Source organism: Amia ocellicauda, chromosome 4, assembly GCF_036373705.1.
Source record: "Amia ocellicauda isolate fAmiCal2 chromosome 4, fAmiCal2.hap1, whole genome shotgun sequence".
Classification (NCBI taxonomy): Eukaryota; Metazoa; Chordata; class Actinopteri; order Amiiformes; family Amiidae; genus Amia; species Amia ocellicauda.
In genome coordinates, this window is record NC_089853.1 from 45,939,908 (window position 1) to 46,195,284 (window position 255,377).

Sequence of the window (255,377 nt, forward strand, 5' to 3'; positions counted from 1 at the left end):
AGTTTCGAGATGTCAGGGGAGTGATGACACAAAAAGTCACTATATAGTCACATTTCCAATTTTAGGCTAACTCCAATTTCTCTAAGAGTTTGGCCTAGAACAGCAACCTGACAGCTGGAAATCCGTAGAAAAGTTGCATGGAATCATATGGCATATAAGAGTGTGCTTTCCTATTTCCACAGTGCCTGTAATTATTCATGTCTGGAAGCACATAGGAATCGTGACAGTCTGCTCCTGCATAGGAAATTAGCTTTAACCTTAATACGAAAATGCTGTCAAAGGCTTACAAAACACAGCTATTATCCTAGTCTCCATCAACACATCTGTGAGGTGAAATGAACATTTGGTTTGATTAGATGAATGTGACAGATCTGCACATGGGACTGCATTTCAAATGTCCAGCACCTGCTACATTCAGCCAGATAAGTTTGAATTACATATAAGGTCAATTTCTGTGACTTGAGTAGCCAGAGATCAAAATTAATTTGTGTTTGCTGTTCTTATTTTTTATTTTTAAATCTATCTGGCATTATTTAGAATAACAGCTGTGTAGTAACACCCTGATAAGATTAAATCTGTTTAAAATGAAATACACCTTTGGGGTGAAAGGATTAATGAGGTGTTATTGATTTTTGATGCTCTGGAGGGTGCATACTTGTGAAGGTATGAGACGACAATAGGTGGTGACATTTTCCATCACCACTACACAGTGCTCACTTCTGCAGGGCTGCTGACTGAGGCAAATTCATGACCTGCACACGATCCACTTCAGAAGTGCCGTTTCCACAGCGGATGACAGGGTGATTGAATGAGCCAGCCCGGACACAGGATGCATTTGTATTGTTTTGTGAAAGGACTAGACAGGCGACTGATTCCAGAAAACTGGAGTGTCAGTCTTGGACCCCAACAGCTGCTGCTTACTGGCTACTCATCTCAAAGGCAATGAAGCATACCTCTTCCCAACAATACCTCCTTGACCCAAAAACACAGGCTGCCTTTTTGACATGGCCCTGAGGATATAGCCTTGTTATTACAGGTGTTTTGTGGGCTCCACCCTCATGCACCTTGCGGAGGCTGCTTCCACAGCAAACGAGAGCTATGGTAGATTGAAATCATTCATTTATATGCCTGACTTTGCTGCTGAAGTGACAAGCATTTACGGAATAAGACTAATTACCCCAGCACAACTCCTTATCCTTTGAGTGTAATTAATGCTTTTGTTTCTCATTCTGCCACACGTAACTGTTTGAACTGTAAGCAGTCCATATATATATGGTAATTGGAACTGTTTTTTTTATTTTATAAGCTTGCTTTTGTTTGGATCTGGGAGTTGGAGGTTAGGGGTCAGGGATGTGGTTGCTGTGGGGTTTGGGAGCAGGAAGTCTTCGCTATAAAGTTCCAATGATGCTGGGAGTACAGTGTAAATATTCCCAAAGCGTACCGCCCTTTTGACCCTTTCTCTCTAGGAAACGGCGGTGAACTTCATCGCAGATACACCTGCAATAGCCAAGTCACACTTCAAACTAGCCTCAGGTCCACTGTGGCAAAAGATCCCTTTCAAAGAACAGGCCATTGGTACACTCTTGAGAAGGGATAACATGTCTCTAATGCACTATTACACAATTTAGAAAGTGAGCCAGCTCTATTGTCCCAGTCATATGAGTTTGGCCTAGAATGAAAAATTGAGAAATCTGAGAAAGCTGGGAACCTACAAAGAAAGTAACAAGTATCATCAGAGACAAATGTAGGGAAGCAAAGAGCAATGCCTTTTATTTTCAAAGTGCCTTTATTTAGACTCAAGTCCACCAATGTATGGCCTTTAAAGTTGGAAAATATTGCACAGTATTTCGAAAGCAGATTTTTCAGAGGCCAGAGTAGCAATAAGCCATCACAATGTTGTGAACAGAAGTATTACTCTACAAAGGCTCCCTGTAAGAATCCAGATATGTGCAAAGTAACCGAAAACTTGCCTTTTCCCTGGAAAGGCGGAAAAAAACCTGTTTGTCTAAAATATACTTCATGTAACAATGCACTCATAATTATCTCTATAATAACCATATGGATATGCAAGTCTACCAGTAATATTTCATACAGAGCTATGTGGATCTGACATTGCAAAACCGCAAGAGACAGAAACAAAACCAATAATATATTATTCATTGCTGTTTGAGAAGCCTCTTATTTTGACCAGAAAACTCCTCACTCAATATAATTCCCACCACATAACTCACTTTATATGAGGACGTGCCATTACTCAGTGCTCTTTGTGACTTACAGTTACTGCTCTGGAAAAAATTAAGAGACCATTCCAAGTTCAGAAATCAATGTTAAGTGGTCTCTTAATTTTTTCCAGAGCTGTATATAGTGTGAATTCTACTACAAACTTTGGTTAAATGTATCCAAGTATAATTCCAGATAGTGAATAATTCACTTTAGGCACCCACTTAATTCCAAAGCAATAACACTATACAGTTTTCCACTTTTCAACTTAAAGTTACATGTTCGATTGATAGGTATTCAGCTTCTGTAGTTTGAGTTTCTAATATAAATAAATATAAACGTGGAAATCATAATTTAAGGAGCTGGTTGAAAATGAACTCACTTAAATGTGTCATGTCCGACACACCAAATAAAAAATCCCTTTCACTATGTGCTTTCGGTGGAAAACCTGGAGCTGCATGAATGAATGAGTTATGGCAACCAAAGTAAGCTTGGGTGTAAGGAAATTATAAGTCTAGGATAAGCGGAGCTGTTTAAATAGTGACATCACTAAACCACAATCTGAAGCAAAAGGTAATTTAGAAAAATAATAATTAATGTTTAAAAAAAGTATCAGTAACCAGAAATCTGGCTGTCATTTATGGTTACTTGTCATGGTACACTGTAGTAGCCTTTGTTGTATGTATGACTAATCGTCTTCATGAATGACTGTGACACTAAACACAAAATCCATATTTTAAAATGACTGAGCAAGAAAGCTGAAGGACAAGAAGAATCTATTTTTTCAGTGATTATCGCAGTTAGTGCATACTTGCTTCAAAGCTGACACAAAGCATTTTTGTGATCTTCAACACAAAATGGATGACTTTCAACGATGCCATAACACAAATGGCAAAGCTGCTGAGGGCTATGTTGTCTCTGATTGTATCACATCACAGATTGTGACCTCCCTGTGCTTCACAATGAGCTACTGATTATATAGTCAACACGCCCTGTGTCTTTGGGCAGGCAAATCAGGGAAACAAACTATAAACAAGAGGAAAGTTTATGGCTGATTCGCCTTCATCTGCACATGATTACTGTGTTTTCAATGACTTGCATGTTGACTGCATTTGCACATTTTCTACATCTCATTAGTCAGAGAAAATAAAATAAATGGGGAGAAAAGGCATAGAGGACACATCATCAAAAGTACTCACAAATTACTTTTGGAAGAGTGGAGCACACAGAGCACCAACTCAACTCTTTACAACACAGTAGACTAAGAAAATGTCCGGCCCTGAATGTTAAGCACCTGCTTTTCCTCCCTGTATTTCCACCTCCTCCCATGCGACTCATGTAGAAATATGGAAAATCTCTCCACTCATGTCTGACTGTCTCACTGTAGCCCTCAGGGGCACACTGATATGAATTAAACTGCAAGCCCATGTGAAAATATGGCCCCGAAAACCCTCCCCTGCTAATTCCCTCTAAATGCAAAACATTCCATATTCAGTGCTGGGAGAATTCAAAGACTAATTCCAGGAGAATCATTAATAATGCAGTTCAAACCAAATGTATGACCAGCATCCACATGAGCTAATTTGCCAAATGGCCAGTGAAGGATTGTTAGTTAAAAGGCTGTTAGAAGTGCAAGATGTCTACATTGAGAACATACTGCAGGTAGTATTTTTCAGATGGTGTATGACAAATTACATACCTATATTCTGCTACCTTTAACTCCCCGGGGATGTAACATTGTATGCGTGCATAGAAGGTAAAAACATTAATGGGATTAGAAATACACATAGCATGAATCACATCTTGGGCTGCTGATTTAAACCCTACACAGTCAAAACAGAGGAATATTCTTTGTGTTCCCCAGTGTATTGGTCTTACTTTTAACCCACTTGCTGTTGAATGCAGCTGTGTAGCCAAAAATAAGAATGTCACTGTCCTTCACAAATCTCAAAACAGAAAGTGTCTTGTATGTTTGATAACCAAGCGAGTATTGTTACAGTTTTTTTTCTTAAAGTATGATAATGACGTGTATTTTTCATCTAAAATTGCAGGTCAATTTGTCAAAATATTGTCACATGAGTGAGTGTTGTTTTTCCTGAAACAGCCATGTGTAGGTGAACCTGGATTTTCATGCAATGCATCTGCACGGATGATCTCCAACATGGCAAAGACTCATAATCAGGACACAGCAGTACATCTTGTTTTTCTACTTTTAATTAGACAAATATGTATATGCAGCAGCAGATGTGCTATGGAAATAAGAAAAATATGCACACACACACACACACAAAACAAAACATATTAGACTGATCATCCCCTAGCACAATCTGAAGATGAAACCCTGATGCCGAGATGGAAACAATTTGTGCAACTGGATGCCTGACATTCCTCAAGAGTCTCTCACTTACAGAAGGTCCCAAAGCCAAAGAAGAGAATGAGGAGAGATCATTGGGGAGAAGTGTGTGATGGCTGATTGAGGTCCCGGGAGTAGCATTTGTGGAAATTGTGCAGAGAAAGAAATAGACTAATTGAACTGAATGAGGTAGCCAAATCTAATATATGCTTGCTGAATACAAATATTCGGTGTGTCAAGGTCCTCCATCAAGGCATTTTCCTTTTCTAATAATAATAATAATCGTCATCATCATCAAAAAGAAAGGTTTTCATTTTTTTCTCTGAGAGTTCTTGAAAACGATGGATTGCAGAGCAACAAGAATAAAAAAAATCTAATGCAAACATAAAGAGAAATAACTACACATAATTAGAAGTCTTCCAGACAGACTATTTCCTGACTCCACTCTTTGTGTAGGCTAATTCACTTTCAGGAGCACAGTCCCCTGGGATCTGAGCTAGTAAAACTGCATTCTATAAAACAGTAGTGTTTCTAAAGCCAATCCATTTCCAAGTGGTATGGGTTAGAACATATTTATGGAGAGAAATTAATATAGTATTTCCTGAATGTTGCCATAACATTTGTACCCCTTTTGAATCCCCATGGTCTGGCCTTTGTAGAAATGAAATACAAGATTTAACAATCTCTCTGGTAAATTCCTTTTAAAAGGCTGAAAAGTATTTTAGTGGAAAAGGCCATTTCTACACTACTAGATTTGGAAAACTGTATTGAATAATCTATCACAATGTGAAAAGAGAAAAATAATGCTCCCAATCTTATCTTCAGAAATTAACAAAGAGAGTGGTGGTAAATCTAATTAAATTCGCTCTATTGGGTTCAGATTAATCATATATTTGGAAAACATTTTTTAACCACATCTTTCAACATAAGGCAAAAGCTACTCCTTCAGATTGCCACAATAAATTCAAGATCTGATATAAGTGGAATCATAGCAAGTTCATCAAATGGAAACTAGTTGGATGATGATTTTGTTTTCCCGTTCAACTAGTGAGGTTTGGTATGCTGTTTATTGGTGTTTTGACATGTGGCATGTTCTGTTCTTTGTCAATTATGATTTCAAAGCTTTGATCGTATAAGTATGTTTTATTTTGTGAATTTCTTTTTTGTGGGATAGTCAACCGCTTTGACCCCCATCAATATATTCTCAGTCCACCTACATCATTATGCAAAGGTACACCAACAACATTAAATGTAAAACAAATATAATTTCCTACTATGAATCCATTAATTTCTCTCTTTCCCTGTTTAAGAAAACTCCTTCCAGCTCTGTCTGAAGCCAAAATTAACCCCATCTGCAATGGGATAGGAGCACAATCCTTGGATCTGCTTTCCAAAGCAGTAAAATAGTTCCCAAAGTAGTGATGGAGCCTTGGACAATTTAACAGCCTAAACAACTCTTAAAAAGGATGGTCACAATTTAATTTTAAGCTCTTGTTAAGGATTTGTAAACTCCATTTCAGTATCTCATCTTCTAGGGATTATTTGCCTCTCTCTCTCTCTCTCTCTCTCTCTCTCTCACACACACACATACACACACACACACATACACATTTAACATGTAACAGAAAAAAATATTAAAATTCGCTTTGGAGACTCAAAATTATTTTCTTTCTTTTTGCAGACAAAATCTACACAAATGTTGACAGCATAATATCAGACAAATGCAATGGTATTTGAAGAAAATATTTCCTGCAGATACATGTCAACAGACAAAAAGAAGGTGAGAAAATAATAAATGACTATGTGTGCGTCTTCATTGCTAACTATGATCCATTGGCAGGATTTTGGCAGGCAGATGATTAATTTCTTGCGGTAAAGAGGTGTGGTGGCATTCAAGCTTTTTCGTTGCCATTCCCAGGAGCTTCTGCTTTTGCAGGATGTCTCAATCAGACAGCAGACAAGTGACACAGTGAATGTATAAAGTCCTGCTGGCAGGTTATTAAGCATTAAGGATACAATTACCTCTTGGCGCCTGTGCAAAACTTCAGCGCAGAATGCAACAACCTTGGTGTGTAACCCCAGCAGGCTACCAGTCTCAAGTGAAGTCGAATCTTGTGCCACCAAGAGTAGCGAGCCAGGCCTCACTTGAGCACATCTGGCAAAGTTGGTTGCAGTTGAAGAAGGAAGGTCTTTTTTAACATCTCTGGGGAAACAGGGCCCAAGCAAAGTCGAGGCTTAATGGAAACGTTTGGGCTCCTGTCCTCAAATGTTGAAAGAAAACCAAACCAAAAATAAATGTAGAAAAGTCCCATACCTTGACAAACAAAATAACACCATACCAGAAAGCAGGGAGTTTAGCACACAAGGAGAATAGCATTGAAAGCATTTCATTGGCTGATAGAAATTGGCCTACCCTGTTGGAATGGAACGCATACACATACAAACACAACGAAACACACACACAAATACACACATCCATGTTTATTATTCATAATTATATGTTGCTGTTCTTTTAATAACAATAGTAGGCATGATTTAACTGCACCAGGCTCAAGATGCTCAGGTTCCCAAAGATATTGTTTAGTTTGGCTTAATTTCCTTGCTGAATCAACATTTAACAGGATTTTAAACTCCTGCCTCCTGTTCCCATGATGTAAAGGTGACTTCTGAAGCAGCTCCCTCGGTGTGAGCCAGGGCCCTGCGTGCAAAGACCCCTGACTTTGTTTTCCCAAAATGTTTTCTATTAATCTAAAAGGAAGGGCAGGTAATACCAGTGCTAGGTGAAAACAGGAAGGGCTCCCTAATAGAGAAAATTGCCAGGGTCTTAAAAGATTTTCTATTATTGCATATGGCAGAGTGAGGCAATAACAGGATCCTACTGACCAAATATACTGAGCTACTATCACAGGACAGGAAGACATTCACTGGGTATGACTATTCAATCTGCTATAATATCAGACACAGCACGTAGAGAAAATGTCACTTCATAAATCTTAATATCTTTATGAGTAGTAGTAGTATTAATAGCAGCATCAGTAGTAGTATTAGTAGTAATAGAGGTCAAGCACAAATAAGTATAAACATAACTGCTTCAGGCCATTTAACCTTATTAAAACAATGTCACAAACCCAGCCTACGTGAAGCACAGGCTGCCTTGAGTTACTTTCTCCATGAATTGTCAACCTATGAGCACATGAGGGTTAGGGAATACATTACACCTAACTTTATGTTTTAATGTTTCCTGTAAGTGCACATCATGAAGCTGGCACTTCTGGTTTCTAATCTTTCTCTCACACACTCACACACACACAAACCTGCCCCCACCCCCCACACACACACTTTATGCTGAGCAGGAGGGACAAACACATTTTTAAGATCAGGTTAAAAACAAGCAATAAAGTAGGGCATGTAGCAAGTAGTGTTTTTAGTAATTTACAGAAGTCCAAACAGTACAAAGCTAGCTACACATTTTGAAAGGGTTTTCTTCCCAAGGCACTAACGTCTGTATGCTCAGTGCCTCATCAATCAACAGATGGCAGTTGAGTGCCCATCTGTCAATCACAAGGAAAGTCTGTCATCAACCACTCAACAACATTGACCTCTATGGATTGGAGATCACGAATCATGGGCTGTTTTACTCTAGGTGATGCATATCCATTTTTTACAGAGTTTTAGGTTTCCTTCTACTTCTTTAATTATGTATTAATTATTGTTAAGCTCCCCGACACATATCCTCAATGCCAGCCATATGAGAAAACAGAGCATAACATCACATTGGAATATTTTTTCTTTTTATTTTGGAAGGAACAAAGTAATCACATTCACTGGTCTTAATGTTATAATATTCATGTTACTTTTGTCCCATAATGAATGCATTTATTTTGCTGTTTGCATCTCAAGGCTTCAATATGATATGAGTAAATAAAAGGAGCATATGTTGTGAATTGTGAAAAGGCCCAGTGAGAGAGAGCTTACCATTTCTATTGGGTGGAAGGGAATTTTACATCAGGTAAAAATTACAGTCTCTGAGTTCGACTTTAACCTACAGATCTTCAAATTAGTGGCACTCACAGAACACGGTTTGGCCTGTGCCAGGGGCACCGTTTTCACTTGATTTGGAGTTTTGAAGAATCTAGTTCTAGTCAAACCTAATTGAATTACCAACGCTTTATTTCTCTACGAAGCAGTAATAAGTCATAAAATCATTTACCATTTTTGCATAATGACAAGAAGGCATCTTGAAAAAGTGTTTAGGAGCTTCTGAATCTGAATGGCAGATGGTTAGTTGTGGTGCATATGCAAGCTCTGGAGATCCAGGAGGGACATCAATCCTTCTGATTCTGAAAAAGAGATGTTTACTTCCCTACCACAGCCAGCACCTTTTTTTTTTTTTTCCTTTCCTTGCTTTGTTCATTTGTGGCATCAAAGAGCTCTGCTGGGGAGAACTTTAATCTGATCTGCACAACAGAGAGATGGGTGTTTATGTAATACACATGTGGCGTAGAGCAAAGGGCCTTGTAAATACACCAGTCCCGTCACCCCGAGCGAACATGTGAATGTGTTTTAAGTTCTACATTGAAGAGAAGTAAAGTTCACAGTGTCACAACCATTATGGTTAACCACGAAGAAAATATAACCGATATTTATCATTTCTCAGGGAAAGGAGAAGGCTGTCATTAATCACACATGTTGTTTTTCGACAGTTGGATGGAGATTCACCTTTCATCCGAAACTCATGGTCACAGAGATGAGCCAGTAATTGTGAAGCGGCTTCCTTATCCAGATCCCTCGATAACACGGCGAAGATCTGTGGGGAAATTTGTATGCAACTGGTTGCCATAGGCCTTGATAAAAGTTTTATTGTGTAATGAATGTTAATTGAGGAAGATTGCCGTTCTGGCATTCCCATTCGGTAGGGGTAACAGAGCATTCTCTTGGCACAGACATCTGTTCAAAGACAGCCGATTTCAATATGCAGACGTTGTGCTGGCATAGGAAAGAGGTATGATATTTAAACGTTTACAGTTAGAACAGACAAAACAATTATCCAATATTGCAATGGCTTCTCTGGAACCAATCTAAGTATGGTTATGGACAAAATGGAAAAGCATAATCAGGGAAAAAAAGGCAACGAGAAATAAAACATTGATCATTCAGTGTATGGCGAAGAAAAGAAAATAGTTCCCTGGCACAAACTTAAGGACAACATGTTTTGTTTTGCAGACAGAACTATTTACTGGAGTAAATCAACTATTGGATTTGATCTAAATTGTATCTGAACTCTAATGGAATGGAGCGTCTCATAGCAACAGATAAAAATCTTTGGCAGAGGCCTCGTGGGACATTTTGATAGCTCTTCCTTTAATGAAATGGCAGTTCATTATCAGTTTTCTTCACATGATTCTATGTCTTTTGAGGTGGGAGGCTGAGGGTGAAGGCCCAGGCCTACACAGATCGCCCACTTCCCCTGTGGGATGGTGAGGAATTCAGATGTACACTAGTGAAACTCTGTGGCAGTCACTGCCAGCCTGTCTGTCTCCTTGATGGATTCAATCAACTTCTTCACCTTTCAGATTCCACAGTTCTACGTTCCTTGAATCTAACCACCACTGACCAGGGTAAGTAGAGCCTCCTGCCATGGTAAACAAATGATCAAGCCAACATTTCTCCTTGCCAGTAATTGGATACCAGTTAACCGTCATCTCAGTTGTGTGCAGAATGCCTAGGCTCTGTCATAAAAGGCTGGTTGCATAAACCTGCATTAGCAAAAGGCTAGTATGTTATATTTATGTGTTTTGTGAAGAGAGAACAAGGCATGTTTATCGGAGAGTGGTTTGATTCCTCAGTAATTGTCCTCTTTGTAAGTCAGTGATAAATTATCAGCCTGTTTTCCCTTGTGTAAACTTAGCTATATGCAGTTTTCATTTTTAAAATATTAATTTTTGGAATATCAACGTTTAAGGATAAGAAGATCATGAAACAACTGAAGTTTAAGCTGCATTTTCCCAACAGATTCCACAAGCATAGAGTAAGTGGTAACAATGCTGTTACCTAGGAAAACGTATTTCCCTTCCAAACAAAATGCAGTCCATTGGCAGGACTGTGTTTCAAATAAAAGGACAGAGAATACCCTCCGCCTAATTTACACAGTGCAGCATTTCACAGAGAAGAAGGGTGAGCAATGCTTAATGCAAAAAGTCTGCAAGATGATGAGCTGAAAAAAAAAAAAAACATACTACCCATAATATTTCTGTATGTTATTTGACTTAAAAGAATCAGTTAAAGGCAAAGCAAAATCCAAAACTTGATTCAATCATTTTTAACAGGCAATAAAGCTTAATTGCATTTCTTATGGATCACCAAAATGTACATCTATAGATGCCAATTTGAAATATAATTCCCCCACCTGAGCACTATGTTTCCCATTAAGAAAATATGTCTTCCGCTCTGAATTTTCACTGGCATAAGTTTCTGTGACAAGGAGCAATTGTATCAACTGGAACCACACCTGGGTTTATTGCGCTGTTTTCATTGCAATTATCAACCAGAACCCCTGAGAAACAGAACACAACAATTAATGTGTTATAAGGGTGGCTTGGAATAATTAGTGTTTTTCATTACTAGGCAGCCAATTATAAAAATATATAAACACTGAACATAATGTTGCTTCTTTTTATTTGGCTAATACTTGCAATCATAAAGAATCAGCATATTGCTTTAATAATGTGCCATCTTAAAGACTTTTACCATTTTTCCTGCATGACCAAATGCGTGAAAGGTCTGTACATCTCCCTTATAGAAATATTACACTGTGATCCAGAGGAAAATGGCACCCACAAGGAAAAAAAGATGTTGATATGTATGCAGTCTTAGTTTATTTTACATAATTCATAAATTCATGTTGGCTCTGTTAAAAGGAGTAAACATGGGTTTGTGCCACAGTTAACATGGTCTGAGAAGGCTTAGATTGATCTGTAAATTAATGCTGTATTTGTACAACATATAAGTTACAATGTACTACCCGGTTATAGCAAATACGTTAGAGCCCGTGGCTATGAAAAGAGCAGAAAGGCTAAGTAAAGCTGGCAAAGGTTATAGTTTAATATAAGTAAAAACTTCAGCCCTTGAGGGAAGCTGGTTAATGGGGAGTTAAGTGTAATTTGTACAATCCTAAAAGCCACAAAGATCAAAAGTCAGCTTCAAAATCCAAAGAGACTGACATGTGCATAGTAAATAATTCACCAGGTGTAGCAGTAACAGCTGCAGCACTAAAATGCAAAATGCAAAAGACTAGGCAGTGCTTCTACAGAGGATCTCAGCTTCGCTCAATCGCTACAGGAATTGTTTAGATTGTAGCCAAACCTGCTGCTTCACACCAAGATCTGACAAACCCAAATCCTGACAAGATCAGCAAGGGTCACGTAAAACTTTATACATAAGATGTTCCTGAGGTTTTTCTTACAGTTACCAGCTTAATGATCTGAGAATATACCTTGACAGACCCCAGTGTGGTAAAAATTATATTATAAGCACAAACACAAGGAATACCTTTCTTATTTACTCTGTAAGTTACTTGTTAGTAAGCCAGACTCAAATTTCAGGCTTGATTATACTTTATATATATATTAGTTTGAGAATTTGATATACTTAATTGTTAAAAGTATTATACATTAGCAATATGTTCACATAACCTCTGAAAAAATTTAAAAGGAAATTATTTATCTTTCTTATTTAGATAGATAGTATCTAATGTGATTGAGTCTACATACAATTTGTGTCAATCACTAACAGTTACTATCACTATACTCTGGAAACTATTGAACTCTTACCTCAGACTGATCTGCAGCTGGTGAGTGTGGAGTTCCTAGACTTGGGCAAGAACACGAAGCACTGGCGTCTCATGATTTGCCACGGTCTGGATTTAGTCCTTTGCCCAGCGATGGACTGGTGTCCCATCCTGTGTGTATTCCTGCCTTGCGCCCTATGCCTGCCAGGATAGGCTCTGGCTTCCCCGTGACCATCACCAGGATTAGCGGTTTCCAAGATGGATGGATGGATGGACGGATTTAGTCCTGCAGAAGATAGGGAATTAAAACAATGAACCTGAATATCATCAGACCATAGCTCTCTGGACTTCTACATATTGGGGCCAGGGAGGAGGTAATAAAAAATGTAATGGGTGATAAAATACTTGTTGAATACTCAATTGCTATGCTTCCCCCTTCCCCCTCATACTTCTGCCAAGCCAGAGGACTCCCTGGACATCCTGTTAATTATCACTGCTCTTTACTGTGTCTCATAGCTCTTGCTGAACTCCCATTAATATCAGACCAATCGTAACTGTTCGGCCCCTCCCCCTGTCTGACCCTTTTTAATGGCTGCTGCTTATTCCAAGATTGATAGAAGACCTGCACCTTTAACAGTTCATTTTCAAAGCCATGGCAACGTAGATTTCAGACATAAATTTGAGGGCAATATATCAAAGTGCCAAGAAGATATTTGGATATCAAGTGTGCTTGATGGCTGTAGGTTCATAATTAATTTAACTGGTATAGATAAGTGGATCTCGTTTTTTGCCCATGTGGCGTGAGAAGCCCCTGTTCTTCAAATTCTAACCCCAGGGAACTAAAAAACTGTATCACATTAACCACAGGGATCAAAAGAAGAGGAATATGCAAATGTTTTAGGAGGAAGGGCTGCTATTGCATTAACTTGGCTATGTTCAGATTTTTCAAATCTCAAATTCTTCAGTCTAGCACAGAAGAAGAGGGACTAAGATGCGCTAACACAGCTGCAAGTTATAATTTGCGTTCTATGAGCACACTTCCAATGCACTAAAACATGAATAAATTATCCCTTGCAGCCACTAAATCTTGATCTAAAGAAAGCTTGTAATGTTGGCTAAATGCCTAGAAATAGGGTCTGTGGGTTTCTCAGAAAGAACAGATTTAAGTGCTTGACGGCTACATCGCAGACATTTTTAGAGCTACCCTGTGTTAAATTATGAAAAGCTGCGGCAGATTTCTACTCTGGTCACAATGTTTGATAGCACTGCAAATTTTACTTACTCTCCGCCTAAAATTCAATAAAGCAAAAGTCGGAAGGTATGACTCACACAAGTGTAACACACATCCACAGCACACATGGAGACACACAGTTCCCAGACAGTGTTAAATTGCATAGGAGGGGGGAGTTATGTATATTGATTCTCTCTGCCACAGGGCTGGATTCTTAGCTTGTATTGTATGAGTTGGAATTGGCATCCGAAGAGTAATCTGGACAGATATTTACTCTTTCCGATGCTATAACAGTATCAAGTTTTACTGAGCTCCAAAGTCAAGTGTTGCTTGACTGTAGGGCAAACAAACAGCCAGAAGAGACAATAAACTCTAGCATTTTATGCAGACTGAACTTAATGTAGTGCTGATCTGTCCAAACTCCAGGGGTGTGACGGCCTCCTTGTAAAATCTCGCCACTGTTTCACAGCTGCCTCTATTAACACTTAGCTGAGCCCACAAAGAATAGTATAATTACGATTCATAATCTCTCTTTAGAGTGTCAAAAACAATCTGGAAGTACAACTTTGGCTCTAGCACATGAGGAGATTGTGAAAGCAGACTATCTCAATAATAACAATAATCACAGTAATAATAATTTAGTAGTAGTAGTAGTAGTAGTAGTAGTAGATGCAGTAATATTTTGTTTCCTGAAAAAATATGAGACTTAACTTATCCCAGTGGTCATCTTCAAGACAGAAATGTGATTACTCTACCACAGTACACAATACTACATTTTACTGTTTTTACCACGTGTTTCTACCACAGTACACCACACAGTAATGTGGGATGACGACGACAACAACAACAACAATAATAATAATAATAATAAGTTTCAAATGATGCCAACAATCTAGGTGAACAATAATTTGTCCTTGCGACCTTACAATTTAAATAAGGAATATATAGCAGGGGTGGCCAAGCCTCATGAACTTAAGAGCCACAAACCACAACCAGAATATAGCTGAAGTTGGTCAAGAAACAGTAACGTTGTTGCACGGATATTTGGAAATGTTTATGGACTGATTCGAGTTCAGTTGAATATCTTATTAATATCTTCCCAAAGCCATAACACTAAGATAAAGTTGGCTTTAAAAATGAGCATACTTTTTTTTTTTAATAGACGCTGTAAAATGCTGCGCTTTTGTTAACTTCCAGTTTCAAAGTATACAGTTTAAACCCAATATAGTTGTTTCCCCGAAATCCTCGAATTTAAACCAATTTTACAACACATTTCTCGGTTATAATCGAGATACGGGGGCACTTCGCTTAACTCGCTGATACATCTTTACTTAATACCGATAACAGCAATTGCTGGCTGCGGAGAGGTGATTTTAGAGCGGCTACCTGTGTCCCTGAGCTCAGATGCAGGTGCAGACTGCAGCGGCACTTCAGGCGTTTTGTTGCAGTGAATGCACACAGGTCGAGAGAGTTCGGGTGGCGCAGATGTGCGCAGCTCTGCGCGGCTCCACCAATGGGCTCGGAGGGATTCTACAGATCTGCGCAGATCTACGCTTTCCTTCTTCGCATTGTGCCTCGAGACCTCATATTGTTTGTTTGTTTGTTTGTTTTTTTCTTAATTCAGGGTTTACTTTGTGCCACGACTTGGTTCAATTCGGAACCAATGTCACCCTTAACGCAGCGCACCTGGAAAACGAGCGCAGTCACGCCGTGTCAAAGGTCATGCGGTGCTCGAGATGCCGCTGTGTCAAACGCAGTGGTCGAGCAGACTACAGAAGTCAGAATAACACCAATTACAGTAAGAAAACAAGTGCTTATTTCACTCGTTTTTCGTGAAGTGTGCTGACTATTCTTCCGTCTCTTTCTCCAGTTACATGGAGTCGCACAGGCCGCGTCCGCTGGCTTCTCAGCGCCGGTGGAGAGGGCGGGACGGATCAGCCGGGCCCCCCGCGGCCCGTGTGCTCCCTGTGCGCCCCCTGTGCGCCGCCCGGCCCCGCTGAGTCTGCTGTATCCGAGGTTAGTGTTATCCGAGAGGGGTGCTGTGCGAAAACACATACACCTGACACTTTATCACAACCGATATTAAGCACTGTTTGTGTAATATTCCTGTAACAGTCATTAGGGACAATATTAATGTTTGATGTTGAGTTAGGGATGGAGAATAGGCCAGGAATATGTCAACCCTCCACCCCCAGGGGATGTTTAAATTAGGGTTTAAGGGCAAGGCACAGGTTTTAAGGAAAAAAAAAAGATATAGGCTAATCAAAATGCAAGTATGTTATATAAAATGCATGCAGTCAACGGAAAAATTACACACAAAAAAACCTACAAAATTAAATTAGTGCATTTTTTTATTTGTGTTTATTATTATTATTATTATTATTATTATTATTAATAGTAATAATAATAATAATAATAATAATAATAATAATAATAATAATATTTTCCAGTATGGTAGTGCAACCAGCGTTTGCGCAATGTAGTTTGTCTGTGGTAAACAGATCCAAACTACAATTGCCAGTTATACTCAAGGCTCTGTAGCACCGACATATTTTAAATATCGATTTTACTTAAGAAAACTGCACAATTCTTTCAAAGCCACAAGGACAAATAAGATTCCTGGTAGTATTTAAGTAATAGTTAAAAACGGTCTTTCTGACATAGTTATGTTTTATTCTTATTGGTGCTAATCGTGTCATATATTTTTCTTTAGCTGTTAAATTATAATGTGCAATTGCTAGAACAAATCCCACTTAAAAGATCAATCGTTATCAAAATGAAAGTGGGACCGTTGTTTTCTTTTTCCACAGACAGGTATTTGTGTGCACTAACAAGTGTAATTCATTTGTTCTCGAAAAACACTTGTTGTCTAAATCTTTTCAGACGGACCATGTTCAACATGATTAAAACAGGGCGAACCCTTTTACTATAACCTGATCCACTTTGAATGGGTTGGCGTGATTCCTTATGGGAAAAGTGCGGCTCTAAATACATGAGTTGATTCGTAATTACGTAACAGCCAAACAATAATAGGATAGAAACACCTTGTGAACATTTGTGTTATTTTATTGTATTTATTTTCTTGGAAACAAGAGGAGGCAAGAGAGTCTTCAGTGCTTGGTTTGTATGTTTCAGCCTTTGTATGTTACTTTGAATATGAACCTAGACAGTGCTCGTAACATCTATCAAGTAGGAACTGAAGTGGAAATCTAATATTTCAAGCAGGTCGGGAAGGCAAACCACGAATAATCAATATCAGATGCGCACCATTTTCTTTATGGTGTGTAAAGGTAACCCCCCTCCCCATCAATGAACCTCAATACAAAATCTTATTTCTCAGTTTTTTGTGATGTTTTAAATAGGTCACATAAAAACGGTTTGAAGTAGAAGAGGGGTGAACGTTTATTACTCTTATGAAAAGTGTGCACAAGCGTGTGTGTGTGTCTGTGCGCTACTGCGCGTCTCCAGCGGGCGGTGCGTTGCGCGTTTATCCACTTCACTGTATATAAAGCCCCCCTCTTATCTCCTTAACAGAAAGGCATGTCGGCTCCCAGTGACTTCAAATGCATCGCAAGGGGACTAGCTGGAAAGAAGCAGTCCGACCCGCAATTATGCTGGATACCTGAGCTATCGAGTTGGATCTAAACGAAATCAAAATGCGCTTTTTTTCTGGGAACTTAACATCTGACTGCTCTCAGTGAATGCTGGGACCTGTCCGGGATTTGGATACAATTTGTCCTATACTTACAGAAGCAGGATTTGTTTGATCTTCTTGTTCTGCATCGGATATTTATCATTGTAAATTTGAATCTTATATATATATATATTTTTTTTTCTCCTTTGTAACCGTTTTCTCTTCTGGAGTTATTGGGGTATGGCTAGTGCTTCTTTAATGGATCTGGGGCTTTGGTTGCTAATTGGACTAACAGCTGCGTTTGCGAAAGGTACGTTATGTGCTCTAATAACTTATTAGACATAATGATGTGTTATTTTAATACACTCGTCAAACCATTATTTTTTTTAAAGTAAAGCGCTTAATGATGGTGTATTAAAAGTATAGGAAAAAAGCACATTTATATAATTTACTTAATCAGTGCCTCACCGAAACACACACACACACACACACACACACACACACACACACACTCACCCAAATACAGCACAACGATTCATTTTCAAACTCGGCTGTATGACATGAAACCTATTTTAAGTGTAATTTGGTATTAGGAAATATATCTCCATAGCCAAAAGAGGAAACGTTGTTCTGGTGGATTCAAACAATTATTATTATTTATAATAGGCTAATAATAATAATAATAATACATCATATTAAACACTGAAAGTGTGATTTAATTTAAATATGTTTTAAATTGCTTTACATAACGTATACGCTATACGTAGTAAAGCAACCGGTTGTGTGAGGTTAGTTAAGAAAAAATCTAAGTGAAGCAGGTCCCAGTAACTCTGAGAGTGTCATAAATCATTAATTAACATCCCAGAACTTTGTGTATTTTTGTTTTTCCAGATTACAAGTTATTAGATTCATACAATCACATTAGCCAATCATCAATGTTAATTTGCGCATACAGTTATAAAATACAATACACATCATTATTAGTCTGCAGTATACACTCTTAGAACTAATGTGTTAAATGTATCACATTTTGTTTTTATTTCAAGGACAAAACCAGGACCATTAGCTAATGATTAATAACAAAGCACAGCAAGACCCAGTAAAAACGTTAAAACATCGTTTAATAAATGTCTATGGTTATTTTAAACTCTAGGTTGTAATTGTTACGCTACATGTGCGTCCAAAATCTCTAAATATCAATAAGGTTATTCACATGTATATTTCGTTCAAGTTTTCCAAACTTCATGTATGGGATTCATATATATACACACACACTCTGTGCAAATTATAATGCGATGTTACAGTGTCAGTTAATATTTGAAACGTTCAGATGTAGCCCATTCGTTTCATCTGCACTTTCTAAAGGTTAATGTTTTTGAGATACTTTTGTAAAATGTGCACTGACAATGTATTTCTTTTCTTTTCTAATGGATCTTTTTGCCCATGCATTGAAGGCCCCGTGCCTGTCCGAAGTGAAGGCGGCGCGGTGGGTCTGGCCCGGATGCCTGGACTGGAGGCGCCACGCATGGACAGACTGGCTGCGAGCCCCGCCGGGGGGCCGAGCGGCGGGCTGGAGTGGGCTCGGCCGGCCGGGGCGCCTGCGTGTCCGGGCTGCCAGCTGTCAAAGCCGCGGAGGAGATCCAGGCGCTGCACGTGTTACACTTACACAGACAAGGAGTGCGTCTATTACTGTCATCTGGACATCATCTGGATCAACACTCCGGAGTGAGTCCCAACAACGCTCGTTTGCTTGAACCCTGTTTCGTGGGACACTTCTGTCAAGTGAAAAGTGCAGTATAGACCCAAGGATATTGATAGCTCACAAAAAATAAGTGTTCCTTCCCGATTCCCCCCAAAATCTAGGCATTAGTTCGGTCTGTGAACCTTCATTTAGTATCGGAATTGTAATGCTAATGTCTGTAAAGCCTGGAGCTCGCACTTTCAAAGACAGTTTAGCTACACCGCCTAAGATTGTGTGCTGATGTAAAAAAGCGAGGTTTGAGCCTGCCTTCCGTGTTGAGCTTGGTATATAGAAGATACACGTTCATAAATACAATAGGCTATACATTCAAGTGATTTAACACCAATTCAGTATTGCCAAAACGTTTCCTAAGAGCAATACAATACAAAAGTAAGTGAAATTACAACAACTGCATATACATATGTTTTACTTCAAAGATACTGTGTGTTTTATGCCATTGCTCCTTCATTTTCTAAGAATTCCGAATTTGTGGGGGAGTCTTGAGAATGTACTCCATTGAAGGATATAATTTTAAATCAAACTTTGATGTTTGATTCAAATTCGAATAAGCCGATACTCTTCCAATATTCTCATCTGGTGTTTATGCCTTTTTGATTCCTGTCCTATACGTGCTATCAGACCTGAATCCCTGAACTAGTCTGAACAAGCACCGGATTGTTACAGTAAATCGGAAAGCAGATTTTCTTCAATACCCTCCAGGGTTGCAATGCAGAATTGCTGGGTACAGACAATGTAATAACACAGGTCGTCTTTAGACCATCTGCAGGGCGCAGCAATTTTAATTCTTGATAGTTGAAGGTTGTGGATTGAAAAGAGAGTTCATCTTCCCTCTGTGGCCTTATATATACCATGTGACTTGCCATGTTACATCACTAATCTAAATGAAGAACAGGCACAAGCAACTGAAGTGTTGAATTTGGGATTGATATTATGGGAGCTGGTGATGTCCCATGCTGTAATTGTAGAGTTGGAAAGTGTTCTTCGCAAATGCATGCTCGATTATCATCTCATAAAGTGAAGACACAGCTAGGTGTGATCCAATTCCTTTGATTTCCAGGTTTATTGGGGCCAGGCCTGCAAACAATAGCAAAATATGGGCTCCCATGTAATTTGTTTCACGTGTACTATGTTGTCCACTTCCAGAACATTTCACTTCACAGAAACTGCACAATGAATGCTTCGTATGACGTTGGCTGCCACGAGGATCTGTATTCTTTGGAACTAATACATTAATTATTTAAGCGAATACAACTTTAACACCTATTATTTGTTTGACATGCTAAAGACACCATGTGAAAATGTAAAACGAAAGTGTGTGACTGGAAACCATTCAGAACGTAACTGCTGTTCTATATGGCGTCCACTCTTTGAAAAAGCATGTGGTTTTCCTTTGATTTTTTCTTTCTTTGCACCTGGCACAAATTATGCTGCCTGCCAATGTTATGGTTATTCTGGCAGAGCAGAGAGTTGACTGAAGCTGCGTGCAATCACGTCCTCCATCACATCTGAAAGACCTGGATGATGGCATCACTGTCTGCTAATCGTTTTATCTTTTATGTTTGAGGTTCATTTTTCTCTTCCATTGCTCTCAGATTGCAGCACAGATCCTCTCCTGACATTTCCCTCATGTTCCCAGATGCTTCTCTGACATTTGTTTTGGGGTTTACTGCCACCAAGATCACAGTTGTTTTGTGTAGATACCTCTTGGAGCTGTAGCCCCCTCACTTGCTCTCTGGACACATGAAAACTCATGATGTGATTGGGAAACAAGTGTGGGCTGATAGCAATACACAACCCCAATTGCCCAAGTTCAGTTTCAAAAGTGTATAAGGTAGGAGATGGAGATATTATATGATGTGCTGCTCTCTTCCAGACTCTAACCTTCATGTGAATCTGCTGCTTCAAATTCACTTTTTTAGGCTGGATTTACAGCAGCAGGAACATCCTAAAACTCAGGACTCACACAATTAATTTAAATTGATTGCATTAAAAATCAAGCCATAGCAAAAATAGGAATAGTTGCATCCAGGGCAGGTGTAATAGAATGTGTTGTATATTGTGTTGTAGCAGAGTGACACATTCATAAAATCAAAAGAACAAATTAAATTGTCTGTGTCGGACAGAAATAAAATAACTAAAGTAGTCTTTATTTGCCAAGCTCTCTACAAAGAATCCAAATGTTCTAATTTCTAGGAAAAATGTAGAATTCACAGATGATCGAGTATGGGATATGTTTCTGTTATTGATTTAAAGAATAACTAGACGTGTCTAAGATTTGTAGAGCCCTTTTATGTGTTGGTAAAAGATCATGAAGCCCATCATAAACAGCAACATTTAGATGAAAGCGGTTACAAGATCATTTTTTCCAAAACAAAGTATTTCCTGTTGCCTTATAAGCTGCAAAAAAAGGACCATTAAACATTACAGATACCAGGGAAAGATGCTAGTAATGTTTTATACTATTTTGGTTCGTGAGCACATTTTCGACATCACACTGACAGCTTTTATGAGGTTTAACTTAAGTACCTTCCCAGACCAAGATCTGACCACTGCCAGGCACTTTCCACAGTTTTATATTGTACTGAGAGCTATAAAACCCGAAACCTGTTTAATAGAGTTACAGGAGTATTCTAATGTATTTATTCGCAGACACCCCTGTCCAGGCCGACGTAGTTTACACAAGAAACATTTTAAAGCATTCCAAAAGTGCAGTAATACAATCAAGTACTAGATTAAAGACATATCAGGTATTAGGTGTGATGATTCTGTCGAAGTATGTGTTGCTTAATAGATTTATTTCATAATAAATCATATGTGAAGGCAGTGGAAAAAACCTCAAATAGAACCATCACACTTGTCTTGCGTTGTGTGATTTATTATTATTACTTCATCAGATAAGAAGTGGCTGGTGTAATGTTTATTACGTGCCAGCTGTGGTTGTCATCAACAGTGTATTGTTGTGATTGCTGTTAACATATTGATCTTTGGGAGGAAACTAAGCAACTAATCCCATACAGAAGCAGTTTCTACAGTACTGTTTATGGGTAATGGCTTCACTCTTACAAAGTGAAAAGAGCTAGGCCTAATTAAACCTAAGGAACGGCCGAGAAACTGTTTTCTCACAAAGTTTAGCATACAGTGCTGTGTGGATGGCTTTATTATATCTCATATTCTTCGGTTTGCAGTTATATCTAATGTGAGATGTTGCTCTATCTAGTTTCTAAGTGAAAGCACACCTAAACAAGAACATGTAGTCCTTGACACATGTCTTAGTACAATATACAAAATGATTACACAAAAGAACTGCTTTATCTCACCTCAACCAATACATTAACCCTAAGCTGTGAGACTCTACTTCTAAATTCAACAGATACTTTATTTTATTAACAATAATAATAAAGACGGTTTCAATTTTCCATCCACATCCTGATGAGCACGTCCATAGAATATATGATATAAAATATAGGTTGAGGTTAGTAAATTGGGGAAACCGCAAGAGTCACTATAAGCTGTTCATTATTAGTGAGGGAAGAGATCATTAAAATGAGCTGGTGTTGTTTTGGCGTGTTGTTGCTGGACTTGTATTTGTAACCCAGGTTGGGACCGTCTGGCAATTCCTTCAAAACTCGTGGGCTTCTGCTGCTCACGGGTGACGTGCCAAGAACTAACTGAACTCTTAAACCTGCAGGAAGTTGCTCCAATTGGTATTTTGGTTTATCATCACAGTCAAGCCAGAGAAACAAATGTCGCTCTTGGGAATTCAGTGTTGAATATTATTCTTGCTGCTAAGCATTAGGGCGAGCACACACCGAGTTTTAACTGAACCAAAAGGATGTTTGTTTTTTCTTTTTTAGGTGGACACAGCTTATAATATAATGTCTTTATTATTGTAGAAGAGTCCATCATTTCTTGTCTTGGGTTGAGTGTTGAGAAATGACGCTCGGTCTCAGTAGCTTGAGTGGTGCTTGGCCCTGTCCGTGGTCCTGACTGTTTGCATTTAGTACATTAACCAGCACAATGTGACCAGACTCGCAATTTATATAAAGATATACAGCTGATTGTGTGGGGTTGTTACACAGATCTGTAAAAGTTATGTTTTGCAATTTGATGCTACATTCTATAAGTGAGCCTTTTCAGGAGTATGCCTTGCCCTTAGTCACAGTTTTAAGGCTTTGTCAACCGTTCAGCAGCCACTTTGTACTTTGCTGAGACACATCACAGTGTGGGTGTGATGGTGACATATTTGTATATATATATAACCAGTACATTAGACAATTGAGCAGTTTTACAGTCTCTTTCATGAAATAAAATAAAATAAAGTTCAACTTGTCATCATTGTAATGTAGTGTGATGAGTTAACCATGAAATCAGGGCTGTAGTCGTGTGTTCAGGCACATACATAGCATGTACTCACTTGCTTGGGCGGCATAGGATCATTTAATCACTTAATTTGACCTGCAGAGTAGTTAATGCTACTTTTTGTGTTTAATCTTATAAAGCTCACAATGAGTGCACAGAACAAATGCATCTGCACATACCGCCAGTCTTTGTGTTTGTGAGGGAGCCCCAGTTCTGCGACTCACAGCCTCAACCGAATCTGAATAGTGTACCCACTTCTTTTTTTACCACAAAAGCACTGCATGCAATTCAAATTTGATCTCCAGGTCACAGCAGTGCCTTGTGATCAAATAAAGAAAATCCAACTTGTTGTAACACACAGAAAGCTTCCTGGTCTAACTTTCATAGGTTTGGATATTGGGCTTTCTGTAGGCCTTTAATCTTTCTAGGCAGGAAGATATGGCAAGCCAAATTATCATTTAAAGAAATCTCTAAATCAATTAAAGATATCTTTAAATCAATTAAAGATATCTTTAAATAATTTAGAGATCTGCAAAGCATTTAGAGAGATCTAAATAAAGTGATTTTTAAAGAGATCTCTAAATGATTTGAAGAGATCTCTAAATGATTGAGATATCTGCAAATTACTTCCTGTTTATTTAGAAATATCTAAATCATTTAGAGAGATCTTCAAATGACTTTCTGTATGTTGGCTGAGATTATCATTTTCTGTTTCCTCATTCACTTAATTCACTTAAGAAATTAATGAACGCGTTAACAGGAAGTGATAATCTACATACAGGAAGTTATTTGACGATATCCTGAAATGAATTAGAGATTTCTAAATGAACAGGAAGTCATTTGCAGATATCTCGCAATTATCTTCTTTTAAATAAGATATCTTTAAATGAATGAAAGATATCTCTAAATGATAATCTGGCTTGCCATAGGAAGAACAGGTGTTTTGACAGCTTTGTCATAGTAAGAGTGGCTTCAGTCCTGGCTCTGCTATTATCACTTCTTAAGTTTAGGGTGTAGGGTTTAGGTACTCCTCTGATTTAAGTATATTGCTCCTATTACCAAATGCCCAGATTTGATGCAGTTGATCCCATGCAAAAACTAAGAACTGTTTATGATGGAGGCCCCAAAGCAAAACCGTTCCGCCTCTCTATTTTACAGTGGCTACGATGTTGTCACTGACATTAGCGTTACTGTGCTTTTCTAAGCCTGTTGTAGCGTACTGCATGTAGTAGTTTTTACATGTCCCCGTCCCGCCCCCCCTGTATGTATATATGCACTAGAAAAATGCAACCAGATTGAGATGCAAATCGGGTGCAAACCACCAGATGTTTCTCATATGTACAGCCAAATGTAAAATATCTACTTTCGATAAGTGAGCTGATCTGCTGCAGCACATTTTGATGAATGCCCAGGCATTCTTCAGAAGTCATTGATTTAGCGATCCCGTTCTTTTCTCTTTTCTAGTTTGTAAAAGAGGTGTCCTTATCATAGAGTGTAAATTCTGACCTTGTGACTGGGGTTGTTTTTGCATGGTGTTGATTTTAACATATGTCAGACTGCTAATCTCACCGACAGATTCCTGCAGAGCTCGGGCAGAAACCTGTCAGAAGTTGAGTTTTTTACATTTCATGGTGGTGATTTAATAGTTGCTATTAACCTTCAGCGGTGGCTCCACGTTTGCCATCTGTGATCGCTTTATAGCAGTTGGAGGGGCAGTCCCGGATTTTGCCTGAGTCACAGGACATGAGAAACAGGAAGGAAATGACAAATTGCTATAGAGTGCGTGCTTTTTTTTTTCTTTAAGATGGTCATGACTTATCCAATCCTGAGAGTAGTAATACAATTAACGTAAAGAAGTAAACTTAAGTGGATGCTGGAATATGTGCCTTTTAATAATTGCTTTTTTCCGTTTTAAGTTTTTTGCTTTCTTATACATGAGGTTACGTATTTCAGGAACAATAACTAACAATGGATCTGTACAAAAGTGCACTGTCCAAATTGGTACTTTGAGTCTATAAAGCAAATTCCAGATTTGATCGTATTACATACCAATAATGAATTTGAATCTTGTATACGAGAGACCAGTGCTTAAGGGAAGAAATTATTAATTCTCCTTCTTTATTTTTCTGAGCAGGACTCTGTCATTTCTTTATATAATGGGTCCAAGAAAGTATTCCCAGCATTCCCCGTCTCACAAAAACTGTAAAGTAATTCTTCAGAGCAGGTTATACCCAGAAAACTACGGATAATTGTGGTTATTCCACAGATGTTTTTCATTTAAGTTTTGGCAGTTGTCGGTTTACATTGAGTGAGATTAATAAAACAACATGTATGTAGAGGTCACAATGGCCTCTCCATCTGAAGCAGTTTAGACTGCATTTAAAACATACAGTATCTGTCATTTAATTTTGTAATTCCAATGAAACGGGAGAAATGAGCAACAGGTAACAATGCGTTGAGTGAGGAGGAAGGCTTTGTAGAAGAACCCTTTAGAGCAGAGAGTCTTTGGGTCTCTTTGTATTTGTTCTCTGTTTTAGTTTTCTTGGCAGCTTTTGCAGACCAGGGATCTTTAATTTAATAGAGATACCATTCCTACTGACTAGCCATGCAAATTGCCCGCTGGCCAAAACATTCTTTATCTGCCTTTATCTGCCGGCAGGACCCAGCCATTTTGTATCAGGATGTTCTGGATGCTCCCCCATGCCTCCCTTTCTGTAGTCTGACAGGGCAGCCTTTAATGAAGGAGTCTTCCATTCATAAGACAGAGAAAGGCACCAGCTGGTCTTACCTGTTGTGCGAATGATGTAAGCCTGCTTCGGTGCATTGCGTCTGGGTATACGTCCCATATAAAAATGTCCCAGGGGACTGTGCAAGTTTTCTTACCTTCATGGTATGGAAATACTCTTTTTAAGTGCAATGAACATAATCAACAGAGAATACCAATATTATGCCTCCAAGTGCATTACAAGTGACAGGGCTTACCCCGTCAGTCTACACCTGGAGTCACTTATGAAAAACGAACATTTTCCCTCCTGCTTTTATAGTTCCCAAGGAATAAAGAGCCCAGATGGGCACTTTACCTAAATGTCATGGCTCCCTAAAGATTAATCCTCAAACACTATCAGATGTTGGGTCTTTGAAGCCAGTTGCACCAAAGTTTAAATCCGCTGTCTCTATAAAGACGTGTTCGTGGAGGGCAGACCTGTTTCTGTCATGTCTTGATGGCCTGGGGTGAACGAGACTGAGTTCCTTTTTGTTCCCGAGATATTTTTTAAGCCGAACACGAGAAAGCTGTGATCTTCTCAAACCCCTCAGATCTGGAAGATCATTAACTGTTCTGTTCCATTACATGTTTAAATGAGAACAGCAAACTCATAAAAAAGCTCTTCTAATAAAAGCAGGTATGACCAAAAATAATAATTACGTAAATTACAGCCCAACATCTGTTTACTATTTTGTATTGCCTAGAAAATGTAATTTAAAGCACAAAAATGTTTTGCAGTGAGCACCGTCTCAAATGAAAACTAATCCTGTCTGCGGCGGTTACAGGAGGCAGCTCCCGGAGGGCAGCAGCTCCCGGAGGGCAGCTCATGTTTGGCCTGGCGCCACCGAGGGAGAGGGTGGATGCCGGCTGGGGAAAACTCAGATCTCCATTGTCTAGCGACCCCTGCAGTCTCGTACTAATGAATTGGCTTTCTGGGCTTGCAGTGCAAATTGTGACGGTGCTTTGATGCCGTGCAGGTCGGAGGATATGTGCTTTATCTCATCCCTCCTAAAGAGCAACAGTGAGTCAGAGTAAGCACTGATAATGATTTTAATGATTGGGATGAAGATGAGGAAAAAATAAACAAACTGCACAATCTAATTACAAGTAAAATATCTCTATAAAAGTAAAACAAACCTAAAAGTAATACAGAAACCCTGCCACTTAAACTGATGGTCGGCATTGTTCTCAGTCTGATGTCAACAGCAAATCCTCATTCCTTTACGGTTGCTACTTGGTCCTCCTCTGTAAAAAGCGCCATGCAGGGGTTTCAAGTGCTGTTTCTAAGCACAGGGCCCCAAGAGAAAAGCCAAATAAGTATTGGCACATAGGAAGAGCAGGATTCTCATTTGGTGAAGAAAACATAAATGGGTTATATTTGAACTACTTTTTGGTTTGGTTTGTTGTATCGAGATCTCCGCTGCCTCCAGATAGACTTCCTGACCAAAAAGTTTCCCTCAAGCTTGTTTCTTTCCACTGGGAGGAAGTCTTGTGTCTCCAAGAGGATTACCTTAAATATCTTCAAACAAATAAACAAGCACATTAAGAGCAAGCCCAGATGTGTGGAGGGATTTACTCTGTTTGCTCTTCTAATCGTCTGCAGGCACTGTGTGCTGAGGGGACTCCAGCCAATTATCACACCCAGGAACCTCCTATAATTGTTGACACTAGCCCAGGAAGAGGAGCTGAAAACCCCAAGTCGTAATTTTGTCGCCTGATTCAGGAAATTGGACATGGGCTTCCCAGCAATATCCATCAGTAAATGACAACCGTATTGGGATCTTTCAGTTTGTACTGCTCTTTTTGTTATTTGAAAGCACAACAAAACTTTTATAGTCTCTTTTTACATAATTATCGCAGTTTTCCAAAATACTGGTGGAAAGACACTGAATTTAATAGTAGTAGCTTCTTCTTAAGTCAGCCTCTTTAATGAAAAAGGAAAAAACGTGGACTCTAACTTCAGTAAATCAATGCCTACAGGTGTCAGCATGAATGTCAGGCAAGGGGAGACCGCAAGTTCAGAGGTCATGTACTCCTGGGTCCAGAAAAACAAAATTCCTTACGACCTCAGGATGTAAAATGTAGGTGAGCATCTGTGTTACTCCGGCCTCAAAAACATGCAGAGGTTTTTTATGTTTTGTTTTATTAAAAGATCATAAATGCTTACCAGACTCCAGTTTACAGTTTCTGCTTGGCACAACATGCATGGACCTAGTTATGAGTTCAGCGTTGCCTTGGGTTGATTTACAGCTCTTGTTTCGAGGGCTCTGCAGTAAAGCTCCAACCTGTCATCACTGCAGTGGATAAATACGAGCAAGATGTTGGCAGGAACTATTACACTGAGAAGGTTCTGGCAGTTTAATTAATGAACCAGTCAACAATCATAAACCTCGCTAATACACTTAGGGCTGACAGATGCCTTCGCAAAAAAAGACAAAGTTGCAGTTTCTCTGCAGCGGAAGCCCAGATGATCGGTGACCACATTATTAAATTACTACAGGATGACAAACAGATACAGTTATACTGGATTTCAAATCAAGCCTACCCTGGCCACTTCCCAGATCTGATATCTAGTGTGAGAATGAAGAACAGCTCGTTTTCTGCACTGGGCTTCATAGCGCTATCGTAGAATATAGACACCAGAGTGCATTGTGCGAATTCATGTTATGTAGCGTCAGTGTTGGTGCAGCACATTTATTTGAATCATATTTTAGACACATTTTATTCAGGCATTATTATTGGCTTAGCGTATTTGTTTTCTTATTTTAGTCCTGATCACCTCTGCTTACAGGGATGGCTTTCCCCACTCTGTGTCACTGCCACGTCCAGCAATGCGCCACATTCTCAGACATCAGCAAAGACTTCAGCTGCTCTTCTGACAACTGGGTTTTGTTGGGGTTTGATGACAGTTTCGTCTCAGGTTTGGATCATGAAATGCAATCTGTTTAGTGAGGGGCTCGCTTGCCTGAGACCACTGTCAGTGGGGATTGGATTGGTTTCTGAGGAAGTGAGGGTGAGAGAGGGAGAGGAAGTGACCCTCAGTCATGTTCAAGAGAGGGTTCTCTGATTGACAGCATGATCGCGTATACTCCTTCAACAGAGTGAGAAAAGAACCTAAACAAGTTAGATTGATTTTGTTTTTGTGAGGTTAAAATGAGTCCCACAGATCACATCAAAGATGAAATGGGAATAATCCACATTTTGCATCTGCTCTCTCTCCCACTGCTGTTCTCATTCACACCCAGTGCAGCACAGAACTCAGAACTGCGTCCTTTGCACAGTGTGGCGTTTCAGTGCCATTCGGTGTTGGACTGCCATTCTGTCTTGATTCCCCACCAGGGAAGTTGGGATTTGTTGCTTGGTTGGGGCGAAGGGGAGGGAGGTAGTATATCCATTGAGTGGGGTAGATGGTACATTTGATAGTTATAATATCTCACAGAAAGGGAAATCCTTTTGTATCCCATACTCTCTCCCTCTTTCTTCTCCTGAAACTCCCTCTGCTCTTCTCCACAGACGAACGGTCCCTTACGGCCTGTCCAGCTACCGAGGCTCAGGTCGAGTCAGGCGCTCTGCTGAGCGTGTGCGGGACAGTGGGCGGACAAGGCTGGGCTCCCAGCGCTGTGTGTGCTCAGACCAGAGAGACCCGTGGTGTGCCAGCTTCTGCCGGGCATGGTAAGGAAACCAATCCCCTCCTGAAGGGTGGAGGGACAGGTGTGGCCAAAACCCTCTGCTCTGCCCCGACAATGACCAGGTTACAGCTGCAAAAACATATCAATACACTTTCACTGGGTTAGTAGGAATGCCATAAATGAGTAACATAACTGGGCAGGTCTAGTGAGCGCATTTCCTTTTTCAGTGGCCAAAAGGCTTGGGGAAATTATTGGTACGCTCATTTCGATTCCATTAGGCTGAGGCTGAATGACTTAAAGTTTCTTGCATGTTAAAGGGTATTTCAGTTTAGAACATAAAGGTTGCTATTCCCCCTGACCTTCCCATGTCACATTCATGCACTAGATGATTGGGATTTCAGATTAGTTGTCTCAAGAGGTCCAGCGTGTTGAAAGTCAGTCTCTGACCCATTGAGAAACTTCAGTGAGGTTAAGATGCCCCTTGAAAAAGCAATACTGAGGTACTTGAACGGTCACTTGTCCGATGAAAAGAGAAGTACGCAGGTCAGAGCCACTCCATCGGTCAGTGTGTCTGGCAGAAACAATCAATCAGAGCTAAACCAACAGAGAGAGACGTGTTCGAGTCCTTGAACAGTTTGGAGAAGGGGCCCCTTGAAATTCTTGCCGAAACATATCGCCGATGGATGTGCGTATCACAAACATTTAAACATCGTAAAGAACAAAACTGCAATGCACACTTTATCCTTTTCACACCTTTTTCTGTCCCAGGCTGCCTGGAGGAGTTTTGTGTCTCTCTTTTCAGCATTTTGCATCTGAACACTGAATTAATCTCTTGCACTTTCATACACATGTCCTTCTCACTTTCCAGAGAATTCGTAAATAAGCACTTATTCCTGTCTGTTAGTCTTAATGTCTTGTTTTCTTAGCCCTCTAATGCCCATGTATTGATCTCGCACCTCATTTATCTAATTTACTGCTTAATCATGAAGACCAGCCATGCGTTGTATGCCATTAATAATGTTTTTTACTCTGTATGTTGAAAAGGATTTGTCTGTCAATTACATTTGTTCAGATTAAGTGCAGATTTGAGTGTGAATATCATTTACTAAAACTGATTACATCTGTCCATTTGGATTGAATGTATTTTCCAAAATACAATATGTGAAGTCTCTTCCAGGCTAGGCCAAAACAATGCACAAACTACATTTTTTTTTTTTTCTGAACACGCTTGTATAACTTGAGTTGATTTAAGACATTCCAGGTTTTCTGTATTATTTACCTGGCAGGCATTTGCTCTGTATAAAACATGCACACTATGGTTGGCATTCAAATACAATTCAATAAAACAAAACAAAAAATACATTAATATCAAAGCTTTATTTGTATTTGTAAGTTGGACAAGTTATACATAATAGTAATGTATAGTACAATTAATAGTCCATCAGTGCAATACACAGGGAAGAAGGCTTTGCATCGAACAGGGAACTGGTGGGGCAAGAGAATGATTGCAAACATGAAATGTCTATAAATGCCCCCGTCTTCCCCCCGTCCGTCCTCTAATGCAGCAGTTCCCAAACTTTTTAGCTGGCGCCCACCTATACATTTGGGTCACAGCTCGCGCCCCCCTCGTCTCACACATTCGTATTTATATTATCATTTATATTTTTGAAAGCCCTAAGGCTTAACAAAGATGAATACACTTACATACTTGCATTTCACTTCTCACACTTTTATTTGGCCATTTATATTAGTAATACCAGAAACTTTCCATGCAGGACCTATTCTTTCAACCTGTTCTTAATCGATCTACTACTCACTCAAATTAATGAAATAGATATGGCTGAATCAAAGTAGTTACAGAACATACATTTCCATTTCATACGATTTTACCAGTTATTTAAAATAGCCTATATATTGTGTCTTTGTTATAAAAATGATTTAATTTAATAAACTTCTGCATTTGCTGACTTTTATAAACCAACGTGTCTTCACACGTGACAACCCAGATTAGTCTGCACAATCAAGGGAAGTGTTATTTTATTTTTATTTTTCTTCCCATACCTCTGATTTGGCCATGGACTCTCTGACTCCAGCTGCAATGTTGTCTCCACTATCTGCCTCAGATGCGGTTCATGTCAAACTGCTCAAAGTCATCGATTACATTTTTTTGTTAATTACTTTTTTTTTTTTTTATTAATGCGTTTCGAAAATATTGCAGTAGAGATTCCTGCTGAGCTTGTTTCCCACATTTTGGACTTGCAAGTTATTTGTATGTTTTTTTTTACTGTAATTATCACCTCACATAAACTGCTGTGTATTTTGGTCTGAAATTACCGAGAAACACGACAATCCTCTATTCTGATTGGCCATGACTGGATATGGATTCATCCAATAACCGATTTCCACTCTCGTGTCACAACCATAGTTTGTTTATAAGTGTGGAAAAAGTCGTTTCAAAGAGAGAAAAAATAAATCAGTTTATCCCATGCAATTTCAGCGGGGGGGTTGTCGCTTCCCCTCATGGATTTCGTGCGTCTCGACTTGACTTTTTACACGTTCATCTCTTTACCGAGGGGTGCGCCCCACAGTTTGGGAACCACTGCTCTAATGAGCTTTAAAGAGCTCGCCTGTGCACTGGAGTAATTCTGCAGTTATGATGCCATTTACCTGTTACTGCTGGGGGCTACACCAGGTCACAAATTCAATTGAGAAATGTGCCCCTGATAAGAGCTTTACATCCCTGCAGAGAAATCCAGATATCTTTTTGGAGTAAAGAGTTCTTAATAGGTGCACTTAATCTCCAAAATACATTTCCATGTCTACTTTGAAATAGCGGCCCGTGTTGACTTCTTACCCTCTCTTTTGAGATTGAGATTCTTGGCACTTGCTTCGCAAAGAGACTCTTTCCATTTGAGACTAAGCAAGAATGGATGCTAAAGAGAGGGCAAGATGTCTGTGTTTACAACTGAACGCTAACGCAGGCTCTTCTGTTTGTATCAGGCAGAGGTCTCCCTGACAGACGTGGGCTGTGACAGATCCTTCTTCCCCGCCAGACACAGACTTCACTGGCCTGGGCGACTCCACTCCTCCTCCTTCAGTCTTCACCTTTACTGGTTCACCAGCAGCCTGGCTGGCACGGAGTAGGACACACACCACCAGAGAGACAGAAATAAAATAAAACAGGGAGACACCTGTTTGAACGTCTTGATCTTGTCATGCAGCCAGTCTTTGGAAATGTGTTCCTCAGTGACCTCTGCTGTTGAAATCGTAAGAAATGGGTAAAAAACATAAAACCCCAACAACTGAAAGCATAGCACAGACTGCTTCTGCTATCAAAAGCTCTTCTATAGAAACAGAGACTGGTGGATTTATGAGAAACTGTCTTATGCCTGGATATAGAAGCAGGGGTGGCGTGATTTTGAGCAACTGAGACATCACTTGGGTACATCAGGACAAGACGACAGAAGGAAAAGAAGATGCCATTGTGACTCAGTACAGTGAATTTGATACAATAACTCTGAACAATGTCATGCTGAAGTTTGGTGGACAACTAAAACAATGTCTTCAAAGCAACTTGAGTGGAGAGACTAAATGCTTTTTCCCTTTTTATAAAGCTTTTCAGACTGTCTTTCTGGGTTTCCAGACAAGCTTAACCCCTCTTGGCTTTGTCAGAGTCTTATGGACACATGGATGAACAGTCTATTTTTCTACAAAAGGGATTGACTTTACTTGAAGTCTGTGTCTAAGTTTCTTCAGCACCACTTCTCACTTGTCTACTACATGACTATATATACTAATATATATATTTGTACAAATGTTCATAGCTACAGTTAGATGGGCATACATATAAACCTGAACCTGTGGTATCCCAAACTAATCCAGGAATTCAGTGACTAATCTTCACGTTTCTTTATTATTATTGTATTTTACAGAAATAAGCCGTGCTTTATAATCAGCACTGACATTAGTACGAATGGCCTGGGCTCTCAGCTTTAGCTAGGGTTGGAAATGAAGATGCCAGACAGAATTTCACAGAGCACTTAGACAAAAGTAAGCTTCTCCTTCCTTGCCATCCAGTTGGATAGCTGCTTAATGGAGGGACTGTGGTAGCAATGCCTGTTCTATCTAATGTGAAAATTATATACAGTATGTCCCAGGTTGTCTCATCTGTGCATATGAAGACTGCTTAGCAACCTAAAACTGTCTACACCATTACACCAAGCAGGACCTGATTAGTAATATATATATATTTCCATAAGGCAAGTTCATTTTGTAGAGGGTAGAAATTCCAGTTTCCTCTAAATGGAAGATCTAAAGTACGTTTTGCAACAGTGTATGTGCGTTTATATTATACATACATGCACAGAAACATAGATGCAACACACAGCTAAATCCCCAAATGTTATTCTTCTATTTAGCTTGAAGTCAAACTAGCCAGCTCAGATTCATATCTACTTTCCCAACACAGTGTGTGCCATTTCACTTTGGTCTGAGGATATAATATTGTGCCTTCATTCTAACTTATGTCTTTAAGTCATACATACTTAGTATACAAGTATACCTTTGCTTACTTGTCAGGCTTGCAAGAATTATCAGATCGGATGGGATTCTTTTCCCACAATGTGCATTTATGAGGACAACTGTACACAATTTGTGAAAGCCCAATGTGTCATTTCCATACTTTCAGGAAGAGTAAGTTTTGCTAGCCGCCGCATGGACAGAATCTGTAAACCATGAGGAGCAGGCAAAGATTTTTATTACAATGAAATGCGATAAGTTTCTATGAACTCTTTCACCGTTGCCGCACCACTAACTACTGAGATACCACTGTCTTGCGACCTTCTGAAAAAGGAAAAACTTTTATATCCTAACCATAACATTAAAAACAATTGAAAGCCTGAAGTTGCTGTCATTTTTTTTAAGGTGCGTGGTGCAAAGGAAACCCCACAGAAATTCTGCTGGGTCACTGGAATCGTCCTGTACCGCCTGGTGAAAATAATCAACTAAGACTCATTCAAGCTGCTCTCTGGAGATGCACACTCAAATACATGTTTGTGCCGTGCAGAGTATCCACAGCACCCTGTAAGTCCCAGTTTGTTTCCATTCACACACACAGCAACGCAGCAATTGATCATATCACGTGTGACCAAGAATCCAATCCTAACAACTGGAATTGGAAAAAAAGACAGTCGGATTGAGCAGCAAAGACAGCTGTAACAATGCCTACATACTACTAGAATTAAGTCCATATAAATTCACTCATCCCCTCCACCAGAAATGGGTATTAGACCACGGCAAGATATGTCCATCTCGGTGAAACATGGACTGCACAATAAACCTCCGTTTTTATAGATTAGAACAGAATTAAAACTCGAAAGCGGGAATCAACATATGGCCAAGAAATTGTGTTAATTCTGTCACGTGTCTGTCCAAATAAGGAAGTAAACAGCTCCGGAGCTGGGAACTTGTGAATAGTTCTCAGAAACTTCCACAGTGCCCAAACACTCCCAGGAGGCTAAAATGTATATGCTGTTAAAAAATAAAATAGTCCAATTCAGCAACATAGTAGATCACCATTTGTGTCAGATTTTCTTACACCTGCAAAGTGCGGACACTTCTGGGAATCACACGAATCTCCAATCTCCCGAAGGCCAAAGCAAGCACAGACCCATCAACAGTGAAAGCGGCACTGCAGCCCTGCGGGGGTTCAGGCCTGTCGTAGAGATCTAGCATCGTCCACCTTGCTCTGCTCACAGCCCTCTCTGCTCTCGGCTCCTGGCGTGCTTCATGTTAATGCTTTGAACATGAACAGTTTCTAAATTAAATATATACATATATGCAGTAATTACATGCAAAACAGGCCTAGAGCTTTGTTGTATTTTTAAGCATACTAAATATATATTTGTTTTCAAAACTGTTCAGAAGTACCTGATTGTAAAAGCATTTAAACAAAAAAAATAAACAAGGGTCCCCTAGAATCATAGTCATTTCTGATATCACTACAGTTGTACAATGCCACCCATTTTTTTTAATGGATATTTATTTTATAAATGTTACCTGTCTGATGCTCAGCATTTACATGATATGCATTGCAGTGTTCATATTTCGTTGTGGGTGGTTGTCACGGAATATATACTGCATATAGAATTAATTCAAAATGGTTTCCCCTCGGATACACTCATGTTCTCAACTGAGTTTTCCCAGTTAAAGACTCGAAATTAATTAATTTGAGTGTGAGAATGTATATACTCTGAGATACACCAAGGGGTCCATGAGAAAAATCAGATACTGCACCCGACAGAGCCAGGAAACACTCGAATCAATTAAGAAATACAGACAGACTTGCCAGTTGGCTTTAACACTGAACTGTTTCACTTCAGACACTTCAATGGACATCTGATTGCATAGCTAAACTGCGTGTAATGAGTTTAACAGGGTAAACAGTGCAGTGCCGATGATCCTGAAGTGTGTGAACACAGAAACATGAGCACGCAACTGTGTCGGTGCAAAGAGTCAGCTGGAGGGTGAGCAGGAACGCAGGAGAGCTCATTCTGAGCCTCAATACTCTGGAGTGTAAATTACTCAAAGTGGAAGTCAGTTGGTGTGTTTCATGCGGTTTGTTTGTTTTAAACCTAGACATTTTGCGAAATGAATTGGGATTTTTCCCTACTTCCCTCTAACTGCAAGCTCCCCTGCGAAGAAGTGAAGGCTGAGCTTCAGCCAACACGATTCAGTATAAAACTACCTCTTTCCTACAGTGAATATACGCAGTGTTATCTGGCTTCAGAAAGTATATTGATCTAGCAGTATATGCAATCTTGTACCTCTTATTATTATAATAAATGTTTTGTATTTAAAAGAGAAACCTTTTTTTAAAATAAAGTATATAAGCCCTTTTTTGTGTGTTCACAAGTTGTCTTATTTATTTTCTATTGGGGAATTGAGAACACCACCACTAGAAGTAAATTAAATGACAACATCACGCTGCTGGAATCTATCTGCAGCAATGCGCTGGGTTCCCTACACTTTGGCCCAGATGAACCTGTTCAAGTCCTGCCTGTAACTGAGCAGGACTGGCGAACGTTGTCGTCTAATCTGGGACTTTGTCAAAGATAGCATAGATGTGATGACTGCGATTTGTAATACAAACATCTGAACCCTCCTAAAGCGAAAGCAACATTAAACTTGAGCTCGCCGTCCTAGCCTTGGGGCCGGACAGTAAACACTGAAAAACAAAAACAAACCCCCTGCTTCCTGAATGCTGCAATTATAACAAATAAAGGTGTGTGTGTATGTGCACTACTAATGATTTCCTTTTCCCTCAGCCCAGGCCTTACTGATAACACAGAGAGGTTAACAGGGTTATCTATTAGGCTGGATGTGACACAAATTGTACAAGACACCATGTCCTATCAATTAGATTGGGTTGTAACTTTAAAACATCATGCTCTGCAGCCTATTTGATTCCCATAGCCTTAAAGTTCAGTTCCTACTTTTCCCAGTTCTTTAGTTGCATTTTATATTCTTCCCCCTGCCAGTTACCTGATCTTCTAGTATTCATCAGTTTAAAGCATTAGGATTATGAAATAGTTACATTAATTAGGTAACACGAACAATACTTAACCCAAAAATGGCAATGAAAGCAAATATCAAGAACTTATTATAAAAGCTCTGCCAAAATTCCAAAGCTTTATCATCATCTATTATGTTGTACACAGCGTGCTGCTTATTTGGAATGATGCTATATGCACACTAATTGCACTTGATTGGACGCATTTCCCCTGTGGCAATTCAAGGCTAATTAAATTTCATTAAATGTTTATGAAGTTTTTTTCACTGTAATGGGTAGAGATGTGCATTAGTACAGTTGCACTGTTTCTCTATTTTACTAGCTGTAATGCTCCTTCTTCCAGGCATTTGCTCTTCTAGAGTCAGTCTGACCAGCAAGCTGAACTACATTCCACGAAACGGTCACATCACAGAACATCAATATCAACCAAAACCAAAAATGGTCAAGAGTGCCATAAGGAACCTCAAGTGAAAGGCCAGAGACAAGGATGTTCTGAAGCTGAAATCAACATAAAAGGTGAACATCACTCCTTGAACTCTTGATAAAAATCATTAAACTGGCTTGATATGTTTTTAAATATTCCTAAACATCAGGCTCAAATGTTCTAATACAAAAATAAAAAAGATTTGTAAAAATGAAAGCAAACACATTTTACAGATTTACAACACAGTGGGAAAACATATTATAAGTCCTAAATCTGCTAACACTTGGAGTCATAAAAGAGTGAGGGTTAGGCTCACTTAGGCTTCAGTTAGTTTACATGGAGCCGTCTTTGCTCCAGTCTTTCAAGGCTCAGGGCTCTTAACCTCTGAATAAATCAAAGACTTAAACCAAGGTGGTAAATCAAGATGCGTTTCTGTGGACTCTTTCCTGCAATCATCCTTTTGAAGTGTGGGAGCAGAACTGAGTGTCCAAAAGTCCAACATCTTGTTCCCAATTGCTACTGACACCAGCTTCCCCAGGTCAGTGATCGGATTCCCAGGAGCTCATCCACTTTGTGTTTGAGTAACAGTGATCATAACCTGCAAAGTTCAGATGAAGACATAATCTTATGTATGAGATTCATTTGTGTTATTTGTAGGGAAGGGCAGTGTGGGGAGTGGGTGCGAGAGCCTGGGGGACAGGGTGGCCCCTGTGGAGGCAGAGGTACCCAAGGAGGCAGAGGAGCAGCAGCAGGAGGACCGGGGGCTGCCATTGCACTGGTACCTCAAGCATGAACAGGCGGAGACTGCGCCCCACTGCCTGGGCTCCCAGCTCCATGGGCTGGACCACTACTCGACTTACTGCTGACGCCAGGGCCTGAAAACAAGCACAGAAACACGCCATTACCATATGAGGGTTATCAGAGCTCTTTTAAAACCTCTGGGATTCCTCACCCAGCAGAAAGTATTTTAAAGAGCATCACTTCAAAGAGAGAGAGAATTAAGTTTGTGTACAACAGTCATTACACGGCAAACATGCAGAGTTGGGGTCCTACTAGAAATAAGACACTTCCACCCCAGTCCTTTATGAAGGCAACGATCACGTAACAGCTTTCAAACACTCCTCCAAAGCCAGGCCGCCTTTCTCACACACACAAACACACCGCAGTGCACATGGAAAACAACGTGCAACAGGGTTCCTGCTAGGCTGATATTTGGCGACACCGTTGACACGCAAGAACTTTCACCTCCGATCACGTGGAAAAGTCCGGAGGCATCTTTACTGACTGGCGACCATTTAATTACAATTTATTGCCCTGGGCTTTGCTGCCCTTTTATTGTTTAATTACAGGAGGTATGTACCAGCACACAACCATAAGAGTTACATTAAATGAAAGATCTCTAGATTATAGTTTTAAGCACGGAAGATTGTCTGTCATGTCGGAATGTTCCCTGAGCCTGCCCGCCCCCCCGGACAGATCCAGAAAGAGTGAGATTAACCGGTTTTGTGTCGGGGTTTTGTTTGGCTAGAAACAAAATTAATAACTATCGGTAAAGCCAACCTGATTCTCACAGTGACTAAGAGAGTTACATATAATTGTATGGTATGTATAGTTAAGCTAGGTGTGCCACTTCTATGAGTGCTATTCGACTCTCACGCTCCCAGATGTTTTGCTGTCTGCTTCTTGCTCTCAGTCTGATCTTGGCTCTTACCCGTGTTTGGAAATCCAAAACTCCACACGCAGCATTATTCATTCTGATCTCAGGAGCTACCTTCCACAGAGAGCTCTGGTGTTGTGTAGCTGTGCTTTTAACAGTTAGCAATCATTTATTTTTATTGTTTGCACCTTGGCTTCCAAAACCACAGCGGTCTAGAAATAAAATTGTGAATTCAACCAAACAAACAACATGAAAAACATATGCACCTGCAATGGCCATAGTGAATGAAGCAGCAGAAAGAAAAATTTAAAAGGATTAAAGAGACCACTCTGAGAACGTGGTTTCCACTGTTATGGGTCCGCGTACTTTGTGGTTGGGCCTCTGACCCCTTAGAGCAGGAATCTGGTCAGTACTGAGGCCTGGCACAAGAGGATCAGGGTTCAAACAAAGTCAGAGAAATGGGGTAAATGCAGCAACAACCCTTATTTCAATTCAGACAGACTTTACTATGCTTTGAATTATAGCCACTTCCAAGGAGAAAAAGTGTGAAACGGAAACACTAGCCAGTAATTCAGTAAGTTTAAAATTGTACAGTTTTAAAACTTTCTAATATGGTAGAATGGAACTGGACAAATGCCTATACCTCTTATGTACACACTGTAGCAACACGTAATAAAAACTATTTGAGGAACCCTGCATGTTCCTCATTAAGCACCAACAACAAAACCTCCACCCCCTAACAACCCACCTGCCCAATAAGTTGTAAGACCAACATAATAGGAGATTTTTCCAGTAGTTTTCCATGAGATTAGTCAGGCCTGGCCACGGCAAGTAGCCAACTGGATTCCATATGCAACCACTCCTACCAAAAACAACCTCAAACATATTTGACAGGGGAATGGGACATTGAGGACATCAAACCAGTCTGCATTTTGAGTGTTTTACTCCTTTAACACGTAAGCCTTGTTGGTTTCTCTGCCCTCCCTTCGCAGCCCTGAGTAACATTTCAATTAATTAAGAATGCATGACTCTCCGCCGCAGGTGTCAACACAAGCGTTTTATGGATACAAGCATGCCTGTTCAAAGTGCCGCCACACATTCTGAGGCTTAGTTGATTACTGTGTCTCTTACCACATCTTACATCAATTAACTTGCAGGAATGTCTATATCACCTGTATCACAGGTTCTATGAAAGCACAACTAATTTGACCAGAGTGATTTATTCAAATATATGTCAAGATACACATTTCAATATAAGTCTGTGAGTCTTCAGTGCAAATCCACATTAATCACACATGCCATACAGGAATGCAACATGCCAGTTTCACACTTACCAATATTTCAATGTGAAATTCTAGAAGGCCAAGCTTATTATTGTTGGAAGTCTCACATGTGAAGCTATGATAAGCAGAAATGAATACTTATACAACAGGTATCTGCTTGGTATGTGGCTTTAGGGTAAATCTACATACCTTATTTCCCCCACATTTTAATGAATTTGTTTTTAAGTGGCTTTTTTGGCTTTGGCAACTCAATGCATTTCAGATTAGAAATAAATAGTAAATCCACATAATGATTTAGACAGCTTACTTTTTCCTTTAATGAATGAAAAGGCAGTGTATGTATTAACATGTAAGTCATGTGATCCATAAAACCTAAAGAGTGTTAAGTGATTTTAACAAGGAAAATTCTGAAGTTCAAACATGTCATGTTTTCCCTGGCATTTTCATAGTTTAGCTCCTTGTGAGTTTCCAAATACTTCTCCAGTAGCCTCCTTGTTTTTTTTTAGCCATTGCTGTTTTGTTTTCTGTTACTCTGGATGCCAATTTTATTTCTAAATTAAATGCATCTAAAAATCCTAAACAATGTTCCAGTTATCTCTTTGAAGTTGTGCAGTTGATCTAAGAAAATTGGGAACATGTTTTGCTCTGGGGAAAAAAAGTCTTAGAAAAATCAGTAAATGATACAAAAATATAGGTTATACAGTATATTGTTTCCTATTTGACATGTTTCCAATGCCGAGATCTTATATATTATACTACTATGGTAGCTATACATTAATGGTTATTCTGAAAATTGTAAATGTAATACTAGCCTGTATAAAACTATTATGAAGAGACAAAAAAAATGATGTTCGCTGGCATTTTATATGTAGTATAATTTATGTGGATCATGCAATCTGTTAAACTGCATTTTTGTACAACAGGACAACTGTACATTTGCACAATTTGTCTATGAATTGTGTGTTTTGTGTTCAACTTCTATTGTTAGTTACAGGCCCTGATACTAAAGTTTAATCATTAACACAGAGATTAGTGTACATACATACACAGAGTATACATGTGTTTTACAAAGGTCACAAAAAAAAAAAAAAAAAAAAAAAAAAAAAAGCAGTTGAAGACAAATTGTAAAGTGTTTTTGGGTGTGGATGAAAAAAAAAAGTGACGACAGCAAGTGACTGCTAATGTCAGATTTACTTTCCCCACATGTTTAATTGACACATTTTAAATCAGCGCTCAGAGGTTTCATCCAGTGTTCTGTTCTTGATGCATAAAAGCTGCCCCCAAAAAGCCCATCTGTTTAACGGTGGAGGATCCATGCAGAGAAGGAGGTTCCCTATTGAAACGCAAAGCACTGCCACGCGTGTATTGCACGCACAGACAAGGAAGAAACACAATTTAAAACGCGTATGTTGTGCTCAAGTCTTTTGTATGTCAAAGACTCATTACATAAAGCCCTCGGTCGTGATAGGCAGCATCTGCAATAGCTGTTGAGGCTGAGCTCTTTGCGTTTTCAAGTGCTGGGGTTGGTCACTCAGCTGAAGGTATGCGTTGCCCTGGGGTTGCCAAAGCGTTGATTGGCGTAATTGGTCTCAAATGGTTTACGGATAAGCATCTGCCAAACACATGAAGATTACCCCTTCAGAGAGCAGATGGTATCTCTAGTATTCTCTTGATCTATGCACAACACCCCCTCATGCTCAACCACATGACAAAGAGTCTCCCAGCCCAGCCTGCCCACAATAATACTTTTATTGTATAGATTAAAGTCTTAATAATCTGAACTTCGCATAGTACATTGCTCTGAAATTGGAAAATAAGTACATAAAAACAGATTGCAATGCCATCCGCAAAATGTGCTCAATATGCCACCTGACATGTGGAAATTCCTCCAAGTGCAGTTACATTTTTGGGGAGGGAGGGGGGTTTGAATAACACACACAATACAAAACCCAAAGCCTAGCTATAAACAACATCAATGTACGATATTGGATCCATATGGCATGACTTTCAAGGACATGCACAACTTTTTATTCAGTGATCCAACAGACTAATAAGATGGCACAGTGTTTTTCCCAACTTTCCCTCAGTACCAGTCGTCTGGCTGTCTATAGCTATCTGGCTCAATGTTGTTTATTCTTCAAGTGTGTGAGGAATCGGAGGAGAAGAAAAGGGCTGCGGTTTTATGAGTGCCAAGTCATTGCTGGGGTATGTTTAGTAGATAGTGATATGAATACAATTCACATTACCTCCAAGGAAGTAGTATTTTTTCCAACCATTGTTGGATCGTAATAGTTTACACTTTACTTCCAATTGGCTAAGGATTAAAGGCTGTACTACACTATCATTATGTAGGAAATGTGACAAGCTTTCCTTGTACCAAAAACAAACATCTGCTATCTGCTAAGTGAAAGTATTACATTTGAGCAGCATCCACAAAAGCAAAACAGGTCTGAGTAAATGTGTCACTTTTCAGAAACAGAGCTTTTGTTTTATCCACAGCCACCATAAAGTGTAAGTTTAGCTTGCAGGATTCATAAGACCATTCATTGATTTCTATGCTTTTAATGTGGAATTGAGTTTTGTTGGTCTTATAGGCAGTTACCAAATGTGTATGTTTTGGTTTTCTGAAACAAAGTGAATATTTCAGAGAACCTACAGTTTTCAGTAAATTATGGATGTCCTGTTATCAGATTTGCAGTAACCGTTAATGTATCTTCATTCAAATTCCAGCTGGTGCCCATGAAGTGCATAACCAATCATTTACATCATTTAAATGCTTTCTATGGAGGACATTTAGTCTCAAAAGTAAAACAAGTGAAGTGTTTCGAAGCTTGCAGGGACTGTACAGCCACAAAGACGCCCAAAGATTGCACCCACATAAAGTAATGGACCATGCACGACCCATGGAGAAATCCATATGGAGCTGTGCAAGTCCTTATTGCCACCACCTCGCCCATCATGGTATAGTAAAGATTTCCTCCTTTAATCCATCTGCAATGCTCACACATGCTTTGCATTAAAGTTTGCTGTCCTTTTAGAGTGTCAGCTTTTCCCCCATAATTGTACATTGTTTGGGCAACTCTTTTTGTTTGGGTTTCCTTGAACCTTTTACGTTATCTTCATTCAGTTAAGATAGTGTAAATATCTGAATAGCTGAATTGAGAACAATAACACAAGATACTCAGAATATATGTATATAGGCTACAGGCCAACCCTTAGAGGGAGGCTTGTCCATTAACATAAGTACTAGTGTAAACTTTGTGGACTTTACATCTTTGTTTGTTTGTTTATTTTATTAATGGGGAAAATAGCTGGGTGGTTAAATGTTTCTGTTAAAATGTCACCTATGGTGACAATGTTAACTGAATGAGGTGAATAAGAATGAAAACACAAAGGGAAAATCTTTTAACAACATTTGGAAACCTAAGGTAGGGCTGAGCTCAATAATTAAAGCAAATGCACTTTCTAGAAACAGAAATAACTGATTGAGCATGATGTGTAACAGCTGGGAATAAGAGCTGTTCTGTGAAAAGGCTCACTACAAACTGTGAGCCCAATAAAATTCAATTTAATGAATCTTTGGAAGTACACCTGACAAACTTGGGTTGGAGTGAGCTCTACTGTCACTACAGTGTTTAAATCGGTATGAAAAGGAAGTAGCCTAGGTTTTAGTGCCATCGACATAATGATACATTGACCGTTTGTAATGATCCAAACAATTCTCAGTGGCTTCCCATTTGATTTAAATTTGGACAGCATTTAAAAGAACAGAATATTTCAAGTTCAGTATTTCCAAAAAGACTGTGTCCTTATTTTGAGCATCTGTAGAATAAATGCAGGTATATTTATCAGAAGAGATGATTCTTATACACTGCTGCTGGTATGTCTTTGAACTAGCCATACAATCTTCAAAGGGTCAACTGTCTGTTTCAAGGCAAGAATATATTGGCAAGATGCTCCTCTAAATAGTGGGGCATAAGGGGAGGGATGAGTCTTGCGAATGGACTCACCTTAATTCAGGCAGAGAGAAAGACTGCCCTATCTGGAGGGGTCCCACTTCCATCTAGTGCGATTATAAGAAATAAGGAGCCTAAACAGAACCATCAGTTTGCGGCTTCCAGTCCTATTTGCAGAGAGCCACTGCTGAGCCATTTTGCAGAGTTATTCATCCCGCAGTGCCCTGCACCAAACCCCTCATTCCCAACTGATGGAAATGTCCAGTCTGGACAAAGAGCACAAACTTTACCTTGGGGAAGCAGGAGCACATTGAGGCCTGTAGATCACCCCCAACCAATCACCTCCAGCCCCTGCACTCTTATTCTTGTCTGGAGAGAATGATTGGGCAACAGAGCCATTACGTCAGCTGTCATCATTCACTACCCCACGTATCTTCTACCCTAACAGCCTTCAATAACCCTGATGATAAAGGGAAAAGGGGTGGGGGGTAAAGCACATAAAGCGTGGGTGTTTAGAACTGCCAAGATCATTAGCCCCTGTACATCAAAGAAGGTTGAGTGCTGCACAGGAGGGTTACGCAAAATGACAGAGGAAGGAGTGAGAGGTTATACTTTGTCGAACACCAGGAATGTCAGGCAGCAAGAAAGAGTTCCACAACACCAGGGCAAACTAACAACTGGCAAACTAAGCACTGGTCGAAAAGGAGATGCTGCGGTAGTTAAAGATAAGAATATTCGAATATTCGGCATTTATTTCCATCCTTATCAGCGTGTCCTTCTTAGAAATCCCTGAACCCTAGCTCTGTGGTTTAAACAGAGCTGGTAGTTACAACTACAAATGCTTGGACCACATGGCACGCTCTCTTTAGCGAGACCTGCAGCTACAGCTGGATGTGTGACACACTGTGGTTCGAGGTGTCAGTCCCTGCTGTGGAGCTGTGGTGCATCAGGGCAGCCGACCAGCTCCCAGCAGCAGGCCGCTGTGCGGCAGGCAGGAAGTGACAGGCAGTCAGGCAGGAAGTCAGGCAGGAAGGCAACTGGCGGGAGTTCTAGAAGGCCCGCTCTGCATAGGTTGCTGTAGCCACAGCAAAAATGAACTGGCCATTGTGAACAGTTCTGGTCCGCAGCAAGCCCCCCTGACTGGACCCCCGCTCCGCCCCACCTCCCTGGAGAAAAAGCCAATTTTCTCAGTGGGAGTCAGAGTTAAAGAGGTTGTTCTTGACCTGCTTGACCCTGGTGAACTGCTACTGTAACGAAACCATGTCCAGCGATCGTGCCAGAGAGCACAAGAAAGCAGGCAGAAGAGGGTGAGAAATGATCAATGTTCAAAACCCATCTGAAATCCCTGCCCTTGGATGTCGGCACAGGAATCTAACTTTGTGCCAGAATCCTTCTGTGCAGTTGGGCATCATATCATAAGATCATGAGATAATGCAAGCAAACCTAGAGTAGCTTTTCAATGTAAGGAGATAGCAATGCTTTTTTTTTTTTTTTTTAAACCAAATGGATGCGAGTCTAAATCAAAAAGTGTAGAGAGATATAGTACCACCTTTCAATTTACACATACATTGCCTTCAGGTTGGAAAATGTACAGAGTTGTACAGTGATAAGTGGACGGTAAAAACATAAATGTTGGTCTTACTTCAAAAATCTGACCACAGCTGGCTCAAAGATGATTCTCTCATTGGGTAACCTGTAGCTGTTGGGGGAAATTAGTTAGACCTGTCAAAAATAATAATACCCTAAATTATGATTCCTGCTTCTATTGCACCTACCAACCAGGAATGCTGTGAGGGATTAATCTGGCACCAAAGGGACAGGTACCATCTATTAACCGTCAGCACCTCTGAGTAGGAACATTTGGGAATGTATCTGCAAAAAGTCCCCAGAGCTGTTTGATCACATTTTAAACATAAAAAAAAAAAATTAAAATCAATGGAGCATCTCTCCCTCCACTGGTAATGGTTTTACCAATGTTCACATAATACATACAGGTTGATGTTTATTAAGAGCACTACGTTATGACTAAATACAGTGCCCTCCAGATTGACTCATACCCCTGAATAAACAGGAACATAAAACAGTATAACAAAAAGATTTACAGATTGAATATTTTGTCCTGCTGAAAAAAGAATAATCTAAAAATGTTATACTGTAATCTTAGTAACTTTGCAGAGCAACACTTCAGCAAAAATGTAAAACTACCCCAGAAGACAAGCATCTAGAGAAGAGGCAAAAAACATATGCTATAGCTATAGAGAAAGGTGGTAACACATAATGACAAAGTCAAACCAGTTTCACTACTTCCCATCTCAGACATGCAGTGAAAATCACTAAAAACTTCACAGCGCAGAAAGCCAATTCACTTCCATTTGCACCTGTGGTATAAAGTATTCCACTTTAGGAGGAGACTGATATAGACATCCTTGTTGATTTGCATTGTGTCATCACAGGCTAAATCAATTAAACCCCTTCAGTGTTACTGTCCTTGAAAGAATTAAAGAAAAGGAAAGAAAGAAAGAATGGGGGGGGGAGAAAATAGGAGAAAACATAGTATAACAAAATACATAGCAATATGCAGCTGCTCTTGCAGAAGTAGGTCACAGTGTAAATGGACAAGGTGAAAGGGAATGATAACTGCTTTTAGAGAATCAGAATTCCATGCATAGGACACAGTGATTGATGCACCACAAAATATCAAAGCTCAAAAGCTGGTTCTCAGAGGGAGGTGGTGATGGCATCTGGAATCATTCAGATGCTTCCCTTGACAGTCAGTTAACCGGTGTCAAACCCAAGATACGTGGCATAGACCATGCATACCTTTTAAAACCTTGCCGTGCGGGGGCTGGAACCAGGTGATTTTACACTGGGACTTTACATTGCTGGTTTGAGGAAATGGTGAAGTGTGACTTTTGGTCAGCCCCACCATGTCAAAGAGTTCTAGCAATCTCTCAAGAGTCTGCGCTAGGTATATGCTGTCGTGATGTTGCCCAAGGCTGTCTGAGACCTATTGTGATAGATGTTTAAAAAGGTGCCTTCTGACAGTACAGGTATTAAGCACAACTGTCAATGCTGGGGCTGAGCAGAAAGGCGGTGAGGCATTTTCATTAAAAAATACGATTTGCCGCAATTAACATTAAAAACAGAAAGGAAAAAACCAGTTCCCCAGGCCCCACTTTCATATACGTGTAGCAACAAGGTTCCCCACACTTCAGACACACAGTCAGAGTATCATTGTATTATTTAGCCTGGCATTCACACTTGTTGATCTGCCTCTCAGATGACAGGGTTATGAAACAGCCTGTAACTCTTGCTAAATCCACAGGCCCATCCTCCTTTCTGCATTATAAAACAGACCATTTAGTGTTATTAAATTTGTATCCACTGGTAATTGATAGTTTTGGAAAACAACAACTGTCACACATAAAAAGAATATGGAAACATAGCTTTTTACACTTCTGAAATGGAAAATAATAATTGATAGAATTATGACACTGATTTATATGTAGTTTCCATTCAGTCAGTTTTCAGTTTGAGTTTGTGGCCAACCCCACACTTTTCACCACCAGTGTAAACAGCTCACATAATTGAGATATAAGCCAATTTGTGTTTGACATTCACGAGGTGTATCTGGAGTGTCTAATTGAAAACAAGCTGAGACCCATTCGCTTTGTAACGTTCAGAAATTAAGTGCACTTTATCGTTTCGATTAAAAGACTCACTTCCTCAGCCAAATACCTGTGGCAAAAGTCAACCCCCTGTCAGATATAAACAACCCTGAGCATCTACCTGTGCCAGCCCTGCATGATATAACCTGAAAGAATCCCAGCTGTTCAAAGGAGCTGCATGCAGTGGCGGCGAGGGCTGGAGATGTTTTTCACACTTTCTCTGACATACATTTTGGCAAAGCTGACACTTACAAAAGCACAGCATAATCCACAAAACCTCGCCTCAGGACAAACTGCACCAGACAATCTGCACATCTGAAAGACTATGCTGTCCATCATGAATAGTGGCCATTGGTGATTGTAAAGTATATGTACAAAACAATCATATTATGCTTCAAAGTATACAGAATGGGGTAAAAGGGCACAGAATCTCAACATGCTTTTTTTGGCGGTCACGCTTAATACAAAATTGCAGGAGTGCCTGATTTACCAGCACCTTGGAGACCACTGGCCTGTTTCTCTCTTCAGTCTAGATAATATCGGCCCACAACCACAGGCCCGAACAAGCTCTGCCAGGTCATTATCCTATTGGGATAATAAGTGCAAGCCATAACCCGAGGGCAGAACTACTGTCCCCAACAGGAACAATTACTCTCACTCACACTCTCTCTCTGAGTTCCAGCCAAAACGCAGGCCATATTGAGGTCTTTGACAGAAAGTCAAAAATGGTTAAAACAACAAACAAACAGAGGCTTGTATAAAATTTCATATTTCTGTTTCCAGAAAATGTCACATTTATTCCTCGTGCCTTTTGTGCAATCCATTGTCTGGAAGGAAAACTAGGGAATTATTGAAATGATGTCCTCCCTCTTCTTCAAAAGTCAATTTCTTCCTTTTCTTTTTAAGCTTCAGTGTTTTTTCAGTGCCCATGCTTTCACTATGGAATAAGTTAGTTTGCTGGCAAAACATTGTTTCGCCTGCAAGTCAACTAGTTACACGATGCCCCAGTCTTGAACTTTGCCAGCTCACAAAGCATACAGTCCAATTTGAGACTTGCAGTAAGACCACTTGCAGTAAGACCTGCGCAGCGTAGTCTTTGAGCTCCTGGCACTCTTGGTTTCTAGCACTAGCACAGCTGACACAGTTAGTCAGTTTTAAAGTTACAGAGCTTGAATTCATAAACATTAAGGGCGTGCCAGTCATTGAGTCAGTGACAGAATTTTTTTCACACCCCATTTAATTTATTTAGCCGATATAAAAAGTTAACTGCTGTAAAACAAAAACAAAAACGATACACACACACACACACACACAGTTGACTTTCTACTTGACTGATTTTGTGGTCAATATTGCCAATGCATGGGGAATACTTTTTTCTTTTAATGTGAAAAATGCCAAAATTCCTCTGACTAGAAAATAACAGTTATTTACCGGTGATGTTATTTATCGGAGAAAACAGAACAATAAATCCAAATTAAAATTCCAGGTCTAATTATTTTAGCAGCAGTTAAATAACTGGCTTTGTTCTCCTGCTGAGAGAGTCTGTATGTGAGGGAAATGCACTTTGCTCTGAGGGGGAGACGTACACTACTGGTCAAAAGTATTAGGACACCCCCATTTTTCCAGTTTTTATTTAAATTTAAGCAGTTCAAGTCCAGTGAATAACCTGAAATGGTACAAAGGTAAGTTGTAAACTGCCAGAGGTTAAAAAAAAGTTTTATTTGGCAGTGTTATGTGCTGCTCCTGTGCATAGAAGTAACACTGTATTCCTACAATGCGCACATCGTTTGAAAGCATATTCTCCTCGCTACCAGTGCGTTTCATTCTCAAACACATCTAATTTACTGTTTCCATGTCGCCCGCCATCATTCAGAGCCCAGGGGGTGAACGCGCAGTCTGCTTGAATAGGCTTGTTTTGTTCAGAACAACCTAACGATTAATCCAGTATATATATATTATATATATGTTCTATCAAACACAGAGAATTTCAGATCCAATTAAGTAAAATCATTGTGTATTAGTACACTGTAAACAGAGTTTCCATCTTGACATTTTGAGCTCTCTGCGGGTGTGTGTTGCTTCTACCAAAACGTGTTTTGATCAGTAGACTGTCTGGTTCCAGAATATGTCATAATTGTCCATATTTTCAGAGATTTTGTACTCCCTCCCCCATTTCAGAATGCAGGGGGGGCATAAATGCAGGTGGGTTATAAAAATCACATCAGAGAATGCAACACAACAGTGAAGAGCACACATGGGATTAAAGAGAAGCACACAGATTTGGTACCAGAGGGGTTTGTCAGTTTAAGGGGTTACATTTTGTTAATCAAAATAATTCCAATCTCCAACTGTTTATTTGTTCTATGCTTTAATTTCAGAGTACATTGAGACATTAAACTGCATACATTTCAATACAAACTGGAAAGATGGAGGTGTTCCAAAACGTTTGAACAGTAGTGTATTTATAGAGTTTTTCTACAATGGTTTGAACTCCACAGATAAACTCCGGCATTTCCTTTAACATGTCATGGAAAATGCCACTGAACTGAATTTAAAACAGAGACTGGACCTAGAAAAAGTTACGAATGTAGTTTGAGTGTACGAGTGTGTCTTTTCTTCGTGCTGAAGTATTAGATCTTCACATCAAAGCACACTAACACGCCTAGAGCAACATGTGCACAAGTATTGGTTGTGTGAGCCTAACTCATATTATCTTTAATCTGTCAAAGATCCATAGTTTCACAGTCTCCCACAGTGGAGTGAGGAATGTAATGGCACAATGTTATTCATTAGGGGAGATCAATGCAGAGCCCCAGCAAAACAGGCTCACCATCAATGGGGTGACCTCCCAGAAGGGCTCTACCATGAGGGCGCGCTGGTACCTCTCACAGGCCTCTCCTCTCCATGTGAAGTGGCTGCTGAACCAGGCCTTCAGGGAGTCCCAGTAGGACAGATCCTGGGTGCTGCAGTACTGAGGCCAACCCTGCAAGACAATCCACAGAGGCAGTCAGGACTGAACAACTCCAGGTCCACTAATCGTACGATCACAGGCCTCGGAGGAAGGTGATCATTGCAACATGTACCCTCTGCCCGTTTTCACAGTACATGATGAAAGAAGACCGAGACACTTTATTTCCGTGCTCAGGCAGAGTATGCAGGATCCATTAGATCAGGAATGAAAAAAAAATTAAATGAATGTGTGTGAAACTAAATCACTTCAAATCTCAAAAGGAAGGGGTATTTGTTTAAAAGGCAACCCATCTCCCACTGTTAAGTAAAGGAAATATTTTCAGACTGGAACACCTGACAATGTAGCAGTTAAAGCATTTCTCAGAAGATGAATAAAAGGAGAAAAACCAAAACAAAAACAGTATACGAAAAAGAGTAGGGTTAAACTGGATCAAACAAAACAAATCCAGTAACCATCAATGGGATATAAGCCTCTTCCAGACAACTTCACATACACACTTGTTTAATTATGATTTCATTTAAAAGTGTAACATGATACAATCAAGTAACATGACAGGACAGAACAGAGAAAGAAAAGGAGATGGAGAGAGATTTTGTCTTCAGTTTATTATGCTTCTGTGAAAGTAAAACTATATTGGGCAGAGAACTTAATTTTTGGCGGTTTGAAATTTACCAAACCTTGGGAAGTGCGTAATTTATTTTTATTTTTTGCTTAGCATAACATAAATAATCATTAATTCGACATTTCTTATATAAAGTAATTTAATTTTGTTTTATTACAAAAAAAAAATCTCTGTGGTTAATTTTAAAGTAAGCTCTGTAGTGGATTATATGCATTCCTTATCTAAAATATACACCAGTTTATTTAGGTTTCTGTATACAAATAATTGTGCAGTTTCAATTCACCAAAAGTTTACCTTTTATTAGGATGAGATTTACAATATACAGTGAGGGAAAAAAGTATTTGATCCCCTGCTGATTTTGTACGTTTGCCCACTGACAAAAAAATGATCAGTCTATAATTTTAATGGTAGGTGTATTTTAACAGTGAGAGAATAACAACAACAAAATCCAGAAAAACGCATTTTAAAAAATTTATAAATTGATTTGCATGTTAATGTGGGAAATAAGTATTTGACCCCTTCGACTTAGTACTTGGTGGCAAAACCCTTGTTGGCAATCACAGTGGACAGACGTTTCTTGTAGTTGGCCACCAGGTTTTCACACATCTCAGGAGGGATTTTGTCCCACTCCTCTTTGCAGATCCTCTCCAAGTCATTAAGGTTTCGAGGCTGATGTTTGGCAACTCGAACCTTCAGCTCCCTCCACAGATTTTCTATTATTTTTATTATTATTATTTTTATTTTTATTTCTTGGCAGATGCCCTTATCCAGGGTGACTTACAACATAAGTGCAAAAATACAGAGAAGTACAAGACATCAAATCATTACAAATTCAACTTAGCTAAAACATAGCAATTCAAAATAATACATTTTACAAATTCCAATTTACAATTTACACAAGTACAGTAAGAGACTTCCTACATCCTGGACGGTGAAAGCTAAGTGCTGTCAAGATGTAGGGTTACAGACGATGGCTACGGGAAAGGGAGCAAGGAGAAAAACAAACAAGAACGCAAGGAGCATAATAAGCTGAAGTGCTATCTAGCAGGGATAGAGGACTAATATTACAAGTGCTATGGGATTAAGGTCTGGAGACTGGCTAGGCCACTCCAGGACCTTAATGTGCTTCTTCTTGAGCCACTCCACTGGAATACCCATCCACGACCCATTTTCAATGCCCTGGCTGAGGGAAGGAGGTTCTCACCCAAGATTTGACGGTACATGGTCCCGTCCATCGTCCCTTTGATGCGGTGCAGTTGTCCTGTCCCCTTAGCAGAAAAACACCCCCAAAGCATAATGTTTCCACCTCCATGTTTGACGGTAGGGATGGTGTTCATTCCTCCTCCTCCAAACACAGCGAGTTTAGTTGATGCCAAAGAGCTCGATTTTGGTCTCATCTGACCACAACACTTTCACCCAGTTCTCCTCTGAATCATTCAGATGTTCATTGGCAAACTTCAGACGGGCCTGTACATGTGCTTTCTTGAGCAGGGGGACCTTGCGGGCGCTGCAGGATTTCAGTCCTTCACGGCGTAGTGTGTTACCAATTGTTTTCTTGGTGACTATGGTCCCAGCTGCCTTGAGATCATTAACAAGATCCTCCCGTGTAGTTCTGGGCTGATTCCTCACCGTTCTCATGATCATTGAAACTCCACGAGATGAGATCTTGCATGGAGCCCCAGACCGAGGGAGACTGACAGTTATTTTGTGTTTCTTGCCAATAATCGCACCAACTGTTGTCACCTTCTCACCAAGCTGCTTGGCGATGGTCTTGTAGCCCATTCCAGCCTTGTGTAGGTCTACAGTCTTGTCCCTGACATCCTTGGACAGCTCTTTGGTCTTGGCCATGGTGGAGAGTTTGGACTCTGATTGATTGATTGCTTCTGTGGACAGGTGTCTTTTATACAGGTAACGAGCTGAGATTAGGAGCACTCTCTTAAAGGGAGTGCTCCTAATCTCAGCTCGTTACCTGTATAAAAGACACCTGGGAGCCAGAAATCTTGCTGATACATAGGGGATCAAATACTTATTTCCCTCATTAACATGCAAATCAATTTATAACTTTTTTTAAATGCGTTTTTCTGGATTTTTTTGTTGTTATTCTGTCTCTCACTGTTAAAATACACCTACCATTAAAATTATAGACTGATCATTTCTTTGTCAGTGGGCAAACGTACAAAATCAGCAGGGGATCAAATACTTTTTTCCCTCACTGTGTGTGTGTGTATATATATATATATATATATATATATATATACACTCACCTAAAGGATTATTAGGAACACCTGTTCAATTTCTCATTAATGCAATTATCTAATCAACCAATCACATGGCAGTTGCTTCAATGCATTTAGGGGTGTGGTCCTGGTCAAGACAATCTCCTGAACTCCAAACTGAATGTCTGAATGGGAAAGAAAGGTGATTTAAGCAATTTTGAGCGTGGCATGGTTGTTGGTGCCAGACGGGCCGGTCTGAGTATTTCACAATCTGCTCAGTTACTGGGATTTTCACGCACAACCATTTCTAGGGTTTACAAACAATGGTGTGAAAAGGGAAAAGGGAAAAACATCCAGTATGCGGCAGTCCTGTGGGCGAAAATGCCTTGTTGATGCTAGACGTCAGAGGAGAATGGGCCGACTGATTCAAGCTGATAGAAGAGCAACTTTGACTGAAATAACCACTCGTTACAACCGAGGTATGCAGCAAAGCATTTGTGAAGCCACAACACGTACAACCTTGAGGCGGATGGGCTACAACAGCAGAAGACCCCACCGGGTACCACTCATCTCCACTACAAATAGGAAAAAGAGGCTACAATTTGCACAAGCTCACCAAAATTGGACAGTTGAAGACTGGAAAAATGTTGCCTGGTCTGATGAGTCTCGATTTCTGTTGAGTCAGAATTTGGCGTAAACAGAATGAGAACATGGATCCATTATTCCTTGTTACCACTGTGCAGGCTGGTGGTGGTGGTGTAATGGTGTGGGGGATGTTTTCTTGGCACACTTTAGGCCCCTTAGTGCCAATTGGGCATCGTTTAAATGCCACGGCCTACCTGAGCATTGTTTCTGACCATGTCCATCCCTTTATGACCACCATGTACCCATCCTCTGCAAGATGCTATCCTATATATATATATATATATATATACACTCACCTAAAGGATTATTAGGAACACCATACTAATACTGTGTTTGACCCCCTTTCGCCTTCAGAACTGCCTTAATTCTACGTGGCATTGATTCAACAAGGTGCTGAAAGCATTCTTTAGAAATGTTGGCCCATATTGATAGGATAGCATCTTGCAGTTGATGGAGATTTGTGGGATGCACATCCAGGGCACGAAGCTCCCGTTCCAACACATCCCAAAGATGCTCTATTGGGTTGAGATCTGGTGACTGTGGGGGCCAGTTTAGTACAGTGAACTCATTGTCACGTTCAAGAAACCAATTTGAAATGATTCGACCTTTGTGACATGGTGCATTATCCTGCTGGAAGTAGCCATCAGAGGATGGGTACATGGTGGTCATAAAGGGATGGACATGGTCAGAAACAATGCTCAGGTAGGCCGTGGCATTTAAACGATGACCTATTGGCACTAAGGGGCCTAAAGTGTGCCAAGAAAACATCCCCCACACCATTACACCACCACCACCAGCCTGCACAGTGGTAACAAGGCATGATGGATCCATGTTCTCATTCTGTTTACGCCAAATTCTGACTCAACAGAAATCGAGACTCATCAGACCAGGCAACATTTTTCCAGTCTTCAACTGTCCAATTTTGGTGAGCTTGTGCAAATTGTAGCCTCTTTTTCCTATTTGTAGTGGAGATGCGTGGTACCCGGTGGGGTCTTCTGCTGTTGTAGCCCATCCGCCTCAAGGTTGTACGTGTTGTGGCTTCACAAATGCTTTGCTGCATACCTCGGTTGTAACGAGTGGTTATTTCAGTCAAAGTTGCTCTTCTATCAGCTTGAATCAGTCGGCCCATTCTCCTCTGACCTCTAGCATCAACAAGGCATTTTCGCCCACAGGACTGCCGCATACTGGATGTTTTTCCCTTTTCACACCATTCTTTGTAAACCCTAGAAATGGTTGTGCGTGAAAATCCCAGTAACTGAGCAGATTGTGAAATACTCAGACCGGCCCGTCTGGCACCAACAACCATGCCACGCTCAAAATTGCTTAAATCACCTTTCTTTCCCATTCAGACATTCAGTTTGGAGTTCAGGAGATTGTCTTGACCAGGACCACACCCCTAAATGCATTGAAGCAACTGCCATGTGATTGGTTGGTTAGATAATTGCATTAATGAGAAATTGAACAGGTGTTCCTAATAATCCTTTAGGTGAGTATATATATCATACATACTCTCATTCTGTTGGAGCCCTGAAACCCTGCAAAGCCCATAAAAGGAAGAGACCGATCAGAGTTGTCTTTTCTGATCTGCATCCACACTTGCAGCTGATGCATACAAGTAGCTCCATATCTTCCATTACTTGCTGGTATCTGCTTATCTTCATGTCAAAGTGAACTAGCTGGGCTTAACGGTTTTCTGCAAACACTTCACATTGTAAACCATTAGAACCGCCTTCTCAAGCAGTCTGCAGCTGAGAAGAAAATTCTGTGGGTTTTGCACCAGCTTTCTCAAGGGAAATTTATTTTAAAAGCCCATGAACATACCAATGGCAAGACTTCTAGGAAACAGTTATGTTCTTTATTAAAAACAAAATGTATTGTCTAAGAAAAACCAGCATAGTCTTTAATAATAATAATACAAATAAAAAAACTAGGTCTAACAGATTAATAAACGATTTACTATAAATTATATAAATATATACATAAATCCCCATTATTAAACTATATCGATCCACTGCTGGATGAAGGGTCCCCAAGATGTTTCCACTTGCTTCAATCTACAGCTTCTCTTTTCCATGGTACACATGCAAAGTTTATGATTTTATCTTCTCGTCCTCTAGGTCTTTTTTCATCTCTTGGGATCCATTCAATAGCTTCCTTTATCCATCCTTGATCTGTTCTTCTTGCAGTTCTTCAAAGCAGTTAAACATTTACTAAGGTTAATTAACTAAGTCCAGTTTTCTTGCTGGCATCTGAGAGTTCTTGAATTTGAAGCTGTAGGTCTTCAGGTGTTTTTGCAAATATTTTACAATGTCATCTGCCAATCATAAGCTATTCAAATAATAAAATGTAAGGTACATTTGATGGTTTAAATGTTATTATTGTGAACTGGTGTCACTAAGCTAACCTTAATTTAGATCAGGTGACTATATGGTTATGACGAGTGACGCGGAGAAACGTTTGAACTGAGACAGGGCTTTTATATACAGCTCTGGAAAACATTAAGACACCACTCCAAGTTCAGAAATCAATGTTAAGTGGTCACATTTTTTTCCAGAGCTGTATTTGTATACATATATACGTCTTGAAAATTCCCTCATTGCAGTATCATAAGACTGACTGTAGATCACGATTTATATTTTCAGCTCCACAAAAATACAGCGCTTAATAAGAGCTACAGCCACAGACTGTTATAGGAACATGCTGAGTGCAGTCAGTCCATTCATTGCAGTAAATAAAAAATAATTTAAACTCATCCAGCACTTTTATTTCAAATGAGAAAACCAGTAAACACTAGCATAAAAGGTCTGTTTACTTGGACTTTTTCCTTTGTTTATGGCCTTGAGTTTGGCAACATCTGAAGCCTGGAATGCTCTAAACACATTCCCGAAGGATAAACAAGGATGTTGTGACATATTCAGGATACAGTATCTTGTTATTTTGAACAGCTGTTCCAGCAGAGGTGCACAGCTGGACTCGAGTCATACTGCTAAAGAGATCCTTGCTCTGGGTAATAGAGGAGGCACTATCAACCACTGAGCCTCAAAGCCATACTTGACCTAGCCGTTGCATCTTCTCTCAGTTGAAAGGGAAAACATTAAGACAGACCTGCATGTATGATTAAACGGTTTCCTGTTTGTACATGACAGGGGTGCCCAAAATCTGGTCCTGCAGGGCCGGATGTCACAGGTTAAACGGGCGTCTTTCATCCCTCAAGTGTGCTTGGAAAGATAATCATTCTGAGCAGTGCTTTGAAATTATCATTTTAACTGTGGGGTAAACTTCTAATTCGTGGAATCACAATTAGTGAGATTAGTGAGTCTCGGCCCATCATAGGACAACAAGCTCTGTTTTTGTGGTGAACTACCACATCTATTGCACAAGTGTGCATTCATATTGGCTGTGCATTTGTTTCTCCTAGACAAGGGATTAAATACACTTCACAGGTTATGGCTTCTGCAAACTCTGAGGTTGAAGGTTAATACTTGGTCAGCTCCCCAAAAAAGGAAACAAAATTACCATTACCCTTTTTTTTTTTTTTTTTTTTTTTTTTGCACTGGCTTCACGTTGGTTGGCTGCAGCAAAATCTTTATATTAATTTTCAGACAAGATGTAAATTGTAATTTTTGTAAGCCATGTAAGAAATGTGAAGTAAAAATATTAGTTTTTCAGGGGTCAACAGAGTTTTACAATAATAATAATATATTAAGCTACAGCAAAAACATTATATTAGATAGAGCATAAAGACCTGTAATGCTTGCCATTATCCTCTGTATATGTATGCTAATTTCTTTCTTTATTTTTCTGTTATAGCTGAGAGAAATTTTGCCAACTGAAAAAGCAGACCGCAGAAGCAGTTTTCCAAAAACAATTGGCTTCAGTTTTGAAATAATGCAGACAAAAAACATGTGTCTTTATTTTTCTAGATTTAAACCAAGCAATACATATTTGGTTCAGTCACACGTGAGATAATTCACCCCAAAACCCACAGACATTCTTTAATGGAACCAAAATGACAAGCACCTACAATCTCCTGGTTTTGAACAATAGTGAGATAGTGAGTTCACTGTGGATGCCAACAAGGTTTGCTCTTTCTGGCACTGTAATTTCAAGCCAAAAGAAAAGTAAACAAACAAACAAATTAAGGTAATTAAAAAAACAACAACACTGACATTCTAGTAAAAATCCAAAAGGGTTACACAAAGAAAACAACTAGAGCCACACAACATAATAAACACTGTAAACGGGTTCAAGATCTTTGGCAAACTATTTTCAAACTCTATACTGCACATTCAGCTCAAAGAATAACAATACGGTAAATGGGAGATTGTGGCTCAAAGTGTTTTGGTGGGAGGCTCAGGGGAGGCGAATTATGAGAGTAGTTATATAGGGATTTCAATAAAAGCCCAGAGGCTTTGAAAGCCAACCTGGCTGAACTCCGCAAAATGGAGGAAACGGTTAGATTGCACAAACGTCTTGGAGTAAGTTGATCAAAAGGTCCTGGGGGCCGTGCAAAACCACGGGAAAGCAAACGGCGTACTGGTTTGTGAAGAGTCAGCAGCTGGCGCTTTCTTGGGATCCATATGGTCTATGAAGTCAAGTCACTAATCGCTTAGGAAAATGTTGTAAAAACATGCGCGAGGGGGGAAGAAAACTAAACTCAACAACCTAGTTGGTACTTTGAAAGGAGAATCAATATCCATCACAAATTAGGAATGTTTTGCGTATGCTAAAAGGTTTTAGTAATTAACAGCACTTATATAACAGATTCTGAGCACAGTTGCATTGACACAATGGTTTTGCTGTAGAAGAATAAACTTTGGGGAAATAAGTGCTTCAACCCACAGTGAAGGGACCCATTAAGAAGTGAAGCATGCAACCTGCTGCTTAGAGCAACTTAAGATGCAATTTATAAAACCACCAGACAGATCTAAGGCAAGTGTGTCAATTTGAAGAGATACTAAATGAGGCCGTGCTAAATGAGGCAAAGTGAAGTTTGCAGACACGTGTGGAATTATGTCTGCTTCGACTGTTCTAGTTTATGCATCATGATGTGTTTTTTGAAAAGTCAGTTCTAAGTTCATCAGTTTGCCGACAAGAATGCAGAGTACAAGATGCAACGCCAAACACCTTCATTCCCCCAGTCTGCCGTGATTTAATGAAATTGGCATGGGTTAAATGATGTCAAGGAAATAGAACGCTAGTTACACAGATGATAACTAAATCAAAAAGCTCTGCCTATGAGCAAGCCTGCTAGCGAAACTAATGTCAAAAATGTAAATGAATACACGTACGACATAACATTGCGATCACCAGATGCATCCAATTGGGTCAACTAGATATATACGACTGAGGTTACGGTGTTGCAATCCATGCACTTCTCCGAGGTAAAGGAAATGCTGAAAAGCTTCTCAGCAGAAGAACGTCTGCTATTGAGTTTTGGAGTGGGTTCTGAACTCTGGACGCTGACTGGCACAGATAGCCCAAACAAATTAGAAGCACATTTACAGAGACATCTCTTTTAAGTGACCTCTGTGTCCCCTCCTTGCTACATCTTACTCCTGATCTCCTTACTCCTCACACCCAGCGACCAAAGAAAAGGATTTTAATCTTTGATGTACAAAATAATAATTTGAATATTATATATGTGCACAGGTCACCAATGTCCTTGGCTTGAGTATTGGTCTAGGTGTTAGTCCATTCCATAACTCTATAATTATGATTCTTTATCTCTATGTTCTGGTGGGAAAACAGTCTGAAATTGTATACATGTAAATTATTTGGTTAATATATGGTAGGTTTTAAAATATGTTGATGACAAAGTGAGATTAATAACCAACAACCATAGGCTGCTTCACTTAACAACAAATGTGTGAAGTCTAAACACATTCATCAGTGCGGTCTTGACATCTTATTTTCTGAAAGTAATTTAGAAATTAGTATGCAGCGCCTTTCACTATATAATATAAAGAATCATACCACCAATTGAGATTAATAGCTGTAACAATTCAGTGGAGTACAATATAAAGATTTTACTTTGCCAAAACACTCCCTTTGAAAATGTCATTCAAAATTGATGTCTTTCGGACTAGTTTCTCACCAGAGGCTCATAATTCATATGGAAGAAACTGTAGAGGATACAGTACAGTTTGTATTGAGTACAAATCTCATGAAATGAAGAGTTCAATGTGCGGGATGACTGACTTGAATTTACGAGCACTAATCCTCAGTAGGGATATATTTGTACTTCACTGAGACTGGGATGCGTACAGTTGTTTTAACCTTTTTTCTATAAAATAGGCAGAAAGATCTTGGTTTTCACAAGGTTTCTAAACAAAGGTGGAATTACGAGCGGTCAGCATTCAGTTCAAGACACAGAGTTAGACTGGAATCAGCCAGTTATGCCGTTTTTGTTTGAGGGACACTTTGCTCCCGTGGTGCGCAGTTGCTTGTTGAGAACCGTCTCTGTGCGAGTCCGAGTATGGCTCCATGCGTGTTTCAGATTAGGAAAATATTTTCAGACTGAAGCCCATAAGCTACTCAAAAACAGCAGATCAGATTCTTCAAAATCTTTGGTTACTTCCTCTCAAAACAATGAACTAGGATCAAACTGCAGGACAAATACAGTGTAGTGCCTGGGAACACCCTCCACGCTGCTCTATAGCACAGAGTGTGAGGACGTGGGACGGTATTGAGCATCACCCTTAACAGTGGCCTCAACAGCGGAAGCCTGGAGATTTCTGATACTCTTCCTTTCATACTGTAGCTAAAGGTCAATGCCAAATGGAACAGCCTGCAGGGTGAAGAGTAACTGCTCATAAACTGATTTGCACGTACCAAGTTACTGATTATATTTATCAGATGTCAATTAAAGCAACAGACAAAAACAATAATAATAATATTGCAACTTGTCTTGATTGTGCAGCCAATGATTTTAGTTTCAAATACATTAAATTAAGGAGCTTACATGATTATCTAAAGAACATACCCCTTTTTTCAAGCAATGTCTTATCTTATTAGAGAATCATGCTGTAAATTTCTATTACATTTCAAATGGAGTTCATTTAAAGAGCCCAGTTTTGAGAAGACCAATCACTAAAGTAACTTTTGTGGATTTCTTCCAACTCCTTGTGGTTTAGCCTAAACTGCACTGCTGAATTCTCATTCACAAGGAAAGACCACCAGCTGCTTCAAATTGTGCTTTATATAAAACGGACTGGAAAAAAAACACAAAAAACAAATAAATACATTAAATAATTCAAGTATGAACTTCATTATCAGAACAATCGCGCTTCCATGATGTCAATGTTCAGTGTCACTTGTGGGACTTTGCAATGGCATTTTGCCAATTTGGCACAGCTGTTACTGCAATTATTAATCAAGTGGAGGAACACAAATTAATTTTACAATTTGCCTCATTTCACAACAAATTGAAAAATCACCCTACAAAAACTAGAGAGTCTGCAACATGTTTGTTAAATCAGGACAGTGCTAGGGGAACCAAGAGTGTTGCTCCTTAAGGCTTCTCGCTGGTGCTCTTTGGAATTTCTATAGCTAATCGTGTGGCTTGGCTTCAAATGACAGGATCGGACCATTATGACAGAATTATACTGCTTGTATCAGAAGCAATCTCTCTTGCTGCAATTTTCCTGTGGTTTTCCAGCACGCACAAGAATAATTAATCTAAAGGGCTTTTGGGAATACGTGCTTCACAGAGTAAATAGCCTTTGGGGTTTCCCAAAGAGCAGAAAAGGATATCAAAGGTGCGTCTATGCTTTCTCTGGGCCCATTCACATGACATGGAAGGCAGAGGGATTTGGTTTTCCAGACATCAATCAAAATGTCCCATAGGAGACAGTCATGTACAGGAAGAACACACACAGGCTTGTGAGCAGGCCTGAAAACTCTCCGCTACGCTACATTTAAAACACCCCTGGAGTGACTCGTCAGTTTTGGCATTTAATGTCACATGTTAAGCAGCATTGGAATCAAACAGTCTCAAAGCATAAAATTAAATTAAGCTCTGCAGTTCAGAGCTTGTTTAGGTTATCACCACCAGGAAAAAAAAAACTTTAAATGAAACTGCTGTCATCTAATGCTCCACTTTATCCATATAATCAGTTAGGCTTCCCAGATAAGTGAGCTGATGACACTGACAGACAAATGGGTATCTGTCTGGAGGGTGTAAAATAATTTAGTTAAGCATAACTTCCTGAGGGTGCACCACTGCTGGGGACTACATTTAAGATTCTCTCTCATTGTGTGAAAATAAATTGTTAATTAAACATTTATAATCAGATTTTGTTTATGTGTTTAGTTTATTTTAACACACATTCTGGAAAGATCGTTTAAAAAAGCAACCTAGGGAAAATTAAAGAAATGTTATGGCCCTTGTCAAAGGTTACTTCTTAGACAGCATCAGAGACAGACAGAGTCCTTCTGTATCACAGGAATCTAGTAAGAATGTCTGAAAGGTGAGAAGAGGAATCCAGCGCCAACAACAGAGCTACTGGAATGAATGAAGTAAGGGCAACTTTTCAGAAGACTACAAAGATGATGATGAATTATTGTGTAAACATGGACAAGAGTGCAGCTGGATTACAGAGCTCCAAATATTATGTCATGGAGGTCAGGGACAAGGACTGAATAAGTGTGATCACTGACAGTTTTAATCCGTGCATGGGGGAAGACTGACTGGATACATGAGGAAAGTAACTAAATTCAGGGCGCAGTATTTGTTCAATCATTTTATTTACGACTGACAGGAAAAAAAAGGTTAATCTAACCATAAAAGATACAACAAGTCTATATTAACTGAGGCCTAGTGTCAGTCTCAGCCCTACTAGCTGTTGAGGATATTGAGTAGTTGAGAAGGGAATAGGTTGGTGCAGATTTGAAATTTGATATTGGGAAGCAGCTGAGGATTTGAGAATGCAGTGCTTTATTAACGGGTAATACACTGACACCAGCATAAAGCTGTGAATGGAGTTATATTCTGCACTAGTCATTATAAAGTTGACTTGTCCCATAATTAAAAGCTTAATGTTCCATGTCATACACAAGAGATTGTCAGCTTTGGCTGGTATCTTTTTATGAGAGCTAGCTGCCGCTAGCACAGATTGAACCAATCAGTCTGGACTGTTTTATTGTTACTTGTATTGTTCTTGGATTTCTATAGGAATCACCACAAAGATATATTAGCTCACTGCTACATTTTGTGGATATATTAATAATTATAAACAGCTGTTCAGAATATGTGGTTAACTACTACTGGCTGTTGGAGAATGTATGAAGATTTGGTTCAAATACACTAACAGTCATTTATGGCCAAGAACAGGAATATTAAACACTGAAATAATACCCAGCATTTGTGAACAAACTATTTAATTTATTCTAACAGCTTTGATTGAGTATTTAAACTCTGCACAGGTAAATGTCACCTAACATGAGTGGGTCTAATTGGAATGATACATTGTTTATGCTCCAGTTTGCGATGAGAAGGTATTGTGATGGTCAGGTTCTTAAAATCAGTCCACTAGACTAACCAACCAAAACTCAAAAGTGACCTAACATAAGGTTACTTTACACCTCTGAATAAATACAGCCACCCTTCCGACAAAAAATTATACAAATGTATATACATTTATATTTATGCAAAAGTGACAAATCCTGCTGAAAAGGAACCAGGAAAGACTGAAGGATGCATGTGAACAAACAAACAGCAATCAAATTATCTCCAAGCCCTGTTATAGTGTTACTCCAACATTTTTAATAAAGCTGAAACATAACTAATGTTTCATTATCTCTGGGTTTTATTGCATCATCACAGTGCACAGATAAGATGCCATGGCCCAGGTGATAAGGAACAGCTAAGTGGAGCTGGAAAGTAGTCTGTTCCTAGTGCTGTCGGGTCCCATTTTCCCAATTAAAAACTCAAATCTACGGATCTGTCTAACGGTACATTTATATCTATTTATATCCTTTTTCCCATGTTGGAGGTATGTTTACAAGCCTTTAACAAAAAGGAGGACGAAAAAAACAGGTTCTGCAGAAAATATATATAAAAAAATAAATTTACTAAGTCTCTTCATTGGTTTTAATTAGTTTTTAAATCCCCCAGTGTTTGAAATATATTTCTATGAATAGCATGTGCATTGGCATTGACTAGTTCTATCAAACCCTGCTTGAAGGCTTGCTGAAGTCATCTCTAGCACCGCACAATAAACATGACACAGAATAAGTCTTATGTATTATATAATTTCATAAGATTAGAATTTTCTGGAAGTCATGTTAAAAAAAAAAAAAAAAACACTGGAAGTTATTAAGAAATTACACTGCATTGAATTTTCTTTCACACCTCACTATTTTTGTAATCCTTCTGGTGAGTTTATGGATGTATTAATTTATTTATTGTATCTTAATTACAATCATTATGAAATTAAGATTTCAGAGAACCACAGCAGGTGTGAATTTTGACTGCTTCATTCGATTTACAGCACTTAACATTCCAGAGGTGTTATAGAATTATTCCTCTGCAAGTAACTCTGGTTATATACAAAAACCTCAGAGAAATGGCTGCTTTAGCCCGGGGACATCATTTTCCTGACTTTTATGATTAAGGGAACTGAGCTGTCTGGGATAGTAAATTACACTGCAATCTACATCAGTATGTTTTTTTTTTTTTTTTATATATTTTACACATACCATACAATCCTCTCAAACTTGCTCCTGGCCAAAATCTTCCTTTACTGACAAAGTATTTAGAAACAAGTTTAATCAAACTAAATGTATTCTGGGATTAATGGCATCGTTTCATATCTTTGTGGAGCAACACAAAAGCTAAATGGTTACACTGAAACGTTGATAATTAATACAAGGACAATATTTGGTTCTTAAATCAGACAGACAGTCTGGTTTGGAAAAATAACAGCTCAAGCTTTATGACTGAAGAAGTACATACAAATAAAAATAAAATAATATACATATCCCTTAACGTGGTTCCAGTAACACAAAATCACAAGAGCTAATGTACATTGTAGGCCGAACTTTGGCAATAATGACAAATACTATGGCAAGCCAAATAGTCATTTAGAGATATCTTAAATTAAATTAGAGATTCGAAATCAAAGAGATATCTCAAATTGACTTCCTGTGAAAATGCCGTTTGTTTTCTATAAACTTCCTGTATATTTTAAATACAATACAATAGAAGTCAATTTCAGATCTTATTCAATTAGAAATATCTCAAATTGACTTCCTGTCCTATTTCAGATATTTCGTTTAATGCTCCATTTCAAGATATCTCAAATTGGAGCTATAAATGAGATATCTCGAATTGAATTTGAGATAGGTCAAATTGAATTTTAGATCTCAAATTTACTTCCTGTCCTATTTCAGATATCTCAAATTCAATTAGAAAAATTTCAAATTAGACCTGTTCTATTTCAGATATCTTAAAATACACAGGAAGTTCATACAAAACATACAGCATTTTCACAGTAAGTCAATTTGAGATATCTGCAATTCAATTTAAGATATACTGAATTGTATTTTGTGATATCTCTAAATGACTATTTGGCTGGGCATACAACTACACCATGCCATCTGTATAGCCATGTCTTTCTCGGGTTTGGCCAGCCACAATAGGTGTCAGAAGGTAAGTAGTTTAATTTGGCCTTGACTGACTTGACTAAGAGAACAATGGCCATAAAGACAAGGTCAACGTAAAACCCCCACTAAGTGGAATGAGCCAAGGAGTTGCCCCTAAGTGATGTTTGGGGTGGAGGAGGGATGCAAAGTGATGAATTCTGGCTAAGTGCTCTCATTGCCCCATACTTAAGCTTGGAAAGGTGGATGTCAGGTGTGGCATTGGGATTGTCCTCCTTGCAAACTTCTGTTTAAAACTCCATTGAGGGCGGCAAAAGAGGTTCTATGATTCTATGCTTCTATGTTCTCGGCCTGAAATAACAGGTCATGCCTGAGGTCTTCCATGGGATTATTAATAGAACTTAGATCAGGCAATTTCATATTGAACCACAGTGTTGTTACACTCCTAGCATTGTGACATGGTTGATAATCACATCAGGGGCTGTATTTGTCCTTGCCATACAACTTACTAAACAAAAGGTTCTCTAATTTTATATTAAGTCCAAATCAGGAAGAATACATGCAAAGGTAAAGATGATTTTCAAGTGACTCTCAGAGCTGATGTCACACGGTTCAGCCGACTCATCACTTGCGTGCTAAAAGCCGTCCGTCCCAGGCAATGCTGCTCTACGTGTTTACGGCACTGCACCTGGGAAGCACAGGGAAGGAATGGGGGTTTGGCAGTGACACCTACTCTTGGATTGCATTACAGCCTGCACCTTGCCTGCAGGCTCCTCACAGACAAGAAGAGACAGTGGTGAGGGTTATTTGTCATCCAGTGATGCTTCTGTGCTCACAGGGAAACTCTGAAAGAGGATCACAGTAGGGTTCAGCCAGGAGCGCCTATCCATCCCGCCTGTCAGAGGCATGATCATAAAACCTTCAAGTGCTTTTAAGACGGGGTCTGCTAACAAATCATTTCAATTAACCTTCGCAGGATGTGCCTTACTTCAAGACATTATTTTTTTTTAAGTTGCGCTTGTTAGAGTTTGTAATTATCGGTTTATTTAACTACTAATTTGTTCGATAATTTTCTCTGCAAATCAAAATATTGATATTATATAATTAGGAACACATACATTGATATTTATATTAACAACAGAGGATTTCAGGATGAACGTCAGGCAGGGATCTAGATATTTGCACTGCCGCATGGAAAAATGTAAAAACGGAGCAGTTGCCCCTGTCACCTCGCTGCCTTGCTGAACGGTACAGCTCACAGGCTCTGCAGAGCTACTCTGGCACACAGCAGGTGAAGCTGGCTCTTATGAACGAGGCCCCAGGTTGTTTGGCTCAGTCCTTGGTACAAATTCCTAAGAACTGAACCACTTCATACATAATGAAAATATCTCCATCATTACAAAGCTATAATTTCAAAGGATTCCAATTATATAAAGATGGGTGGATCTTGGATTAGTAAGGCTTAATCACATTAAACAGCATCTTAAAGCAAATACGTATTTACAGCTCTGGAAAAAATTAAGAGACCACTTAACATTGATTTCTGAAGTTGGAGTGGTCTCAATTTTTTCCAGAGCTGTATATGAGAGAGAGAGAGAGAGAGAGAGAAAGTCAATTCAGTACACAAACACACATAGTACCTATAGAAACTTTGCACCTTTTGTTGCCTTATAGGCTGGAATAAAAATTCATTAAAATAGTTTAATTGATCTACACATCCAATCCACATTTTTCAAATGTGAAATGTGAAATTTGTAGAATATGTATTAAGAATAAAAACTGTAATAGCTTGGTTGGATAAGTGTCCACCCCCCTTGTAACAGCAATCCTACATTTGCTCAGGTGTAAACAATCACCTTCAAAATCACACACCGAGTAAAGTGGCCTCCTCCTGTGTTAAACTGAAGTGATTCAGAAGATTTCAGGATACATTCAGCAGTTCCTATATGTTCCCTCTACTGGGTTGTGCATTTCAAAACACTCAACAGTGAGCACCAAGAAGCTTTCAGAAGAACTCCAGGACAAAGTTGTTTGAAAGGCAAAGATCAGAGAATGTGTATAAAACAATATAGAATGCCTCAATTATCCCTTGGAGCACGGTCAAGATGATTATTAAGTAGTAGTTGTAGTAGTATGAAGTAGTAAAAGGTATGGCACCACATAGAACCTAACAATATCACATTGAAAATGTGTGGCATGACTTGAAGATTGTTGTCCATCAAAGCTTGAATGTCTTGGACAGAAGAATTAGTCAAATATTGAAAAATCTAGGTGTGCAAAGAGAGAGACCTATCCCAACAGACTTACAGCTGTAATTACTGTCAAAGCTGCTTCCACCAAGTATTAACTCAGGGAGGTGGAGACTTATCCAATTATGACATTTCAGTTTTAGATTTTTAGCACATTGCTTTTAGTGTTTTGCCTTATCTGCAAAATTATCAGTTTCTCTAGTTTTACCATTTATAGGTATGTGTTTTGGTAAAATTAACATTTAGAGCATTTATTGGCAGAAAATGACAACTGGTCAAAATGACAAAAAAGATGCAATGTTGTCAGACCTCAAATAATGCAAAGGAAATAAGTTAATATTAATTTTTAAACAACACAATATTAATGTTTTAACTTAGGAAGAAATCACTTAGTTCAGAAATCAATATTTGGTGGAATAACCCTGATTTTCAATCACAGCTTTCATGCGTCTTGGCATGCTCTCCACCAGTCTTTCACATTGATGTTGGGTGACTTTATACCATTCCTGGCTCAAAAATTAAAGCTTTGTTTGATGGCTTGTGACCATGCATCTTCCTCTTGATCACATTCCAGAGGTTTTCAATGGGGTTCGGGTCTGGAGATTGGGCTGGCCATGACAGGGTCTTGATCTGGTGGTCCTCCATCCACACCTTGATTGACCTGGCTGTGTGGCATGGAGCATTGTCCTGCTGGAAAAAACAATCCTCAGAGTTGGGGAACATTGTCAGAGCAGAAAGAAGCAAATCTATTTTAAAAAAATTGTAACTTCTCTTATAGGTATTCACATATAGACACATATTGTAATGCCATGATGCCAATCCTTCCAGGACAACCTTGTACATGGCTTGATTCATGCATCCTTCAAAAAGACAAATCTGCCCAATTCCAGTCTTGCTGAAGCACCCCCAGATCATCACGATCCTCCACCAAATTTCACAGTGGGTGCGAGACACTGTGGCTTGTAGGCCTCTCCAGGTCTCCGTCTAACAACTAAACGACCAGGTGTTGGGCTGAAAGCTGAAAATTGGACTCATCAGAGAAGATGACCTTACTCCAGTCCTCTACAGTCCAGTCCTTATGTTTTTTTGCAAACCTCAGCCTGGCTCTTCTTTGCTTCTCATTGATGAAGGGCTTTTTTCAAGCTTTGCATGACTTCAGCCCTGCCCCTAGGAGCCTGTTTCGAACCGTCCTCGCCGTGCACTTCTCACCAGCTGCCGTTTGCCATTTTTTTTGTAGGTCACTTGATGTCATCCTACGGTTGTTAAGTGACATTCAAATAAGTTGGCGGTCATCCCGGTCAGTGGAGAGTCATTTTCGCCCTCTGCCGGTCTGTAGCTTTGTTGTCCCCAATGTCTGCTGCTTGACCTTGTTCTTATGAACCGTCGTCTTTTAAATTTTAAGGATGGAAGCAACCCGATGCTCACTTTATCCCTCTGCCAGTAAAGCCACAATTGAACCCTTCTTTTCCTCACTCAAAACTTTCCTTTTCAACTCTTTTGGCATGGTCAATAGTTATTTTTTGTTTCCAATTACTTTTGAGGTACTACTAACACTGTTTTGCCATCCAGCTGGTCCTATTGCAAGAGGATAGTGATGACCACAGCAGTGGTTTTTATACTTTTCCTTGTTAAATAAGATTCAGTTCAGGTGATCACCTAATCAGTACCTCGTTCAGTAGAATGAGGTGTGCCTGTGTTGGAATTCAACAGACACTGGAATGGAATGGCTGCCATACATGTAGAGATGCTGATTTAAGAAAAAATTGCAGTGGTCTCTTAATTTTTTCCAGAGCTGTATATGCATCTAAGAAACATTTTGGTATGCTTTCCTTTCTTTTTTTGGTTAATTAACAGGGTGTACAGCTCGAAAATGAAAGCAACACTGATATTGTGTTAATTACTTTAACAGGGTAGTAAATGGAGACTCTCCCATCTAAATAAACAGGGTCCTAAAGAGAGAAAACAGACAAAATCCCTTCAGTAATTAGTTCCACAATGCCTGTGATCTGATCACTGCTTTCATAAACAACAGTTAAGTTAAACCAGTGAAGTTAATCAGACTCCCAAACCTTTTTCCATCAAACATTTAAACTGCAGACATTAATTTCGAGGAAGGAAATCCCATGTGATCTGCAGGTAAATAGTGCTAATGATTTTGGAAAGGTCTGGCACAGTAAACTATGATGTAATCTAATATCCAATGTAATTGGAGGGGTCCTGGAAAATGAAGTCACCTAAATATATACATAAAAATATAAATAAAATAAAAATATGAATCCTTGAATTTCCATAGGAATATGAATTCCCAAATGCCTCCGATTAGTGGAATTGGTGCTCATTCTGCCTATTATTGAAGGACCAGGTCAACATATGTTAATTTATTTCAGAAAGAAGTGATGACCAGGATCCTTCTAAGCTCTATAGGTTTATATAGTGTTATATAGGGTTTATATAGTGTAAGGCAGACACTAAAAGATTTACAGCTTAACTGGACAATTAATGTCCAACCTTAAGAAGTCCTTAATTAGTCCTTGAGCTGTGTCTGGGCACTAACGCTTCTTTACGTTGCCTACCCACCTAATTTATGCACCTAACATTTCCGATGTTAAACACATAAATTAAAACCATTCAACAAATGTTCTGCATTCTGTGTGTCTTGGGATACTGAGTTAAAAGATTCTGCTCCATATAATGTTAGACGTGCACAGTAAATATCTTCTGCGCTAAAGACAACCCCAAACTTGTATGGACTTAAACTTTGAGGTACTCCTCTTGATCAATAACAATTAGGCCAAAATACGATGTTCAGTGCCTCAGTGACTCCGAACAGGTGAAATATGGTGAGATGGGGGGAGGGGGGGGGTTCGTCGGAGTACCAGACCGCATTTTTGGATACGCGTACCACAGTTTGAAAACCGATGTGGACGGTCACTACTACTGAGTTTAGACAATACTATTCATGCTATTTCAACTCGTTCATGTTGTCTGGCAAACCTGTCCGCTACAAACCCAATGCTCACACACTCAGAGAAAGTAAGAGAGAGAGAGACACAGAGACAGACACAGAGTGAGAGAGAGAGCTACAGTAGTTAACAGAGCACAACAGGTGGCCGCTGAGGCCACACAAAACGCGACAAGTCAGCACAGTTTCCAAATCGACCCTATTATTTAAAATACATTGAAACTCACCACTTACATTTGCAAAGGAGCACAATCCACCGGTTGTTGTGGTTGGATCGATCCATAATAATGTTAGTAATTTTACAATTTCCCAAATTACTTAGCTAGCTAGCTAATTTGGCTCAGACTACACTGAGTGCAATTTCAGGCAGCAATGACACAGTGATGCAAATGGAACTGGCTGGCGCTTATTCTGCTCAATGATATTCTTGGTTGTTCCATGGTGGGGCTAAGGTGGGGCTAACATGATTCTTGGTGGGGCTGTAGCCAAACCAAGCCATACCCTGCCGCCGCCCCTGTCGAACCAGATGAGGTTCTTGGGGCTCCCTTGCAGAAGACTAGGGGTTAACGGAGTAATGGTACATTACAGACCAAACATCAGAGAAGAAGCCTGAGGATCATCAGTAGGTGTCTATTAATCCCCAAAACTGAGATAACTAAGGCCTGACTGTTTTCCTGTCTGCTTTTCCTCAATCGTCTGGCCAAACCATCACCAGATTTATAGGAACATGCCAGGCCTGTCTTTGGTGCTGTTGACCTGATGCTAATGGGATTAACCCAATGGGAGAAACAAAACCAAACGCAGCCCTGTCCACCCTTACATGTTAAACTACTAACAGAGTGCGTCAGAGGACAACGTTGAGTTCCACAGGGGTCATCCTCTTAGTTTCAGCTACCAGACAGACATGACTGAAGTGTGCATAATTCACAACAGCTACTGAGTCACATCCTTAAGATCAAAGCCATGCCGATATGACCTGATCAAAGAGGAGCTGTGGCATCCATTCAGTTCGACACACACCCATGCAGACAAACATAAACATCAATGTACTACCAACACAGCTCTTTGTAGCTTGTGGTTTTAGGTGTAAAGTTTAACAATTGTGCACTTTCTGACTATTCTTTCTATAATATGGCCGTAGTGTGGAGTAGTGGTTAAGCCTCTGGACTCTGGAGGGTCATGGGTTCAAGCCCAGATGGGGGACACTGCTGTTGTACCCTTGAGCAAGTTACTTTACCTGGATTGCTCCAGTACAAACCCAGCTGTATAAATGGATAGTTGCATGTAAAAAGAATGTGATATATTGTCATATCAATATATGTCAAGCAATATATGATATTAATAATAACGTTTGCCCTCTAATACATCTCCCTAGCACAAGGGTTCTCAAACTGGGGTCCTTAGAGACTGCCCAGGGGTTCCACAAAATAATAAAAAAATAAAAATAAAATAAAAAAATCTTAGTGCATGTATGCAATGCCTAACGGGACAGACGCATACAATCACAATGACTTAAAGTGGTGCATGTACGGAAACATAGTACAGTAAGAGTTACTAATATTTAGGACCGTAAGTACCCAGTCACCGCTTGGGAGACAGAATGGGTGCATTGGTTATCTCACGGCAGAGTTTTTGAACTTCTCAAAGAGCTGCTGGGATTTCTTTCTGTGCATAATCCTACACTTGGCACAAACTTTTCTGACACGCTGTGGACCACGAAGCTTGCATACCTCACAGACATGTTTAGCTTGTTGAATGCCCTGAACCAGTCCACAAAAGGGGCCAATGCAACCATACTTGAAGATTGCATAATTTATTAAGAAACTAGACAGTTGGAAAACAAGCGTGATCAATGGAATCTCCGATTGGCAGAGTACTTTGGCGTTTACTTTAAATTTTAAACATGGAGGAATAGGAATACAGGTTTGAGATCCATTTTTAACTTTTGCCAAGTCAACCTGTCGCTTGAGTGGAAAGGCAGAACAAGAGCTGGTTGAACTGTCCTGTGACTGCACACTGAAAATTAAGTTTCAGGAACAAGCCAGTTTTGGCCAGCTGTTGTAGAGGAGTACCCAGTCTTGGTAAAAGAAGCCATGAAAGTGCTGCTAACTTTCCCAACAAAATATATGTGAAGCATCAACCAAAAAGTTTGAGAACCCCTGCCCTAGAACACTGAGATTCTGTAGACATTACAGACCGAGATTCAGTCCTATTTCGGTATGATCTGCTGAAATGTGAACATCGGGAAGAAACTGTCCAGGACATTTACGTATCTCCTACAGAGGAGCCTCTTACTGCTGAGGAATGCCACATGAAGGATTGTTGCAATATAAGTATACACATCCAAGTAATTGTGCCAAAAAAATAGGCAGTTTCTAGACTATTGAGAATAAAATAATTTAGAAATACTAGATTTTCAAGACCGAGAGATAAATACATTTTATCATTTCACTCCACAACTTATTGTCCCCTTTCATGCCTTTTCACATGAGCAAACATCAAAGTGCAGCATAAGCCAGATGGAGCATCACGTTATAGGTCTTCAAATCTGTCTGAAGATTAGTGTTTCACAGAAAATCGCAACCTGCTGTGGAGTATTGCTGTCCTGTTTCTGTTCTTTTGAAGATGGGTGACCTCCGCTCTTCTCTTGCAAAGACGCTAAATGTATCTGTCATGATGGCTTCCTTTCCTCTAAGAGAGACCCCACGGAACGACCAGAAAAAATTTTCCTTGACCTTTACATTTTCTTGGAAACAAAACAGTCCTTTCCCTTCTTGACACACAAAGCAACACCAGACTTCTATAGTGTTGAGATCTTTGTTGCTGTTGGCTTAGGGATCAAACATGACCAGCTCTGCAATTTTATAAGTCTATTTCCCACGTTAGTGAGTGCGTTATACAACAGAGTGGCAAAGCTCCCACAATTCCAATGGAACATGTCAATAAACAATTGATCCCAATATGCTGAAGGAGTGAATACTATATATTTTATCAAAGTTTTCAAGAAGTTGCTGATCACCCAGTAGCAAACCAGTCAAACAGAGGAAGAGATAAAGTGGTGGTGTTGAAAGAAACTGACATATAATTTTTTATGGCGATTTTAATTTGTTGTAACAGCTAGTGTTGATATCTTGAATTACTATTTAATTTTCTTACCTAGTAGTGATAACAGTGGGTAACAATGACTCTTTAAACTGCTGGCAAGTCCAACAAATACTAAAGCTTTCATTTGAATTTATTTAAGTATAGCTTAGAAAATGAAAACAATCTTTCCTGATGTTATTTATTGCTATACATAATCCAACCGTGACATTTTCTTTTTACCCCTTGTGTGTTTGTACAAGGAGACCACAATAATCTATCAATGTTAATAGAAGTGTTTTGCGGTTCATACTTTCAGACACATGGGTGATTTATTAAAATAGTTAACGGATTAAGACAAAGCAATAAATCCCACAACATTGGCTGATAAGTCAACACAATATAGTTTTAAGTCCATGAAATCAGTTCGGTATCTGTCATGAGAGCAGAAAACCACTTGGATTGTTTTTGCAAGCTAGGAATTCCACAACTTTCACCCACACTGACTCTGCTTTTCCACTCCTACTGTTTAGTTTCCTGGGCGCTAGGGGGATTGAATTTAACAAAAATATGGTGTATTTGTGTTTATTTTGTTACATAAAGAGTGCATGCCTTTGATATGCATAGGTGACTGACAGCTGGTGACATTAAACAATATTAAATTCTTACATAATGATTGAGATTTTTAACCCAAGACAAATACTACTACTGCATTGTTCAGCACTTTAAATGTCTAGCTTTCTATTTTGCCATTCACAAACTCCAATTTGGCTGCCAGAAGATTTCACAAATAGGACAAATGTACCACAAACACCAATGAAAATGACAGTCATGAAGACAGTGGCTTTGCAGAGAAGTCTGACTGGACAGACAGTGGGTCCATGGATTACTGTGAAAGACAGTGAAGGATAGCATGGAAAGGTAGGTGACACTAAAACTTAATTTTCCCTGTCAGAGAGGAGGACTATGTCATATTGTCAGGCTGTTTGTTTGGCTTTCATTGTTGCTTTATTTGCTTCTCTATTGCACAGAATTGAATACCTATGTTTGACCCAGGGTCTGAATTCCTGAGAGGCATCATATCCTCGAACTTAATTAAGGTTCAGGAAGGAAAACACTCCACCATCAGAAACAAGTCTGTTCAACTGTCAGGATGTAAATTAAATTAATCTGCACACAGGCGGCCAGCAGGTCGGCTGTGATGACCTCAAGTAGCGTCTCTCCAGTCTTTCTCCATGACTGCCACTTTGAACTGAGCTGTAAATTAAATTAGACATATCATGCATTCCACACAAGAAAATAGTGTCCAATGGAATTATAATTCAAACTTTGGACAATATGGAACTTTAAGATTGTTTATATATATAATTTTAGAAGATATTGTGCATTTACTATTAAACGATATACATTATTAAGGATATGGGGTTCTTATAGGAACATAGACACACCCCTAAGAAACATGCCATTCTTGGCAGCTGCCCACAGATGACATAATCAGAGAGAAATACAAACAAATAATAATAAAAACAACTGATGGCAACTGACAGATGTTTATTCTAAAGCACATGGTACATCCTGACAGCTTTAGAGGCCTTCTGTTGTTTCTTTTGGTGAGAGGCATAAGAAAACAACTATGATCTCCCAAGGTCCCATTCCCAAATTATAATTTATAAAATAAGTAGTGAGCATTGTCACAAGCCAGGAGAAGAAGACCAAGTGAGACTCATGGCATGGCAAATTATGTAACTGACACCACAGTTCTGCCTCTATAGCTCCACAAAATAGCTCGAACTCACATGGTGCACTTTAACCACAACTAATGACCAAGAGTCACCTGCTGTCTCACTCTTGAGACAGTGAAGGCTTGATTTTAAGGACTGTTTCACACACACGCACACACACACACCTTCATGTGTTACTTCACTATTAATTCCTACCACTTGGAAAGGACTGGAATTCATAAAAAAATAAAAACATCATTGGAAATTGTCCATTCCCTGGGGAGGTCCTAAATGAAGTAAATCCTCAGATCATTATAAATACTTTGCCACCCAAGGTCACATCATTCTGAATTTAACACATTGTAGTCTTTTTTCTATATATATATATATTTATATTACAACAGAAATACGTGCAGCTGTCTTAAATTACTGCCGGTACACTTGAACTTGACTAAAGAAAACAATGACCTACTACTACTACAACAAATAACTATTATAATAAAGTACATTAACAACTAAGCTTTCATTTCCCTCATTCCCAGGCTGTAGTGGCTGCTTTGTAGATTCAAGGCTGAGTATGCATTTGACATGGTTTCCTCAGTGAAGCAGTTGACCAGATGGAGACAGAGACTCCATTATGAAGGATCTGGTAACTGCAGAATGCCTCTTTAACTGTGGGACCCACTATGAATTCTTCACCCCTGCAAACATTTCTCAAATACCTGCATACAGGCAACTTTATTGTTTAAAACTACAGAATACATCAACTACAGAGCACATCAATTGCTACTGAAATAGAGGTCTGGGCCAACATCTGTAACAAAAGCCAACACAGTGTGTTCAGTGAGGCTTGGACAGTGTACACTGGGTTACAGTATACTAGTGTATGAGGAACAAGATACCTACAACTTTAATCCAATACAGCTCGGTGGAAATTAAAGCACAAGGCTTTCGTTGACTTCTTCCCCCAGTCCTCTTTTTGCAAAGTCTCCAGATTTGCAGTCCTCAGCAGTCATTGAAAACATGCTAAGTTAAAATGTTTTATAATGGATTACATTTAAACATAAAATACAATTCAATGAGATATCTTCTGAAAAGCAAAAGCTAAAATGGCTCTTTAGGGGATGTCAGAATGTGCAATTTCTTCATAGGCTTTAAAACACAGTCTCTTACTGTAGCATGGAAGGGTTTTAAGGTGTTTTGAAACAGTTTACCAGAACTGTAGAAACACCGGGGTCTAAGTCTGCACCAGGACATCCAGTAGCTTTTGTGTGTTTTTACAAGTGTTTAAATCATTTTCCACTTCATAAATAATGTTTTATGAGCCTGCTTATTTTCCAGACATTTAAAAGGACTGGTAACATCCCTTTTTGACCTTGCTGAAAAGCCTTTATGAAACAGGTCTCTAAATGTCTCTCTCACTCTTGCACAGAGAACACACAGAATCAGATCTTCAGAATAATAGTTCAGGTGTAGTGTTTTGACTTATTTTGTTCAACATATTGATATAAGAGTGGTGTGGTGCTGAAATGTGCAATGCAAACAATTTATTGTGTTATTAAATAAGTAGCCTGCTAGTATCTCAAGCCATTTTAATTGCTGTCCATTGCAAAAAACATTTTGTTTTTATCATTCAAGGGAAAAACCTGCTCAACTGCACACAAGACAGTATTGGTTTAATCTCTTGACCATAACGTTGCCTTGAATGAATTAATAGAATGTATCGCTGTCTTATGTATAGTGAATATGTCTTATGTATATTTTCTTCTTGATAAGGTCCCAATCAATGGCACACTATAAAGGACGCATTCACCAAAACACTTGATTATAAACCCCAGTAAAGTAGTCATTTATATTATTATTTCCCCTTAAGGTAACATAAATCCTAGACTAGAATCTAGCATGAAAAGCGATGCGCACATGTTGGTGCTGAACAAAAAGTTAATTTAACTTAGCAGTTTGACGGATGCAAGATTTTAATATGATCGTTGTCAGATAATGCAGGTATGCACTTCTCTCACAGCTCATTGCATACTTCTAAAGTGCAAGATAAATAGTTTCATTAAAAGTAAAATAAAATAAATTCCTATAAACACATACCTAATGTTTCTGAAAGGACAAGGAAAAATGTTTTAATTATCCCTCTGTGATTTGGGGCAGGTCTAATCTTGTCGACATGATCAGTACATCCCCATCCCCAGTATATACCTCAACACTTCGGCCTGCACACACTGACGCCACAGTTTATTTTTAATTATTATATGTGACCTTGGCAAAGTAACTGTTAAACTTTTCCCGACAGAGTCATTCATCTGTTCAAAGAAGGGAAGCATGTTCCATTTAACCCTTCAAGAAGGCATTGCACAGGGAAGATAGACATATCTCGTTTCTATAGAGACCCGTTTTATGAGTCTTAAAATTAAAGTCGCAGCGCAGGAACCTACTGACATCAGGAAACATGACTGAATATGAAAAAGTGGGGCTCTGGCCTTTGTCTGTAGATGGAGTTGCACATAGGAACCCCCAGACACATTAGCAAGTCGGTTGATGGAGATAAGGCTCACATTCCTAGTGCAACTGAAAGTCTGCATTTTGTTGCAGTGTAGCACCTGGTTGTAATAAATTGTTGCGTTTTTTTTTTTTTTTTTTTTTTTTTGGTTCTCCTTTCTGTGGAACATATGATTCCCTCATTATTACAGTTTTTGGAATAACTTATCTACCACTTGCTTTTAGGTATTCTCTTTATTAATTAAACATTGAATCATGGGTCTGTCTGTTTAATAAATAAATGATGAATTAGCACAAGGCCATACTTATGATTAAGTAATGGTAACTAAAGATGATTTGTTTGTTCTAGCATGGTTTGTATGTATGCTCCTAAAAGAAATGTAAACTGATGCATCGGTTATATTTGCCACTAATCTGATGACACAGCACTGTTCTCAGAAATAGGATCGAACATTAACACTGCCCATGACAGTAAAGAAAACCTCACACCTAGCCATTGAATTTAAAACTGTAGGGTGATGGTTGGTTTGCTTTTGTGTAATTCTCTCTGGGTTATAAAACAAGGGCAGGTTTTGCAAGTACCAGTGCGACCGATTGTCTGAGATGTAAACCAGTTATATAACAATAAAGTATATAAATTGGCAAAGAAACCAACCAAAGAAAATAACCTCCTATTTAGTATGTTTTTTAAAATATAAAATATATTTAAAAGTTAAGCAGATTGGTAACCAAAACCAAATTCTATATTGTCTTGATTCCACAAAGGGGAGATTTCTGTTAAATACTGGTGTAAACTAATCAGGGACAAGATCAAAGCTGTGACTTGATTATAACAATTATATGGCAATATCAGGAAGGTTATCAAAACATTATCTCAAAGGAAGATTGGTTATCAACCCATTAACAGAGCAGAGAGAAGCATTAGATCAAACAAACTCAAGTGACGTGAATGTTAGAGACAATAGCTGTTGTCACTGGACATACTCCCAAAGGTCTAATTCATTGCCATAATGACAAGATACAAAGATGTGTCAAGTAAGCCTTTAAATCTGAACCCAAGTTGAGAAATTGTTATTCTTGAATTTAACGTCAGTTTACACCCAGAATCACTTAAATATTCGAATAGGGGAGTTTTCAACAGCTGGAAATCACGTAAATCTCAATTCAATATAACGAGGAGAGTGTGGATTGTTTGAGGATCAAGAGGATTCATATTTGAGCATTTGGGCCCCAACATGTGATGTAGCAAGAGCAGCATTAATGAGGTGCATTTGAGCTCTAGGGTTGTGACTGCAGTGCATTAAAAGGACTTTGTGCCCTGGTGCAGTTTTATAATCATTAGCTTTTGCAATACCATCAACTCAGAAAAGCTTAATTGAGCTATTAATTAAATGTCGGTATTTGTCTAAAACAAATAAATATGCAGGACTTTTAAACATCAAAAGGATTATGTTTTAATATTATAAATTATTCAGAAAATGTTATTTCAGGAACATAATTATTTGCTACTGGGTATGGCAGGCCAATGGAACAGATATGACCAGGAACATTGTTATAATTACTAGAGAGAAGAAAATACTCCAACCACAAGATTTTAGATAGTTAGGATATTACTTTCATTTTACCATCATAGTGTTCATTTCTCACAAGAAAACTAGTGGAGCTTTTTTGGGTGCCTGTTTTGGGTCTGCGTAGTGTCCAATCAAATGCTACCCTATCCTCCACAAGTTCCAGTGTTGCTCAAGGCACAGAGCACCAGCTGGCCCAGAGGATGTGGAGTCAAGGCCGAGTCGTACCACACAGCCGTTTGAATGGAGCAAGGACAGCGAGGGGACCCTGTCAGAGCGGACCAGAGAAGCTGGGCGAGAGGAGCGCTGCCATAGAGTTGACACCAGTTTGACTCAGAGCTCTCCCCTCCAGAGACCCATTAAAAGACCGATGTGTGTTTAATCCACCTGGCAACAAGAGGCAACCCAGACACCAGCGCACGCGGTCCAGGAATAAAAACACATTAATTTTGTTCTAGGCCAAGCACATGGGAGTTACGATCCTATTATGTTGAAGTGCTCCACTCTTTTGTACGAACGGCACCTTGGCCAGGCTCCTTTGATTCGCACGAGGCATACATCTGAGTGCTTTTGTGCTCTCTTGGCTGTGTGAGCGTACTATTCAGCAAGCCACTTTACATAACTCTCCTCTAACCCCAAAGAACCATAATAAAAAAATATATATATTAAAAAAAAAAAAAAGTCAAACTTCGTCACTAGGGACTGGTTTATCGGACACACCTGACAGCTCAAGCCAGCTTCATCGATGCACAGGAGACAAATTACATTCCTGTTCATTTAGTGCGTTTCTTTTCCAGTAGTGTGTAATTTGCTGTGAGCCAGCTGGAAGTAAAATGAACATTTGTCTTCTGATCCAGCAGTCTTGCCAGCAGTTATTTAACTCAGTATTGAGTTTACAAATTACATTACAGGTATAATCATTTTTGCACATCAGGAATGGAATTAGGAAATGTAATTGTGAGATAAGATAAAGATAAAATGGGATAGAGAAACAACACTAAGAGGATCAATATATCAATGAGTTTGACGCTGCAGAGTGGTCAGGGAGGGATTGAGCTAACTATTACTAATACATATTACTGAAGGATGGTTTTAAAACAATAATAAGAAAAAAGCTTTTACGTTTTTTACTTCCTCACATGTTGCTACACACGTAGGGTTTTTCATTCCATAGTTAACATCGTGACAGCTTACTACAGGAGAAGGTTGAAGTCCACCTCACTCCTTTGTTAAGATGTCTTTTCTCATACTTGGTTTAAAGTGCAGGGTGGGGCGTGGCATCTCCTGCTCTGTGATCTTTGACCCCTTTCTAGAAGAGAGGGTAAAACAAAGTGCAGGTGATCTGGATTTTCCAATCCCTGTGACATGTGAGTTGTCATTGTTTTGTTACCAGTATATGAACACAGGCAATACAAATAAAAGCAAAGGATTCATTATTCTATGTTTCATCTGGAAGGAGGCACCACACATTCCAACATCACACACAGTATTTGTCATAACCAAAACAGAGCATTATTTATGTAATCAAGCGATAAAGCAAAAATAAGGAAGTCAAATATGAGATTATTTCAGGCGTGTTAGACATTTGCAGCAACATGTCTGGGAATATGTTCTTGGGAACTCTACTATATGCATAACTTCATAATGTGTGGGATCTGGATCTGCATCCCCCCAGCCCCCTCTCCCTCAACATTTTTTTTACCATAAAGATAGCTTTTGGAATTATTTAATTATTATCATTATTATTTTTTTTGCATTTTATCATGGTTTTGGTATTTAAAGAGAATATTTTCTGTGTGTCAGAGATTCATTTACCCAATCAATCAAGTCAACATATCAGCCACAGAATGCCTTACATGCCTGGTAATTGAATCCATACTTTTTTTTTTTTTAATTACAACTTCTCAGCCAGCTTTTTAATGTTGTAACAAAATATCTCAGTGTTATCTCTCTTTTGCATGAACCTTTTAAGCAAGCCATTTTACTCAAGATTCACAGTGTGCCAAGAATCATGCCAAAGTTGGTAATATTACTGAGATAATACAAGACAAATCACATGAACCTGTTCTAAATATTTTCAACAGGCGGTGGATGGGGAGATAATGTCACATATGGAAGTTGTTACATTAGGGTCTCAGTGAGAACATTACTCTTGCACTTAAAAATAATGACAACAGAAATTTCTTTAAAATTCCTCATATATAACATTAATAATATATACGTTTAAGTCTTGGAGACATTCAAGACGGAGATATGGTGAAAGCATATGTGTGAACAATTTGCTATCACACAGCGTTTCTCAGTTGTGGGCTACAAGTGACCTGTGTCGTCTGGTTTTCGTTCCAACTGAGCTCTTAATAACTAAAGCTTCTTGAACCATTTGCTTCAGATTAGACCTTTCTTTACTGGCTTTAGGTTTTAAGATGTTGGACAGGGTTTAGGAATTAGCACTACCTCTGTAGGTTTCTGAACTCTGTTCAAACAGGATTAATAGCAGGGCAAAGCATTGTTTGACTTATTGTTATTAAAATAAACAGTGTTACATATTGTTAAATAAAATTACCTCAAAGTTATGTTATTGTTTGTTGTTCAGTAATGTCTTCAAGATAGTTTAGTTGTGTGTGTGTTTCCATTTTGGCGATTCTGCCAAATGATTCATGCCCACTTTTGACACAGTTCGTGGAAATCTATTTAATTGGTCTTTATGGTTCTTCTCTTCTCTTCCAGATTGTCATTTAATAATTTTATTTTGCTTTGGTTTGTTTTCCCTCAGCATTTAGCACCTCACTGGATTTACCCTCTCAGATTACACACCCTTCTTATAGCCTTTTCTGTTTTCATTAATAATGAAACCTACTGCAATTATAACAAATATGTAATTGACTAAATAAACGCAGTTCGGTAATGGGTCAAGATGACAAGGGCAAGGATTTAACACTAATCTGAGGCCAACTTTCCCTGCAGACCAAAGAATGTGTGAATTGTTTGTTTCTTGTAAAATAAGTATATTCAGTCTCTTCTTCTGAGTATGGAATGCAAAATTAAATGGTTGGCAAAGAGGTTTCTCTGCGACCTCGGGTAATGGCTCCATGAGAGGATTCAAAGGAAGTGTGTGTTATTACAATGATTGTTACTCATCTACAGCACCTGTTGGTAATTGCCTCGCAGAGATATTTCAATCAGAGACTGTTCCTGTAAACATGCTTTCAAATTAAACATATTCAAGTAAAAAATTCTTAATCTTATGCGAAATGTGCAGCGTCTCAGCAATGGGAAAACAACTTTATGGATGCATCTAAAAAAAAAAGTAAGTTGAATGAATGCAAAACCTAAAGGTATGCATTTTATAACTGAACATGCATGCCAGACACCACAATAATATCATCACCAGCCTCATTCCACAACTACAACACCTACTCAACATTAAACAGAAACTCCTTCAAACATGTCAATTATCAGCAATATTAATGGCCACATGGCTTCCCTATAATTCATTATTAATATATGCATGTATCCAGGTGTTTTTACAAAATATTCCATTCCTTTTTCATTTTTCAATATGAAAATCAAATGCATCTGTTTGGAGATTGAGTGAGGTAGTTATGAGAGCCATGGCAAGTGCCAAGTTTTGTGCAGGCCCTTCCTCCCAGACAGTGAAAAGCAAAAGTTTTTGTTGCCATCTCTCTGTAGCAACGCACACGACCGAGAGGTTTTCAAAGGCAGTTGGAACCTAGAAGTCCTTTTTCTACAAAGGCACCAGGGCAGACACAAATGTGGAAGCTGATGTATATTAATTAATAAAGAAACAATTATTTAACTATTAGACCTTTAAAATACAAGACTATAAATTTATACTAGTCTTTCCTTTAATTAATAGGCCTAATTTTCCTTTCATATGTTTTTCCATATAAGAAGTGACTAAATTATACTTTAGTATACTCTTGTTATGATGTTCAGCACTCAACCGCTCTCTCTTTAGCATTTAGAAGAGCCAGTAACGATGGATGTTGTCCAGCAACAATCATGGTCAGTACAATATCAACCCAAAGCCAGCCCTGGAATAGTGTAAAAATGGTTGACATTAAAAAGAAATGAGCATTGTACAAAAGTTGTATCAGACTGGTTCCATTGCAAACGTTATTACAGAGGTATTTTAATTGATCTTGTCCAATGACAGAAGCCAGATTTACAACAGTGAAAGAAGCCAGACGTAGATGACAGCACTTCTGAAGCCTCCACGTGATACTGGATACAGTTTGCCATCACCTAATTGGTTTCCTTAAAATTAACAGTCAGGGGAATTCTGGTGTTGCTGTTTGCAGGGTCAAGGTTAACCTGAGCCAAAATAGGTACTTACCAATATAGGAACAGAAATTGGAATGGCCATTTTACAATTTTGCAACCTGTCTAGAAACTTAATGACCTCTCTCGTTTGATAGTTGCACTTAACATGGTATTAACTTGCATCAGGCAGCAAATCATTTATTTCCTACAGAATCACTAGACCCTTTTGGTATGAGTATCTTGTTTGCATATTAATCTTAATAAAAGTCTTATTGAAACAGCAGAAATAAACTGGCTAATTAATTATCGCGCTTCCAGAAGGCCATAGGCTTGCCAGTGAATTAGATAAGCCAGTGTCCACATACCTTCTGCAATAGAAATGAATATGATTTAGGTAGTTGTGCAAGCCATGGTTAAGTAGTTTCTCAGTCAACCATATATTTCAGATCATCACTTGTATAGGTTGACTGTGGTTAGTTTGATACAGTTCTGGTGGCACTGTGAAATCTAGCTGCAAAGGATTCAGTAAATGCAAGAGTGTTGGTCAACTAGACAATTCCTTACATTTGCTTCATAGCCCTCATGTGAATGGCAGATGGAGGTTGCTGCCATCCCTTACCTCTGAAAGCACTGCCATCTTCTTGGCCATCTCGATCTGGTAGAGCCGGACCCACTCCCAGGGGACAGACAGCAGGACGCACAGCAGCAGGAGATTAACAAGGATGCGCTGGCATGCAGCCAGGCAGATATCAGGCCCAGCTTTTAGCCATGCACCTCGGCCTCTGCTCCTGCCGTGCCCTCGTGTCCATGAGCGCCAGGCAACCAAGACCAGGAGGCCTGCCAAGAAGAGTAGGGAGGCCCACAGGAAAGCCTGGGAGTAGAGGCTCCAGGAGAAGACTGGGCTCCAGGGACTGGGCTCTGACACAGTCTCTTCTCTAAGCAGCCATTGCCACTTCAGCCAAGACCAAAGTCCCACAAAACTCTCTTCCATCTGCCCAGGGGGAGCCCCTTCTCAGCTGTGAAGACACTGCTTTGGAAAGAAAAGGAGAAGAAAAAAATGATTTTACGCTCATAAACACAAAGGTTCCATTTTGTTTTCCTTGCTTGTATCCATGTAAACAAACATTTCTCCCTCTAGGCCCTTGTTTGCAATTATGCCTTTTCATTCTCTTTAAATGTCTGGTATTCCATGTAATCCTGCTGCTATTGTATACTCCAAACATTAAGGACAATAAAAGCATGATGTTTAAAACATGCAGAAAAATTGCAAAGGAGAGCCAAACAAAACTAGAAAAAAAGAGTAGTAGATATTAATGAAGTGCTAAATTATTATTTCTAATTAATGTGTTTGTTTTCATCTTGTAGTTTACACCTCCAATCAAACAGTGGGGAACACCTGTAACAGTTTCAAAGCATGGGAATAGGCATCCTGAGCAGGTGGCTTAGGAAGTCCCATATCCATCTTCCCATAAGTCTTGCAGCTGTGCGTGTCAGCTATGGCCACAAACTAACAAAATAAAATTGCATTCATAAATAACCAGGCTTTACAAAAATCAGAACAATCACATTCCAGACATGTCCTTAAGACAAAGTGTAACCAGTCACACTGACGTGCAGATGACCACCGCCAGAGAGAGGGGAAAGAAAACACATGCCAGTTTATTGGATCTGAAAGCATTCTAATTCTTTCGTAAAACAAGCCGGGGCCTCGGAATGTTCTGTAGCATGCCTTGGCTCTACATTTACGGGATAGGTTTTATAGAGGGAAGGAGTTAAAGAACTAAACCAGTGCAGCCCAACAGGGATTCTTGAAGGGGTGACTGGGGAACCACCTGGGTAGTCTCAGCAAAAACCGGATGCAATTTTAAAGCCCCAGGGGCATGAAAACGGCCCTTGGTGTTTCTCCTGCAACTGTACATGGAAAACAAATCAAGGCAGGACAGACTGCTCCCTAGGTGGTCATAAAATATATATATATATATATATATATAAAAATTAAAGGCAGAATCCCAGCTTGTAATCACTAACCAAATAAAACTTTATAGGAAAATAAATGAATCACGATTTTAAAAAAAAGACCACACAAGGAAATCGTGTTCCTGGCTGCAATGTGATAGGCATAAATATCAGCCTGGCTTTAATTACAATGCAGGGACATTGATAGGCTTCACAATGACTGGGATTTTCTTCACAGGTACTAGTTCAGAAAGCATTTGCTGTATAATAGGACATACATTTTTCAGGGCACATTAAAGTCTATGGAAGTTTATTAGCGCCACAGATTATTTATTTATATCTATTTAATTATTGCGTTAATACTAAAGATGTTTTCTTTGAGATTCAGATCATTCAATAGGAGGGTCAAGAATACATTACATTTATATATTTTGTTAGTGGCAGGAGGTTATACTTGGTGCAGTATTATGATATGGACTTGGAAATAAACAATGAGAAAAAAAACTCAAGTTGCATTAGATGTTTTGAGTTAAATATGTTTCAAACATATTATTTATAATCCTCACTGTACATATGCCTACAATCCACTTACCAATAAAGTTTTAAAAGAACAATATCTCATATTAACACAATAATTACTTCAAAATAATTAAATATTATCTCATATTAACACAATAATATACTTTTTTTTTTGTGGCACTAATAAGCTTCCATACAAATCTAGTCACTTGATGTTTTTTCCTAGGACAGTGTTTGTGGTGGCATAAATAATACTATGTTGTGATACACCACACTATAGCTCACGTCAGAAAGCACAGACCAGAAAGAACGTTTTAAGATTCTCAGGATGTGATTTGTGCCATGTGCAATGTGTTTGCATTGTTTATGAAAGTAGTAAAGATGGATAAAGCGTCTTTCAAAGAAATCCAGTACTGTTCAGACTCATATTTTAGAAAGCCACTCGGGTCATAAAAACAACAAACAAAAATTAGCAAGCATCCAAAGACACTCACCCAATATTTGAAAAGGCCATGCCGAAAATATACATTTTAAGCATTGACTTAAAAACATCAATAGAAGGAGCCCATCATAGTTCAATGGGAAGAGTATTCCAAAAATGTGGCCAAAGTAGAACATCCCCTAGTTGTGGATCAGCTAATAATTTTTGATCTGTATATCTCTTGCTATGCTCCAAAGCATTAGTACATTCCTGAGGACTCGGAAAAACCTGGAGATGAGATTGATCTGCTGACCTGGCAGGGAGAAATCCCGGTTGTTCAGTCATTAATACAAACCATCCTTACTGAAGAGTCCATACTACAGCAGTAAATTTAAGGCCAGAGAGTCTTGCCATCAGTTGATTCAAACTTAACAGCCTTGATTTATGGGTGGGGAACTAGTTGAATTAGATCATGAGACTTGCTTGAAAAATTACATACAAAATACAAATGTGAAACAAAATTCCACCTCATTTTATGTAGTGTATTGTTAAAACAGCTGTACCTTGAGTGTGTGCAGGAGGAAAAATTAAATCATATTGGTGGTAGTAATTTTAAACAGCACAGATTTTAGATTGTTATATAGAGGTAATATATAGAGAGAGAGTCAAGGAATGATTCTGAAACATTTTAGTGCATTGTAGGAAACAGACATCATAGTAACACAGAAACAAAATGATCAAGCATCATGGACAGTCTTAAGGGTTGACCTTTGAAATTACTCCTTGCTATTAGGGCTGGGTGATATGGCCAAAATACAGTATTTTTCACATTTCTTATGGTATGACGGTATTTTTTAATGGCCATTTTATACTGTTCGTAAAGCAAAAATAATAGGACAGAACTGACATTGAATTAATTTCCCTGTTCTGTGTCAGTTGTCTTGAAACCAAATCATGTCCACACTATCAAGGACGCACCTTTATTTGGGACAGATTCAATGGGGTCACTTTGCTGTGAAGTTTCACCCACTCTCCTCTCCTCAATCTCGTGTTCATTCATTGTGCATTGATCACGTTTGTTTGTTTATGTCAACACGCAATACACATGGAGTTTATTTTCGATATTTGGCTGAGACACATTCATTCCAGAACCAGGACGCCTTCATGAAGCGCGGTTCTGCGCAGACTCATAGACGCGCGTTGTTGGAGTGTTTCTGCGTGACGCCACTAAGACCCGCCCACAGAAATCTGCGCAGAATCGCGCAGCGCAGCGCTGAGAAGCTGCTGCGGGAGGCGAGCTGCGGCTGTGAGACGAGATTGTGCGCCAATCAAGAGGGACGTGTGAATCGGAATGAAAACTACTGCTGCCCCCTTGTCAACTTTCATTACACTATGAAGCTGTGAACAGCATTGTCAAAACCGTAGATATAGAATTCTGCATCGACACTTTAGCATTGTCAATGCTGTATTAAATAATTACATCAATTATTTTTAAAAATATAATGTAAATCCGTTCGCGTTCTGGTAGCGCAGATTTGCGCAAATTTGCGTTACACGAACACTGTTCGCGCCTCATGTCAGACCGCAGTCTCAAGCAGCCGCGCAGCAAGGTTTGTGATACGTGAACGCGATCAAGGGTATCTGAATGCTATGACTAAATGACACGGTAATTATTAAATTATTAATTTTAGCATAGAAAACTTTAAAATACCGATATGAAGTTATAGTTAAAGTCCAAAAAGGTACGTAAATGAATACCGGTATATAGTTTGTTACGGTATACCGCCCAGCCCTACTTGCTATTATCTTTTGTATGGTATTTAGTGGCAAGCCGCAAATGAGTCAATGCAAGTTTTAGAAGAGCGCACACACACACACACACACAAAGACAGAGACTGGTCCACTAAGGAATCCCTGCAAGAACGCTTGGCAACAACTGGAGTCATTAGAAGCTAATCAGTTACAATGTATAGGGTACTGAAGAAAGAGAAAAAGAAGCAGTGAACATTCTCACCCACCTCCCTCCCTTATAGGGTTTGCAAAGGACTCTGTAAAACAGGCTTTAACAATTGATAGCTTACAGCTGTTGTGTAGTAATATCGAAGCCCTCTTGCTGCTATAGGATCCCTGCTCTAGGATGCAGTGCCTCATAAAACGAGACGAGCAAACAAATATGCACCAGTGTGGAACTACACAAAAGGAGACAAGAAAATTGCAAACACAATTCTATCCCATTGAAAGAATAACTCGTGTCGCATCCCCTCTCCCACTAGACTGCTGGTATTTCTGACTAAATAAATAATCGTTTCCAATACAAACACCCTTCCTCGGTTTTGTTTGTTGCTGTAGTTTAATACCTTTGCCATTCATCATCTCAAGGCCTTTACCCCCCTCTATAGTGAAGGCATGTAGACAGGGCATGTGATTCATGTGGCAAAGCAGTAAAGACAGCTTGTGTTCCGCTCACCACAACGCATTTAACACTACTTAATTATTAAATCGGTATTGTTACAACAAAGCCCTAAACCATTGATGGATTTAGGATTACTCCATTAAAATAACCATCCGGAACTAGTTTTGTGTATTTACTGTCAACATCTCCTCTTTCAAGTAACACACAACTGTAGGTGAATTGCTGAACTGCATCAATATGCTTGATCCACAGCCAAAACCAATATGAAAAGCAGGTACATACACTCACCGCAACTTAATAACTGACAACTCTCAGTTGCTCATGGCCTCATCTAAATTGGGAACAATATGTTATTACTCTACCAATTGGAGCAATGGGAATTAAGCAATTTATTAGTAATAGTGTTGATTTGGTATCTTTAAATAGGCTTAACCAGGTAAGAGGGACACCATTTAGAAAATGTATAATTCTGAGTAATGGAATGCGACTCCCCATTAGTTTTCCAACAAGGCTCCTGTGATCTCCTGTGACCACCCCCCAAACAATGTGCAAAGCTTATGTCAAGTACTAATCAAGTGCTAAAAGATGGATTTACAAATTAGTATCCATTTAATCCAGTGACAATGCAGTCTTAGGAGATGGTTTAAAAAAATGCGGTTTTGCAACCCATGTCAAAGCAAGTGATTACTGTCAAGTCACATATTAATTCTCCAAGTCGAGGTTTCATCCCATTTTCAAATGAACAACAGCTTGTTTTGTTTGCCCTTTTTACTGAACTGAGACGCATTCCAAACAAATACCAGTTTAGATCTCAGCTTGCCTGTGCAGGTTCTTTAATTGCTTGTTGCTGTTTTATAGCAATAATCCCGTTTACGAAACATTTTTTTTCACGAGTAACCAATTAAAAGATGTCTGCTAGCCAGCTGTCTGACTTTCCAACAGTAACATCTTATTAAGTTGAAAAGAGCCAGGATATATGATAACATAACCTCTGGTGTAGTTGCATTTATAAACATTTGTCCACCTTGATGCCATTGCCTCCAACAAAAGCACTATTCTGCTAGGAGCCGCTGAGGTTGTCTTATAATGGGGTTACATTAATTCTAATGATCATAGGGTCTCTTATAAGCCAGGCTGTCTAAAGTATTTTACTTGTGACCTTTGCTTTCTTTGCCACAACTAGAGAAACTTTGTATTTTTAATATTATCATTTACTACTGTAAAATATTGCTGGAATAACTAAGAAATTAGCAAATAGATTTCAATTACATTTGTTTTATTTGTTTTCTTTTATCAAAATTGTGCTGCCAGCTTCCTCCCTAATTCAAAAGGCACAATGACTAACAACTCCTCCTTTCAGTACATTGTTTGGTACACATTAGAGATGTTATGTGGTTTTATTTTTTTATTTAGCACATTTGAGTCACTGTACTATTTTGCCATATAGTACACATCAAATGGAGCTGGTGGCCAATGATGACACAGGGACAAACCTCGCTGAGCGCTAAACGTGAGCAGAGTGCTGATGAGAAAAATCAGCTGGTCTTTGGGTGTAATTCAGAGATATTTTAAAGATTAGAGGCATCTGCAACAGGAAGCAGTAGACAAAACTTAAAAACAGCAAACTTCTGCCCCACACTGGGTAACTTCACTTAAGAATCAACTTTCTTACTAGTAAGCAAGCATTTCTGCAGAAAACAATATAATGTTGTTCTAATGGCATTTTTAACTATGATAATATGAAGGTGTATCAGCTTATTCATTTCAGCTCTGAAGTCTCTCCCTGGTAGGATTTCTGAACTGAAGAATAAAAGAGTAAAGGTCTTTAAAATATACAGCAAAAAAAAAAAAATCCTTAATACTGATCTTCATTTCCATTTCTACATATTTGACTTTCTTCTAGCTGGCGTTCCTGCTATCACCATTCGCCCTCCTCAATGTATTCAGACTCCTGCTGCTCAGCTTCAATTCTCTCTGCCTAACTTTTCTCATACTACTCCTACGTTTCATCCCCAGTGCTGTGCATATTTAATTCCCTAGTCCTTACACACTCTCTCTCCACCACGCTGCTTCTGTCTCTCCCTATAAACCTGCTTGGCCTCTCCATTCATCTTCTATGGGTTCATTAGTCATGCCTTCCCTCAGGTGTCTTACTCAAGGGGTCATGCTGTCTGCTCTCTTGCCCCACAGGGGTGGAATGAGCTGCCCATGAGCTGAACTGCACAGTGCCTTACCCCCTTTCAACACCTCTTTAAGATATACACTCACCTAAAGGATTATTAGGAACACCATACTAATACTGTGTTTGACCCCCTTTCGCCTTCAGAACTGCCTTAATTCTACGTGGCATTGATTCAACAAGGTGCTGAAAGCATTCTTTAGAAATGTTGGCCCATATTGATAGGATAGCATCTTGCAGTTGATGGAGATTTGTGGGATGCACATCCAGGGCACGAAGCTCCCGTTCCACCACATCCCAAAGATGCTCTATTGGGTTGAAATCTGGTGACTGTGGGGGCCAGTTTAGTACAGTGAACTCATTGTCATGTTCAAGAAACCAATTTGAAATGATTCGACCTTTGTGACATGGTGCATTATCCTGCTGGAAGTAGCCATCAGAGGATGGGTACATGGTGGTCATAAAGGGATGGACATGGTCAGAAACAATGCTCAGGTAGGCCGTGGCATTTAAACGATGCCCAATTGGCACTAAGGGGCCTAAAGTGTGCCAAGAAAACATCCCCCACACCATTACACCACCACCACCAGCCTGCACAGTGGTAAAAAGGCATGATGGATCCATGTTCTCATTCTGTTTACGCCAAATTCTGACTCTACCATCTGAATGTCTCAACAGAAATCGAGACTCATCAGACCAGGCAACATTTTTCCAGTCTTCAACTGTCCAATTTTGGTGAGCTTGTGCAAATTGTAGCCTCTTTTTCCTATTTGTAGTGGAGATGAGTGGTACCCGGTGGGGTCTTCTGCCATCCGCCTCAAGGTTGTACGTGTTGTGGCTTCACAAATGCTTTGCTGCATACCTCAGTTGTAACGAGTGGTTATTTCAGTCAAAGTTGCTCTTCTATCAGCTTGAATCAGTCGGCCCATTCTCCTCTGACCTCTAGCATCAACAAGGCATTTTCGCCCACAGGACTGCCGCATACTGGATGTTTTTCCCTTTTCACACCATTCTTTGTAAACCCTAGAAATGGTTGTGCGTGAAAATCCCAGTAACTGAGCAGATTGTGAAATACTCAGACCGGCCCGTCTGGCACCAACAACCATGCCACGCTCAAAATTGCTTAAATCACCTTTCTTTCCCATTCAGACATTCAGTTTGGAGTTCAGGAGATTGTCTTGACCAGGACCACACCCCTAAATGCATTGAAGCAACTGCCATGTGATTGGTTGGTTAGATAATTGCATTAATGAGAAATTGAACAGGTGTTCCTAATAATCCTTTAGGTGAGTGTACATGTTTAGAGGACTCCTTTAGACCATTCAAACATTTCTATTCTGCCTTAAATTTCAGCACGGCTCTGAGAAAAGGTGTTGTGTGTGTAAAACATTGTTGTGATTGCTAAACCATGTAAATCACCTTGAATATAGGTGTACACAAACCAGTGATGATGATATTAATATTATTATTAATAATGAAAGACTTGACATGTAGTGCAACTGCAAAATTCAGTTAGAAACAATATTGGTACATCTCATTCAAAGGATTGAGCACAAGGACTGGTTTAGGAAAGCCCCCAGTGAGCAGGGTTTTAACCAGGAAACTCCTTATAATAAAACCTTATTAGTACTAGACCACCTAGCTGCCTATAGGACAGCATTAGACAGGTTATAGTTTGCAGGGCTTGGATGATAAACTGTTCAGTCCTCCCTATTTTAATAAAGGAAGCAAAATAATTTAGGGGCACAAACAGATGGGAAAATGTCTGAGAGAGAAAACTGATTTAGTGCAGCTGTGCAGTTTAATCTGGATTAAGGGGCTGATAACGGTGATCCGAGAACATTTTTGAAAAAGACAAATAGAGTGAAAGTTCATATGTCGGTAGCTTAATAGACAACAGCTTAAAAATTAAAACATTGCAGCCCAGAAACTGAGAAGGACTGCATGAGAGGTCATAGGTTTCATTTCAGAAGAAGCTCTAATTGGAGTCATTCATCTCTGTAGAATCATGACACAAAACTGTTTAACAGAGTTGGCAAGTCTGACCTGATAGGCATTTGACCAATCTACCTCTGATAAGTGGGAGGAACACATGTGACAGTAGAATTAATTATCCCAGTAGCTCTGATGGGCTCATAACTCAAATGCTTATTTGGGGGGGAAAAGAACCAATTTCAAGAGCTTTGTAGTGCATATGAAAACCTACTAAGGAATACGGGGGGAAAAAAAGGCTAAATATCCATATATAACACACACGTATAGAAAGGCAAATACTTGCCCACACATGCAAAATCAATATCATATCAAAATGAATAGGCTAGAACGCAGAAACCGTGTCACTGCAATACAATTATTTCCATGGTCTTTACTTTTTAATGAATTAAAACTATTCAATTTCTACAAGGAATCAAATATGATCATTTTGATATTCATAAAATTGTACAATATCATTGTTAAAGGCAGGGTGCAACAAATGAACCTTGAACCAATATTTGCCTACATTATTTTTCATTTTGTGCCCAGCTACAAACTTAAAATGCTGTGAGTCATCTCACTGAGGACAGACATCTTGCAGCCCAAACTATTAAAGTAATTATTGATTGCATCCATTATACCCCCGTTGGTAATAATGGTGGTGTCTAACCTATAAGCTGTGATTTTTATAGCTTAAAATACACCCAAAACATTAAGAGAATGTCAAAGGAATGTAATTCCTTCTCCAAACTGGCACCGCTGTCCCTATTTAACTTCAAACAGAGGCCTTTGCTTGCAGAAGGTAGTTTGATTGTGAAATCTCAGTGGACTTCCTGTAGGACCTCAATCGGGCTATTGTATAGTAAAGGGCTTGTCATCAGTTATATTCTGTGTTTCTATTCCACAGGTTCACTGTGCTTGAAAAATATGTCTGTCAAACCCATGTGTAATGTATGGATATGATCACATGTAGGCAGAGGAAGGAACAGATGTCTTACTGTAGGGTAGGATTAACAGTATCCCAGGGGGTTCATACTAGATCATCTGTAAAATGATAGATGCATGACCAGCAATACAATTTATAAGAAATTGGAAAAGACAGGAAAACAACAGAATTCAATATTAATTAAAGTTGTATTGAAGAAACAGTGCATTTCTTAGTTCCAATGATTTTGGAACCAAATCACACACAGACTTTGGCAATTTAAGAATCTGCAGGAAAACACTTCATCCCTAATTACACTCAAAGTGCTTCTTCTTTGTGTATGCACTCGCTGAATTACACAATCAGCACTCAGAACCTTTTCAAATCCTTATTGTCCTGTAGCCCGAGAATTTAAATGTGTCAGAGTCACCATTGTTATTGCTGCCTGACCCACACAGCCTGTCCAATTTCAACAGCATCTTATACATGTACACACTCTCAGAGACATTTTTTTTCCATTTAGAAAATTTAAAAAAAAAACAGTACAAAGCTGTCTCTGATGTTCGCTTAAAACATATTGAGTTCACAAACTACCTTCTGCAGCTAGACAAGGTGAGTTTACGCATCTCAAGGATGGTGATAAGGCTCCATTGCATAGCTGTTTTGTGTGTGTAAAAAACTATAACTATAAACTACAGTGATAGTATAGTAAGTAATTCTCACACATTATACATTCACAAGTATAAAGGCATAAGACTTGGCCTATATCTTTAGCATATTTTAAGAGTTGATTCATTTCTTTCTTTCTATAGAAATGTTGGATCGCACAAGGTAAGTGCTACTTTTAATTAATAGAGATGCATACAAGGAACTGACCTGGAGCCCTGTACTCTGACATCAACTCCACTTTGGCAGTACATGCCATTCCAAAAGCTTCTACTTGCACCTGCGCTGAGCATTATTCTGTCAAAGTCTATATACTATCCATAAGAAAACACATAGTCAGAATTAATCTGTACTTACTCTGTTTTGGGTCTGGTTGTTAAAAACCCTTTGATAGAATGTTTTATTTCATGATTGATCACTACTGACAACTGTGGCAACAGTAGATTCCAATATGTCTGTCTTGTTCATAAATCTACAATGACAACTACATGCATACATACACAAAGAAATAAACATCTGTTGGCGAGTTCATAATTCTATAATCAGTTTTCTGAATTCAACTGAACATCCTATTGATTGTATTTTATGTCATCATTATGTAATAAGAAGAGGAATGTGCCACATTGAAGTACATGTCCTGACACTTTTTTGTACTGTACTGAAAGGTGTGGACTGCTTACTGAAACTGAACGAACAAGACTAAAGACTTCTTTCAGCTACAAATTTGGGTTTAAATTAAAATGATTTATTTTAATTTTTATAAATTATTCTTATTACACTGGAAAGTTATTATTTTTTTATAATGTCAGATTGCAAAATACACAATTGCAGTTGTTTAAGGTTCAAGCATTACCAAACCTCAATTGGCATTCAGATACAACTTTTGTCTAAATTTGTCTAAAAAGCATCTCTATTGTCTGAAATCATATAGTATCGAATTAATCGTACATATTTGTTATAAACAGGAAATCTGACAGGACGCCTGCCAAGTATAGGATAAAAGTCTAAAATTAGTTCTGAATTAGTACAATTGTGAATGATTAAATGCATTTTAAAATGTGTTTGGGGAACTGGTTAATGGTTATTGGGATACTGCTGCCACCTAATGGTAATAACAGGACTTAATATTAACAGAATAAATAAATTGACATTTTAAACCCAGCACTTAACACTCTAGTCTATTGCATTTTTAGCACGTAGGTAACAATCCAGATTTGCTTCATAATACACATTAAAAAACGTGGAAACGTGAAAATAATACAAAAAAACTTCAGTCCTGTAGCTGCAGGCTGTTACTCCAAGGTAAGTCTAATAAACATATGGCAGGCTGCCATTTGGTCATAAGACATTTTTTAAGTCTTTTAAGAGGTATAAGAGGGCCCTGGAAGCCCTGAGGCACAATCAAAAAATTAACGTTGTTTTATGGGCTTTCTTGTATAGTAGGGTGGTTCAGATGAGTGGTAATTATAAATTATAAATAATACATTTTGTAAAGAGAAAATGTGTAAAGTGATGCATTATAATTAGGTCGACAATTGCACGACGTTATTTCCAGGACACACACCTAGAAGGGAGTTCCCAAGATGTTTGTGGAGGGGAAAGGGGGGGGTTATTTTTGCAATATAGACGTGTTTAAATAGAAAAATAAAAGAGTACTTTCCCCTCTGTTTTCATTATATGTGCAATAGTTAACATAAGACTATTCTAAGAACGCATCCTGCAAACTTCTGGAAAGCAGCTGTCTTATGAATTGTGTACGTGTGTAAATCAGCATTAAAGACATGAACGACTGTTTGTTTATTTGTGGCCATTTTTCATCAGGAGTGTCTCCCCTATTGCTGTCTTTGAAAGTCTATACTCGTGAGAGAGAACCTGCTACTAATTAGGGAGAAATGACGATATGCTCATAGATTGATGGGGGGGGGGACACCCTCAGTTAATTTAGTATGATAGCATGTTGCTTTGTTCCACATTATTCGTGCTGGTTTATGAGCCACCGTTAAACAGAAACGTCGTCTAGAATTAGTTACACACATTACATAAATGAGTAATGTATGTGGACGGGACACTTGGTAGTGGTCTTGTGTTTAGCGTGTGAACCCAACCTAACACTTAATAAAAACGTGAAATCAGAAGTAACGTTAAAACTAAAAAAATTAAAATTAAACATATAATACTTTACCTCGAGTTACTGGATGGTTTTAACTGCACACAATGTATCAGAAAACGTTGTTGGACATTTCACTTGTTTTCGAACTGCCGCCGATGTCGTCATACGGAATCGCAGGCAGGACATTCCCCACCGCCGCGCAGTTTGTTTTTCCGCTTCGTGTTTTTTTTACTGGAGGAGACCTGTTGCTGGGGTAACACAGGATACAACATGAGGCCTGAATAAGCGCAGGAGCCGAGCAGCGCGGCCAGACATCAGCCAACATGTCCAAAAATAAGGTCTGTGTGCCTGTGCATTGCTGTATTTTTTAAGCACCTAGGTTTCTTTCTAAATTATCAAACTGTATTGGATAAAAACACTATTATTTCGTATACGTTGTGTAGTAACTCCTTCACTAATGAGACATCCTTATTAATATATTTATTTTGTATAGAACACGGGAAATAAGGGTCCATACAGCTATCAAAAGAGGAGAGAGGGGTAAGTGTGTAATTAAAGATGTGTAGATGCCCCCACATTTGTAGAAAGCAATCTAAGAACATTTCATTGCTATTTCAGCTTTAATGCATAATTTAAAAAAGTGGTGACGATCAAGTGTATACCGTGTGTTGTGTCTCTGTCCCCAGGGAGGCGAGGAGCTGCGTCCGCTACAGGTGCGCCCTGACCAACACCATCCAGGACGTGCTGCGCCAGAGACCGGGCTGGCTGGAGGTGAAAGAGTGAGGCTGAGTTTGCATTCGTGCACCATTACTGAGTGTCCTGGCGTGTCGTGATCAGTGCAACACGCCACAAGATGTGACCTGAAACGACAGGGATGCTTGTGTTGTCACCCACAGCGAGGGCGAGTGGGATTTCCACTGGTGCGACATCGGCTGGCTGCGGGAAAACTTCGACCACACCTACATGGAGGAGCATGTGCGAATATGTCACTTTCGCAATCACTACGAGGTGCGGGATCAGACACTTACTTCACTAGAGACTGGTGCACAGGCGTGTGTACAGCAGGTGTCACTGTGGACCACAAAATCTGTGGTATATATTTATATTAAGAGTTTCATCTTTAATTACATACTGTATACAATTAAACACAACTTAACAATAATGTTTCATAAATAACTAGGGTTGAAGAAGGGTTCCACCTTGCAGGAAACATCAAGAGTGAGGAATTGTATTGCAGCATCAAGCAAATGTTTTACTGCCGAGGCCGGCCTCCTATCCGTGCAACATTAACTGTACCCTTGCTCTCGGGGCAGCTGACCCGTAAGAACCTGATGGTGAAGAACCTTAAGAGGCACCGCAAGATGCTGGAGCGCGAGGCGGGCAAGCTGGAGGCGTCCAAGTGTGACTTTTTCCCACGCACCTTCGAGCTGCCCAGCGAGTACCACCTCTTTGTGGAGGAGTTCAAGCGCAGCCCTGGCAGTGTCTGGATCATGAAGCCGGTGAGAACTCTGGCTGTTACAGTCCAGGGCCCCTTTCCTCGTATTTTCTAAGCACCTGGGTTGAAAAGGTTGTCTCCCACGTGGTTCACTATTTTTCCAAGCATGGGCTCTCACATGTCACATGGGGTGGCCTACTAAACCACGCTCACGGTCACTATGTGGTGTGTATCAGCAGGGACAAGACCAAAGGACTGATCAGACCAGCTGGTGTAAAACACAAGTACCCTACTGCTCGAGTCTGGATAGGTACAGTTCAAGGATATTGGTTTGAACACTGAATCTGGTGTTGCCATAAATACCCATTATAAAACTGCATCCAGTCAGCCGAGTAGGCGTACGGCAGTTAACTAAAAGTAGAGCTAACCTCCATGCAGACAGGCTAAAGAAGCTGTGGTGTGATGTGTCTCGTGTCCTACATTGCAGGTGGCCAGATCACAAGGAAAAGGGATCTTTCTGTTCCGCAAACTCAAGGACATCATGGACTGGAAGAAGGTAAAATAGGAGAAAGATCAAGTTATTTGTAAGGAATACAGGATTGCACACACCGAGCGCTCTCTCTCTCTCTGTCCTGTGACCTGGTGGCAATTTAAAGTTTTCTAACTGGCTGACAACATACAAACCAATACACCACAAAGAAAAAATCTAGATATTCAATGACAGCATGTAATGCAAACCCCATATAGGTGAAGGTGATTTCACTGAACTAGGCCCACTGTCCCTGAACCTGTATATACTGCAGTGCAGGGAGCCCAGCTGAAGGAAGTATTTTGCGGTTTATACTGCACCTCTTTTTGCAGGATGGTAGCCGGTCCGATGAGCAGAGGGACGAGATGGTGGAGAGTTACGTGGCTCAGCGGTACATTGAAGATCCTTACCTCATCAGCGGTGAGCCTCACACACAGTCTCGTATTTGCTCAAAGCTGGATGAGCAGAATCAGTCAGAAAATACGTAATTTGCTTTAAAATACATTTTCTTCCTCATAATAGAAAAAAGCTTTTTTGTATGTAATTCAAGTGTAAATATAAGTTATCTTATAAGTTAAATAATTGAATCATTACAATGTTACTTTTTGTTTTGTCATTTACAGGCCGGAAGTTTGACTTAAGAGTTTATGTTCTAGTATCATCGGTAAGTACGTCTCACTGTAAAGGTAAAAATAAAAAGGTGTCTTTACATTCCTGATAAAAATTTCAGCCTTTAAAACATTTGGCTTTTATTATAGTAGTGTGTGTTTGTGTTCCAGTATGTCCCTCTGAAGGCTTGGCTGTACCGAGACGGCTTTGCTCGCTTCTCCAACACTCGCTTCTCTCTCAGCAGCATCGATGATCAGTGTATCCTTCCCATCGGCTACACAACACCCACAATCACAGTTATCCTCTGCTGACAGTCCAATCCGCTACTGGTGCATTCATTTCTTTTAAATGCCAATTATGTGTTATTTTTTTCCCCCTGAGCTCATGTGTAGTTCTTCCTCTATCCTTAACTCTAATCTCCATGCAGACGTCCATCTCACAAATGTAGCCATACAGAAAACAGCACCAGATTACGATCCCGAGAAGGCAAGTGTGAAGCCCGGTGCCCTGAACACAAGTTGACAATTACCATGTCTTGACAGAGCTCTAAACATCCAGTTTCAATATGAATGCTAAACAAAATCTTCTGAAAACAAACACCATAATAGGCCCCTTACTGAAGCGGAAGAGCCCCATTCCAGGGCAGTGCAGACAGTTGACTCTCTCTCTCCGTGCGTCTGCAGGGCTGTAAGTGGCAGATGCAGCAGCTGCGGCGGTTCCTGTGTGCCCGGCACGGCTCAGAGGCGGTGGAGACGCTGTTCAGACAGATCGACAACATCTTCGTGCGCAGCCTGCAGAGCGTGCAGAAGGTCATCATCAACGACAAGCACTGCTTCGAGCTGTACGGCTATGACATCCTGCTGGACCACAACCTCAAACCGTGAGCCTTGTAGTGATCATGGGACAGATTTAGACCAGTGATAGGCTTCCACACCTAGAAACAGGCCCCCCCATACTGAGAATCAATACTACAGGTGATATTTGGCCTACTTTCTCATGGAGTTTGATCATCTCTGAACCGGTTCTATCCCTCACAATATCCCTGTTCCTGTGGCTGGATTGCAGGTGGCTGATAGAAGTGAACGCCTCTCCCTCCCTCACAGCCAGCAGTCAGGAGGACTACGAGCTGAAGAGCCGTCTGCTGGAGGACACCCTGCACATCGTGGACATGGAGGGCAGGTGCGATTCGACGGTCTCTTCCATTAACCTGGGACTCCACTCCAACCCAAGCTCCAGTGTAGAGTCGGGGTTAAACTTCCCCTCGCTTATTCCTACAGCTCTTAAAGTAATGTTATCAGACCCAAACGGCATTCCCAAGCCACACAGCATCCCCCATTTCCCAGCCTTTGTTACGGTCTTTAGGCTACCTAGTTCTGTCCCCTAGTCTTCTGGCCTGACTGCAGCTCTGTGTCTCTGGTCTCTCAGACTCAGCGGGAGGGAGAAAAGGGTCGGGGGCTTTGACCTCATGTGGAACGACGGCCCGGTATACAGAGAGGATGTCAACCTGGAGGCCCTGGGCAATTCCTGCTTTACTGCCAACACGCATTTAGGTAAAGACAGCCCCGCACGCTCTCCTGTAGTCTCTGCTGCACATGCACAGAAAAAGGCACGCATCATAGTGCATTGCTTCTCCGACATTCAGCTGATCAAGCTGACTTTTTTTATTTAAATGTTATCTTAACTGAACTGCAGCTATTGCCGATTTGTTTTTTATCCTGTCCCCGTCTTTGGGCCTGCAGGCTGCGTCAATGACAGGAACAAGCAGCTCCGACAGCTCCTGAAGCCTCTCCCTGGACAGAAGAAAATCTGACAACCCTGCTCCAGAGACAAACACACAGAGACACTGCTAAAACAAAACCTGTCACCAAAATAAGGAGAGGCTGGCAGTTGAGGACACACCTCCAGTTTAGCAAATAATTATTTAATGAAGGAAAAGGATATTTATGTCAGTTGAAAAGCAATGTAATATACCCTTTGAAGTAACTGAGAATTATGTCTATGTGTGTTTTCTAGTCTAAAGTAAGTTTTATTTATAATAGTCTATGCTTTCTGCCACAATGTAAAGGGTTTTCAAATAAATGGCATCTTGTTAAATTCTTACTTACTTTTTGTAAAGAATGATGGATTACACATTGTGGATACTTTTGTTTTATTAACGACACAAAGAAAGAAGAAACAGATTTCCGACCTCAGTCTGTGACGCAGTAATGGATCAGCATTGTGCAGTCACAGCCAGTGCAGGAACAAAACTGCCCTCTTCCCGTCTTTCATTACTGAACATAAGGCTATGCTTACACTGTTATGGCACTAGTCACAGGGAAATTGCATCCATGATTTGATTTCAACCTATCGTAGTACAGTGCCATGTACAGCCATCAATCCACCTGTGAATGAGCACTTTTCCAATCTGCAAAAAAGCAGCCTGGCTTATGTTTCAACTGACACCAGGTAACAGTCCCTTCAGTTTATAAAAGCTTTCATCTGACAGCAAACCCTGTCATCTCCCCAAAATCTTGTTGATGGACTTCAGCTCCTCAGTGGACAAGGGAGAAAGGTTGTATCCTGTCAGCTCCGGCTTCCCTGATAATACAGCAATATGGTGTAATAAGTAACAAGGAAAGGGAAAAAAAATCACTATATTAAATGTGACCAATTGTAGACTTGAGTCTCTGGAACATGTGTATATTGATGCTGAAAACATGTTTACAATTACTAATGCATCAATGAAAAGTACCAATACTAACAGACATCTTTATCCTGGACCAAAACAAACACCAGAAATGCATTTAAATGATATCAATAGTGCAAAGCCTACCTTGCAACTCATTGAGGCGGTTCACTTTTGCTTTCAAACGTTTCCGCAGATCATTTATCTCCTTGTCCAGCTGCTCCTGGTCTAGAAAGAAAAGGCAATAATATTAACACAAGTAAACCAGAATTGACCCTAACCCCACTGGTCTCTTTTGCTGTGTAAACTCGAGAATTAAAACCTAAAGTTTCTCACCTTTCTGAATCATCTGCTTGGTGGTGGTTCTTGGTAACTTTATGAACATGTTCCCAAAACAAACTTTTACTTTGTCTGTAATAAAGCAGAACACTTCTGATTAGAGGTTTTTGTCACATGACCAAATAGCGTTTCCTGAATGAAAAAGGTTAACCAGCTTGCGATTCATTAATCCTTGTACTGGCATACTGCCTGTATTCATTTATACCTGCTTCATCCCTGTCCCTGTGCAGTGCAGCGAGCGCCTCTCTGTTCCTGTTTCGCTTCACGTCCAGATCTACAATCTGAAGCAAAGACATTAACTCAGTTCAGCAGTTTCAAATATATTGCTCATTGTTTTTTTGTGTATACTATAGTTTTAAGGTTAATCTGAAAGCATATAAATGTATGCGCTTCGAAATGGGCAATGTTGGACTGGAGACCCTTAACTCAGATCAATCGATTAATCGTAAAATAAAACAGTTAATTGTAAGGTAAATACACGTATTTTAGTATGCACTTCACCTGTTGTTTGTCGGCTAAAACATCCTCTGCTGCCTCCTCCACCTCGGTCAAATACTGCAGGACTTTCTGGGTCTCGTCCATCTTGCTCTGATCCCTACAACAAAATACGTCCTACCCAGAAAGGGAAACAAGGACCGCAGATATTGTATCCGGATAAACAATTCAGATCACTTGAACGCAGACAATATTCTACGACACGATTCGTTCTCACTTTTGATGAAACGCAGCCTCCATTGTTAACTGATGTACAGAGAGTTCCAGAACACTGTTTAATTTAATAACCCCCGGGGGCATCTATGATTAAAGATTATTGGGGGGATTCATATTGCAGGGTTCTGGATGTTAAAATATTAAAATTATGCCTGGTTCATATTTCAGACACCCACACACTCAAAAACGAATTGTTAGCAATATGTTGTGCTTTGAAATTATAAAAAGAAAGATCTCTGAAATTCTAATTGTAATACCCTTTTGTTAAAGAACATATGTAAACTGCCCTTCATTCCCGTTATACAATATTATTATTATACAAACAGTATTGAAATGAATGATGAATCATTATTAGGACACTGTAAACACATATGTATCTTGAAAGATAGGAAGCAGATTTTTTTTTTTTTAATTTCCAATTCATTACACAATTTGTAAATGTAATACAATCTGCAGACTTTTGAGGTAACATATGGATTTGTTAATTCTGTTCATACCTGAATCATGAAACTAGTGATATCCATCATTTCATTTCTAATATAAGCACTGATTAATTTGATATAAATTCTTAAGTGTCACTGGCATTAACTGGCATTGGACATTGCAATTGTATGAAATAAATATACCATGCTAACTTCTTTTGGATTTTTCAAAATAGTAAAAAACAAAAATAGTGAAAAATAATGCAGTCTTCAATAAATACAGACACGACAAAGACCATAAAAGGAAACAAATATAGCACAGAAATCCAACCAAAATACATACAAAGGACAAACATGTTCAAGACATATTATCCAATATTGCATTGAACGTTATAGTTAACATTTTTTCTGACCACCCCCCCCCCAAAGAAACACTTCATAGTACACTAAAATGTATATATGCATGTATATGTTCATTTAACAATTGATGGTTTTAACCTTCCTAACCAAAATTTGAAAGTTAGAAACTTGACAAGTAGTGCAGCTTTCCATTATATCAACATGACTTAAATATGTAACACATTAAAGATAATAATATATATATATATTTTTTTTTTGCTTAAATCTTCCAGTTAAAAACGTTTACCACATATCATAGACAATTATATGAAAATTCATAAATGCACAATACAACCAGGTCAGCTTAAATGTCTTTGCATCCTATCTACAATATGCAAGTATAAATATATGGTGGAGAACACTAAAAAATATATTAATCTTTTCTGTATAAGAAATACAAACATATATTATATATGCATTTTTTACTGACAAAAAGATTGCATTGACAAGAAAATGATTTCATTTTATCCTATGAGGATGTAAGAGATATACTGGCCTAGAGAAACAGATTTTATTGAATAAAATACTATGTATCTTGGCTTATGCTAGAAAAACAAATGGATAAATGAAACATTAAATGATAAGTTCCTAAACAAGCAATCTAAATACAAAAGGATATCAGAGGAATATAAACGCTGACAAATTATGCAGCTTAACAAATATATATAACATTTACTGCAGACTAATATGCAAAATATCTGATCCTGTATTCTCTTCTAATCAGCAGACAGATTCTGCAAAATTTCTTGTAAACCCAAAATAATTCAAGGCAGCATTATTCAGCTATTGATTCCAGTTATTGTTATTCAGTCCCTTTCTCTCTCAAAAATGATTATGATGGTCCTGAATACTTATTCTTACACATTTAAAATGTAGCTCCTTCACGCCCATGATGCTTCACAGTGCCACAATATGATTCTGACAAATGTATATTTACATGTATATTTACACAAAGTTTATTGGCAAGATATTGCAATATAGAGAGATTTGTAAAACCCTAAAGCATTCATACTGCATTCTGATTAGGGAAAAGACGTGTCTAGATGCAGGTGGATGCAGTTATTTAGTAATAAACTGAACATGTTTCACTTTCCCATTAGATTTAGCTGGACCCTTGGAGACAGGGGGCGGCTCTTTGGATGGTAAGATACAGCTTTGTTTCGAATCCCAGCTCGCCACTGCCGTCACTGCTGCCCTCTGCCTCTCATTCCCACTCCTCCTTATTGGGCTGACATCCCACACACTGCCACTGGTCCCACAAGAAGACCCTTTTTTCTCTGAATCCACACCCTTGACCACCATGGAACCCCTCTGCCTGCCAATTCGGACCCCAGGCCCTGCACAGTTGTTTCTCTGTGCAGTCTGGGGCTTGATACTGGGACCTGGGCTTGGCAGGGGATTGCGGATGTTCCCCACAGCCTGCATGCGTTTCAGGTGGCTGTTCCCGCTGGGCGAGGGGCTCCCTGGTTTCTGAACCCGAGCCCCAGCATCAGAAGAGGCCACCCGGGACTCACTGCTGCTCCTCTTCTGAGGAACAGCGGACCCCACTCTGCGCTCCAGCAAGGGGCTAAGCCGGGAGTGGCGCTGGTAAGCATAGGATCGGCAGGTGCCATTACAGAAAGGGTAGTGGATGCGGCAGTGAGGGCAGGCGGGCCGGGAGAGCTGGGAGGCAGAGGGGTTCCCTAAGCAGGAAAGGAAGGCCAGGGGAAAGGCACGCTGGCACTGACGGAGGCTCTTGGGAAGGCTGAGGTGCCCAGGGGGAGCAGTGTGAGGCCTTTGGCGGCTGGCAGACACAGGGGCTGAAGGCTTGCCATTCTCCGCCTGAGTGGTTTGGATCTGGAGCCACTCAAGTTGCAGGAGGCGCTCCAGGTACCTCTCCAGCTGCCCCACAGGCTTCGGCCGAGGGGCCCCCCTGCCCTCCGTGTTGAGGAACAGGGCCAGCTGACGCAGACTCCAGGTATTGAAGGGGGGAGGAAGAAAGTCTGGGTAGCTGTAGTTGGCATGGCTCCCTCCCCGAGGGCCGGGGAAGTAGGGGTGGAAGTCGCTGGGGTTGATGAGCTCGGCCCGGAGGTTGAGCTGAGGCGGGGTGCAGGGTGAGGGGAGCACTGGGAGCCTCTCTGAGTCAGATAAGTCACTGGCACTGTCGGCATCATCTTCCACTCCCTCATACAGCCTGAGTGTCTCTAGGCTGGGGACCTGCCCCTCCTTCGGCTCGGAGTATGCATCTGAGTGAGGGGGCACCAGGGGTAGGGACAGCATGCGTCTGTTTTTGCCTGGACCAGAGGAGCCTCCGTCTTTGTCCCCCTCACTCTGGGGCTGTGGCAGGGTCTCAATCCTCCTACCTCGGCCTGCAGAGAGGCAAAGTGAAGCCTTCATGTCTACTTCGCCAGGACCCCTGCAGAAATAATAGATCCTTTGTCATATTCAGGCACAGAATACAATACAATGATTTTTACTCCAATATAATAATTATGTAATTTTTTTTCTGCATGGATTATATTCAGAATTACTTTTTTTATTTAAAAAATAATAAGCATTTCATTTTAAAAGATTTGATTTCAGCTGCTATTTTTGCAGTGTTTTACTCACTGAGGTTTGTCTGAAGCAGGCAGAGGGGCGCCCTCAGTGATGGACAAATTCCCAGGCTTGGTTCTGTTCCCTCTGCGTTGAGAACCCTGTCAGACAGAAGAAAGTCAGTATCACAACAGTTAAGAAAAAGCAACAGTTTCAGTTTGTGCTCCTTTGATTTGGAATAAAATAAACGTTGGATAAATTTAGGGTTTTAAAATCTGTAGCCTTTTGTATCATTCATAGTTAGCAAATTGATTTAATTAAGAAATTACTTAGCAAAAAGTAATGATATATGCTTTAGCATCTGCCATTTTGCTTCTAATCTGAAGAAAACAAAAAGACACCTTAAACAAAAACTGTTCATGTAAGTTCAATTGTCCAGCTGAAACATAGACTATTCATAAAGTGGCAATGATGAAACCTTTAATTTTCATATTAATGTCAATCCCTTTTGATTGTGATGAAGTGATGTCACCTGTAGCTCTTCAGTATTGTGATTTCCTAATGAGAGTAACCTATATGTGCTCTGCTATCAGCCATCTCTCATCTCACCCGCTCTGTTGGCTGAGCTGGGTCCTTGCCCTGGCGAGGAGATGCATGCTTGGGCTGCACACCTGCCTTCTTCTGGGCTCTGTGGTTCTGGCTTGCCTTCCCTTTCTTGGAACTGCAGAAAAAAACATGCATTTGTCTCAAACCCCTAGACTCCTCGTGAAGCAAATCACAACAACAACAATAAATAATAATAATAATAATAATAATAATGTGTCTGACCTGCTCACTGATCCGCTGTTCCCGGAGCATTTAGCCCTTATTCGCTCTTTGGAAGATCCCTTCTTGAGGGCAGCTGTCGCTGGTCGCTCTTGCAGGATGGGTCCCATAGTCAAATCACAGAAACGGTAGCTAACTATCTGCACCCCACAAGCTCAACTTCACTACCCGGCGAGCCAGGGGGTTAGGTTTGCTAAAGATTCAAGTCTATAGTCCTCATCAGATACAACACAATTGTAATACGGTGGAAGAAATGACCCATTTTTGCTAAAAGCGAAATGCGCACTTAGTGAACTGGGTAGATACACTGCAGTGCTCAATCTATTCTGCAGATAAAATATAGGTTGAATAGGTTTTATTTCACACCAGGATTAGGTCTTACCACAATCACAATCTCAGCAGATATACATTCAAATTTTAAGGGAGTCAATAATGTCCGCATGTAATCCCCTCATCAAAACAACAGATCATGCTTTGCTTGCCATACATTGTCATTATTGAAACATAAATTCACAAAGCATACGTAGAAATACAAATAAAACCGTATTTGCAGTTAACAGTCTCCGTGTTTTACTCAATCAATCAGACAAGGCAATGATCTGCTGTGCTAGTATTCATCCATTTGTCTGCTGTCGCTGGAGGTTTGTTTACCTCACCTGTCTGTGCATCCAGCTGTTCGAAGGACCAGTGGAAAGCGGAGCACGTCGGGAAGTGAAGCCCTGAAAGACCTACATTCTCTACCAACAAACGACGACCAGTGAAGCGCCAATGAAACGCCTCTTAAAGCAACCAGATGCTTTTAAAATCAACCATCACGCTGCCACGAAACGATGGATATCGAGGACATGGAGATTTTGAAGCCTGAAACGGATAATAACTCATTGGCCATACAACACGGATACACTACATTTCCCACAATACACCGCTTGCTTTAAATGTCAAGGGTGATGTTATGATACACAAATCACACCTACTGACGGTACAGCGAAAAAGAAAATGAGAATTATATATACAAATGCGATTACAAAATATATTGTGATAGGAATGCGTTGACATTATACTTCCTCGTCTTTAATTGGAATGTATTAAGCATACGCACGCAAATCACAAACCATTTTTCTTTGGTTTATCATATTGGAGAAGTGCGTTTGCTTTTATGGCGAGAGCAATGCCAGAGCCGAACTTGATCGCCACCCAGAGCATTAGCAGGATATTTAGCCGCGCTGTGAGGACGTGACAAACGCGTGTCTTGCAGTGGAGGTGCAGTTCCTGGTGTGTGGAGGGAGGACGGACTCTGATAGTAGTCTGCCTGCGACAATCACTGTATGTAGCAATAAAAAGCCATGTTTTAAGAATAACAATGGCCATAACTACTACATAGTGCTTACTATAATCCAAATGATTTGATCGCAAACAATAATTATTATTAAACCAACGAATAGCATGTCAGATCATTAGTATCTTATGTATCGAATTGTATAGTTTTGTTTCAATTATGTAAAATAAATTATTACATTAGATTTATTAAATGCATCTACGCAATGCACGGAAAAGTTGTTACCCTTTTACTCTATTAAAACTGTGAAAGTATTTTTAACCGTAGTTATTTTTTAATCAAATGTTTTTAAATCATTGCTCAAAATCCTCTTTCTTGCACAATCCAGCAGGATTTTTGCAGGATTTGTGCAGGAATTGTGCAGTATTGATTGGTATGTTTCATGTTTTTAAATTGGCAGTTGGATAAAAAAAAAAAAAAAGTAATTCTGTGGTATATTAAGTAATCCTGTGACTCAGTATGGTATAGTATAGTCACCAGCCTTTAACCTACAAAAAAAAAAAAAACAACTATAAATATGAGTGTCATAAATAATAACGCTTTCTAGATTAAGTTGAATTGAGTTGATTGTCCACAGCAGTCCTGCAAATTCAGTTAAAGTGTGGATATGTCTTAAATATGTATATTTAATTCATTTGTAGGTGCCTCTCAGCTCTCCACCCTGCATGGAAATGGCCAGGCCCGGGTCATGGTGGCTGCAGCAGCAGTCCCAGCAGAGGAAACAACCTGAGCTGGCCATCCCCAGGAACCTCAGCTATGTGTCCAAGCATGGGTTCACAGTCCGGTTGGCAGATGCATTAGGGAAGGATCTAGGCAGCCAACAGAAACCTGTGAGGATCCGTCCGCCAGCACCCATTGAGCCTGTTTCTAGAGAGCCTGTGACAGTCTGGGGACCCTCTTGCGAGCCCAAGCCAAAGTCCATAATTCGGAGGAGAGCACGATCACTGCCTAGCTCTCCTGAGCGACGAAAGGGCTCCTATAAGGAAAGAGGGAGCCAGCGGGTTCGGTTTGTGGACTCTCTGGGGCTGGAGTTAGCCGAGGTGAAGGTCTTCAAGGCAGCGGAAGACCCCTCGGTGCCTCTGCATGTCCTTTCCAGGCTTTTGCTGAACTCAGAGCTGGCCACAGGCAGGCACCTCGAAATCCCCCTCCATTATCTGCAGCCAGACTTTGCCCAGCAGCCGGGAGACCAGGCAGATTTCCACGACAGGCTGTCCCGCCAGAATGTGTGCCTGGAGAGGGTCGTGTGCTTTGAGCTGGGCATCACAGGCTCTGTGTGGGTCCGTAACCTGGCCTTTGAAAAAGAGGTTAGTGTGCGCTACTCCTTCACAGACTGGAAGAGCAGCTCAGACACCAAGGCATGCTGGGAGTCTAGTGTTAGTGGAGGCTCGGTCACAACTGGGCCAGGTTTGGACCTGTTTCGGTTCCGGCTCCCAGTGCCTCCCTTCATCCTGCTGCCCGGTGCCACATTGGAGTTTGCAATCTGCTACCATGTCAGAGGGGCTGAGTTCTGGGACAACAATGATGGCCACAACTACAGTCTGACGTGCCACAGCTACAAACTCACCGTCCCCAAGGAGTGTGAAGGCAGCTTGGTACACTTCATCTAAGTGACAACTGAGGGGTCTAGCACCTCTGTCTCCCGACACAAATGGGGAAAACAACAGGCAAAAGCACCTTTTTGCAAACTAAATACATTTTATTTTTATTTTTTATTAATAAGACATATTTTGAAATATGAACCTTTTTGCACTATGTCTCTCTCGGTAGCAGTCTGCTTTGAATACAATTGTCTCACATCTGACACTGGAACACAACAATACTAATTACTACTGTAAGTAAAATGTGGATTGCACTTTAAATAAAAACACTGTAACCATTCTGTCACATTATTATTATTTTAGTCTAAGGCTGGGATTAAATCAAAACTTTGACCCACCCACTAATCAAAAACTACAGAACTGTACTCAGTTGCTTTGCATTTTTCATCTAATCACAAATGTAACCTCTATGTTGTACAGGTTTGTAGTTTGCTATTAGCAGGTGTGACAAAGTTTTGATTTAATCCAGCCCTAAGTATGTTTTGCACATTATTAACCAAAAAAGTAATTCCTTATATAAACTAAGATTTTACCTGATTTTGTCTGTACTGCTCCACAAGGTTATTAGAAACCAGTTATGGTAACAAATTGTTTGTTGTTGGAAGACCTTCTTCCAATATATATTAAAAAAAGGAAAGATAATACAAAAGTATTTGTAGAAATTATGTTGTCATCACATTTTTAATGTTACATTAATTGTATAGCTAATGAAAATATTCAGTAGGAAATTAGATATAATGTTAAAAAACATTTCAGCTTAAATTAAAACACCCATAATATATATAAAAACAACTGTCAACACAAAAAAAATATAGGCTAGGTAATTTTCTATGACACAATGTTCTGTTACCTTGTAATTTTCAGGAGGATATTAAGAAAGCTGTTTTGTTGCAAAACGTTTTTCTTATGCATCATTGGCATTCCTCAATGTTACTTCCTATTAGATTTCTATATTATATTGATTTGACATATAGTATTACAAAATATTATTTATAATATATTTCAATTTAATCCCATTAATTAGTGTTTTGAATTTGTATAATTGGTATCCTATTATCTATACCTAGTTCCTCAAATGTAGGGATTTTGTTGTTTAAATATTGGAGCAACCTTGTGAATGTGTTATTTCAGATGAGTCTTCACCATTAAAAATCTTTTCCCATTTCCAACTAAATTTTAGTATTATTTTTACAACTAAGAACTTTCAACTATAGCCTACATAACTGAAATGAATAAACATTGACTGAGTTTATAGTTGCAACCTCATAAGCACAGGATTAGTAACACTCTCTCTTTCGATTTTGAAAGTGTTAAATATTATTAAAAATAAATTGTCACCCAACTAAGCAAATTACAAATTAGTTTGTTGTCAGTTATGAGGATCTGGTGTTTTGTTGTCCTGTATGTTGCATTATGTATTACTTGATATGCACTTCCTGTTTCCTTTGTTTCCTAAGTCACATTAAGCATGATGATGTAATGCTCAGAGTTATTCTAAATAGGCAAACAATGAAGACATTGCAGTTTGTGCCTTATCTTTTCTATTTATACAATTGCTTCCTGTGCCAGCAAATTTTGCCAGCAAAACTCCAGTGCCAAAATGTGCCTTTTTTCCTTCTCCATTTTGAAGCACTGTATTTCAGCAAGAGAACATACTGCAATGTATTAGTACACACATGTAATTAGTACAGTATACATTACTTATTCATCTCCAGTGCTATAGTACATACTGATATACCTGATGCATGGCTTGTGCTCATTGTGTATTGGTGATTTTTTTTTCACATTTATATACACATTAAGAGTATACGTGATATTGTCTTTTTATTGTCTTTTTTTGTTTTGTTTTCAAGTTTGATGTGTATATTTTATATATACAGTGAGGGAAAAAAGTATTTGATCCCCTGCTGATTTTGTACGTTTGCCCACTGACAAAGAAATGATCAGTCTATAATTGTAATGGTAGGTGTATTTTAACAGTGAGAGACAGAATAACAACAACAAAAATCCAGAAAAAAACGCATTTCAAAAAAGTTATAAATTCATTTGCATGTTAATGAGGGAAATAAGTATTTGATCCCCTATCAATCAGCAAGATTTCTGGCTCCCAGGTGTCTTTTATACAGGTAACGAGCTGAGATTAGGAGCACTCTCTTAAAGGGAGAGCTCCTAATAGCTCGTTACCTGTATAAAAGACACCTGTCCACAGAAGCAATCAATCAATCAGATTCCAAACTCTCCACCATGGCCAAGACCAAAGAGCTGTCCAAGGATGTCAGGGACAAGATTGTAGACCTACACAAGGCTGGAATGGGCTACACGACCATCTCCAAGCAGCTTGGTGAGAAGGTGACAACAGTTGGTGCGATTATTGGCAAATGGAAGAAACACAAAATAACTGTCAGTCTCCCTCGGTCTGGGGCTCCATGCAAGATCTCACCTCGTGGAGTTTCAATGATCATGAGAACGGTGAGGAATCAGCCCAGAACTACATGGGAGGATCTTGTTAATGATCTCAAGGCAGCTGGGACCATAGTCACCAAGAAAACAATTGGTAACACACTACGCCGTGAAGGACTGAAATCCTGCAGCGCCCGCAAGGTCCCCCTGCTCAAGAAAGCACATGTACAGGCCCGTCTGAAGTTTCCCAATGAACATCAGAATGATTCAGAGGAGAACTGAGTGAAAGTGTTGTGGTCAGATGAGACCAAAATCGAGCTCTTTGGCATCAACTCAGCTCGCCATGTTTGGAGGAGGAGGAATGACCCCAAGAACACCATCCCCACCGTCAAACATGGAGGTGGAAACGTTATGCTTTGGGGGTGTTTTTCTGCTAAGGGTACAGGACAACTGCACCGCATCAAAGGGGCCATGTACCGTCAAATCTTGGGTGAGAACCTCCTTCTCTCAGCCAGGGCATTGAAAATGGGTCGTGGATGGGTATTCCAGCATGACAATGACCCAAAACACACAGCCAAGGCAACAAAGGAGTGGCTCAAGAAGAAGCACATTAAGGTCCTGGAGTGGCCTAGCCAGTCTCCAGACCTTAATCCCATAGAAAATCTGTGGAGGGAGCTGAAGGTTCGAGTTGCCAAACGTCAGCCTTGAAACCTTAATGACTTGGAGAGGATCTGCAAAGAAGGAGTGGGACAAAATCCCTCCTGAGATGTGTGCAAACCTGGTGGCCAACTACAAGAAATGTCTGACCTCTGTGATTGCCAACAAGGGTTTTGCCACCAAGTACTAAGTCGAAGGGGTCAAATACTTATTTCCCTCATTAACATGCAAATTAATTTATAACTTTTTTGAAATGCGTTTTTCTGGATTTTTTTGTTGTTGTTCTGTCTCTCACTGTTAAAATACACCTACCATTACAATTATAGACTGATCATTTCTTTGTCAGTGGGCAAACGTACAAAATCAGCAGGGGATCAAATACTTTTTTCCCTCACTGTATATATATATATATATATATATATATATATATATACACTCACCTAAAGGATTATTAGGAACACCATACTAATACTGTGTTTGACCCCCTTTCGCCTTCAGAACTGCCTTAATTCTACGTGGCATTGATTCAACAAGGTGCTGAAAGCATTCTTTAGAAATGTTGGCCCATATTGATAGGATAGCATCTTGCAGTTGATGGAGATTTGTGGGATGCACATCCAGGGCACGAAGCTCCCGTTCCACCACATCCCAAATATGCTCTATTGGGTTGAGATCTGGTGACTGTGGGGGCCAGTTTAGTACAGTGAACTCATTGTCATGTTCAAGAAACCAATTTGAAATGATTCGACCTCTGTGACATGGTGCTTTATCCTGCTGGAAGTAGCCATCAGAGGATGGGTACATGGTGGTCATAAAGGGATGGACATGGTCAGAAACAATGCTCAGGTAGGCCGTGGCATTTAAACGATGCCCAGTTGGCACTAAGGGGCCTAAAGTGTGCAAAGAAAACATCCCCCACACCATTACACCACCACCACCAGCCTGCACAGTGGTAACAAGGCATGATGGATCCATGTTCTCATTCTGTTTACGCCAAATTCTGACTCTACCATCTGAATGTCTCAACAGAAATCGAGACTCATCAGACCAGGCAACATTTTTCCAGTCTTCAACTGTCCAATTTTGGTGAGCTTGTGCAAATTGTAGCCTCTTTTTCCTATTTGTAGTGGAGATGAGTGGTACCCGGTGGGGTCTTCTGCTGTTGTAGCCCATCCGCCTCAAGGTTGTACGTGTTGTGGCTTCACAAATGCTTTGCTGCATACCTCGGTTGTAACGAGTGGTTATTTCAGTCAAAGTTGCTCTTCTATCAGCTTGAATCAGTCGGCCCATTCTCCTCTGACCTCTAGCATCAACAAGGCATTTTCGCCCACAGGACTGCTGCATACTGGATGTTTTTCCCTTTTCACACCATTCTTTGTAAACCCTAGAAATGGTTGTGCGTGAAAATCCCAGTAACTGAGCAGATTGTGAAATACTCAGACCGGCCCGTCTGGCACCAACAACCATGCCACGCTCAAAATTGCTTAAATCACCTTTCTTTCCCACTCAGACATTCAGTTTGGAGTTCAGGAGATTGTCTTGACCAGGACCACACCCCTAAATGCATTGAAGCAACTGCCATGTGATTGGTTGGTTAGATAATTGCATTAATGAGAAATTGAACAGGTGTTCCTAATAATCCTTTAGGTGAGTGTATATACACAATGCCAATAGAAAGTCTGCACCCCATTGAACTTGTTTCACATTTTGTTGTGTCAGTGCCTCAGAGTTTGAGAATTTTTTTTTCACTGATCTGTACATCATACTACACACTGTTAATGTTTTAACTGAGATGTGATAATTGGATATGACTCCACCCACTTGAGTTAATACTTGATGAAGCACCTTTGGCAGCAATTACAGGTTTGTTGGTAATAATATACGCTCTGTGGTAATATTTGACCATTCTTCTTTAAAAAACAGTTCAAGCTCTTGTCAAACTACTTGGGGAGTGTTGATGGACAGCAGTCTTCAAGTCATGACACAAATTTAGGTCAGGGCTATGACTGGGCCACTCAAGGACATATTAATCGGCCTTTGATTGACCCTGATCTGTTCCTTCCAGACCTTTGTCCTGGAGTTTTTTCAAGCTCCTTGGGTCTCATGGTTGAGTCTGTTTGAAACGCACTCCCCAGCAGAGGGAACCTACAGGAACTGCTGGGTTTATCCTGAAATCATGTGAATCACCCCAATTTAACAAGGGTGAGACCATCTATCTTGGTGTGTGATATTGAAGTTGCTTGGAAACATCTGAGCTAATTTAGGATTACAGTTTTTATTCTTAATACATTTTCTACAAATGTCTTTTGTTGGGGTAGGATGTGTAAATCATTGTAATGCATTTTAATTCCAGGCTATAATAAGGCCAATAAAAAGTTGAACATTTTGAAAGGGGGTGTAGGCTTTCTATAGGCACTGTTGTATGCATGTATGTATGTGTATATATACCAGAAACAGAAAAGGGCAATTTATACCAACCTTGTTTGTTGCCATGACTTAGCAAACATGTAGAAAAAACACAGAAACCCACTTTTGTATAGTTCTTTGCTTAAATAAAAACAAAACAAAAAATGAAATGTTACTGCCTTGTTTTTATTTTGTTATATTTAAAGACTTAATTTGCTTGGTAGCCGATCTCCGTTGTTTGTCGGACTCTACAAAGATTGGCAGTTCCAACAAGGAGTAGGCCAACATACTGTAGCATATTATCATTGCCATTAACACCTCAACACATTAAAATATACATTCAATACCTACCAATAGCTGGCTGGCACAGCGACAGGTGTAATTGTGACAAACACAATACAGGTGCGCAAACACACAAGTAAGTTACAGTATAATTAATGTAAATTACGGTGTAATTAATACTGGCGCTGAGTAACGAGGCCCCGCTCGCGCTCGGGCCGTTTTCCCGCGCGCGCGCCGGCTCAGCTCTCGCGAGGCTCAGCGGGAACACGCGGCTCGCTCCGGACTCGGGGTTTTCATTGACGGCTATTGACGTCTGGATCGGTACAATACACCGCAACGCCAGCATCTCATTCACGGAGCTGTGTGATCCCTCAAATCAGAAGGAAGCGGGCCGCTTGAAACTCCAAGGAGCTGTGAGTCGCCGTCCATACACGACTTTAAATAGTGCCACACTTGCTTTATATAATCAACATGTAGTCGACATTATGTTTGCGTTTGTCCGAGATCGAAACTGAATTGAGCCGTTGTCTTTAGAGATCAGTCATCTCAGTCACGATTACAGTGTGGGATTTCAAGCGTTTCTGCGATCTCGCCCGTGGAGGGAAATTATATATATTTTTCTGTGCCAAACTTAAGCAGCGACACAAATGTATAAATGGTGACACCAGTGTGTGGCTAATGGCGTAAATGTGTAACTCAGTACTAAACAGTAACAGTAACGGTGCGTTATTCAATATATCGCCCTGATTTAGGACAGTGTCTCGAGAGGTAACAGTAAATGCACAGTCGTCACTTCCGGATGTCTCCACTGTGTGGCAGTGTATGAATGGGAGTTAGACAGCAAGAATTTTGCTAAATCATCAAAATGACCCAGTTTTAGATAGACACAATGCAAATTATTGCTAATATTGTGTTTCTTTTTTTCTTTTTAGCCCTGTCCTTTTTACTCAGGGTGGAAGGTGAGTTGTGTTTTATTTAGTTTTGCTTACAGCATGTCTGGCGTCTAATCCCCAGTCCCGTCCCTTTGTACAGCTCAGGCATCTTTGAATTTGCGTGCATGACATGTCAGCAAGGAGGGTGACCCAGTTTAATTTGATGGTGTGTCTAACATTTCTTCTCATTGCTCACATTAGTTTCGAAAGTCCTGTTGGCCAAACTGCTTACACAGGGTGTGCAACTAAATATCTACTGTTTGATATTTTATTTAAACTGGGTCACAATCTCTCAATACAGGGGCTTTAAAGAGGGCTTAAAGTATTTTTAATGATTTTAAAATTATTTTGTTTGTGTGCAGCTGTAGATACCTTTTAATTGGATACTTTCAGATAAAGAAAGCTTTTTAGGGGTAAGGAGTAAAGTCACCTTACTTTCTTCTTGCTATTGCAGGTTTTTGTTTGGACTTCTAATACAAACAAACTGATTTTGGCTGGTGAAAATGCCACCCCGCCAGGATCAACAGGTACCTCTTTGAGTTGTGAAAGGAAAAGAGTTCAAGACCCCTGAAACCTCCCATGTTAAATCTCTCTTCTATAGAGTATGTGAAACCCATACCACCTGGTTCAAGAAGAGCCACTACCATCTAGCTTTGAATCCTAAAAGCACCGCAGATTTGGTCCAGTTACTGCCAGCATTGAGTCTGGTACAGTTAGGGGGATTTTAATATCACTGCACTTGATTGGCTTCTGTGATTGTGTTGTAGCCTGCAGTGAATGACATTCTAAACTGCAGATTGTCTATCCTGCAAAAAAAAACATGTTAGGCCTTGCTCCCAACACATCTCAATTTATAAAGGTTATAAGTCTATTTACGTAAGAACTGTAACACATTCTCATTAACATTTCTGTTTTTTGTCATTTAATATTTTACCCTGTGTGTATTTATTTTTCCAGCTTCCAAAGGTTATAAGGCTTTCGTCGCTCTCCTTGTTTTAAGCTGTGTTACAAAACATCTGATTGGTAGTTATTGCATTTCCCAGTACTGCTGATTTAGGCTTCTGTCGGTGCGTTATCTCCTAGCTTGAGAAGTGCATTGACGAAGCCCTGAAGAAAAATGAGTTCCAGGGTTTGGAGGAGTTGCTGGCGGATGAAAGCATCGAAGGCACAACTCAGAAATGTTCCAAACAGTTGTTAAATAAACTGGACAAACTCCTAAACAGGGTAGGGTTGCAAATGCATTGCTTGTCCTTCATAGAATGTTTAATTGGCTGTGTATTAAACACTGGCCCTGCTATGTAAATGTTTCTTTAAGTTTTACAAATAGTTGTTTATTTGAGTGTGTCGCTGATGGGTGATTAATCAAATCTGGCAACTGGGACACTTTGTGTTTGTGTTTTTTTTCCTGTCCTTCTGTAGGAGCTTGATAAAAAGTGTGTGAAAAATGCCTCTCAGTTGCTGTCTTGCCTCTATAAGTTTGGAAAGTCCCTGAGCATCCAGGGAAGTGAGGGAATGACTGTGCTGATTAAACAAGGCCTTGTCAAGAAGATAAGTATTTTCTTGGAATTTTGTGCTGTAACATACAGTACAAAAAGAATAATAGATTTCAGATTTGAAACTTGGATACTTAAGCACCTAATGTATACATTTAGATTACAGGATGACATAAAAAGGGAAGACTGGTTTAGAAGATCAAAGGATCATGATTTTGCTGTTCCAAATGTTACAGCAGTGTCAGTGTGTATAAATTGATCCCAAGACATGTCCAGAGGAGAAACGTATTTAACTGTGTCATATGAATGTGTGTTTATCAGTCCTTGTGGCTCACTTGCAGTCACCTAACACCATAGGTTTTTGTAGAACTACCTATGATTAGAGTAAGGGTTTCTATGGGAAACAAAATAATTTATCTTGGTCAATGGAAATTATTTGCACTGCTCACAGTTAAGAGACTGCTTTTCCCATGTTATTGATTCACATGGTGCAGTGGTATGAGAAAGCCAGGGAGATGTGGGTAGAAGCCGGGCAACTGAAAAACGAAGCACTGATGAATCTCGCAGAAGATTTTTTTGACTCTTTGATGGTGAGATCATAATTACTCTTGAAAGTGTATTTTTGGATTTGAAATACAATGCATTTGTAATAAAATCCCTTTGTATCATTTGTCCTGTTAAATATTTGATGTAATGTAATGTTGAGTTTGTTTTTATTCTTGCAGGTTGTTCATGAAAACAGCAATGAGGGTATGTTATGTTATTTTAAATTATTTAACTAAAAGCTTCAATATTGTGGCGGTGCCTGATTCTAAAAGGAGAAGCTGCATTGCACAGGAATGATGACATAAGTCCTGTTAAAATGACATCACCGCTGTATTATGTTTGGCTTCTGTTGGGAAGGAGAAGGAAAGAGACATACATTCAGCAAAATTTGTTTAAGGTACTCAAGAGTTGCAATCTATGCTAGCTTAGTTTTGTGGATTTAAAAATGTTTTATTGATTTCCAAAGCATTACAAGGTCCTTCCTGTCTGCTGGAGCTTTCCCTAACCCTGATTATTTTATAAGGAAAAAGACAAGTGGGAGAAGCCTTCCTTCATCACACTGGGCAGTTAACTGGAGATACCAGAGTGCATATAACCATCCAACAAGAGGTAACTCTGCTTGTCCTCAAGACATGGCCTTGAAAATGTTTCTTACAATTAGTATTCCACAACACGTTTGTGCTTCCTTCTCAGGCGGCAAGAAAACTGAACCAGATTCTGGATGAAATCCCACAAGAGCTCAAAAAACAAATGTTGATGTCTGAAGAGGACTTAGGTGTCATGTAAGCGAGGGAAAATCATAGAATCATATTTTAATCTTTTTATTCCCAAGACAAAATCAGTTGAGATTTGGAGACTTACTGTCTTATTGCTGCTCATTTAAAACCATATCAAAGGAGGGTTTTGTCTTTGTTACGCATTAAATATTTAAAAAAATAATCAAGTGGAGCTCTCTAGGTAAAGCTTAAACTAATGTCATAAATTGTAGTAATTGAAGTGTTTATTTACAATAAATAATTTCAGGAAGAAGCATTCAATTAAATCCTTGCCTGAGGGTAGAGCTTTCTTTCTTTAGTAAGTCCACCTATTATTGGAGAGTGCAGGTAAATGTAATGTTTACTTGAATCTGTGTTAGCCTATGGACTTGTCTGTGTGAGGTCCCAGGTGATGGAGAATGGACTTGCCACTAAATGTAATAACTGTCCAAACCTGTCCGCTCAGGTATTGTAGAAAATGGCCATGGAAGGTGTAAAAATTGAGGCAACAGAGATGGTAACATTCCAATGAAAAAAGTATTTTACTTTAATTTTAGAGTCCAGATGTCACAGTTCCCTAGCCCTGTCTCTCTTTCCCCACTAGAGGCCACCAATGTTCCCTTGCCTTTTTCTGCTCCCTTCACTGCTTTCCTTTTTTCACTCTATCAATTAACATTCCTCCACACCCTTGTGCACTTCTGCTACTGTCCTCTGTTCTCATTGGTTCTGCTCCTGCCTTTCTAGTTTCTGCTCTCCTTTATAAACCCCTCACTCTGGGCGAAGTGTTGTCAGCTCTCCCTGCATCACCAAGCCCGGTTCCTTGTTCGCCCGGTTCCTTGTTCGCCCGGTTCCTTGTTCGCCCGAGCTCCTGGTGTTTCGCTCTCAGTCCTGTCTTTGTCTCCATCTCTCTCTCTCTGTTCTGTATCTGTTTCTCTTGACCTCCTGGATTTCGACCATTGCCAGTGACCTCGACCACGCCTTTGATCTCTCCTTGGCTTTTGTCTGCTCATTGTACTAGCTCTGCACTTGGGTCCTTTTCTACAGCTTGACGGTCCTCCCACGAGGCAACCGTGACACCAGAAAAGTCAATCCAAGAAAACGTTCTTAAACAAAAAGATTCCATAAATTCATACAAAACTGTATTAGGCACAACACAAAAGGCACCACTAATTGCTAGTGACCCTTCCTCTTAACCAGCAGAAAGAGAAGACCACATCTTGTCTGTATGTAAAGCATTTATAGTCATTCCCCCAGAAATGGAAGAGTCCACCCGCCTTATTACAGAGGTAGGGACAAGACAAACAGAACAAACATTCCCTTTGTACAGCGTCTATGTACAGAATAGTCATGTGCATTTAAATAGACTCATTATTTAAAAAAATTGACATCCTCAGAACTGTGGAAGTGTTAGCTTGATGTTTGATACTTGTTTGAATTTCCACTTGCGCTACCAGACTGAATAAAAACAGCTGCATCTCCCCAACCACAACAGCTAGCTTTCAAATCAACATTCACATGAAAAAGACCAATTGTGAATTGTTTCACAACCTTTGTTTTACTTTTGAATCATAAGAACATGCTACCAATTATGGTTGTGGAGATACAGCCATTTTACACATGGCTATGTGCACATTTGCGGTGTGTTATAGATTTTCACAAATTATTCTTAGGATTCACAAGTAAAACAAAGGTGAAATAATTCACAATTGGTCTTCATGTGATAGTTAATTTGAAAATGCTAGCTGTTATGGTTGGGGAGATACAGCTCTTTTCATTCATGTCTGGTAGCGCGTGGCGAAAATCAAACTAGTATCAAACGTCAAGCTAACTTTACCGCGGTATCCTCAGATCGGCTCCCCATGGCAGACCCCGACCTGAACAGAAAGCAAAGGTAAATACCCTTGTTTCAACTGCTCCCGTTTATATGCACATGTGTGTGTGTGGACTTGAAGGAGAGTTGGATTATGAGGTTAGATGGAGTTTTAATACTGAAATATAGAAGCATTAACTAGAGAAAGAGAGAGAAGGATAAAGCGCAGAACTGTTTACATCCGACTGTCCACGTAATGGCGTTATTGTATTTTTGGGTTGCAGTTTCAAGCCCATTCATCACAGTGTGTTATTTTTCCTGTTGCAGGAATATTTTAGCCAAAAGAATAATGGATGGTGGAGGTAGGTAGAGGCTATTATTCATTCTGTCTTTTTGTCAAACCCCAAATCCACCCAGCAATTGTAAATGCCACACCTGTCACTTAAAGGTAGCTTTCTGTTCACTATAATCTTCCTGCATCTACCTAATGGAAAGTTACCTTCAATCTACAGTGAGGGAAAAAAGTATTTGATCCCCTGCTGATTTTGTACGTTTGCCCACTGACAAAGAAATGATCAGTCTATAATTTTAATGGTAGGTGTATTTTAACAGTGAGAGACAGAAAAACAACAACAAAAAACAGAAAAACGAATTCAAAAAAGTTATAAATTCATTTGCATGTTAATGAGGGAAATAAGTATTTGATCCCCTATCAATCAGCAAGATTTCTGGCTCCCAGGTGTCTTTTATACAGGTAACGAGCTGAGATTAGGAGCACTCTCTTAAAGGGAGAGCTCCTAATAGCTCGTTACCTGTATAAAAGACACCTGTCCACAGAAGCAATCAATCAATCAGATTCCAAACTCTCCACCATGGCCAAGACCAAAGAGCTGTCCAAGGATTTCAGGGACAAGATTGTAGACCTACACAAGCCTGGAATGGGCTACAAGACCATCGCCAAGCAGCTTGGTGAGAAGGTGACAACAGTTGGTGTGATTATTGGCAAATGGAAGAAACACAAAATAACTGTCAGTCTCCCTCGGTCTGGAGCTCCATGCAAGATCTCACCTCGTGGAGTTTCAATGATCATGAGAACGGTGAGGAATCAGCCCAGAACTACATGGGAGGATCTTGTTAATGATCTCAAGGCAGCTGGGACCATAGTCACCAAGAAAACAATTGGTAACACACTACGCCGTGAAGGACTGAAATCCTGCAGCGCCCGCAAGGTCCCCCTGCTCAAGAAAGCACATGTACAGGCCCGTCTGAAGTTTCCCAATGAACATCAGAATGATTCAGAGGAGAACTGAGTGAAAGTGTTGTGGTCAGATGAGACCAAAATCGAGCTCTTTGGCATCAACTCAGCTCGCCATGTTTGGAGGAGGAGGAATGACCTCAAGAACACCATCCCCACCGTCAAACATGGAGGTGGAAACGTTATGCTTTGGGGGTGTTTTTCTGCTAAGGGTACAGGACAACTGCACCGCATCAAAGGGACGATGGACGGGGCCATGTACCGTCAAATTTTGGGTGAGAACCTCCTTCCCTCAGCCAGGGCATTGAAAATGGGTCGTGGATGGGTATTCCAGCATGACAATGACCCAAACACACAGCCAAGGCAACAAAGGAGTGGCTCAAGAAGAAGCACATTAAGGTCCTGGAGTGGCCTAGCCAGTCTCCAGACCTTAATCCCATAGAAAATCTGTGAAGGTTCGAGTTGCCAAACGTCAGTCTCGAAACCTTAATGACTTGGAGAGGATCTGCAAAGAGGAGTGAGACAAAATCCCTCCTGAGATGTGTGCAAACCTGGTGGCCAACTACTAGAAACCTCTGACCTCTGTGATTGCCAGCAAGGGTTTTGCCACCAAGTACTAAGTCGAAGAGGTCAAATACTTATTTCCCTCATTAACATGCAAACCAATTTATAACTTTTGAAATGCGTTTACTGGATTTTTTTGTTGTTATTCTGTCTCTCACTGTTAAAATACACCTACCATTACAATTATAGGCTGATCATTTCTTTGTCAGTGGGCAAACGTACAAAATCAGCAGGGGATCAAATACTTTTTTTCCCTCACTGTATGGGTCTATAATTTAATATTGTACCGTATTTTACAGAAGATTTGTCACAAGAAAACCAACCAAGATCATAACCTGAACACCAAAATGCAAAATCTCCTCTTCATACCCAGAGAGGAGAATTAAGTTGTTGAAGTCCTTTATCCACAGGGTCCATGATTATATTGCAAGTCCAGCAGGGTTTGGAAGCTGGTCTTTCACTTGTCTGGTCCAGGTTATGTTTCCCAGTATGTGTACTACAGGATTAATTTCAACCAAGAATTGATTATTATCTTTTTGGAGAATGGGAGTCTTACCATGAAACATTATTTTAAGATGATAAATCCAACCATTAAATAAGCAATCCTCCCCCTGTGGCTGCTCTAGATTATGACCTGCAGATAGCGGTGACCGAGGCCCTGTGCAGGATGACTACAGAGAAACACAGGCACCAGCTGGCAGACCAGTGGTTTACCATGGAGTTTGTAGCCAGTGCCTTCAAAGGGATTAAGGATTCTAAATTTGAAACGGTGACTTTCCCTAAATATATTGCTTTCAAATAATGCACTAGAATTGTATGTATTTATATACTGCTGACATTTATTTTTTCTCCTGCTTCTAACTTCCAAAGGACTGCAGAAAGTTTCTCAACCTAGTAAATGGCATGCAAGGAGACAAGAGAAGGTACGCAAGATCACACGTGCATCTTTATATAATGGAAACGTGTCTGAGGTGCTGAGGGTTTTTCTTGTGGTTTTACTCCAGCCTTGGCCTCCTTTTGTCGTGTTTGTCTCTTCAGAGTGTACTCTTACCCTTGCCTGGAAGTGTTTCTGGACAAACATGAGGTCAGGATTTGTTCTTTTGAAAATAACAGCAATACTTAATATACAACAGGATAGATTGAACTCAGAGTTCAGCGTATCCTGTATGTTCAAAGCTTTTCAAAGCTGTATTGATGAGAAGCGGTTTATCTTGTTAGATGTACTTCTCAACTGATACACGTGGGTAAGGTTATCTGGTTGAAACTTGCAGGAGAAGATCTATGTTGTACATTTCCTGTATTTCCAGTTGCTAATGCCAGCCGACGATAAACTGGAAGAGTTCTGGATAGATTTCAACCTGGGCAGCCAAAGCATTTCTTTTTATGTTTCCCCCACTGATGAAGAGGAGGTACATTTCCATTTCATAATGAGATTGATGTCTTTCTTTAGTAACCAGTCCATGTAATGAGTTAATGTAATTCAATGCTTTGATAAATCCCATATGAAAAAGGAAAGTTTGTCTGTTTCAAGTTACATTCACTGCCCTTCACTCGTCTGTGAAAACAGTGCAAACTACTTACTGCATCTGGATTATGGGAATATTATACACTTTTTTTAGGAGAATCAGTGGGACACTGTTTGCATTCCCGAGAATGAAGTCCTGAACTACACAGTTGAAGGTAGACAGATATCCTTTCTAAATACATAATTTGTCTTGTAGCATAAGAAAACATAATAATGATCTTGTTTATTATATATATTATCATAAAGTAGGCATCCTGTTCTGAGAAACTAACCATCGGTTTATTCACTAGTAATTTAGGCAGTTCCAGAAGAAGCCATCTCGAATGTTTTGAAGACTTGACACATGAAAGAAAATCACTTCTGTTTTCCTACTGAATTTTGTTTCATCCCTGTAGAAAAGAATGGGAAAAAAATATTAAAGGTGTACTTTAAGCAGACATTAAATGTCAGCGACAGACAAGGGTCCCAGATCCATATCCATTTCAGTGCATCACTGGACATCCATGGAGCTGTCAGACATGTGTATGGAGATGAAAAAAACAAAGTAAGTTTGATAACGACATATTCAGATTTCGTTATAGGATTTCTGCAGATCTGCTGGGTTGGGTGGCAGAGACGTGTAGTAAAACAGCTCTCTTTGAATAGAGAAGCTTGCAGGTAACCTGAATTTGGAAAACCACTCAAGATGTGCCATGTTGGCCCAGATCACAGAGGCCCTTCAGCCCCTCATAAGACCACTGTTTTCAGTAAATGAACAAAACCATCTGTCTTTTTAGCTTGTGCTTCTTTGTCTGTCAGACAGTTCTTACAGGTCAGTCTCTTGTTCAATTGAATTGAGCTTTACAAGGGGTGTTCACATTTGCAGGAATTTGCTGGAAAGTGTCGAAGCTCAGTTGTGAAAACCACTGTCCAGATTATCTTTGATGAAGGTGGCTCTCAGGTTTGTACATTTTTCTTCCACCTATCTCCAAAGCAATGACATCGTTTGGTTTTAATTCATGACTGTATAAATAGTAAGCAAGCTCCTTAAACATTGATTTCTAGACAGCTGTTATAAGCAAAAGGAATAGCAAATGGTACTTGTAAATGTAAAAAATAAATAATAAATTGTAAACCCATAAAAATAACTGTGCTTCCTGTTGATATTTTCCATCTCACACATGTTAGAGGCTAGATTGCTTAAAAAAATTGCAGGTCCTAGTTCCTGAGAGTCAGGTCTCAGTCGCTCTCAGTTTGGATGAAAAGCCCAGAGGGAAGGCCAAGAAAAGCAGTCAGCTGCCCACACTTTCAAGTGTGCCTGCAGAGATACTTCAGGCAGCCAGAGTCACTCAAGCAGCACCACACCCCGTCCAGGTGAATCTAAGTCCACATTGAGGACATTTCTCACTTGCTTAGGAATCAAGGCAGGATCTTTTTTACTATTATTATTTTATTTCCCTCCAGCTCTGAACAGGTGTTCCTGTGCTTTAAGTTCTCATGGTAGTTTTTGGCAGAATAAAAGGAGTCTTGTGTTTTCTTACAGGCCAGTACCCCCGTCAGAAGGAAGGTCTCTGAGGCCAGCTCCATTGTGTCCAGCAGTGGGGGGAGGTGGACAACGGCGAGCCCTGTGTCAAAGGCAATGGTGTCTGGTAGGTTCTGCACTGATTTTACACTGCTTCATAAAACAGCAGCTTGTCAACAGACATTACATTTCATTTGTGATAAACAGCCCATCTGTTGCTAGGTTTTCTATGATGTCATCATATTCCACTGTTAAAAAAAAAAAAAATTGGCAACTATTTTTTTATACCTTATAATTGGTTATATATAAAGCTTCTTTATGTACTCACACCATTCGACAACATTTTTTGGTTTTATATATATTTTTTTATTTTACTTTTTTTTTTATACATTTAATAATTGGACAATTTATTTAAGCTAAATGACAACATTCCTACAGCATTCTGCTAGAGGGCTCAGAAAATGAAGATTGGCCTTCTTTTAAATGAGTGGCCCATGGTGCAATTTTGCAAAACAAATTGCACACTGTACAAATGAGGACATTTCACACTGATTAATTTATTAACCCCAAACTTTCTTACTCCACTACTTGATAGCACATTCCTATTTGATGGATTGATCTACCCTGTGGGTAACAAAAATGACTTGAATAATGGGTTTGTAATTTTCTATTTGAACAGGGTTTAGGTTTCATTTAATACAGAGCTTAAAGTTGTCTCTTCTCATTTTCACTGGCTATCAAGTGTGCTAGGTCTCCAGTTTAAATTTCTGAAGTTTGCAATTTATATCCCAGCAACTCCAGCACTGAAGGGCAAAGTTAAACCAACCCTAGAGCTGGTCGGCTCCTCAAAAAAAAACAGAAGCTATACCATCAGCGAACTGATGGCCACAACATACAGTACATCTGTAGTGAGTGTGCAGTCTGGCAGAGAAGCAGGTGTCCTGGGACGAGACAAGGCAAGTGTATTTGTATTTTTCATATATAGACAGATTACTTGAGAAGCTTCTGGATATTGTGAAAGTACTTGTTTATCTTCAGAGCAACACAGCAGCTGTGCTAAAGGATAAACAAGGCTCAGAAAGCAGGAAGGAAATAAGACCTAGAAGTGGAGCACAGGAATTCCACAAGGTATCAAGAGCACTTATAAAATGTAGGAAACAATGTAATTGTTGTTGATTGACTGATATTCTGGAGGAGGTCTAATTCGTTTTCAGAAAATACATTTGACCAAGGTTGTTGAAATGGTGCAAGGGGAGCAAAAGGATCACAGGGCATCTGACGAAGAGCATTTGGGTAAAAAACAAGTGTTTCTGTATTTCTTTATTTTTTTTATTGTCCCATTTTACTTTCATGAATGTTTCAAGATTAACCCAGAGTTGTTTCCCTCCTCATCTTGCAGATGATCCGAAAAATATTGTACCTGACTCCCAGCCTGTTATGAGAAAAGACAGACGCTTGTAAGTCTAAGCTTGAAGTTTTAATAATATTCATATTCATGAGGATCAAATGGGGATTTGTAACAAAAATGTAATTCAATTTAATATGCACATAGATTCAGGGTCTGTCTCATTCATGTAGCATTCTCTTTGTTACTAATAATATTAATTAAAATAAAGCTTAATTATATAAGAGCTTTTTTTCCACTGCAATTAATTTCTTCATCAGATTGCCTGGCCTTCTAAGCAGTGTTTCAAGGGTGAAAAGTGCTGTGTCCCGAAAGCGGTACGCTGTGTCTGAGGGGGTATCTACAGTTCTAAACCGCCAAGAACGAACGTCTTCCACGGTGGATGTCCTTAATCAAGGTACTGCTTTGTTCGGGACAGTAGGTTCCTTTTTACCACCAGTATTTCTTGAAACTTAAAACACATTCTTGGAAGCCTGAGATTAGCAGTTCCATGTTTGTAACAGACAGATTTAAAAATCTGAAAACATCCTGTTGAAATTAACGAACATCTGTTGGGAATTAATTAGTCTCAAATCCATGTCCTTTCTTCAAATCCAACTTAAACTATAACCTTTTCAACTGAGGCCTAGTGTTTCACAGAGCAGATAGACTCCCAAAAAGAGTTGGCTCATCTTCTCCAATCCTTTTAGGTCAGTCCGAGCAGCCAGTCTTGTCTTCAGCGCAACGCAGTCGGGCAAATGACAAAGTGCTACAAGAGCAGGTCACTGAGAAATTGGAAAAGTTCCTTAAAGAGAAAATCCAGAGAGCAAGATCTCCTGAAGGAACCGGGGCTCTGGGACAGGAGGAAAAGCCTGCACAGCGAGGGACCAGGCGGAGAGGGAAGACAGCTCAGCCACAGGAGGCGAAAGAGCACCTCAGTACAGAAATACCCAACAGACCTGCCCCAGCAAGCCCAGCCAAGCCCCTGAACAGAACACTACCTGTGTCAGACAACAGCCCATACACCTTTGGCAAGGACTATTCTTTCTGCAGGGAAGTGTGTCCACAGAAAGTACAGGGGCGTCCCATGGCAGCTCCCAACAGTGAGGCCCAACAGAGGGTCAGTGTCCTGTTGATCTCAGTGCAGTCATGCTCTTTAGTACATCCTGACCTTACGTATTCAGGCATTTCTTATCCCTTACTCTATTGGTGCTTCTTAAAATAAATATACTGTCTGCAGAATACAATCCAGCAACTTGTTTCTGAACTTATCTGTCCCACTACATCTAGATGCTGTGTTTTTATATACACCAAATGTGTCTAAAATTGACTTTTTATATTTATATACCCGTAAGTAATATGTTGGTCTTACTTACTTGTTTCTTTTTTCTGAAGACTTTGCCCGTAGCAAAAGGGCCTGTCGAAAAAATGATGAGAACGATTTCCAGGAAGTACACAGCTCAGAGAGGGCCCAGTTTAGACACATGTGCCCAGAACAGGTGAATTACAGAGACATAGACTTATGAGTATATACAATGTGTAATAAGTCTTTGATGAAGACTGTAAACATCACACTAGTGATTTGTTTTTTTGCTGACTTGGTGTGTTTTTGAAAGTATATTTTCTTGGTTCTAGATCTCACCTGGAAAAATCCTGGTCATTTTCTTTTACAGTGAGTATTGTTAAGTATAGTATTATGTATATGTGTGTTTGGGGTCATGTGTTGTGACCCCTGATACAAAGACTTGGTATATATGAAGGCTCTATTTTATTAACTGCTTGGCTGTACATATTTCAATATTTCTGTCAGTGGTGTACCTATTTTTCCACTGCTGTACTGTGAAACAACACCTGTGGTAATTAAGCAGAGAGGTAATACAATGTATGGTTTTGTTATCACTTTGTTCAGAGATTTTTCACTTTTTTTCACAAAGATGTTTCGTTTTTCTTTTATTCACTATCTGTCATGTAGGAAAAGGGATTTACAGGAAGCTCTGGATTTATGAAATCATCTAGTCATACAATGCAAGTGAAGAAGACCGCAGTGCCTGAGTATTTAATGTTTAATTATATTTTAAAATATGACTTCTCTTCTGACAGTAAATGGATTTTTGTTCGACTAATTAAAGCATTTGCATGAAACTGAATTAGTGTAAACCTGTTTGTCAGTGTCAAACAGCTACATGGTGACATGTCACATTGTTTCATTGCTTCAACAGGGATGACATTTACAGCTTCAGAGATGAGTCAGCAGTGAGTTTCGAGGTAGGGCACATTGACTTTTTATCATTCTTTTATACCTGCATCTAGGGCTCTTCTTTTTTACCCCATTGTGACACAGTATTTGTATTCAACTTTCTTTGCTTTTTCTCATTTTTAGAAAAAAGTTACAAAGCTTTCCAACCTGTCAGTGAGGAAGGAAAGGTATGAGACAGTTATGTGATGGAAAATATATTTCCACAGGAAGGGTTTCAAGCCTGTGATGCATCTCGCCCATCAATAAGCAGGTTATGTGAAACAGAACTTCATGACAATTATGATTTACAGGCCTAATGGTATTTTGGGAACATTGTATATAGTCATTATACCACTAGGTCTGAGAGAGGCACTGAAATTGCCAGTATGCATGGATGGGATTATAAAGGGGTAGTTTGGAGAGACCTCTACAGCTGTGTTTATTTGTGTTGGATATTAATTATTATGTTGTCCTGCCGCTTGTGAAATTGCACATTATAACCAAAAAACTATTTCTGTTAGTGAAATTGAAGACTCCCGGAGAAAAGTAATGCCTCTCAAGAAAAGTGGAGCGAAAAAGGTATCAAATCACGACCTATCAAATGTATAGTTAGTTTTCCCTTGCTTGTCAGCAAACAGTCAGTGATGAAACTGTTACTAGCCCCTGTAGCTGATGAAAATCTGAAAATGTAGTTACAATTGCTCTCTGCTTAATTCCCTGGCAGCCCGGACGCCGTGCTGTGAAGAAGCACCTATTCAGTGACACTGAACCTGATTCCAGGCCAGAGGACAGCTGCACAAACATCAGCTGGCTCAGGGACTCCAGCAGGAGACCCAAGCCAAAAGTGGCAGACTACAGCAGGCGGCGTGCTGGCAAACCGACCCCGAACCCCGACAGCCGTATGACTCAAACTACTCAGTTGGCATCATGCACACAAACCACCTCTAGGCCCATGTCTGAAATTGAACCCATCTCTACATTCCCAGTGCCTGACACATCTCCCCCACGATCCTTCCAGCCTACACGACACATTGCCACCTTGTGATGAACATCAGTGTAACGTAGGATATTCACAATTCACCATCTCTGTCATTAGCTGGACTTGAGAGACACAGCCTAAATGAAAGAGCAGGATTAACCCACACTGACTTACCTGCCAGTTAGAAACCTCGTTCTCGATGGCAGCTTTTGTACTGTCCACAGGATTGCTTCTACCTCAAGGCAACCCAATAGCAAGGACTAGGAATGTGGTTTGTTTGACAGTTGGTTCAATTTTTAATTGAATCTGGGTTCACTTTGAGTTGTTATTTGATATAGCAGCAATAATGACTGCATCCAAGTCATGAGACCGTATAAAAGAACGGCAAATTATGACTGTTGGCTAAGATAGCATAGACTTTTTGCAGCTGATTGTGACCTATCACCAACAATCTCTCTTGTAACACAACAATACTTAATGTAGGAAGCCATAGAAATATAAAGTCCCCAGAACATCTAATTAAGAAACACACAGACACAAAAGAGTGCTTAGTATTTAACTATGACATCTTATTTCTCCAGATGTACTCCAGATGTTTTCAGGGGTTCATTGCATCTGTATTTCAATCAGTTTTATCTCACTTACAAAAAGTCACACATCTAAATCTTGCTGTGTTTTTTCAGCTTACATTTGATAATTTGGAATTAGTAATTTGATACTTGTAACACTTTCTCACAGTTGGGCAGGGCTGGCAGGATAAATATATTATAAGCAAAATGGTTAATTATAGATCCTCCTTTTACAGATGTGTCACCTGATTTGTCCTCACCTCTTCCAAAACCATCGAAGAAGAAAGCCAGTTCCACAAAGGTGAGAGGGTGCAGTTAATACACTATTTATAGACTTGTTACTGGGTACACAGGGAGAAACATTAGTCTAGTCAGAAATTCAGAAGGTTCAATAGTTTATATTCTACTTATTATTTTAGTGATGGTTAAGTGAGTGTATGCCGTAGTACTGAGTACTTCAGAGTTTGCAGCAGTGCCCTGCGTGACACAGTAGACTGCCATATCTGAGTCCTGAAGCATGTCCACTTAAATGCCCCCGACTCATTCCGCTACAGTAATCAAATGTTGCTGAAGGGGTCTGGTGTGTTTGTCTGGAATGGAAGGCCTCTAATGAAGTGCGTTTTCATTTACAGAAGAGGGAAAGAAAGCAGACTTCACCGAAGGAACAGAGAGCCACGACGTCTGGGCGACCAAAGAGAACAGCAGCACAGAAGCAGACTTACAAAGACCCCTCCGGATCAGACAGCTCGGAAAATTCACTGGACGAGGAGCTGCCCCTTAGAAAGGTATCCCATTCAGTGCGAGACCCCCAATCACTCAGCTGAGTCTGAGAATCAGTGCCCCGAGTAAGTAAGTAATTCTGTCTTTCATTCAGACTGCAGGTAATGACAGTAATATAATTATACACATTTTGGCCACTCTTATAGAAACCTGCAGATTGAAAGTTGTTTTTGTGTGATCCCTGTGTAATTTTCACTCCATGGTTCCAGCCCAAACAGGTGCAACCCAACAGTAAAGAAGAGGAGACTGTGGGGGCTCCTCCCCCAGTTGAAAAGAGGAGTAGAGGACAGAAAAACCCTGCTGCGGACACATGGGCCTCTGATTTCTCCCCTCCGGCCTCTCCGCCTCCAACAGTGGAGAAGATGAGATGTAAGGGTTTTCTTCTAGTTGACCCACCATGGGGGCAGATGTATCAATGAGTACCACACCTGGGTCTTCCTCAGAAGTTGTTATCAGTGTGATTCTGTCAGTGGGGGGGTGATTGGTCTCCTGTGGTTGTGTCAGCAGGGTGGGAGGGCGGCACGTTCTGATGCATTTACCTTATGTAACTCTTGTGAAATAAGCAAACGAAGATTTAGCATGAAAAAAGGAAAACCACATACTTGTTGTTGTTGAACTGATGCAGTGATGTTCTCGGTTTACAGGCGCGGAGATGAAGTCAGTAGTGTCGCCGCGGTCCCCCGTGTCTGCCCTATGCAATCTCTCGGTGTCCTTCACTGACTCTCCCTCTCCGCCACCGCAGCTCCTGGAGCCCCTCCAGGGAATCCTGTCCCAATCGTTCTATAAGGCAGACCAGAAGAGTCTGAAGGCCCCTTTCCTCCTGTCACTCAGTCCAGTGACTAAGCTTTCCAACCTAGCTATACATGAGCATGACAAGGCCTCTCCAGCATTGACCCTGATCTCAGAGGTACGTTTGACTTATTAATCCACAATAAAGTGCTGCCTCCCCAAGTGAAATCGCCTAAATGCAACAACACCTCCCAATTGTAGGCATCATCAAAATGTAAGTTTCCTGGGAGCGTTCTCAAAGAGGGAAACTTGTATGAGAATTAATTGGTTCTCCACACAAATATGGAATACAAATCAAGTGTTCCCCAGCGCCCCTCACTGCGCCGTTCGGATATATTCGTGTTTGGCAAAGCAGCTGGAGAGTCTTTGTCTGAAATCAATTCAAATCAGGCGTGCGCTGTGGCAAATCTAAATAAATATGTCAAGGTGTCAAAATGATTTTTAACCTTATGAAGATAAATTGTTGTTGGAAAAAACAAGAATACGCCCATTGTCATCCCGGAAAACAAATATGGATATCCAAAACTTCTTATTGTTTTGGTTGTGTGTGTGTTTCAAACCCTCAGCCCCCTTTGACCTCAACTGCAATTGAGATGTGTGTAGGCGAGGGGACGGAAAATGGGCAGATGGCAGAGGAGGAGGCCGAAGCGGTGGAGGAGAGGGAGGACAGCCAAGACGTGCTGGTGTCCTTTGACAAAGAGTCAGTCCTCTCTGTGGGAACACAAAACAGGTCATCGGGGAAATCTCTCAGTGGCAAGGTAACATGGCAATCTGCAGTATTGGGAATAGTTAAGGGATAAAAGTAAGCTGTATTCTCCAGTCCTTGGTCAGACCTGCCATGTTTACAAAAATGTTGATATCTGAGTATTGTGAGCTGGTGAAAACAGAATGCTTGAAATGGAAACTGTAAACTCTTGAAAATTATGCCTTCCTTCTTATTATATGTCAAACTGAGTGATTGAGATTCAGCAGGGGTTTCCCTAATGAGGGAGCCCAAAACCTCTGTGGTTTGCTGTAACATCCAGATCAGTTGCTGGAGCAGACAAATAACCACTGAAGTGATTTCTAAAAAGTCTCTTCTTTTGGATGAGTCAGTCTCCAGCCTTTTTAAGACTTCTTTCATGCTCCAGGATTTGACTTTGATTCGACAGGTTAGCGGTTTTAAACATAATTTCCACTTTATAGCCACACCAACAAATTATATTTTTAAAGTCCATTTGACATTCATATTTATTTTAAATATAAAATAAATTAGTATATTAGCATTGATATTTTTATACATGTTGTGTTTGTGTTTAAGATGTGTTAATAAATAACATTTATTTATTATAGAAAACACCAAGATATGGTACAACTGCAACACAGAAAGTCCACATGTCAGGTAAAATCATTTCAGTTCATTAAAAAGTTTTACTTCCTGCAGAGAGAGAAAGGGACAAATTAAATTAGTTGTATTCCTCTTTAAGACAGCTTGAATGCTCCCTGCTATGAGTTCAGTCCTATCTAGACTGCTGGCTTACTTGATATGAAAAGTATACCTTCCTAAAGGGACATTAGTCCTTGATTTGTACCCAGGAATGCCACCCTGGGTTAATATCTGTGGTTACACTCATAAAACAGTCAGAGCCAAGTCATGCTCTAGTTTTGCCCCCCCCCCTGGCTGGTGTTTACAGGCTTTTCAGGCACCCCCTCTGATACCCTGAAGCGGCTCCATGCCAACCAGGGGACAAGCAGCTCTGAAGACGAGGACGAAGAGGAAAGCAATTGGAAAGAGCAGGAGCCTAGAATGACGCCCAGAAAACTCTTCAAACCAAGCCGGCCAGACTGGCGGGCTGAGATGGGTGTGTTCAGATCCCTTTTCTGAGGCGATCAGCATTCAATCTGAAAAAGACCAATGAAAAACTGAACCTTCACTGTGGCATCACAACAATATGCTTTTACAGAAGGGGTAAAGGTTTAAGAGAAGCCAAGTAGAACATTGAGCAGTTATTTTCCTAGAAAGGTGTATAAAATCTTACTGGGGGGTGATGTAATAGTGCGATCACTTTTTATTGTGGTTATTTATGCACATACACATTTTTGCTGAATGTCTGAATGAGAGAATATTGATTTAAAAAGTAATTTCTTCAAAAAATAAAATTGCTGATTTCACACTGTATAAATAATACATAATATTATAGACCCAATCAACAAACTTACTTTAATTTTTTTCAAAGTGGCTTGTTCCCAGTATTTCTTTACACAAGGCACCACATCTTATTAACACATCTTATTTCATGTATTTAAGATCTTTACAAAACTCGACACGCTTCCATAAACATGGTTTTCTTATTTACATGTCATTTTGTAAAGAAGAAAATCCTGCTACTCTGTTTGATACCAATTTTAAGACTGGGATCACAAATTATGAGCTCAGGATAAAAAATTGGGATCCGCACAGCCTTAATCCTTCAGTACTAGGTGTCAGCAAGAAGGGATTAGCTGTGATAAACCACCTGGCTTTGGCCCCAGGCTTTGGCTCTTAAGGTAAAATTAAAACTAGACAAACAAACATTTGGCTCATGAAGAAAAACAGCTGTAGAGCACATAAGTATTTAATCTGTTTCAAGCCTTCTTTAGCTCAGCCTGTCTCTGCACAAGAAATACTAACATTTGAACCTGAAGGAAATGCTGTAGACGGCACGGTCGAAGATCTACAATGTGAAGAAGAATGCTGATGAAGTGGAGGGGACAGATTAAATCACACAGGGTGTAAGAAAGGGTAGTGGGCTTCAGTTGAGTTTGGTGCGTTTAGCATAATGGAAAAAACCTTCCTTCCTCCACAGCCCCCATGGCTGCCACTGTGAAGCAGCCTCCACACAGAGAGGAGAAGGCCAGCAGCTGTGAGGAGGCAGAGGAGGAGGAATGGGGAGAACGAGTCGAAGTCCCAAGCAGGTCCAAAAACCTCTTCCGAAAGCCAGGACTTGATGGGACAGGAGATAACGGTATTTCCTCTTCCTCCCTACTGACTTAATAGAAAAAAAAGACCAATCCATAAGACATGGAGTTCATGTTCCAGTTGTAAAAAAAAAAAAAGTGCAATAAAAGTAGTATCCCCTAAACCAACTTTTAATTAATAGGCACTCTTCCTCGGGATTCACTTTAACTAACTCCAGTTTAGTGATGCCTGGTTGAACTTTATTATAAAAAATGTATATATTCTCTGTGTGACATCATCCACGTTTATAAATAGCTTTTTCTATGTATTTTTAGTTCAGACTAAAAATGTATCTGTATATGCTGTATTGAATTCTTACTCCTGTAACGAAACATCAGTCTGCCCATCCGTCGTACATCTCAGAGCTTGGAGTAGCTGCTTCATTACCAGTGTAGTGACATGGCTATCCAATCTCTCACACAGCTGGTCAGAACTAAGAAGAAGACCACATGTCACATTTCACACCCTGTTAGACATGATCGTCCATATCTAACATTTGATCAGTGTTTGCACTACACATATAAAACACACAAGTGCTTGTCCTTGAATCAGCAGACAAAAAGGAATGCTGCAAAATAGATGGATGTTTGAAAACTATTGGATTGTGTTGTGAATCTTTGGGTGTGATGTGAAATGCTGATAACTGTGGACCAGCATGAAAAGCGTTTTCTGCACTGGCATATGAGTGGGTGGTGTATTTAAAAAATGCTTATAAAAGGGGACAGATTTGCCCTTGAGCTATATTGTTAACATGGAAAAGTCAGACTGAAAAGAACACATCACCCAAAAAATGTTTGCGAGCTTCCAGGACTCCATGAAACAGCTATCAACTTCTGCTTTAAATGTGCCGCTAATGGATGTATTTATGAATGTAGGGACAGGCAATTCCATAAGTGAACCGAATTAGATTTCAAGGTACAAATATAACCCTGGAGAAAGTGAAGCGCTTAACATAGAGGTTTTGTGGTTGTTTTTCTGCCTGTGTTTCTGTTTAATCAAGGAATTTAACCAAAGAGAAAAGTTATCCCATATGTAAAACCAAAAACAGTGAAATAAATGTTCTAGTAGTTTCCTTGTAATTTCCAGCACATAATGGATAAATTGGCCAAATATCCATTGGTTGCATTTAGCTTTCTTTTTAACAGTGCATGGAATTAAATTTGGATCAATAACTTTCTCTTCAGAGTCTTAACACTTCCTACAAAAGTAGACTTTTCTCCAGAAGAATGGCTCACAAGTGCAGTCTACTTGTGGTTTTAAGAAGCAGGTGTGGAGTCATTACTTAAGAACCCCTTTGCAGCCGGTGAAACCTGAAGTTCACGCCTGGGATAGGAGGCAGTAGGTGTGTGAGTGAAGATCTAGCTTTCACAAGCTATTGACAAGCTCTCCCCCAACACAGACATCGAGGTGCACTCCAGCATCTCCTCCCACGTGGTGTCCACACTGGACCTCAACTCCTGGGAATCCAGCACAGAGCAGGACATGACAATGATGTGTCAGAAGTTCAGTACAGAGCTGAAGAGGAAATTCCAGGTAGGGTTGTTGAGGAAGGGCTGGTGATAATAAGGCTGAATCACACTTTCAAAATTATAGCCCTGTCTGCAGTGCTGGAGATTTTTAAGCTGGTTTCTAAACTCAATCTGAAAACCAATTTCACTAAACCCAAGTAAAGTGTCCCTGCGTTGGCAAAGTATGCAACAGCACGTGATATGGGGGGTGTACTGTTTTTGTAGCTATCACATTGACCATCTTCCTTGGCATAAAAGACATCCATCCATACCTAATGTTTCAACTCGTCAACATTGTCTGAAGAGAAGGATATCAGTTGGACCTGTTTACAGAGCAGTGCCTTGCGTTTTCTTTCTTCCGATATTGTGTGAGCTATGAAGAGATTGTTGTACTTACAGTAAGCACTTATTTAAAAGGACGATAAGTGTGTGGAATGTTAATTTAGAAAAAAAGTGTTTAGAAATCTTTTTTTTTTTTAAAGAAACTTAATTCAATCCATTAAATCCACATGATGTGTAGTAAAGCCTAAATGGATACTTCAAAGACAGCACCAGCTTTTAGTGTCAGATCTGCCATTAGTCACAGCCATGTGTGACCCCGAGCCTAATTTCCATGGCGCTACACTAAAACGAGATTGAAAGAAAGATTGTGTGCCTTGTGTTCAGAATCGCTCCAGGAAGATGGATTCTTACACCAAGCAGTCACTGAAGTCTATCCAGCAGCATGTGTCCTCAGTCCGAGGGCAGGTCCAGCAGTACAGGTCAGTGTGCTTCATGCTTAGGGACTTTCTCTAGTCTCTGGCTTTCTGACATTCAGACCTACGGGAGCCCATTAGCAGAAAGCCTTTTCACTTCATGTTTAAAGTGGTGCAATTACACAATTATTCCCGTTGGACTTTAAATAGGTTTGATTTAAATATTGAATGCAAAGACGTGAACCCAAGTAGGCTGTGGTGATTTAATGGTGATTGCACGCCCATCCAGTCGTAAGCAGGTGCGTTGCTATGTTTAGTGTTGTGCGAGTCATACATAAATCAAAGTGTGGAAGTGCTGCAAGACTGATCCGCAGGCCTCAGACTGTTCCTCTCCCACTCTGCGTCGTCTCATCCCATTCGCCGTTTCATCTCTCGCTCATTTGTCCACAGGTTCAACAGACTGGAGAGTTTCAGGGGCACAATCATAGAGGAGCTCAATGACTTCGAAAAGGATGTTTTAGCTTTAAAAAATATGGAGAAAGAACTAACCGTAAGCCAATAAGTGTGGCTTCTTCGAATTGTAATGTTTTTTGTTTGTTTTTTATCAATACTTCAGGGGGATATGTTGCAAGAATTTGAATTTTGCAGAATAAATAAATGTATAATGATGTACAAGAGTGGCTTCCGGAAAATAGCACTGCTGTCCTTGGGTTTTTATTATGTGACTAAAAGGACAAGTATTAAAGGAGTGATCAAGGGAGCCTTTGTTTCAATGACAAAGTGTAAGATGTTATTAAAGATATTAATGCATTGTGGATTGCATTTTTATAATTCTATTTCTGCACATTTTTAAAATATCACTAGCATCTCTGTTCCTTGCCTCTAGGATTTTTGGAAAAAACAGTCCCAGACATTGAGTACGTATCAGAAGAAAGAGCAAAGGAGGTGGGTGTTGTTTTACACTAGGCCAGTAAAAATAATGTTCCCATTTACCTATAGCCATCCACTTCTGAACATAGACCATGTTTGTTTGTTTTCTGGATGAAATATGTTAAGTAATGGGTTTAGGGTGGGTGTAGGTTTTTTCAAGTATGACGGACATTTTGTTGCTCAAAATAATTATTAAAATCACAAATTCTGATAGAAGACAGCTTCCCATCCTGCTGTAGGTATCACATCCCTCTCTGCTGCATATAAAGCTGATGACGTCTTGTGTGGTAAGGGAGAGAGGTGTGTTGGAGCAGAGGCAGGCTTGCTCAGGCCTTCTGCCAGCACCATGGGCGGCACTTAGTGCTGGGCTGCGAGATGAAGGGTAGCCCAAGGTCAGGATTCCCTCTCCCCTGGCCAAGTGGCTTCTGCGGGGGTGGACATTTGCTCAAGCTAAGCAGGGGAAGACTCCTGTAATCGTGTTCAGATTTTTCCACAAATCTGTGCAGAACAGCCATGTTTGTATAGCATGCCATGCCAGTGCACAGTGAGAGGAACTTTTCTACCAGCCCCATGGTGAAGAATACTGACTGTATAATACTGAGACTGAATTTCAAATGAACGCCCATCAGTGCTTCTGTCTGTGATCATTTCTCTTACCATCAGATTTTGTTTGAGGTCCTGTCTGGCCATTTGTAACCAAATCATTTTGTATCCTTGCTGAAGTTAGCAACTTCTACTTCTAGGACATTTATAAACCCTTTCATGAGCTTCAGTAGACCAGTTCTCCTTTGGTTTAATGAAGGTAATGAAAATCACTGGGATCCTAATATAGTTTCTGGAGATGATCTCTCCAATTTCCCGGTTTCTCTTATTCTTGCAGAATTGAGAACCTCAAGAGCTCGTTTGAACAGAATGCATGTCACAGCCTAGAGTACGAAGAGAGACTCGTCACCACAGAGGTGAGTGGTGGACAAGGACTTCAGAAGGGAGCCACCATAAGATGACTCAATCTCTTTCTGTATCTTACAAAGCAGTGTGTTGAAAGCTGTGTGTAATTAATTAGGCATCTCCTATTAGGCATTCCTCTCAGACAGTTAATTGTTTCACCATATGTATGCATTTCAAAGGGCTGGTTGGTTTTTTTCCCCTTCTCTTCACCAGCTTGACAGTTTTTTGCTTTTGTACTCTTGGCAATATTGTTCAAATGGTGATCTATCCTGTCAGGCAATAGCAATAGGTGGGTAGCAGGCAGACCATTTACTTGCATCAGTTAGTAAGCTTGCTAGCTATGTACTGCAGCCAAGATTTTAAAAGCATTTCACAAAAATTTGGAAACTTCAATTTGTGCTGACAGCAGAATCTCGGAAACGGTAAACACAAGAAATGAATTTATTATTAAGGACTGCACCAACTGCAAGATTTTAATTAGTTTGCTCAAGGCGGTGAAAGTCTTAAGTCCCATAGCTGGTTTCAGAGCACAGATTAAAAGGTTTTTTTTGTTTTTTTTCAATCAAACATCATTTAAGATGGCATTGAAATGCAGATCATGTGTACAGCTAATTACAACTCCTTCAGTCTCCATCACAGACATCAAGGGGTTGTGGGGGGGATATTCTGCTATCTGTTGACATTGCTGAAGATGTTAATGCAGGCAAGCTCTTGGAGCAATTCCTAGCGCTCCACTGAGGACATCATTCAATAATGAAATACTACAAAAAAAGGAAGCTCTCAGTAGGAACTATGACCCAGCACTTGAGTAATTGGATTCCTCACTTTAACAGGGAAGCCCTCGTGGCTGGTGGTCCCCCTACAGACAGGGTATTTCTGTATTTTAGCTCCGATTTGCTTGGAAAGCTGGAATGTCCTGAAATACCTCCCATTTCAAGTGCTTCCTTTCCTAGTTTTTTATTGTCAAAGCTCAATAGAGGGATTTGTGGGTGGGTTGTAATGTAAAAGGACCATTCTGTCAGTAAACTTATGAATGTTAAGCCTTCCTTTCTGAATATCATTGCCTTTTAGATGCATTTGATGAAAAGGGACATGAAATTAATCCAGGAACAACTCTTCAAGGAAATGGTGAGTTGAATGATGCATTATTTTACAAAACTAGTACTTAATTGTATGGGATATATTTATTGTTGTTTACTGATGGATGGTCGGGGTTTTAAACATGGATGACCCACTTTTCTCCCATTGCCTAATTCTCCTGGCTGTCCTTTTGCTGCCTCGAAGGCTGTGATTGGAGTAACAAATGTATGTCATGTTCTTTAATCAAAAGCAAGAAGAGGAGTTTCTCAGTGTGCGCAGAGGATTGCAATCGCTGCTTTTGCCCAAGGGCAGGAAATTCTAAGACCAGCATCAGATCTGCACTTCAGATTTATATAGTTCCCTCAATCCCTCTTTCATTCACAGTGGGCTTTTGTTGTTTCCCATTCTGTTTTGCCTACTTTTGACAGTTTCCATACAAAAACACACATCTGTTTACTGATTCTGTCCTCATCACTCTGTTATGGTCTTTTGTTTTGTGAACATAGAGCTGTATGTAGCCTATGTAAAGTATTAATAAGTGAAGACTGTTGTGTCCATCTAAATGAACCAGTAAAACTGTACTTAAAACTACATAAATATAATATATTGAAATAAAAAAAATATATATATATATAAAAAAAAAATATATATATATATATATTGCAATGTTGGTTTAATTCGAATTTCTGTTTGGATGGTCTTATAGATTTAGCACATTTTGGATTCAGTTTGTTTGAAAATCTTGATAATGATTTCCGGAATAAAAGCTTTCTGTTGCTTGAATTGTGCTTCTTTCTTGTCAAATATATAAGCAGGCTCTAAGACAGATTTACATTAAAGCTGTGTATTTAATTGTTGTTAAACTCCTTAAGTGAGTAACATGTAAACTGAGCCACTTCTAACAACAGAGCGCCTACACACCTTTCACTGCAAACACAGACATGTTTGCCCCAGATATCTGTAAGTAATGTTACTCCCCCACACGCCACTAAGGGACTGACAGATGTAACTGTGTTTATTCGGATATCTCTGGGTAGTTTATTTTATTTTATTTTTTAATTCTTTTATTTAGGCCTCGAGGGTCTGGAGATGTATTCCTTTCCGATTGCAGCTCCCACATTGTGTTTGAGGTGAAAGGAGTCTGATTTTGCATTTTTCTAATCTGAAGTTTCCTAAGGGACACTGAAACTGGCACAGTGGCAGCTTACATAACGTTGCTGGCTTCGTAAACAAAAACACACTCGCTCCCTTACAAGGACATATAGAAAACACTGCATACAGAGGATCTTGCTTGGAAGATGAATTGTTACTGGTCCATTTCCCCATTTCCAGCAGAGCAAATAGAGACGCTGCTATTGTAGCCCAAGTCCCGCCCCCTTACTTGTATGGTGAGTGAGTTTTTAAGTTTGTAAAACCCAGTGACTATTTCATTTTCCATACAGAGAAACAAAGGCCTTGTAACACAACGAAAAACACACACGCTAGTAATTCAGGAAGAAAACTAATAATTGAACCCTGTTCTCGTTCAAACAACATATTTATCTCAAAAATGACAAAAGCAGCATGTTCTTTTTAAAAAAATTGAAACTTGTATTGTGCAGACAATAAATAGTGCTTACAAAGGGAAATTTTTTTTTGTGATAAGACATGGATTCCTGTTAAGGTTGACGTTTTATACAGTTGATATGAAATTTCGCTCTAGATCGATGACAGCCCACGATCCACGAGTTGTGGCATTATGGTGTAGGAAAGGTTAAACTGGTCACATGCACAACTCCCACCTGGTATCGATAGGCTTCCTTTTAGAAAGAGTCTTAAAAAAACAAGTCTTGGAATTGAACAGCAAAAAAAAGGGATCTCCGCTTCTCTCCTCCCCCTTCAACAACACGAGAGATGTCTGGCCGGAGTTAAGAGTTCCCTGTGCGGGCATCGCCACACCATGCCCACCGGCAGTGCCCACTGTAGAGACATGGCCTCCAAGGCTCAGAGCGCCCAAATATCAGGACACCTAGGTACTGGGCAAGGGTTTTTGAAGAATCCTCTCAAGGTCTTCATTGACAGAACCGGGTTCAGCAATTCTTCATAGAAGAAACCTTGCTATGGTCTGTGGAACCTGGAAAAGCGGAAGGGGGACAAAATTCACTTTTAATCTCATAGAATTCCAATTAAATATTTAATCAAAATGGTTCTATTAAGAGTTTTTTTGGATTTGTCAGTCGCATTTAAGTACATAGGGATATTGAAGTTCTTGTGATTCAGTTGTCTGAAACTGTCAGACAAGTACTGTTAGTGGTCAGATTTAATTACAAACTTAATTTAACACATTTATTAGTGTTTTGATTTTTTATAATGGAGGAGCACGTGCTGTAGTTAAACTGGTAAACAACTTTAAAAAGAAACATTAGCTGCCCAACATTTTTCCTCAGTTTCATGGTAAGGTCATAGTAAATTGATTTTCGAATACTTAGAAGATCCTGACCTTTGAGATTTCACATTAATCATATTAAAGGCGTTTCATACATCGGAATGGATAAAAGCCGTTCTTAGTAACTTGTTTCTCTCCATTCAGCACAAACCAAAGACAAAGAGCTTAAAGTACACAACTACTGTAGTGTTTTATAATAAGAATTTGACTTGGTCCGACAGGATCATTGAAAGCACTGTGAGCCTCACATCACAGACTGTGTTGTTGTGGGACAAAAGTGTATTGTTACAACCCTAGACATGACCGCGTCTCCATCTTTTATACAAGACTGTGGGTTTCAAACTGCAGCCCGTAAAGTGCAAGTGTGCACAAGAGCAGTGGGATAACAAAAATGGGACTTTAGCTGCAGCCCGCTAGTAAAGACTGCCGTTTGGTCTTAGCTCTCCCCCTCTGGGGAGATTTGTGAAAGTGAAGATCAAAGAGATTAATTACTGCGAACGTGGGACGCTCGCAGCTCACTAGCTTAGATTATATGAGCGCCGAGAAACAAGCACTGCGTAAGGAGAAAAGGAGGCTAAATTGGGGACCGCATTTGTTATTTTTGTCAAGGTTTGCTGCGGTGTGCAAAACGAAAGTCCCAAGAGGGCAGAATCCTAGCTAAGTTTGGCTCAGTCCTCTATCTTTATCTTTGCTGGATGCCCACATTTCTAAAAATAGCTTTTGCCAGCTGAGCCATACAATTCCATACTGACCTTGTCAAGTGCTTGCTCGAGGCGTGGACTTCCATCTCATTGCTTTTGTACTCGTTCAGCTCTTTCCGTATTGCCGCCTGTAATACAGAAATAACACCGATAATCGTGAGACCAAAGCACAGCCATCCAAGCTCCCAGAAACACTAAGTGCATGCAAGATAAAGACGTTTAATACAAGGGAAATAAAAATGACATGGGGGGAGAGTGAAATCGGTAGCCAGAGGGGCAGGATAGGAATTGACTGTAGATTAATGTGGTTTTTATATAGGTGCCTTCAGATACATTTACGTTTGGAGGGGAAAAGGAAATGTTTTGTTATCTTGGTGCCATCATGGAATAAGTGCATTTGAACCAAGGAGAGAATTCCATTACCTCAGCCACTTTATCTACAATGTGTACAAAATGCTGCACACTTATTCCTGTAATGGCGGGGGTGCATTTGTGCCATAGAGGGGCCAGTTGGACTGAGAGAAAGTAGTCCTCAAACCGAGTTAATGGAATAACGCTCTCTGAAAGGGGAGGGAGATGTTCAGGATTAAGAGCTTGGACCCTGATCTGTAACCGATACCTTATCAGCCGCCGAGAGCCTCGTCCAGGGCTTGTCTGCCCGCCTGTCGTAATCCTGAGCTTTGGCCACCTCAACGTAGTCACTAAAGCGGATGAGGATTTTCCGGTCCCGCAGTTCGTCAACTGTGGGCCGCTGGTTCAGCTGGAAGAACAGAGAGAGGGACAACGTTCAGCTCGGGACTGACGAGCACGAAACACACTACTGTATAAATGACACCAGAAACACATCTATTATTATACTTGTTATGATGGTATTCTTTAAAGAAGAGTGCCTGCAAGCTTCATTCCCCTCCCAGAGACTTTGCAATAGTGGAGGACAGTGGAAGAAGGAACAGGCACAGATCTTGCTTAATTGCGGCCTCTCAGGGTCGGAAAGGTGCGTTTCAATAACAGTGGGATGAAACATCTGCGGGGCGTGGTGGAGGGGCGGGGGTGGGTTTGGGCCCATGAGGACAGGCCTAAGAAACGCTGCCTCAGGAAAGTCCTATATGTAATCTGCACTGACTCCCTGAAAATCATCCACGACAGCAATTCTCTCAATTACCACACCAGGTTGGCTACTTTCGAGGTTGTACATTTGAATCCTTCTATTTATATTCATGCCTTCATTTTTTGATTATCTATGCCTTTTTGATGCTGCATAAATACTGGAAGATAAAAGGTAACTGGCATATTTTACCACCTAAATGTGTGACTGTGCTGGACAAATACACAAGCTTTCAGAGCGATATAGAAACATTATTATTATCCGTCCATCTCCCCCTCGTTGCCATACTCAGCCTCCCAACAGCCGGCTCAGGCAAAAAGTACTTATATCAGCAAGTGCAATTTCTCAAATCATAAGTGTTGTTTTACAGCTGCTTTTGCTAATTAGGAAGCAATTTTCTACAAGTCATCAGAAAGTAACCTTACAAAACGTATCTCGACGAGGGGGGCCACAACTTTACTTTGTGCAAGGCTGTGAAATCCACCTATTTATTTTGATCATCTTGGAATCCTTGAATTACTTTTGAATTGTGAGGAAGAACTCCATCTCCCCAGCTTAGCGTTAATTCTCCGTAAGACCTGAGGCACGGAGCAGGGGTGTATCGCGTGAGGGCAATGTAACGGAGCGGTCTGCCTGTGTATTCGAGTGCAATTTTTGTTAGAGGGAGATTAAGGATTTAAAGGATTTTAAGGTTCACGTACCTTTCTGTTCAGACGCTGTTTAATTTCCCTTCTCTCCTCCTGTTCTGTCTGATCGTTTCTCTCTGCACCACAGAAAAAGAAAGACAACAAAATTCAGAAAATGCACTTCAAATACACAGAAAAGTTCCAAAGTGTTGACCCGTCATTAATCAGTTTATCATTTGTGAGTGGCAAGATTTGTTTTAATCCAGTCTCAAAACAGAGCTGGGCAAGAAGAAGTGTCAGCCCTATTTATACTCTGACAGACATTTTTAACAATCAAACTTTGGGTCCTCAAGGTACATCTGGTGCACAATACTGATTTTTGTTTGTAAATGTGTAATGTCATGATACAATAGATCAGATAACATGAGACCCACTGTTTAAAGTGCAGAAATATGCAAGGCCAGTTGTCATTTTTAACATGGCTGACAACAGTGGCATAGGTTTGGTTTCAGAATTGGGGGGGACGCATCCACTACATCTATGGAGCCGGGCACACATTACTGGGGGGGACTGTTAAAGGTTCTCTCAACATTCCCAGTCCCCCCCTAAACCTACGCCTATGGCTGACAATGACCAAAGCTCAGGTCACTGCTCTACTGAGTCACCAAACTAACCATGTAGGAGAGGCTGTAACCATGAGACTGACAGCTTGCATCATTTAATCCTGCTCCTCGCCCAATGCCTGCCAGTAAAGTGATGCAACTCTAGTCGTTGGGATTGATTTCGTTTTGTTTATTCATTTGTTTTGTGTGTGTGTATGTTCAAGGTATAAACTGTCCATTCCTGCAAAACAGTCAATGCAACGCACACTAAAATGAGCTGATGTGCAGAATATCTAGATATGCCCTCTCCTCTCCTATAAGTTTAGGGCAAAGCTCCTCTCAGTATTGGATTTGAGTCCTATACGACTCGTGAGACAATCTCGATGGAACTGAGTTAATAGGATTTGTAGGCATTAGGTACATTGGATCGTTTGTCATCGCCCGCTAGCATAGGGAGATAATTAAGTTTGTTCCTCTTCTAATTCTAGAGATGTTCTATCTTTAGATGCAGAGCTGTCAGATGCTTCACCTAACCTGGGGAATTCCAGCAGTTTTACCCAGGGAGACACACTTTTCACACTTTCAAGGAAAATAAATGCTGAAAGGAAAGATCTAAGTGTGAAGCCCTTGGTTTCAAGGCTCTCCATTAGCTTGACTAAACGCATTGTTTTAATAGTGCTCAACTCTTTATTTTTTTGTCAGTCTTTAAATCGTGAGTCTTATCTCAAAGGGGATAAAACGGCACAGTTGAATATGCAAAGGCACTTTAGGCAGCAAGGTCGAATGCATTGTTTTCTTCAGTGTTGCCATTCACTAAGGCACCACTGAATCTATACAATTCAGTATATGTATGCAGTGAGAAGCCTGCATCTCAAATCACGTTCACTGCTGGCATTTGCTGGCTGCCTGTTGCAAGGATTTCAAGGCCTGTGCTTCAAGGACCAATGTGAATGCCTCCCCTTCACTCCACAATGACTTAGTGCTGTTTTGTCCTCTGTGGGCACGTACGTGTGTGTGAAAGGCAGGGGAATGTCAATGCAAACCGGGGAACAGGTGGCAGCCACCCAACATGAATTGGCATAGCGGCCTTTCTTGAACCAGGGCTTTTCTGCCAATTCGCAATTACCGACACGTTCTCTAAATGCAATAAAATGCGAACGGGAGTCATTTCAAGATGCGGTGCCCACCCTGCATGGATTTTGTGTCATATGCGTCCCTTTATCGAAATCAATTCCAGCAAATTGCCAATTGGTGTAAATGCACTAATGCCTATGGGTCATCATACCTGCCATCTGCGGAGGGTGGCGATAGATGCCCCTCGCTGTGTTGCTCTGCCGTGGTTGACAATGTTGGTGTTTCCTAAACGTATTCTTGTTTTGCTTTGTATTGCTCAGAAGTTAGATATTTCTCCTCTTGCATACTGATTTTTTATATTTTTATGTATGCCTGTGTATTTGTGTATTTATGTTTGTATTAATGTATTTAGTTGATTTGTAGTGTGTTTGTTTGTTTATGAAGTTGATGATGAAGACTTTAGCAACAAATGGGTGAAACTGGAATCGTCCCCAGAGTCCCGCACATAACTGTACATGAGATTGTGTATTTTTGTACAATAGTCCTCTGGGGGCTTTTAAAATATTCCACACATTATTCATTTCTGCCACATAGTTTACATCGATTTTTTTTTAAAGATCATCACCACCTACACACTAAAGATATAGCCTAAATCAATAATATAATTCTGAAGATATTTTTCCCAAAGGTAGGTTCTTTATCAAGTGGCTGTGTTTATCCCACTGTTAATGTCTGTAAGTTAGTGCAATCAAATCTATAACGACTTCTTGCCTCAATAAACGCCATATAGCCTATGCAAAATGTTAATATCCATCTGCATTTTATACTTTCCTATTTGATATTTCACACTATTTTCAATAATTGTATGTCCACGTATAAGAACACACTGAATTCACCGCGTTACATTAAATATACTGTAGCAATAATTTATTAGTTCAGTGAATGTACAGTATACAATAATGTAATGTCTATTGTTTGGAAATAAAACACATTATTAAAACAAGCAGTGTTAAAACGGGGACAACATTTTTTTTTTTTTTTTGGGGGGGGACAACCGATAAATGATGATCTTTGTTAACCCAAGACCGTGTTAAGAAAATACATTATTGCGTGTATTGTGTGTTGACACCGAACCGTGTTGTCCCCTTTGAAAACTAATGCTGTCCTCTGTGTAATGGACACGACCCGTGACAGCTGAAGTCGTGAGTACTTGCAGTTGGTAATGGTGGTAATTGAGTAATTGGTGAACGGGACAATGTGAAACCCTTTATTAATGTAACTTTATAACATATTTCTTAAATATACACTCAGGAGAATATTGAATATATATATATATATATATATATATATATATATATATATATATATATATATATATATATATATATGAAAAGTGTGGAGGAAAAAGCCTAATTGTGACTAAATTAAAAATAATGGATCTGTAATTGCCCTTGTTAGCGTTGGTGTTTAAGTATGTGTAGGTATGCAAGGTCAGGATGTTATTATAGTTAGTTAAAGAAGAATATAGTTACATTGGATATCATTTCTGTGGAATAAAATCGTGCTCAGCAGTTCATAAATTATTGATAGAGATGCATAAAAATTGTTTCCCACAAGTGTATTCCATTCACGTAAAACCATAGCAGGTGACTATTTAATATTGCATTAACTTGCGTAAAGAGCACCTTTGAAAATGTTCTTGTAATTTTGCTATCCACATACATGCGTGGAAATCCGTTTTCTGCGGGGATGAACACATTAGATACAGCAGGTCTGTCGTTACCCTTTAAAAATGAATATGTAGACAGGCAGACAGCGCATGCCTGCAGCAGCGGCACCTTCAAGATGCTCAGGTACGAAACACAAGAGACCATCCATTCAAAGAAGATGTGAGAGAGAAGACTTACGTTTGAGGATATTTCGGCTTTCCAGCTCTTCCACTGCCGGCCGCTGGCTTAGCCTCCTGCGGAAAAACACCAAGATCACGTTTTGAACCATTTCGGAGCTGGTCCCTGAATCAATGTCCTTCACACTCTTCGCTTAGCACCCCAAATCCCTGAGAGCAAGGGAGAGTCCCCCGAATCGCAGCTTCTACAAAGAAGAGCCCGATGTTTCCATCTCGACTCTAGAGCCCGACTGCTTTGCCTGGATGGAGACCACCTCCACATCGGGGAAAGGGATCCAGGTGCACTGGCTGGGTGTCGGGTCTCCTCTGGTCTGCTGTGGAACCAATCCCAAATGCGTCCTTGCTTATCCACGGCGCATCAATATGCATCAGTATGATCAGATCTAAGGAAAGCGCTACTCCGACCCGAGACACGGCTATGTTGTGGCTGTGAGTCCCTCGCTGTTGCAGAGGCTGTGGATCCTGCAGTCTGCCTCGCAACCTATCCAGAGCGGTACTCCCCGCCTGCCCGCTTGCCGTGCGTAATTTTATTCTAGAGGCGTTGCGTGAGAAATTCCCACGCACACTCAGACCGCGGCTGCACACACTGCTGCAGTACAGACCGCTGAGGCTTCCCCCGGCTCATCCTCTCTGGCAAGCCCCTCTCATCCACTCAAAAGGCTTTTTCCCCTCCCTCGGTTTCCGCCGCTCCGGGCTCCCTCCGACTCTCTACCTGCCCTATTCTCCTCTTCTACCCACAAGCAGCCGCAGTCTATTGGAGGAGGATTTGGAGGCTGAACACGAAAGTGGCGCTGCGCTCTGCTGTAACACACGGCCACTGTTGCTATACTGTGCAAGTGCATGTGCCGCCGCAACATCTATCCGTCAGATCGGGTGATCGGCACTGCCCTCCTCTGTTTTCCTCCCCTCTCTCCTGCCGTTTGCGCCCAAGGGGTTCGGTGTGTATGTTCAGTGCCTAACCCCAACCCCTTCCTTATTTTCACTTGTTTCCACTCCTTTGTAAAATGACAAGGTTGTAAAAAGTAAATTAACGAATATATACATATATGATGGGGGGGTATAGGCTATGTATGTATATATTGGACAAACGAGGTAGCACAACAGCAGAATTACATCAAATGATTGTATCAGATGCGACTGATTCACCCTTTGTTTTGATTAATCAAATGGAACCAGGACATTAAATAGAGGTGATATAAAATGTGTTATTTAGTCATTTACATTATTATATTTGTAAATATTACGCATACTTTCTCCGTTTGCATAAGGTCAGAACAAGGTTGATCATTCTGTGTGACGCTTACAATGGTTTTATGCCCCAAATGTATTTTATTTAGGAGTAGCCTACCTGAATTCTCATACAAGAAAAATGTAACTTTTGAGTTGGAATGATCAAGCAGTTCATCTCATGATCTCAGGGTCTCATGATCAAGCAGTATCTTCAATTCGAAAGCATGGAAGGTGGCTCTTTAAAACACAGCTACATTGCATTCTTAGCAAATGAAAGGGGCTGCAGAGACAAACACATGGGTGGGCCACTTGATCACGATGCAGAAACTGGCCCTGTCCTGTTCTGAGACGTTTCCAATGAACTGACCCTACGGACAGATTCCTGAGCTGCACAGGATTCCTGGAGCATTCCGGAGTGTAAGTGGAATTCCATAGCACTCAGCATTCCCCACATGATTGCACCAGCAGCCCCCAAATCCCACCCCAGTTCCCCGCCACCTCCTGCTTAATATCTCTTCTGCAGTGCACACCCCATGTCAGGGCTCTGGCACATGCACTCACATGTTCACCCTCTCGCTGTCCCTTAATTGATGCCACTTGGGGTTTCCATTGCACAAGCACAGCAATGGGGCTCATTCCATGCTTCTCTGTAATGCTGCCCAGAGATCTCCCCCTGGCCGTTTCTTTTTCCTTTTTCCTTTTTCTTTATTTTTTGGTTTGCAGGAGAGGACAGATGGGAGGGGACACAGCTGTTGCTGACACACACACACACACACACACACAGCGACAGGCAGAGGAGATGAGACACAACAGATTGGACCCAATCTAACAGTTGCGCTTTGTCCCAACAAGCCTGGAATACCTTTTACATAGCAGGAGTGGCTTTGCTCTCCAGGGGCCTCCGTCGATAGATCTGTCAGTTTTCCCAGTGGACTTTTAATTTTTCTACTTTAATGAAACACTAACTGCCCACGATGTCGTGACCAAATCGACACCAAATATTTGTGCACGTTTTATACGAATGTTGTACTGAGGTGAAGAGAAAACAAGGCCCCAAAGTCATCTCATGAAGGCTGGAGGACAGATCAGGTACAACAATAAACTAAAGCACATGTTTCAAGAACTCATCATGCAGAGAGGAGAGACAGAGAGGCTGGATTTGAAAGCCCTGATCTCTCCCACTCCTTGAGACGTGACAAACAGTAATTGATAGGTCACATGACCAGGAGAACTCCATGTTCCAGGGCCCTTGATTAATGGACGACCATGGAACGTGTGTGAGGAGGCATTCACGGGAATGCTAAATCACAGCGGCAGGCTTCAATAGAGAGATGGGCTCTATGTGCACAGCAACATGTAGGACATTATTTGTTCAATACAGTAACAAAGCTACAGTTACAGTTCTTCAGGGCTGTGGTTATTCAGTTGCTATTCTGTGGAAAACTGACAAGCATACACCCTTGACCCAAAACAAACTCCTCCACTCACGACTGCAAGACCAGAACTAGGGATGCTTATTTAAAGTGTATATCTACAGGAGCCACTGGCCTTGCCCCTGACCTCCTCAGCTTACTTCTGCAGGGTCGTCCGTGTTTGATGTGTCAAACGATCAAACTGTGTGGAAATGCTGTTTTTGGTTTGGTTTGGTTTGTTTCTCAAGATCTAATATCCATTAAAGGACAGCATTAAAACCATTTCATTTATACTGTCAAACCGAGTTGCAATTGAAAATGTGTTTTCCTGTTGTAATTCTTATGTACTGTATACCGAAGGAAAAAATATAAAAGCTAAAATATATATATATTCTTTCAGCTCAAACCACTAATTTAGGTATGCCTTTATCAACTGGCTGATAATTCACATTGAAATTCCAATATCACAGTATAGTCACGATTGTAATGTTTTTCTGCAGTCCTCTCGTATGTTCTCCAGCTCTATGTATGGTGTATGGAGTGCTGTACTTTTACAGGAAAATAAAGTTATGTGACATCTGTTACCAAAACAAAACAATTCAAAAAAATATTTGAGCTTTGTGGGCTCAATTTCAACCAAATAACCAAATGCAAAAGTAAATGCATGCATACAATAATTTTATTGTTAAATTACTACAAATATCCAGATTTTTGTGGGGATTTCAAATATCCACAGACATTGTTCTAATGCATCTGTTAGGAAATGTTTATTTCAAGCTATGTTTTGTTTATTATTTTGTTTTATATTTTGTTTATGTTCATGTGAAACTACTTTTTGATTTAAAAACAAACCAAAACATTACATAACTGATACTAGATACCCTCATTTGATCTTTTTTACCATGTTTACAGACTCATTGTTTTATCATATATTATCCTTATATTTGAAGAATACAATTGAAGCGATATAATAAGTATGTGTAAATGTCATAATAATAATAGTCTTCTGTGTTTCTCTTTTTAACTGATGAAAAGACACTGATTTAGAATAATCACAAAAAAAACAGTCAACAATTCATAAATTATTCCCAACTCCCAATTCCTGGCTCCTGAATGAACATTCATTTTGGACAGTAAATGCTTGAGAGCTCATTTTGTTCAGCGAGTCTACAGTGTATGTCAAACAAATTAGCCGCCCGGATGTTCAGGGCTGATGGGACTGTCAGGGCCAAAGAGCGGAGGCGAATGAGATGAGTCAGGTGCCCCCAGGCCCGAACAAGGTGCCCGTGCCCAGTGAGCTGCCACACACACTGGCCAGGACATCAACAGGGTAGGGGGATCGGGAGATGGGCGGTGGGGTTGGGCATGAGAAGGCATTCAGTATGGCAGAGACCGAGACTGAGCTTAGGTTAAACTCACTGTTGTGAAGGGGAAAAAAGTATCCATTTAGCCTCAAGAGTGGCAGAGAAAGCCCTCAGGATCGACTTGCCACAGCTTATTAAGAAAACGCACAAGTGCCATTTATGTAACTGTGTATGAAGAAGAGCTTCTAATGTAAATGACTGTGCTTAGTTAAGCAGGGCAAACTTGATTCATAACTCCCGAATCTCCCCATGTCACGCTAGGCAAAGGAGACTGGCGACATCCAGCAAGGCAGGGATTCACTGATCTGGTTGCTCAGACTCGAATCCCTTCCCCTCGCTCGCCCCTGTTTATCAACCCCCTTTCAGCCTCTCTTGTACAAAAAATATATATTTGAAAAGGTTTGTCAGTTTAATTTCAATCGCAGTCGATGCCAGCCTCTCACTTAGGCCAAAGATCTATGCGTTACCACAGCGCAGTAGCAGCAGCAGTGGGTGGTGTACTTTCGTCTCTTTATACACACATACACATTCATGTTTGTTGTTATTGTTTTTCTCTAACTTCAAAGGGTCAGACGGACCCTATTTGGCCTCTCGGTGAGGGTCCTGGGACGCCCCCCGAGTGTTCTGCTCTTTCTAAAACGATGGCGAAAATAAACCCAAGCCTTTCAAGATCCTCACATCAATGGTTCATCAAACGGCCAACTCTCCCCATCCTAGGTCCCAGGGTTTTTTAATGTTGGCTTGGCCTGCGTGGGATCAATTGAGGGGGGGCACGTGAACAGCCCGTCTAGACACCTGAGGCCACCCCCCTGCCGAGACCCCATCCCCAGAGCTCTCATGAAGACCCCTTGACAACCATGTGACACCATTTAAAAAGAGTATTTGCAGAAATGCACACAGGCAGCCACTGCTTTCAGAAGACGTGCCACTTTGAGTGTTTTTCCATCTTTGCCTTTACTGATAACACGCTGACATTTTTTGATTTGATAAAGTCATCTGATCCATCTGTAAGCTGCTTTTAAAAAGGAAAAAAAAATTTGAATTTCTCCTATTTGGTGGAATTGGCACTTGCATGGTTGAGCTTCAAGAATAAGCTTGCAGTTTCAGCGCCATATTGGCCACCCACTTCACACCCAACTGTAGCCATCGTGTTCAACAACTGAGCTGACGTCAGTTTGAAAAACAGAATTATCAGATCAAGTGTGGCTTTTCACAGATCACCGACTTCGATTATCCAGATTAATGAATTGATCTACATACAGGGGAAACAAATAAGTCTGTACAAGAACAAATGCAACTGTACAAGAGACTATGAAGTAGAATAGGATACTGTATTGATTGCTACTTTATCCTCGTTATTTTATTTCAACCCTTCAAAATAAGGTAAAAAGCTTAACATGATGGGCAGTATCAGCCAAAGCCACCATCCCAAAATGGTGTCTTCACAACCCAAAGCCTCTGGGCTTTACAAGGGCTGCTCACATGGTCCAAATAAATTCCTGAGGAGCAACACTGGCTGCTTCCTTGGGGATTTCAAACAGCCTCTTTTCAATCAATTTGTAATTATGTTGTTGACATGCATTTGAATACTGGAGCTCTGTGTAGGGCTCGGATGGCCTGCACATATTGATTTCTGCTTTTGATCGATTCTGTATAGACTGGCAGCTTGAGACGGGTTTTATTGCCTTCCCTCGCTCTGTTACCAAGAGAGGACAGTGTCCTCTTGAGTTAAAAGATACAGACAATTTGCAAGAAGCCTTTAGACCCAATTCTGTTTTTCTTGTCAGACGCTCTTTCTGCAGACATGCCCCTCGTTGTCAGACGGGGAGCACAAAGGTCACATTTTTCAACTCATGGGTCTGATATGCAGCACTGGAAACACGGACCATTTTTCAGGTGGGGGGGGATTCATAAACATGGCAGCTCTGATTCAGCTGGGCCTTAACCCTTAAAAACCCCCAGATGTAGCTAACGTTCGGAATCGGATCTCATTATCTCTGTCCAGCATTCTAATCAAGGGTGTCCCTGGCTCTTGCTGAATGTTCAAACTGACTGAACTGATTCCAGTTTTGAGTTCTCGGTGCATCAGAAGTGGATCTGGTTAGCTGGCCTCAGTGCAGCTAACCACATGCTTACACGTCTTTCCTGTATCATTTTAAGAAAATCAATACATTTTAAGATGTATATGATATATATATAAATATGTATTTTTTTAGTCTTGATGATGACCACGATGTCATGTGAGACTATCCCCAATCCAGATCTGAAATCCAGACTCACAATTGCAATAACTTCCCATATACTTCTAGGCTGTAACCGTGCCCATCAACATTTTATATTTCAATTAGATGGAAGTTACTCCTCTGCACATTAGACAATTATTTAACATTAGCAAAAAAGGATGTGTTATTTCAAAGGACAAAGAGGTTGAGGAAAAATTGCTTTTGTTTTTTAGGTTTTTTTTTTCTGTTTTGAATATCCGGAGACGAGATGATGCATATTTCTCTAAATGTGTCAAATATTGCCAAGCATGCATGCATGAGAAGTCCCCACCAGGCCTTGAGGTCTAAGCGGTGCGTTATATAGATATGTATATAGATATGGACATAGGCCAGATACAGAGTAACACTGAGAATCCAGGCAGATCCTATTCTCCTTAGCGCCAATACAACCAAACAGTAAGATGTTATTTGTGATGGATCCAAATAGTTAATCTGTGCATCTTAAAAACGAAAAAGTAGCATGTGACTAGGATATCCCAATACTTTTGTTATCCCCAGGTGAAAAGATAATCGGAACACAGATGCTTTTGTTACAGGAAGATATAAGAAAGAAGAAAAGGAATGCTACAGAAAAATAAAATCTGGCTCATTTCATGTCGTTTTAGTCACTGCAACCCATTGCAACCGGAGGCAAGATTTTCATCCAACTGGATGGGTAGTATGGCCAGCCAGGTTTGATTGCTCCCCATAGTAGGTCTGTATCACACCGCATGGCTGCACACTGAGCCAGCAAGGTGTAATTGATAAAAGTGGTTGCTCTAAAGACACCCCCACTGTATCCACAGAATAGCCCTGAAGAGCTAAGAGCCAGACTCAATCATCACTAACCGATCTACACCATCACCAATCAAGCACACAGCATCGACAGATAGATTGAAACAGAGAGAGAATTCACGTATTTTAAAAATAAGGGTTAAGATGATGAATCAGTCCTTGTATTCTGCCACACAGACAGAAGTTAGAGGAATTCTAATCCGTCAGAATTTCCTGGTAAAAGCGTTTTAGACTAATTCAGTGTCATGGAGAAAAGGAGCTTTCGGCGCAACCCCCATGCTAAGTTGATTCATAAAATTGAAGGGTTCTAAAAATACTGACATACTTTCCTTTTTTTTTAAATAAATTCCTCTGAGGTACAGGGAAAGAGGTTTGAAAGGAACTGAAGCAATTTTCGAGAACGATGTCTCTCGTTTGTGTAAACATACAGTTTTACACTTGCTTTGTGTTTGGTTATAGACTGTGATGGTGATTTAATATGGTTGGATTGAAGCTACTCAATATGTGAAGTTGGAACTTCAGTATTTCTAGTTATCATTAACTCCTCTTGTCAAACTTGGCAATAAAAAACATCAATATATTTAATCAAAATATTTGGTTTAATTAAGCCACAAGAGTACAAGTAAGAGGATTACTCAAATTCTGTCTGTCCACCAATTCATAAATAGTCATCATTCGTCTCTTCAGATCAAACTACAACTACAAACCGGCTTCTGACTTTATCTTGTCAGTCTCTTCAACTAACCTGTATTTTTCCTCAGTCTTTTAAGTGAGAAGAAAACCTGGAGGAGTGTGACTTCCAAAGATAGGAGTCACCCATTAACGGGCTATATACACACACAACTGGGGGGTTGGGGGGAGAAATATGGAAATATTTGGTTTATGACTTTTTATATTTTTCATTATGATCAAACGTCTCAAAATGTTTGAATTTCAACTCACGCTGTACATGATTCAGGGAACACCAGAGATTCAGGCTTCCGTAGCTAATCTAATCCGAATCCATTACACGCCACCAGCCGGTGTTCCATCGCGTTTAGTTCCTAATTTATGTTTTTATGTGTCGTGCAGGTAGGGTAGGCTATACTGGATGCAAATTGGATGCTAGCGAATACTATCAACATGCCATCATAAACTATCCTTTGTTCAGTGCCTGTACCAGTCTAGCACACTCCTATACCCCAGTGCTGAGAGTGTATGCAGATATAGTAGAACAGTGTATTGGCTTTGGGAAATGGGAGAATGTCCACTAGTTAATGACCTGCAAAAACGTGGCACTTTTCTTTGTGTTACTTCATCTTCCTGTCTGTACGTCTCTTTGTTTGTGTGCTGGCTTCCCGGCTCCCGGAGACAGACAGGAGAAGGGAGGTCCCAGCCGAGCCACCCTGATAAATATTTAAGCAGATGAAATCGAGAATCTCTCCTGCAGAGACACGAAAAACTACCAAGGATATTACTGACCTTTTGGAGTTGCTTAGCAACCATTGTTGCCATTGAAAATCTTGGGGAGAATAAAATGTGCTGAAGGAGGCTTCTCTGCCATTGCTGCCTCTCCTCCGCTGCGCTGCTCACAATTGTGTCGGCAAAGAGCTTTGCGCGGCATATTCATTTCTGTATAATAGGCAATGCATGTCTTCAAAGATGAAGCCAACAGCTCTATTAGGTAAGCTCATTATCTGATCTGTTACAGCCAAACCAGCCGTGATATTTCAGTGAAATATTCACAAGGGTACTGAATGAATTTTAAATTCTCAGAATAAACCATACAGCCTCAACTATATATATATATATATATATATATATATATATATATATATAGCAGTTTTCTATTATTGGAATTGGTGTTGGCCCCTTGAAATTGATGATTTAGTAATTAGAAAATAGTCTCTGTTTTGGAAATGGTTTGTAATCCACTGTGACATGCGAACACAGCACACCAGTTTTGTATCTGAAACCTGTAATTGACACATGAGAGCTGCAGTCTTGTCCGTCATTGATTTGGGAATGAAAACCAATAAATATACACATACTGCTGTGAAAATGGTCGCAATATAAGGCTATAAAGAAGTACCGGAAACAATGCCATTTGACTAAATTGGCTTCGTCACAGACACAGAGAATACAAAAAAATGGGAATAATGAAATCAGGATTGTTGTAGCACTCTTTAATAAAGATTTTAAATCTGAGTGATCTGAATACAATGGCCAATATTTCACATCTGACAATCAAGGTGAAAGGCTATGATTATACATCACCCCCCTTCTCCCCGTCACTGTAAAGAACAAGGCTTCTGTGATTAAGGGGTTTAAAAATAAAACCAGCTCTTTATCCTCTGTCTTTAAGGGAAAAAATAAAACAAAAAAATCCTTCCCAGTGCTGAACAAATTATAAAAGGAAATATCCGCGAGTAGGCGGCAGTGTGATATCTCATAACGACACAGAAGACCAATCTGTGGAGCAGTTACTGCTGTGGAGAGCAATTACTGCACGCCCACACCATTCTGCCAGCTTCCCCGATTCCCCTGGCTGCATTGTTCTCCGTACAGCTTGTTTCTCAAGCAGGGGAATGAAAAGAGGAGGGGGGTGTTGAGTGGATGGGGGGGTGGGGGGTGCAGTCGTGTGCAGTGTGTGCATTATTCAGTTGTCTTGGCTCTAAATATAGTAACTGCGGCGTTCTCCTCCTGTGGGGGTGTAGGGAATGGATTTCTTCTCTCCGAGCAGCTATAGATAGTAAGGTCAGGCTGCCAATCCAAGAGAGAGAGAGCACAATTGCTGCTGAAAAGAGTGCAGAAGTCGATAGCCCTGGTCAGCTTTATTCCCATCCCCTGCCCACGAAATGCTCCTTTGGGAGAACAATTAGCTCAGAGTGTGAAAATGAGATTCTGCGGGCCGTGATGAAATGATGGGTTCGTGCTGGGGGGTTATAGTTGCTCACTGTGGGCTGTGGCTAAATTTAGTAGGTGAGGGATCCTCTCGCACGAGAGACGGACATGCCTTGTTGCTGTACTGCCCGAGCTGGAACGTACGAGCACACAGGGTCCAGTCTGGAACCAGCACAGGAGTTTGGACTCCTGTTATTCACACAAACAGAATGAGCACTGAAATGTTCAATCTCCCTGCGACACAGACTGAACAGGTGCCACTAGCCTGCAAACAGGGCCATTACGAGGCTGAATCTGTGGAATAACACAGGTATCCTGAGCTTTGCAAAGACTCTCCTCCCCTCCTGAAGTTCCCAGCATTATCATACTGTTTAAGACAACTACACAGGCCCTTTATAGAAAGGAGATGTTCAGCAGAGATTCTCTATCAGTCTACAGGTGTTTGTGGGTCAGGGACGTACTCTCGATTCAATTGAATTTTTCGTTCGGCTTGAGAACAGATCAATACAGAGCGCTTTGCTTTGCTTTGCAGAGTATGAGAAAGGCAGGAACAAAACAACTAAAGAACGGCTGCTGTTAAGAACGTTCTGTGCCACAACACTATCTGCTATCAACCCACGATGAAACTGGTATCCTTAATTAACATCGTTGACAAAGAACTGATTCAATCTCTCAGCTCTGTAGCTCAGGCAGATCTACCAAGACACACGTTATGCTGGGATTCAAACATCAAGCCGAAGTACTACCGCTCCTTCCAAAGAGTCGACTCTTTTGTCTGACTGTAGATTTGTGGTTTTCTCAGCATCTCATTCCACTCTCCCCCCGGACAGAGCTCACCCTGAGAGGAACACAACCGAATCCTGACCGAATCCCCTTGTCAGATTAACAAGGAAACACGTTACCTGACATTTGTACCATAGTAACTTACTCGGAGTGGGGTTACTAGTGGGGTGTCAATCAGTTTGGGCCCCATTTGTAATTGCTGGCATGTGTCAAAGGGTAGGCTTTGCACACTAGTTCTAGGACTAGGACTTCAAGACACAGGCACTACCGCAAAGCCAAAACTGTTTCCCCTCAGCATCTCACGACACCCTTCTAGATTGGAAGTCTACACTCCTCTGAGTCATGTAGTCTGTTGTCTCAATTTTTCCTAGTACAGTGTGTCCATGTATCAATCACTTTACAATTTAACATCCCTCTAATTGATGGATTTTTATTCCATCAACAACAACTCAAACAGAAAAAAATCACGATTACACCATTAAATGTCAGAAATGCTAGACAAATTGCTTTTAATTGGCAATCCCCAAGGACACATCACCACTGAGCAGCACAGGCCCTGCATTGGGACCTCCTAGCTGCAATATTACATGAAACACACTACAGTCAGTATTGGAGGCCACACATCTTAAAACAGCTACCAGTGCAGTTGTCTTGGTGCACCCTGTTGAGCACAGTCCACAACACTGGGCCCCCCACCTCCGTCATCACCTCCAATAATAACAAAGTCCTTCCATCTGAAAAGGCAATACTAGAGCACCAATCTCCCTCACAACCAGGCTTGCCACATCTAATGTAATTACTGGATTTCCTAATGTTATCCTAATTCACTTCAGAACTCCTCTGCGTTTCCTTTTGTTCTTTTTCAAAAGCCAAGAAAACAAAGAAAACAGCTAATTACAACCGACAGGAGTTTCCCTCCACATCTAATTTCCAGTTGCAGAATCTCTAATACAGTCGTCACCGAGAGCCTCAGACACAAACAAGTCACCGTTCGCTCTTCATTTCCGCTTTCCTCTACTGAAGATGACAGCACTTTTTCATTTCTATGTGCTTTATGCTCCTTTTTCTCCTCCTCCTGCCTGTTGCCTGGTGCTCCCTGACCGTGCTGCATCTTTAGACCAGTCAGCACTTCTCATTATGCAATATTGATTTCATCTGTGGCACATTATGAAAGCTACTGTTTGGGTTTCGCTTTCACAGCATTGTAACACTGTGCTTGGGCCGTTCTGCAATATGTGTTTCGGCCTTGTAAGTATTGCTCCAGCTAAGAATAGCCATCAGTTATTGTCAGAGGTGAGGCTCGCTAGGGGTAACAGGCTGCTTCAGCGCAGGGTAAAACGCATCGCACGCTGTTGTGAAAATTCACAGCTCCGTTGATTGAAGACCAATGCAGACAGTTAGAAAGCTTGTGGAAGGGAATTTAACATGAAGGGGAATCCAGCTTTACACAGAACACACCCACTCGCTGACCACGGTTTCTCCTGGTCAAATTAACGGGAATAATATTGGGTATAATAATAATATAATTTAATATAATGTTTTATTAATCCATGTATTGGCTGGATCTCACCCGCTGCTGTTCTGACACAGACTGCATAGCCCACCAGCATGAAACAATGAGGAACAGCCCCAGTGGGAGTCCTGCTTATATCACCATCACCAGCCTTCCCTTTCCTTTGAGAGAGAGAGAGGATGGGGGGAGAGCGATTCATCACAAATCCCTCCCCCCACCACTTCTCTCGCTCTTTGTCCCTCTCTCGCGCTCAGTTCGCCCATGCAAATCTATCTGAAACTCAGGCTATTTCAGGGTCTGTGAATGAAGATTGGTTCTGGTTTCCTGTCCCCCCACCTCCCCTCCCACTATCATTTAGGTCGTCTCCGAATTTAACTGGAGAAGGGGGTTAGCAGGTGCCCCTGTTACGGGTGTATTCAGTTATAGATGCTGCTCAAACGTCACTGTGAACATTTTCCATCGGAGATCTTGGAGAAAATCAGATCGAATCCCACCGAGATCAACAGGGAAGCAAGTCGAGGGGCGATTGAACTGTAAATATGCATCCGCAGCACATCGTAACAGGGAAACTCTCAAATACATATTTCAGAGATTAGGGTGATGAGTGAAATGCAGTATGCTGTACTTGTCACACAAAAAGCACTGAATCTATGTATTACAGAGGGCCTGAATGCCACATAATCCTTACCAGTGTTCAGTTTGTACAGTATACAAGCAGCCCAGAAACAACACAGTCAGAGATCAACACATTAATCAGGAATGTAATCCTCCCTCTGTATTTCTTATACCTCCCTAAAACAAGTCGCTCTATCCCTCAAAATAACTTATATAAGGCTTGGAAATCTTCAGATTAAGACATCCATTCTCCTACTTTGCTACACTGCGTCCAAGCACATAATGCTTATAAAACCAGCCTATTTAAAGAAGCAGAAATTAATTTCAGCCTTCTCCTTAAGAGACAAATATAGACTTTTTTTTATCCTCTCTCTCTATCTTGTCATTTCCGTAGAAAACCTTCACTGGGAATTAGTGGTGGAAGAATGACATGATGCTTTCGACTCAATGATGGATAATTAGTGCTTAAATTTAGACCAGCGCACAACCCTACAGCGGCTTAATGTCTCTATTTGTTTTGGATTTCATCCACAAACTCATACAAGAGAAGAGTGCAGGCACTGGAGTTAATGAGAAATGAATAAGTGTCTGTACGATAAAAAGGACTGAAGAAGAGAACCAAAGTGCAACAGCATTGTGGAATTAGTAGTTCAAAGAATCTGCCCACTAAATACTAAATGTTCAAACATTTCCCTTTGAAATCATCCCTCCGTATCAGACTAATCAGACAAAAACCCAGGGCTGAGTTACTGCACCACTCTTATGAGGTATGTGAGATATTTAGCTTTTAGGGTATTCAGAGATAATTAAAACTACATTTCCCACAAGGTCAAGAGGCAATTGAAATGGTCAACTGTAATATCCTGGAGTTCATGAGGCTGACATCATCTCAGGAGTCTCAGCTCCACAGATATCAAAAGGTGCTTTTCGACACAATTCCCTCATTTAACCAGGTATGGCAATACATTCTCCCTGGGAGACATGAGCCGCACAAACACAAGGCCGGGATATCCAAACACAAAGGCCTGCCTTCAACATGTCAGTCTTGGTACTGCGTTAATATGGTGTGTAACACAGCATCCAACACAAAAGGGAGGTGGCACACGCACAGTATTTGGTAGCTCGGGAATTATGGATCATGCAGGGCCTGATTAATAATAATAAAGATGGGGGAGTGGAGGTCTTGTGGGGAAATTGGGCAATTGCCACAGTGCTTTGAAAGTCAATACCATTTTTTTTTTAGTGCAGATGGTACATGGAGGGGGACAACTTACTTGGAGAGCTTCATTTCGATCTGCTGCCGGATCTCCTGGCGCTCCTCGTCGGTGCGCACGGGGAAGATGTTGCGCTCTTCCAGCTCCTGCTTGCTGGGCCGGTTCCTCAGCTTCACTGCCAGCAGCTCCTTCCTCATCCTCCGCGGCAACGTACCTGCACACGCATGCACACACACATGCACACACAGAACCACACGCTCAGTCTCTGCACACTGCCTCATCCCCTGCTCCAATTTCCTTCCTCAATTCTACTTGTGCTTATCTTTTTAAGTTTTCTTTTGGCACACCACAGTGCCTGGACACACATTTTCTGACTCTCTTTCCTTTCATTTTTATTTTCTCTCTTCCCCCTTTCCTGTCTAATTTAATTCCCCAAACCCCAGACTCCCTGACTCCGTGTCCCCCACAGGCCAGGCCAAAGAGGCAGAGCTGGCTAGTCGCTGTCCCCCCTTCCTCATCAGGTTCAGACCACTCTATGCGATACTGGCACCGTGTCTTCCTGGGGACTCACCTGAGATGACCGACTCGTTCCAGCTGTCCTGGTCGTGGGGAACCCCCGACGCGTCCGTCCGGCAATCTTCCAGCCGCATGTTCTCCTTGTTCTCGTCCGAGTCTTTCTTGCCCTCCGTGTCCCCCGCGGTGTCCTTCTCTTGGCTGGAGGTGCGGGACAGCCGCCCGTCTGACCTCCTCTTGGGGGATGACCGGATGTCCTTCCCATGGAAGCTGTGGAGACAGTGGCAGACAGCGCCCCTTAACACACTGCTCTCTGACCATCGCTAAGAGACGTATCACCCCTCTGCCCAAGAACACACTGGTCGCTGGGGTTGTTAGGTGACACTCTTTGAAAACCCCCTCACCTGTCCTGCCGGTGTTTGGTGGCCAGAGCACGATGCAGCTCCTCGATGACCCGACTGGGGGGCAGAGGGGGGTGGATGATGCCCAGGTGAGGGGACCCCGAGGGGGTGGAGTGTTGCCCTCGCAGGGTGGCAGAAGCCTGGCACTCCAGGACTCTCACTGGCTCTTTGGGTAAGACGGAGTTCCTCTGAAGGGGGGAAGGGGGCAGTTTCCCACTGGGGTCCACCTGAGATCCTGCAGAAGGGACAACACGAGAGACACGAGTCAATCCTGCAGAACTGCTCCTTTCCTCACAGGAATTTAAATAAAAAAGGACAGTGTTTGGAAACATCAAGCTGCACATAATGAAATCACCACCGTCCCTTTTTAAGCAAAAAAAATAACCAGATCCAAAACAAATATGAATGTAATAGCTTTCCATTAACAAAAGGAAGCATAGAAAAAACACTAACTTAAAACAACAGTGTCTGTCTTTGTTCTAAGTGTGAAATGAAGAACGCTTTCTAATATAATTGTAAATATAATTATAAACTCGTAAGCATTCTGTGTTGTGGTGCTGCCTTGTTCTTGGTAAGACATAAAATAAAAGCTTTCTTATTGAGTTTGTGGGATAGCAACTGGTCACAGGCTCTCACTCTCTATAGACTAGCCCATTTCTCGTTTCGCACTCCTGTGTTGTCACGGTGTACTCACCATCCAGGCTGCCCAGTCTGCTGAGCAGTTTGGCCGGCAGCCCTGGCGCCACCGGAGGACTGTGATCTCCCTCTGGCGTGGCACCCCCTCCCTTCTCTCCCCCCTCCTGGCCTTCTGCTGCCCCCTGGTCAGCGCTGTCAGCCGGAGGAGCTGCGGGAGGGTCCTCCTCCTCCGAGTTGGGGCTCAGGTCCTCTGCCGTCTCGCTGTCCCCCGGGGAGTCCCGCACTGAGAGGAGGAGTGGACAGGGGACACACGGTCAACTCACCCCACCAATGCAATACAGTACCGATGCAGAAAAGGAATTCTGCATTATATTGACATTATCACATTCATACCAAGCTTGGGAGGATTTTCATTACTCCTAGCAGGTTCGAAATCCATTTTTACTATTTTGGTTCTTTAGTATTTCTACTTCTGTATTTCATCATTGAATTTGTTCCCTACTTAGCTCAACCCCAACAGCACTGATCAACTGCATGCTCTGAGCAAATGCGATCCTGCTGGCTTTTATCCCTGTCTCTGTCGCCACCTTGTGGTAACCAGACCACATGCATCCACTATGTCACATTATGTTATTGTTAATTTGACATTCTGTGCTGTGCCACAAATGCCTGTTTCTTCATAGGAGGTGGATGTAAATTGAGAAGTACAAATCACATTTGCTTTCTTATGGCCCATATTACTTTAGCAGTTGAAACATGTGTGTCTGTATGCTTAAAAATCACCCGCAAAACTTTGGAACATGAAAGAATGACCACAAAACCTGCAATCCTTTCAAACAGCTCATTTGGGCAATAAAGTGCAGCGAAGTGATATTTTTTATTTTCAGGGAGTCCTAATCCTGATCTGTTTGAGTCTGAGTCTAGCCCCCGCTCTGCGTACCTGTGGACGGGTTGTCGTCATCGGAGCCCAGGTCCTCCAGGGTGTTGATGTTGACCAGTGGGGCAAGAGACTCCTCCTCCCTCTCCTCCCCGTCCGACGAGCCCTGTGTCGAGGTGTCGGGGTCGTCAAAGCTCCCCCCGCAGGCCAACGCAGAGTCTGCAGCAGAGAATGGGAATGTAAACACGGGAATACAACATGAAGGAGCCACCATATTAGACCTTATTCAGCCCCAAACCAACCCTTTCAGTTAAAGCAGAACATAGCTTGATACTTTAATAATGAAAGTTGAATATGCACAAGCAGCTTTTAATTAAAATGTGGCAGTTCATCCTGGATATAGGTTTAAAATATGTGGCGATAGATCTACCAGTCAAATAGTAAAACTGTCTGCTGATTTTTGTTTTTGCTACAACTCAATGTTAACTTATTGAGATATGGTTCAGTCAATTTCAGATTCATCCTCCTCAACTTCTTTAAGTAGTATGAGTGTGTGGGCATACTGATAGGGCACTAACCCTTCTTAGGCAATCTCTCACCCTCTCATACCGCTGTGCCGTATTCTTCCCCTCACTCACCTGCATCCACCATCTCAGCCAGCCCCTTCCTCACCAGCTCGTCTCGGCTCTGTCGTGCGGCTGCCTTCCTCTCCAGAGCTGCACGGGAGAGAGATACTCTTCATGAATTCACTGTAACTTGCAGATGCTCAGACCTCTAAGGTCAATCAGTTCCTCAGAACCAGAAATCCCCAATGAATGCACTGATGTGTGGAAAGAGGGGGCGCTGTGCGATAGGAAGTCTTTGCTAATGAGAAATAAATTGCTTCTACGGTCCTGAACAATCCCACAGCGCTACTGCAATGAGAAGAGATGCCAACCCAGGTGCCCTCACAATATTTCAATGCAGGCTTTCCCAGTATGGCCTTCCCTCTGTCCCCCTCCACATTCATTAATTTGGAGATTCATGCCAGAAGGTGCAACACTTCAGTGTGTAGGAAGTCAGTCCTTTCCTATCTGTAAACTGCATTTGCATCCTTTGGGATGAAACCCACACTGCAATTACACTATAATTACCAACCCCCCACTGTCCTCACCCGTCGAGTTCTGCTTCAGCTTCTCGTTTTTCTTTTTCCTCCACTTCCAGGGCTTGAAGATGCGTCCCAGAGTGGCCAGCTTACTGTTTCGGCGGATGGGCGGTGTTCGCACCCCCGAAACCAGGCAGCCAGAGTGTAGCGCCCTCTGCTGGTCCATCACATCTACAGCAGGCAGGAGAGGGAGAGACAGAGTCAGCCCGACAGCCCACTTTGGAACGGGCCGGGCCGGACACAGCATGGAGCAAACAGGAAGTCACAGCAGCCAGAGCGCTAATGCTCTCTTTCAAGGATCCACTGAAGACATAGGCATAGATGCTTAGTTTCCATATTTTTTTCTGCACCTCAAATGAATCAGTCATGAACGGTGATAATAATTATGACAAAACATCTATTCTTCTATTTAAAGCAGTCCGTCCTGTTAAAGAGCACAAAACATGGTCCTAAGGATCCAACACTGGTTGCACCTCTGAAATCGCTCGCCTGAATTCAGCGATGCTCTGGCAACCTCTAGTGGGAGAACTAAAAATAGATGCTATCCATGGGTATAATACGGGTCCTTTACAACGAACCCTGATCAAAGGTCAACAGATTGAGTCAGGTTTGTGAGTTGCCTGTGCAGAAAGGGAAAAAAAAAGAGAGTAGCACCACAGACACAGCAGGCAGATACCAGGTGACAGCAGTCCCCCCGTCTCAACACAGCTATCAGCCGACTGTTGAAATGAATCCCTAGTTGAGAAACAAGCTAATCTAGGTTACTCTGGGTCTGGTCTGACAGTCCTCCTCTGTAGACAGACAAGGCCACCAGAGGTGAACTCGCACAGTGCTGTTTCACTTTTCTCCCCGAAAGAAGAGGCACTGTTTATGCAGAAGAAAAAAAAAAAAAATGAATCAGCGCCAGGCAGCAAGACACAAGCCCGCATTGTGTCGTGTCAAAGGGCTCAGTCACAGTTTCTCGCTGCGTTTCGAAAACAATCACTTCCATTTAGAGAAAGCAGGAGTCATCAAAGGAAATCAAGTTGGCTCTTTATCTTCTGCCCAGAACCAAAACAAGAAAGCAAGACTCGTCTGTATGAAACAGAAGATGGGGGGTTGTAGGTCTGTGTTAGGATGGTATACTCCCTCTGTAAGACTCTACAAAAACTGTTATTGTCCCCCTACAACCACACACACACACACACATACACCTAATATAAACTAGTATGTATGCTGAACAAACAATATTGCATTCCCACAGTCTGCTGCAAGGTCAACTCGGGGTCTTTTGCACGTGTTAGCCAAGCAAGGTTCAAAGATCAGAAAAAAGAGGAAAACTAACTGAAATTCTCAACTGCAATAAAATACAGAAGAAGAACACATAAAGCTTAATAAAACACACAGCCTGCTCTGACTAAAAAGACATTCATTTGTCGTTTTCAAGTGCACTTCTGTGGAGGCAGGCTGCTGGGAGAGAGGAGCACATTTCCCCTGGCGAAAGGAGAACCAAAATAAGCTTTGTGTTTCGCAACTAGACGCAGCACACCCACAGTCTGGCTGTGACAGAGTACTGGGCCCTCTGGGGAAGATTATTACAGCTGAGCCGTGGGTTGTTGTTTTTTTTTTGTCTCATTGCTTTATATACGTCTGTATTTTCTTGCCTAACCCCCTCCCGCAGACGAGGAGAGGAGCTGTGGCTTGGGGACACAGGTGTGAACGAGAACTAAATCGTATACAGGTCTAGCACAGACCCATCACTACGCACGGACAAGGCCGAATCGGGAGCCGCCTCCTCCTGCTCTCAGTGCGCCCATCATTTCAGTCATGTGTGCATTGCCACTTTGCATGGCAGCTCCCTTTATTTGACCCCTGAAGATTTTCTCAAGGAGGGAGTCAGGCTGCCATCCCCCCACAGGGCAAAGGGATAAAAAAATAAAACCTCCGCTGATTAGAATGATCTAGTAAGCAACTACTGCAGATATTCAACATCAAATTCATTGCATCAGACAGTGGTCTAAGAGGCAAATGGAGGCTTTATGCTCAAAGAGTTGCAGGTCACCCTGTCTCGTTTCAGCTGCTAAAATAAAGTCTACGTCATTTTCTTCACAACCTGGCACAGTCTCTAAACCGAGACATTATTTATAGATCCTGTGCAATCAGTGTGAGTTTGCCTTGGTGCAGGGGTTCTGTCCTTGAGCCTGCTGGCTGTATGAAGCCTTTCACAGCTTGCTGGAGAATTGCCAGCTACAGATGCTGCCATCCCATCAGGGTTTGGAGGGAGGCGTTTCCATAGAGGCTATGAGTGATGTCAGACAGACCGCCACAGCGAGGACACATCCTCTGTAATGCTTGCACGCTGACCACTTGAAAGCGATTGTACTGGCCTGAATAAATACAAAAAGGCAGTGGAGTGTGAACACGTGGACACAACAATTACAAGCGCATTACTTGAGTAGCTGAAGGAACAAGAAGTGCTACCACTCAGGGTGAATAGGTACCGTGGAAAATTTGGACAACAGGTGAGTGCCCGTTCAAATATGGTAGCGCCCTGTACTGGTACTTCATACTAAGTGGGAACTTCCCCTTATGAAAAAAGAATGATAATAAACAAACCCAAGCCGCAGTTGTTATGAGCTGTGAGACAGAATTGGCTAAATAATTGAAAGGAACAGGAGTAGAGAGAGTTTAGTCGGGCAGGCAGGCTGAATGTAAGCGACTGGGCCTTCACATCGTATCCATAAGTGTGAGATGTGTGTGGGGGCTGAGAACGCTAGCCCCTCTAGCAATGGCTTTACTTGGTCTCACCCAGGGGGAGGCAGCACTCGATTGGGAACAAACGGAAGCAGGTCAGATGTCTGGTTTTTGTCTGCCTGACTAACCGTCAGACGAAATCCAGGTCAGGCCTAGAGAAACTCAAGCAGCAGGGCCCAGGGTCAGCCGGCAGTTGCCATGGATACTCACAAAAAGCACCTTGAAGGCTCGGCACACTGCACATGTGTGGAAAGGGGTGGGGGGGGTAAACTGGGAGAGGAGGCTTTCGTTGGGGGAGGGGTGTGGGGTGCAGTAGGGTGGGGGGGGGGTTGTTGCCATACTGAGAGATCCAAAGACTAGGAAAAATTAACCAATCCTGTAACACCAATGTATAATGCAGTAGAAGGGCTTCTCTGTGTGTTTGTTTTTCCAATTCGAGAAGGTCTTTCAAAATTTAAAGTAAAACTAAGCTGGGCTGCCCGACAATAACTGTCAAAGAATGGTGAATGGATTTATATATGGTTCGTTGTGGTTCTCACAGAGCCTGGTGCATTTTAAAACCGTCCACAGCAATATGAACAGCCACACATTTCGGGAGATTTTGAAATCCAAACCAAGCCCACAGATACAGGAAAAACTATTTTATAGCCGAGGCCTACAAATATCCCCTTTTCAAAACACACATCTTAGTTGCATGGAAGATTTACAGCAAGGCCCCAAGCAATTTAAAAGACATTATTCATAAACACGTTTGTTTTTCTGTAAAAGCCTTCCATGATATTATAACATTAAGAATTAGACAAAGCCTTAATCTGAATATCTTTTTCAATATTAGGATTTCCTTTCAGTCATTAAAAAGCAATCTGATACAGTTAGATGGCAACAGAAGGGAAGAGGGCTTTGGTGCATTTTTTCCCTGCATAAATTGCACAAGTCAGTAAACAAACAAGCACCTTCCCTTCTTGTGCAGATACTGCGCCGGAGCCCTTCACTTTTGCTACCTCACTCGATGGTTTGTGACTGAATCCGACCCCGCAGACCCCCTGCATCAAACCGGCCCCTTGGTAGACTAACACCGTCTCTTGGCACACATTGTGCACGTTATGTTTGAGCCCAGGCAATGCCATCGTTACATGCATGCGATTCCTGCAGAGCGACCTGCTCTGCACCACGGATCCGATGCGAGTATCTGTGCACTGTATAGGTACCTACACTAGAGCCCGGTATATAACAGTTAGTACAATACCCAGGCATTGAGCAAACGCGCAACTAGAGCTCAATTCTAGTTTAGAAAACATCCACCTGGATTACTATGCCTGTGACTGTGATGCCTTCTGGGCATGGCACCCCGGGACGCACGCCGAAAGCATGGCACACCCCTCCCGGGCAGATGATCGGCATCCATATTTCTCTCAGATCTCTCTTGAGGAAAGCGAAGTCCTACAGACCCCCCCCAAACCCCGCAACACGTCACTCACTCACTTTTCGTTAGTCGGTTTTGTCTTTGTACTCCTGCGTCTTCAAGAGCATCCTTTTCGCTTTTGGAAACCTGTACCGTGCGTTTGGTGCCTGCTGCCCCGCGGTCTGATCTGATGCCTTGGTAGGAATGAAACAAAAAAGACAGGAAAGAAAAGGTGCTACAGGGCAAGCGTGAAAAGCTTGAGGATGTTCCCTTGTGATGGGTTGGTGGGGGGGGGGGGAGTTCAAGAAATGTTACAGACAACAGAACTAGCCGGAACGAAAAGCCAATTACATTCTGTATCCCCGGCACGGAGCGCCCGTCGCTTATAGCACAGTCAGCACATTGGATCCCACAACAGCTCCTCCAGCCACACATTTTTACCGCAACCAACAGCTCTGCCTTAACCCTTGCTTTCCCAGGCTGCTTTAATACCACCCCTCCTCCCCCTGAATCAATCCACTCATGCAGCACAGCTGAAAAGGCGATTAAAAAAATGCTAGCCTTTGCTCAAGTGTCTGGCTTAATGTCACCATTCATCAAAGCTTGTATTTATGTATGAATGTATCCCCGCAAGGGTGGAATCGTCTCATTTTGGCGAGAGGGGAATTAAAATAGTCTGGAAAGAGACTGAATGATATATGATTTTTCTTGCACAACGTTGATAAATGGAGGGCTTTTTTGTTGCCTTTTTAGTTTAACTATCCATCATGTGTGCACCGAGAAAATAATCCACACTTTCATGTAACCATCTGTAAGCTTTCAGTCTTTTTCTGATCTTTTGAATTGTGCTAAATCTGGTCACAGTGCCATCTTTGATGTTATGGAGGCCAAGTCTAGAACATAAGCATCATCTTATGGCCTCCAAAACCCCACGTAGAGTGAGACAACCCCATATACCCCTACCCCATATATCTATGTAACAATCATGCATGCATTTTAATATACAGGATAAACATTACTTATTTTACTCTATGAAGGATAAACATTCAAAGGATGATCTTGATTAGAAACTGCCAAGTCTTTGCATCTGACAGCGCAGCCATGATGCACTTATGCATATGAGGGGGTAATTAAGTTTGGTTTCATCGGGTCCATTAAGGATCTGACTGATGGCTCAACAGCGAGTGCTACAGGTCGTGAAATAGGTGGTGAGAAACAGAGATATCAAGGAGGTTGACGGTGGGTGTGGGCTGCCATGTTTTTGAAGCTCAGTTCAATCATCCGTGGGCCTGTAGACAAAAAGGCAATTCTCTAGTGCATACAGGCATCCTAGAAAATACAAAATCTCCCTGATTCTACAGCCTGTTTCCATATATGTAATCTGGCATGGCAATCCATATTTAATACAGAGTAAAACCCATTTGATTTGGCATATTGAGTCTGAGCTAAGGCTTAGGTTGGTGTTAAGGATTAGGGTCGCAGTTATGGCTGGACCAGGCTTAAGGATACAGGGGTGTAAGAATATTTTACTGCATGTAAGTAGATACATGCACAACCACTGGAAAGTTGCTTTGGAGACATGATTCCCAATAAGGATTATATGCATGCTATAATTAATATGCATCATGTTCATTATTTTTATTCCTACACCTCTCTCTGGATTGTTTCTACAATATACAGCAGATGGTGTTGGTTCCAAGAAATAGACCTTATGGACAATGTTAACTTATATCCCTCCTCCCAACTGAGAGTCTCTGTTTTTGGGGTGCTGTAATAATCCACCAAGTGCCAAATGTGCATCCTGGGGGTTGTCGGCTACTGTAAATAAAGGAGTATAATAAATTGGTTGTGTCCCATTTCTTTGGCCAATTTGAAATGGAGCTCATGCAATATTTAGAGCATGTTATTAAAAATGCACCACCGAACGGGGATATAGAAAGCTCGTTGCCGTAGGAAAATTTAAAGCAGTGTTGTGTCCCTGGGGCATGGGCCAGCGATGGTTGTTTCCAACGCATTTAATCAAATAGTTTTTAATTACTTTAAATCATGTTACTGTGTTATTGTACTCATTTCCACTTTAAGGTATATGTGGAGACGTTCGGTCTGTCCCCAACATCTGTGCTTGACCTGAGTGTGACCAGGCACTGAACGGCAGAGATATCAGACTCCATTGAAATAGTCTGATCATTTTTGTGTACACCTACTCAATGTATGAATAGGCATTGCTTACAGCATAGTCTGTTGGCTTGGCAGCCCCTTGCAATTATGTAACATATCAGTTTCTAGCTTGACTTATGACATCACTCCTGTAGAAGAATACTGAGATTCATTCTGTCATGCATTAGTCTAGTCAGAATGTGGTATTTGTATTACATTGCAAGAGACGACCAAGCTATCAGACAAATTCATTCCATTCACTCGCACACACACACACACACACACATATATAAATAGGAGATCCGAATGCTGAGCCTGTCGGAAGTGTGTGTGGTAAAGTCTTAGCGAAGTGCACAGGACTGGATTAATAAGATACAATGCTGCTCTTGCCACATTATTAATTTATTTATTTTCTACAAGGAAAATAAGCCGGTTTTATCAGAGAGCTCCTCGTGAATGCCTTCAGGGGCAAATCAACATCTTATTCATCCATATCAACTCCCCTTTCCTAGTCTGGCACAGAAATAGCAGCTTGTTTTTGTATTACACGGCAAGCAGGGTTTGAAAACACTCGAAACTTTTGTGCGTCCAGCCCACAGACTCAGGCACCTGCAGCTGTTTGGAAATGAAATGCCACTTGGGGAACAGAAAGAGAGGTGCACATTCTTACTGATCAGGGTCAGTAATGCTGATTGCACTGTCATGGTCCTGTGACAGAGAGCTGGACTGAATTGAAGCCCTTGAAGTACAAATTGTAAAAGTCTATTACATATGTGATGTTATAAGCCGCCCATCATATTTAGCCAATCCCAACTATAGTCTAACTACCCCCCCTCATCCATGAAACCATGTCCACCTTCTTTGTGCCTCTGACCCACTGAGTCACTCTGGGAGATGCTATTCCCTCATGTGACAAGCCCCCTCCTCTCCCCTCCCTGTGTGCTGCAATCAGCCCCGAACTCTGACTCTGCTGGTGTTTTTTCCGCCCTGAACAACAGCCACTGTCACTCCTCAGGGCTTGCAGAGCCCGAGGCCTGAGGAGGTGAGGCCACTTAGTCACTCACAGCCAGCAATATGCCGGCACACAGCAGCTACGCCTGATGGCTTGTAAGGAATATTCTGTGAAGGATTAGGCAAGAGAGAGATAGCGGGTGAAAGTCTGTCGGCAGAGTTGGAAAGCTTAGGGGATCCACTGTAATAGTATTAGGAGATATGGCTCCCAACCTTCTTTCGTTCGCAGAGCTATCAGTATTAGCCCCAGAGGTGAGCTCAGAGAAGGAAATCACCTGGATTAGTAACCAATGCCCCCTGTCTCGAGACTACAATGCAACCCTGATTGCCTCTCTCTATCCCTGTCTTATAATGAAGGCTATTAAGAATGTATTCTAATTAGGGTTTAGCAAGGAAGTAATTTCCATCTACAATATCAAAAACAGGATTATAAAGAAGGGAAGTGGAGTTGGGGAGAAGCACCCAGTGCTATTTTTGGCATTGATGAAGAAACCCACCAACTACCAACATACTACATACATTAAATTAGTATTAAAAAATGTTCTGCAGGATCTGTTTTTAATGGTATAGTTTATATTTGAAGCAACTTTTATACAAAGGCAGTAAAGAAGCACATATCTGTCTACAAAATCCCAGGACTTTTACAAAGAAACAATATATATGTAATACGCACACGCTTAATTATTAAACTGAAATGCACAATTTACAACAAGTGTTACTGTTGCACATTCATTGCGATGCGGTGCAATTAGGTTTGTTATGGGGGAACATTATCACAGTCTGTGTTCTGAGGGTTGTGGGATTGATTGGCCATGAGACTCCCTAAGCATTAGTACACATCTATTTGCGGAAATCTGCCTGTTTTAAAGTCCCTAGTTGGCCGTGAAATTTCTTAACTTTTGCTGTTTTGTATTAGAATCTGATTAGCAATGAATCCAATTAACCTCTGTTTTCCTCAGGTTGGTTCACATGTTTCTTTGAGTTTGCCAGACAGCTGCAAAGTGCGCTGCAGAGGAACAGCAAACTCTCTGATTTGCCTTCCCTCAAGTACATTACATGTTTATTGAAACATGTTATCTTTGAGAGATTGTCATATTCTCAGATCAGGTGGTCATTAGACCCTTTATAGCTGGTTTGTATACTGATCCAGTCTACCCAGAAGGACCCAATTAAATATGCAGCCTGATTCTGGTGTAATGTGGTGAGAGTGTTGCTGCATTTTGGGAGCCAGGCCTGGGCATCTACTTGTGGTTCTGAGTGTTTTGCCAGTGATTTGTACCTGGTATGAAATAAAGAGACAGACTGGGAAATTCCATTGTGAGAACACACTGCTTGCACTCCTGCAATAGAACTAATTTTATGATTGGAACCATTTGATAATATTTGTCTTACCTCAAACACTGATAAAGACTTAATTCCTCTAGGATTGTTCATGAAGGCAAAATCTACCCCCAGGATATAGTGAAACTGGTCTCTCTGGAGCTATATACACCACAGGGAACTTTATGATTTGCCCCTAGTGTTGAGGGTATTGTGGAGACTCTGATAATGAGCATTTCCACTCATCCACACCATTGAAGGAAGGATGCTGTGCACACTAATTTAATAACTACTGCTATACACTGAAACTAGCTTTCTATAAAGAAAAAAACAAAAACCTGCTGTTAAAAATCTATTTGTTGCTTAATTTTCCCCCCGTCCCCAATTCCTGCCTTTAATCAGTCAGGTTTCAGAGAATACACCTACCCCACATAAACAAAAAGCAATGTTTTCTTAAAAGTAGGAAAAATCAGCTTGAACTGTATCCATGGGGGGATATGATGATGTATTATTTATTAATGGTCACAGCATAAAGCTAAAGCTCAGTTTTGTTATTGAAAGGTTTTTTAGTTATTATTTTTCCATCTTTCTTTGGCTCTTCTGTTCCATGGCACCTAGTGGGACCAGGTGGGTGTGTTCTCATGTGCAATTTATTTCTGTTATTCAGCCTTGAATTTATTCGGGTCAATGCATGAAAGATTTATAAAACATATAATAATATCTGGATGCCTCAAAGCTCTCTCCCATCCGTCCCCTTGTGGATGAGATGAGTCCACAGCAGAGTAACCGGGCAGAATCTCCCCCAGTCCCCCCCAGCCGGCAAAGACACACACACGCTGACACACATACACACTGATATGGCCCCTAAAACAGAAACATGTCCTTCCTCAATGCCCAGCAGTAACGGCATACAATGTTAACAGAACACACATGCATGCAGATCGCAAACACTGACACGCATAAATACGTGCATGACCCTCCCACGCACTAAAAACACAAACACATGGCACACTGACTCACTCCAGAGAAACACATAGAGTGACTCATACAGAACACAAGACCAGGCTGCCGAACATGCATGCAGGGAAATATTGAGACCCTGGCATACCACACAGGACTGTAGGAATACTGTATACCAATATCTGCCAATATTTGTATAACAATATCTCTCTCTACCTCACACACACGCTAATTGTATTGAAATAAGTGCATTAAAAGGTCATTGTCAATAATATTGGATAATTGGAATGGTGGAAGAGTCCCATAGGGGACTTTTTTCATACATTTAATTCATAATAAGATGTAGAGAGGGTAAAGGGCTTCACATTTGCACTTTCAACCTTTAATCTTGACAACAAAGAGGAGGAAAAATGCCTGCTGCTTTAATTTGTTATTGGGGCTAATCTGCCCAACCTAACCCTGCTCCTCTGCTAAAATATTACACATCCTTTGGTCAGTGAGCAATAAACTATATTAGTCAGTGGTACTCCATGATATTACAACAGTTTCATGTAGGGCTTACATGGGAACCAAACAGACCATGAGAGAACCATTTAAATACAGTGCATGATCGCAGTCAAGTCAGGGGCACTCGCTCCCACCCACACAAAAACACACACACTGTCCAACATGCACAAACACAGACACTCAGGAACCATCCCCTTTCAACAGGAAACAAACACAGCAAACTCTCGTAATGCAATTGACTCCCACACAATTTCAAATATACAAACACACACATGCATTTGTGGGGAGGGGGGGAGCAGCTAGAGTGGCAGACAGGGTCCAGGTGACTGTAAGACATTAGATTGAGTATAGAATAAAGTCCAGTTCTCCAGACCACATACCACATGTCTGAATGAGGCTTGACATTTAGTTTGGCCTCATATCTGTATCTTAATTTGAGTTATAAATATAAAAAAATATACATATTTGGTTTTGTCTTATTTATTTAATTTGTGTGTTTAATTGTTTTTTGTTGTTGTTGCACAGCTGACTCTCTCAGACAGTCACTTGCAGACAGATCAGAGCAGCGTTTGTCTCGGTATCATTTCTTTGGTCCCATGCTGTGGAGCTGTCCTCGGTACTGAAAGTAGCTGGTACTTCAAATCAAGGACAAGGCCAGGGAGACTAACCATCCCTAACAAAACTGCTGGGCAAAAGAGAGGCTCTTAAGATGTGTTATTATTATTAATAATATTAATATAATAATAATAACATAATAATAATAATAATAATAATAATAATAATAATAATAATAATAATATACCTAGTAGCAGAATAAGAAGCCCCATTATTGAACTTTCAATTTCAGTTCTTGCAACAATTACATTCTTTATTAGAACATTAACAACAACAATAATAATAATAATAATGTCTCCTGGGGGTATTTAAAGGCAGAATTGCTGAATATCACCTGGTTTTACTATAATAATGACATACATCTCCTACTGTTTTCCTCGCTGGTGTTATTTTCTGAAGTCGTTGTGTCAGTTGACATCTTCTTATTTTATTTTATTATAGAACTTGTCTTGCCCATCTCCTGTGCCGTACCCTGGAGTGCAACCCTCTGCCCCTGTCTGTTTGGGGCTCCCCGTGATGCAACCATTTGTATCTCCTCTCCACAAACTGAATTCAGGAAGAGGATTGGCTGGGGGCTTGGGGTGGGGGGTGGCATCATGCTTCTCTCTGACTCCTGTCTTTGTGACTTTCTGTGGTGCTGAAGTCAATGACATCTGTGCTTGTGTTTCAGGGAGGAGGATAGCAGTGGGAGAGGGGCAGGATGTGTGTGTGTGTTTTGGGGGGTTGGCTTTGAGGGAGATAGGAAATATTGGATTACAGTTCTGGCTTGCGACTCTAGTCCTGGTTTTCATCGCAGCCACCTTGACTGCTGTGCCTGGCCTTCCCAGTGCCGACTCCAGGCACCATTTCACAGCCTAATTATTGTGTGCACATTTCCACTCTGCAGGCCATTACAGTAGATTTGCGAGACCATTTCCCAAGTGTCTGGCTTTACCTCCACCGCGGTGTCATCGTTTTGCCAACTCGAATGCTCGCGATTAATCAAGGAACTGCAGAAAGTGGAGCGAGAGAGCATTCATTAGAACTCAAACTCTGCAGCTCAATTTGCTCTTGGCATTGTTAGGGGGGCTTTGTTTGCTGCCAGAGAGAAGGAGCCCATCATATTTAGAAACAATACAAATAAAACTCTCCTTGTTAGTAAAGCTGTAATAAGCAGAAATAAATCTTCTTTCATGTATTCTTTCTCTATGGTTCCCAAATTACTCTTGTCTAGAAGAATCCTGGCAATCCATGTTTCACTGAAAATAGAACAACCAAAGTACATTTATTGTTAGGGGTTATTAAAAAAAATGCTCCCTGGCATTTCTATAACAAATGCAGTGATTGTTAGGACAGATCTTAAACAAGGCACTGAATAAAATGTATGAGCTGCCTTAAAGTACTGGAAGGATGTTTGACTGTATCTATAGCTGTACCGTACAGCAATGAAACCCGACTTGTCACTTTGATGTGTAAACTGCATAAAATAGCCTAAAATAATATCGCAAAAAAAACATTATTTCCATCCTTTCTACACATAAAGCCGAACACGTCTCTTTTGGCCTGTGGAGCCCTGAAGAAAGCATACCCATTCATATCTCTGTACGTATATGTAAGCTCGTCAAACTCAATTGCTGGAACCGTGCCTGTTTAGAGAGATAGAAACGACTCAACTCTAAAGATCTAAATAATTATTAAAAAAAAACATGCCTATCCACTTGATTTCCTGTCAAGCTATATATTTGTCCCCAGAATTTATCTTTTCATCCCTTCTGAGTCAGTGAATTTTGATCAGCCTGTGCTGTTTCCTCAGCCCTCCTCTCTCCTTCCATGAAAACTCCTTTGTTCTCTCCCAGTCTCCTCCCCCCCTCCTTCCTCTCCACCTCCTAGCCCCCCACCCCTCCTTCCTTCTCCTTCCCGCTCTCTCTTTCTCCCGTTTCTTACCCTCTCATCCTCCTTTGAAAGGTTACCATGGTAAACCAGACTTTCATTTACATAAGACAAAGCTTTCATATGGCATTCCCTGCACTTGTGTTGTTTACCATATTCCAGGCCATGCTTGTTTTTTCTCTATACCATATACAGCCAAACGCTGCTTTAAAAGAAAAGGAGTATAAGAAATAATATAACAAATAAATAAAACAACACATCAGGATGTTTCTTTCAAACTAATGATAGGACAGGTGACCTTCAATTGAACATTTGCAGGCCACACCTCCCCCCTCGTCAGCAAGGTAGCTGCTGGATTCGACACAAAAGGCCAGTTAGATCACTCACTAATGCAGCAAAACATTTCTCTGTTCTTCACCTTGCTTGGCTTTGACCTTACATTTGTTTTCCATTGAATGTCTTCCTTTCTGTCCCTCTGGCACTTTGAATCATTCCTCACCCTTCAGAATTCACTCTTTCCTCATCGCTCCTAGTCAGACAAAAGCAGTAACACAGAGCTGTATCGTGTGCAGGTAGCTCTGGCCTGGGCCGAGAGTCTTGATTCACTTTTCTGGATGTGTTATTATAAACCTTACCTGTTCATTAAATAAATGTTGTCCTTTTCTTGTTTTTCTAAATCCCCAATTTTGTTCCACTGAGCCCATGACAGCAGTGTCTGGTGTTACAGCTTTACTCCTGGAGTGTGAAGTTGTGTGATTTTAAACTTTGTGTCTATCCCCACCTTCCCAGAGTCTTTGTCTTCTTTAGTGAATGATGATGATGATGATGATGATGATTGCAATTAGTAGTAGTAACAGTAGTAGCTATGGTAGTACTATTAATATGATTATTGTTATTAATATCCCAAACTCTAGAGCAATTGGAAGCTCTTTGTCTCAGTTGACTGAAATATTAATGAAAGGCCAGTCATAAACACACATCCCGTGCTCTGAAGGGATCGATTCATCTTCATTGTTGCATGTCTCCGCACAAACCCGCCCCCGAGCCTCTTCACCTAATTACAGCCAATAAATCAGCACTGTGTTGCTCCTGTGTGGCCGGGAGGCAGGGGCCTCGGGCTGTACCTGGGAGCAGGTGGGCACGGAGCAGCCTGGGAGGCAGGAGCTTTGAAGATGGAAGCTGGGCCTCGGTTCCTGTGCCGCTCCCCCTTGCTCCTACTAAGCTGCTTCAGCGTTGCCTGCCACATCTGCTGTCCACTCCTGATTTGCATCCCCTACGGGCTACTGCTGCTGCTGCTTTCTCTGCCAGTTAATGAGTGGCCTGAGACAGCGCAGTGATGTCATTCTGACGAGAGGCGCTGTGGGGGAGGGGTGGGGGGTGGGGGTGCACATTAAGGAGAGGGCTCTGGCACATGAGCGAGCTACAGCTGCCCTGAACAACACAGCAGTCCAGATTAATGCTAACATCCTACAGGAGAAGGAAAGTACCCAAACCTGTGGAGTATTGCTGGCACGATCGCCCATAGCATGAAGGATTCCACTTCAGTTGCCTTTCAAATTGGCTTATCATAGTTGGCCATTCATTGTGATAAGAATTCATTAGCATTCAGTAAAAACAATTAGATTTGATGCTCATGCTGATATGCAGACTTATGACACTCTTGTGCTTTATATCAAAATCAATATGTACCTCACACATCCCCACCCCCAAAACCCACCGCTTTCAAACACCAGGAACAGGATACATTTAGCTGTAATTCATATTTACGACTTGGAGCCACACCCACTTGTGTAGGTACCACTCACACATAAAAAAGCAAGGGGACTGCAGATCAGTTTCTGGGACACAAAGACCTGCAGGGCTGATCAGTTTGACTTTATATATACAGAAAGACATGCAATAAGATCGTAGAACCTATTCTAATATTCATGGTTTTGTTAATTTTCTTGGGGTAGCAGCTTGTAAGAGTAATGCAACACAACAAGATCAGACCAGTGGAAGACAGACATGGCCATCAGTGTGTCAGGAAGGCAAAGGTACCCTACAGCACAGTGTAGGCAGTAATAAAGTTCCCAAAATATCCAATATCCTGAAAAAAAAAAGTGAATATCATGTTTCTGTGTCAGTTGGTACCCTGCACAGTTCATTCCTAAAGTTGTGAGGCTGCGACATTTACATAACGTTTGTATGTACAGCTCTTAAATGGGACATGGGTCTATTTTTTTTTTCATATAAGAACGATAATAAAAACTTTTAGGATGAATATGGAACTGTAAACCTGTAAAAAAAAAAAAAAAGTATGGAAAGACTCTGGGACAACCTCCTCTTCCATCTCACTTGAGTTATCGATTACAAACTAGCCACTGTTTTCCTCTTGCCTATCTTAGAAAACTGCTGCCCCTCCCCAAGGATCCACAAGTGTTCCTCCAAAGCAAAAGCTATCCAAACGATCACCAGAGAGCAGCACCACACAGACTGGCGGGCCCAACACAAGGCCGCGCACATGCTTTTGGCGGAGGCAATACGGCAAACACCACAGTGATGTGCCGCTTCTCATCTGTAGCCATTTAAGGCTATGAGCATTGAGCTGCCAGCCTCTGTTAGCGATTTCCCTTTGTGCTTGTGTTTCCTCAGAATGCACAGAATTAATCACAGCCCTGCATATTCACCAACACAAACAGACCAAGGGGCTATTTATAGCTGCTCGTTAATAAAACATGAGCTCTGTCAATTTAGATACAGGGGTCTAATCTTCCACATCAGGCTGCCTGCTTGTTTTGCTGTATAAAGTGATAAAAAAAGAATAGAAGTCAGAGAAGCTTTGATCTAACACTGCGGAAAGTTAATCCAATAGAATCCAATGCCATCTGAGTCTCTGGATGCCACTGAGAGTTAATCCAGGCACTACGGGATTGTGGAGACACCTGAGGGAGGGGGCAGAAGGAAAGCAGGGAGACACATTTCTGATAAGCGGCAGCCCCTGACGCCAGCAAATGCACACAAACTGGACCAGCATTCAGCTGAAATCCCCCTCTGAAACCACAGAACAAACTATTCAAAGCAAAGGCATTCATCTCTCTCCCAATGCACTGTCAGACAGGAAGGTGTTGTCCGCTCCACAATTTTTGTGTTGCTGAGGTTACAAATAACTACCCCACTCACCCACCCAGAAACATTATCCTAACAATAATAATAAAACAATAAGTTAGTTCATCTTAAAAAATAACAGAAACCATTATACAATAAGAGTCTATATACCCTCTTCTACCCCCATTACTGAAATTGGCCTTTCTCAAACTGGAATGGCTACAAACATTGATTCATATCCTGCTTGTGGTTCATCAATCAGCATTATGAGTTTGCTTTACTCAGCTGTACTGCAGAATACAACGTACAGAATAAAATAGCTGCCCAGCGTCGCAGAAATCCATAGCATAACTCTGTTTTTGTTCTAATTTCAACAGGTAGGAAACAAAACCCATGAAGGCTTCATCAGACTATGAGATATTTTGAATTCTCCTGCAGAGTGAGAATTGTATGCTGGGTATTTGAGGCACTTAGCTACCTTACTGAACCCTCATTAAGAGACAAATTCAGTACTGCTATCTGTGAAGTGCCTCAGTATCACACTTCCTATTTTGATCAAGGGAGTCTTCTGGTGCGATTTGACACCGTAATGGTTGGTACTGCTTCCTGGGGGAACCTGTGACTGCAGGGGAGTCAGACAGTCAATGAAACCTCAGGTGACATTATCAGGGTGTCGCACAGGTGGGATGGGAATGAGGCACACAGAGTGAGCAGCTGCTTTGTATGTGAAACAAGTTGCCATTAAAATGCTGGGTTTATTAACATTGCATTGGCACCAATGGGGGCTTCCATCCATTCTCATAATCTTCCATCCCTAGAGCATCTCTCAGTTTCCAACAACAAAACAAATCATGACTACATGGTTATGTCTCTGTTTCGCCACCAATTTCATTGTGAAGAAGGACACAGAAGTCGAAACAATTTATGATCATCTCACCAACCATCTCCTGTTTGACTTTCCGCCTAATTTATGGATGTGCGTTCCTCATCATTAATGCTGCTCCCTAGATCAGACCTGAGGACCTCATTGCTCAGATAGTGTCTTCAGTTCCTATTGACAGATCCTATATGCCCCTGACCAACTCTGCAGGCCTTAACAAAACTCAGAATCACTCTGTGCCATTTTTTGGTAGGTTTAGTTTGTGTAGTAAGTGGTCCCTTCATCCATAATCATGTACTAATTTATTTAAAAGGATTGGCTTCATTAGGTTCCTCTCCTGATTTATGATCGACTCTGCTGTGCTTGGACACTCAAGATTAATGAGAGTACCTGCTCTGAGGTCATTTTTCTCCCAGTTAATGTCACTCCTTGTTTGTGCTTGGTAAACGTGCATTACTCTGCTCCGAATAAGTTATTTGTCAGCCCTCCTAACAGCTCACTCGTACTACCTGTACAGCACAGGACAGATGGCACCACTCAGTACTAAAAAAGACAAATGCACAGATTTCATAATAATAATAATAATAACCATTAATTTTGTTATAATAATATCAACAACAACAATAATAATAACAATACTAGAAACTGCAGTCAAGTGTACAGAAATGTTGGTCTAATAATTATGAAAAAACTTACTACACATTTCCTTCAGGATTGCATACAAATTACACATATAGTAATTTCAGCAGACCACTACTACTACTACTACTACTACTACTACTACTACTACTACTAAAACAATTAGTAGTAGTAGTAGTAGTAGTAGTAGTAAGTAGAAGTAACAGTATTATTAGTATTACTATTAATCAACATGTTGTATATTATCAGTTGCATTAATTTATATTTACGTTCAGCTTTTTATTCTGTTTGTTTAGATGATGTAGCTTCATCTGCCCTGAATCTGGAGGTGAAACAGCGTTCAGCTACAAATCTCCAGATCCAAGAGGGGGGCTGTGTGAAGCTCTGACATCATGGACAGAATGGGGGGGCCGAGGATGAGCGAGCAAGCATCGCTTTTAGTGACTATCTTCCCCTCGATGTCTGTTTCCACACTCCCCGCAGAGGAGCTGGCTGTGGTATCAACATATTGCTGTAGGGATGACATGTTCTTAAGTCGAAGTGCGCATGAATATAAACATCCGGAATGATAATTAATGACAACTGACAAGGCCCCAGCCAGCCAGCCAGCCAGCCAGCCAGCCAGCCAGCCAGCAAGAGAGCGTGCCTCATCTCTGAATTCACAACGTGCTCAAACAGCATGGCATAATTGCCACAGCCACATCAAAACCATTTTACGTTCTTACAAAACAGAGGGCATAAAATACACTCAAAAGATGCTTCAGTGGAATAACACATAAGGGAAACCCATGCACTCGAATACAAGAAAGATGGAGGTCGGGGCTGAACTCGTTCACCACTATAGCACCTTGTGTTATCATTACCATGTCTCTATGGAAGGACCATGATTACTTCTTCATCCTAGCAGGCTTCAAACTACTCCATATTCCAAAAGACTCTCCATATCCGTGTTGTTTTATACAATGCTCTTTCCCAGTTATCACCACCTCAGAGTACTTTCCAATGATTTATGTTCCTATAAGGCGTTTATAACAAGGTAAAAACATTAATTACAAATAGCAATGCCAATAAAATGGAAAGTGAGTTACAAAAAAACTCTCATAAATGTACCACATGTACCAGAGTTGAGCTATTTAGGGTACTGACAAATAGTTGAGATTTTGAGAAAAATGTTGAGCTTCCTCCAGAATACTGCTGTCAAGGCAACACCCTACAACATTCTGTATATTAATTTTTACAGCTTCTTTGGCACAGAGTAGTTTATCTTAGGGGCAAAAGAAAAGGTGGTCAGGTCCCTTGTGAGAGATCACTTGGGAGGTTGTTGTTACGAAGTGGGTGTCAGTCAATATGCCAAAGCAACAGAATGCAGGTCAAGGAAGAGGTGAAGTCTGACGTCAGCCTGGGAAATCACATGAATTGCATCAGCTTGGGTCTTGAGATGTTGTTTTCCAATCAACAGGAGCTGTAAGCAAACAACCAGGGGATACCTTTGGACCAAACTCAGGGACGTGCACTTTTCCTAAACTGCCATCCTTGGAAACTGAAGGCCCTTCCAGAGTGCAAGAAAAGGAATGGTGCATCCATTTAGAAGGCAAGAGGGGATTGATGCACAAGGATTCGTACTTTCTGAAGAAGGTCAAGTCTCCCTAAGCCAATAATTTGTCTATCTTTTCTCACTCCTGTGATTCAGGATGTGCACCGGACAAGACCTGGAAAAAAACACAGGACTCTGGATCCTTCAGGAGCTGCCGCACCCAACCGCACACCACATACGAACCACACACATGACAAAGACACCGCAGAAATTGCCTGGAAGTTCATCAGACAAGATAATATAAATCCCGAATCAAGACAAGGAGAGCCTGTCTCTGTTCATGTACCCTAATCTGATTAATTGAAAAGAAGGACACTAGTGTGTGTGCCCTTTGTAAAACTCACAGTCCAGTAATCCCATCCCTAAATGTCTTCACTTAGGCCGTGGAAGTATTACAAATAGTTGTGCTTGACAAAGAAAAACAAACAGGCCTGTTATTAATGAAAGGTAACAACTTGCAGTCTGTTTGTGGCATTAAAGGCCATTAAGATACAGCTGTACTTATAATGAACATTTATCTTTCTAATCCTTGAGGCGTATCGCTAATTTTGTGGAATCATATCACTAAGCCTGTGTTAAGTGAACACATCCCATTTGCAGCTTACATAAGCCTAATGAAAGTACCAATGCCAAAAAATGTCTTTGCTTTAAATCAAGGTCTGTTCAGTTTCTTCTTATTTAAAAACATCTCCCTTCAGAGGGAAGACGTGGTCTACGTTCGTGTCCCCCTTACTCTGCAAAATGAATCACGAAATGAATTCACCACAGATCTGGGCAGAGGCTGTTGAACACACACAGTGTGGTGGTACCCAATTGTAATGCTGTTACCAAGAAAACAAGACTGAGCAGGCAAAGACTGAGCAGGCAAAGACATTTCAGTGCGTCGTCTGTGTGTGTGCTGCCTAAATAAGGAACACAGGGGGTCCCACCTGTTCTTTACACTTTACAAAGTCAATATCCATCTTCTGTGAAAAGGCATTTTTTCACAGCTTTTCGGAGGTGGTACCAGTCATATCGGTTATGTCTGCATTAGTTATTGAATTCTCATAGACAGGGGGCTTTGGCTTTCTGTTGTATGTAGACCCATGTGGTTCTTTTGTACAGAGTTCTACAGTGGCTGCCAAAGCACCCCTATTTCAAATGTACTAAAGCTCTTAGCGCTGGCTTCTGTCTGTATCAGAAAACACAAAATCCTGTAGCATGACTAACTTCAAGAGGCATTTTGTACTATACCTAATCGTTGATGTTTTGTATGACTATTTCCTATATTTGTAACATTTTCAGTTTGCAAATGGCTTTCCCGTTCCTTAAAACTTTTAAGAGAATCCATCATAGCAATAGATAACTCTAATGTGGCAGTTTTATGAATGGGAAGTCAGTATCTATCTATGCTGCTTATTCCCCTATTTCAGCTACTTCTTGCTCTTATTCCTGATATGTGTTTGATGGAGCTGCATTTAATTGGCTGGACGTGTGTGCTTCTACTGCTCAGGTGTGTCAGGCATGATGGGAATGTAAATGACAGCTCCAACAGGAAACACTGAGGCCAAAGAGCATGGAGCAGCCAGCCGTGCCATTTAACACACCAGAGATCAAACATACAGACAACCGGCTGGGACAACTGAGATTTATTAGCCACTATCGTTAGTAGGAATTCATCAAATACTCCTCCTTAAAGTATTCAGGAATTTAGCTAGTTTTAGATCAGGAGTTCAGTAACTGCTTTTCCTCTGCTTATGTAATGATACCTCTGTTTGCCACCTGGGCTGCCTAGCATTAGAAGTCATACTGTTGGTGACATCATGCCTACCTGTGACAAGACAGCATTGCAGACAAAATACAACCCATAGCCCCTCTAGAATACAAGGGTGAACAAATAACACAGGAATCTGAAATATAAATACTAATGGTATTATTAATGGTATTGGGAATGCTATTTTCTTTTTATATAATATTTATTTTTGAGCAGGGTCCAATCCTATTGATATCCTGCAATAGGATTGGGGACACATTTCTTCTGGGATTTGTGAAAGTGTTCTTCAAGAATTGTTTCTATTTTTCAGTGAGCATAGCCCTGATAAGTATTTTTCTTGTTGGATTTTGTTTAGGAATTCTGGTCCCTAATGGAAACACACATGTTTTTTTTTATTTGCTTAGCCTCTGTAAGGCATCTGCAAGGCATGGGCTCCGTGGCATCTGACTTGGCTTGCTTCACTACTGTCACAGAGCAAGAACTGTAGGTTCATCAGTTCACCCAATGCAATTATACTGTACATCCCCCTCTCATTAAGAAGGACCGATAAACAGCTTCTGCCTCACTATGGGGGTGCACAGATTTTGCCATAGCCATACAGGTCACCATGGAAACGCACAAAATATGCGAGGAACACCATCGTCAGCCTCTCCCTAGCGAACTAATTTCTCACTGCGATGAAAGGCCCCGGTCACTCATTTGTCCGTCTGTACTTAATGGTTTTTAATGGGAAAAATGAGGCCGAGAGAAAAATCGTGTCTGTCAAAAGTGTCATGTCAGATGAATGACTGGAAGTGTTCTTGTCTCCAGTAAAGTGAAACAAACCACCAGAGTGCATGGGACCGGTGACAGTAGGTTGACTTAACATGTGCCATCTCCTTGGGATCCTGTTGTGAGATTCGATCTTGGAAAAGGACCAGGAGCCAGAGAGAACAGAGCGCAGTGACTAACAAATTTGCAGTGGGGGGCCTTTTTTGGAAGCGTTTCAAATTAGATGACTGGCACAACACAAGTTACGTGCAGGATTGGTTCTAGGATTGAAGAGTCCTTGTTAAAGAGCTCACATTGCACCCTTAACAAATGTACTACTGTTGTCTTGTCACCGTCATTTTCTCAGTTTGTGCTGCTATAGGAGAAGAGCACAGGACAGAGACAGGGAAAGGGAAAGATATCGAGAACTGTTTACGCTGCCAGGGAACTGAGATTGAGGTCTGACTGCTCAAACTCTGTGCAGCAATGATATAAGGCAGAATGTTCCATGTAACTTTACAAGAGATGATCCTTCAGTGTGGAATTTACAGGACTTATCTGTTTTCAAATGTTTAGTATTGTATTAGTGTTGTCATAATCAATATTAAACAGTATAAGGAAGAAAAAGAAGAAATGTATTGGTTCCTTCCAAATTATATCTCATGCAAATTAATACAGCTCTGTATGCAAGTTAAATCATCCATTACCAGTACTTTGTAATGAACACAAAGATCTGTACTTCTTTTAAGAAGTAATGGAATTTCCCAAGATGTACCAATGTTAAATAAAGTGCTTCTTAATCAAATAGCTCTCTATATGATTCATTAGTGAAATTAATTTAGCAGAGAATTCCCAGTTCTCCCTCAGTATACCGTGGTGCGATAAACAAATGGGCCCAATGCCATTCTGAATGCAGTGATCTCATTGCGCCAAGAAGGCTTTGGGCAACCACTTTAAAATGCTCGGGGTGTGGGGGTTAGAAACCCATCATGATATCAAGGCAGGAATCGTCAGTATTCTGATAAATAGTTAGATGGATACATAAATAAATTAACAGCATTGACATCAACCACAGCCTATACAGGTGACTACGTTTTAAGCAAAGCTCCCATTGGTTTCTATGGACCCTTCACACGCAGGAGGACGAACAATTTGCAAATGAGACGTGTACAAAGTCACAGTCGCAATGTTGACGGTTAGGGGGTTATTTATACTATATGCATTCACGCATAAGCACCCACAGATCATACGTCAGCCCAAGACCCACTTTCAATCCATCAGACGCAGAACCGAAAGGGTTGGAAAAATCCGCTGCGTGTCAATGAAAAAAGTCACCCAGGGGTCATGGTTCATGGGCCCACTAATCAATTTGGTCTTTAGTGGGTGTCATTTCACCCTGTGGTTATTATTACATGATAAACCGCATCTAGGCTATGCGGGGCCTTGGCGTCCCGGAGAAACGCAATGTGCGTCCTGAGACATCTCCCCGCCTGCATTGCTGGGCAATCCCCTAGCTGTAACTGAACGGACCCTGGAGAGCACCGATCATATTACACTGAAACCTCAACTGCCCGTGTACCAAGGAAAAGCTTACAAAAGAGCTTGCTACACACACACACACACACACACACACACACACACACACACACACACTCACTATTAAATGCACAGAGAAGAACAAATGCCTTGTACAGCGGCACATCATACACGCTTGCCCTGCTCGATGGAGGAGCAGCTCAACGTCTGAGCGCATTGGAATAGTGCAGCCATAGGACGAACCGTGTCTCTATGACTTATGCCCCATAAAAAAGCCTATTGTTGAAATAAATGGGAAAAAGACAAGCATGTGCACAGACTACTCTAGCGAGAAGCAAACACTCCTTCCATTCACTGTACACCCAGTTGGCCACTGTACAAAGGAGACGAAGAAGAAACACACACACACATACAGGCATACATATAATGAGCTATAATAAGCCTGCTCCCCCCACATTCTGCGACTGACACTGGATAACGGTGTATTGTTGATATTGGCCACAATCACACAAACAGGCATACACTATTCAGATCCATCAAACTTACTGAAAAAACAGAAGTGAATAGATAAATAAGTAAGTAAATCAACTGAGTCAGCCAAGGGGGGGGGGGAAGAGACAAAAAGCTCCTCTCCGCCTAACAATGTGCCATGCTGAGCAGCTTACCTGTGCTGTGGCCGTGATCGACGCTGTTCTCGGTCAGGATGTTTGGGTCACTTTGAGATCTGCCTCGCTGCAGCACACAGCTTTCTAATCCATCAGATGTAGCCATGGAGATAGCAGAAGAATAGAGAATCAAATATTGAAACCCCTATGAGAGGAAGCCAAGGTCACCACCAAACAGCGGCAGCGCGGATTTAATGTGGTCTGACAACAGCAGCTTCGAGCATCTATGAAGCCAGAAAAATCCTTGCACTGTGTGTGTGTGTGTGTGTGTGTGTTTGTAAGAGAGAGAGCAGAGGGGTATAGCTGTGTGTGTGTGTGTGTGTGTGTGTGTGTGTGTGTGACTGGAAATGTGTCTATGGATTCCTTAAATTGTGTGTCCCTACAGGAGGAATGTATATTTCTCTGCCTAGGTCTGTGTATATACCCCGAGTGTGAACTGCAGGATCACGCCTAAATTCCGTTTTTGGAGCTCCAGGTGTGTTCCATGATGACGTAGCAGTGGACGGGGGGGGAAAAGAAAGAAGAAAAAACCAAAAGGAGAAAAAAAAGCACCCACCACCACCGACATCCGAAAATAGAGACTGTGATACGAGCAGCGCCTTAATCCCGGGATCGCATCTAATTGTAAAATTGGTCCAATGTGCTGCCGATCACACAGCATCTGTCTGGAGATTCTACCAGCATCCTCTGCGCCGAGCCAGCAGGAGGAGAGGAGAAGAGGAGAGAGGAGAGAGGAGAGGGGGGCGGGGGCGCACAACGGAAGAAAGGAGCCTTGGAAAATGAAGATATTTGGCAGGGGGGAAGGGGGTGTATGTGTTAAAGTGAAACCGAACGGAATGGCGGAGATAATGCGATCGATGGAAGGCTTTACATGGCGCAGAGTGAGCCAGCAGGGAAATTAGTGCGTTAGTTGGGGGTGAAAAAATAAATTGCGGTGCAATAATATGAGAGCACGAGTAATAAGGGTGCAGGCAGGAGTGAATTAATGGGTGCCTGGGTCTGTCTGTAACTGAATGTAGAGGCATGGCAAGGAAACCGGGGCGACACCAAAGTCACCAATGCCATCTAATGCCCATAAGGACCCAGGGCACGCTGTGCAGTACCTGTGGTGCACAGAGGATGTTAGAACCATGTCTCACACATGTAAGTCACTGTGCATTCTGTATGCTGGAGGGATACAGTCCATTATGAATGGTTTGTTAAATATTCATAATGGATGCAATCTACCCCAACCCCCTCTCCACCACCTTTAGAAACACACATAGCACAGTTATCACACGTCCACCCTAAATAATAATACAAACAATATTTTAATCGAGTACACTCACTGAACTTACTGTTCCTATTGCGAGTTTCCTATTTGATGTGCCAGGTGAAGATGAGGTCAGTTTTCCCTCAAGACCTTTCCAGCATCCACACAGGTCTTTGCAAGGCAGTTTGAAAAATCTTTCAAGTTTATCTCCCTTGACATTCAAATCAGTATCTGGTGAATAAAAAATCCCACTTAATTGAATAGCTTCCTATTAACTACCGCACTGTCTATAACAGGTCGGTGAAATTGATTGTCTGGCTAAAGCGCCTTAGAGGCCCAGCTTTGTAATGTGAGCTTTTTATTTCACTTGTTATACATTACGTGCACAGCAGAGAGCTCTGCATTATCCACTATCATATGATATGTGTTTTCTCTCGACATGTTTGAAAACGGACACAAAATCAAGTCTAAAGTGTATTTTTTTTCTGAATGGACTCCCTGCAACAGCGAGGCGTGCTGAAATAGAAAGGAGGAACTGATGAATCAGTGACCCCCCGCCCCCATTGAGAGTGTGTGGGCAGCTGCACAGAATTGAAACAGAGAAAACTGTCTAAAAAAACGATATAACACTGATATGGTTGAACAGTAGCCTACTAAACAGAATACAATAGTAATATGAACTGCAAGCCACTAAATAGCTCAATCCTTTGGAAGGCAAGTTCACATAATAGGCCTAATGTACTAATCTATTTACACTAAAATAATAAAATCGAGTAGTGAAAATGTTTTTGTGTGTTGTATTTTAATGATACATTCAATGGAAATACTAAATAAAAAGGAAATATTGTATGACAGAAGAGGTGTCTCTGCATTGGCTGTATGACTGACTTCCTGCAGATTTGAGTCAAATGTTAAATGTATTTCCAAGGTTTTACCAGATGGATTTGTATGGCGGAAGGTGGGTTGGAGGTCCTAGGGAGACAGAGGACATTCATTCATTCATGAATTCATCAAGAACCACTTCATCCAGTACAGGGTCATGGTGAGATCGAAGGCAGTAGGGGATATTCTTTAAAATATCTATACACCGATCAGCCATAACATTATGACCACTGACAGGTGAAGTGAATAACACTGATAATCTCATTATCATGGCACCTGTCAGTGGGTGGGATATATTAGGCAGCAAGTGAACATTTTGTCCTCAAAGTTGATGTGTTAGAAGCAGGAAAAATGGGCAAGCGTAAGGATCTGAGCGACTTTGACAAGGGCCAAATTGTGATTGCTAGACGACTGGGTCAGAGCATCTCCAAAACTGCAGCTCTTGTGGGGTGTTCCCGGTCTGCAGTGGTCAGTACCTATCAAAAGTGGTCCAAGGAAGGAAAAACGGTGAACCGGTGACAGGGTCATGGGCGGCCAAGGCTCATTGATGCAAGTGGGGAGCGAAGGCTGGCCCGTGTGGTCCGATCCAACAGACGAGCTACTGTAGCTCAAATTGCTGAAAAAGTTAATGCTGGTTCTGATAGAAAGGTGTCAGTGCACAGTGCATCACAGTTTGTTGCGTATGGGGCTGCGTAGCCGCAGACCAGTCAAGGTGCCCATGCTGACCCCTGTCCACTGCCGAAAGCCTCTACAATGGGCATGTGAGCATCAGAACTGGACCATGGAGCAATGGAAGAAAGTGGCCTGGTCTGATGAATTACGAGTTCAAGGTGTTGACTTGGCCTCCAAATTCCCCGGATCTCAATCCAATTGACCATCTGTGGGATGTGCTGGACAAACAAGTCCAATCCATGGAGGCCCCACCTCGCAACTTACAGGACTTAAAGGATCTGTTGCTAACGTCTTGGTGCCAGATACCACAGCACACCTTCAGAGGTCTAGTGGAGTCCATGCCTCGACGGGTCAGGGGGACCTACACAATATTAGGCAGGTGGTCAAAATGTTATGGCTGATCGGTGTATTTATATAACAGGGAGAATGGTGGTTATTATTGCAAATCTCACACTTTTTCATTTACTGTTATAAAGTTATTTTGATAAGGAAAAGGAAAAAATACAGCCACAAAACAAACAACAAAATATAGGATTTCCAGCTACCTGTTTATTATTATTATTATTATTATTATTATTATTATTATTATTATTATTATTGTTGTTGTTGTTATTATTATTAAGCCGTTCGGACAAACAGTTAAAGCTTGAAAAAATGTTTGCTCAGGTGAGAGGTTTGCAGTGTGTTGAACTTGGGCACTGTGAACTTTGCTCTCCTTCCTTACAATTTTCATTATAATGGGTTGTATCAGCGTTTTATAACCTGCTTCAATTGCCTTTTGAAAATGTGAACTTGTGAACTTGCAGAAATGCTGACTGAATTGATCTTTTCAGAGGTATGGCGAGAAGTGACACAACTTTTTGTGTTCAAAACAAAGCGCTTGTTCAGTTCCACTTTCCCTCATCTCAAAGAACCTGCTAAATATCAGTGTGCATAATTGCACTGAGTGAGGTAGTCAGACTATTTGTAGTGATTATGATGATGACTCTATGTCTGTCCCTGATTTGTAACATGACAGTGGTGTGTGTGGGGGGTGCAACATAATGCTGCAGTATCACTGCTTCTGATACTGATTTCTATCATGGACACCAGCATTCCTGCTTTTATAATTCTGCTATTAACCTACAACTTTCACATATTATCACTTAAGCATAACACTACTAAACTTAAAGTGTACTACAGCTGCTTAGACTAATCTACAAACTTGCACTGATATTAATTTACTGTGTACTATCATATGTAATAATACATTTTCAATAATGCAAAAAGTACTGTAACATGCCGACAATTATTATTGTTATTATGAAGGTGGCAAATAATAAAGTTCATACTGTATAATACTGTAAAACTAACAGTATCCGTGGAGCTATTGCTTAGGATTTGGGTGGGAAGTCGAATTTGATCCATTCATTGGCTTCCAGCTCCCATGAAGCACCACCAATCAGAAACGCGTATTTTCTGAACAGACAGGCGCAGTATAGACACATCCTGCAATCCCATTGGCCGATTCTCCCCTTGCGCGAAGCCCGGAAGTTGTCTGTGACTCGGAAGATGGCAGCCTGCAGGTGCGCTGTTATTCTGCTAGTGGTTTTGATTTGGGGCGATTTCTCACTCGCCCCTGCAGAGTCAAAGCGCCCAGAAGCAGACGCACCCCCGCAGCCTGCTAGAGATGCAGCTGATAGTTTTGTTAAGACCGAGGTCCCCGGCGCCCACGATGACGGGGTCCCAGCCCAAGCAGGCGAAGAGCCGGTTTTGGGGGAAGCGGAGACGCTGCAGCCGAGGGAGCCGGAGCCGAGACCACAGGACGAGTTTCAGGAGGAGCTGGTCATTAGACCACTGCTGTCAGGGGATATTTACTCCAGTTTCCAGTTCCGGACACGCTGGGACACAGACCTCCTCCATCAAGGGAAAAAGGGTAATGGAAATCTTATATTACAGATTTGCTAAACGCGGCATTGATGTGCATGTTTTTTAAAAGCATGAAGAAGGCGGCTTAACTAGACTGCATTACTGGCAAGGTTCTGGGGTATAACCTCATCGGATGTCTATTGCAATAAGATGAGGTGCTTCCAGTTCTCGGTGCTGAAATTAGTTTCCCGTCATTTTTAATTATGCCCTCTGGTCCAGGTCTGTGGAAGTCAAATTGTGTGTTGATAATGTCAGTCCATTTTTTCACAGGGTTTTGAATAACTAGATCAGATAGTTTAAACCAGGGGTGTCAGACTCCAGTCACGGGTTACCGCAGTGCTTTTTGGTTTACTTAATGTCAATATTTATCTAAAACTATCATTTTATTTTTTATAGTAGATGCCTTACAATTTGTTGATTGAACCCACGGAACATGTCAGTGTCTGGAGAGAAGTGAAGTAATTGTTAATTGAAGTTAATTGTTTAATTGGACCATTAAGGAGCCAAGAGCTGGGCTGGACCGAAACCCAACAGACACTGTGGCCCTTCAGGACTGGAGTCTGACACCCCTGGTCTAGACTGATAAACGCTGCCTTTGCTAGGTTCTTACTTCATATTATCTCCTACCTTGCTAGTATCTTCACTGCTTGTCTACTCTCTCCCTCTCTCCCAGTGTCCCACTACAGGCTGTTCCCCAAGTCCCTGGGCCAGGTCATCTCCAAGTTCTCAGTGCGAGAACTGCACATCTCCTTCACTCAGGGCTACTGGAGGACCCTGCAGTGGGGGCAGCCCTTCCTGCCCGCTCCCCCTGGCGCTGAGCTCTGGGTTTGGTTCCAGGACAGTGTAACAGAGTGAGTTTCATTAGTACTTCAAAACATTAGCTAATCAGCCATCTTACATTCATGTACTTCCTTGCAAACCAGTTTTTTTTAATTCAACCAGTTATTACGAACCTTGCAACAGGGATCTGTAGTCATAGAAAATTCTTCTTCTTGGTGTGTGACAGTGTGGATGGGGCCTGGAAGGAGCTGACCAATGTCCTGTCCGGGATCTTCTGTGCCTCCCTCAATTTCATCGACTCGACCAACACTGTGCAGCCCAGTGCCTCCTTCAAACCCCTGGGCATTGGGAATGGTGAGTCACCGCTGCCAGGGTCACAAGACAATCATGTTCCCTGGATTGTATACCTGGAGTAACCTGACAACTGTCCTCAATCCTCCACATCCATCTTTCTTAATTCCTCCTAGTTGACTATAGATAATCTGCTTTGTAATGATCTCTGCCGACCAGGTCATAATGTTATTCATTTTAATTTCGAGTAGGACTGTCCACCTGTCCTACTTGAGTGCCCGTTTCAACACCACTGGTCTGAATCATGGTGAATCTGAATAATAGCTGATCTTTACACTGAGTGACTGTCTCGGGGTTGACTGGCGGCGTGTCTCCCTGTGTGCAGTGACCGACCAGCGCTTCCTGCGCTATGCTGTGCTGCCACGGGAGATCGTGTGCACTGAGAACCTCACTCCCTGGAAGAAGCTGCTGCCCTGTGGCTCCAAGGTACAGAGACGCCGCACTGAGACCACTTACATATTCAATTACGACTTAGTAGGGCTTTTTCATCATCTTAAGGCCTTCACAGTACAGAATGTCACTGGGTTTGTATAATTCCCCAAGATCTTCCACATCCCCTGGTTTACCCCAACCTTTCTCAGCTACAGACTGTTGACCCTCGTTTCTGATGGCTGATGGTGTGTCCTGCTACCTCTCTTCCCCCAGGCTGGTCTGGCTGTGCTGCTGAAATCCGAGAAGCTCTTCCACAGCAGCTTCCACTCCCAGGCTGTGCACATCCGCCCCGTGTGTCAGGTGAGAGCGCCCTGCCCCTAGTTTATTCTGCTTTCCATACGAACATTGACAAAAAATACAGATCAACACTTATGCTATAATTAATTGTCATTTGTGAAATATGTTTGCATGCATTTTATTTTTTGTTTAGTTTTTGATGGTTTGTGCCACACTCTGCTTCTCACGGTGTGTGGGTTAATGTCCGTGCCTGGCGTTGCAGGACGGACAGTGTAGTCGCACCTCATGGGAGCTCAGACAGACGCTGAGTGTGGTGTTCGACCTGTATGCCTCGGGCCAGAACAAGAAAGGTGAGGAGGTCGTGGGGAGGGCTGGGCTGGGAGAGTTTCAGGGAGAATGTAGAAACCTTGAAAGTTATGAATCCTTTATCCAGAAAGTTTCTATTATAGTCATCTTCTGATTCTTCAGTTTTCATTTTTTTTTTTTTTTTTTTAAGCTCTACTTCTTTATGTACTGAATAATCCCTATGAAAACGCGAATGACAAATATTTTGACTATCGATAATTCCACAGCTTAATTTTCATTCAATAATAGTTTGTGAGCTGCAATGCAAATGTTTTCCGGTCAGAGTGAAATACAAAATGTATTAGACAAGCTACCTAATTTATACAATCCACTTAACTAAACTTTTTACTTTTCAAAACCACACTCAACTTGACTACCAGTGTATGCTAATCAATTTGAACACACACCTGTGTGCTCGAGTTCCAGTGAATACAAAATAAATTGCCTATAGGCGATAGCAGGCTATGTATGTAGCTATATAATATTAATTTGTCTGTTGCGGTCCTCTTTCCTTTTCTGTCATTGCTAGCGTTGCAGAAGGGTTTTTCGCTTTTAGGTGGGTTGAGATTCTAGTTGTAGATTTGTGGTAGTTTAATTGCACTGCACATATTTTACACTTAATGGTGTTTTAGTTTACTTATTTACTTAAGTATTTTCATGTAGTAGAGGAAGACATTTTTAGCCAAGGTACCTTCTAGTTTAGCCAATCACAGACAAGAAATAACAAATCCCACTCTCCATCACCACTACATAGAGAGTCAATCATCAGTACAGTCTTTAGAATTTTTCTTTTTGTAACTATCGAATTTTAGATTCACTTGTCGATAGTGGCCATCGTTAATGGACAGTCGAATATTTGACTATTTGGTCTCATCTCTAGTACTGACACACCATGTTAAAAAATAAGTCCAAAAATCACAGGGATTTGTAAAATTACAATCAGTAGTGTTTGAGTGGTTGGAGATGGAGGCTACTGGGTCAGACTGTTCCTTCTGTGCATGTGATGGCTGTGTTTGTTCTCTCAGAATGGTCTCTGTTCAAGATGTTCTCCCGCACCCTGACGGAGCCCTGCCCACTGGCTTCCTCCAGTAAAGTGTACGTTGACGTCACTGACAATCCTCAGGTGAGACCCCCCATGCTGAATCATTCACCCAGTATACATTTTGCTAAAGTTGTATTAACAGAATGAAACGGAACTCTATTTTCTTGGGGAAAAAAAAATAGGAATAGGAATAGGAATAATGTTGTGAATATTTGAAACTGGAGCTGAGTGAGATTAAACCCACCCCCCGTGCTGCCCTGCAGGGGGAGCTGTTTGAGCTGAGCCCAGCCACATCCACTCTGAGCCAGGCGGTGGTTCTGGGTGACCGCAGGACCTACTCAGTGTACGATCTTCGCGACCCAGAGTCCTTTGGCATCCTGCGCTCCCTCAACGTCCTGCTGAAATGGAAAGGCCAGGACAATGGTGCGTACAAACGACTGCAGCAATCGAGATTATAACTTATTTCAACAGTTGTATTTGTGTTAGTTTGACTTCAAATTTATGTGACACTGATGAAAAATGAACAACTAACATCATGGTGCATCAACCTGTTACAAATCTGAATTATTAGGGCTTAGACATTATCTTCAAGTAGTTTGAGATTCCCTTAAAAAAAAAAGAAAAGAAAAAGATGGACGTTTGTGCTTCAGTGTGGGTGAACTATCTATTTATTTCTCCTGAATACATGATGAACTGATTGCTATCTTCCCTTCTGCTATAAATACACAAACACAGATACGGGAACTCCGCTGAAATGGGTAATAATCTGCTACAGCAGGAGGGGATGTAGGGAAAGTACGGTTCACCCAATGAGCTTTAGAGTTGTGAAAGCTGGGCCAATGGATGTGCTCTCTCCCAGGGGACATGCTGCGGCCCCTGCTCCACGCCGAGCGCTACGTGGGCGGCTATGGGCTGCAGACGGGCGACATTCACACCCTCATCTACAACCACCACCCCTTCCGTGCGTTCCCCGTGCTGCTGCTGGAGACGGTGCCCTGGTACCTGCGCCTCTACATCCACACGCTCAGCGTCACCAGCAAGGGCCACGAGAACAAGCCCAGTAAGCTACACTCACACTTTTTATTAATTTTATTTACTTTTCATTCTTTTGTTGTTTTTATTTTTCTTGAACAAAAAAAAAAACATGGCCTTTGAAATCACTGACTCTGTCCACTGCAGCGCTGTTGCTTTCCACAGGGTGGAGTCGGTGGTCAGTGTGAGCATTGGTCTCCATGTTTTTTGTTGGTTTGTTTTTTCATTCATATTTGTATTTATTAGGTTAATTTTGTCCAAATTAAAAATTAGAATTAAAAAATAATAATAAAAATGCACCTTCTACCGAGGAGACTATCTGTCCCTAGGGGTTTCTTAAACTGATGGCTTCTTCTCAGGCTACATCAACTACCAGCCCTCCAAGGACCGCTTACGCCCCCACCTGCTGGAGATGTTACTGCAGCTGCCCCCCAATTCCGTTACCAAGGTGACGGTGCAGTTTGAGCGAGCCCTGCTCAAGTGGACCGAATACACGCCTGACCCCAACCATGGGTTCTATGTGGGGTGAGTCTGTGATCCCGCCTCCCTCACCATATCCCAGTCACTGGTGCTGGTGTTTGGTGTGAAAGTGACTCTAAGGAAATCGCTTCCATATTCCAAAGCAACAACCTGCACCAAAAACCACTTCACAGTCACGCTCCTCCGTCTGTCTTGTCGGTTCATAGTGACGGGACCTCTCTCTCTCTCTCTCCCCAGCTCCTCTGTTCTCAGTGCCCTGGTACCCAGTGTGGTTGCCATGGACACCAACAGCACCAATGACCGCCCCCTTTTCAGCAGCTTGTAAGTACTCGGCTAGAAATGGGCAATTTGATTATTCGATTATAGGGATTGAGTTTGCTGGGAGGAGGGGGTTACAAGTGACATTTAACACTGAACAGCTGCAGGAAACTGATTAACACGGTGAAATTAGGAAACACAACTAGTTTTTATTTCTCTGTCCTATGCAAAATGCTAAATATTTTTGGGGGAATAAGTAATTTTCACTTCATTGCTTAATTAGAGTAAGCAGACAGTTGCACAGGAATATCAAAAACGAAATCACTGAGAATTAAATGTAACAGAGACTGGGGGATCAGATGTAAAGATTGCTCAAGCAATTTGTAACCTGGTTAGCCAGTTGGATTTCAGTATCGGTTAAACCCCCTCAAAAACAACAAAACATCCTTGTGAGTCTAGATCACCGCTTATTGGACAGTATCTGTTTCTGCCCTTTCGCAGCTTCCCCTGCCTGGAGGAGTCTGGCTACTTTATGCGGGTGTACACTGAGCCCCTACTGGTCAACCTGCCCACTCCCGACTTCAGCATGCCCTACAATGTCATCTGCCTGACCTGCACCGTGGTGGCTGTGGGCTACGGCTCCCTGTACAACCTGCTGACCCGCACCTTCCAGGTGGAGGAGCCCAGCGGAGGCATGGCCAAGCGCCTCGCCAACACCATCCGCAGGCTGAGGGGGGTCCCACTGCTGTAGGGGCACGGGGGGGCATCTCCTAGCGCCGTGACTCTTACGCTCTCCACACAGTGCAGCTTTGGGAACTCTGATTGAGGGCCCCAGGGGGCTGATTACAGAGGTGTGAGAAGGCGTACCTGAAACGCATAAAATTCAACAGTGGGGCTTTTAACCCTGTGCCTCAATTAACCCACATCTGCTGGTATGTGTTCCAACAGGCCCCTCTGACTCTTCATTGAATCCTCAGTTTGAGCTTAGGTTTAGTTTTTTTAGTTTTTTTTGGTATTTTCTTTTGGGAGGGTGGGAGTCTAACCGTTTACTGTGAATATTCTTAAAGTTACCAGAAATCGACACATTTTCAGCAGCTGAGAGAGGCTTGAAAATACCTCGTTAAGCCAATTAGGAGTGGAGTTTAGGTTTTAGATCAAACCTAGGAGCTGGGAAAGATGGAAATCTGCAGGCCCTATGGCTTTACAGGTCCAAGATTGAAACATGCTGTTCTAATGGAATTAATTAAAACACACTGGAAAAACTGACTAGTTCTGTTGACAGAGGTGAAAGGGGAAGAATGTTTTTTCTTGAACAACGTGACTGAAACATTAGGCTATGGTATTCATTCATCTCAAGTATTACAAAAGTTTTTAAACAGCTGTCTGAAAGGCTCTGTGTTTGCTGGCTATGTCATGAAACATGGCAAAATTCCTTCCTACTGATTTTTTTTTTTTTTTTGTACTTTCCAGTGAAAGCTACAATAGAAATTCCTTTGCGATTCCTTTAATGAGACTCATTTTCAGATGTTAATGGTCTTGCTGTTCTTGGCTGTGTGTGACTGTGAGCCTGGAATGTCTTCTTAACAGAAGGCTGGGCTCTGGGGTTTGAACTGGGGGAAACAAGAGAACACAGAGGCAGCTTTTTGTGTTGCTTCTCTGTGAAAACAGAAATAACCCTTGTAGGAAATTCCTGCTTGTCTGTGAAGCCCTGCTGTATAATCAGTGCTGAACAGTCACAGCACACAGCAGCTGGCAGTGTTTCACTCTGAAAGGACAGCAAATAGAAACAAGACACTAATTTTAACCCTGCTGAAAAAAACACAAAGGCATGTAATTTCATCAAGCTCGTGACAAGTTACCAAGTCCTCCTGCGTTCAGCCATGACAGATCAGGGCAGGCAGGACAGGCATCCCTGTGGTGCAGTGAGAGTGTCATGTATGCACAGCGCAGTGAGTGTGTTACACCCTCTGCAGCAATTCTCTCTCCTGAACTGGCTTGGACCAGACTTTGGCACAGCAGCCAAAAGTGTTCAAACCTGGACGCTAGCCAGTCATCAAAGGCATTGCACATCTGTGGATCAAGAGCTACAAAGACCACGGCCCTGTAAGAGCTTTACACACCTGTGACAACAACCACCTCTCCATTTTGTCAGTATGTTGTTTTTACCTTTTCCTGTGAAATGAGAGCCTCTGTCTACTTTCTCAACTAGACTGGATGAATGAGTGTCATAGGCTGATGCAAAGCAGTGGTCCTCACCCCTGGTCATGGAAAGTGTGGGGGGTTGAGCCTGAGCTCTCTGCCTTAACCAAATCAAATACTTTATTTCTCTGAATGACCACGCTTTCCCATGCTTTAACCAGAAGTGTTACCTATAAGAGCGGCATGGTGGTGACTAAATGGTGTCACTTTTATCCTCCTTAGTTTATTTTTATTGTGACCTTTGTTGTTGTTTTTTTTGTTTTGTTTTTTACTCCAAACTCACATAACATTGAACTGTGGTAGTAATGTGTTTTTACGTCAGTCAGTATATTCTCACTGCATCTTTATTCCTCTGTAGAAGACCTTTCACCCTCCTGTGACATTTTAACACTCGGGAAGACCATATGGTTCTTCCTTTAAAAAATAAAGTTTTATTGCTGTGTGGGTGAAATGTAATGGGAATCCATAATAAAGGGTTTGGGATGACTGGGGTATTTATTATTGACTGGAAACTAGCTTTCTGTTTTCAATAAACTGATTGAGACATCGGGTCACTTGTGTTCTCCTTTTCTGTGTGATGGATCGATCTTAATAGCAGAAACATTCCTAACCCCCCCCCCCCCCCAAAACAATGCAGAGGACTTGTTTTCCAGGTATAATTCAATCTGTATATTTACAGCTTGATGTGTATTGCCATTGACTGTCCCTCTTGGCTTGATCGTACTGTTTAGTCTGAGAGTTTATGTAATTGAGGCATACCATTCAATTACCTGACCAATAGTGTCATGGTAGTGTGTTCGTAAAATGCAAAAAAAAGTAAATCCGAGGGTGGCTGCGGTGAAAGGCTGATCCCACTTTTTTGGGTGTTCAGAGGGGCTTGGTGTATTTTGTCTTTCCCTTTTCAAACCACTGGGAGGAATGCTGTGCGTGTGGAGGAAGAAGGAAAACATTTGGCTCATTCGCCCGGACTGACTGCACTGTCTAATAATGTGTGACCCTAACCAAGCCCAGCCATGCTGAGGGGAGGGGGGATCCTGCCCCTCCCCCTCTCCCATCACACACACACACACAATCTGCTCAAGGTTTTCCTATGGCACTCAACTCTCCATCTGTCCTGCTTGTAAATTACAGGCCGCATTAATGGAAAAAATGTGTTTTGGTTGTTGTTGTTGTTGGATGGAGACCATTGCACTCTTTTTGACGTTGGGCTTTGGATGACATCTGTCTGCACGTCCCCCAGTGTTCAGTACAGAGCGCTGCGGGGAATCTTTGGAAATTCATGCTTGGGTTTTCTGTTCATGTGATCTCACGCTTCAAACCCGCCTTGCATCTGATTAAACTGCCTCAAGAGACGTTCTCATTTTCTTTGTTGACTCGAATTGTACAGACCTTTAGCGTTCTTCTGTTTAAAAAAGAACAAAACAAAAAACAATGGAGCTTTCTCTCTAAACAAGGCAAGGTTTGCTGCTGCCAAGTGCTAAACTGGAGCATGTAGACAGAGGTTTTATTCATAGCCTAGTTTTGTGTTTCCAATAGGAGTTTGGCATCCCGGTGTGGAAAAAGGTTGCATTCCAAGACGCTGACCACAGGGCTCTGCCGCTCCCAACCAGGCAGGCGTTGCAACGGGAGCACAGCGAGAGGGTCTAGACATGTAAGAAAACATTTAGGCTTTGTGTGGAGAGGGGGCTGGGAGCCTCTTCCTGCTGGGCTCTGAGAAAGGCCGCTGTTTGGCCATGGGGAGGTGGCCCTCAGCACCTGGCCACTTAAATAAGGCTGCCTGCAGTGAAATAAGTCATCTTCTGGACTGCTCCCCCCAAATAAAATGTTGTGGAGCATGCATGCAGAAGAAAAATAAAAAATGCACTCATTCCAGCGATGCACAGCTTTTTCTAATAAGGCAAATGTGCATACTACATTTCCGCAGTAAGTGTAACGCTGTGTTTTGTTGTATATGTATTTCCAAATGTTATTTTATACATCACATTACAAACAAACATCCATCCTCTTTCAATAACCGCTTTATCCAGTACAGGGTCACGATTACACATAAACCAAATAGTACAAAACAAAACAGAAAACATTGCACACAGGGAAGGAGTATCTTGGTGGTGGTTATAAAAAAAATAAAAATAGGGTTCAAGTATAAAAAAAACAGCCCATCTCCGGGAGGGCATCATCCGCAGGGTTCGCTGCAGGCATGGCCGCAGGTCGTCCGACAGCATTTCTGCTCCGCGGGACACTCGCCATCGTGGTAACAGAACTCAGCACACATGGGAGTCCCCTTAGGGCGCGTGCATCTTCCTGGCTTCACTGTGGAGACAGTAGGGGTGTGGGGGGTTGGGGGATGATACCATACAGTTAATGCAACATACCCCCCACACTGGACAATGCAGTCAATAACAAACATATTTTAGCAGAGAGTCAAGCATGCACAGTTTCATTTGAAAACGTTTTAAGATAAAAACATATTTATAAAGAACTTGAGGAGTTAGTTTATTAGCTCTGCAAAGTTGAAGTGAAGTGCTCTAAACAGACACAAACTCAAGACAAGCCTTCCCCAAGACTATGCTTGCACTTACACCCTGCCTCAGTTACGCTACAGCAGCACAGTGAAGTACCGGGTCCTACCTGTGTATGGCGCTATACACTCATGCCCACAGCCGTTACTGCAACATTTCTCGTCCTTGGGGCACTCGTTGTCATCGGCACAGAACTCGGCGCACATCCCCGATCCTCGTCTCCTCCGTGGGCAGATCCCGGGCTTTGCTTCAAACACACAAGAGACGCATGACATCAGGAGGGGACGGGAAGAGACACGGTGCCAAACCAAGTACTGTCCACTTAAACCAACAAGCTTTCTGCGGATGGAAACTGCTGGGGGATGTTAGAAGCAGACTGGCACATGTTTGCAATTGAAACAAGCAGGCTAAACAATTGCATTTCCCAGCTAAGCATTGCATTGACCATATGTAATCCATTAGGTGATTTAAAGTGGCCATAAGCCTTTGGATCTTTGCATAAGACAGACAAGCTCTTACTGAAAGCTGGCGGCACGCAGACGGCCCCACAGTCAAAGACGCAGCATTTGTCCTCCCCGGGACAGTCCTCGTCACACACGCACACCCGCTTCGACGGCACGACCTGGAGCCGCCGAGGACAGTGGCCGGCCTTGATCACTGTGGAAGGGGGGAGGCGCACAGGGGATACTGCTGTCAGTTTAGTTTGCATGTTAATTGGGAATGGAAATCAATTAGTCTACCGTGCAATCGGTGTTATGATTGAAGGGAACTAAAATCAGAGTAATTGGCAAACCTCCGGACACTGTCATTAGCTGCAAACGCATCGGCTCCATTAATGCATTAGCAGATGATGCGCATCATTGTTACACGGACATTAGACAGTAGGTGCAAATGCAATACATAGTTGCATCTATTTTGATAAATATATTAGCCAGTTTTCTTCTTACAAGAAAACATACAAATCCATGCTGTACACTCTGGGTGCATGGGTTGATTCTCCAAACACAGTGTTTCAATTACATTCTTCAGATGCTTGAGGTCTGCTCAGCGTGCCAGATTCGTGCTTTCCCTGTTCTGCTTCAGCTGCCAGACCTGGCGCCGTCCAACAATGTGCCTCCAATAACAACCATCATCCCAGCCGACAACACAATCGATTCGGATTCAGGCAAAAACAGACGAACATGACCAATCTTAAATCCCTGCACTCTTTGCAGTTCGCACAATTGCCTTAGTGTCGTTGTGTTTTTGAGTTTAGTTCCCTAGCCACTCTTTCATGGAAACGTTAGCAGAATGCATCAGACATTGTCAATTCAATGCAATCAAGTGAAATGCATACAATAAACATAATTGTGTATAAATAAAAATCATGCATGTTCAGTTTCTAAAATATTGTTATTAAAGAATGCTGTGTAGGTCAGGTTTAACCACACATTGGAAGACAGCAGTTTTGTATTCGCGCCAAGCCAATGCATTGTAAAGGCATGCGGTCGAGTTCACCTGTAGAGTTGCGTCCAGGAGCGGGGCTCGCAGTGGTCCATTGGGCCAGTGTGAGGAGCACTATCGCCAGCACGCAGATCCCCGCCGCCCTCATGTCTCCTGCGCTGCGCTGCGCTGCGCTGTGTCCCGGGACTGCCCGGGATCTCACGATTAAAGTTGGGAAAAGTGAGCGGGGGGGAGAGGCTCGCACCCTGGGCACCGCTGGGTCCCCACGCCGGCCCGGTTTCATACACGCCGCTTTGGTTATTGTTCTGTCATCAATTAAAGATAGGTAGACTGAGCTAACATGGCAGAGGTCGACACTCCAGCACATATTGCTGGTAATATAGTATTGATACAGAGGCAGAAATGCACAATCATGAATGTGTTTAAGTGCCATACAGATATACATACATGCATATACTGGAAATGATCATTGCCAGAAACAGTATCTCAGCCCACCATTGCTTTATCCAGTTTTTGTGGAAACAGTGTTCCATGTATGACATACAACGTTTTCACTGGCTTTCACATTTAATGCGCTTGAGTATACTTTCATAAATAATGCACATTACCAGACTTTCATGTACGCTAGACTTCATACATTATTCATTTGTATAATATATGTCAGTCTACATGAAATGGGTCACATTATATATATTCTGCATCTATGTAGGCTATGCATATACATCCGTGACAGTGTTCAGTCACAGTCCATAAACCCTGTATAGCTGGCAAGGTATTTAACAACCAGAATGTATTATTATTTATTATATACAACAAGCCAGACATTTAAAGATTGGCAATTAAATGCAAAATGGAAATAATTTAAGAGAAAAAAAAAAAAACACGTGACCTCCAAATTCCCAGTGACGTGTAACCCTGTCATGTGACTGAAGTTGACAGTGGTGACAACATGGCCGCCGCCGTGCTCGGAGAGGGGCTGCCGGCGAACTCCGCCTCTGCCGGGCCGGGCGCCGCGGTCAGTGTCCGGTGTGTGGGAGACACAGACGGGTCAGCCGCTGTCACTCCGGACCTCCGGAGCATCTTGGTTACCAGCGTTTTGAACCTGGAGAAGCTGGACGCGGACCTGTACAGGTGGGCACAGCGGGCAGCATTGACAGACACGAGCAACCTGTCAAATATTCCGACAGGTAGCAAAACAGGACAGGTCATATTATATGGACACTGTCTCAATATCCAGATGCAAAACTGACATTTCACACGGATCATCGGAGCTTTCCTTCGCTTTCTATTTCCAGGGGAAAGCACCACTGGGTTCCCCGGACGCAGCGGCTGTTTGGCGGCCAGATCATTGGCCAGGCTCTGGTGGCGGCGGCTAATTCGGTCAGCGAGACCGTCTTCGCCCACTCGCTGCACTGCTACTTCGTACGAGCAGGTCAGAGTACAGAGACGGCCTGCCTTAGTGATCGCTCGGTTAAATAACTGCTGATTGCAGCAATGAAGATTAGCCACCGACTGCTGGCTGTATTTGCGATGGTCTGCTTCGATTTCAAAGCCTTTATTTAGTGTTAAATGACCGCAGGCTGAAAGGCAAAAGGTTCGGTCTGTTGAAAGCACTTCATTAATCTGCCAACAACAAGCAGACACATTAATACATGTGTAGTTTATGAGAGTTTATCAATACCTATTAAAGCAAATGATACAAGTTCTGGTTTAATCTGTTTGCTACAGTGTAACTATGATTAAGTCCCAGATTACTGTATGTGGAAAATCTGATGGTGTCAAGATGTTTCTATCATACTACGAAAACACAACACTCTCACATATGCGGTGTATGTTTCACAGCATCCATCTTGTGTGTCACACAGGGGACCCCAAGGTTCCTGTCCTGTACCAGGTGGACCGGACGCGGGATGGCAGGAGCTTCTGTGTTCGCTCGGTCAAAGCCATTCAGCACGGGCAGCCCATTCTCATTTGCCAGGCCTCCTTTCACCTGCTCCAGCCCAGCCCCATGCAGCACCAGTTCACCATGCCCACCGTGCCTCCTCCCGAGGAGCTGCTGACGGTGGAGGAGCTCATCCAGAAATACCTCAGGTCAGCGGCATTGATGTTTCAGTCCTCACCTCAGACAGAGTATGAAGCGCACAGTTCATCTCTGTTTTTCCTGGGAGACTTAAGTTTGGGCTTCTCGTCTACAGAGACCCGAACCTGGCAGAGAAGTCCAAGCAAGGCCTGAATTATATCCTGGCTGAGGAGGTGCCAATTGAAATCAAGCCGGTGAACCCCCCAGATTTTTACCGGAGAATTGTCATGGAGCCCAAAAAGCTGTTCTGGGTTCGAGCCCGCGGACATATCGGTAATTCTTAAATGCATCTGTAAATTGGGTGAAAATACAAAAAATTTAAATGCCCTTCACTTTCTCAATTGTGTGTTTTGTTTAGCATTTCTTCATTTATTTCATAATTTTTCTTTAGTCATACCTTGTGTTCTGCTGTAGACCTTCATATTCTTACTGTGGCTGGTGTAAGGAAACGATTCCTGCTCTTGCTTTGTTTCCAGGCGAGGGCGATATGAAGCTGCACTGCTGCGTTGCGGCCTACGTGTCAGATTACTCGTTCCTGGGCACGGCGCTGTTGCCCTACCCAGAATCCCGAGTGCATTTCTCCGCCTCTCTGGACCATGCCATGTGGTTCCACAGCACCTTCCGGGCCGACGAATGGATGCTGTATGAGTGTGAGAGTCCCTGGGCAGGTAAGGGAAAGATATACTAGAGCAATGACACCTTACCTGGAGATATGGCTGTAAAGATTTGCTGTATCATGTGACATCCTGGATTTGGTGGCTACAGGCTTTTGTATGTCCTGACAGTGTGTAAAGTCACGCACAACTAGATCTGCCCTGCTTGTGTGTACAGGCCCTCACCACTGGGCTCTGTTTTTGGTGTTATACAGGGGGCAGCAGGGGGCTGGTCCAGGGCAGACTGTGGAGGCAGGATGGGGTCCTGGCAGCATCCTGCGCACAGGAGGGGGTCCTGCGAGTCAAACTGGCGGCCAATCAGAGTAAGCTGTAGGGAAGAGGCCATTCCTGACACCACGGAGGCAAACTTGGAAGCAGTGTGTGGCCAGGAGAGCAAAAAAGTCTGGGTGCTGTGTGGTGAACCCTGATGCATGCCTTCCCTCACGACAGAGGAAATTACATTTATTTAGGAAATGGAAATTTGAAAAGTAAGACCAAGATGGAAAATCGGGTAACACGGTTGTCTAATTCTGCCATCTAGTGGCAGATCTGTCAATTAAAAGTATAATTCTCCTAAAGGCTATTACTAATTACTAATTCAGTGCTTATACTGAAACATAGTTCTCAGGCGTTATACTCTGTAAGGGCATAACCATTATTATTACATTATATTCTTTCTGATACCCCTGCACTATGAAAGAAGTAGTGTGAATTTGGAAATAGTTTGTTTTGAATGTTTCAAGTTAAGGCTGAGAAGCACAGATATGTAACAGACCAAAATAGTTCTCTCTTAATGTTGAAGGTGAATTATCTAGTTTACTATATGTCAGGTATGTAGAAAAGAAGTGAATTCTGGTTATTCCTTTGTGAATTGTCCATTTTCCATACATTGAAGTTCTCTAAGGATTACTTGGCAGAAAAATGTTGGAAAAATAGTTTAAAAAGAAATGGCATAGTAAGTTAAGGGTAAATTACCATCTAATGGTACTGTAGGAACAATATTGTCATCTAGGTTAGCTGTGCTGAAACTGAGAGCTTGCAATCATTAATTTCAGACTTCTTGGATCACAGAGTTGCTTAGCAAAGCCTATCTATGGTCACACAATATTTGCTTGCTTTAATCAAATGTTCTATGTAAATTATATTTTCATAAGAAACCCATGACCATTACACTAATGTCTAGGATAATTCTGAGCTTCATGAACGGGCATGTTACAGCCACCTCCATTGGCTACTTAGTTCCTTTTGTCTGCACTAATTGTAGTTTTGAGGAGAATGTCTGCACAGAAAATGTTTTTGCATTTACCAGTGAATCCTGCTGAACAGAAGACAGAAGTTACTTCATTATTAAAATATATTAAGAGGAAGAGAAACTAGTTTTTTGAAGAAATAAGAACATAACATATCTGAGAATCTCAAACTCTCTAAAGATTGGCTACAGGAAATTAGAGATGTCACTACAGTGCCAGAAATTATTTTTGGAGGGCTGCAGAAGAGATGTAATGTTATTTTCTGTACAAATAAAATTACTTTGTATCGTTTAAAGTAAAATTGTGTTTCTGGGGAGGTACAGATGACACAATTAACGTTAATACAATGCAAAACATCTGAGAAACCTGAAACTGTCTAAAATGCTGCAGTTGAACTTTCGAGACTGCAATTATATACACACACACACCCACCCACATACCTATTGAGTCTAAATCTTAGGTGCCTAGCCTTATTTTTATCCAGTGAATGAATCTAAAGCAGACTACTTTCTGCTTTAATTGAAGGAACAACTCTCTTTTTTGCACAGTCAGTGGATGTGGTAAATGCTTCACTGGAGCTGGTTAGTTTTAATTTGTTATACATCTTTTCATGAAACCAATAACAGAGCTAAAGCATTGCTTTTAAATTCATACTTGAATAACTCTTAAAGATTTATTTCCATTAAAATATAATCCAAACAGTGTAAACATTATACAAAGTTCAATTTCATAGAAATCTTACATGTACACAAAAAGACTGTGTGAATACCATCTGCTGTTAAGTGAAGTTGCAAGATAAAATTTTTAAAAATATATCACTTGTGAAAATGAGGACTAAGTGTTAAATACTGCTTTTACTGCAGAAAGAAAGAGAAGGGCGACATTGTCCAGTCCAAGGCACTTCTTACATTGCCACTGAGAAAAATTCACCCTCATTCATTTAACGTTGCTCTTCAATGCTGTTACAGACTTCAGTATTGATATACAGCTCATTGCATTTCTTTTTTTAAATGCTTTACAAAGAGGTCAGCACTAGGTGTATTATATTTAACTACAGTATGTGAATCTATAACAAAAAAAGCAAGGTATGCTTTCCCTTATTCTTAGTTCTTGGAAATAGCAAAAGATAACAGGTTTCATGAAATATAATTAATAACTATAATGTTCAATATAAAACTTCAGATTATGAGGACAAAATGCAGATTAGTGACTATAGGTGGAGCAAAGAGCCAATTCCCATTCTTGTATATAATGTAAAATAAATGTGTTTTACTAATCAGTAACAACCCTACTACTTGAACTGCAAACCAAACAAATACAAATAATAAACATGCACACAAAAATAAATAAGACAACTAGGTTTGACTCCACATTTTTCCATAACATTTGTCAACTCCAACTGCAGTGAGAAATTGGTCAGCAATCAGAATCAAGTCCCAGTTAAAAGTACGTTTTTTGGATCATCGTCACAGATGAGGCCGTGCACTTCAGTTGGTAGATGGAGTGAAAATCCCTCATTTATCCATTTAGTGGAGAATAGTTTCTTCTTCAGTAACAAAAGGCCTCAATACATCACAAGTGTAATTTAGTGTCAAATGAAATGGACAGAAACGTAAACACCTTAATCAAATGTGCACACAATCGTATCTCGTGCTTTTCAATCACTATGTTCACAGACTAGGTATTCCATTACTGAATATTAGTTCCTTAATGCATGGTAGTATTCCCAATACTAATAGAAAACACACACACTACTCAGAGTACATGTTCCCAGGTCTGAATGTCATGTACATTTAGTTTGTAATTGAAATTCCCTTTTCATCCCTTAGTTAATGCATTTCCCCCATTTATTTAGTCAGCTATCCCTTCTTCCAAGAGCACAAATCAGTCATTTTAATAAATATTAAATTCGCCTTTTACCTACAATTTCAAAAAGCAGCCGTACGATTTTTTGACCCATTTGTGTAACATGAAAAAAAAAAAAGTAATATCCGAAGTATTTTGAAATCACAAACAAGTTTTCCTTTCTCGTTTCCAAGGTGTCCAAATATTAGATGTTTCTAAAGCGCTCTTGTGGCCTAGGCCAGCTCCTCTTTGGCCTTGTGTCTGCTCCCTCCATCGCTGTCCTCCAGCACCTCCTTCACCAGGTACTCTTTGAGGCTGGGCTGGTTACCGATATCCACCCCAGAGTCCCTCATCTCCTGCAGGAGGGCCTCCCACCTGCGCTTGTCCTTAGAGATCTTCCAGGAGAGCCTGACATTGGCCTGCAGGAGTGGGATGAAGGCTGGGTGGAACTGCTTCGGATGTGCAGTATCCTGGGAAGGTGCTAGATCTTGCAGCGCTCGTTCGCAGTTCTCCTGGGCCTCCTCCAGCTGATCTAACTCCTGAAAACAGGCAGCCAGGGCCGACAGGGTGAAAAACCAATGACCTCTTTGTGGCTGTTGAAGATGATGTTGCTGCTGCCCGCTCAGTTTCTCCTGCAGCCTCAAGGCATTTAGCAAAGATCCTAAGGCCTCCTGGTACTGCCCGGCCCGAAGCAGGTTCTGCCCCATCCTCAGGTCACCCAGGTAGAAGAACTCGAGGAAGATGCGCGCCCGCCGCAGCTCCCCCAGCGAGTGCAAGTGCGTGAGGTACTGCTCGAAGGCTCGGCTGCGCTTGGCGATGGTCTCCGCCACGAAGTTCCTGCGAAGCTTCTTGCGAGGGAACGACACACCCTCCATCTCGTCCGCATAGCAGCGCCGCAGCCGGCCATGCAGACGTTCGAAGTCCGTGTAGCGGCGGGTGATGATGGCCGGGGTCTTGTCGAACGCTCCTGAACGGATCACATGGATAGTGTAGAGCTGCAGAGGAAGGGAATGGAGGACAGGACTTAATCACAGCCTGGGCTTTACCCCCGAAGGGCCACGGTGTCCTCAGTGGTTCAGTCATTGCTATGAGCCGCAGACACACTCACCACGTATTTGGAGGTCCCTTCCTGCACCACACTGGCATCGGTCACTTCAAACACCAGCTTCTCCACAACGGTCCGGCACCGAGAGCTACGCCAGCTGTCCTGCAGCTGCCGTGTCAGCAGTGATTGGCTGACTGGCGGACCCACAGGGCTGGCATCTGTCAATACAATTCACCCAGGCGTTAGGACAAGGCTGCCTTGTTATATAACCAACCAATAACCTACCATTTGGATCAAGCTGCTGCTTCAAATGAATCTATCCTGTGAAATGTCCACACTAATAATAATCAGAATATTTATATATAGTGGGATTTCTCAGTTCTGCCGATGTTGGTTGTGTAACCTTGGTTTTAATAGAACTCAACTCAACTCAAACAGCCCCAAACAATGACATTTGCATACTTCAGAAATGAGCAAGGCAATTCTTTCACAATAGGTTCTAACTGGAAGTGAAACCTGTTTTTTTCCAGTCCTGTGCTGTTAAATGCTGCGTTAGGGCAAAATCTCGCATTCCGAGTTGAGAATGTGTTCAAATGAGATCTCGGTGCAAAACCATTCATCTGAGTTTTAATTCAGATCAATGATGTGACCCACATGAAAGCTGCGAGGCTCAGACACAGATCCCAGTCATTATCAGAGTTTACAGAAGCTACAAAGTCTCTGGCACACTAGTTCATATTATTAAACGCTATACACATCTTCCAATTAGGACACAAAGCACCAAAAGCTTCAGTGTCACCTAAAAAAGCAGGCTCTTACAGGGAGAGACGCACATGGAGCCCCTCCGGATGGCGTTACCTGTGCTGCACATCCCATTCTCCGTGGACTCTCCCAGGAAGTCCGAGTCGCTGTCCAGGTCCGAAGCCTCCCCGGGGTCCTCTGTCTCGAGCCCCTTCTCCCCCTCAAAGCTGAGGGTGCCACTGAGCCGGGACGAGATGCAGTCTGTGTCATCGTCCAACTCCGAGCTCTCGGGAAAGTCCTCCGTGCCGCTCAGCTCCGCCGTGGCCACCCCGTCCTTGAACAGCGTGCGCTTCAGTCTGTCCAGGAGCTTAGAGGCCATCCTTGCAGCCACACACTGGCACAAGAAGAGCACACACCTGAGCACCTTCACCCAGACTCTACACAAGGGTCTTGTTAAAGCCCTTCTGGGTTCCTGGAGTTGATACCATGGAGAATGGTTTTACTAGACCCTTTTTACTGAAGAGAATCCTTATTTCAAAAAGTAACATCTAGAATCCTAAAGTTCTCAAAGAAGCCTTAATTGTTTGAGTGAAGATTAGCACTGACGCCATTCTAAAAGCATGTTCTAGTACCAGCATGGCTCAAGATTAAGAAGAACATGAGGGGAAAAATCAGAAATAAATCATTCTTAGCCACTTAAAGGCAGTTAATGTCATTCACATTGTGGGAAATGACTTCATCACTAGAGCAAGCTTGTACCAAAAAGAACAGGAATCAGTCCACATGTGAGAAACCAGAGCAATGCGTCTCTATTAGGGATACTACTGAATTGACACAGTGCCAGGAATGTGACACTGTGTGGTGGGTGTCCTGCAGAACGGGCTTCTGATAATGAGTGTTTTCACTGAACTGTGCATGACTCTGCCTGGTAGGGAGTTTAGCAGATAAGTATAATCAACTGAATTAACCATTTAGGTATTGCATTTTTTTTTTAAATGTATTATTAATTCTGCTAAACACATTCTGAAGTCTGGAACAAAGTGATCTTTATTTATGGTTTTATTCCACACACTTCCAATACAAAGCACAACAATGTTTAAGTGACTTTAATAACTCCAGAGACTTTATTTGAATTGCATAAATGAAAACAACCAATAAATACCATGTCTACCAGCAAAAAACGTTTCCCATAAGTTTCAGAAGACACTGTATATGTATTCAGAAAAAATACATATTTAAATAAAGTAGTGTGCATACAGCTACAAAGCCCTGGATAATTTTTTTTTTTTTTTACTGCTGGTGAAAAACGTATTGTTCCTCAGAACATTTGGATCTGTCGCATATTTATGTATGCAAATCATTGCAATTCCTTGAAGCAAAACAAACTACTCAATGGTACTGTACACAGTATACTGCTGTGCAGCGACAGGGCGCTTAGTTCAAAGCATGTTGTACAGTTCATATTTCTGGAACCGCGGAAAGTGATACCATCGCATCTCACATGCCTGGAGGAGATAAGACAACAATAAAACCTCTCCCAAACATACAAGGAATCAATTTTATCATTTAAATCACTAGTGCAGCATCAACGCTGTATAGACCTTGGCAGCTGTGTGGCTACGTTAATAATACATATCATTTCAGTGACAGATCTGTAATATTTGTAATACATACGATATATTATCTTATCTGCAACAACACCCATTTACTTCTTTATAGTTGTTTCATCAGTGGTTACATACTTGACCAACTCATGGAAACTTTAGAAATATCAACAATCGTGACTAGAACAGATGAACTGAAAGAACACCGCAGGCTGCCCTATGGATCTTGGTACAGTTAGTTCAGATTCGGCTGTCATGTTTCTCACATCCTGATTTTATGAATTACAACAACAATCGTCTTGGTTGAATTGCAGAGCTGGTTCTGCAGAACACATCTTGCGTTCTAATCGGCGCATTCTAAAAGCATTCTGGAACAGCCTTCAGTTTAATTCCCCATGTCACCTAAGCTTTGATATTAGTGAATGATTCTCCATATCGTGCTGCGATGAACTTGTGTCTGCCCAGACTATCCCGAGGCCTACTGCTCATGTTCTAGAAGCGCAGATTCCCGCAGTTCTGCGCAGATCTGCACAATCCTAGGGATCCCATTGGCGGAACCGCGCAGACCTGCGGAGATCTGCGCTACACGACCGCGACCACTATTATTAACCCATACACCCCAGTGCCAGTTTCTGCACAAAAAACAAACCGCAAACACAACAGTTAGATGCAAAAGGATAAAACGAGCGATAGTATATCACACACCAAGTGTTTCAACACCACAGAGAATGAAACTGAAAGCATGCCCAGCCTAACGCATAATTCCCACACTTCATATTTATCTGCTTATGCTAACTAGACATAACATTTGCCAAGTCCTTAGGTGGACTGAATGTTATATAATATGCGTATAATATATATATATATATATATATATATATATATATATATATATATATATATATATATATTAAAGGAATTCATTTTACAGTTAGCTAATGAAGCATTTAAAAAACTAACTTGCAAGTTTTTATGTTGATCGTAAAGAGTGCCGGAAGAGCCGCGAAAGACGATATTCGCAGTTTTTCAGCTTGTGTGAACACAAAGCAGGTCGGCGCTGAACAGGCGCACTTGGTTTTAAGACTCTGAGAGCAAACATATATCAATCCAACTTACTTCTCCGAGGCCACTCTCCCGGGAAGTGGTTCTGCTCGGCTGCTAGCGATCCCAGACTCGGCGCATCGGTCACTGCACTCCGGCCAGGACCGAGTGGAAGTTGGACACAATCAATCGGGATCGGAATTCGGGAGGCAGTGCGTTCCACATTACCGTAAAGATTCGAATTGCGTTCCATATTACCATAATGATTGGTAGTGCAGCTACTATGCAAATGGACCTGTCTTTTGCGTCTCCGTTAGGAAGTTCGAGTTATAAATTGTTATAAATCAGCTGTGGCAAATGTCTTCTGAAATAAGGAGCTGTAGTCTTACTCCTTATAGCTGCACGGTTACAACAAGCTATAATCAATGCCAAGTTCACGTCCACGTTTTAAGAGAGTATATTATAAACATATCTGATAATAAACATATGATCAGAATGATAAGGACACCGACAATTTTGTAGAAACAAATGAATAATCCCGGACTTATTGATTTATATGATAGTGTGTTAGATAAACTGTACAAAACAAAAACATTGATGGCATAGTGGTTCTTTTTTAGTTGCATGATAGTTTCACTTTAAAATCCTGTATCAAACCAGGGATTCCCAAACCGATCCTGCTGTTTTTTGTTGCTTGATGGTTTAATTGAATCCTTTATTAAACTAACAATGCAATATTAGGCTCAATTATGTAATTGAGAGCTCAGTTGGAACAAATCCCAGCAGGACAGGGGCTCCTCCAGGACCGGTTTGTGAATATCAGTGGTACAAGGCCGCTCAACAGGGTTGCCAGATGCTACTCCGAAATTCCCTCCTTTTCCAAACATTTCCCACATTTTCACAATTCCCTTATTAGAGATGATTTGCATATACAATATTGGCGTACTAATGTATATGGGCCTTAAGTGCCCTATTAGTTCACATTAACTTGATATGCATACAATACTGCACATTTTAAGTAATGTAACTAAAATAAAAGGGTCTTACCGATTAATAGTTCTATCCCAGGAAATTTAACAGTAACAGGCTGCTGACCAGGTGCATTAAATAGTCTTTTTATGTCATCTTGAGAATCTGTGCATTTAAGTAAGAATTTTAATTGACATGCAGTATTAAAGGAGGTTAAGTCATGATGCTCAAAGCCAAAAGGTGGATTGCACATATATTGTATTTTCAAGTGTGTGCATTTATCCTGTTTTTATTTTATTTTGAAAGCAGAAGATTGATTCAACAGTTGTTTGCCACTACCTGAGAAAAATGTAAACCAGAAAAATATATGAAGAAAAACAAACCATGAAAATAATAAATTCACTTGTTTAAAAATTTGAAAAACACACCAATCCAACAGCTCCCATATTTAAATCCCAAATAGATCTTGTGGATTGATTGGAAAGATGCTATGGATAAAAATAATAGTGAACATAGTGATTATTATTTGGGTGAGTTTTAATTGAACAGAGGAATTGACGTCGACTCAAATGAGTTTATATGCCTACATCAGTGGTTTTCAAACCAGTCCTGGAGTACCCCCTGCCCTGCTGGTTTTTGTTCCAACTGAGGTCTTAATTGCTTAATTGAATTCTTAATTGACCTAACAAAGGAACAAAATTGGAACAAAATCCAGCAGGGCAGGAGATACTCCAGGACTGGTTTGAAAACCCCTGATGTAGGCATATACACTCATTTGCTAGTGAATACAAACATGTTTTAGAAATTACTGTTTTATTAATTAAATGTTTATTTGCCCTATAATTGTATCATTTTTAATTGATGGTGATTACAATTAAATATACATACAATGGGAGAATGATTTGGTGAATCAAGAGACAAATTCTGCAAATAGCACATACTGTATGCGATACAGTAAATTTGTATTTATTTGTGGATGTTGGAAAATGCTATTTGTTATGGTTAAACTGTGGGAAAATAAAATGAGGAAAAGAACCCCCCGTTTTTTACTTTAGCCCCCAGTTTGATATCTTTTTTCCCCCACGTTTCCCCCCCATGCAACATTTCCCCCCATGTCCCCCCCCATGGTTTTGGGATCCCCCCCCCCAATCTTGCATCCCTGGCGCTCAATAGCTGTATCATGGATAGCGTTTTGCTGACAATGTTTCGCTAGGGGGAGCAATAGGCTCTTGAAATGAACTATGGTTTATGCTCTGAATAACACAATGTCCCATATAGTAGGCTACTTGGATTGAAAACCAGTTACTTGATTGATCCATCAAATCAGGTGTAAATACGCCACCCATTGCATATAGCAGTGGCTTTATTTCATTACGGTACAATAGCCTATAACCATATTCAATTTAAATCAGAGTCGTATTCACCGATTTAATTATCCGATAACAAATAGCTGAAATGTACTGTCAAACTAATGTTGCGGTTTTGCTTTCCAGCCTTGTATGATTTATTGGTTGTTAAATATTTTGCTATCAACGGCAGTGCCAAATATTTGTATGTAATGTTTAAAATGCGACAATACAATGTTTTGTTATATTTTACTGGAGGAGGTAATCTTACCGTAAACTAGATTTTTTTTTTTTTTTTTTTTAACACTCACTACATAAGAAACCCCGCGATCGTTATTGATATTTGGTCTGCCAACAAAAACATAGCTATCATACCTGTCAATCAAACAAAAAACCCGCCCTCTTTCCTAATAATTGAAGGAGATGTGCAAACATTGTCAAACTACCGTTTGACCGCATCCCATAATACTGTACATTGCTTAGCGGGAGGAGGTAGTTTGGAAACATAAGAATATACAAAAAGCTACAAAAGACCACTTGGCTCAACTTCCACGTTTGCTATCTATTCATTAAGCCATCACAAAATCTCACCCAGCTGCACATTAGGAGTATTTACTGAAATTGACTTCAAATATATTTGCATGTTGGTTCTGAGACACACAGACACCCTATACCAGCCAGGGGAAAGAATCCTGTACTGAACGAAAGTCTTTGCTTGAAACCAATACATTATTTAAATAATCACTGTGGGGAACTGCAAAAATGTATGTGCTCCTCTGCATTATATATATTGTGGAGGAATGGTTTTACATGGCATGTATATCAGTGTCTGAATGTGCAGAGCCCTGTTCCCGTACAAAGCCTTGTGAAAAGCAGTAGGGTCTACAGTGTAGGGACCTCTGGAGGGCCTCAGTCTGCAGAAACCCACCTCCATACCACAATTAAGCCTCAGACAGCGCACCTGTTTTTACACAAAGGTGGGATTAATTAGAGGCTTTTAAAAGGCCAGAGGAAGAGAACTGAGAGAGACCAGACAAAGGCCGAGAGGTGGAAAAGCATAGCTGGTAGGTGCAAAGGGAACTGTTGCTCAGTGAGAAGTGACCACTTTGGAGGGGGCTGGAGTGTGTTTTTGTGCCGAGTGATAATTTGAGTTTTGGTAGATAATAAAGTGACTGCTGCAGCAAAAGTTTGAAGTTATATGGGATTGGTGCATACACCCTGCACTGAGGACTTTATCACAAGATATCAGCAGCATCCTAGATCAATCCACTGCTAGATGAAGGCCTCCCAAGATGTTGCTACTTGCTTCAATCTACAGCTCCCCTTTTCCATGTCATGCCTACAAGGTTTATGATTTCATCTTCCCATCTTTTATGTGGTCATCTTCTAGGTCTTTTTCCATCTCTTGCGATCCCTTCAAGTGTTTTCTTTGTCAATCACTGATCAGTTCTTTTTTCAATGTGTCCAATACATATACAGTGAGGGATAAAAGTATTTGATCCCCTGCTGATTTTGTACGTTTGCCCACTGACAAAGAAATGATCAGTCTATAATTTTAATGGTAGGTGTATTTTAACAGTGAGAGACAGAATAACAACAAAAAAATCCAGAAAAACACATTTCAAAAAAGTTATACATTGATTTGCATGTTAATGAGGGAAATAAGTATTTGACCCCTTCGACTTAGTACTTGGTGGCAAAACCCTTGTTGGCAATCACAGAGGTCAGACGTTTCTTGTAGTTGTCCACCAGGTTTGCACACATCTCAGGAGGGATTTTGTCCCACTCCTCTTTGCAGATCCTCTCCAAGTCATTAAGGTTTCGAGGCTGACGTTTGGCAACTCGAACCCTCAGCTCCCTCCACAGATTTTCTATGGGATTAAGGTCTGGAGACCGGCTAGGCCATGCCAGGACCTTAATATGCTTCTTCTTGAGCCACTCCTTTGTTGCCTTGGCTGTGTGTTTTGGGTCATTGTCATGCTGGAATACCCATCCACGACCCATTTTCAATGCCCTGGCTGAGGGAAGTAGGTTCTCACCCAAGATTTGACGGTACATGGCCCCGTCCATCGTCCCTTTGATGCGGTGCAGTTGTCCTGTCCCCTTAGCAGAAAAACACCCCCAAAGCATAACGTTTCCACCTCCATGTTTGACGGTGGGGATGGTGTTCTTGGGGTCATTCCTCCTCCTCCAAACACGGCGAGTTGAGTTGATGCCAAAGAGCTCGATTTTGGTCTCATCTGACCCTTACACCAACTGTTGTCACCTTCTCACCAAGCTGCTTGGCGATGGTCTTGTAGCCCATTCCAGCCTTGTGTAGGTCTACAATCTTTTCCCTGACATCCTTGGACAGCTCTTTGTTCTTGGCCATGGTGGAGAGTTTGGAATCTGATTGATTGATTGCTTCTGTGGACAGGTGTCTTTTATACAGGTAACAAACTGAGATTAGGAGCACTCCCTTTAAGAGAGTGCTCCTAATCTCAGCTTGTTACCTGTGTAAAAGATACCTGGGAGCCAGAAATCTTGCTGATTGATAGGGGATCAAATACTTATTTCCCTCATTAACATGCAAATCAATTTATAACTTTTTTGAACTGCGTTTTTCTGGATTTTTTTGTTGTTATTCTGTCTCTCACTGTTCAAATACACCAACCATTAAAATTATAGACTGATCATTTCTTTGTCAGTGGGCAAACGTACAAAATCAGCAGGAGATCAAATACTTTTTTCCCCCACTGTATATATATATATATATATACACTCACCTAAAGGATTATTAGGAACACCATACTAATACTGTGTTTACCCCCTTTCGCTTTCAGAACTGCCTTAATTCTACGTGGCATTGTTTCAACAAGGTGCTGAAAGCATTCTTTAGAAATGTTGGCCCATATTGATAGGATAGCATCTTGCAGTTGATGGAGATTTGTGGGATGCACATCCAGGGCACGAAGCTCCCGTTCCACCACATCCCAAAGATGCTCTATTGGGTTGAGATCTGGTGACTGTGGGGGCCAGTTTAGTACAGTGAACTCATTGTCATGTTCAAGAAACCAATTTGAAATGATTCGACCTTTGTGACATGGTGCATTATCCTGCTGGAAGTAGCCATCAGAGGATGGGTACATGGTGGTCATAAAGGGATGGACATGGTCAGAAACAATGCTCAGGTAGGCCGTGGCGTTTAAACGATGCCCAATTGGCACTAAGGGGCCTAAAGTGTGCCAAGAAAACATCCCCCACACCATTACACCACCACCACCAGCCTGCACAGTGGTAACAAGGCATGATGGATCCATGTTCTCATTCTGCTTACGCCAAATTCTGACTCTACCATCTGAATGTCTCAACAGAAATCGAGACTCATCAGACCAGGCAACATTTTTCCAGTCTTCAACTGTCCAATTTTGGTGAGCTTGTGCAAATTGTAGCCTCTTTTTCCTATTTGTAGTGGAGATGAGTGGTACCCGGTGGGGTCTTCTGCTGTTGTAGCCCATCCGCCTCAAGGTTGTACGTGTTGTGGCTTCACAAATGCTTTGCTGCATACCTCGGTTGTAACGAGTGGTTATTTCAGTCAAAGTTGCTCTTTCTATCAGCTTGAATCAGTCGGCCCATTCTCCTCTGACCTCTAGCATCAACAAGGCATTTTCGCCCACAATATTGCCGCATACTGGATGTTTTTCCATTTTCACACCATTCTTTGTAAACCCTAGAAATGGTTGTGCGTGAAAATCCCAGTAACTGAGCAGTTGTGAAATACTCAGACCGGCCCGTCTGGCACCAACAACCATGCCACGCTCAAAATTGCTTAAATCACCTTTCTATCCCATTCAGACATTCAGTTTGGAGTTCAGGAGATTGTCTTGACCAGGACCACACCCCTAAATGCATTGAAGCAACTGCCATGTGATTGGTTGGTTACATAATTGCATTAATGAGAAATTGAACAGGTGTTCCTAATAATCCTTTAGGTGAGTGTATATATATATATATATATATATATATATATATATATATATATATATATACATACACACACTCTATCTCACACACTCACACACACACACATTTAGTGGAGGAAATATTAGACAGACCAGATCTCCACAAGGTTCTCAGTGAGGTCTTACCTTCAGTGAGGACAGAGAGTGGGGCAGAGGCACAAAGCAGCAGGCCTGTCAATCGTACCGTTAGGGAGGACATGAGCTGACTGTTTAACCGTGCAACTTTACAAGCTGACCCTATGAACACACTAGGAGACGTCATAGCGTGTCCTCAACCAGCTCCAAATTATGGCCAAGGTGTGAGGAAGCACAAAAGGTATAATACATTCTGCAGAGTAAAATATGGTAAATGTAAACATTTGTTTGATTATTGTTTAAAGCCTCCTTGTGTGTTGGTCTTTGCTGTGATATACCAGTGTTTATTTTATTTTGTGAAGTGCATCGCATATATTGCAAAGACATAAAAACGAGTTTGGATATTTACTTTATAGTAAGTAGGCCAATATGCTAAGAAAAGAACAGTATGAATGTATTGATAACAAATTAACCGAATAATATGGGATACTGCAGCTGAAACCTTGAGACAGAAGGGGTACAATTTTAAAAAAGGATGAAAAACCCTACCCTGTTCCCATAATATCTAAATGATAAGAAAATGTATTGGAGGTTTAATTTTATAATTGTATATCAATGAAACTTCCATCATCATTAACACCAAGCAAACATTTTGTTGCAGGCCAAAGACACCCACTATTTGCCATCCTGCTTTTCATAAAGATGTAATACTGCTGCCCAATTCAAGAGCAGACAAAGTCATGAAACAGGGAAAAACATGTGAATTGTACCAAAGAGGCCATATAGTGAGCGCATTTCAGTTCTTGAAACATTGGGACAGTTCCACAGTCAGTGAAAAAAATCGTGAAGCTTTTGGCGACAATATTCCAGGGGATGTAAGGTATGTTTATAAGGAAATGTACTTATTAAAAAATTCATACTTTATGAGGATGGTGCCCCTCAACTGAAACCAATATTCTGATGTATTATATTGAAAGGTTATGCCATGGACAGTAAATTAAAGGGATTTTTTTCAATTAAAAAGATTTGAAAACCTTTAGTGATGAGGAGTATTGAGTAATAAATAATTTGACTGCTACATTTTATATTCTAAGTATAATCCATTGTGCACATTGTTTTTGAATTTAAGTTTTCAGGTGTTGATGGCTTGTGGCAACAAACTGGTGGAACCAAAATTACCAGAAAAACAAGACTTAACTGCCTTGATGATTCACAAAGTATTTAGTCAAAAAGCTTTATACCTACGACCATCAAGGACACTGTTTGTAAGTTAAAATGCACCTCAAAAATGTACCTTCATAAATAAGCCTTTTAGCCACCATGGCTGCCAGGATATTTCAAAAGTGACTTTTCAGATTAAATGAATACATTTAACAAAATACTGGGGTGTATTTGGAGTTTATTGCAGTCTTTCACTTCCTGTTTTGTAGGAAGCAATTAGATGTTAGGAAATATTTATATTATTTATGTATTTATAATAAATATGTATTTATATAACTGAGGACACCAGTAAGGAATAGTGAAGATTATTTGTCCTTTGCTGGTTGTTTGAGGCCATTCAGTGAAAAATGTGATGCACTTCCATGTTGTGAATTGTGTGAGAGGACCATTTGAAAGGTACTGTAGATGAAGCTGCCTAGTTAATCAGTCATATAATCCTAAAATAAACAATATTAATTTTGAACTAAGACTTTAAATAATACTTCAAATGTGGTTCAATTAACTATGTAGGACTGTTATCTCTGGAGGAACAATCAACATACAACACTGATGTCTAAAGTTTAATCAACTAAATAAATTATTATTTTTTTGGTTGTTTTATTGCACCAGTTTTAACTATTATTTCCAGACTTTCTCCAAAAGTTAAAATACCAACAATATTAGTTCAGTCTTAATTTGTAAATCTGTCATTTCCATTTAATTACCAATACTGTACTAGCATCTGGAATAATCCTCTCTTGAGGTTTAAACATGTTTTTACTTTGGGAAACTGGTTTTATGAATTACACTTATAAATAGGGGTGTGGATAAATATAGATTTTGCAGCTCAGTTTGGTTTTAGTTAATGTAGTCTATGGGTCAGTTACTTGTACAGCAATTAAACTTTTATGTCTGCCTATATATATATCTCATATACACATACACACAGGAGTGCACCTTTTATTGTACACCTGGTATATTTATATTCTGCCAACACTGATAGTCCTGTCTAGGCCAGACATGTGCTTTTGTTTTATATATTCCATGTGTTTTTGTAATTTGTTGTCATACTTTATGTCTTCAATGTAACATTTAATGCATCTGTTCATTATTGTGAAAACCTGTTCTACTTTTTCTTTCTAGGTTCAGAGATGGCATAAACACACTGGGGCTCCTTCAGCAAGTAAAGACATCCCCTGCTGTCTCTTCTCCACTTGAAAAGCTTACTGCAGAACAAATGGATAACCTCTCCTCAATTTGCTACTCACCAGAAGGAAGCAACAAAAAAGTTGCAGAATTATCTGTAGTTGCCTTTTGGAGGGAATTTTTGGAAGATGTGGAAGGTAAGAATCAATCCCCTATAACAGTGGTTTGCAGCCTTCAGCCCTTCTCAATTCGCACACTTGATTAGCCTGATTAGCAAAGTTCTGTTCTGCAGCAAGGATAATTGAGTAATAAGGGTTGAATCAAGGTCCTGAAGTGGTTGCCTACCTCTGACTAAATTAATTTAACATTGTCCTGTGTTAAAGTGTTATGATGCTATCATGTTGATTATGAATGTGTAGTTTGTATTTTAAGCAGTAATCTTGGCAGAGGTTAACCAACTTTATTTGCAGAGAACGAGGCATCAGTGACAATGGAATTGATTCTGGCATTTGCAACAGGGGCAGACGGCATTCCTCCATGTGGATTCTCACCGGCACCAGTTGAATTTCTCCATCAAACAGAAACAATGCAACCAGGGATACTACCAGTTGCAAATACATGCATAAACTGTCTAAAGCTACCCATCCACCGGACATATGAAGAATTTAAAGCCAAAATGGATTTTGCATTTTGTAATACTCAAGGTTTTGGACAAGAATAACATGTAAAAAAAAAATTAAAAACTGGTAACGCTTAGTGTTTCTTGCTTTCTTTTGTTTTTGAAAAGTATATTTATTATCTTAAAAATGAAAGTAAAAGTGGCCATTGCAATTGACTTCAATTGTATTGTTGGCCATTTGCTAACAATACATTGAATGCACTCATATCTGCATTAAATACATGTTAAGGACCTGAAAATCTCTTTGATGCTGATGTGTGCATTCAGTTTACATATGAGTATACTTTTTTGACTGGGTGTAGGAGATTTATTTATTTATTATTATTATTATTATTATTATTATTATTATTATTATTATTATTATTATTATTATTATTATTATTATTATTATTATTAATTTACATAATATACATTTGTCTAGATGTTATCAAACTCCAGCCTACCCACAGGTTACAAAATATAAATGTAGTATTTGATGGTGAATGAGAATAAGAAGCCCCTGGCACAAAGAAAACGGACAAGTACTTGGTTTGTATATTTTGATGTATCAGTGGCTTACATACTTAATTTGTTTCAAGACCTTTATAAAATAAATTTATCAACACAACGGTTTATGAAAAAAAATGTATCCTGGATAACTCCAGCACATTGTTTCAAACTGGTAGATGACCATTAGATTTTGCTGTTTGATCATAGTACAGCTTTCAATTAAACACATTGTTGTCCATAAAAAGACATGGTTAATTTGAATAAGATAGATATTTGCTTATACTATATTTGAATTTCATATCAGAAACACAATTTGGTTTGCATTATGTTACATTGGAAGTAGTTTATAGAGTTTAAGCAAACCCAATTCATTTTAAACATACAATTATTTTCTAAAGGTTCAAACACAGTATAAGAGAAAAACAAACTTGAAAATTTGAAAACATGTTTATATATGTTTACAGGTCTATATTTATTTTACTTTATTGTATTTATGTATTTTATTTTGCTGTACATTTGTTGTATGTTTTTATTATGTTGTATGTAAAGCACTCTGTGGCTACCCTGTGAAGGGCGCTATACAAATAAAAATTGATTGATTGACTGATTGAATACAAATGCTCAGTATTGGTGTTTTCTGCAAAATATTTTAAACTAGTTTTAAGCAAAAATGTTGTAATGCACCGTGGTTGTAAATGTGTTTTTCAAATAATATTTGGAGTGCGAAGGTCCTTCTTTTCCCAGGAAGACTTTAAACATGTCTTAAAACAATGCTGCAAACAGTAATATAAATATTAATGCCCTTATTTCCATCATTTTCAAGTGGGTCAACAGTATGGTTTAATAATGCTTGTAGTTCTTCATCTGCAATATTTTCTGGAACTACTATATTGTTCTTAGTTTGAAGTTATTGGGGGACCAGAATCATCAATACCAAACTCTTGGAGTACATTGTTAAATATACCATTGATACTGGACTATTTGAAGGAATTCGATTAATAATTCATAAATGCCAAAGCTGCAGAGGAGAATAGCCATTTTGAGTTGAATCCGTGGGAGATAGACATAGTTTAAACTGAATAAATGCCCCTCATTTGCATCCAGAAGGTTCTGTTGCTCCATGAACTGGATGAGATTCCGGTAGTGTGCAGAAATGACTCTATTGAGTTCTGTCCATAAACGTTCAATTCTTTGGTTGTGAATGCTTCTTCCAGTAATAAAGCTACCTCGATTGAGGCCCCTTCTTTCAAGCATAAACCTGGCAACTTCAACGTTTTCCACACCATGGTCACCCCGTACTCTTGATGGCAGACCATATCTTCTAACACCTTCTTCAAATACGGTGTTAACGCTTGATGCTCTGTTATTGTCGAGGCAATGCAAATATATTATTGTACGACTATATCCATCAACACAGCCATGAAAAACCATTCTCCAGGCCATCAGTTTGTGATTGCTGTCTATATGCCTGCAATAAAATTGAAAATGTATATGTTAGGTATTATAATCAGAGGAGGAGAAAAGAAGATAAACCTTATTTTGTCACAGGATCAGGGATGAGAAACACTTGAAAGAAGGAATTCCTTCATACCTTAATCGAGGTAGCTTTATTACTGGAAGAAGTGTTCACAATCAAAAATGTTAAGTTTATGGGCTGAACTTAATAGAGTAGTTATAGCACACTACTGCAATCTCTTCCAGTTCATGGATAAACTGAACATTGTTAATCAGTGGAACCACCATGGGCTCTCAACACAAAATTGCTATTCTACAGCTTTTGCATTTAGGAATTATTACGTATATTGTCTCAATGCAGTGTAGTATTGACCATTATTTTTAACCCTGGTTCTATAGTACCCCTTTGCTGGTTTTTGTTCCAACTGAGCTCTCAATTACTTAATTGAACCCTATAACACAATTAGTCAACTCAGAGCTTTTGAATTATTTTTAGCTCCTAAAGAGCTGAAAATTTCTTATGTTAAGTTATGTCTAAAATTATATTAATTAGTTAATTAATTAATAAGTAAATTGAAATATTCAATGTTTTATCAGCAAAACATTTAAAAGATCTAAGAATACTTTTAGTAATTAAGTAATTGAGCAGCTCAGTTGGAACGAAAGCCAACAAGCACAGGGGTACTGCAATTAACTACTAGTTCAACCGCATCATTATTAATGTGTGTTAAGATTTCTATGTAATAGTGCTCCATTGTGGGTTGAATGTGCAAGTAGGAGGAAGACATATAACATTGTTTAAGTTGTATACAGTGGTCTGTGAGTAATTTACTTTTAGCAATATGTCAGTGTATTACTATTTATTTATTCGCAGACGCCCTTATGCAGAGAGAATTACAGCATATAAAAGCAATACAAAAATGCAATACATTATAAAATTACAGATCAAAACATACAATGACAGGTTCAAAATTACACAAGTTAATACAGTTAATATAAAATACAAGTCCTACATCTTAGATTGTAATAGCTAACTTGCATGTAAATAAAGATTCAGAATAATACTCACCACACCTGGTGTGGGTATAACACATTGTAAACGGGCCTTCTGATTGCTCGCCTCCTGCGGAAAGCCCTGCCACCTGGATCGAGCAGTTGAAAAGACGGACATGGAGGCCACCAGATCTCAGACTGCCTGTTACACGAGTTGCCCCTGCATTAGGCGTTTGAGACAGCATCTCTGAGACAACACTAACTGATAATCCGAAACCACGGAAAATGCATGTTGTTCAATACCAGTTCTTAGTCTATGATGATACACTGTTCTCCTGTTAATTCCAAAATATCTGGCAATGTTTTGCCAACTCAGTCTTAAAGACACAATAGTTTATTTGTTCTGCGGATTTTTGAAATCGTGGTCTTCCACGTCTTCCAGATCGATGTGTTATCAGGACAGAAGAACTATGGCAGGAAACTCTTTGAGTTGTCAAAGACAAGTATTTACTATACAATTGCAATATTGAACTGTACATATTTCCAGAATTGTGATCAGCTCTTGTATGCCAGAGCCATCATGTTCAGAGCACACATACAGTACTGCACTGATAACTGTAAATGATCCTCCAGGCTCCTGTATGTGTGCTGGTGGAGGATGAAGTCATTGGTCATTTCGGACTGCTCCCAGGCACATTCTCACTTCTATAAATATTCAATAATATCCTCGTCGTTGGATTGAACTAAAGGTACAGCAGAACTTCAAATTCAAGACACTTCATATTTGAAATAAACACACCCATGCTTCTGCCTCTAATCTTCAAAATGGCAGATGTATATCAAAAATATGGGTGAATAATAATATGTCTGAGTATAGCATATCTCAGTCTGTAGTGTATGCATCTCAGTATAGTTTAAGCGAAAATCTCACTGTATGCGGAAGTATCTCACTGTATACATTTCAGTATATAGTGTATACCATCTCAGTAGTGTAGTGTATGCAGGGGCGCCACTAAGAATTTTGGGCCCCATACTCCCCCGGAAAGTCACAGCCCCAGGTAATCTAATGAACTGTTCACACCACATTTAAACAAGTAGTAATAATCTGTAATATGTGCTTGTCTACACAGTTTGAAATCTCACATTTCAACCCCCCTTTCTCAACATACTTGAGCAATTACTTTACTATGGTTAAATGAGGTTTGCTTGGAGTACCATGCTTAAGAGAACATTATTTTCTTCATGTTTTTTTAAGTATTTATCTATCACATCTTCTTGCTCACTATCTGCTACAAGAACAGATCCCTCTACAAGCATGAAGCATAAAGTATTGTCAATCCTAGATTGATATTAGCCTCTTAACCTGCTTATAGTCTAACATACAATACAACAGGCTACTTGATGTTAGTATTGTTAAGCTTCTTTCAGTTGAAACTGCTACAAATGATTGCTTGGAATAAATTTTAATTGCCACTATATAAGCTCACCTTGTCTCACGTCCTCAGTAACACCATCAGGAGATGATGAGGGACCTGCCGCTGCTCCACTCTCTGTGGCTGTTTCTGAAACTAAGGGCCAAGTGTTTCAGGATGTTAAGTTTAGGTAATTTTGATAGGCCCTATATATAATGCCATTAGACCAGGGGTGGATTTTAAGGAGTTTTGGCACTAGTGAGCTGGGCTAGTATACCAACATTTCCACTAGCACAGCTAAAATGTTACTAGTCCTGTTTGTAACTATATTTACAGAGTAAGGAACAGGGCTAGTAGTTTAGAAACAAATGTTTTCATTATATATTTTCCCAGTATGCATGTTAAGTTTATTATTAATGCATGTTAATATGCATGTTAATATTATATATCCACTAGAATGAGAACTGAACATAACCCAAGAATATCCAAACAAGTGTAAATAGGCAATGTATAATGCACAAAATAATTTTTAATATTTAAATAGTGCATACAAAACAAAACAAAACATAACTACAGTGAACAAAACATTATTGGAGCGGACTTCACATGTGAAGGAAGTGCCTAACCAGCTATCACATAATAAGACGTAGGCTACGATATTTATGTATAAATCAGCCCTGCAGTTCGGGTGTTCATAGGGGCCCTGAATAGTCAGTCCCACTTTTCCCCCACTTCGACGCCCCTGAGTGTGTGCGTCTCATATAGTGTATGTGTCTCAGTATATAATGTATGCGTCTCATATAGTGTGTGCGTCTCAGTATATACTGTATGCGTCTCAGTATATAATGTATGCGTCTCATATAGTGTGTGCGTCTCAGTATATAATGTATGCGTCTCATATAGTGTGTGCGTCTCAGTATATACTGTATGCGTCTCAGTATATAATGTATGCGTCTCATATAGTGTGTGCGTCTCAGTATATAATGTATGCGTCTCATATAGTGTGTGCGTCTCAGTATATACTGTATGCGTCTCAGTATATAATGTATGCGTCTCATATAGTGTGTGCGTCTCAGTATATAATGTATGCGTCTCATAGTGTGTACGTCTCAGTATATAATGTATGCGTCTCAGTATGTAGTGTGTGCGTCTCAGTATATAATGTATGCGTCTCAGTATGTAGTGTGTGCGTCTCAGTATATAATGTATGCGTCTCATATAGTGTGTGCGTCTCAGTATATAATGTATGCGTCTCATATAGTGTGTACGTCTCAGTATATAATGTATGCGTCTCAGTATGTAGTGTGTGCGTCTCAGTATGTAGTGTGTGCCTCTCAGTATATAATGTATGCGTCTCAGTATGTAGTGTGCCTCTCAGTATATAATGTATGCGTCTCAGTATGTAGTGTGTGCGTCTCAGTATGTAGTGTATGCCTCTCAGTATGTAGTGTGCGTCTCAGTATGTAGTGTGTGCGTCTCAGTATGTAGTGTGTGCCTCTCAGTATGTAGTGTGTGCGTCTCAGTATGTAGTGTGTGCGTCTCAGTATGTAGTGTATGCCTCTCAGTATGTAGTGTGTGCGTCTCAGTATGTAGTGTATGCCTCTCAGTATGTAGTGTGCGTCTCAGTATGTAGTGTGTGCGTCTCAGTATGTAGTGTGTGCCTCTCAGTATGTAGTGTGTGCGTCTCAGTATGTAGTGTATGCCTCTCAGTATGTAGTGTGTGCGTCTCAGTATATAATGTATGCGTGTCAGTATGTAGTGTGTGCGTCTCATATAGTGTGTGCGTCTCAGTATATAATGTATGCGTCTCATATAGTGTATGCGTCTCAGTATACAATGTATGCGTCTCAGTATGTAGTGTGTGCGTCTCATATAGTGTATGCGTCTCAGTATGTAGTGTGTGCGTCTCAGTATATAATGTATGCCTCTCAGTATGTAGTGTGTGCGTCTCAGTATGTAGAGTATGCGTTTAGTATGTAGTGTGTGCGTCTCATATAGTGTATGCGTCTAAGTATGTAGTGTATACAATTTTAGTACGTAGTGTATGCAATTCTCAGTATATAGTGTATGTATCTCACTATGTAGTGTATGCATTTCAGTGTAGTGTATGTACCACGGGGTGAATTATGCGCCTCATAATTATGCAAATGTCCATGTAGGGACTGTGTGGATGTTTGCAGGGTGAATTGCAGCCGTCTTTCTTCTGTGATTGTTGTCACCACCCTCTAGTACAATGCAAATGTACTCAACTAGGCTGGGAGGACAGTTTAGACTGATATTGCCATGCAAGTGGATTTCATTTTCATTTGGGCGTAAAGGCAGCCATTGTTTGTTACGGCGTCTATATGTAAAACTGTCACGTGCCAGCCTGTGAACCGCGGCTGCAGCACGCATGCGTCTCCTTTACACGCGTTGGCAATATCCGCTTAGGCTGCCATTGGCGGAGGTTGCATGTGTGTTGGACATTACTCGAGTCCCAGATCTCTCTCTCCGGATTGACATGCTCACTGTATTGCACTCGTGTGTGCGCATTAAGTACAAAGCAGCGAATTCATAGTAAAATCAGCCCGACGGTCAGCTGTCGTGCTGTTTTTGCAGGGAAACCCCAGATGGCTGCGGTGCATGCGCGTCCATTGGGAATGAATTCATTGTTCTGTGCCGTGTCTGTGTTTGGACTGTGAAATAAAATGTGTCAGTTACACATCTGCGCTGCACTGGTGTCTGTAATGGACCTGCCTCGGTAGGGCGAGTCAAGTGGGTGAAATTACTGACGTGGGCAGTTGGGGGGTTTTCCCGCGTCACCCGGGACCCTGGTCAGATCCCCGAGTGGTTTTTCACGTCACTGATGGAGCAGCAGCCATGAATGTAATCTGTGCGTTTAATGCATTAGGATCACAACACGATGTGCCGTACAGCACCGCGCACTACATACCCAAAGCAATATAGAGAGGACAGTGATAATAATAATCAAATGTTTAGAGTCATGTTTAGGACTAGACATCATTTTAATCTCATTATACTTTGGGCAGCTATGAGACCCAAATGTTATAAAAACAAACAATGGAAACACGGGCATGCGCTCTCGCTCAGTCCCCCGGTTTGGAAAGCTGCGGCTCAGCAAGCCTTCGTTATGACGTAGACAATCATCGTCATCGTATCCAGTATTACATGTGAACAGTATACAACAAGAAGACACACTTCATTAGCTCTGTTGAGTTGAAGACAGCAACTGCTCTTCAGTGGGTAAGATTGTGTTTTATTTGTGTTGTGTTTGTATGTTCATATCATCTATCACTGGGTTGTACATTGTGTCAGCCATGTGCAGTGAAGACATTCTTTCAATAAAGCAACTCTGCGTTCATTGGTGATACTATTGACAAGTTTACTCTGGAGCCTAACATTTGCAATGCAGTTTACAAAGCCAACTGTATTTGGGAAATAAATCCATACATTTGTAAAAACAGATAGGAATAAAGGTTTAATAGTGTCATTTGTACTAGCTAGGGCACAACCCTGGTGTTACTATTAGCAGGAGGCATTTAAAATGTGTTTTTACACACTTTATGAAATTCCAAATATAAAATCAATTTGAATGAAGACAACATGTACACATTTATTTACATTTCATTTAACATATTTATAATTTGTTATTCATTGTGTTAATGGGTATATCACCTTGATTTAACCAATTAGTCGGCTGGTTTAATTGGTAACATAACCTGTTTGTGTTTGTTTTGCTTACCGTCTGAATTAGACGATGACAGGAATGAACCCTACTGGACAAGGTACTGTGGGCCCGATATTCAAAGTGTTTGCGTGCCACGCAGAGGGTTCTACGGCGCTTTGCATATGGCTATCCCGCCTTAAAGCCATTATTTTCCATATTTAAAACCCTGCTGTTCACTCATTAATTGTATGCAAGGTGCAATATTGGGTCAGTGGCTGAAATAATGCATGATCCTGCAGTGAGACGGCCTACATACATACAGACAATCATGGGTATTGGGTAACATTTATAACTACGTCCATATATATATGTCTGTAATTGTACTGCTTCCATTGCGAGAGCAGTGTCTGTGTCCTGCGATGGTCTTTGTGGGCGGAATGTCTTCTGACGGCCTGATATGCGTCTCTCTTCTAGTCGGCACTCCCACCGCTAACCACCGCCGAGCAGACCAGGCATCGGACCCCCATGATGCACGTGTGTTGGCCGACCTGGAGGACTGTCTCCGGAAGACTCTTCGGTTCTTTCGGGACAAGAGTGAGAACCCTGAGGTGAAATCTTTAATTACAATGTACACAGTCTGAAAGAACCTTTTTGTATTTATATTAGTTTTTTAAATAGTATATTATACACATGCAGATATAATTTCACTTGACTGTTTTAAAGAATGGGGTTCAAATGAAGTAATCTACAGTTAGAATGAGTCTTACTAAAGCGCAGAGGATTGTGACGGACACGGGTACAATCTTTGTTCGCTCCCAGCTCAGTTCCCCTCGGCTCTTTCCACCCACTGAACACCAGCACAGGAGGTATCAGTTCTTTCTTGTCCTGCTCTCGCCACAGGTGCCTTTCGAGCATTGGCAAGTCATACGCAAGGCAGTGGAGACCGTGGACAAGAAGAAGCTGCTGTCTTGCTCGCTGAGAGCGATGGCCTCGATCGTCACTGTGGGGATCTTTGAGAGCGGCCGCGGTGTGCGGAAGCTGAGTGTCTGCTGCACCAATCAGGTACGTCATCCACAGCCCGGTCACACTGTCCACACCCGCCCACAGGACACAGACTGTGTTTGTTTGCTGATATACAACACGGCTGCCACTGTCGAAGACCAAATGGATCTGATTCCTGAGGGATGGAGCCCGTGGGTCAGACCTTTCTCCTAAAGAGCGAAGGATGCTCTCATACAAAACACGGACACCATCTTGCATAACCTGCCGCGTTTTCTCCTGCAGACCCAACTCTACAGGAGAGTGATTCTCTTCTATGGGTTCGTAAACCGGCGGATCCCTGAAGAACAACTGCGGGTATACCTGAGGCGCCACGTCCTGCCCAAACTGCGCCCCTTCTTCACCTCCAAGGTAGGCAAGATATGTCTTAAACAAGAAATAGTGTGATTGTCCACACCTGCCTGTTCATTGCCGGTGACGGCCATCAGAGACTGAGATGCTGTGCCTTCTCCTGCAAGGACCTCACCGTCAGGGCCAGTGTGTGTTTCAGCGTGAGCATCATGGCCCAGGCAGTCAGGAGCGCTGAGGTGTTCTTCCCTCGCAAAGCGGAGGTGCTCAACGTGTTGATGGTCAGTGGGGTTTCCTTGAGTACTGGATTTGTATAGATGCTTGTCTGAACAAGTGTGTTGTGTCTTCAGTGTCAGAAATCCATTTTCTTCCCCTGCACACAGAAATACATCAAGGATCGTCCCACGGTGGGTGCCAGTCCGTTCTACTGCCAGCAGGTCCTGCACGCCTGCATCCGTCTGAGGTAACTCTCCCATAGAGACACACCACTGCAGCCATCCAGCTCTCAGCGCCGCACATGGCTGAGATGTGTTTCGACTCTTGATGGGTCATTGTGGGTCAGGGCCTGATTCAGCTAAACTCACTGGAAACACCTCTGACTGTAAAAACACTCGATGTGTGCTGTTGACAGATCAGCCCCACAGTAGCTGTGCATAGAGATACCTACAATGAGCAAAACGATCAAAAATGGCATACAATAAGAGAATGAAACAAGTGTAAATGTAAATATTGGAATATTGCTCAATAGCAATATTTTATAGTTCAAACATAACGATTGCATTTATCAAAACATAATTGTACACTAAACATTTTCAACACCGTGTAAACTTTGTTTTCAACATACACTGCTTGTATTCACTGTAGCTTTGTATTTCAGTAAACTATTTACTATATACAGTGAGGGAAAAAAGTATTTGATCCCCTGCTGATTTTGTATGTTTGCCCACTGACAAAGAAATGATCAGTCTATAATTTTAATGGTAGGTGTATTTTAAGTGAAAGACAGAATAACAACAAAAAAATCCAGAAAAACGCATTTCAAAAAAGTTAAAAATTGATTTGCATGTTAATGAGGGAAATAAGTATTTGATCCCCTATCAATCAGCAAGATTTCTGGCTCCCAGGTGTCTTTTATACAGGTAACGAGCTGAGATTAGGAGCACTCTCTTAAAGGGAGTGCTCCTAATCTCAGCTCGTTACCTGTAAAAAAGACACCTGTCCACAGAAGCAATCAATCAATCAGATTCCAAACTCTCCACCATGGCCAAGACCAAAGAGCTGTCCAAGGATGTCAGGGACAAGATTGTAGACCTACACAAGGCTGGAATGGGCTACAAGACCATCGCCAAGCAGCTTGGTGAGAAGGTGACAACAGTTGGTGCGATTATTGGCAAATGGAAGAAACACAAAATAACTGTCAGTCTCCCTCGGTCTGGGGCTCCATGCAAGATCTCACCTCGTGGAGTTTCAATGATCATGAGAACGGTGAGGAATCAGCCCAGAACTACACGGGAGGATCTTGTTAATGATCTCAAGGCAGCTGGGACCATAGTCAGCAAGAAAACAATTGGTAACACACTACACTGTGAAGGACTGAAATCCTGCAGCGCCCCCAAGGTCCCCCTGCTCAAGAAAGCACATGTACAGGCCCGTCTGAAGTTTGCCAATGAACATCTGAATGATTCAGAGGAGAACTGGGTGAAAGTGTTGTGGTCAGATGAGACCAAAATCGAGCTCTTTGGCATCAACTCAACTCGCCGTGTTTGGAGGAGGAGGAATGACCCCAAGAACACCATCCCCACCGTCAAACATGGAGGTGGAAACATTATGCTTTGGGGGTGTTTTTCTGCTAAGGGGACAGGACAACTGCACTACTTCAAAGGGACGATGGACGGGGCATGTACTGTCAAATCTTGGGTGAGAACCTCCTTCCCTCAGCCAGGGCATTGAAAATGGGTCGTGGATGGGTATTCCAGCATGACAATGACCCAAAACACATAGCCAAGGCAACAAAGGAGTGGCTCAAGAAGAAGCACATTAAGGTCCTGGAGTGGCCTAGCCAGTCTCCAGACCTCAATCCCATAGAAAATCTGTGGAGGGAGCTGTAGGTTCAAGTTGCCAAACGTCAGCCTCGAAACCTTAATGACTTGAAGAGGATCTGCAAAGAGGAGTGGGACAAAATCCCTCCTGAGATGTGTGCAAACCTGGTGGCCAACTACAAGAAACGTCTGACCTCTGTGATTACCAACAAGGGTTTTGCCACCAAGTACTAAGTCGAAGGGGTCAAATACTTATTTCCCTCATTAACATGCAAATCAATTTATAACTTTTTTGAAATGCGTTTTTCTGGATTTTTTTGTTGTTATTCTGTCTCTCACTGTTAAAATACACCTACCATTAAAATCATAGACTGATCATTTCTTTGTCAGTGGGCAAACGTACAAAATCAGCAGGGGATCAAATACTTTTTTCCCTCACTGTATATAGCCTGCATACCTGACAGCTCGTACAGTCCACACAGGACAGTTTCTGCACTTTCCCTGCATGAGCTCGTCCCTCACACTGCATTTTGATAGCCTCTCCAAGTGACACTTTTACTCCACGAATATATAACATCACAATAAATGCTGCTCCGCTGATAATGTCAGCCCCTGAATCAGTCATGTTCATATACACAGCATGTCCAAAACGAGCTCTGTTCAGTCTCCGTTTCCAATCCATGTTTATTTGCGGGTCATCACTGTATCAGCTGAATCTGACTACAGCTGTAAGAAACACCTGTAATGCTGTACAATGTGTGTGTTTTTCAAGCACATGAGAGACTGTAGACAGGTAGAGATCGCCACTGGAGTACCAGACTGACTCTATTGTAAAGGGCAGGCAGGATTATGGGTTATATTTGATTTATTATGTATTTAAATGACCGGTCAAAATAACCAGATTTTGGCTATTCTAGGTAAATGTATTTATAACTTATTTATTTTTGCGTTTATGCAGTTAAAACACTGTAGGCATGTTTAATACATATATTTAGGAAAAGTCACCAACGGGTATGCGCAGTGAATTTAGGAACACAGAGTAATTCAAATTTTAATAACCAAATCAGTCAAATTGACTGGCTCGGTTCTTCTAGTGTTAAAGACCTTCCTTAAACGTGTGTCACATGAATACTGTGCCGTCGATGTATCTAACAGCTTGTGTCTGTCTTGTGTAGGAGATGTTCTCAGGTGACACATCCAGCCTCTTTGCCCTGCTCACAGCCACGCTGGCTCAGGAAGTCTGCCTCGTAACACTGGAGGAGCTGCTGGAGGTCAGCCATTTCAACTCGCCTCACAGCAGAGTGACCGCCGGGCTGTTGGCTGTCCGAGAGACTGGACTCTTGTGTTCTGTGCACATTACAATAGGACAACAATTGATGCTGAGCAAGCCCCTGTGTCTAGTGATGCCATTGCTTAGTGAGGGGCAGTGATGTTTAAAGACTAATATGGGTGCTGTAGAGATTGTGACTCCTTCAGTGGTGCTGCAGTGTTCCTACTTTCCAGCACCGTTTTGGATCAATGTCACATCTCTGTGGAAGTCATCGTTTGTGTCCCTCTGTCCCATAAAGAGCCCTGGCATGAAGAACGCGAGACGAATCTGGTGAGATTTAAAAAGTGTGTTTATTCAGGTCTAGTTCTGCTTGTGTTCACTCCCTCTCTCTGGCATCACTCCCTCCTCAGCCCCTGCTGTCCGCCTGTTCCTCTCCGTGCGACATGACGAAAGTGACGGCCATGACACTGGTGAGCGCCGTCCTGGGCATCCACAGGATGGAGAGAGTCTCCCGGGTGAGTCAGATTGAGCTTTTGTCAGTAAGTGGCGCAGTGTGCTCATGTTCACATGTTGATACTGGGACACCAAACTGGTGTTGTCATTGATCTCCGGGTGGCTGTTCTTTCCTGCAGGGGTCAGGGATCATCCCAGTTGCCAGTCTGCTGGCCTCGCTCGTCCTGAGATGCTGGGACCCCGAACCGTTGGTTGCTCAACAGGCTGTGAACAGCGTCAAGATGACTCTGGACATGTGGCTGTATTATGAAGGTAACGGTTGCTGTGAAGTGAGCAGCTCAATGTGTGTGTCAGTGTGTGTGTGTGCGCACCTGTGTGTATACCAAGCCTTGTCTTTCGGCTAAACCTTTTTCTTCTTTAAAGGTGGTCACATTGACAAGGAGAAGAAGCACTTCATAATCAGGTGGATTAAGGACGAATCCTCGGGCTCGGACTCCTGCATTGCTCTCGTCCAGGTGAGACCTACGTCCAGCCCTGCCGCCTCCGCATCGGGACCATGGTCTTCCTCCCACAGAGCCCGGAGTCACACGCTGTGGGACGTTGGTGTCATACTCATATTGTTGCCCAACCCCAGGCGATATTGAGTCCTTCAGTCTTGCTTTCCCTCTCCCACACCTGGCCCAACGGAGAGGGAGAGTAGAGGAGCCGTGTCACCTCAGGGGTTTAAGAGCGTCTGCAGTGTTGATGACCGAGAGCTGAGTGTGTCTCTGTGTTTCAGATCGTCAGCGAGTGTCTCTTTCCCCGTCAGAAGCAGACTCTGGTTCAGGGTCTGCTTATTGGACTCCAGGACCCCCAGCCCAGCTCTGCCCAGGCCTGCTGTGCTCTCCTGTGCCAGCTCTTGAGCTCTCACCCCGATGAGCTCACCGAACTGGTGAGTTAGAGCGTCTGTTGCAGCTCTGAGCGTCTCTATAGCAAGTGTTTCTGGACAGGAAGCTCAGCTCCTGCCTCCCTGTTAGGGAAGAAGAGATCTGCATGATTCATAATGTAAACCAATGGATGCACAGTGTTAGATGTCAGTCTGTTACCCAGAGAGAAGCGTGTGTGAAGTATAAAGTGTCCTGTGTGGGTGTCTCCAGGTCCCTCGGGTGCTCCAGGCGTTTCTGGGCCTGTCCGGTGCGGAGGATAGCATGTGGCAGAGCGCGAAGGAGGGCTTCCTCCAGCTGGTGTTCCAGGACAGAGCCGTGGCCATCGAGTCCCTCATCAACCACCCGCCCCCCGCTGATCAGTGAGCATTTAAAACATCATCCTAACCATCCTGTGAAGAGCAGGGATACGATTCTCTAAAGGAGCAGACATGTTTGGAGTCCCACAGCTTGTCAAATGTTTTAAAATGCTTGTGTCCGATGTCCTCACGTGTTTCCACACAATGTCCATGTGCTGTTTGGATCATGAGCTCAATTCTATAGAGTGTCGGCGTCTCTGTGCTATTGAGAGTGAGAGGCGGTTGGTCACGGTGCAGGTCGGCAAACACTGAGTGTCTGCTTGTGTTTTCCAACACCATTTGGTACCAGCAGTGGTGCCGGGAGCTGTGGGGGGCAATCGGGGGCAGGAGTCTGGGCCCCTGGACGTTCAGGGTGCTGGTGGAGAAGCTCCAGTCGGCGACAAGAAGTCAGGCCTTTGTGGTAAGTGTCCAGAAAGCCCCACATGACTAGGACACGTACAGAGCTCTCCCTCCAGACTCTGACTCAATCTGCTTGTCTTTGCCGTTGTCAGGCCTGTGTTGTACAGGATGTGGTGGCTGAACTCAGCCTGGAGGCGGTGACATTTGTCGAGGTCTTCGCTGCCCTGCTGCCTCTCCTGGGTGCCGAGGATTCAGATGGAGGCTTCGCTGTCCAGGGGTAAGAGCTTGTTTGGGGAGTCAGGGCTCACCCTGAGCATCGCACCAGAACAGAACCGCTCCCTGCTTGATCTTTAGAGAGAAAACTTGCAAAATCAGTGAGTTGGCAGCAAAGCAGGCGTGTAAAGAACGGACCCTGATCCTCGTGTTGTTGATCCACAGGGCGCTGAAGATGCACACCGCCCCCGTCCTGCCGGAGGTTGTGCGGCTTCTCTGGCAGCAATACGGCAGCGCAGACCGAGGCCAGAAGATCTGCATCGTTGCCTTCTTCGCCGCAGTGAGTGTCACCGCCGGGACCGTCATGTGATCCTATCATGCATGTGGTCCAGTGAAAGTCCCGTTGTCTCCAGAGTGTCTCCAGACTCACCCGTCTCTCTTCTCACGCTTTCACAGCTTCTGCGGCCGCCGCACCTGACCGACCACTGTGTGCTGACCGTGGTCAGGACTCTGATGCTACAGATGTGCGAGGAGCCCCTGGAGGACATCCGCCTTCTGGCCATGCAGGGGCTGAAGGCCGAGCCCACGGAGGTAAAGAGAAACAGCCCAGCGACAGCTCCTCTCTCTGGGGATCATATCTGTCTGTAAGAGGAGGATAAGCTGCGAGTCTTTCATCCACCCGTTGTGCTTCTAGGCTCATTCTTGTCATGTTGGTGTCCATGTGTGTTTGACTGGGTGTGTGGTGTTCCCACCTCAGTGCTGTGTTTACATCGATGCTGTTAATGCACTCTTTCACCATCTTCTTACATTTTCTCTGCTCAGATGCACAGATACGCCACGGAGCAGCTGAACCTGCTGAACGGCGCTCTGTCTCAGTGGGCCGTGGAAGGGAAGCCGGTCATCCTGAGGGCTGTCTCCAGTCTGGGCACCATCCTGCGCTTCTGTGAGGACGGCACGGCACAGAGGATCATATATATGTTTTATTGTGTTTTCGTAAAAAGAAAATGTTTCTCTCATTCAATTGTGTTTATCTAGCACATATATTTAACAAAAGCTTTGAAAAACAGAATGGAATATCTCCAGGAATTAACACTGCAGTCCTGTCCCATGTGGAAGATGTGCCTATTTATAATATATACTCATGCGGCATCCTCAATTAAAGAAGAGGATTTTATACAGCATTTCCATCACTGGAGCAGATCGAATCCCGAGCTTTCTGTCGTCGAGATTGACAGGTCTATGCTTGTGTTGCAGCCAGGCTCAGAGATCCGCTGGGCCACCGTGCTGCTGCTGGGGCAGCTGGTGAAGGTGGCTTCTGTGAACAGATCTCTCCAGAAGCAGTGCCAAGGCTCACTGGCCATGCTGCTGCTGCACCTGCAGGACCCATGCCCGGCCGTCTCCCAGGTAAGTACACCGGGCCGTGGAGACCCACCATGTGTCTTTACCTTGGTGGAAATTTTGGTAGCCAGTAGTTGTTCAAAATCGTGCTCCAGGGCAAACCGTGGGGTCGTCAGCTTGACAGGTTTACAAACATAACTGTGTGGAGTGAAAGGATGCGAAAGGAAAGGGTCTCTCTCTCTGCTGCGTAAACTATGAAAAAGAGGTCGCCTTGATCTTAGGAAGGGGACGAGTGGTTTCTCTGTGGACGACACCTTGTGGAGATTGAATATGAAGACGGAACATGCCGGCTGACGAGCTCAGAGCAAAGGAAACCCAACAGTGGCTCAAAGTGGTCTTCTTCAAAGTGTTAACCCTTTCCCTGTGGTCTGGCCGGTGCCTGAATGAACGGTGTGGTATTGTGGTGTCCCCCCCAGGCGTGCCAGTGGGCCCTGCGGCAGTGCGCTCCGGCGCAGGGTTGCCCAACTCTAACCGAGCTGATCAAGGTGCACCTGAGCCAGGAGACCTTGGACTTCCCATCCTTCGTTAGGGACATGGCCGCTGCGCTGGTGAGTCACCGTGGGTTCCTGGTGGGGTTTCGCTCCTTGTGCGTGCCGAAGCATTCCAGCCTCGCTCTCTGTACACCGCCTCTGGTATCTCCTGCTGAACCCTGTTATTGTCCCCGCAGCGAGCGTGGATCTCTGGCGCTACGGCTGTGTATCGACGCAGCTCCCCCCAGCTTCGCGCCGCCGCCGCCGCCGTGTTCATCGGTAAGAGAGCCAGACAGCTCTGTCTGCAGTGCTGCTGTTTTTATTGGCGAGATTAAGCGTGTCCTGTGCCGCTGTCCCGCTGCGTCTCGCACGGCTTCTCACGTATTGTTTTTCCATGTCAGGGGCCCTTCTGGAGAACATGGACAAGACCAACTGGAGCTTCTGCACCTCGAGGAAACTCAAAACAGGTACCAGAGGCTTCGAGGGCCGCACTCTCGCTTGCTGTGATACCAGAAGTTTCCACACTTACATAACATGAGAGAATGACAACGAGGAACTTCATTTACAACCGAAACAATCTTCTGTGTCTCCTGCTGTCAGCCCAGTTGTGTGATGATACGAAAGCTTCGATGGACCAATAAAATAATGAAATAGTCCCCAATGAAACCAGATACGCCCTGGTGAGAAGCTTCTGATTTGAGACCCTCTAATTTATCCGTGTTTCTCTCCTACCAGCTCTCTCCGCCCTCCTGAAGGACTCTGATCCACGGGTCCAGAGGAAGGCAGCCGAAGTCCAGGCTGGCTTCCCCCAGCACTGAGGCCTGGCGCTGGGGACACGGGGGCGCCTCCCGACCACCAAGGAGGTGACTGTGCTTTACGCTGGAGCTCCTTTGAAAGAGCGGCTCCCTTTGCTGAAAGAATCGATGAAGAAGACTGTCTGATGTAGCTGGGACTTTCTTCACCCCAGACTGGTGTCTGAATGGCCAAGACTAAGCTGATGTGTTATCTGCTGTTAAAGTAACTGATTACATGTAACATATTGTTCAAGCACATTGTAGAGCAGGTGGTATAAAATGATACGTGGTCTGTAACCAGCGGATGTTTGTTTCTGTCTTGCAGGCATCCTACTCTGCTCCCGCTGGTGGTAGAACTATCCTGCCCGCTTCACCGGTGTGGAAGAGGAGTCACACGAGGTGATCTGTCCAGCTCTGTCTAAGAGGGGGTTTAGCTTGCTACCATAGGAGCCTCATCGAACCTCTTTCTGTCCAAGCTGCCTATTGGCCCCTGTGTGTGGCCCTGTGTGACCTTGTGACCTCTGGGCAGAGCTTCCTGTCTCAGGTGACCGGGGCTGCGTCCGCAACCCGTCGCTGTGTTTCCCATGGGAACCACTGCCCTGGGGAGGGGTCACTGTGGGACCAGACCATCGCACGGGAGGGGGCAGCAAGCTGCTGAGGGAGTCTCGAGGGGCCTCGCTGAACCAGCTCTGGATAGAGGCCACAGGGGCCCCTTGGGGACGCATCTGGGCTGCCCAGGAGCGAAGACCGCAGTCACACTCTACTGGGATTCAACAACACAGCGTGGGCCGGAGCCACAGGTCTGCAGGTACAGAAACAGACAGCGGGGCAGCAGGGGGACTCTTGTGTCCTCTGTGTCACTCAGTTGCTGCGGCCTCCTGCCCCTCTAGCACAGCTAAGAGTGGGGCCACAGACCCACTGTACAGGAGTATACCCAGCGGGGTAACAGGGCAACGCACAGGCACTTTGCCGTTTAGCTCTTGGACTCGTGTTGCACAGTCTGTGTTTTCGGCTGGCTGCTCATAGCAAGTTCATTGGTAACTCTGTGTGTATCTGTTGTTACTGTACTTCACTGGGCCGTGCTGTGCTGTCTGCGCCCCGGTGATTGTCTCGGTGTTTGTATACACATTGTACCACCAGTCACTTTAAACACATGATATCTACACACACTGGTGGAATGGAAGTTTAAAAGTGCCGCTGTGAGCCTTATTGCTGGAGTCATGCAGCCCAGGTTAACCGCTTCACCTCTGAGAATGAAGAGCACTCGTCATTTCATATTTCATATAGAACTTTGTTTTAATTGTAAAACAGCACACAATATTGTGTTCTCATCATTGCTCTCAGCTTAAATCACCCCAGCGGGTCCCAGACGGGTTTCTGGCCAGCCTTGACAGTCCATTTGTTTCTCAGTCCCAAGGCGCCGACAGTTTTCCCAGCCAAGATCAAGATCGCTGTCCCGTGTGAAATGCTTGAGTGGGGGACCAACAGTTTTCTAAAAACTTTGATGTTTTTTCCAGTGACAACGAGTTTCTGATATCTGACAGAACGTTGATCACTGCGCTGAGCGGCCGCTCACTCTCTGCAGTGGATATTCTGCAGGTGGGAATATGGTGGGAAGGTCGTTCCAGCACTTATGCTGGGGTCACACTACATGATTTGAAGGCTGATTTGAGCCCGATTTGGCCCTCACGACAGATCGGCACTGATCGACAAGCAGCCTGATCGAGGCGCATCCCCGCCGCCGATGGTCGTGTAGTGAGAGACGGGCTGCGATGCGATCATTTGCCCTCCGATCTTATCGTAAGCTTGACGATTTTATTAAACATGTTTAATATTTAGGACGTCATCAGCAGCCAATGAGAGCCGAGCTGACTGAACGAGAAAATAAACAGGAAGAATAAACATGACAGGAGAATAAGATTTTCATACGTACTTATTAAAATACTTCAACTACCAATGGTTGTTTCGGGGCACGTTATTTTTAAATACTACACCCTTTTTGTGTTTGTCCGCACAGACGAAAACAAACAGCAGCAGCGTCTTGTGGTCGCGTTCTTTCCGCAGTTTTGCACAGCTCTGCAGAAATCCACTGACCCCATTGGTGGAGCAGCGCAGATCTGCGCTACACAAACGTGACCTGTACATGTGCACGTCCGTGTTTGTTGACCTTTTCGCTGTGGGGATCACGCGTGTTTCTGCGAGATTTGGAGGCTGTGACGCAGATCCACGACAAGGATGTCAGATCCGTCGTGTAGTGGGTGCTCCCCTGTGCTTAAGCGATCGTGTAGTGTGTGCTCCTTCACGACACAAAAGACACAAATTCGGTGCAAAATAGTCGTTAAGTGTGAGCTGCGCACTGTTCACAAAATCGTGTCGGATTGTAGAAATCGTGTAGTGTGACCCCAGCATTAGAGTCGGTATTGGGAGCCAATACTTTAAATTAATAATAAAACAAATATCAGTCAAATGTTGCATTCTGTTTTCATTGATGGTGTTTTGTAATATATAATTAGTTACAAAAATTATAAGGTTCTCCCAAAAACTGTAGATCCCTCTATTCACGGGGTACAGCAGAAAGCAATAAGGGGTGGAAGTGTATAAAAACAAGGGCATCCACAAAAATGCATCCATGACCTTTAGCCCGTGTGCTGGACACAGATCTGGAGTCGGCAGCTCTAATCAGAGTGGATTGCGTGTGCACGGGAAACACAGTAAAACACCACAAGGAAGTGTTAAGCACGTTTCTCTCTGTTTTTCCAACTTGTCAAGGAAATACAAGGCTTATATTTCCCTTCTGGGACACACCCTCAAGGGCCTGGCATTTTACTAACAGTGCCTGAATTTTTATCCTAGTCCCTACAGCAGCGATTTCATTGGCATTCTATAATAAGCCTTTCCATCTCATCAATATTATCAGCATCATTACTCATGAATAATAATCATTAACCTCTAAATTGCCAGCTGCATTGGATGGTCATTTGCTGAAAGCAAAGATAGGATGGAAGTCATTCAAGTTGAATAAGTAGCAAAAGAGGAATGTAGGCTGCTGACTGTAGTAACTACGAGTCCTTTTGTATTCCCGTTGCAACTGCAGCTGTAGATCAAGTGAAAGCATATGATATGATATACTTAGATTTTCAAAAAGCTTTTGATAAGGTTCCACACCAAAGACTGATCCACAAATTGGAAGCTGAAGGCATTCAGGGTAATGTAAGTAGATGGATTATGAACTGATTGATGTCTAGGAAACAGAGGGTGTCGATTAGAGCAGTTGCTTCTAACTGGAGTGAGGTTGTTAGTGGAGTTCCACAGGGATCAGTACTAGGACCTTTGCTTTTTCTAATCTATATTAATGATCTGGACTCTGGGATAGTTAGCAAACTTGTCACATTTGCAGATGATAATAAAATAGGTGGCTCAGCAGATACAATATCGGCAGCACAGGCTATTCAAAGGGACTTAGATAATATTCAGTTGTGGGCCGATACCTGGCAGATGAAATTCAATGTGGACAAGTGCAAGGTAATACACGCAGGTAACAAAAATGTCCACTATAATTACACTATGTGAGGAATAGAATATCGCATGAGAAAGACCTAGGAGTCTATGTGGACTCCTCACTTTCTCCATCCAAGCAATGTGGGGAAGCAATAAAAAAGGCAAACAGAATGCTAGGGTATATTGTCAAATGTGTAGAATTGAGAACAAGGGCAGTAATGTTCAGACTGTACAATGCACTAGTTAGAGCTCATCTGGATACTGTGTACAGTTCTGGACTCAACCCCAAAGATATCGCTGCTCTAGAGGCAGTTCAGAGGAGAGCAACCAGACTTATTCCAGGTCTGAAGGGAATGTCCTACTGAGAGACTGAGGGAACTGAACCTTTTCACCCTGGAACAGAGGAGACTATGTGGGGACTTGATCCAAGTCTTCAAAATTATGAAAGGCATCAACCACATCAAACCAGAGAAGCTTTTCTAGATCAGCAGGGACACACGGACCCAGGGACACAAATGGAAATTGGGCTTCAAGGCATTCAAGACAGAAAACAGAAGACACTTCTTCACACAGAGAGTAGTCACAATCTGAACTCCCTAGCGATGTGGCTAAAGAGACAATTTGGGAACATTCAAAAATAGACTGGATAGGATCCTTGGATCACTTAGTTATTAATGGACACTAAATGAGCACAATGGGGCGAATGGCCTCCTCTCATTTGTAAACTTTCTTATATTCTTCTTATGTTCTTATGTATTCCTTTTGTGTAGTCACTCCTGGGCTGCTGGGGGTTTCTGATGCTTGTTTGGTCAAATGTTTCAGAACTAAATGTCCAGATGAAACACTGTATAGCAAGAGTGTTGATGTATTGACAGTAAAGTCTTTGCATACACATGTATAAACAAAAACTTTTCGCACACAGAAACAACAAACGGATACTTGGAGCACAAATAAACACAATAAAACAATGCTGTGCGCTCCCAGTCAGCCACGCTCATGAACCCAGGTCTCCCTGCTTTATAGGGTCCTCTCTGACCTGGAGAGGCATAGAGGTGGAACACAAAACACACATATACAGACACACACTCAATATACATGCAAACAAGACAAGTGGCTCCTACACTGATAACAAAGAAGAAAGTCATTGAAAAGGAACACAAGTTGCATAGAAAGAATGCAGGCAATTAATATTGTGTTTGTGATCTCTTACACTCGATTAGGACCGGAGCTCACTACTAATATATATTTTTCTACTGTACTGATGTGTAGACCACATATACCAACACTTCCATATTGTGTACAATGTTCTAAATTAGAGATTGCATTATAATTGCTGTAATAGAAATATTTCAAATGTGTAGTAGTGACTTGTGTTTTGTTAAGTATTCATTTGAGATGTTTCACATTCTTCTCAAAAGTAACACTGCAGTATATTGAAATTGTGATACACTGGGGTATGTTAGACATCAACTACATATATTTGTATATGGAGCTGAAATTGATCTGTGTGCTATTTTCTGGTACTGAAATATATATATATATATATATATATAGATTATATTAATACTAATCTACTTATTTTACCATTGTACTGTGTTGTAGTTTACTTTTTATGTATCACATAGTTTAAATCAGGGTCTCCAACCTTTTTTAACATGGGAGCTACTATGGATATGGATATCTGCGGCGATCCCTTCCAGGGAGGGGGGGTGGTACTGATGGTATATTCTCCGCATTGACCCGGGGGGGTGGGTCTTTTGCATGTATTTTATAATTAATTGGGGCGAGCTCCTCAGAGATGTCCTGCGAGCTACTGTTCGCTGGCAATCGAGCTGTTGGAGACCCCTGGTTTAAATCAACCAAATATTTGTATTTTTCTGATTGATCTACTGTTATTTTGTCCCCCACCCCCAATCAGTCTAATTGAATTTGTGTGAAAATCTTCATCATTGAATAGAGAACAGCTGTGTGTGTGTAATAGCTGGTAGAACACAGTATCCTGCGCAGTGTTGTCTCTCTGTGCGTTCAGAGCAGGCTGTTCTCACACGACTGTGTGTGATGGAGCAGTGGAGGTACAATACGCTAGTCTGCTAGAGGAACCTGCTGTACAGCAGCTCTCAACATTAGACTGTGACTCGCGTTGTCAAGGTTTATTATCTCTTCTATTAATATTCATCATAGAGTCCCCACTTATATGGTGCAGGACGACACTCACACTCCTGTGTCCCCAGTTGGATAGTAACCAATGACACCAAAGTCCCCTCTTGGATAGCACAGACCGACGCTCACACACCTGTGTGTGTGTGTAAGTACAACGCAAGACAACATTTAACACATCAGAAGCAGAAATAATAGAAATGTATTTTTAAATATATTATGGAAGTATTCCCATCCGCAATTGTGTTTATATTTCTCTGAGGAATTCAATGAAATGAAGTCCCCACTTAGATAGCAGAGAGCGACACGAGTCCCCACTTAAATAGGCCAGAACGACACTCACACACCAGGGTGTGTGTTTAACTATATTGTTAGAAAATAAATATATAAAACAAACAAAGAAAAACATGTTAAAGATCATCTTATTGTATCGTCCACGTCCTCACAGGCCTCATAACATCTTCTAATAGCAGCCCTTATAGTGGAGTCCCCACTGTGATAGCACAGAGCGACACAAGTCCCCACTTGAATAGGACACAATGACATCACACACCTCTGTGTGTAAACCTTTTCAAAATGAGCCCCACTAAGTCCCCACTAAGATAGCAGAGAGCGGCACGAGTCCCCACTTATATATCCCAGGACGACGCACACACACTCACACACTAATTACATTTTAAACAGATTTGATATATATATATATATATATATATATATATATTTTTTTTTTTAACTATTTTTCCAGTTTTGATTGAAATTTAAGCAGTTCAAGTCCAGTGAATAACTTGAAATGGTACAAAGGTAAGTGGTAAACTGCCAGAGGTTAAAAAAAGTTTAGGTTACCAAAAACTGACAAATAAAGTATATTTCAGAGTTATAAAAAATGCCTTTTCAAGGAACAAGTAATGGGTTAACATCTTACAGCTGGTCTGCAGCAATGGAAGTAAATTAAGCCTTGAAAGTTGATGCTAACAATTCCTACAGGTGTCCCAACTTTTGTTGATTACTTACTAACCTTCTGTTTGTAAAAAACCTGTGTTGCTACACCCTCTTAAGCATTATTTGTACAGTATTGTTCTGCAGGAAGTAGTATATTTCTATCATAATGGTGAGAAAAAGGCAATCAACAAAGGAAGACAGACCATTATAACCCATAAAAGTGTAAGTCTTTCCTTTAGAGAAATTGTAAAGAAAGCCAAGGTGTCAGTCAGTGAGTACAGTTTCCTTACACCATCAAAAGGCACTAGGAAACTGGAGGAAACTCTGACAGGAAGAGGTCTGGCAGACCCAAAGCCACAAAGACAAGTTTCTGAGAGTCAACAGCTTGTGTGATAGGCAGCTCACAGGACAACAGCTTCAAGCACAGCTTAACACTGGTCGAAGTAAGCAAGTCTCAGTTTCAACTGCGAAGAGAAGACTTCGAGCTGCAGGTTTGACAGGTCGAGTGGCAGTAAGAAACCCATTGCTAAGATGGCAAAATAAGAAAAAGAGGCTTGCCTGGGCCATGAAGTCGGGCCAGTGGACTACTGAAGACCGGTGTGTCACGAGTGTGTCAGCTGTTATATCTGCAAAGGGTGGCTACTTTGAGTCAAAAAATTAATTTTGTTAAACAAAATGATTCCATGATTTCTTTTTATCTCCAATTGTTTTTGTTATATGCTTTAATTTCAGAGTACATTGAGACATTAAACTGTGTACATTTCAATACAAACTGGAAAAATTGAGGTGTTCTAAAACTTGTGTGTGTGAGAGAGAGATCATGGTTCAATGGTTATATCAATTTAAATGAAGTGTTCCAAGCTTTTCCTGCCCATTGATGTATGGCTCATGGCTATTAAAACCGAAGGAAGTGAGACTCTTCGTAATGCTAATTTAGCTTGTTGAAAGGTGAGATTTATTAACACAAATATCACTATGCATTCCGACACCCAGATGGCTTCAACTTGGGATTGAGTAAAGCTTACACAACCTGTGGCTAAAGCATAAGAACAAAAGAAAGTTTACAAACGAGAGGAAGCCATTCGATCCATCATGCTCGTTTGGTGTCCATTATTATCTAAGTGATCCAAAGATCTTATCCCGTCTATTTTTAAATGTTCCCACATTTTCAGCTTCAACCACATCGTTGGGGAGTTTGTTCCAGATTGTGACTACTCTCTGTGTGAAGAAGTGTCTCCTGTTTTCCAATTTCCATTTGTGTCCCCGGGTGCGTGTGTCCCTGCTGATCTGGAAAAGCTCCTCTGGTTTGATGTGGTAGATGCCTTTCATGATTTTGAAGACTTGAATCAAGTCCCCACGTAGTCTCCTCTGTTCCAGGGTGAAAAGATTCAGTTCCCTCAGTCTCTCAGTAGGACATTCCCTTCAGACCTGGAATAAGTCTGGTTGCTCTTCTCTGAACTGCCTCTAGAGCAGCGATATCTTTGGGGTTGAGCCCAGAACTGTACACAGTATCCAGATGAGCTCTAACTAGTGCATTGTACAGTCTGAACATTACTGCCCTTGTTCTCAATTCTACACTTTTGACAATATACCCTAACATCCTGTTTGCCTTTTTTTATTGCTTCCCCACATTGCTTGGATGGAGAAAGTGAGGAGTCCACATAGACTCCTAGGTATTTCTCATGCGTTCTCTTCATCCAGTTCTATTCCTCCCATAGTGTAATTATAGTGGACATTTTTGTTACCTGCATGTAATACCTTGTACCTTGCATGTAATTTCATCTGCCAGGTGTCGGCCCACAACTGAATATTATCTAAGTCCCTCTGAATAACCTGTGCTGCCGATATTGTATCTGCTGAGCCACCTATTTTATTATCATCTGCAAATGTGACAAGTTTGCTAACTATCCCAGAGTCCAGATCATTAATATAGATTAGAAAAAGCAAAGGTCCTAGTACTGATCCCTGTGGAACTCCACTAACACTCCACTTTTTGAAAATCTAAGTATATCATATCATATGCTTTCACGTGATCTACAGCTGCAGTTGCATGTTCAAAGAACTCTAATAGATTAGTAAGACATGATCTGCCTCGTCTAAACCCGTGTTGACTATCTCCAAGAATATGGGTTTCATTAAGATGCTCCTCTATTTTCTGTCTAATCATTTTTTCCAACATTTTACAGGTGATGCAGGTGAGACTGATTGGTCTATAATTTCCTGACTCAGTTTTGTCCCCTTTCTTGTGGATTGGTATGACATTTGCTGTCTTCCAGTCAGTGGGCACATCCCCTGTTCTAAGTGTCATTTGGAATATTTGAGTTAGCGGCCTATAAGTAATTTCCCTCATTTCTTTAAGTACTGTTGGAAATATCCCATCTGGCCCAGGTGATTTGTTGGTTTTTAATTCTGCTAGTCCCTTAACTACCTCCTCCTCATTTATCCTGATCTCTCTTAGGGTTTGACTGGACTGATTGTCAACCTGTGGCATGTCATCTGTTTTTTCTTTTGTAAAAACCTCTGTGAAATACTCGTTTAGAACATTTGCCACATCTTGTTTGTTTTCTAAGATACTTCAATTTTTGCCCTTTACCCATTTCACTTGTAGTATTGAAGTATTGAAAAAAGCTCTTTGCATTAGTTTTAGCTCCAATAGCTTTGTTTCTTTCTATTTCCCTTTGCTTTCCTGATCCCTTTCTTAAAATATCTTTGCAGTTCAACATATTCTTTGTATTTTGATTAATCTCTATCTTTTTTGTATGCACTATACAACATTTTCTTTCTCCTGCATTTTGTTGCAAACTTCTATTAAACCATTTTGCTCATTGTATTGTGGTCCTCAGTTTGCTAAGTTTTGACAGAAATTTCTCCTGAGCCTCTAGTATATTCTTGAAATATAACCATCCACTTTCAACTGACTCTGTATCCAATGTGCTCCAGTCTAACTCTTCTAAGTGCCGCCTCATACCTTCAAGGTTTGCTTTTCTAAAATTGTAGCTCATTGTTTCAGACTTGGTCCTTGTTTTTTGAAAGAATGCCTCAAAGCTAACCATATTGTGATCACAGTTTGCCATTGGTTCTCTAACTAGTGTCCCTCTGACTCTATTTTGGTAATTTGAAAAGATCAAGTCAATGCAGGCACACTCTCTGGTGTTGAAAATCAGTGTACCCATGGTAATGTAAGGAGAGGTGGAAAAACATAATAAACATAGGAATGCATAGGACGTGGGAATTTACAGCACCGATTTGACAGGGCAAACAATCTGAAATGACACTGGTCTTGGAGAGGCTTTTGTTACGATAAGAAACGCCTTAATCAACACAGCTCCCTACTGTGGTTTTAACAATTGAAACTAAAACAAAGCAAGGTTTCAAATTGTTTTATTGCATGCAGTTTTCACTGATCATATCAAATTGGCATCTCTGTGTAGCAACATGAAGGTATACATAGGGCGATATGGAGATAAGTCATGCAACATTTGTTTTAGTGTTTGTGATTTTGTTTTGAGGAGGTGGAAAAAGCAGAAATGGGATTTTCAGCTACATTCAATTATGAAACTTCCTCCCAGTCCAGGATAGCATACTAAAGGCACTGTTAGTCACACACACTGACATTACATGCAACAAGCCTGAGAACTGTCTCTCATTGCCTGCAGAAGGAGGGGAAGAAGCCTCTGTCATTGCACAGGGAAAGAGTGACAGCACAAGGTAATTACAAGAAAACTAATAATTAGCAGCAGCCACTGATGCAAAAAGTGAGATAAATACAGCTGTAGTACAGGAAGGAAACACACTTTAATCGCAAGCTTAGAATAAAACAT

At 41.2% G+C, this 255,377-nt stretch overlaps 15 protein-coding genes and 1 long non-coding RNA gene across 20 annotated transcripts; 10 read left to right on the forward strand and 6 right to left on the reverse strand.

Annotated features, from left to right (window-relative positions):
• Positions 1-17,105: 17,105 nt before the first annotated feature.
• On the forward strand, positions 17,106-36,634 carry LOC136748633 (endothelin-3). The gene is made up of 4 exons (XM_066702552.1): positions 17,106-17,534; positions 18,679-18,949; positions 29,623-29,781; positions 32,739-36,634. Exons 1-4 carry the CDS (start codon positions 17,465-17,467, stop codon positions 32,752-32,754), a joined length of 516 nt encoding a protein of 171 aa, XP_066558649.1. The 5' UTR covers positions 17,106-17,464; the 3' UTR covers positions 32,755-36,634.
• Positions 36,635-37,943: 1,309 nt separating this feature from the next.
• On the reverse strand, positions 37,944-98,087 carry LOC136748632 (chloride channel CLIC-like protein 1). 4 transcript variants are annotated; one of them, XM_066702549.1, is made up of 5 exons: positions 97,963-98,076; positions 85,347-85,757; positions 51,127-51,279; positions 38,515-38,607; positions 37,944-38,330 (listed from the first exon to the last, which is right to left on the reverse strand). In XM_066702549.1, exons 2-5 carry the CDS (start codon positions 85,716-85,718, stop codon positions 38,295-38,297), a joined length of 654 nt encoding a protein of 217 aa, XP_066558646.1. In that variant the 5' UTR covers positions 85,719-85,757; positions 97,963-98,076; the 3' UTR covers positions 37,944-38,294. The 4 variants fall into 4 exon arrangements, with proteins under 4 accessions (XP_066558646.1, XP_066558645.1, XP_066558644.1 ...); XM_066702548.1 differs by having other exon boundaries at positions 37,944-38,607; positions 85,347-85,754; positions 97,963-98,087; XM_066702547.1 differs by having other exon boundaries at positions 37,944-38,607; positions 97,963-98,082.
• A 56-nt stretch (positions 98,088-98,143) lies between these two features.
• Positions 98,144-102,556, forward strand: ttll9 (tubulin tyrosine ligase-like family, member 9). The gene is made up of 14 exons (XM_066702554.1): positions 98,144-98,228; positions 98,384-98,430; positions 98,577-98,669; positions 98,787-98,898; positions 99,204-99,389; positions 99,813-99,881; positions 100,187-100,274; positions 100,478-100,518; positions 100,634-100,721; positions 100,891-100,949; positions 101,147-101,343; positions 101,529-101,642; positions 101,889-102,013; positions 102,203-102,556. The coding sequence occupies exons 1-14, from the start codon at positions 98,214-98,216 to the stop codon at positions 102,271-102,273; spliced, it is 1,305 nt and encodes a 434-aa protein (XP_066558651.1). The 5' UTR covers positions 98,144-98,213; the 3' UTR covers positions 102,274-102,556.
• A 39-nt stretch (positions 102,557-102,595) lies between these two features.
• pdrg1 (p53 and DNA-damage regulated 1) lies at positions 102,596-104,101 on the reverse strand. Its single transcript, XM_066702553.1, has 5 exons — positions 103,972-104,101; positions 103,676-103,751; positions 103,468-103,542; positions 103,279-103,359; positions 102,596-103,043 (listed from the first exon to the last, which is right to left on the reverse strand). The coding sequence occupies exons 1-5, from the start codon at positions 104,050-104,052 to the stop codon at positions 102,961-102,963; spliced, it is 396 nt and encodes a 131-aa protein (XP_066558650.1). The 5' UTR covers positions 104,053-104,101; the 3' UTR covers positions 102,596-102,960.
• Positions 104,102-104,569: 468 nt separating this feature from the next.
• Positions 104,570-109,215, reverse strand: fam217ba (family with sequence similarity 217 member Ba). Its single transcript, XM_066702545.1, has 4 exons — positions 108,345-109,215; positions 108,126-108,237; positions 107,592-107,677; positions 104,570-107,397 (listed from the first exon to the last, which is right to left on the reverse strand). Exons 1-4 carry the CDS (start codon positions 108,449-108,451, stop codon positions 106,062-106,064), a joined length of 1,641 nt encoding a protein of 546 aa, XP_066558642.1. The 5' UTR covers positions 108,452-109,215; the 3' UTR covers positions 104,570-106,061.
• A 232-nt stretch (positions 109,216-109,447) lies between these two features.
• ppp1r3da (protein phosphatase 1, regulatory subunit 3Da) lies at positions 109,448-112,449 on the forward strand. Its single transcript, XM_066702546.1, has 2 exons — positions 109,448-109,664; positions 110,319-112,449. The coding sequence occupies exon 2, from the start codon at positions 110,343-110,345 to the stop codon at positions 111,282-111,284; it is 942 nt and encodes a 313-aa protein (XP_066558643.1). The 5' UTR covers positions 109,448-109,664; positions 110,319-110,342; the 3' UTR covers positions 111,285-112,449.
• Positions 112,450-117,950: 5,501 nt separating this feature from the next.
• LOC136748636 (uncharacterized) lies at positions 117,951-119,493 on the forward strand. The gene is made up of 4 exons (XR_010816602.1): positions 117,951-117,979; positions 118,407-118,479; positions 119,036-119,176; positions 119,372-119,493. It is a non-coding gene; the product is annotated as an uncharacterized LOC136748636 (long non-coding RNA).
• A 437-nt stretch (positions 119,494-119,930) lies between these two features.
• On the forward strand, positions 119,931-120,940 carry LOC136748833 (synaptonemal complex protein 2-like). The gene is made up of 4 exons (XM_066702877.1): positions 119,931-120,035; positions 120,171-120,195; positions 120,515-120,600; positions 120,685-120,940. The coding sequence occupies exons 1-4, from the start codon at positions 119,931-119,933 to the stop codon at positions 120,775-120,777; spliced, it is 309 nt and encodes a 102-aa protein (XP_066558974.1). The 3' UTR covers positions 120,778-120,940.
• A 7,679-nt stretch (positions 120,941-128,619) lies between these two features.
• LOC136748834 (uncharacterized) lies at positions 128,620-130,288 on the forward strand. The gene is made up of 5 exons (XM_066702878.1): positions 128,620-128,694; positions 128,801-128,858; positions 129,067-129,203; positions 129,496-129,905; positions 130,181-130,288. Exons 1-5 carry the CDS (start codon positions 128,643-128,645, stop codon positions 130,286-130,288), a joined length of 765 nt encoding a protein of 254 aa, XP_066558975.1. The 5' UTR covers positions 128,620-128,642.
• A 716-nt stretch (positions 130,289-131,004) lies between these two features.
• On the forward strand, positions 131,005-134,274 carry LOC136748835 (synaptonemal complex protein 2). Its single transcript, XM_066702880.1, has 7 exons — positions 131,005-131,050; positions 131,166-131,600; positions 131,746-131,920; positions 132,806-132,870; positions 133,202-133,354; positions 133,559-133,718; positions 133,994-134,274. The coding sequence occupies exons 2-7, from the start codon at positions 131,571-131,573 to the stop codon at positions 134,272-134,274; spliced, it is 864 nt and encodes a 287-aa protein (XP_066558977.1). The 5' UTR covers positions 131,005-131,050; positions 131,166-131,570.
• A 439-nt stretch (positions 134,275-134,713) lies between these two features.
• LOC136748637 (synaptonemal complex protein 2) lies at positions 134,714-142,859 on the forward strand. The gene is made up of 11 exons (XM_066702555.1): positions 134,714-134,896; positions 135,471-135,519; positions 135,812-135,979; positions 136,964-137,122; positions 138,515-138,648; positions 139,290-139,384; positions 139,769-139,868; positions 140,205-140,263; positions 141,129-141,207; positions 142,268-142,324; positions 142,527-142,859. The coding sequence occupies exons 1-11, from the start codon at positions 134,732-134,734 to the stop codon at positions 142,596-142,598; spliced, it is 1,137 nt and encodes a 378-aa protein (XP_066558652.1). The 5' UTR covers positions 134,714-134,731; the 3' UTR covers positions 142,599-142,859.
• A 984-nt stretch (positions 142,860-143,843) lies between these two features.
• On the reverse strand, positions 143,844-192,482 carry LOC136748638 (phosphatase and actin regulator 3). Of its 2 annotated transcripts, none has more exons than XM_066702556.1 (13): positions 191,835-192,482; positions 168,366-168,527; positions 167,851-167,928; positions 167,276-167,431; positions 166,394-166,618; positions 165,703-165,934; positions 165,357-165,568; positions 164,846-164,999; positions 150,717-150,772; positions 147,209-147,270; positions 146,022-146,162; positions 145,454-145,530; positions 143,844-144,389 (listed from the first exon to the last, which is right to left on the reverse strand). In XM_066702556.1, the coding sequence occupies exons 1-13, from the start codon at positions 191,938-191,940 to the stop codon at positions 144,374-144,376; spliced, it is 1,677 nt and encodes a 558-aa protein (XP_066558653.1). In that variant the 5' UTR covers positions 191,941-192,482; the 3' UTR covers positions 143,844-144,373. The 2 variants fall into 2 exon arrangements, with proteins under 2 accessions (XP_066558653.1, XP_066558654.1); XM_066702557.1 differs by lacking the exon at positions 191,835-192,482 and adding an exon at positions 172,572-172,756.
• Positions 192,483-196,172: 3,690 nt separating this feature from the next.
• On the forward strand, positions 196,173-204,255 carry pigt (phosphatidylinositol glycan anchor biosynthesis, class T). The gene is made up of 12 exons (XM_066702558.1): positions 196,173-196,555; positions 197,222-197,399; positions 197,555-197,682; positions 198,005-198,105; positions 198,325-198,411; positions 198,611-198,698; positions 199,719-199,816; positions 199,999-200,158; positions 200,595-200,795; positions 201,127-201,292; positions 201,485-201,568; positions 202,007-204,255. The coding sequence occupies exons 1-12, from the start codon at positions 196,192-196,194 to the stop codon at positions 202,254-202,256; spliced, it is 1,905 nt and encodes a 634-aa protein (XP_066558655.1). The 5' UTR covers positions 196,173-196,191; the 3' UTR covers positions 202,257-204,255.
• A 1,449-nt stretch (positions 204,256-205,704) lies between these two features.
• wfdc2 (WAP four-disulfide core domain 2) lies at positions 205,705-207,868 on the reverse strand. The gene is made up of 4 exons (XM_066702562.1): positions 207,721-207,868; positions 206,743-206,880; positions 206,333-206,470; positions 205,705-206,014 (listed from the first exon to the last, which is right to left on the reverse strand). The coding sequence occupies exons 1-4, from the start codon at positions 207,812-207,814 to the stop codon at positions 205,878-205,880; spliced, it is 507 nt and encodes a 168-aa protein (XP_066558659.1). The 5' UTR covers positions 207,815-207,868; the 3' UTR covers positions 205,705-205,877.
• A 729-nt stretch (positions 207,869-208,597) lies between these two features.
• acot8 (acyl-CoA thioesterase 8) lies at positions 208,598-211,950 on the forward strand. The gene is made up of 6 exons (XM_066702560.1): positions 208,598-208,797; positions 208,962-209,098; positions 209,532-209,757; positions 209,862-210,019; positions 210,223-210,414; positions 210,615-211,950. The coding sequence occupies exons 1-6, from the start codon at positions 208,616-208,618 to the stop codon at positions 210,731-210,733; spliced, it is 1,014 nt and encodes a 337-aa protein (XP_066558657.1). The 5' UTR covers positions 208,598-208,615; the 3' UTR covers positions 210,734-211,950.
• A 358-nt stretch (positions 211,951-212,308) lies between these two features.
• On the reverse strand, positions 212,309-218,136 carry snx21 (sorting nexin family member 21). The gene is made up of 4 exons (XM_066702559.1): positions 218,001-218,136; positions 215,398-215,674; positions 214,603-214,757; positions 212,309-214,489 (listed from the first exon to the last, which is right to left on the reverse strand). The coding sequence occupies exons 2-4, from the start codon at positions 215,657-215,659 to the stop codon at positions 213,728-213,730; spliced, it is 1,179 nt and encodes a 392-aa protein (XP_066558656.1). The 5' UTR covers positions 215,660-215,674; positions 218,001-218,136; the 3' UTR covers positions 212,309-213,727.
• Positions 218,137-255,377: the final 37,241 nt, after the last annotated feature.

Excerpts from the sequence above, each read along its gene's own strand:
- LOC136748633 (XM_066702552.1), top strand. The coding sequence starts at position 17,465 with ATGGCTAGTGCTTCTTTAATGGATCTGGGGCTTTGGTTGCTAATTGGA. Across the intron at positions 17,535-18,678 it reads AACAGCTGCGTTTGCGAAAG|GCCCCGTGCCTGTCCGAAGT; the intron begins GTACGTTATGTG and ends CATGCATTGAAG. Across the intron at positions 18,950-29,622 it reads ATCTGGATCAACACTCCGGA|ACGAACGGTCCCTTACGGCC; the intron begins GTGAGTCCCAAC and ends TCTTCTCCACAG.
- LOC136748632 (XM_066702548.1), bottom strand. The coding sequence starts at position 85,718 with ATGGAAGAGAGTTTTGTGGGACTTTGGTCTTGGCTGAAGTGGCAATGG. Across the intron at positions 51,280-85,346 it reads AGATGGCAGTGCTTTCAGAG|GGTTGGCCTCAGTACTGCAG; the intron begins GTAAGGGATGGC and ends ATTGTCTTGCAG. Across the intron at positions 38,608-51,126 it reads GGGAGGTCACCCCATTGATG|GCCCTGGCGTCAGCAGTAAG; the intron begins GTGAGCCTGTTT and ends GCTTGTTTTCAG.
- ttll9 (XM_066702554.1), top strand. Across the intron at positions 99,882-100,186 it reads ACATCATGGACTGGAAGAAG|GATGGTAGCCGGTCCGATGA; the intron begins GTAAAATAGGAG and ends CTCTTTTTGCAG. Across the intron at positions 101,643-101,888 it reads ATCGTGGACATGGAGGGCAG|ACTCAGCGGGAGGGAGAAAA; the intron begins GTGCGATTCGAC and ends CTGGTCTCTCAG.
- pdrg1 (XM_066702553.1), bottom strand. The coding sequence starts at position 104,052 with ATGGACGAGACCCAGAAAGTCCTGCAGTATTTGACCGAGGTGGAGGAG. Across the intron at positions 103,543-103,675 it reads CAGGGACAGGGATGAAGCAG|ACAAAGTAAAAGTTTGTTTT; the intron begins GTATAAATGAAT and ends GCTTTATTACAG. Across the intron at positions 103,044-103,278 it reads CCGCCTCAATGAGTTGCAAG|GGAAGCCGGAGCTGACAGGA; the intron begins GTAGGCTTTGCA and ends CTGTATTATCAG.
- fam217ba (XM_066702545.1), bottom strand. The coding sequence starts at position 108,451 with ATGGGACCCATCCTGCAAGAGCGACCAGCGACAGCTGCCCTCAAGAAG. Across the intron at positions 108,238-108,344 it reads AACAGCGGATCAGTGAGCAG|TTCCAAGAAAGGGAAGGCAA; the intron begins GTCAGACACATT and ends TTTTTTCTGCAG. Across the intron at positions 107,398-107,591 it reads CCTGCTTCAGACAAACCTCA|GGGTCCTGGCGAAGTAGACA; the intron begins GTGAGTAAAACA and ends TTATTTCTGCAG.
- ppp1r3da (XM_066702546.1), top strand. The coding sequence starts at position 110,343 with ATGGAAATGGCCAGGCCCGGGTCATGGTGGCTGCAGCAGCAGTCCCAG.
- LOC136748833 (XM_066702877.1), top strand. The coding sequence starts at position 119,931 with ATGGTGCAGTGGTATGAGAAAGCCAGGGAGATGTGGGTAGAAGCCGGG. Across the intron at positions 120,036-120,170 it reads ATTTTTTTGACTCTTTGATG|GTTGTTCATGAAAACAGCAA; the intron begins GTGAGATCATAA and ends TTATTCTTGCAG. Across the intron at positions 120,196-120,514 it reads TCATGAAAACAGCAATGAGG|GAAAAAGACAAGTGGGAGAA; the intron begins GTATGTTATGTT and ends TTATTTTATAAG.
- LOC136748834 (XM_066702878.1), top strand. The coding sequence starts at position 128,643 with ATGGTGCAAGGGGAGCAAAAGGATCACAGGGCATCTGACGAAGAGCAT. Across the intron at positions 128,695-128,800 it reads ATCTGACGAAGAGCATTTGG|ATGATCCGAAAAATATTGTA; the intron begins GTAAAAAACAAG and ends CTCATCTTGCAG. Across the intron at positions 129,204-129,495 it reads GGTGGATGTCCTTAATCAAG|GTCAGTCCGAGCAGCCAGTC; the intron begins GTACTGCTTTGT and ends CAATCCTTTTAG.
- LOC136748835 (XM_066702880.1), top strand. The coding sequence starts at position 131,571 with ATGCCTCTCAAGAAAAGTGGAGCGAAAAAG. Across the intron at positions 131,601-131,745 it reads AGAAAAGTGGAGCGAAAAAG|CCCGGACGCCGTGCTGTGAA; the intron begins GTATCAAATCAC and ends ATTCCCTGGCAG. Across the intron at positions 131,921-132,805 it reads GACCCCGAACCCCGACAGCC|ATGTGTCACCTGATTTGTCC; the intron begins GTATGACTCAAA and ends CTCCTTTTACAG.
- LOC136748637 (XM_066702555.1), top strand. The coding sequence starts at position 134,732 with ATGTGTGTAGGCGAGGGGACGGAAAATGGGCAGATGGCAGAGGAGGAG. Across the intron at positions 135,980-136,963 it reads AGACTGGCGGGCTGAGATGG|CCCCCATGGCTGCCACTGTG; the intron begins GTGTGTTCAGAT and ends CTTCCTCCACAG. Across the intron at positions 140,264-141,128 it reads CAGAAGAAAGAGCAAAGGAG|AATTGAGAACCTCAAGAGCT; the intron begins GTGGGTGTTGTT and ends TTATTCTTGCAG.
- LOC136748638 (XM_066702556.1), bottom strand. The coding sequence starts at position 191,940 with ATGGCTACATCTGATGGATTAGAAAGCTGTGTGCTGCAGCGAGGCAGA. Across the intron at positions 167,432-167,850 it reads GGCTGAGATGGTGGATGCAG|ACTCTGCGTTGGCCTGCGGG; the intron begins GTGAGTGAGGGG and ends TCTCTGCTGCAG. Across the intron at positions 145,531-146,021 it reads GGCTCTCGGCGGCTGATAAG|GCGGCAATACGGAAAGAGCT; the intron begins GTATCGGTTACA and ends TCTGTATTACAG.
- pigt (XM_066702558.1), top strand. The coding sequence starts at position 196,192 with ATGGCAGCCTGCAGGTGCGCTGTTATTCTGCTAGTGGTTTTGATTTGG. Across the intron at positions 198,699-199,718 it reads CTCGGGCCAGAACAAGAAAG|AATGGTCTCTGTTCAAGATG; the intron begins GTGAGGAGGTCG and ends TTGTTCTCTCAG. Across the intron at positions 200,159-200,594 it reads ATGGAAAGGCCAGGACAATG|GGGACATGCTGCGGCCCCTG; the intron begins GTGCGTACAAAC and ends GCTCTCTCCCAG.
- wfdc2 (XM_066702562.1), bottom strand. The coding sequence starts at position 207,814 with ATGAGGGCGGCGGGGATCTGCGTGCTGGCGATAGTGCTCCTCACACTG. Across the intron at positions 206,881-207,720 it reads TCCTGGACGCAACTCTACAG|TGATCAAGGCCGGCCACTGT; the intron begins GTGAACTCGACC and ends CCCCTTCCACAG. Across the intron at positions 206,471-206,742 it reads CTGCGTGCCGCCAGCTTTCA|CAAAGCCCGGGATCTGCCCA; the intron begins GTAAGAGCTTGT and ends GTGTGTTTGAAG.
- acot8 (XM_066702560.1), top strand. The coding sequence starts at position 208,616 with ATGGCCGCCGCCGTGCTCGGAGAGGGGCTGCCGGCGAACTCCGCCTCT. Across the intron at positions 208,798-208,961 it reads CTGGACGCGGACCTGTACAG|GGGAAAGCACCACTGGGTTC; the intron begins GTGGGCACAGCG and ends TTCTATTTCCAG. Across the intron at positions 210,020-210,222 it reads TCGAGCCCGCGGACATATCG|GCGAGGGCGATATGAAGCTG; the intron begins GTAATTCTTAAA and ends CTTTGTTTCCAG.
- snx21 (XM_066702559.1), bottom strand. The coding sequence starts at position 215,659 with ATGGCCTCTAAGCTCCTGGACAGACTGAAGCGCACGCTGTTCAAGGAC. Across the intron at positions 214,758-215,397 it reads GAATGGGATGTGCAGCACAG|ATGCCAGCCCTGTGGGTCCG; the intron begins GTAACGCCATCC and ends TTGTATTGACAG. Across the intron at positions 214,490-214,602 it reads AAGGGACCTCCAAATACGTG|CTCTACACTATCCATGTGAT; the intron begins GTGAGTGTGTCT and ends CTTCCTCTGCAG.